This window comes from Diceros bicornis, chromosome 29 (assembly GCF_020826845.1).
Source record: "Diceros bicornis minor isolate mBicDic1 chromosome 29, mDicBic1.mat.cur, whole genome shotgun sequence".
Lineage (NCBI taxonomy): Eukaryota > Metazoa > Chordata > Mammalia > Perissodactyla > Rhinocerotidae > Diceros > Diceros bicornis.
In genome coordinates, this window is record NC_080768.1 from 31792280 (window position 1) to 32080637 (window position 288358).

The 288358-nt window shown below is 37.1% G+C and overlaps 2 long non-coding RNA genes across 3 annotated transcripts; one reads left to right on the plus strand and one right to left on the minus strand.

Moving 5' to 3' along the window:
- Positions 1–8135: 8135 nt before the first annotated feature.
- LOC131394021 (uncharacterized) lies at positions 8136–149180 on the plus strand. Of its 2 annotated transcripts, XR_009216039.1 has the most exons (4): positions 8136–8281; positions 13047–13224; positions 147794–147922; positions 149098–149180. It is a non-coding gene; the product is annotated as an uncharacterized LOC131394021 (long non-coding RNA). The 2 variants fall into 2 exon arrangements; XR_009216038.1 differs by lacking the exon at positions 149098–149180 and having other exon boundaries at positions 147794–148016.
- On the minus strand, positions 133604–140692 carry LOC131394022 (uncharacterized). The gene is made up of 3 exons (XR_009216040.1): positions 140657–140692; positions 134713–134854; positions 133604–133780 (listed from the first exon to the last, which is right to left on the minus strand). It is a non-coding gene; the product is annotated as an uncharacterized LOC131394022 (long non-coding RNA).
- Positions 149181–288358: the final 139178 nt, after the last annotated feature.

Sequence of the window (288358 nt, forward strand, 5' to 3'; positions counted from 1 at the left end):
TATCTGCTGAAGGTGAGTTAATTTTTGTATATAGTATAAATATTAATTCAAAGTTCAGTGATTTGCATATAGTTGTCCAATTATTCCAGCACAGCCTGTTGAAATAGGTTATCCTTTCTGCACTGAATTACCTTCGTACCTTCCTCAAAAATCAGTTGTCCATATAGATGTGAGTCTAATTCTGGATTCTCTATTCTGTTCCATTTATCTATTTCTCTATCACTGCACCAATACAAACTGTTTTCTATTACTGTAACTTTATAATAAGTCCTGAAATCAGGTAATGTTAGCCCTCTGAATTTTGCTGTAAAAAATTTACTTTAGTTAATCTCAGTCCTTTGCCTCTCCATATGGATTTTAGAATAATTATATCAATTTATACTAAAAATTATGCTGAGATTTTGATTGGGATTGTGTTGAATCTATAGATCAATTTCTGGAGAATTGATATAATAATATCAATTGTGAACAAGGTATAGGTCTCAATTTTTATTAGACTTGTAAAAATTTATTTCACCAATGTTTTGTAATTTTCAATAAAGTGTTGCATATATTTACCAATATTTATCCTTAAACATTTTGTATATTGGATGATACTGTTAATGGTATTTTTTATTTCAATTTCTAGTTGTTCAGTTTAAGTATATAGAGATACAATGGATTTTTGTGTATTTGTCCTGTATCTTGCAACCTTACTAAACTCACTTATTCTAGTAGCTTTATTTGTAGATTACATTCTATTTTCTACGTAACCAATCATGTCAGTTGTGAATAAAGACAATTTTACATCTTTCTTTCCAACTTGAATGATTTTATTTCTTTTCCTTCCCTTATTGCACTGACTAGAATCTCTAGTTTAGTGTTAAGTAAAAGTTTTGAGAGTAGACATCGTTGTCTTGTTCCTGATCTTAGGAGGAAAGCACCCTGTCTTGGATCTTTAAGCGTTATGTTCCTTGTAAGATTTTTGTAGATGTCTATCAGACTGAAGAAGTTCTCTTCTATGCCCAATTGGCTAAGGATTTTTATCAGGAATAAATTTTGGACTTTGTCAAATGCTTTCTCTACAACTACTGAGATGACAGTGTGGTTTACTTTTTTAGTTTGTTAATATGGTGAATTATTTTGAATGAGTTTCAAATGTTAAACAGTTACATTCTGAAATAAACACCACTTAGTTATTGTATTAATTTCCTATTGCTGCTGTAACAAATTACCACAAATTCAGTGGAGCTCAGAAGTCCTAAAATCAAGGTGTTGACAGGGTTGCATTCCTTCTGGAGACTGCAGGGGAGAAAAAAATTTTCTTGCCTTTTCCAGCTTTTCCAGAGACTACCTGCATTTTTTGTCTCATGCCATTTCTTCTGTCTTCAAAGCCAACAGCATAGTATCTTCAAATCTCTCTCTCTCTTTCATTCTCTGATCTGCTTTCATAATTACATTTTCTTCACTAGTTCGCCTGACACCTTTGTTTCTTTATAATGATTCTTTTAATTACATTGGGCCCACTTGGATAATCGAGGATAATTTCCGCATTTCGAGATCCCATTTCCATGTAAGGTAACATACTCACAGTTTCCAGGGATTAGGATATGGACATCTCTTGGGGGCCATTATTCTCCCAACCACAGTCAACCTGTATTACCTCTTTTATAAAATATAAAATTAAATCTTTTTATAGGTTTGATTTGATAATTTTTTTAGAATTTTTAATCGACATATCTAAAAAATATTGATGTTCAGGTTTCTGTTCTTATAATGTCTTTGTCTGGTTTTGGTATCAGGGGTAATGCTGGCCATATAGAATGAATTGCAAAGTATTCCCTGCTCTTCAGATTTCACTAAGAGTTGGTATAGAATTAGTGTTATTTCTTCTTTTAATGTTTGGTAGAATTCAGTAGTGAAGTTATCTATGCTTGGAATTTCCTTTATGGGAAGATTTACAACTACAAATTCAATTTCTTTAATAGATACAGGGCTATTCAGATTATTTATTTATACTTGAGCTTTAGTAATTGGTATTTCTTGAGGAATTTATCCATTTCATCCAAATTTTTGAGTATATTGGCATAAAGTTGTTCATAATATACTTTTTTTTTTAATTTTTTGTTTATTGCAGTAACATTGGTTTATAACATTGTAAAAATTTCAGGTGTACATCATTATACTTCTATTTCTGCATAGATTACATCATGTTCACCACCAAAATACTAGTTACAACCCATCACCACAGACATGTACTGAATTATCCCTTTCACCCTCCTCCCTCCCCCCTTCCCCTCTGGTAACCACCAATCCACTCTCTGTCCCTATGTGTTTGTTTATTGTTGTTATTATCTACTACTTAATGAAGGAAATCATACGGTATTTGACCTTCTCCCTCTGACTTATTTCACTTTGCCTTATACCCTCAATGTTCATCCATTTTGTCACAAATGGCTGGATTTCATCGTTTCTTATGGCTGAGTAGTATTCCATTGTGTATATATACCACATCTTCTTTATCCGTTCGTCCCTTGATGGGCACTTAGGTTGCTTCAAAGTCTTGGCTATTGTGAATAACACTGCAATGAAAACAGGGGTGCATGTACCTTTAAGCATTGGTGTTTTCAAGTTCTTTGGATAAATACCCAACAGTGGAATAGCTGGATCATATGGGAGTTCTATCCTTGATTCTTTGAGGAATCTCCATACTGTTTTCCATAGTGGCTGCACCAGTTTGCACTCCCTCCAGCAGTGTAGGAGAGTTCCCTTCTCTCCACATCCTCTCCAACACATGTTGTTTCCTGTCTTGTTAATTATAGCCTTTCTGACGGGCGTGAGATGATATCTCATTGCAGTTTTGATTTGCATTTCCCTGATAGTTAGTGATTTTGAACATCTTTTCATGTGTCTGTTGGCCATCTGTATATCTTCTTTGGAGAAATGTCTGTTCAGATCTTTTGCCCATTTTTTAATTGGGTTGGTAGTTGTTTTGTTGTTGAGATGCATGAGTTCTTTATATATTTTGGAGATTAAGCCCTTATCAGATGTATGGTTTGCAAATATCTTCTCCATATTGTTAGGTTGCCTTTTCGTTTTGTTGATGGTTTCCTTTGCTGTGCAGAAGCTTTTTAGTTTGATGTAGTCCCATTTGTTTATTTTTTCTATTGTTTCTCTTGCCCGGTCAGACATGGTGTTTGAAAAGATGTTGCTAAGACTGATGTCGAAGAGCGTACTGCCTATGTTTTCTTCTAGAAGTTTCATACTTTCAGGTCTTACAATCAAGTCTTTAATCCATTTGGAGTTAATTTTTGTATATGGTGTAAGCTAAGGGTCTACTTTCATTTTTTTGCATGTGGCTATCCAGTTTTCCCAACACGATTTGTTGAAGAGACTTTCTTTTCCTCATTGTATGTTCTTGGCTCCTTTGTCAAATATTAGCTGTCCATAGATGTGTGGGTTTATTTCTGGGCTTTCGATTCTATTCCATTGATCTGTGTGTCTGTTTTTGTGCCAGTACCATGCTGTTTTGGTTACTATAGCTTTGTAGTATATTTTGAAACCATGGAGTGTGATACCTCCAGCTTTGTTCTTTTTTCTCAGGATTCCTTTAGCTATTCGTGGTCTTTTGTTGTTCCATATAAATTTTAGGATTCTTTGTTCTATTTCTGTGAAAAATGTTGTTGGAACTTTGATAGGGATTGCATTGAATCTATAGATGGCTTTAAGAGGTATGGACATCTTAACTATGTTAATTCTTCCAATACAAGAGCACAGAATATCTTTCCATTTCTTTGTGTCTTCTTCAATTTCTTTCAGAAATGTTTTATAGTTTTCGGTGTACAGATCTTTCAGCTCTTTGATTAAGTTTATTCCTAGGTATTTTATTCTTATTGTTGCAATAGTAAATGGGATGGTAGTCTTTATTTCTCTTTCTGCTACTTCGTTGTTAGTGTACAGAAATGCAACTGATTTTTGTATGTTGATTTTGTATCCTGCAACTTTACCATATTCGTTTATTACTTCTAAAAGTTTTCTGGTGGATTCTTTATGGTTTTCTATATATAAAATCATGTCATCTGCAAATATTGACAGTTTCACTTCTTCCTCTCCAATTTGGATCCCTTTTATTTCTTTCTCTTGCCTGATTGCTCTGGCTAGGACTTCCAGTACTATGTTAAATAAGAGTGGTGAGAGTGGACATCCTTGTCTGGTTCCTGTTCTTAGAGGGATAGCTTTCAATTTTTCACCATTGAGGATGATATTAGCTGTGGGTTTGAGATATATGGTCTTTATTATGTTGAGGTACTTTCCTTCTATTCCCATTTAATTCAGAGTTTTTATCATAAATGGATGCTGTATCTTGTCAAATGCTTTCTCTGCATCTATTGAGATGATCATGTGATTTTTATTCTTCATTTTATTAATGTGGTGTATTACGTTGATTGATTTGCGAATGTTAAACCATCCCTGCATCCCTGGAATAAATCCAACTTGATCATGATGTATAATCTTTTTAACGTATTGTTGTATGCAATTTGCTAGTATTTTGTGGAGGATTTTTGTATCGATGTTCATCAGTGATATTGGCGTGTAATTTTCCTTTTTTGTGCTCTTGTCTGGTTTTGATATCAGGGTAATGTCAGCTTTGTAGAATGAGTTAGGGAGCCTCCCCCCCTCCTCAATTTTTTGGAAGAGTTTGAGAAGGATAAGTATTAAGTCTTCTTTGAATGTTTGGTAGAATTCACCGGGGAAGCCGTCTGGTCCTGGACTTTTATTTTTGGGGAGGTTTGTGATTACTGTTTGGATGTCCTTACTGGTGATTGGTCTACTCAAATTCTCTACTTCTTCTTGATCCAGTTTTGGAAGGTTGTATGATTCTAAGAATTTATCCATTTCTTCCAGATTGTCCAATTGGTTGGCATATAGCTTTTCATAGTATTCTCTTATAATCTTTTGTATTTCTGAGGTCTCTGCTGTAACCTCTCTTCTTTCATTTCTGATTTTACTTATTTGTGCCTTCTCTCTATTTTTCTTGGTGAGTCTAGCTAAAGGTTTGTCAATTTTGTTGATCTTTTCAAGTATCAGCTCTTGGTTTTATTAATTTTTTCTATTGTTTTTCTGGTCTCCATTTCATTTATTTCTGCTCTGATTTTTATTATTTCCCTTCTTCTATTCATTTTAGGCTGTCTTTGTTCTTCTTTTTCCAATTCCTTTAGGTGCATTGTTAGATTGTTTATTTGAGATTTTTCTTGTTTGTTGAAATAGGTCTGTATCGCTATAAACTTCCCTCTTAGAACCGCTTTTGCTGTATCCCATAAATTCTGGCATGTCGTATTTTCATTTACATTTCTCTCCAGGTATTTTTTGATTTCTTCTTTGATTTCCTCATTGACCCAGTCGTTGTTCAGTAGCATTTTGTTTAATCTCCACGTATTTGTGGTTTTTCTGATTTTCTTCCTATAGTTGATTTCTAGTTTCATACCGTTGTGGTCAGAAAAGATGCTTGGTATTATTTCAATCTTCTTAAATTTATGGAGACTTGTTGTGTGGCCTAATATGTGATCAATCCTGGAGAATGTTCCATGTGCATTTGAAAAGAACGTGTATTCTTCGGTTTTGGGATGGAATGCTCTGTATATATCTACTAGGTCCATCTGTTCTAGTGTGTCGTTTAAGCACAATGTTTCCTTATTGATCTTCTGTTTGGATAATCTATCCATTGGTGTAAGTGGAGTGTTCAAGTCCCCTACTATTATTGCGCTACTGTCTATTTCTGTTTTTATGTCTGTTAATAATTGCTTTATATATTTAGGTGCACCTACATTGGGTGCGTAGATCTTTACAAGTGTTATATCCTCTTGTTGGATTGTTCCCTTGATCATTATGTAATGCCCTTCTTTGTCTCTTTTTACAGCTTTTGTTTTAAAGTCTATTTTGTCTGATATGAGTACTGCTACCCCAGCTTTCTTTTCATTGCCATTTGCGTGGAGTCTCTTTTTCCATCCCTTCACTTTCAGTTTGTGAGTGTCTTTAGGTCTGAAGTGTGTCTCTTGTATGCAGCATATATATGGGTCTAGTTTTTTTATCCAGTCAGCCACCGTATGCCTTTTAATTGGAGCATTTAGTCCATTGACGTTTAAGTAGCTATTGATAAGTATGTATTTACTGCCATTTTTTTAACTTTTTTTTTTCTCAGTGTTTTAGTAGTTCTTCTCTGTTCCTTTCTTCTTCTATACAGAATTGATGGTCACTTTAGTTTGACCTCTGTCTGAATGCTGTACTCTTTAACTCCCCTCCTCCCTCCTTTTGTGTTTTTGGTATCATATCTAACCTTTTCTTTTGTGCATTTGTATCCATTACGTTCTTATCATGGAAATAGATAATTTTTCCTATGTGTGGTCTTCTCTTTTCCCCTTAAATCAGTCTCTTTAACATTTCTTGTAGCACTGGTTTCTTGGTGACAAACTCCTTTAATTTTTGCTTGCCTGGGAAATTTTTGATCTCTCCTTCCATTTTGAATGATAAGCTTGATGGGTAGAGTATTCTTGGCTTTAAGTATTTTCCTTTTAGCACTTTAAATATATCATGCCATTCTCTTCTAGCCTGTAAGGTTTCTGCTGAGAAGTCAGCTGATAGCCTTATGGGGTTCCCTTTGTATGTAACTTGACATTCTCTTGCGGCTTTAATTCTGACATTCTCTTTATCTTTAATTCTGGACATTTTGATTATGATGTGTCTTGGTGTGGGCCTCTTTGGGTTTATCTTGTTTGGGGCTCTCTGTGCTTCCTGTACCTGGATGTCTGTTTCCTTCCTTAGGTTAGGGAATTTTCATCTATTATTTCTTGAAATAGATTCTCTGCCCCTTTGTCTCACTCTTCTCCTTCCGGGATACCTATAACATGGATGTTAGTGCACTTGATGTTGTCCCAGAGGTCCCTTAGACTGTCCTCACTCTTTTTAATTCTTTTCTCTTTTACCTGTTCACCTTGGGTAATTTCTTCTAGTCTTCCGTCCAGCTCACAGATCCGTTCTTCTGTATCCTCTACTCTGCTTTTGAGTCCCTCTAATGAATTTTTCATTTCCAGTATTGTATTCTTCATTTCTGATTGGTTCTTTTTTATATCTTCCATTTCTTTGTTGACATTCTCACTGAGTTCATCTATTCTTCTCCCCAGATCAGTGAGCATCCTTAGTTTGAACTCTCTGTCGGGTAGGTTGCTCATTTCTGTTTCACTTAGTTCTGTTTCTGGGGTTTTGTCCTGTTCCCTTACTTGGAATGCATTCTTTTGCCTCCTCATTTTTCCTCTTTCCCTGTGCTTGTGTCTATGTATTAGGTAGGTCAGCTACGTCTCCTGTTCTTGGATAGGTGAACTTATGTAAGTGATGCCAGTGTGCTTCCCTCCGTTCTCAATGTTCCAGGGGTGATCCCTATGTGTGCTACGTGTATCCTTCTGTTGTGGCCTGGTTGCTCTCCCTGTAGGCACCCAGGGAGGCCGAGTTATGTTCCTGGCCAGCTGTTGTGATGCTCAGCTGCTTGTAGTTGTTGTCGGCCATTCAGTCTCTTTATCAGGTGTGGGGAGCCCCAGCACAGTTGGCTGCAAGTTCTAATACCACATTTATGTTGCAGTATTTCTTTTAAGTGAGTAGGCCCCCAGCATGGCAGGTTGTTAGGCTCAGGTCCTTACAATTGCTGTAAGCCTCTAGCCTATTTGGTCTCTTGTCAGCTCTCTGAGGATTGCAGCTGGGTGGGGCTGGCCTCAGGCACAGGAGCACAGAATTGTTTCAGGTTTTGGAAGGTGGGGCAAACCCTCTATGTGGGTCTTTAAGAAGCACAAGTCTTGTGCAGCTGACAAGCCCTGCCACCCACACGTCCACACACACAGTCAACACAGTCCTGCCCCGTGTGCGCGCCCCGAACTCCCCAAGTAGACCCATTCTCTCCACGGTGGGAGCCCCACACTCTGCCACCGCCCCACACTCTCCACCCACTCCTTGTGCACACCCTGCCCCACTAAAGTCGGCTCAGTTGCCAGGCTGCAGAGTCTATGCAGGCCCACAAGTTGCCTGAGGGCTTGTTGTTTGGTGGGGCCAGTCTCTAGGGTGGGCTGCCTGCCCTGGCTGAGCTGGATTAAATTGGCGCTCTAGCAGTTGGGGCTGACCTGGGCTAGTAGGACCCAGGGAGAACTCCAATGGCATCTGTGTCAGCATGCCCATACCAGGCCACAACAACGGCCACTGCCAATGTCCTAGTCCCCGGAGAGGTCTCACCCCTCACGGAGATGCACTCAGGGCCTATTAGGTGAGTCTTTTTTCAGCACAGCACTATGCACCTTTCTTTCTGGTGATTTTAGGGTGCTTTCTGAAACGTGTGAGTTTGTGCACGGACCCTTTAAGAGCTGGTTTTAGTTTCTTTGTGAACCGGGTTTTCTGGGGGTGCTCCCCAATGCTTTAGTAGCAGGCAAAGGCAGATATTATGCCGCTGGTCTCGATTGTGCTGGGTCCACAAAATGCCCACAGCTGGGGCGCTCCCCGGCTCAGGACCCCGCGCCTCCAGGGAGGCTGCGTACCTGTGAGCTGCTCCCGGCCGCCGTGAAGCTGGCGGCTTGTGAAGGCGGCATTTTTCCTCTCCAGAAGGGAGTCTCTGCCTCTTCTACCTCAGTTAGGATTGTCCGTTGTTGCAGGAGTTCCTCTTATCCAATTTTCAGTTCTGTTTCAGGGGTAATTTTTCCACGAGTAGTTGTAAATTGGCTGTGTCCACGGGAGGAGGTGAGTTCCGAGTCTGCCTACACCGCCATCTTGACTTCCCCCGTTCATAATATTCTTACTCTCCTTTTAATATCTGCAGAATCTGCAGTGTTATCAACTCGCTCATTCCTGACACTGATTATCTGTATCTTATCTCTTTTTTTTCCTAATCAGACAGGCTAGAAGTTTATCAATTTTATATTTCTTCTCAAAGATACAGCTTACAATTTAATTGATTTTCTCTATTGTGCTTCTATTTCATTGATTTTCTCTTGATTTTCATTATTTCCTTTTTCCTGCTTACTTCACATTTAATTTATTCTTAACTTTGTAATGTCTTAAAGTGGAAGAAAGATAATTCTTGTTTTCTAATATAGTCATTTAGTGCTAGAAATTTCACCCCAACTATCACTTTAGTGACATTCCACAAATTTTGATGTATGTTTTGTTTCCATTGATTCTGTGGAAAATATGTTTGAATACCTATTTTCTTTCTTCTTTAACTCATAGGTTATTTATAAGTGTGTTATTTAGTTTTCAAATATTAGAGGAGTTTAAAGAGATTGGTCTGTTATTGACGTCTAATATAATTCCATTGCAGTGAGAGAAGACACTTTGTATGACTTGAAATCTTTTACATTTACTGAGATTTGTTTTATGCCCAGAACATGGTCTATTACAGTAAATGTTCCAAATATACCTGAAAAGAATGTGCAGTCTGGTGTTTTGAATTTTAGTGTTCTATAAATTTCAATTAGATCAAGTTTTTGGATATTTTATTTAAGTCTCTGATTCCTTACTGAATTTTACACTACTTGTTCTATCAGTTACTGAGAGAGGAATATTGAAATCTGTAACTTTTAATTGTGGACTTATCTATTCTTGAAATTTTATACATTTTATTTTCACATATTTTAAAGCTGCTATTAGGTCCATAATTGTTAGGACTGTTATATTTTCTTTATGGATTTACCTCTTTAACAATATTATCTTCTTTATCTCTGGTAATCTTTCTTTTGAAATCTATTTTGTCTGATATTAATATAGTCACTCTACTTTCTTGGTTAATTACAGCATGGTATATCTTTTTCTGTCCTTTTCTTTTTAAACTATTGTGTTTTTATATTTTAAATGTGTTTCTTGTAGTTGGCATACAATTAGCTCTTACTTTTTTATCAAATGTGATAATCTCCATCTTTTAATTTGAATGTTTAGACCATTTACACTTAATGTGGTTATTGATATTTCTAGAATGAAATCTATCTTCTGACTCTTTGTTTGTATTGATAAATCTGTTCTTCTCCCCTTCTCCTTTTTTCTGCCTCATCTTGGATTAATACAGGATTTTTTTATTATTCCATTCTATCTCCTTTGTTAGGTTATTTGCTGTAATTCTTTACTTTGTCATTTTAGTGTTTGCTGTAGTGTTTATAGCAAACATTTTAATGTATTATAGCTTATTTTCAAATGATATTATTTCACTTCACATATAGCATGAGAAACATATAAAAATATAATTCCATTTTTCCCTCCTTTCATTTGTGCTATTGTTTTCAAATATTTCACTTTTATATATGCCATAAATTGTTCATATGTTATAAACTCCACATTTCATTATTATTATTCGTTTTTAAAAAATTAGGCTTTCAAGATATTTAAACAGTATTATTAAAATCTTATATATTTAACCATGTAGTTACCATATCCAGTGCATATAATTTCTCTGTGTAACTCCATATTGCCATGTTGTATCATGCTTTTTCTTTCTGAAGTGTTACCTTTAATTTTTCTTGTGGTGCACATCCTCCATTGAGTTGTTCTTTTAGCTTTTGTATACTTGAAAAAGTTTTGATTTTGACTTAATTTTCCCAAAATATTTTTGCTGGGTATAGAACTATAGGTTAACAGGGGGGTTTGTTCATTTATTTTTGTTTTCAGTATTTTAAAAATATTGGTACACTGTCTTCTGACATGTTTCGTTTTCTGATAAGAAATCTTCAGTTATCTTTATCTTTGATTATTTATCACTAATGTGTCTTTTTTCTTCTGGGTGCTTTTAATATTATCTCTTTATCATTGGTTTTGAGTAATTTTATTTGATGTGCATTGGTATAGATTTTCTCATGTTTCTTATGCTGGGGGATCATTGAGTTTTTTGAATCTCTTGATTTATAATTTTCATAAAATTTAGGGGAAACTGACAATCAATTTTCAAATATTTTTGTGACCCTCTCATAGTGACTCCAATTACATGTGAATTAGGGTACTTGAAGTTGTCCCAGATGTCACTGGTATTCTTCTAATTTTTTCAAGTTCTTTTCTTTCTTTGTGCTATATTTTGGACATTTTATATTTCTGTGTCTTCAGCTTCATTATTTTTTATTCTATATCATCTAATTGGCCATTAATTCCATTCAGTATATTTTTCATCTCCCACATTTTAGTTTTCACCTCTCAAGTTCAATTTGGGTCTTTCTAAAATATCTTCTGTGTCTCTACTTAATTTTTTGAACATACAGGATTCTGTTATAATAATTGTTTTAATATCTTTTTCTGCTATTCTAGCATATGCATGAGTTCTGGGTCAGCTTTGATGACTTATTTTTCTCTTCATTATAGGTTTCATTTTCTTGTTTCCTTTCATGCCTGGTAATTTTTGATTGATGCAATATGTTGTAGTTGTTATTTTCTTGGACGCTGCATCTTTTAATATTCTTTTATTTTTGAACTTCCTTTTTAAATTACTTGGAATGAGTAATCTTTCCTTTCATGTTTGATTTACCAGGCTTTACTAGAGTTCCAATTCTGCCCCAAGACTAAAGCAAAATGCTTCTGCGTGTTCAACGCAGTGACCCATAAATTTTGATGTTTCCCAGTATGGCTGGTGGGAATATGATGAGCACCAAGTTCTGATCTTCTCTAATCTTTTATAATGGTTCTTTTCCTGACCTTGAGTATTTCCCTCACACATATGACATATGCTGATCAGTACTTTGCTGCATACATGAAAGGGCTGATTAGTATCTTGCTGCATATCTGAGAACAACCTAATATAGTTTTCTCTGTAGCTCTCTCTTCTCTGGCACTTTGTCCTGTGAACTGTAAATATTTTTGTCTCACTGGATTTTCAACTGTGTCTCCTTAATTTAAGAATCCACTGGAGTCTGTCTAAGTTTCCCTCTCCCTCTACTACAGCCTGGCAACTCCATCAAGTCAATAAGCTGGGACAATCATAGTGTTCACTTCATTTTTTTTCTCTCTTTCTGAGATCACTGTCCTTCAGTGGTGCTCGTAAAACCCTATGATTTATAAAAGGCACATAGATTCATTACGCTGTTTTACATAGGAAAGAACCTAGGCTCAGAATAACTGATTTCTCTATTACTGCTAATGTGATTACAAAAGCACTTCCCACTATTTTACTTTGTCTTTTACAGAATATGTGTACTAGAATTGTCTCTAACTGTACTGTCCTATCTCAAGGAAATAGTTATGAAAAATTTCCTCTCTGAATTGGTGAGATAGAACAATATTCACCTCCAGTTCTGTGTATGCAATGATAATCAGCATGATATTATTGTTCATTCACCTAAAAATATTCCAAACTTTCTCTCCATAGTATTTTCATTTATTTTTAATTAAGGTTTGCTGTCATAGCTGAAAATACAAATTGTATTACACTCTCTAAAGCTTGATATAAAATCTTCTAATGTATATTCCAAAAATAAAACACCACAACAAAGGAAACAAAATACAAAGGAAAATAATCCAGAAATATGCTACTCACTTCTCTAGTCTTTTCCAATCCATTTCCAAAACATCTGTATCTTAGGCAGATAGAGATAGGTCATTGGTCAACTTTGGGCCCACAGTGCAGTGCAGGTTTCCAGGTATTTGTAATTGGTTTCAGATAACAATTCTAGAAAAAGGATATCATCTACCAAATTCAGCATTTTACTTGTTTTATTTTTTTTTAATTTTTTACCATCACCTGAAATTTTCAGAAAGAGAAGGGAGACCCGCTTGAAATACTGGACTTTAATAAATCTAAGTACACAGATGAACAATGAGCAGTCAGCTCCACTGCAATTCAAGGAAATTAAAATTTCCATGCAGGATCTGAGACAATGTACAATTTCTGAAGGTCAGGTACCACCTGGAATCGGTAAACAGAGAAGCGCAAACTTCAGCTTCATTAGTTCTTCATTGAGGATCTTTATTTCTGATCCCAAAAGAAAATGTATTTTTTAATAATTGTAATATTACTGACCTTTCCAACTGGCTGTTGATTGATTATATAACCTTTCACTCTGCTGTAGCATTGTGTGCCTTCAGCCCGGGTTCTGGACACCAATCTAACTCAATGAGAGGAAAGCATAGGGCTTGACCTATGGAAGAAGAATTATAAAACATTTGCGCTATTGGGAATGCCTGTGCTCCAAAAAGGATAAAAACGTAATTAACTATTGATCAAGGAAAAAAGTCAAGAACACAGAGGTAAGAGAATAAGTATTACTTTCTCTGTGGAATCCTTGTTACCCAGGTAACCATATCCTGATTTGGGTTTGTAGATTTCCAGATCTGAGTTTGGAAAAGAGAAAGAATTTCTTTTAAAAATATCTCTTTGGTTTTTACCTGTAAGAAAATTATCACAGAACATGTAACTGAAGAGCTGAAAAAAAGGTTTCCTAAAAAAGTAATTAGTGCTTGGAGGAAGAACTGATTGAAATAACTGAAAAAACAATTTTAAATAATAACATAACAAGTTAGAAGAGTTGTTTCAGTCAAGGCATTACGGGTCTGGCATCCTCTAACACATGTATAAAACAAAAGAAGAGAAAAAAAGATAAGGAGACACTAATTGATATTTACTCCTTTTAGAGCTTTAAACTTGCTCTTAACTCGATTTCTCTTGTATTTTCATATCTTATAGAAATCAATGACCAAATTTATACTGTTGTATCAGAGGTAATTTTGAATGGAGAATAATATCAAACACACATTATTTTATCTTTAGGATGGAGATATCCACGCATTGAATAAGATTTCCTGGTGAGCCTAAGCTACCATAAATAGTACCTCTTCCCCTGAGGGGTAGCAATTGGGATTGTAGGAATAGGCTATTAGGGGAAGAGGAAGGAAGATTAACCAGGTATGAGGTTGTTTTGTGAATCCATCTCTTTCTGTAATGTCAAAAGTCATTCTGTGTTTCAGAATCAAGCTTTTTATTTGAGATGAGGTATTTAAGGGATTCAGGAGAATTTAGAGTATCCATCTGGGGATCCTTTCACAACATTTCTTAGGAAATGCATGCTTTTCCTAATCCTGAATTCTGAGAAAAATCAATTGAGAAATCAGGAATTGGAAAAATACATCATAGTTCTCCTGTGAGAACTAAAACTAAACTATCAACATAGAAATGTTAATAGCTTTGAAAGAATCCACTCATATCAAGTCAAAAACATAGTAAAAAAAAAAAAAATGCTGGCAGGAGAAGTAGAAGGTTACGGCCAACAGTCCTGGAAGCCAGGACAGGAACTGGTAGGAGAGAAGTGGTCAGGATGGTGTCCCTCACTCTCACTTGTGGCCACTAGTATGTTACAAGTGTGTGTTGTGGCCCCGCCTCCTGCTAACAGTGATGCATCCGTTCTTGAAAATAAAATACATATTAATAAGTTTATACTCATAGTATGCTTCATACTAATCCCATAAATGGTGTTCCAAGAAATAACAAGTTTGGAAGCAAAATAAATCTTAAATTAACATTTTTGACACAAAATTATGTATAGTGATGTTATCCTTCCAAAAAAAAAAAAAAATACTAACATTGTATTGTTTGAATACCATGCAAAAATGTTCACTGGCATTCTCCAGTTTTGAGTGTTTACTACATACTTCTCTTTTTTTAAAACACAGTAGCAGAAGAAATGAAAAGGGAAGATGTGTACATGAAACAAGAATTTGATTTAAAATCTGAGTTAGTAAAAACAATATCAGTTATATGAAACAACTTCTATCCTAATGCCCATGAAGCATGAAGGTATTTTGGACACTCAATAGTTCAACCAGTTTCGCTGCAAACTGGAAGGCATTTTTCTCTATCTAGAATTTTTGTCAAGATCAAAACTATAAGATAGGGCAATCAATGCTTTGGATGTTTTAAAATTTCATTTTAGGAATGATAATTTTTTGTGTTGTTACTTTTCAATTTTTAAAATGATTTTTAGTTGGCACTTTATAATCATGTTTCCTTATTATAATATTTTCTGTTATAATATATTTATATTAGGTACAGATCACTTGTACATGATACTGAAATTCATAATCTTATCAAAATACATTGGTTGACGACAAAAAATGTCATGTATTTATTAATACTGTGTATTTTTACAGAACAGACTGAAACTTTTTATCAGAAAAACAATTCATTCTGTATTATTATGATCATTCATTATTATTTAGAAATACATATAAAATGTACACAAAGTATAGAATAACATGATTTTCGAGACTTCTCAAGAAATCCCTGGAATTTTGATTTCTTGTCTAAAATTCCAAGGATTAATACTTGTTAGAGATTTGCAAACACTGGGGAAGTTTTAATTATAACTTTTTTAAAAAATCTACCCAACTTCTCTTTCTATCTTCTGGTAATAGTGCCTTCGCCTTCATTTGAAGACCTGTCTTCACTCCTCATTACACATTGTTCCAAAACCCCTATAATCATACTTTCTGTGGCTACAAAGCTGAGCATGAGATCTCGGCTCGACTGCTCAAGAGTTCTTCTCTGGAATTTTCTGAACTTGAGGCAGAGGTATAGTTGTCTCTTCCAACTTTTTTTCTCCTATGCTCTAGTTTGTCCATAAACTCAGAGTTCTGGAGACCATGGCCATTGGCCATAAGGAAAGGTTGGAGAGAGAGATCAACACAATGACAGAAGCTGTGACAAGAAATGGGAAAAGAGAGAATATGAAGATAGACTAGAAATTCCTGATACTGTTTGAGATTATGGATTCAGTGGAGCATGAGATCAGTTGCATCCCTTACTTTGTAGATTCCAAATTCCTGTACTGTTTGAGATTATGTATTCAGTTGAGCATGAGATTTATTGCTTCCCTTACTTTGTAAGGTATGACAGTGTTTCTTGTCTCTCTCTTTTTTTTTTTTGAGGAAGATTGGCCCTGAGCTAACATCTGTTGCCAATCTTCCTCTTTTTCTTTTTCTTTCTCCCCAAAACCCCAATACATAGTTGTATATCCTAGTTGTAGGTCTTTCTAGTTCTTCTATGTGGGACACCACCTCAGCAAGGCTTGATGAGCAGTGAGTATGTCCGCACCCAGGACCCGAACCGGCAAAACTCCAGGCTGCTGAAGCAGAATGCACCAACTTAATTGCTATGCCAACAGGCTGGCCCCTCTAGTCTATTCTCTTGTTGTTGAATTCAAACTAGTTTGAGTTAAGTTTCTGTCATTTGCAGGTGAAAGGGAACTAACAAATTGTCTCAGTCCACTCTGCCTGCCATAACAAAACACCACAGACTGGATGGCTTAAACAACAGGAAGTTATTTCTCAGAACTCTGGAGGCTGAGGAGTCCAAGGTCAAGGTGCTGGCAGATTCGGTTCTTGGTGAGGTCTTCTTCCTGGCTTGTAGGTGGCCTTCTCACTGTGTCCTCACATAGCAGAGAGAGGAAGCTCTGGTGTCTCTTACTCTTCTTATAAAGGTGCTCATCCCATCATGGGGCCTCCTCATGGCCTCATCAAAAGCTAATTACTTCCCAAAGGCCTCAGCTCCTAATACCATCGATTAGCAGACTTTTGGCGCCCACCAAATGTCTTATGGATGTTTTAGACAGGACCAAATGTCCTGCAAGGATACCATCACATTGGAGGTTAGGACTTCAACATATGAATTTTGAGAGGACAGAAATATTCAGTCCATAACGTGAATGTTAAGCATTTCTCTCACAGAGACAGCTTTTTGACTACTCAAGACCTGAGGGATTTATAGTTTATAAGCAATACCTTTCCAAGTTAAACATGTTTGGAAATGCATTAGTAAATAATTTCTCCCTATTTAGATTCATGAACTCTTACTAATCCTGCCTGGCCTTTCCCAGTACTCTTGATAATATTTGTAATATAGGAAATGTTACTTTTATCACTTAATTTTTTGCATATTTTTAATTAAACACAACCAATATTGATTTAGTTTTCTGAGTTAAAAAAAAAAAAACCTGGCTTATCCTCTTCCACAATACACCGTCTTGTGCTTGTTCTATAATTTAGCATGTAAAAAGTCTTTTCATTTGGGATTTCATACCCCACTTATTTGCCAATGATTATGACACAAGCTGCTGGATTTTCTTTACTTCCTTTTCTTTTTGAATTTAGGTGAAGAAAGTAAAGTTAATTAAACTCTGGTTCATGACCAATTATCATCCTTGTTCCCAGCAAGCACTCTCTTATTCATTTCCTCTTATTCACATTCCCCACTCTTTCTTCTTCCCCCAGTATAGGCAAGCATTTTAATGTATTTAATATGTACCTTTTAGTTTGTACTCACAATCACTTCTTTCTTGAATTTTGCCCACTTCTTCCACTTCCGTATTTGCTGCCGCCCACTGAGTCCATGAGCACCCCTATGCATCCTCCCTCTGAGGCCTGGGATTTTTCAATTCTCCCATCACACCACAAAGTGCCACACTAGAAGTCATGGGGTCTGACTTCCTGAGGAGCTAACTTCCTTCCTCAGCCTCAAAGTGAAATGGAGTTGTTTCCCTGTGGGGAGAATTTTGACTAGTGGAGACAGAAGATGAGAGACATAAATTCTCTCTCCATTCCACCCTCCTATGGACTCTTCCAAAGCACAGTTTCTCTATAGAGTCTGTCCAGAAATGTCTTACATAGCCAAGCATATGCACAACACACATGGAGACAAGCTGCATCTTTCCGTAGTTCATCATAAAGCAGTGGCCAGAACAGTAATGCACCACTCTGCTTTAGCATCCCATCTCCACCTCACTTCTGTTTTCTCAGATTGCACCTTCCAATAAAGAATTAGCACTTATGACTTGCTTCTGGCTCTGTTCCGTTTTGCAAGATTCTCAAACTGAGATAGTATGAATTATGCATTCTTGCAAACTATGAATTTATATTTTGTGTCAATTCATAAAATTTTATAAAATTCATGAAATTTTATTTACATAATGGCATTCTGTTTCTTACTTTTTCTCATTCAACACTTGATTTTTAATATCTGTCCACGTTGCTGTATTCTATAAGTTTTCTGTTGCTTCTAACTGGTGCATAGGACTCTGGTTTGCATCCACTACATTTTACACACACCCTCTCCCGGTGATGGAAGCAAGATTTCCTCTTCCAAATTGCCACCACAAATAACACTGTGATGAACATCCTCAAACTAGTCCCTTCATATATCTATGAAAATTTTTCCTAAGGTTTATATAGGAGTAGAATCGCTGGATTCCCAGTTCTGTGTATGTTTAGTTCAATGAATATTATCAGAGAGTTCCCCCACATTGTCTGATGGAGACATCAGTCTACATGTCCACTGGCAATGTAGGAGAGTTCCAGTAGTCACACATTACTGCCAACTCTAGAGAGTATCAACTTTTCTAATATAAAGTAATATTCTGTTGTTGGTTTCACTACATTTTTCTTATTGTTAATGAGATTGGATATTTCATTAACATGTTAGCTAATTGGAATTCCTCTTATATAAGTTGTGTCTTTATATAGTTTTGTATTTTGCCTAATTATTCTATTGAGGTGCCTTTTTTAATGTTGATATGAAAAATTTCTTCATCTCTTCTGTCAGTTTTATACACAACATACACTGTCACCTGTCTACTAACTTGATTCAAGGCTTCCTTTATTGAACAGAAGAAATATGTATTTAATATTTATTAATGGTTTTTGTGGTGTGATAGCTAACTTTTTTTTATTGTTGAATACTATTGTATTGTATGGATGAACCATAGTTTGTTTATTCATTCACCTATTGAAGTATATCTTAGTTGCTTCCAATTTTGGAAATATGAATAAAGTTGCTGTAAATATTAGTGTGCAGGTTTTGTGTGGGCATAAATTTTCAAATCATTTATATAAATACATAGGAGCATGATTACTGGATCACATGGAACAACTATGTCTGGCTTTGTAAGAGGTAGTCAAACTATCTTTCAAAGTGGCTATACCATTTGGCATTCCTATCAGCAATGAATGAGAGTTCTTTTTGGTGTGCATCCATGTCAGCAATTTGTATTGTCAGAATTTTTTTTGGATGATAACCATTGTAATAGTTTGTAGTTATATCTCATTGTTGCTTTAACTCATAAATCCCTAGTGATACAAGATGCTGAGTATCTTTTCATATGCTTATTTGTCATTTGTTTATCTTCTTGGGTGATTTGTTCAGATTTTTTGCCCATTTTTAAATTGCGTTGTGTGTTTTCTTATTGTTGAGTTTTAAGAGTTCTTTGCATATTTTGGATACAAGTCCTCTATCAGATATGTTTTGCAAATATTTCATCTTACCTGTGCCTCATCTATTCCTTCACTTAGCATTGTCTTTCACAGAGTAGAATTTTTTTACTTTTGATAAATCTAACATCAATTTTTGCCTTTATGGATCATACTTTCGATGTTATATCTAAAAGCTTGTCACCAAACCCAAGGTCACCTATATTATCTCCTGGAAATCTTTTTTGTTTGTTTTGTTTGCTTTGTTTTTATTTATTTATTTTTTAATTGAGGTACCATTGGTTTATACCATTACATAAATTTCAGGTGTACATCATTATATTTCCATTTCTGTGTGGAGTACATCATGTTTATCACCCAAAGACTAATTACAATCCATCCCCACACACATGTGTCTAATCACCTTTTTCACCTTCCACCCTCCCCGCTTCCCCTCTGGTATGGCAAATCCAATCTCTGTCTCTATGTGTTTGTTTTTTTGTTGTTTTTATCTTCTACTTATGAATGAGATCATATGGTATTTGACTTTCTTCCTGTGACTTATTTCTCAATGTAATAACCTCAAGGTCCATCCATGTTGTCACAAAAGGCTGGATTTCATTGTTTCTTATGGCTGAGTATTATTCCATTGTGTATATTTACCACATCTTCTTTATCTATTCATTCCCTGATGGGCACTTAGGTTGCTTCCAAGTCTTGGCTATTGTGAATAATGCTGCAATGAACACAAGAATGCATGTCTCTTGATGCATTTGTGTTTTCACGTTCTTTGGATAAACACCCAGCAGTGGAATAGCTGGATCGTATAATAGTTCTATTCTTAATTTTTTGAGGAATCTCCATACTGTTTTCCATAGTGGTTGCACAGTTTGCACTCCCACCAGCAGTGTATGAGTTCCCTTCTCTTCACATCCGCTCCAACGCTTGTTTCCTGATTTGTTAATTATACCCATTCTGACAGCAGTGAGGTTATATCTCATTGTAGTTTTGATTTATATTTACCTGATAGTTAATGATGTTGAACATCTTTTCATGTGCCTGTTGGCCTTCTGTATATCTTCTTTGGAGAAATGTCTGTTCAGGTCTTTTGCCCATTTTTTAATTGGACTGTTAGTTTTCTAGTTGTTGAGATGCATGAGTTCTTTATATATTTTTGAGATTAACCCCTCAACAGATATATGGTTTGCAAATATTTTCTCCCAATTGTTAGGTTGTCTTTTCATTTTGTTGATGGTTTCCTTTGCTGTGCAGAGCTTTTTAGTTTGATCTAGACCCATTTGTTTATTTTTTCTATAGTTTCCCTTGCCCAGTCAGACATGGTTCTTGAAAATATCTTGCTAAGACTGATGTCAGTGAGCATACTGCCTGTGTTTTTTTCTGAAGTTTCATGGTTTCAGGTGGTACATTCAAGTCTTTAATCCATTTTGATTTAATTTTTGTCTATGGTATAAGATAAGGGTATACTTTCATTCTTTTGCATGTGGCTGTCAAGTTTTCCCAACACCATTTATTGAAGAGACTTTCCTTTCTCCATTGTATGTTCTGAGTTTCTTTGTCGAAAATTAGCTGTGCATAGATGTGTGGGTTTATTTCTGGGCTCTCGATTCTGTTCCATTGATCTGAGTGTCTGTTTTTGTGCCAGTAACATGCTATTTTGATTACTATAGCTATGGAGTATATTTTGAAATCAGGGAATGTGATACTTCCAGCTTTGTTCTTTTTTCTCATGATTCTTTTGGCTATTCAGAGTCTTTTGTTGTTCCATATAAATTTGAGGATTCTTTGCTCTGTTTCTGTGAAAAGTCTCATTCAAACTTTGATAGAGATTGCAGTGAATCTGTAAATTGCTTTAGGAAGTATGGACATTTTAATGACACTAATTCTTCCAATTGAAGAGCATGGAATATCTTTCCAGGTCTTTGTGTCATCTTCTATTTCTTTTAACAATGTTTTATAGTTTTCAGTGTACAGGTCTTTCACCTCTTTGGTTAAGTTTATTCCTAGGTATTTTAGTCTCTTTTTGTGATTGTAAATGAGACTGTATTCTTGACTTCTCTTTCTGCTAGTTCATTATTAGTGTATAGAAATGCAACTGATTTTTGTATGTTGATTTTGTATCCTGCAACTTTACTGAATTTATTTATTATTTCTAAAAGTTTTTTGGTGATTCTTTAGGATTCTATCTATATAAAATCATGTCATCTGCAAATAGTGACAGTTTCCCTTCTTCCTTTCCAATTTGGATCCCTTTTATTTCTTTTTCTTGCCTGATTGCTCTGGCTAGGACTTCCAATTCTATGTTAAATAAAAGTGGTGAAAGTGGGCATCCTTATCTGGTTCCTGTTCTTAGGCTGATAGCTTTCAGTTTTTCTCCATTGAGAATCATATTAGCTGTGCGTTTGTCATATATGGCCTTAATTACGTTGAGGTACTTTTCTTCTATACCCATTTTATTCAGAGTTATTATCATAAATGGATGCTGTATCTTGTCAAATGCTTTCTCTGCATCTATTGAGATGATCATGTGATTTTTATTCTTAATTTTGTTAATGCGGTGTATCACATTGATTTATTTGTGGACATTGAGCCATCCCTGCATCTCTGAAACAAATTCCACTTGTTCATAGTGTATGATTTTTTTTCATTTTTTTGTGAGAAAGGTTAGCCCTGAGCTAACATGTGTTGCCAATCCTCCTCTTTTTGCTGAGATGTCTTGGCCCTGCACTAACATCTGTGCTCATCTTCCTCTACTTTATATGTGGGACGTCTGCCACAGCCCGGCTTGATAAGTGGTGCGTAGGTCCATGCCTGGGATCCAAACCTGTGAACCCCAGGCTGCTGAAGCGGAGTGTATGAACCTAAACACTACGCCACCAGGCCTTCCCTGGTGTATGATCTTTTTAATGTATTGTTGTATTTGATTTGCTAGTATTTTGTTGAGGATTTTTGCATTGATATTCATCAGTGATATTGGCCTGTAATTTTCTTTTTTTGTGTTATCCTTCTCTGATTTTGGTTTCAGGATAATGTTGGCTTTGTACAATGAGTTAGGAAGTTTCCATCTTCAATTCTTTGGAAGAGTTTGAGAAGGTGAGGTATTAAATCTTCTTCGAATGCTTGGTGGAATTTACCAGGGAATCCATCTGGTCCTGGACTGTTATTTTTTGAGGAGTTTTTGATTACTATTTTGATCTCCTTACTGGTGATTGCTCTATTCAAATTATCTACTTCTTCTTGATTCAGTTTTGGAAGGTTGTATAGTTCTAAGAATTTATCCATTTCTTCCAGATCATCCAATTGGTTGGCGTATAGCTTTTCATAGTATTCTGTTATAATCTTTTGTATTTCTGAGGTTTCCATTGTAATTTCTCCTCTTTTACTTCTGATTTTATTTATTTGAGCCTTCTCTCTTTTTTTCTTGATGAGGCTAGCTATAGGCTTGTCAATTTTGGTTATCTTTTCAAAGAACCGTCTCTTAGTTTCGTTGATTTTCTCTCTCTCTCTCTTTTTTTTTTTTTTTGGTCTCTATTTCATTTAGTTGTGCTCTGATTTTTATTATTTCCTTCCTTCTATTGATTCTGGGCTCTGTTCTTCTTTCTCTAGTTCCTTTAGTGTGCACTGTTAGATTGTTTATTTGAGATTTTTCTTATTTGCTGAGGTAAGGCTGTATTGCTATAAACTTCCCTCTTAGAACTGCTTTTGCTGTATCCCATAAATTTTGGCATGTTGTATTTTCATTTTCATTTGTCTCCAGGTATTTTTTTATTTATTCTTTGATTTCTTCATTGACGCAATTGTTGTTCAGAAGCATTTTGTTTAATCTCCATATACTTGTGGCTTTTCCAGTTTTCTTGGTTAGTTGATTTCTAGTTTCATACCATTGCAGTCAGAAAAGATGCTTGCTATTATTTCAATCTTTTTAAATTTATTGAGACTTGTTTTGTGGCCTAATATATGATCTATGTGCATTTGAAAAGAATGTATATTCTGTGGTCTTTGGATAGAATGTTGTGTATGTATCTACCAAGTCCAACTGGTCTAATGTGTCATTTAAGGCCAACATTTCCTTATTGATCTTCTGTTTGGATGATCTATCCATTGGTGTAAGTGGAGTGTTAAATTCCCCTACTATTATTGTGTTGCTCTCTATTTCTTCTTTTATGTCTGTTAATAATTGCTTTATATATTTAGGTGCTCCTACGTTGGGTGAATATATATTTACAAGTGTTCTATCCTCTTTTTTTTTTTTTGCTGAGGAAGACCGGCTCTGAGCTAACATCTATTGCCCATCTTCCTCCTTTTTTTCTCTTCTTCTCCCCAAAGCCCCAGTATAGTTGTATGTCATAGTTGCACATCCTTCTAGTTGCTGTATGTGGGACGTGGCCTCAGTATGGCCAGAGAAGCAGTGTGTCTGTGCACGTCCAGGATCTGAACCTGGGCTGCCAGTAGCGGAGTGCGCGCACTTAACCGCTAAGCCACGGAGCCGGCCCTACAAGTGTTATATCCTCTTATTGGATTGTTCTCTTTATCATTATGTAGTGCCCTTCTTTGTCTCCTGTTACAGTTTTTGTTTTACCGTCTATTTTGTCTGAGATAAGTAATGCTAACCCAGCTTCCTTTTCATTGCTATTTACGTGGAGTGTCTTTTTCCATCTCTTCACTTTAAGTTTGTGAGTGTCTTTAGGTCTGAAGTGTGCCTTTTGAAAGCAGCATATATATGGGTTTTGTTTTTTTACCCAATCAGCCACTCTATGCCTTTTGATTGGAATGTTTAGTCCATTGACAAAGTAGCTATTGATAAGAATGTACTCATGACCTTTTTGTTACTTTTTCTCTGAGTGTTTTAGTAGCCCTTCTCTGTTCTTTTCTTATTCTCTTGTTCTCTTGTGGTTTGATGGCTCTCTTTAGTATTATGTTTGGGTTCCTTTCTCTTAATTTTTTGTGTATTTATTATATGTTTCTGGTTTGTGATTACCATGAGATTCATATATAATAACTTATATATATAGCAATCTATATTAAGTTGATGGTCTCGTTAGTTTGACCTCTTGATAAAAGCTCTACTCTTTTATTCCCCTCATTCCAGATGTTATGTTTTTGATATCATATCTAACCTCTTTTTTTGTGAATATGTATCTGTTACCCTTTTATCATGGAAATAGATAATTTTAGTACTTTTGTCTTTTGACCTTCATATTAGCTTCATAGGTGGTTGATCTGCTACCTTTGTTGTATATTTGCCTTTACCAATGATTTTATTGCTTTTTTTTGATAATTTTATTATTCCTATTTGTGGTCCTCTTTTCCACTTAAACAAGTCCTTTTAGCATTTCTTGTGAAGCTGCTTTCTTGGTGATAAACTCTTTTAGTTTTTGCTTGTCTAGGAAACTCTTTGTCTCTCCTTCCATTCTGAATGATAACCGTGCCAGGTAGAGTATTCTTGGTTGTCGGTTTTTTCCTTTCAGCACTTTACATATATCATACCACTCCCTCCTAGCCTGTAAAGTTTCTGCTGAAAAGTCAGCTGATAGCCTTATAGGGTTTCTTTTGTATGTAACTTGTTGCCTTTCTCTTGCAGATTTTAGGATTCTCTCTTTATCTTTAATCCTTGACATTTTAATTATAATATGTCTTGGTGTGGGCCTCTTTGGGTTTATCTTGTTTTGTGCTCTCTGTGCTTCCTGTACCTGGATGTCTGTTTCCATCCTTAGGTTTGGAAACTTTTCAGCTATTATTTCTTCAAATAGATTCTCTGCCTCTTTGTCTCTCTCTTCTCCTTCTGGGACACCTATAACATGGATGTTAGTGTGCTTGATGTTGTCCCAGAGGTCTCTTAGACTGTCCTCATTCTTTTTAATTCTTTTTTCTTTTCAGGTTGAGTGACTTCCTCTAGTCTCGTCCAGCTTGCTGATCCGTTCTTCCATATCATCTACTCTGCTATTGAGTCCCTGTAGTGAATTTTTCATTTCCATTATTGTATTTTTCATTTCTGGTTGGTTCTTTTCTGTATTTTTCAATTCTTTGTTGAAGTTCTTGCTGAGTTCATCCATTCTTCTCTCAAGATCAGTGAGCATCTTTAGGACTCTGTTTGAACTCTTTGTCAGGTAGATTGTTTATTTCCATTTCATTTGGTTCTTTATCTGGGGTTTTGTCCTGTTTCCTTACTTGGAACGTATTCCTTTGTCTCCTCATAATGCCTCTTTCTCTGTGCTTATACCCATGTATTAGGTAGGTCAGCTACGTCTCCTGATCTTGGAGATGTGGCCTTATGTAAGAGGTGCCTTATGAGACCCAGTGTGCTTCCCTCTCATCACCAGTTCCAAATGGTCCAGGAGTGTTGCCTGTGTGGGTTACATGTGTCTTTCTGTTATGGCAGGGTTTCTATTGCTGCAGATGCCTGGGAAGGCTAGGCTGTCTCCCTGGCCAGCTGGTTGTAATAATCAGCTGTGTGTTGCTGCTATGGTCCCTTCAGTCACTTTTTCTGGCATGAGGAGCCCCAGCACAGTTGGCTGCAAGGTCTAATAGCACATTCCTGCCGTAGTTTTCCTGTTAAATGAGTAGACCCCCAGTATGGCCAGTTGCTAGGCTCAGAGGCTTACAGTTGCTGCAGGCCTCCAGCCTGCAAGCCTGTTGTCAGCTCTGTCAAGGTTGCAACTGAGTGGGGCCATCCACAGGCATGGGAGCATCCAATTGTTTCAGACTTTGAAAGGTGGAGCTGATCCCGTATGTGGCTGTTTGAGAAACAAATCTTCTGCAGCTGATAAGCCCCATGACTCTCAGGGCCACATATCCTGTAACACAGTCCTGCTCCATGAGCACAACCTGACCTACTGAAGCAGACCCAGCTGCCCAGCTGCAGAGACCCCACACACTCCACCAATTTTGGGCCACTCTGAACACACACCCTGCCCCACAGAATTGGACCCACTTGCCCAGCTGCAGAGGTTCAAGGCACCCCACCTATGTGGGCCCGCAAATTGCCCAAGGTCTTGCTGTTGTGTGGGGCCAATCCCTATGGCAGGCTTCATGCCCTTGCTCAGCTGGATTAAATTCATGCTCTAGTGGTTGGGACAGACCTGTGTGCTAACAGGTCAGGGGAAGAACTTCAATGGCCTCTTCCAGTGTCTGTGTCAGCATGCCTGTAGTAGGTCACAATAATGGCTGCTGCCAATGTCTCATTCCCTGGAGAGGTCTCACCTCTCACTGGGATACACCCAGAGCCTATGAGGTGAGTCTCCTCTCACCAAAGGACAGCACACTTTTCTTTCTGGTGATTTTAGGTTGCTTTCCAAAATGAGTGAATTTCTGCATGGACCCTTTAAGTTCAGGCTTTTCATTCCCCTTGTGTCTGACAGATTTTCTGGGGGTATTCCCTCTCATCGTTTTTTTTTTTTTGTAAGGAGGACTAGCCCTGAGCTAACATTGATGCCAATCCTCCCCTTTTTTCTTGAGGAAGATTGGCCCTGAGCTAACATCCGTGCCCATCTTCCTCTACTTTATATGGGATGCCGCCACAGCGTGGCTTAACAAGCGGTGCGGCAGTGCACGCCCAGGATCTGAACCTATGAACCCCAGGCCACTGAAGCGAAGTATGCACACTTAACTGCTTGTGCCACTGGGCCAACCCCTCTCTCTCATTGTTAATAGCCAGCAAAGCCAGGTATTATGACACTTGTCTCAGTTGTGCTGAGTCCAAAAGATGCTTATTGTGGTAAATTTCCCTTACTCAAATCCCCCACTCCTCCAGGGAAGGCTTTGTACCTTAAGATTGCTCTTGGCCAGCCATGAAACATTGTGGCTAGAACGTGGCTTTTTTCTCTCCAGAAAGGAATTTCTGCCTCTTCCAGCTCAGTCAGCATTGTCCCTTGTTGTGGGGCTTCTTTATATCCAGTTTTCAGTTCTCTCTCAGGGGTAACTGTTCCAAGAGCAGTTGTAAATTTATTGCATCTGTGGGAGAAGGTAAGTTCAGAGTCTGCCTACACTACCATCTTGACACTGTATCCTGGAAATCTTATAGTTTCAATTTTTCATTTAGGTCTATGATTAATTTTGTGTTAATTTTTACTCAAAGATGTAAGTTTTATGTCTAAGTTCATGTTTTTGCATTTAGTTGTCCAATTGTTCCAGTACCATTGTTGAAAAGACAACTCTGTTTCTATTGAATTTCTTTCACTCCTATGTCAAAGAATAGTTTACTATATTTGTGAGGATCTATTTCAGGGTTCTTAATCATGTTCCATTGATTCATGTGTCTATTATTGCACCAGTACAGCACTATTTTGATTACTTTAGTTGTACGGTAAGGATTGAAATTGGGTAATCCTCCTACTTTTTTCTTGTTTTCAGTATGGTGTAGGTATTCTAGATCTTTTGCTTTTTCATATCAACTTTAGAGTCACTTTGTTGATATCTACAAAATAGGTGGCATTTTAATTGGGATTGTTTTTAATCTATAGAAGAGATTGGTAGAATTGGTACCTTACCGATATTGAGTCTTCCAAGCTATGAAAACAAAATATTGCTCCATTTATTTAGAGCTTTGATTTCTTTCATCAGTTTTGTAGTTTTCCACATATAGGTCCTATAAATATTTTATTAGGTTTATACCCAAGTTTTCATCTTTTGGGTGCTGTTGTTAATTTTTTATTTAAATTACAATTTTTCAATGCAAGTATGTAAGAAAACAATTAACTTTGTACATTAATCTTGTATCTTGTGAGTTTGCTATACTATTATTAGTTCCAGTAGTTCTTCTGTTGATTCTTTGGGATTTTCTACATAGATAATCATGTTGTCTAAATAAAGGCAGTTTTATTTTTTCTCTTCTAATATGTATACATTTTATATCCTTTACGTGTCTTTTCACAGTAGTTAGGATTTCCACTAAGAATTGAGTAGGAGTGATGAAAAAGAATATCTTTTCTCCTCATCTTAGGGAAAAAGCACTCAGTTTCTCACCATTAAGTTTGATGTTAATTGTAGATTTTTTTGTAGATGTTCCTTATTAAGTTAATGAATTTCTGCTCTGTTCCTTGTTTGATGAGAATTTTTAACATGAATGGATATTTGATTTTATCAAAATGTTTTACATCTATTGATATGATCCTAATTTATTTTTCTTTATGCTGTTGATTTGGTGGATTACTTTGATTTTCTAATGCTGAGCCAGTCTTGCATACCTGAAATAAATCCCACTTGATTGTGGGGAATAATTATTTTTATACATTGTTGGATTCAACTTACTATTACTTTGTTGAGGATTTTTGCATCTATGTGTATGTTTAGTTTTCCTTTTTTGTAAGGTCTTTTTCAGGTTCGGTACTGGGTAACTCTAGCCTTATAGAAAGCTACTACTTTCCAGAAGAGATGGTGGAAGTTTGATAGTGTTTATTTCTTAAATGTTTGGTAGAATTCACCAGTGAACTCACTGTGTCTGATGTTTTCTGTTTTGGATTCAATTTCTTTCAGATATTGGTCTACTCAGATTACCTATTTCTCTTTATATGAGCTTTGCCTATTTCTGTCTTCAAAAAATTGATCCTTTTAATCTAAATTATCAAATTTGGGAGCATAGAGTTGTTTGTAGTATTCCTGATTATCTTTTAAATGTCCATGGGCTCCTTAGTGATTACTTTTTTTTCATTTATGATATTTGTCATTTGTGTCTTCACTCTTATTCTCTTGTTAGTCTGACTAGATGTCCTTCAGTTAATATTTCTCTTCAAAGAAGGGCAAAGGTAACAGCTTAAAGACACAAGTCTTGCTTTTATCTTTGGTGATTTTGTCTATTGTTTTCCTGTTTTCAAATTCATTGGTTTCTGCTATAATTTTTATTATTTCTTTTCTCCTACCTGCTTTAGACTTAAATTGCTCTTTCTCTACATTGCTAAACTAAAGTCTACGTTATTGATTTTAGATATTTCTAATTTATACATTTAATACTATACATTCCCCTCTAAGCACTGTTTTTACTGCATCTTACAAATTTTCATAAGTTGTATTTTAATTTTTATTTAGTTGTAAATTTTTAAATATTTTTCTTGAGATCTCATGACCCATGTGTTATTTAGAATTGTGTTGTTTAATTTCAAGTTATTTGGGAGATATTTCACCTATCTTTCTGTCACTGGTTTTTAGTTGAATTCCATTGTGCTTTGAGAATTTATTTTGTGTAACTTCTTCTCTTTAAGTTTGTTATGTGTCTTATATGGCCCAGTATGTTGTCTATCTTGGTGAATGGTCCAGGTGAGCTTGAAAAGAGTGTATATTCTGCTCTTGTTGGATGGAGTATTCTACAAATGTCAGTTGGAACAACTTGACTGTTAGTACTGCTCAGGTCAACTATATCTTGATTTTTTGCCTGCTGATCTATCAATTACTGAAAGAGAGGTATTAGAGTTTCAAATGATAGTAGTAGATTTGTGTATTTCTTCTTTCACTTATAAAACTTTTTGCCTGGCATATTTTTTGATGTTCTATTTTTAGATGCATACATATTTGGATTGTTATGTCTTCTTGGATAACTGACCCCTCCATCATTATGTAATGCCCCTCTTTCTCCTTCATAAATTTTCTTGTTCTGAAGGCTATTTTTTCCAAAATTAGTATAGTTACCCAGATTTCTTTTGATTACTATTAACATGGTATATCTTTCTCCATTGCTTTTCTCTTCTTTGTATATTTAAAGTGGGTTTCTAGTAGACAGCATCTAGTTGGGTTCTGTTTTCTTTTTTTTTTTTAAATCTGTTCTGGTAATCTCTTTTTTTTAATTTGCGTATTTACAGTATTGACTATAAAGTGATTATTCATATAGTTGGTGTGTTCATCTATTTAGGCTGCCATAGCAAAATACTACAGACTAGGTGGCTTTGCCACAAATATTTATTTTGTCACAGTTCTGAGGCTGGAAAATCCAAGATCGAAGTTCCAGCATGGTTGGATTTATGGTGAGATCTCTTCTCTTGTCTTTCGGAGGGCAATTTTGTTCTCACATGGCATTTCATCTGAGGGTGCTAGCTGTCTCTGATATCTCTTCTTGTAAAGACACTAATCCTTTCAGAATAGGACCACATCATCACGACCTCATTTACCCTTATTTCTCTCCTAAAAGCCCTATCTCCAAATATAGTCACATTGCGGATTTAGGGCTTCAACATACGAATATTGGGGGACACACTTCAGTCTATAGCATTTAGATTATTATCCATCATGTTAGTCTTTGTTTTCTATTGATGGTAGTTCTTTGTTTCTCCCAACACCACCACTTCCTTTCTGCCTTCTATGCATTTTATATGGTTCCATTTTGTCTCCTCTCTTAGTATATCAATATGCTTGTTTTTTAAAATTTTATTAATCATACCCTAGAATTTCTGATACACATTTTCAACTAATCAAGTCCACCTTCAAATAACATTATGTTACTTTGTTTGTGGTCCATGTACCTTATAACAGAGTATTTCCAATTCTCCTCTCCTGACCCTTATGACATTGCTGTCATTATTTCATTTACACATATGCTTGTAACATTTGTCTTTTAAGTCAATTAACAGTAAGAAAAGTAAAAGAAATTACTTTACCTTCATTTATTCCTTCTCTGACGCTCCTCCTTTCTTTAAGTAGATCTAAGTTTCTGAACAATACCAGTTCCTTCTCCCTGAAAAAAATGCTCATAACGTTTCTGACAGGGTAGCTGTTCTGGTGGTGTATTTCCTCAGTTTTTGTTTTATGAAAAAGTTATTATTTCTCCTTCATTTTGAAGAATAATTTTGCTTAATATCAAATTCAAGTTCTTTTTTTCTTTCTAAACTTTAAATATTTTACTCCACCCTCTTCTTGATTGTGTTGTTTCTGATGTAAGGTCTACTATAATTCTTATCCTTGTTATTCTGTATATAACATATGTATAGACATGTCAAAAATTTCTCTTTGCCTTTGGTTATAGGTAGTATGAATATAATATGTTATACCTAGGTACAGTTTTTTGTTTTGTTTTGTTTTTGTATTGGTATTTATCTTCCTTGGTACTCTCTGAGCTTTCTAGATGTGTGGTTTGATATCTGTCATTAATTTTGAAAAATTTTCAGTCATTATTACTTTAAATATTTCTTTTGTTTTGTTTATATTTTCTTGTCTTATGATATTCCAATTATATTCATGTTACACCTTTTGAAGTTGTCCCATACTTCTTTGATTTCTCTTCTGTTTTCATCATCTTTTTTTCTCTTTGCATTTTTGCTTAGGAAGTTTGTATTGACCTATCTTCAAGCTCACTCTTTCTTTCCTAAGCCATGTTGTGTTCTGATGAGTCCATCAGAGACATTCTTTGCTTATGTTAGTGTTTTTATTTCAGCATTTCTTTTTTATTCTTCCTTAGTTTCTACTTCTCTGCCTAATTACTCTTCTGTTCATGCAAGTTGTCTTTTGCCATTAGAATCTGTGATGCTTAATTTTATATATCAAATCGGCTAAGCCATGGTACCCAGATATTTGGTCAAACATCAGTCTAGATGTCACTGTGAAGGTATTGTTTTAGACTCAGTTAAGTATTAAAAGGATTAAAGATTTAAATCAGTAGACTTTGCATAAAGCAGGTTACCCTCCATTATGTGAGTGGGCCTTATCCAATCTGTTGAAGAGCATTAAGAAAAAATACTGAGGCCCACCTAAAGAAGAGTCTGCCTCCATACTGCCTTCAGACTCAAGCTGCAGCTCTTTTCTGGATCTCTAGTCTGCTGGCCTGACCTACATAGACTTCAAAATTGCCTGCCTCCGCAATTACATGAGCCAATTCCTTAACACACACACAAACACACACACATACACACACACACTCCCTATTGGTTCCACTTCTCTGGAGAGCCCTGACTAATAGATATCCCCCAACATGTTAATCATAGTTATTTTAAGTTTCCTGAGTGATAATTCTAACATGTACATCATATCTAAGTCTGGTTCTGATGCTTGCTGTATCTCTTCAGACATTTTTTTCTTGCATTTTTCCAAGCTTCCAAATTTTATCTTGAAAGCCGGTTATGTTGTATCAGGTAATAGCCCTTTAGTGTGTAGTTACGTTAATCTGGCTGAGTTGTGCTGTGCTTAACATTTGCTGTTGCTACAGGGGCCAGAGGATTCAAATTCCTCTAGTGTCCTGTTTTTGGCTCCCCTCTTCACTTTGAGTTTCTGACAGTACTCCTGCTCAGAGAGAGTCTGTATCTTGCAGCTCTTTCAACTGTAATCCACTGTTATTATATTGGAGCCCTTTTGGTGTGGTTGTCAGGTGCGGAGGAGGGAATATATTCTGTAATCTTATCATAAAATCTAATGATAAAAATCTCACTGCTTTAGTGGGCTTGTGTCTTGGGTTTGTGAGCTTCACAAGTGTTTCTTCAGTGCTATGACTTCCCTTCCTATAGGTGAGACAAGAAGGCTACAGGGAACTTGAGTATTAGGAATAATCCTTCCCTGATGGGATAAGGCTCTCTTAAAGTCTTTTCTCCAAGGAGAGAATGTCTTTGTTATGGACATCTCTCTCCCAGTCAGAGCCAGTTCTCTCCCCCTGCCAGAGCCAGAGAGGATCTTTCTTGACATTATAATGTAAAAATCCAGTAAAGTTTATAGAGGTAAAACCCAAGAAAGTGTTAGGACCCATCTAAAACTACAGACCTCTAGGAGTTTCTCAGTCCCGTGCTAATCTACACTTCCAGCAACCTCCAGCAACTCATCAAAATTATCATTTAATTGCGCCTACTGGATTTGGCTTCAGGAGTTTCTGTTCTAGATAAGCTAATCTGAGCTGTAACTTGCTGGATTTGCCTATCTCTCCAGGATTTATGGTGTTAGCTTTCCCGCCAACCTCAATTCCCTGAGGAGTCTAAGAAAAGTCATTGATTTTTAGTTTGTTCAGCTTTTCCTTGTTGTAAGAATGGGAGTGACAATTTCCAGGCTATTTACACATCAGAGCTGAATCCAGAAGTCTCCTCTATGCAAACATTTATTCTTCTTGTTCTACCAGCTTCTGAGAAAGATGTATTAAGGTTTTCAGCTAAATATGTTGATCTATATATTTTTCTGTAGTTCTGTCAACTGTTTAATATACTTTGAGGCTGTATCATGAGTCTATGTTTACCATGTTTACCATGGTATATTTCTTTTTGACCTATACATCACACTATTCATTGTCTCTAATGATATTTTTAGTTCTTAATTTTATTTTGACAGAATGTAAGATTTCTAACACATTGCCTACTCCCATACTGGCCTCATACATTGTTTTTAATTAGTTTTCAATCCTTATTCATCTCTTTTTTAAGTGTATCTTTTATAAGAAACAAATTACTATTTTTTCTAAATTTAATCTGAGAACTATTACCTTTAATTGACTCCACTTATGTTATTGCACTAACTGCTATACTAGAATTTTTTTCTGCCATCATTTTTTAATATTTTCTACTTCCTTTCATTCTTCATTTCCATTACCAAATCAAGTTTCTTCACCCTGGTTAAAAAGTTACACACTTTGTTTTGTTTTTCACACACAATACAATTTACCCATTTAAAGACACATTCTGTTTTCATCTTTAGTGTGGTGGCCCTTGACTTAATATCCATTAATTAATTTCTAAAGTCACGAAAAGTTGCTCTGAGGTTGAACAATTTCAAATTCTTATTTATAGTGACACCTAATGTCCATGTTTCTCTACTATAAAAGAATTGATCAGTCTCTTCATTAAAACAACAAGAATTTATTTAAAAAAATAAAACTTACCTTATTCATGAATGACTGATATTGTAAAAATCTCCATCTTTCAAGAATTCTGTCCCTAACTCTCAGGAGCAGTGATTTAATCTATTACCACAAGCAGATAAGCATATCAGAATAAAATTTTTAATTGCCATACAAAACAGACATGTACAAGGGGTCAATTCCTTACCCAATCAACACACAAAAGAGTGTAGAAAAAAATAAAAGAACATGGGATTTGACCTGAGAGATCTGGGTGCAGTTGCATCCAATATATACTAAATTATTGAACTCAGAAAACAGTAATAATTGCATCAATCTCCTAGGGTTATTTCAAAGATAACATTAATATAAGAAAACACCATAAAAAGCAAATACGTATCCAAGTAATTATTTTCCTTTACTTTTTTAAATTGTTTTATTTTTGATTACAAAATCAATGAATGTTTATTTTGAAAAAATATAGAATATATGGAAGTTTATAAAACAGAACAATCCATCTCTAGCTCCAACGATATTGTAGCATTTTTATTTTCAGCAATTGTCAATACTTTATAACTAAAATCAAAATAGTACACAAAATTTTAGCTTATATTATATGCTTATAATTTTATCATAAGCATCTTTTCATGTAATTAAAAGTAGTAAAGTATCATTTTTAAAGTTGCATACTTTTCTATTGCTGCATACATATTATTTCCTTACCACTAACTTACTAGTGATATTTTTTGCTTATAATTATAAACAATGGTTACATAATTCTTCAGTAACTTTATTCATACTTTTTCTTACATTCTATTTTTTTCTTGTTATATTTATAAAGTCAGAATCATTTGATCACAGCATATTAATATTTTATATTACTTAAAATGTATTGTCAAATGTCTTTCCAAAAATATCTACTAATTTACATTTCTATCAGCAGAATATTGTAGTGTTTTTCTTGCTGGGCTGTCACCAACATTTTTTAAAAATATTTGCTAGTTAGAAAGGTGACAATATCTTCGTAGTTATAATATTTATTACTCTGATTTATAGTAAATTTGAACATTTATTTAGATGTTTTTTATCTTCTGAGTTGTCAGAAAGTAGATTTTTTCTTGGTTTCTTTATTGCTAACTTTGTGTTTTTTGTGTGTGTTAGGAAGTTTGGCCCTAAGCTAACATCCATTGCCAATCTTCTTCTTTTTGCTGAGGAAGATTGGTCCTGGGCTAACATTTGTGCCCATCTTCCTCTATTTTGTATGTGGAACAACGCCATAGCATGGCTTGATGAGTGGTGTGTAGGTCTGTGCAGGATCTGAAACTGAGAACCCAGGCTGCCGAAATCAAGTGTGTGAACTTAACCACTACAGCACCGGACCAGCCCCTGCTGACTTTGTTTTGTATATTGAGGTTAATTACTTAAATATTAAGAATTCTACAATTTTTTCTTATTTGCAGCAAATGTTTCTTCACCTTTTGTTAATTGCTTTTTTGATATTTTGTGTAAGTAATTTAAAAAATTTTATACAATCAATTCTTTTGGGGAAGATTTTTTTCTCATCATTTTAATTGCAATATATGCATAATATAGGGGAGGAAAAAGTTTTCCTCAACCCTCTTAGGGTCTCTGGCTGGGTGTGAAAATTAAACTGAGAAAAACAGATTAACAGGAGAAAAGCATACAAATTTTGTTGAATATTTTTGTGTACATGGGGGCCTTCACAAGAGAATAAAGATCTGAAGAGGTGAGCGGAGAAGGAAGCTTTTATACCTTTTAGACAAAGAAACAATAAATTCGTGAAGAATTAACAAGACAAAGGGGTTTGTGTTAGGGGTAGCAAATAGTAAGAAAGTAACTAGGATGATAGGGGTTAATTTAACAAGGTTTGTTTATACAGCCTTTTCGGCCCTAAATTTCCTGTCTCTGGTGATAAGGATGTCTTCTTTCCTCCTGGTACGGGAAGGGTACATTCCACATGGGAAATTTATGTCCTGTTTCAGGGAAGAACAAAAGGGGAGAGGGGAGGTCAGAGCGACCTTCCTGCTTCTGCTGTTTGCTCAGACTCCTTCAGCTTCAGATATTCAATATGCCAAGCTGCCATATTTTGGTGTAATGTATCCTGAACCCTATCACATAACAAATGACACAAAATGTATGGAGACAAAACAAATTATTTTCTATTAACTCCCTCCCATATTAACAGCCTCTCGTTCTTTCAGTGAATTTCTTGTTGCTGATACAAATACATACACGCATATACACACATACGCAGAGTGTTCGCTTGTATATGTAAACAAAATTGAATAGTACTATAAAAATATTTGCGATTTGTCTCTATTTTTTCTCTTAACACTGTTTTATGGACAACTCTACAAGCTTACAGATGATTTATTTTAATTTTCTTTTGCAAATGTACTCATCTAATAACTACTTAATAAAAGAACCCTGCATTCTTTTTGATGTAGACTTTATTTCTCCCTTTTCCTGTTTGCTGGCCTTTCTCCTATTCTTCTTCTTTTTTATTCCAACATTTCCCAAAAACCTAGCTCAGAAGACTTCTAAAAACACGTCTTCCATATTTTCTTCTCACTCGTGTAAAGTATGTGTCATTGCAGTTTTTGAAAATATGTCAGTATTATGTTATGGCAAATCACTGAAGTCTATAGCCATAGTTCTATTATATTCTTTAAAAATTATAGTATGATATTACATAATAGAAATACTTCATGATTTATTAAATCACTTCCCTCATAATGATAATAGACATTCACTTTTTCTCAGTGCTGTGTCTCTTTAAGAATGTTGAGGGGGCAGCCCTGTAGCATAATAGTTAAGTTCACGTGCTCCACTTCAGTGGCCCAGGATTTGCAGGTTCAGATTCCAGTTGCAGACCTACACACCACTCATCAAGCCATGCTGTGGTGGTGTCTCATATAAAGTACAGAAAGATTGGCATAGATGTTAGCTCAGAGCCACACTTCCTCAAGCAAAAGAAAGTTTGGTGATGGATGTTAGCTCAGGACCAATCTTTCTCACATACACACACACACAAAATTGAAATAAAGACCCCTTTATACAGGAGATTTTATATGTATGAGATATATTTTTAAAAAGTGGTATTTATGAGGCAAAGGATGCATGTTTAATTTAGTTTTGTTTTAAACAGATATCTCTAGGTAAATTTTCAGTGAGCCTGTTGCAATTTCCCCTTGTTGATGTCAGCAACAGTAATTATTGCCCTTTTTTAAACAAGTTTGAGAATTATACATTGATATCTTGTTATGACTTCTCTTTGCATTTCTCTATTTGAGAGTTGGAGTACCTTTTCATAAATTTGTAAGCTTTTTAAATATCCTCTTCCATGAGTTGCCAATTTTTCTATTAGACTATGTTGTCTCTTCTTAATATGAACAGCTATTATTATATATGTTGTATCGTATATGTATTTCATATATTAACATTTATCAACAGAGAGCTTTACAAATATTGTCTTCTTAAATATATATTTGTTGACTCTGTTTGAAGTGCCTTCAGTATAAATGTTTTGTTTGTTTTTTATTTTCATATCCTCAAATACGTCAATATTTTCTTTGATAGCTGCTGGAATTCTTATCTTATTTCTCCCAAGGTCATAGATTTTAAATGTAGTATCAGAGTCCTTTATTTCAGGAATTTTAAAAACATTTCAATGTTTACCACATCTGGATTGAATTTTTAGTATAAGTTTGATAGGAGTTGAAATTTTATTTTTTCTGGATGAAAGTCTGTGCCAGTATGACTGTGAATTAATTTACCTTTGTCTCTGAACCTAATTAGGACCTGGGTTATATATTAATTTTCCGTATATTCTGCATCTATTTCAAATTGATGTACTATGCAAAATAGCTATGTCATAATCATAATTATTTTCTAATTATTTAATGATAAGTGCTTTATAGTACTTTCTAACGTCTGATAAAGCACGTGATGCTTTATTATACTACTTTTTCATAATACTATTTGTTGTTCTTGGGAATTTGTTCTTACATAAGTTTTAATATCATTTTATCCAATTCACCTAACTCTGTGTATATTCTAATTAGTATATTAGTTTCCTGGGGCTGCTGTAACAAATTACTGTAAACTTGGTGGCTTAAAACGACAGGAATTTATTATCTCCCAGTTCAGAGTCCAGAAGTCCTAAATCAAGTTGTCAGCAGGGTTATTTCCTTTTGGAGGCTCTGAGGGAGAATCTGTTACATGCCTCCATCCTAACTTCTGGTGGATCCAGTAGTCTTTGGCATTCCTGGGCTTGTAGAAGCATCATTCCAATATTTATCTCTGTCTTCACATGGTTTTCCCCTGTGTGTCTCTCTATGCCTGCAGGTGTCAAATCTCCTTCTCCTTTCACTTGTAAGGACACGAGTCATTGGATTTAGGGCCACACCAAATCCAGGATGATCTCATCTTGAGATAATTTAATGACATCTGCAAAGACCCTATATCCAAATAAGGTTGCACTCACTTGTACCAGGGACTAGGACTTGGACATATCTTTTTAGAGGACAGAATTCAGCCCACTATAATAAAATTCATTTAAATAACAATTTTGGATGAATTGGAATTAATTCATTCAAAAATAAAGTCTATCCATTAGTTTGATTAATTTTATACCTCAATAACATTTTATCATTTTCTTTGAATAAGTAAGATATATTTCTCATTGTTTGTCCTTAATATTTTATATTTTGTTGCTATTTTTAAAGGAAAAAATTCTCTCTATTTATATGTGATTATTTCTACCATAATAAAAAAGCTATTGATGTTTTCATATTTATTTAATATTATAGGTTGAATTGTGTCCCCCCAAAATTCATATATTAAAATGGTATTGGATTAAAATGGGAGATATTAGTATAATGTTTATTTTAATCTACATACACACACATCTATCCATCTATATCTATCTATCTACCCATCTGTACGGAGAGAGTATACATAGGTTAGTGTGTATATATGTATATACATATGTACACACATATATACACATATTTTCTATATCCATCCACTGAGATATCCTAGAAGCAATGACATCTCAGTAGTAATGAGCATACCCAGTGCCCAGATATTGGTTACTAATTACCATTTCCCAATAGAATGAACCAGACCTTCTTGGAGTAGTAGGTTACTTTAGGCTTGGGACAAGGAAAGTGCAGAATTAACCTGGAGAATTTTATAGCACCAGAAAGCAAAATAGTACTAAATAAAAGGGAGGAAGCATGTCAAAAGGGCACAGGAGCTAATTTGAAAGGGCTATCAATAGCCAGAGCTGGAATAATTTGAGCAATACAATAAATAAAGCTGATATTGGGTTAAAACTCAAAGAATAAAATAAATTTCCATGAGTACATACTGATATCAATAAATAATTGTACAAATAAATGGGGGAGAAAGAACAAATCTTCCTAATAGATTATTTCAAAATAATAAATGGAGAAACAATGAGAGAAATAGAAAATCATGATTAGAACACCAGTTATAAGAACTCCAGGAAATATCTGCCAATGAATGCTAAAGTTATTGGGTGAAAGTTTAAAGAGAAATAGAATATTTGCCCAGCCCCAGATTAATTCCTCCAATTTATTAATGATTGGGACAATTTCATCACATATCTACAAATTCTTTGCTTACTCCTTCCTCCTGAAGGGGGAGTTCAATTTCTCTCCCCTTGAGTGTGAACTAGGCTTAGTTATACACTTCTAATAAACAGAATATAGAATGGGAAAAAAGTAACTTTACACTGCAGAAACCAGTCAAACACCACCTTAACCAATATCATCGTTATTAATAGTAAGTCATGAAGACATCATGAACTTCCTGATATGATATGATGAGAATGGCATTTCATCTGTGTGGTATTCTTCCTTAAAACCGGTAAGTCAAGTCTAATCATGAAAGAACATCAGACAAACCCAAATTGAAGGACATTCTACAAAATACCTGACCAGTACTTTTCAAAAGTGTCAAGGTCATGAATGACACCAAAATCTGAGAAACAAATGTCACATATTGGAGGAGAATCAAGATACATGATAATTAAATGCAGCCTGGTATCTTGGACTGCATCTTGGAGCAGGAATAGGGCATATAGTGGAAAAGTTGTAAAATCCAAATAAAGACTCTAGTTTAATTAAGAGTATTGAGGCAATGTTAATTTTTTAGTTTTGTTAAATATACCATGTTTATGTTAGGAATTAACAATACAGGAATCTAGGAGAAGAGTATACGTGAACTTTGTTCTATCTTTACAACTCTTTTGCAAATATGAAATTTTTTCAAAATAAAGTTTTTTAAAATGTAAGTGTCCAGGGGCCGGCCCAGTGGCGCATGCGGTTAGGTGAGTGTGCTCCGCTGTGGTAGCCTGGGGTTCGCTGATTCGGATCCCGGGTGCGCACCAACGCACGGCTTGTTAAGCCATGCTGTGGCGGCATCCCATATAAAGTGGAGGAAGATGGGCATGGATGTTAGCCCAGGGCCAGTCTTCCTCAGCAAAGAGAAGGAGGATTGGCATTGGATGTTAGCTTAGGGCTGGTCCTCCTCACACAAAAAAAAAGTAAGTGTCCAAAGACATACTAGGCAAATGTAAAAAAGGAAGGAAGGAAAGAAGCAAGGAAGGGAGGAAATGAGTAAGATGCAAGAATGTTAATGTTAAAATCAGATGAGATTAAATAATGGTTAAATGCTCAGAACAGAATAAAGAGAAAATCATTCAATAAACAGAGCGAAATTTCTGGATAATGTAAAATATATTTAAACTTGTATGAGTAAAAGCACATATCAACTAAAAATAAAAGTTTTAAAGCTAAAGGAAAAGCAGGCAGAATGTGACAGATTACCTGTTTATAACTCAGCAGAACATCCTTCCTCCTATGATCTCTGAATTGCAGAGGCTGTAGTGTGGGAATTTATTTCCAAGAAACAGATGAGAGGAAAGAAGAAAGAGAAGTGGAAGTCATGTTGGTTTTACTCAGGCGGCTTCACAGACACGAGATTGTCCATGGCCTTTCAACATTTTCTTGAGAAACACCTGCTTTGGTCCTGGAGGCAGCTGTGGTCAACACCAAGGGTATTTGAGATTTTCACAAATTGCTGTGAACCAGTAACCAGCCAGAGGAAGTAGGAGATGCCTGACCTTTGTTCTTCCAGCCTTTGTAATAGTTCTGTCAGGAGCCAATTACTCTTATGCAATCTTGCCCTGCTTGAAATTTTTGACATGGTTTCTGTTTCTCTGATTGAATCTGCCCGATACAAAGATCTTCATAAAAATGTTACATTGGTCATTTTCAAAACATCTCTTTCAGAATTGTCAGGTCTAACAAAAAACTAAACAGAATGAAAAAAGAAAATAGATAAATTGGATGAAAATATTAGCAAATTCGGTTGAAAGGGTACATAGAAAATTTATATATCTAGAATAGAAAATATATACTTTTTCATATATTTCTGGAAACATAAAAATCAATCACATAATTGATGAAAAGTATGTTAAATATTTAGAAGTAGAGATTTTATAAATCATGTTATTTGATCAAAATATAATGTTAAAAATACAATGAAAACATAAGCCTCTTAACTAGTGAGAAAATAAGATGTTTTCACCATAATAACTCTTTCCTTAAAGTGTAAATCAAATCTTGAATTTAAAAATATCTAAAAAAAATTTTAAGGTAAATTCATATCAAATCAAAAAGACTCAGAAAATTAGTCAAATCTTTAAACACCTTGAGAAAAAGGAAATCAGTACTCAGTCTAGGAAACTGAGAAACAAACAAGATAAACCAGTAAAAAAATAATAATAATATTACTGACATATAATGAACATAAAACCTAAAGTTAATGAAAGACAAACAAAAGAAAAAAAGTAGAAGGATAAATAAATCTAAAAGCTTATCTTCAGGGCCAGCCCCATGGCTTAGTGGTTAAGTGCGTGCGCTCTGCTACCGGCGGCCCGGGTTTGGATCCCGGGCATGCGCTGACGCACCGCTTCAACAGCCATGCTGAGGCCATGTCCCACATACAGCAACTAGAAGGATGTGCAACTATGACATACAACTATCTACTGGGGCTTTGGGGAAAAAAAGGAGGAGGATTGGCAATAGATGTTAGCTCAGAGCTGGTCTTCCTCAGCAAAAAGAGGAGGATTAGCATGAATGTTAGCTCAGGACTGATCTTCCTCACAAAAAATAAAAATAAAAAAATAATAAAAAATAAAAAAAAGCTTATCTTCAAAAAAGATTTAAATAAAATAGTTAAACCTTTTGTGAAGCTGAGATAAAGAGAAAAAAAACGAGTTTAGGAACAAGAATGGAGAACAGCCAAATATATATTAGACCATTAAAGAATTATAGAAAACAATGTTCTCATTTGCAATATATTTCATTGCTTTTATACTGAATACATTTTTTTTCTCATTTAAAGATCAAATTGATAATCATGTTATTCTCCTAATTTTAAAAATTGTATGTGTGTGTGTGTGTGTGTGTGTATTACAAACTCTTTGGATTACTTGAAATATATTTTGATATATGTGTGGCAGAAACTGGTGTTTGTATACCCAAATCCATTCTCTCCTTATTTTGTAATGGAATTGTAGCTGACACATAGCTGTTCAACTATAGAATCCATTTTCAAGCCTGCTTTGCATCTAGGCTTGTCCATATGACTAAGTCATCACCAGTGGAAGGTGGGTGGAAGTGATGGGTGCCATATTCAAATTCCCCATACCTGTGGATATGCATTCTTCCTCGTGTATGCTCTTCTCCTTTTCCGTGAGCTGGTACGTGGGTATATTTGCACTCCAAGCTTTGACCAGTCAAATGAGAACAAAGTCCCAGGGGATGGATAATGGAAAGATCCTGAGTCCCTGATTTTTTAATCACAGCTTTTTGTCTTGTTTTTAAATTGTTGTTGTCGTTGTTGTTGCAGTGATGAGGCTTTTTGTTACAGTAGTTTGTTCTTTACCCAAACTATAATGTTGCATAAAGCAGACTGATTTTTCTCCTACATAAGTAGGAGTAGCCAAACTGAGAAACAAACAAGATAAACCAGTAAAAAACTGGCTCAATTGTAAGTTAAATTTCTTTCCTTTGAGTTCCAAGCTTTGATATATTAAAACTTTATATATTCTATATATAGAATATATATATTATATATTCTGATGTCTTTTTCTGAGTCATCTATGCCCTTCTGATCTGTCTCATTTACTTTTGTTTTCTTAGGCACAAGGAAAATATGTGATCAAAGAGTCAGAGGATCTTAAAGCTTAGTGGAACTCTGTGGCCATTTGGTCCATCATTTCTCTGTTGTTAAAAAATTTTTTTCTGTAAGATGTGAATAGATTTTTCTAAAAATGAAGAGAAAATCAAAGAGCTTCAGTGATTAATTAAGTTTGGGAAATTCTGTGTACTGCTTTTCTCTTACAAAGACTTACAGAATATATTAGGATATCAAAGGCTTTATGAAATCTTGCAGTAACTAAGTATTTCTCAAATGCATATAATCATTACAATCATTTTAAATGGGACACCTTTCAATGGCTTGAGAAGTGCTAGTGCTCCACAAAACACTGTGAAATTAAATATGATCTATGCATCAGCCCACACAGCATCTTTTGTATCATATTGAGCTCCAGCTAGAGATGTCTAATAAGAAGGCACTCCATGGGCTTTCACTTTCCATTACAGAGTTATCAACTGTTGGAGATGTCTTTAGAAGAGGCTATAAAATATATGAAATACAAATTCAATGAAGTTGGTGAAATTATAAGGATTCTCACACAAGCATAATCTCCCATAGATGGTCCATGAGAAACATGCTGGTTGTTTTCTATGACAGAGAGTGGATGATGAAATGGAGGCAAATTATCAAAACTCCTCCTGGAATAGGTGGCTTATGATGCTCAGCCACATGAAGCCTAGAAAACTGTGTGTGCTAAATCTGTTCCCACATTACTTCTGGGCAGTGGCAATTAATGGTCCTCATTTGCTTGAAGGCTGGGATGTCTCTGTATGCTGCTTTTCTCTGCTTGCTTAGTTCCTTCATCCCAGACACAGTAATCTCTCCTTTTCATCTCATCTCATAATTTATTTTCTTTTCCAAGCCTCAAAATTATTTGTACTTTTAGAAGTGATGTGTGTTGTTCTAATCACTCAGTCTTTCTAGGCTATGAATCCCTCGGAGCTTTAGATTTGGATACTCTGAAACCTAAGCTTTTGACGTTCAGAAGGTTTTCCTCAAAATTACTATCTTTTCCATATTTTCCAAAACTTTATTTACAGCCCCAAAGCTGAGCACTTGCTACTGTGTTTTTATCTTACCCTCTATCACCCTTTTTCTGGGATATAATGTTAAATATCCTAAATGCTGCCTGAGTAGAAAGAAGAGGCATATAATAATCAAAAGATGGAGGTGTCTGGGGAAATTATGTTGACTAATACATCAAAATATTATTCTTATGCATCTTTTTTAAGATAACGATTTCCAAATATGATTTCTGAAGTAACAGGAAAAAAAGTTGCTTCCTATCTCCCACTGTCACTTTTTTTGATAATTGAACACAGCTGGCCTATCATACCAAGTCATCTTTCCTCCAGACCATACATCATTTCAATTATTCCTGATATGTGATCATTTCCACATTCTCTACCACTTTCTTGGTTTTCCTTCTAGTCCTGATCCAGGTGTTACATGTATCTTTTTAGAACACACGCTTCCATTGATCCTATGCTTAATAATAATATAGACATTCCTATAGAAATATAGTTAGAGAACTACTGAGAAGCTTCTCTGCCCCACCTAGCTTTTCTAAAAGTATTTTACCATAAATGAGGTTTGACCATAATTTTGACCATGGTCTTTTTTTTCCCTTTCTATATATCTCATAATTTCCAGGCAGTTTACTTTTATTTTTTTTACTGAAGTATAGTTGACATATAATATTATATTAGTTTTGGGTGTACAACATAGTGATTCAATATTTATTTACATTACAAAATGTTCTCCCTGATAAAACTAGTTACCATCTGTCATCATACCAAGTTATTACAATATTGTTGACTATATTCCCTATGCAGCATTATTTACAATAGCCAAGATATGGAAGCAACCTAAGTGTCCATCGGTAGATGAATGGATAAAGAAGATGTGGTACATATATACAATGGACTATTGCTCAGCCATAAAAAGAATGAAATCCTCCCATTTGCAACAACAATGGATGGATCTAGAAAGTATTATGCTAATTGAAATAAGTCAGACAGAGAAAGAAGAATATCATATGATTTCACTTATATGTGGAATCTAAAAAAAAAAAGCAAATTAACAAACAAAACAAAACAGAAAGAGACTCATAGCTACAGAGAACCAATTGGTGGTTGCCAGAGAGGAGGGGTGGGGGAAAGAACAAAACAGGGTGAAGCGGATAAGAGGTACAAATTTCCAATCATAAAATAAATAAGCCAGACAGTTTACTTTTAAATACGCATACACTTGTGGCAGGCATAGCATGAATTTTTTAATAATTTACTATAGGAAAGATTTTGAGTGTTTTTTTTTTCTTCTGGAACCACAGGAACTTCTGATGCTTGTTAGTTGGCAAGAAGAGAAAGAATAAGTGTGCAGATAGGGAGCATATTAGTTTTCTATTACAACCATAACAAATCACCACAAATTAGGCAGCTTAAAACAACACAAATTTATTATTTTCAGTTCTATAAGTCAGTAGTTTGACATGGGTCCTACTGGGCTGAAATCAAGCTGTCAGCAGGGCTGTGTTTCTTACCAGAGGCTCTAAGGGTAATCCAGTTCTTTGCTTATTCAAATCCAGTTCTTTGCTTATTCAGGTTATTGGCAAAATTTAGTTTCTTGCAATTATACGACTGAGATTTCCATTTTCTTATTAGCTGTCAATAAAGGGTCATTCCCAGCTCCTAGAGGCTGCCTACATGCCTTGGCTCATGGTCCCCTTCTTCCTTCTTCAAAGCCAGTAATAACGGGTTAAGTTCCTCTCACTCGGTGAATCTCTTCTGTCTCTTTTTCATAATTATATGTCTCCGACCAACTCTCCTGCCTTTCTTTCCACTTTTAAGGATTCATAATTGTGCTGAGCCCACCCACATAATCCAGGATAACTTCCCTATTTTAAGGCAAGTGATTAGCCACCTTAATTTCATCTGCAAACTTATTTCCCTCTTCCTTATGTTACCCGCAATGTGACATATTCACAGGTTCCAATGATAAGGATGTGAACATCTTTGGAAGGCCATTATTCTGCCTACAACAGAGAGGAAATAGATACAAAAGATTAATCAAATTTACTATCCATCTTGGACTCTATTTCCTAGGAGAAATTTCTACCAAAACCTAAGGTACATTAAATCTGAATCTTAAGAGGTTACCTAAAAAGCTTTTCTTATAAGTTCAGTAATGCTACCTCAATGTCTGTATTTTTATTTGTTTTATTCAGAGTAAGGGCAAAAAAACAACATTGGGTATGTTTTACTTATCCATTTCCAAAGCAGACAAATGCTAAATTTTTACCAAATAATTTTATTTTTCTCCTAGATATACAAGAAAACTGCATTTTTCAGTCACCTGTATCTAGGTTGGGATGAGCCATATCACTATTGTTGCCCAATAACATGTTAATGAATATAAAGTATGCCACTTCCAGACTTGGATAATTAAAAAACTAAACCTCCAATGAGTAATTTTTCCCTTTTGCTGTGATCAGGGAGGAAATGTGATGAGAATGATGGCATTATGATATGAAAGGACTTGGGTCCCTGAATAACTGAATGGAACATATCCTCCCATCCCTTAGGATGTTATGTGAGCAAGCAATACACTTTATTGTTTTAAGCCTGGGTGACTTGGGCATTCTTTGTTATAGTTTCAGCCTACCTTCATTGGTATCATTTGCTTGCTGAGTGTATTGGTCAACTAGGGCTGCCATAGCAAAATATCATAGGTTTAAACAACAGAAGTTTATTCTGGAGGCTCAAAAGTCCAAGATCAAGGTATCAGCTGATTCAGTTCCTGATAAGAGCTGTCTAGGAGCAGCCTTCTTACTGTGTCCTCATATAATGGAGAGAAAGAGCTCTGGTGTCTCTTCTTCTTCCTATAAGTGTATCAGCCTTATCAGATTAGAGTCCCACCTTTATGATCTCATTTAACCTTAATTAACTCCTTGTAAGCCTCATCTCCAAATATAGTCACACTGGGAGTTAGGACTTCAACATATGAATATGGGGGGCACAAAATTCAGTCTATAGCACTGATCATTTACTTTCCCAAAAGCTTGCATCATAAACCATCAAATATAAGAAAGAGAAAGAGTTTTAGATTCTAGTCTGGTCCTGGACTTGGCTGTGTATCAGAAGCACTTGGCAGAAATTTTTAAAATAGACATATTCCTGGTCCCACTCCTGGAGCTAATGAATCAAAATCTTCAATGACTTTAGAGGATATCAAATCCAATTTTCATGTTGTCCACATGAGAAATCTAAGATTCAATCTTCTTAAGTGACTGCCTCATAGACGGTTGATGTCACATTCAGGACTAGTACCCACATTTCTTGATTCTTAGGCCAATGATATTTCATTTCTTCCATACTGTCATTCTTAGTACAACTCATGAGAATTGGTGGGATGAGAATTGAGATGATATGTAAATTAGGTAATTAGAAGCAAAAGTATTGAAACTTTTTCTAAAATTGTCCACAAATTAAATTCTAACTCGCCAATTTTATAACACCTCCACCTCCACCCATTATTGTAAATATTAATGTCTACAATTAGACAATTTCATGTCATGAAAAGTATTAGAAAGATATAAACTACCTCAACTATAATGATTTGCTAAAGAGTCCCAACTTCCACTCATGTCATTTTGTGACTAATTGTTTTTCTCAGACACTCTTCACTCTACCCCATTCCATTTAAATTTTGCTTATTCACAGGAATTTTATTAAATATTTAAAATGCAATGGTTAGAAAGGAACATTTTTATCTTAGAAAAAGACACATTTGAGTTAATTGGAAACTGAAAAATGTCAACAGTTGTAGACTTGTTATTGAATAAGTGAGAAGACTGTGCTGACTGCAACCAAAGAGTCAGCACAAGCATTTGAGTTAACCCAACTGTTCCTACTATGAATGTTTTTAATAAAAATTGTTTTCAAGTATAAGGATTCATGACAGTGATCCCAAGTAAAATATAACATTTTTCCAATAACCAAAGTTGCTTATGGAAAATAATTTTCACTTCTTACTAACCACATGTAACTTATCACTTTGAAATAAATTAAGATGTTGTTTAATTAACTCAAATTTATAAATTTATACACAACGTATACACATGGAGCAGTTAATTTAAACCTTGATGGCAATATTCCTCTTTTATTCTCTGACAATGTGGTGGTGTGAAAACTACTTATCTTACTAGCCAGATTATAATTTTGTTTCTCCCATTTTCCTATGTTTATAAAATTAGGTGGATGCGTGGAATTCAAGTAATTGACTTATGCCCAAAAGAAAAAATTAGAAGAGGTTGTGGGTGGTGGTGAAGAAGGCAGGAAAGGATTATATAAAATTATAGTTCTGTGTTTCTGATGCTGGTCACAGCCAGAATTTGTCTAGAGAGAGGTATCACTTGTGAAACTAGCAAAGTGGAAAATGACTAGTTTCATTAAAAATAGCAGTAATGAAAGAGGACCTACCTACTATCAAATATAGCTTTATATAATGATAAACTGTGAATATGGCTCTGGTGCTATCGCCATCCACAGGTTAGTAATGCATCTTTTGTTCAAACTGACTTAGAGTTTAATCAAAGCAGCCACATAGCACTAAGAGTGAAAAAAAGTGGTGTCTCTCTTATCTTCCCAAATCAGGCCTTTATTTCAGTCCTGTGAAGGCCACGAAAGAGAATTGCAGAGGTATATGGTGGTAGTCTGCTAAATAAGTCTCCTAACAGATAGAACCATTGGATCTGGAAAACTACTCTCCACACAGAATATCCCAAGGAATATTCTGTAGTTCCAGCTGAGCAGCCAGTCACATAAATGTTGCTGTCCTACCCAGCAAATCTCCAAGAGCTCTTGGGTGTTAGAGAACAATGTCATTGATAAGGAAAATCAGAACGGCCCCTAAAACTCTGGAGTCTTTAAAGTTTTCTATATTGGTGGCAAATTAACAGCCAAATCTCATATCATCTCAGGTACTAGCTCCAGTATTTAAACTGCATTATTCCTATCTTGACCTTTTCTCACATCATATCAAGTCCTAGCTGCTCTTGAACCGAGGTAGTACCATGTTTGAAGCTCATTCTTCACTGTGATCTTCCTGATTCTGTTCCAGAGGTTTTAGCCTCAATTTTGCTAGAGATCTAGCTAGGTCAAAGCTGACCTTTGTCTATAAAACTATAATTTTTAATTAATCCTTAAGGATTTTTTTTAGTAAATGCAAAAATTCTATGTTAACTAGTAACTTCACTTGATTGATTTTCTCTTCTGAGAACAGTATGAGGAGAAGGCTTGTGAGTATTCAATGTTGGAGAGCAATTTGATGAACAAAAAATATCTTTCATAGAGCGTGAAGAGTAGTGTGGCACATATTTGCTAGCCCTATGTTGTACTTTCTCTTTAGTCTTCACGGAGACGATCTGTTACTGTTATGGTTAACCAAGATGCATCCAGGCCTACCTGCCCATTTTTAAGACATTGTTTTGTTGTTGTTAGTGCTGCCAAGTGGATTCCAGCTCCTAACCACCCTGTGTACAGAAGAGTGGAATCCCGCCCAGTCTTTTTGAGCTATCCTCTCACCTTCTGGTGCTCTATCAGACAATGCTCCGCTGCTATTCATAGGATTTTCATGGCCAATTTTTTCGGAAGTGGGTGGCCACATCCTTCTTCCTAGTCTGTCTTGGTCTGGAAGCTCTGCTGAAACCTGTCCACCGTAGGTGACCCTGCTGGTATTTGAAATACTGGTGGCATAGCTTTCAGCGTCACAGCAACACACAGCCACCACAGTGTGACAACTGACAGATGGGTGCTATGGGTCCCTGACAGGGAAATGAACGCAGGCCATGGCAATGAGAGTGCAGGATCTTAACTGCTAGCCACCAGGGCTAGCTGAGGCATTGCTACATGGAAAGAAATATTAAAAACATAGGTGTTAATAAGTAGAGAATTTTGAAGCAGCATAGCTATTACTGTTGAAAATTCTTTTCCCAAGATAATTCTTTTCCATGACAATCTTAAATACATTTATTCCATTCCCACCTTTATAGGTCCCACCCTCCTTTCTATCTTATCAAATTCTGCTACTCTTTTCACTAAACTAACTAGTAGTCTGTACCTAATAATTAGTCTTTAACTAATACATTTACCTGGTTTCTATATAAATCAGGCCATCAAACAAGAGCTAGAATGTTAATTTATTTAACTAACATTAGTTCCCATATCATTGTCGAGTCAACACAAGTGAACCAGCAAGTATGAAGATATATATCAGAAATTAATATAGTCAAAATAAGTACATTATGGTCATTTCATGCTGATAGAAATGGTCTCAGAATTTATCAGTTAGCAGAGATTCTATGACACAAAGAAAAAGAAATGTTGATGCATTATATATTCACTCTGCTGTTCTGCTTTGGTTGATGTTTATCGTTGAAAATGCATAGTCAGTGTTGTTTCCATGATTAAATTGTTCATTTTAAAACATTTATCCAATAAGCCTCAACTGTAGCAAAATGGCATATGAATGGACCTCCATATCAAGAGAATGCAAAGAGTGCAAAAGACCAACATATCAAAAAGCTGACTTAAGAACAGATGCTATTAAAAATGAAAAGAAATCCTCAGAAGAACTCTTTATAATACTCTCATGCAACTATCTTCCATTTTTATAATTCAAATGTATCCATAAAAATGTAATTTTTTAATAATTTTTACATTTAGACAATTGTTGATTTCATTTACTAGAGCTTAATATCTTTCTTATATTTTTAGATTAAGAAAAAAAAGATATAGAATTTCTAATATTTTTGTTTCATTCCTTCTGAGATACAAGCACTTCACCATGGAGACCTCTACCTTAGTAAAACTATTATTTATCCAACGTATTTATTTTCAGAAAATAGCCTAGGTGATGAAAAAGTGCACTGGACGATTTCTGTTGGATAATGGCAGCTGTCTAAACTCAAATCTCTTTAGACATCCTCCACAAACCACAGATCAACAAAGTGAGCAACACACAATCTTATACATATACACCATAACTAAGAAACTATGCTATACTATCAACTTCAATATACATATGAGTTGGGAAATAACCATCTGAAACCCGTAGAGACACTTCTGAACCTCTACTGGAGTGATTGGTAGGCAGAGACTGTGAAAAAGAGGAGGCAATGGAGGCCTCACATTGTTTGAATACGAGTAAAATCACCCTCAGAAAAAGTAACACTCTGATTTGGAAATAAAGGGTTATTGAGAAAGTTGTAGGGTGGAAACAACTAATCTCTGGTGGAAAAGAAATCAATCAGTCTGAAGTGGGTGGAGGTAGAGATTGCCTCAGATAGGTCATGAGGGAATTTGCTGGAGTAATGAGAATGTGTTGTATCTTGAGTCGATGGCTGGGCTACCTAGTTGCATGCATTGTCAAAATTCATCACACGAGACACTTGATATCTGTGTATCTTATTTGATATAAATTTAGCAAAAAAAAAATGTAAACATATATTGAACTCTAGTTAACAATAAGTACTCCAGAATAGTTAGGGGTATCATGCATCAATCTCAGAAATCCATTATTAAATATATCAAAAACAAAAAAGAGAGAGAGACATGGGCTTGGAAGGAGAGATAGTTTTGTGATAAGGAAAATATAGCAAAATGTTAATTGTAGCACCAAGTTGTTAGGTATATGGATTTTCTATATAATTTTTTTAACACTTTGTATGTTTAAATATTTTCCTAATACAGTGTTGTGAAAAAGTTCAAGAAAGTTTTGCATTCTACTCTATATTTGTCAATTTAAAACACAACAAAAGCTTAAAATTATTAACCATGATAGACGAAGAAAGTTTTCTACCTATGACATGGGTTCATAGGAAAGATGCTCTTGCATTAGCATCTATTAATTTTGGAAAATTGGACTAATCTCTAAAAATTGTAGTGCTTCCGATGAGGTTCAGCAACCCTGCAATTTTTCTCTTCTTTTTTTGTAATTAGGATTTTGTGAGAACCCAGTCATATACATATTCATTCATTCATTTTTTAACTCATTTACTTAACACATATCTATTGAGTGTCTAAAATGTGCCAGGCACTTTGCAAAGCACTGAGAATACCACAGTGAACAATACAGAGAGAATCCCTGTCCCATGAGGAGTGCAAGTATACCTCCAGCTTTGTTCTTTTTTCTCTTAACTTTTACAATGTTATAAACTTATGTTACTGCAAAAATAAACAAATAAATAAATAAATAAATAAACAAAAGAGTGCAAGTATAGTGGGGGAGGGAGAAATCAAGCATGCAAACATAATAAATTATTGAGTTACGTGTTCTGGTTGCCGAAGTTCACCATGCTAGTGAAGCGCATTACGGGACACGTGTAAATTCAAACACAGTTTTATCTCTATGTCTGGGTAATTACTGAGGAAGGACACATTGAGTGCAGCCAAAGAGGGGTTCAGCGATGAGGGGCAAGACCTTCAGTCCTCTGTTAATAGAAATTTAGATTAGTGAATCTTGTTGCTATGAGTTCAACTAACTTGTATTGGAAGCAATATAGCAAAAAAATCAAGAGCCTAATTCTAGACTGCCTCACTCTGGCCCTTACCAAGTTTATCACCTTTGTCAAATTATTAAAACTTTTGTGCTTAGTTTCTTTGTTTTTAAATTAAGAATTATAATTGTATCCGCTATATATGACTTTTTGACAAAAAAAAAAAAATAAAAGGAATTGAATTCGTGAGAAGGGCTGGGAATAGTCCCTGGTAGATAGTAAACATTCAATGAATGTTGGTTATTATTATCATACAGTCACTGACTCTTAGATTCTTTTTCTCCTGCAAGGAAAGTTAAAAACTTTTCTTTTTTCAGTGAACAATTTTCATGAAATATAATTGATAAAGTTAAATATGTGTCAGTTACTCTGCAGAAAACATAATTCTACTTAGAGTGTTGAAATGAAGAGACTTGCATGAAGGGAGTACTTTAGGAGAAAGAAGAAGGCACCCAGAGACCAGCAATAACGGGAAGCCTTAACCATGTCTAAGGCTGTGGAAAAAAACAGCATTACTGAAGCCCAGTGTGAGCTGGAGCCTTGTGGAGGAACTGCCCAGCAGGAGCTGCTGGTGCAGAGGAACATTACCAGTGTCAGAGGTTCAGTATTCAAAACAGAGAGGGAGCAGGGATGAAAACACATCTGAGTGCTCATGATTGGCTAAAATAAAAAAAAAAAAAAAGTCAATTGGTGACGTTGCTCAGGAGATACAGGGATGAGCTTCCTAGGCTCAGAACAAGGAAGAGAAATATGGAGAGTGGATCTGGGGTAGCAAACGGAGAAAAACCAGCATAGTAACTCTTGTACATAGAGACTACATGGACATTTGACAAATGGGTCACATTACGAAATTTACTGTTTTGATCGCCATATTGAGCACTCCAGCAAGAGGAAGATTCCTAAAGGAAAGGCAGTCTTGGAGAATTCTGTGGTTCTTCGCACATTCACGATGTGCTATTGTTTGTTGCAAAGGCACCATACCTGACGATATATCTGTTATAGACTTGGCTTCACCTCTACTGAACAAAGACCAGTACAATTATCCAATAATAACACTTTCAGTTGTAATTTCTAAATATCCTGTGAACCCGATTTTTACTACCCAAATATCAAAATACTCCTTTATCTAAGTTATCCTTTTAGGCACACTAAAATAAGTTATTTTAGCTCTGATTCCATAAAAGTATATTTTGGGGATGGGGAGATGATGCTCACTCTCTTTCTCCGTCACTCTCACTCTCTGGCTTTCTCTCTTAATCCAAAAATAGAGTTGGCTATCTATAGTTAAAAACATCACCAAATTTTCTCCAGTTACCTAAACTTCACCTCCCAAGGCAAGCCTGAAAAACCTTGATGGAATTTCAAACATTCTTTCCCTTGTGTGTTTGATTTTGCTTTTGATTTTCATTATATTGTACCTAGACAAGGCTTTCTATTTTTATTTGCAAAAAGCTGGTAATTTTCTCCCATCACTTTCATTTTGTTTTTTAAATGTCTCTGCAAGTGTCATGGTCTCGTGGAGTTATTGCTTAGGGTTTACTCACAAAATAAGACTAGGTTTATTTAAATATTATTAATAAAAAAACACTTTCTCATATAATTATTTAAGTACAATCTTCAATTATAAAATTAACTAAAGCTATTTGCTAATAACTGTGATTAGAGTCATATAACTTCTCCATTGGAAGATTTATTGCTTAGATTCTTAGGAGAAAAACCTCTTTTTTTCCACTACTAGTCTTCATATTGTTCAGAAATATTTTTCATTATTATTTTTATTTGTTTAAATTTTTGTGTTTCAAATTTTATGTTTATATACAAAGATATGTTTCTTGTAGAACATATAGCTTGAAATCGATACATTTAAAAAAATGTAAATGATGAAAAACACTAAAACTGTTTTTAGGCATACACACAGATTTTACCAACATTCACTTAACAAGTTTTTCACTACTTATATGTGACGTAAAGTCAAATTTTCAGTGCAAATTTCCATAACTTACATCCTACTTTATATTGATGTTTATTTCTTTGTCTTTCCTTCTGGACTGTGGGTCTAGTAAGAGCAGAATCATGTAATTCTTGTTTACCACTCTGCTCCCATTGACTAGCACTTTACTGATACAAAATAGGCACTAAGTAAATATTTTTGAAGGAGTAAGCATATAATTGAAAAATGAAAAAATGTGATTGAGTGCCTGTGGTGTAATAATTTGAGGAAGATAATATTTTAAGCAACCCAAAGTAAATAATCACTGGTTCATAAGCTGATGCAACTTTTTTTTTAAAATGTGTGCTATAAAGTCATCTATATAAGATCACAAACAAATAATATTTTTTAACGGCATCAATTTACTTAACTCTCACTTTAGTATCAGTCCTATTTCCTTTGAACAGACTGAAGTATTAGCAACATTGGGTTATGTTACCTAATATCAAAATAAAATATCAAATTATCACAAAACCTCAAGTTACGTATAATAGTTTAAATTTCTGAGCTTTTTTAAAATAAGACCAACAGCAATACTTAAAGACAAGACAAAATAGAAAAACGATATTTTGTGATTTTTTTCACGCATAGTAGCACGTACTTTTAAAAAATAAAAATTTAAATATTATTCTACATATTTTCTAACATAAGTCATTCTATGAAAACTATGCTCTGTCAATACTGTGACTCCATGTAATCCAGGCATACCGTTATGTGCCCATATCCATGTACCACAATTTGAGAGGTGAATCTATAAGTGACTTTTTAGCTCTAATAGTCTGTGAGTCAATAATCCTAGTGCTTTAAGAATGCACTTGTCATGTAAGATGAAAGAGGACCAAAAAGCACCACTTAGACTCAGTAGCTTAAGCACATATATATTTTCAACACTTAGATGAAACAAGTTGTTGAATTAATTAACTACACTGTTTTAGAGCATATTAAAAACACTTAATATCTGATTACAAGTGTGTATTACTTAAGTACTATCTCCCTTTGGTTTCCATGGCTTGTATTTAATTCAAACAATAATAGTCATTGCTATGCTATAGGGCTAGCCTTGCAAAAACAAAACAAGAAAATCTAATATTAAAAGCATTTCACATCACACAAGTTTATCTAGGTAGATAAATAAAAATGTTTATGTGTTGCATTTCTACTTGAAGACTTCATAACAGCAAAGCATCAAAAATTATTTTTTTGAATATAACACGAAATAATAGACAGTTGTAAAAGTGGTTGCTGGAAACTATTAGCTAGTTCCTGGAAAATGCAGAAACATTTTGCTACAAATGAAGGAAATTAGATGTTAAAAACAACAGGAAAAAACATGTTTCCACATAGGTTCAAAATATTCAATTCAACCAAGATAGAAATAACAGACTGGATTCCTGCTTTTGAGAAGATGGAGTAGACATATTTTTCCCAATTCTTTATGTTTAGTACAAATAAAAATTCTGGGCACAAGCATAAGAAAACTTTGAAAGGTGAAGAGAGAGAAAATCCACTATGGATTTTAGGACATGAGGAGCCACATGGTGGTGAATTCCTTGGGTTTTCTTTTTCCCCATATATCTCATACTTGGAGCTGAAGAACCTTGCAATCCAGAAGTGCAAATGGGAAGATTTAAAAAGCCCCAACAAAGGTCTGCTCTCTTGAACCAAAGGCCAAGGAGATGGACAGTCTAACAAGACAAAACATATAGACAATAATAGCTCTACACAAGCCAAGCACATCCAATATATAGTGGTCCCACCACCATCTATGCTGGTAAAGGCCAAAAGAAAGGCTATGCATCTACCTTCATGAGACTGTAACAAGTGGCCCCAGTATTCCTTTCAGGGTGGTGTCAGAGAAAGGCAAATAGTGAGTGGGCACTTTCATCCCCATGGGTCATGATGTGCCACCAATTCCCACCTCACTCTGTGATGTCAATGGAGAACACACGGAGAGCCTGGTCTTCCACTCCTCTCAGGAGTAATGGTACTGCCCTTCTCCACTCCTCTGAGTGGATAGGAGAGGAGGCCTAGTGGAGAGTTGGCATCTTCATCACTGACCAGCAGTAATGAGGCCATCCCCTGGTGGTATCAAGGAGACCACGTAGGGAGCCAGAATTCTCACTCATGTTCGCCAGCAAAAAGAGGAACCTCATCTCCCCTTGAGTATAAACAGTAGTTGATTAGGAACCTGGACTTCTATCTTCATTTGGCAGTAAAAAGGTGGTGACCCACTTTCCCCTATTAGAGTAGTGTTAATAAAATCCAGTTAAGGGGGCCGGCCCCGTGGCTTAATGGTTAAGTGCATGGGCTCTGCTACTGGTGTCCCGGGTTCGGATCCCAGTCATGCACCGACGCACTGCTTGTCTGGCCATGCTGAGGCTGCGTCCCACATACAGAAACCAGAAGGATGTGCAACTATGACATACAACTATCTATTGGGCCTTTGGGGAGAAAAAGGGAAAACAAGGAGGAGGATTGGCAATAGATGTTAGCTCAGGGCCGGTCTTCCTCAGCAAAAAAGAGGAGGATTGGCATGGATGTTAGCTCAAGGCTGATCTTCCTCACACACACACACAAAAATCCAGTTAAAACAGAAGGTTTAAGTAAGATCCAGAGTTTCATACATGATAAAAAGTATCCAGGTTTCAATTAAATGTCATTCATTGTACCAAGATTGAGGAAGATTTCAAACTGAATGAAAAAAGGCAATCAATACATGCCAACAGTGAGATGACAGATGTATTAGAATTATCTGACAAAGATTTTAAAGCAGCCATGATAAAAATGCTTCAACAGGGGTGACGTCAGCATCATGGCGGAGTGAGCTTTCCCATGAACTCTTCCCCCGACAAGATACAACAAAAGGAACAGTCACAGACCAACAACGGAATCCCAGACAGTGTAAAGCTAGAGTGGAAAGATCCACACTGCCGCACATCTGAGAGTGGAACGTGCTGGGCCCCCGGAGGAAGTAGGGAGAGGTAAGGAGAACTCCTCTCCCTCCCCATCAGATCAGCAATCCCAGTCCATGTGGCTCCCAGAGAGGGGGGAGGGGCGGCCCTCGGCGGGGAAACCGTAGCTCTTCGGACTCTCTCAGCCAGTGGGAAACTCCCGCACAGAGGACTCAGAAGAGCCACAGGGCTACCATCAACATCTGAGCACCCCAGAGAGCGGATAAAAAGGGGCAAACGAGAAGCCTCCCACATCAGGGACCTAGAGGGCAAAAGAGAGAGCTCCCCCCTCCTCACAAACTGGACATGCAGCTCAACCAACCAGACCAGACCTAGCAATTCGTGGCAGACCAGACCAAGAGATCCGCGACAGACCAGACCAAGCGATCCGTGGCAGACCTGATCAAACGACCGGACCTGTGGATCACAGCAGGAAAAAACAAAACAAAACAAAACAAAAAAAACCCTGTGGATTGCAGCAGAAAAACCGGGCAGAGTACAGGGGGCTTAGACTACACAGCCCTTTACCACCAGACAGTGGCGGCAGGTGGAAATTGCAACCAGAGATTTCCAGGATGAGGAAAAACAAAACCAACACAGGAAGCACAATGCAAAAATATATGAAATCACCAGACCAGAAACAAAATGACAAGCACCCAAAAATCAACCCCGAAGACACAGAAATCCATAATCTAAATGACAGAGATTTCAAAATAACTATCATAAAAACACTCAACGAAATACAAGACAACACAGACAAACAATTCAATGAGATTAGGAGTTTCTTCACAAAAGAGATTGAAATCATAAAGAAAAACCAATCAGTGCTGATGGAGATGAAGAACACAATGGAGGAGATAAAGGAGAATCTGGAATCTCTAAAGAACAGAGCTGATAATATGGAGGAAAGAATTAGCACTTTAGAGGATAGGAATACAGATATGCTCCAGATGGAAGAGGAGAGAGAACTAAGACTAAAAAGAAATGAAGAAAGACTCCGAGAAATATCTGACTCTGTTAGAAAATGTAACATAAGAATTATAGGTATTCCTGAGGGAAAAGAGAGGGAAAGAGGAACAGAGAGCCTATTCAAGGAAATAATAGCTGAGAATTTCCCAAATCTGGGGAAGGAGCAGGAAATACCAGTAAGCGAAGCCAACAGGATACCTATATATATTAACAGACAAAGGCCTTCACCACGACACCTAGTGGTAAGGCTAGCCAGGGTCAATGACAAAGAAACAATATTAAGAGCAGCTAGACAAAAACAAAAAATAATGTACAAAGGAACTCCCATCAGGCTCTCAGCGGATTTCTCAGCAGAAACTTTACAGGCTAGAAGAGACTGGAATGATGTATCCAAAATACTGAAAGATAAAAACTTTCAGCCAAGAATACTCTATCCAGCAAAAATATCCTTCAAATATGATGGAGAAATAGTAACTCTCCCAGATAAACAAAAGCTAAGGGAGTTCACGGCCACGAGACCCCCACTACAAGAAATACTCAAGAAGGCCCTCAGGCCTGAAAAACAGAAGAGAAAGGGAACACAAAGCTTGGAGCAAGGAGAAAAGTAGGTAGACAAACTCAGAAAAATAGTAGATCTTTAATGGAATAGGTTAGCAACCACTTAAATACTAAATTCAAAGATCAGAGGAAGAAACTCACCAAAAATAAATTTAACCTCGTCACTGTAAACACACAGCCACAACACAAGATAGAATAAGGTATAACAAGAACAACTTAGAAGGGAAAGAGGAAAGTGATTGAATTGACTTAGTATAAGGAAATAGGAGGCTATCAGATAATGGACTATCTCATACACAAGATTTTTTGCCCAAACCTCAAGGTAACCACTAAACAAATAATCAAAACAAAACCACATATGATAAACAAAGAGAAAACTAGAAGAGTCATAAGACAGAACAATCAAACTGAATTAGCAGTCCGAAACAAATGGGACAAGAAACAAAGGAAATGCAAAAGAACCAGAAAATAAGTGACAAAACAGCAACATTAAGCCCTCATATATCAATAATTACCCTAAATGTAAATGGATTGAACTCGCCAATCAAAAGATACAGAGTGGCAGGATGGATTAAAAAGCAAGACCCAACAATATGCTGCCTTCAGGAAACACATCTTAACACTAAAAACAAGCACAGGCTCAGAGTGAAAGTATGGAAGACAATACTCCAAGCTAATGGCAAACAAAAGAAAGCAGGTGTTGCCATACTCATATCAGACAAAGTAGACTTCAAGATAAAACAGGTTAAGAAAGACAAAGAAGGGAAATATATAATGATAAAAGGGGCACTCCATCGAGAAGACATATCACTTATAAATATATATGCACCCAACATAGGAGCACCAATGTACATAAAGCAACTATTAACAAACCTAAAAGGAGACATCAACAACAACACAATAATAGTAGGGGATCTTAACACCCCACTTACAACAATGGATAGATCATCCAGACAAAAATTCAATAAATAGTAGACTTAAATGAAAAACTGGATGAGAGGGACCTAGTAGACATATACAGAGCACTCCATCCAAAAACAGCTGACTACACATTCTTCTCAAGCACTCACGGAACATTCTCTAGGATAGACCATATGTTGGGAAACAAAGCAAGCCTCAATAAATTTAAGAAGATTGAAATCATAACAAGCATCTTTTCAGACCAGAAGGCTATGAAACTGGAAATGAACCATGAAAAAAACACTGGGAAAGTGACAAAAATGTGGAGATTAAACAACATGCTACTGAACAACCAATGGATCATTGATGAAATTAAAGGAGAAATCAAAAACTATCTGAAAACAAACGAAAATGATAATATGCCATATCAAACCATGTGGGATGCAGCAAAAGCGGTCCTGAGAGGGAAACTCATAGCGATACAAGCCCACCTTAACAAACAAGAAAAAGCCCAAATAGGCAACCTTAAATTACACCTAACAGAACTAGAAAAAGAAGAACAAAGCCCAAAGCCAGCAGAAGGAGAGAAATAATAAAAATCAGAGCAGAAATAAATGAAATTGAGACCAAAAACACAGTAGAAAGGATTAATGAAACAAAGAGTTGGTTCTTCGAGAAGATAAACAAAATTGACAAACCCTTAGCCAGGCTTACTAAGAGAAAAAGAGAAAAGGCTCAAGTAAATAAAATTAGAAATGAAAGAGGAGAAATTACAATGGATACCATGGAAATACAGAGGATTATAAGAGAAAACTATGAGAAATTAAATACCAACAAATTGGACAATCTAGAAGAAATGGATAAATTCTTAGACTTATACAACCTCCCAAAATTGAACCAAGAAGAAATGGAGAATCTGAATAGACCAATAACAATAAAGAGATTGAAATAGTAATCAAAAACCTCCCAAAAAATAAAAGTCCAGGACCAGATGGCTTCTCCAGTGAATTTTACAAAACATTCAAAGAAGATTTAATATCCATCCTTCTCAAACTATTCCAAAAAATAGAAGAAGATGGAACACTTCCTAAATCATTCTACGAGGCCAACATCACCCTGATACCAAAACCAGACAAAGACAATACAAAGAAAAAAATTACAGGCCAATATCGCTGATGGACATTGATGCAAAAATCCTCAACAAAATATTGGCAAACCGAATACAACAATACATTAAGAAGATCATACACCATGATCAAGTGGGATTTATACCAGGGACACAGGGATGGTTCAGCATCCGCAAATCAATCAACGTGATACATCACATCAACAAAACAAAGAATAAAAACCACATGATCATCTCAATAGACGCAGAGAATGCATTTGACAAGATACAACATCCATTTGTGATAAAAACTCTCAATAAAATGGGAATAGAAGGAAAGTACCTCAATATAATACAGACCATATATGACAAACACACAGCCAACATCATACTCAACGGGGAAAGACTGAAAGCCATTCCTCTGAGAACAGGAACGAGGCAGGGCTGCCCACTCTCACCACTCCTGTTCAACATAGTACTGGAGGTTTTGGCCAGAGCAATTAGGCAAGAAAAAGGAATAAAAGGAATCCAAATAGGTAACGAAGAAGTGAAACTCTCACTATTTGCAGATGACATGATTGTATATATAGAAAACCCTAAAGAATCTGTTGGAAAACTATTAGAAACAATCAACAACTACAGCAAAGTTGCAGGGTACAAAATCAATCTACAAAAATCAGTTGCATTTCTGTATGCTAATAATGAACTAACAGAAAGAGAGCTCATAAGATAATACCATTTACAATTGCATCAAAAAGAATAAAATATCTAGGAATAAATCTTACCAAGGAGGTGAAGGACCTATACAATGAGAACTACAAGACATTATTGAAAGAAATCCATGATGACATAAAGAAATGGAAAGATATCCCATGCACGTGGATTGGAAGAATAAACATAGTTAAAATGTCTATATTACCTAAAGCAATCTACAGATTCAATGCAATCCCAATCAGAATCCCAATGACATTATTCACAGAAATAGAAAAAAAGAATACTAAAATTTATATGGGGCAACAAAAGACCCTGAATAGCTAAAGAAATCCTAAGAAAAAAGAACAAAGCAGGAGGCATCACAATCCCTGACTTCAAAACATACTACAAAGCAATAGTAATCAAAACAGCATAGTACTGGGACAAAAACAGACACACAGATCAATGGAACAGAATCGAAAGCCCAGAGATAAAATCACACATATACGGACAGCTAATTTTCGACAAAGGTGCTAGGAACATGCACTGGAGAAAGGAAAGTCTCTTCAATAAATGGTGTTGGGAAAACTGGAAAGCCACATGCAAAAGAATGAACGTGGACCATGTGCTATCGCCATTCACTAAAATTAACTCAAAATGGATCAAAGACCTGAAGGTGAGACCTGAAACTATAAAACTTATAGAAGAAAATATAGGCAACACACTATTTGACGTTGGTCATAAAGGAATCTTTTTGGATGACATGCCTACCCAGACTAGGGAAACTAAAGGAAAAATAAACAAGTGGGAATTTATCAGATTAAAGAGCTTTTATAAGACAAATGAAACCAGAATCAAGATGAACAGACAACCAACCACCTAGGAGAGAATATTTGCAAAACATACATCTGACAAGGGGTTGATCTCCATAATATATAAGGAACTCACACAACTGAACAACAAAAAAAAACAAACAACCCGGTCAAAAAATGGGCAATGGAAATGAAGAGACACTTCTCTAAGGAAGATATACAGATGGCCACTAGGCACATGAAAAGATGCTCAACATCACTAATCATCAGGGAAATGCAAATCAAAACAACACTAAGATTCCACCTCACGCCCGTTAGAATGGCTATAATCACCAAGACAAAAAACAACAAATGTTGGAGAGGATGTGGAGAAACAGGAACCCTCATACACAGCTGGTGGGAATGCAAACTGGTGCAGCCTCTATGGAAAACGGTATGGAGATTCCTCAAAGAATTAAAAATAGAGATGCCCTATGATCCAGCCATCCCACTACTGGGAGTCTATCCAACGAACCTGAAATCAACAATCCAAAGAGGCTCATGCACCCCTATGTTCATTGCAGCATTATTCACCATAGCCAAGAAGTGGAAGCAACCTAAGTGTCCCTCGACTGACGATTGGATTAAGAAAATGTGGTATATATATACAATGGAACACTACTCGGCCATAAAAAAAGACAAAATCGTCCCATTTGCAACAACATGGATGGGCCTGGATCGTATTATGTTAAGTGAAATAAACCAGAAAGAGAAAGACAAACACTGTATGATCTCACTCATATGTGGAAGATAAACCAACACATGGACAGAGAAAACTGGACTGTGGTTACCAGGGGCAGTGGGGGTGGGGGGTGGGCACAATGGGTGAAGGGAGTCATATATATGGTGATGGACAAACAAAAATGTACAACCCAAAATTTCAGAATGTTAGAAACCATTAAAACATCAATTAAAAAAAATGCTTTAACAAACAATTTTGGACATGCTTGAAACAACAACAACAACAAAAAATGGAATGCCTCAACAAAGAAATAGTAAGTCTTAGTAAAGAAGATATAAAGAACAAAATATATAATTTAGAACTTAAAAAAAATAAACCAAAAAACCCACAGGAAAAAAAAAATAAAACTCAGTGGATGGGCTCAACAGCAGAATGGAGGAACCAAAAGAAACAATCAGTGAACTTAAATATAGAACAATGAAAATTACTAAGTCTGAACAATAGAGAAAAATTATTTTGAAAAAAAAAAATGAACATATCCTCAGGGACCCATGGGGCTATAATAAAAGATCTCACATTCATGCTGTTGGAGTCCTGGAAGGAGAGGAGAAAGAGGACAGTGCTGAGAAAGTAATTGAAGAAATATCAGCTGAAAATTTTGCAATTTGGTAAAAGACATAATCCTGCAGATTCAAGAAGCAGAGCAAACACTAAAGAGGATAAACCCCAAGAAAGCCACACCAAGACACATCGTAATTAAACTTCCAAAAAATAGACAAAGAAGAAAATCTTGAAAGCAGTCAAACAAAAACAATACCCTACCTATGTGAGAAAATAAAATTGAATGACAGTGGATTTCCAATCAGAAACCTTGGAAACCAAAAAGAAGTGGCAGAATACTTTTCAAGTGCTGAAAAGAAAACTGTCAATCCAGAACTCTATACCCAGTGAAAATATCCTCAATAATGAAGGGGATATCAAGACGTTCTAAGATGAAGAAAAACTAAAGAATTTGTCACCAGCAGACATATCCCAAAAGAATGTCTAAAGTAAGTCCTATAAATAGAAAAGAAACGATAAAATAAGGAAGCTTGAAACATCAGAAAGAAAGACTATAATAAACAAACACAGACATAAACACAGTAGAATTTCCCTGTCCTCTTGAGTTTTCTAAATTAAGTTTGACAGTTGAAAAAAATTATAACACTGTCTGATGTGATTCCAAATCCAGAGGAAATATGAAAACAATTGCAATTGGGGGAGAGTAAAGTATATAAAGGAAGGTATATTGGGTTGAATAGTGTCCCCCTAAAATTTATGCCCACTGCAAACCTCAGAATGTGACCTTACTTGGAAATAGTGTCCTTTCAGACATAATTAACAAAGTTGACATAAGGTCATACTGCATTAGAGTGGACTCTAATCCAACAACAAATATCTTTACCAGAAGAGAAAACAGAGATGCACAGACACAGAGGAACGATAGCTATGTAAAGATGGGGGCAGAGATTGGAGTTATGTTGCCACAAGCCCAGGAACACCAAGGATTGCCAACAACATCCAGAAGTTAGAAGAGGTGAGGAAAAATTCTTCCCTGAAGCCATTGGAGGGAGCATGACTCTCTCAACACCTTGAAACCAGACTTCTAGCCTCCAGAACTGTGAGATAATAAACTTCTATCTTTTTGTTATTTTAAGCCACCAAGCGTGTGGTACTTTGTTATGGTAGCCCTGGGAAACTAATTCAGAAGATAAAGTTTCTATACTTTACCTAAACTGGCAAAATAACTACACTAATAAATTATGATGAGACACACACACACACAGATCTTTGTGTGTTTGAGCAGCTACTAACAATGTTATTAAAAGATATATGCAAAAATACTATAGACACATTGAAATGGAATACTAAAAAAATGTTCAAGTAACCTATAGGAATGCAAGAAAATAGATAAATGAAAAACACAGTGAAAAAACAGAAAACAAAAATTAAAATGTGAGACCTAAGCCTTAACATATCAATAGTTATATTAAATGTAAATGGCCTAAATGCACTAATTAAAAGCCATAGATTGGCAGAGTGAATTAGAAAATATGACCCAATGATATGTCTATGTCTATAAGAAATTTACTTCAAATATAACAATATAAGAGGTTGAAAGTAAAAAATGAAAAAAGATATATCAAACATTAATCAAAGGAAAGAGAAAGTGGCTATAACAATATCAAATAACATAGTCTTCAGAGCAAAGAAAATTATGAGAGAGACATAATAGAGTGATAAAATGGTCGATCTACTAAGAAGATATAGCAATGCTAAATATGTGTGAACCAAACAACAGAGCTGCAAAATATATGCATCATAAAGTGACAGAACTAAAAGGAGAAATAGACAAAGCCACAGTTAGATTTGCAGACTTCAACACCCTCCTCAACAGTTAGTATAAGAATTCAACAAAAAATCAAGAAGGATATAGAATAACTTAACATTATCTTCAAGTAACACAATCTAATTTTCACTTATAGAACATTCCACTCAACAACAACAAAATACATATTCTTTTCAAATTCCCACAGATTCTAAATCACTATAGATCATATCCTAGGCATTAAAAAAATCCAAAAAGTTTAAATAATTGAAATCAAACAGAATGTATTTTTTGACCACACTGGAATTCATAACAGAAAAATAACATAAAAATCTTCAGACACTTGGAAACTAAGTAAAAAAAAACCCAAAAAAAACCATTTGGATAATTCATACATCAAAAGAGAAGTCTCATGGGAAATTTTTAAAAAGACATTGAACTGAATCAAAATGAAATTAAAACATATCCAATTTTGTGGGACATGACCAAAGCAGTGCTGAGAGGGGAATTTATGCTACTACATGCATTCATTTTTTTTTTTTAAAAGAAAAAATCTCAAATCAATAATAGAAGCTCCCATCTCAAGAACTTAGAAAAAAGAGAGCAAAATAAGCCTAAAACAAGAAGAAGGAAGAATAAGAATGGGAGCAAAAAATCAATGAAATCGACAACATAAAAACAATAAAGAAAATCAATGAATCAAAGAGCTGGTTCTTTGAAAATATCAGTAAATTTGAAATATCTAGTAAAACTTTCAAAGAAATAAAGAATGATCAACATCAGGAATTAAACAGGGGATATCACTACAGATCCTGCAGACATCAACAGTATAATATGCGAATACTACAAACAACTCTACATACATACATACATTTGACAACTTAGAAGAAATGAATCAATTCCTCAAAAAACAAAATCTACCACAACTCACAAAATATGAAATAGATAACTTGAATTACCCTGTAACTATTAAACAAATTAAATTCTGAATTTAAAACTCCCAAAACGAAATTTCCAGCCCTGTTGATTTCACTGGAGAATTCTATCCAATATTTAAAGAATAATTAGCATTTATTCTATGTAATCTCTCCCAGAAAATAGAAGAGGAAGGAAATCCTCCCAGTTCATTTCATGAAGCTAGTGTTACCCCGATAACAAAGCTAGTAAAAGAGTATACAAAAGCTAAAACTACAGACCAATATCTCTCCTGAATGTAAACAAAAAATCCTTTAAAAATATTAACAAATAGATTGCAGCAACATAGAAAAAGAATTATATGTCATGACTAAGTGGAATTTATTCCATAGATGGAGGGCTGGCTCAACTTAAAAAATTAATTAATGCAGCACAACATATTCATAGGGAAAAATCAAATGATTATATCAATCAAAGAGGAAATACATTTGACATAATTTAACACATGATCATGACAAAAATAGTAATATAAGAGAACTTTATCAAATTGATAACGAGCATCTACAAAAAACCTACAGCTACTAAATGATTTCCTCCTAAGGTCTGGAAGAAAACAAGGATGTCCACTGTCACCACTCCTATTCAACAAAATGCCAGACGTCTGGCCAGTGCTATAAGGCAAGAAGAGGAAATAAAAGGAATATAGATTGAAAAAAAAGAAATAAAACTGCTCATATAGGCAGATGACATAATAGCCTGGGTAGAAACTCCCAAAGAACTAAAAAAAAAACTGCTAGCATTAATAAATGAGTTCAGCAATATTGCAGGTTGCAAGATGAAAAATTAATTATATTTAATTATATTATGTATTATATTATATATTACATATATTATATATTTAATTAATTATATTTTTATTTATTAGCAAAGAACACATGGGTACTAAAATTAAAAATACAATATCATTTACAATCGATAAAAATATGAAATAGGTGTAAGTCTATCAAATCATGTACAGGACTTGTAATGCTGAAAACTACACAATGCTTACAAAAGAAATTATAGTAGACCTAAATGGAGAGATATACCATGTTCATGGATTGGAAACTTTAACATAATAAAGACATCATCTATCCCTCAATTGATTGACAGGTTTAATGCAATTCTTATCAAAACCCTAGAAAGATTATTTTTTTTGTACTTAAAGACAGGATTACTCTAAAATTTTTATGAAAAAGTAATGGAACTAAAAAAGCTAAAACAATTTTGAAAAATAAAAGTATAATGGGAGGAATCAGATTACTAATTTAAAATATTATATAGCTACTATAATGAAGACTGAATGATATTGGTGGAGGGAAAGACGTGTTCATTAATGGGACTGAATAGAGAACCCATAAATAGAGCCAAATAAATATGCCCAACTGATTTTTGACGAAGGTACAAGAGTAATTCACTAGAGGAAAGGCAGACATTTCAATAAATAGTGCTGGAGTAATTGGACATCCATAAACAAAAAAATGAACCTTGACTTCAATCTCACATCTTATACCAAAATTAACTCAAAATGGCTCATAGACATAAATGTAAATCTATAAAACTTTTAGGAAATATGCAGAATATCTTCAGCATCTAGGGCTAGGCAAGGAGTACTTTGACTTAACACCAAAAGCAAGATTCATAAAAGGAAAAAATGATAAATTGGACTTGATCCTAAGTAAAACTGTTTATTCTGTGAAAAACCCTGTTAAAAGTATAAGATCAACTAGAGAGTGGGAGAAAGTATTTACAACCCACATTATCTAACGAAACACTAGTACCTAGAATATATGTTATATATAAATATTTTTTCAAAACTCAACAGTAAAAAAATAAATATATAAAATAAAACTCATCAAATTAGAAAAGGATAAAATAAATACATCTCCAAAGAGGATATAGATAGGACAATAAGCACATGGAATCATGTTCAACATCATTAACTATTAGGCAAATGCTAACTAAATGTACAAGAAGATATCATTACACCAAATCAGAACGGCTAAAATTAAAAATAGTGACAATACTAAATTCTAGTGAGGTGTGAAGAAACTAGATCATTCCTGCATTGTGATAGGAATGTAAAATGATGCTGGTGGAATTGTAAAATTGTATAGCTTCTCTGGAAAATAGTTTCATAGTTTCTTTAAAAAATCAGTCATACAACTAATGTATGACCCAGCAATTACACTCCTGAGCTTTGTACCAGAGAAATGAAGACTATGTTCACAAAAAAACCTATCCATGGATGTTTATAGCAGTTTTATTCAAAATAGCCCAAAATTAAAACAACCCAGATGGGTTGTTAATGGATGAATGTTATAAACTGTGGAACATTCATGTCATGGAATACTATTGAGCAATAAAAAGGAATAAACTGTTAATACGCATAACAATCTGTATGAATCTGCAGAGAATTATGGTGAATGAGAGAAATCCAATTCCAAACAGTTATGATTCCATGTATATATTATTCTTGAAATGACAAATTTGAAGAAATTAAGAATAGATTAGCTGTTTCCAGGAGTTAATGAAGGAATGGAGAGGGAAGGAAAGTGAGTATGATTGTAAGATAGTGACATAAGATATTTTTGTGGTGATGGAAGTGTTTTGTATTTGATTGTTTCCATGTCAATATCTTGCTTACGATATCATACTATAGTTTTGCAACTTGTTATCATGGAGGAAACTAGGTAAAGGGTACAAGGACTCTCTCTGGATTATTTCTTACAAATGCTTGTGAATCTACAATGGTCTCACAATAACAGTTGCAATTAAAATAGAGAAAATTCCATGTGTTAGGGAGGAGGGAGGAATGAATAGAGCATAGAAGATTTTTAGGGTAGGGATACTATACGTTTGTCCAAACCCGTAGAATGTATAAACACCAAGAGTGAACTCTGATGTAAACTATGGGCTTTGGGTGATTATTATTTGTCAATGTCAGTTCATCAACTGTAACAAATATGCCACTATGGTGGGGGATGTTGATAATGGCAGAGGCTATTCACATGTGGGGCAAGGAATATATGGGAAATCTTTGCACCAATTTAAAAAAAAAGACGACTGTGGACAAAATGGAGGTTTGCTTTGTTTGTTTGTTGTTATAAAGACACAATAAAAATGTCAAACAAAAAGACAAATAATCTAATGGTTAGAGTTAGTGGTAACTTAATACAAGGACTAGGAAGTACAGAAACAGTTTGCTCAATTTTTATCTTTCTGTGTGCTATTGGTACTCAAGGAGATAATTCTCAGGCCTAACATTATATATGCAAAACTACCCTTAAGTTATATCTAAGCAAATAACGCTAAATATGGGTAGAATTCCTAAAATGTCCAAATAGTAGAATGCCCACACAGATTATATCTTAGTGGAAATCTCATAAAAAAATAGTTTGATCAATTAATTAGTATGATTTTTAATTGGTCCATCAATTTTGGCATAGTCAATGAGTGTGCTCCAGTATTTTAAAACACTTGTTAAATAGTGTTCTTTCTATTAGTTAACCATTCTATTAGCAATCTTGTTTATGCAACTCATTTCCTTTGGAGGAAAAATATATTTATCCATAAGAAAAGAAAACAAACTTAAAACAAAGCAGTTCAAATTGTCACAAATTTTGACTTACTCACATGTGAAATTGTTACAGTATCTTACAGATATTAGATATTGGAAGTCAACTGTGTGAGAAGGGCTACTAATTCTTTTATTTTGAAAAAAAAAAGATTATAGTTATATCTGACTTCCAGAGTTGCAAAGAGGATCATATGATATTATGCAATTTAAGAAGCAATCATAAAACTTTGTATGTAAGAAGTAGCTTGGAGCCAGCCCCGTGGCTTAACGGTTAAGTGGGTGAACTCTGCTACTGGCAGCCTGGGTTCGGATCCCGGGCACGCACCGATGAACTACTTCTCCGGCCATGCTGAGGCCGCGTCCCACATACAGCAACTAGAAGGATGTGCAACTATGACATACAACTATCTACTGGGGCTTTGGGGGAAAAAAAAAAGGAGGAGGATTGGCAATAGATGTTAGCTCAGAGCTGGTCATCCTCAGCAAAAAGAGGAAGATTAGCATGGATGTTAGCTCAGGGCTGATCTTCCTCACACACACAAAAAAAGAACAAGTAGTTTGTCCTATTGATAGTAATTATTAGTATTTCACAATGGTAGTTTGTTTTTTGAACACCCATCTCCCTGAAATTCACTATATACCATTCCAAATTTATTGCATCCCCTCTGTAGCGTAAGTTGCCTTTCATAATTCATAGAACAACTCTGTTTTCTAACTCTTTGGTACACTTGATGACATAAAAAGAAGCTTTGATTTTAAACCAACCTTTAAAAAAGTGTAAACAATATCTCTGTAAATTCTTAGCTCATTTTAAGTCATGGTAAAAGATAAAAAACTTGATCATCATATTTTGCTTAAGCACTGGCTCAATGCACGTTAAAGCTGTTATTTCTCTACCTTGATTTGGCACATTCAGTTTAATCTCTTAAGACTTAGAGAACAAATCATAATTAAAAGAAGGGTGGAAAGGGTTCCTTTAGAAGACTATTTTTTGCATACAGATGAGTAATTAGAGTGACCCAATATGGTGGCTTTCCTTTGTTGCTGGGAGACAAATACTTTTGTGCAGCAGATAAACAATCTCAGCTCTGCAAACCCTCAGTGTGAACTGTCTCCCTGGAAGCTAGGAATCGTCTTTGGTGTCTTTGCAGTTAGATGAAAGGGAGAGGAACCTGCAGTGAAAACAAGGGTGAGGAAGTTTAAAGTTTGACTTTGTTGTTACATTACCATGCAAAGTTAGTTTATTAGGAGTTTTCTCTTGCCAGAAACCAACAGTCAAGATTCCATCATACTTCCTTTAAACACACATACACACACACACACACATACACACACACACACACACACACACACACAGCGAAAAGATATCAGAATAATACTTAAGAAGAGTTTAAGAGAGAACAAAGTATGGTTTGTTTGGATTTAGAATGTCTCATTTCAAAAAAAAATTTTCTCCTGATGAGAGTTACGAGCAATTAGAAGAACTTAATCTTCTCTAACATCAACTGTGTTTTGCCTTTGTGAGGGTGGACTATATGTAACACAGAATCCAAGACGTAATCATTAAAATAAATGTGTTTATTTCAGAAACAGTGGCAATCCATTGGATAAATGAGTAGAGTCAGTGGGAATTATGAATATATCTCATGAAGAATATTAATGTCTATTTAGTGTTTCCTTTTTAAAACTATAGGAAAAGAATATTCATATTATGATCATAGCATAGCAATTATATAGCCGTGTTTTCAGTTAGAATTTCATAAACTAGAAATTAATCTGTTCATTCTTCCTGATGATCTCTAGGAAAAGAGGTTCCAAAACTTCTTTACCAACATGTTTCTTGGTTTCACAAAACAGAGAGAATGTTGTTCCTAGCTATTCCTTACCTCCAGAAGTTTTCTTTTTCCGCTCTCTTTGCCATGCTTTCCCAACAGATAAAGTATACATCCAGGTACCATTGACTTTGGGCTTACCTATGTGACTTGACTGTGACCAGTAGAATATGGATGGAAGTTTCGGCTGTGTAAGCTTGGAGTAGAAGAGGTGTGGTGTGATTCTGATTCCATTTTTGCAATTCTGCCTCCAAGAGGAGAAAGGGCATGCCCATCATAGGGCTTAGCTCTTCATTCTTTGTCTCCAAAGACATGCAGAACAGCACTTGATCTGGAATGGAGCCCAGCAGGACCCCACAGGCAGCAATGGAGCCATCTAATGACTTGATAACAAGGGGATAGTGTAGCCTGGGTGTTGGAATGAAGCAACTTTGTCTCAAATCTTGGCTCTACTACTCTGTTAGGTCATGACCTTGAATGAGTTAGTTGACCTTTGACTCTCATTTTTTTCATGGATATATTCAATTTAATAATGGCCTACTTACAAGTTATTGTATGATTTATGCATCTTTATCCAGCCAGAGTGAGGCTCAAAGTAAACACTTAAAAAATCTCATTTTTCTTCTTCCTTGGTAACCCCATTTACCTCTAAGCCCAGACCAGGAACACGTCCCAAGTAAAAATGGAAGGTAACCAATTAAAAACTATCATTAACAATGGTGGAGAGGAATAGTCAAAATATTAGCAAAAAGAATTTGATTAGTCAAAGTCTATCTTTGTGCCAACTAGTGCCAAGTAGTGCCTCAAGAAAGTAATGAAGTTATGCTGTCTTTGGGGTACACACCAGTTTGCCCTTAGAGTCAGAATGTTAGAGCTAGAAGGAATTTAAATGATGACTTAGTCTGATCAGTGCCTTTTGTGAATGAGAGAATTGAGGCCCAGAAACATAAATTGTCTTCCCCCAAATTAGTTAATGGCAAATTTGTCACTTAAAGCAACAAAATGGTTTTATAAATGTCAGTTGGATGTTCAGTCTGACAAATTAAGAATATACTTCCTGCCTGATATTCTTTTCCCAGAGTAGTGGAATGTCTATGTCCCAGAGCATATATTCTTTTCTTTTCTTTTTTTTTTTTTACAGAATAGCCCACAAACATCAGTTTCATGAGAAGGAATTAAAACTTATGAATGGGGAGATATTGTTCAGTAGGGAAGCACGTGTTCAGTAGGGAAATACTGCTTGCATGTGAAATCTAACTGCACTTTTACAAAAGAAGCTCAATCAAGGGTCAGAGCACCCTTGGCAACAAAAGTGACCTTCATATGCTGTCATTTATGCATCCATTGTTATTGTTTAAAGGGATAGATTCACAATTTAAACACTGTAACTAATTAGTCCAGTTTTCAAAACCTGAACCCTTTAGGAACAGGTCTGAAGAGAGGGTTTTCAAATATTAAGACAAGAGCAGGAATTCTCAAATTTGTTTCTTTGTTTAAAAAATTTAGTTTCTGGGGGCCAGCCCCGTGGCTTACCGGTTAAGTGCACGTGCTCAGCTACTGGCGCCCGGGTTTGGATCTCGGGAGTGCACCAGCACACCACTTGACTGGCCATGCTGAGGCGGCATCCCACATACAGCAACTAGAAGGATGTGCAACTATGACATACAACTATCTACCGGGGCTTTGGGGAGAAAAAGGAGAAAAAAGGAGGAGGATTGGCAGTAGATGTTAGCTCAGGGCCGGTCTTCCTCAGCAAAAAGAGGAAGATTGGCATAGATGTTAACTCAGGGCTGATCTTCCTCACACACACACACACACACACAAAAAAAAATTTTAGTTTCTGGCCACTTGATCTTCAGGGAGTCAAAGTCTCTTTGTACCACCTGCACTCTTTGCCACCATGAAAAGAAACAAAAATATGTGAGTAGCATTATAATGGAAAAGAATTTTTAATAAAACTCCTATGTGGTAGCTAAAAAGGATAGAGAAAAATGAAAATAAAAGGGAAACTAAACTGGAAAAGAAAAAGGCATAAACGCGAGGAGAGAAAAGCCAAAAAAAAAAAAAAATGTAAAGAGGATAAAGAGAGAAGATAGAAGATTAGTACCTACTTTAACTTTTCACGTTTTCATGACCCACTCCATACCTGCTGGCCATTGACTCAGGCCTGGAATCCGTCTTAGTTTTAGCCACTCAAGCCAAGTCTATACCTAAAACTTTGCCTAACGGATTCTCAAGAGGCAATTCTTTGGCAGCTTGCTTTGCTGCTGAAGCCATTAGCACCATGAGGGTTTTTTAATGAAGACTCTCTTGCGTGATCCTTTACCCACTGCGGGCAGACCTGCTTAAGAGAAGCAGTAGACTGAGAAAGAAGTGGTTCCACCAAGGCAGACAACCTCCATACCTCTCCTGCTGCTCTCCTCTGAAGTAACATTCATCCAGGAGAAAGTCTAGAACTCCAGGATCCGAGTCCATCCCTGTTGTTCTGAGGGTTTGGTGCCAGAAAAGGAAGCAGCCTCAGTACAGCCATGCTTTCACTATCACGTCTTAAGCTCCGAACTGTGTGAGTAAATCCACCTTGGACTATTAAATCAAATATTGCTCCTCTTGAAACTGGTTTTGCTTTTAAGATTGCTTTTAACTAATGTGGTATTTTTTTTTCTTCTCCTTCTGGGAGAATGATATGATGGATTCACAGATAATTCCTGGACTTTCTGTCATGCAGCCATGAGGGAAGCGGGTGATATTGGAATTGCACTAAAGCATTCTAGATTTGGCTGAGTGGCTGGTAGGCAGTAACTCCCCCCAGTCCTGTGATCCAGCAATCCATCAAGGGGAATTACTGGTAAAAATGACAGAAAAATGTCATAAACCTTGCTTTCATTTGATTCCTGTGGATGTGAGGACGCGTGCAGTTTAAGCAGATTATGCTACTGAACTGGAGCTTGGTTGAATGATTAAAAGATAAAATACTTCCATTTAAATATTTTCCTAAATTTATCAGCTTGGATTTTCTGAATTGTGCTGTGAAGTTTGGTCATAAAATGCAAATGTTTGATTCAAAGATAATAAAAGCTATTGATCTACAGCAAAGCAATATTAATATTAACATACAGCTTTTATAATTAATTTGGCGCCAGATAAAAGAAAAAATCAAGATCTTTTAGCTTTGATGATTACAGAAGGCCTAGACCTTTGAAAATATATTTGTATGTATAGCAAGGTGAACTTGATTTAGAGGAAGTATAGAAAGAGTTAGCTGTTAGAGTTGCATATCAGATGTCCAATTAGCAATGACTTAGTTAAATAGGAAGGCAAAACATGTTCCTACTTTTGGTAAACTCCCATTTAAACATGGGACACAGAAATATACCTCTTTGTGTTAAAGCCCCAGAAACCTACACCTGGCTCGAAGGGTCTAATGATGGTTGTCATACCATGACAACACAAAAGTCTGCCAAATCCTATTTGTCTTGAAATAAAACTGTTTTCCACGGACCTTGTCCCAAGGCTAAGATGGCTGGCACAGTTGAAAAAGGGCGTTTTATTCTGACCCCAAGATATTCATCAGTAACCTTAGATAGTGAACATTGAAGCACGTAAAATTGTTTTCAGTGTCAGCCTGGGTTTCCATGCAAACGCTGGCTCAGAATAGATATGTGATCTCAGGAACTTTCTTGGGAACTTTTCCCTCCCTCCAGACTTCAGCTTTGTCATCTATACAAAAGGGAAAATATACGTATTTCAGAGGATAATTATGAACATGAAATGAGCTAACAAATGGAAAATGCCTAGTAAAATCACGACATATTGCTTTTCAATGCATGCTCTCTCTCTCTCTCTCTCTCTCTCTCTCGTCTTACTTCTTTTTCTCCAAGTATCTTTATGTGATTTGGTGTTTGTGGGGAACAGGGGAGAAGAAGTGAGAAAAAAAAAGATCTGAAAGATGTAGAAAGAGCTATTTGGAGAAAAAAACGTTTGCAAAAAAAGACTGTTTAGCCACCTTTCCAAACAAACAACAGGTGCCTCCTCAGACAGAGTTATCTTTTCAATCCCATTTGGATGCTTTTTTCAAGCAATATAAGATGAATTTTCTAAAAATTCATGTGCTTTGTATTTTATTTGTGTATGAAATGTATGCAAGGTTACTTTTAGCACAATGACAATTTTTTTTGTTGTTTTAACCATAGGAACACTTAGAATGTGGCTAATGTATTTGCACAAGCGTTGAATTTGGAAAAGTACAGATCTATAAAGTATCATTCATTCAGAGTATTGTGATAAGAACAATACTGTTTATTTAAGTTATATATATATATATATATATATATATACACACACTAGTTTTATATATCTATGTATAATTTTCCCAGGTAAATATAATGTTTTTCTGCCATAAATATTTCTTTGGCAGAAAACACATGACAAGTTCAATATTTCAGGCTGTCTACTGAACTTGCAGATAATAATAATAGCTACCATTTATTGAACATTTACTCTTCGGCAGACACTATAATTAGGATTTAAAGTGCATCACCTGGGGCCGGCCCGGTGGCGCAAGTGGTTAAGTGTGCGCACTCCGCTGCAGCGTCCCAGGGTACGCCGGTTCGGATCCCGGTGCACACCGACGCACTGCTTGGCAAGCCATGCTGTGGCGGTGTCCCATATAAAGTGGAGGAAGATGGGCATGGATGTTAGCCCAGGGCCAGTCTTCTTCAGCAAAAAAGGAGGAGGATTGGCAGATGTTAGCACAGGGCTGATCCTCTTCACAAAAGAAATAAATAAATAAAGTGCATCACCTAATTTAATTCTCACAATACCTTCAAGGGAGATTTCAGAATTGTCTCCATTTTACAGAAGAAGAAATCAAAGCTTAGACATATTATACAACTGGCTCAAACTCATTTTCTTGCAATTTATTAACCAGGAATTTGCACCCATTTCTTACTAAGTACAAAATTTTAACCCTCTGTACTACCTGAAGTACCAAATAGTATAGCTACCAATAAACAATAGTTTTACATGAACGTTGGCTCAGGAAAAGTAGATTGTTCATAGGAATTCTTTTTTTTTTTAGTCCTTTAGAAAATTTTTCTTTTTGTCAGAACATGAAAAACACAAGACGGGAGAATTTTCTTTAAGATGAAAATTTAAAAAACTACAAAATGTGTTTTATAGTATTTTATGCTCTGTCTTTCAACACATTTTTGTGAGAAAAGAGCTATTTTCAAAGGGTCAAAGTGTTTGAGGGAGGAATTTGGGGTCTGGGAGGGAAACTGTCACCAGAGTCAGTGATAGATTAAGGACAGCTAAAAAAGCTGTTATAGGCGGGCTTAGCCTTTCTGGGACTGAGGATTGAGGATGCAGTGCTCAGGATGGAAGAAGTTATACGTTATAACAAACATCTCTCAGATTACTAGGGGCTTACGAGAGCAAAGTGTTTAGAGTTGTTTTTTTTTATTTTTTCATCTCTTATGCTACATGCCCAGCAATCGTCAGCTAGGCATTGTGCTCCACATGTTGTAATCCTGGGACCTGAACTGAGAGACCATCCATATCTCAATCTACAGCTGGACCATGGCCACGGCAGAGGGAAAAAAATGGAATTCTGGAGAATAGTAATACCAGCAAATAAATGCACAAACAACAGATACATCACTTCTGCTCAAAGCTTATTGGTCAGAACTAGATGTATGGTTTTACCCCACCGAAAAGGAACCAGAAATGTAACGCTTCCAAGTGCCTGATGCCCACATAGGCTCAAAGGAGGTCAAAGAGAATTTGCCAATGCCATGTCCAAGAGCTGGATGCAAGAGCCATGTAATTACAAAGACACTGAAATAACTCTTTGGGGAGAAGTTCATTTTTTCTAACGACAGAATTCTTACGATCACACCTGATTGTGTGAGATTAAGACTTGGATAAACTGTCTGGAACTGGGGTCGCAAGGCTTATGGGAGCACTGGTGATCAGGAGAGAGAGAGAAAGAAAGAGAGAGGGGGGGAAAGGAGAGAGAAATAATAGTGGGGTGAAATCTAAGGACTGGTGGCTAAAGGGCTCCTTGGAAAATAATAGAAATGTTTAAAGAAAATTTGTTTGCTGTTTTCTTTGTCCTCCAAGTGAGGTTCTTAGTTAAACTATTGGTTTGTTTTACAATGATTTGTAGAATGGTGGCAGAGTAGTAAAGTGCTGAGCTCTGCATCCAGGTTGGTATAGACTAGAACCAAGGCAATGCCATAACAACACCTGACTTTTCTTTATTTTTCATTTCAAAATGACAGAACAGCCTATGCCCAGCCCTGGGGAAGGAGAAATGGCTGTAACAACTCAGTTTAGGAGAGTTTCCTCAAAGTCCACACAAGTGAGTGAGAATGTGAATGAAGGAGATCATTTTTCGTCATTTTTAACAGATTTAGCCTTTTGTTTCCGAGATTTACTTGTGATCACTCCAGCAAACATTCATAGGGTACATGTGCCCCACAGGCTATGCAGTGATCATCACAGACTTGTAAGTTCTGGTTAAGTCAAATTTGAGAAATTCCGTACTTAAAATTTATAAATAAAATTACCATTTTCTTCTATAAATAGCTTTAAAATATATACATTTCCATCACTCACATTATCTCATTTAATATAAAAATCAATACTGCAATGTAGGTAGGATACAGATTTTCTACTCATTTTATACATAGGAAAATTGAGGAATAAAGAAAACAAATAACCCAGCAGCAGAGCCAGAATCCAATTGCTCATGCATCTTCTAACATCCAATCCAGTAACCTGTTTATAGTATCTGCTGCTTTGTTGAAAGCTAAACCCTTAATTAGCCATTAAACATGGAAACATTTACCTATTGGATTAATTTCAACAAAATATACTTGACCTCTTCTGGTTTTCTCACATTTACCTCTGTTCTCTTCCACCTCTAGAAACGTCTGCTCCAGGGGCAGTCCTTTCCAAGGCAAATGTTTTCCGCCACCTAGTCGCTGATGGACAGTGTATTTTCTGAAGTCACTCCAGGGAGAGGTGAATTGCTTTTCATGCGTAAGGCTTTCATCTCTTCTCCTGGGCAGTGTTCTTGAAGCTGACTTCCTCCTCCCCTAGTAGCCTTTAAATATTTCTTTCAAAAAATCATACTTTTTCATTTTCTGGTTTCTTTAGATCTTAATCATTTTTTGGTGCTATTGTGAAAGGTTGACAGGTTTTTTATGAGGGAATTGTAACTTTCTCTTTGCTCCTTCCATCACACCTTCTTCAGCTCATTATCAATCATTTCTTCCTCCTGTCAGGATATTAATTCACCCACTGACTTATGGAGTCTCTGCGCACACTCACTCTTTGACATTTTAGTCACTCGAAGCTGGTGTCTTCCATTGGTTTCAGTCTTCCCATGTTTATCCCCATGTCCTTCCCCCAGTTGCCTGTAGGGAAAGTGTGGTGAGAAGAAGCAAACCATTCTATAGTTTGCTACAACCAGTGTAAAATTATAAACTCTATGTCTGCATCACTTTCAGAAGAGTTGAAGTTCCAAGTGAGAGGGATCAGTTACCAAAGCCTAGGTCACAGGTGCATGCCTCCATGAGGACAATGAGGGATTCGCAGACCCCTTAGGTTCCCATGTCCCCCACCAAGACACACTCACAGAGGAAACACTCCCAAAGGAATTAGAATGGAATACTGGGGATTAAAGAAAAAGGCAAACATCCACTACATTCCAAACTCCGGCTGCCAAAAATCCACATATATCCCTCTTTCTACGTTTACGCTTCTAAAAATGTTTAAGTATATAAAAATAAACAGTTCTCAAATGCATCTTTCTTACTATTATGATAATACCCCCACCCTAAAAGGAGACAAGCCAAAATCTTACCACTTACTGTATATAGATTCGAGTCTGGAACCTCTGGAGGTCCATTCCTCTACTGATTTTGCTATTACCACATCAATATTCAGCAATCTCCACTAAAAAGTACCAACAAACCGTCTTTTCATTAGCAGAGAAAAGGAAAAAACAAAACAGAAAGAGTGCTTTGTTAAACTACATAAATAAATATATGATATTACAAGGAAAAAAGAAATAATAGCAATAAACAATAATAATAATAGCTATTATCAGTTAATAAATAACATTTATTAAGCATTTAACTTTGTGCTTGTTTCTACACCATTCCATGTAATAATAATGGCAGTTTAAGGAGGTAGGTGCCATTGTTATCCACAATTTAAAGGAGATAAAACTGAGGCACAAAAATACTAGCAGACCACTAAGTTAGTAAACCAGTGTGCGATCCAGGCAGCCTGCCTCCAGAGCCCATCCATGCCTGCCACACGATGTTGCCTCTTCTATCCTTTTAATGCAGTCCACAGAGAGTGACTTACAATCCTCAGTTCTGCAACTGGACTCAAGGCTGTTGATGACATCTACTATATCCTTCTCCTTTAAGTATCTGTTTGCCTTCTGCTGGTGTATCAGATAATCTGGACTCTTTACCCAGTGAAATGGTCCAAACTTTTATTCTTGAAGGAATCTAAGCCTTGGTGTTCTGTCCTGTTTGAGGTTGCAGCATGGTCCCATGCACTTTTGCCCTTGCATGGAATAGTATGAGGCATTGCTGATGATCCTATGTTCTGTTCATGTTCTTTTCTGCCTTTATTGAGTGGCACCACAATATTTCCTCTTGATAGGTCAAATCTACACAATCCACAGTGTCACTCTTTCATTTCCCTTTCTACCAGTGGCATGAGGGTCCTTAAATTACAGAGCAGTCTCCTGTTTCATCGGAATTGTTGATGTCTTCCCTGATGATAGCATTCCTCCATTGGGTTCTAAAAATCCTAATCATTAACCCACGGTCACTGAGATAGGAAGCAAACTTTTTCCTATTGTTGGCGTGATTGTGAGAGATTCTATCCCTTTTCTGTGCCTTTACCCCTGACCTTGAATATTGGTTGTGGGAAAAATAGCAGTGCATGTTGGCGGCAATTTCAGATATTGTACCACATGCTAAAGATGACACCACAAACTCATGGGTATTGTCTTCCAGCTGGTGCCATGATGGTGTCTTTAATAGGCGATTCCACAAATCCATAAGACCAGCTGCTTCTGGGTGATGATATATTAGGTAAGATCTGCAAATCCCATAGGCATCCATTCACTGCCTAGCTTCTTTCACTGTAAATTAAATCACTTGGTAGGACTCAAGGTAATTTGAGATTCCATCGGCATCTAGAGAGTTTCTCAAATGATAGCGCTGGAAGATGAATGACAGTCAGAAAAAGAAAATCGAAATCTAGAATTAATACCTTTTCTGTGAGGACAAATGATGCCCTCCCTGTGATGGAAAGGGTCAATTTAAGCACCCTGTCACCAGAGACCTACCTGTTCCCTGAAAGTTATGGTACCACAAGAAGGCTCATTGTTGGTCACTGCTGGTGGCATATTTAGGAACTCAGCTGTATCAAGAGCCAGGTCAGAACTGACAAGAGGAAGTGCATTTGTAGCCTCCGTTCCTGCCATGAGTCTTGCCCTCCACGGAGCCTTCATTATAGGTGAACACAGAAGTAAGTGTGCTAACTATTTTACTACAGCATGCCATATGCCTTCAAGGGACCCACTGGGAACTAAAACACAATTTAGATTACCGTCAGTCTCAGATAAAAAATGAAGCCACAAATGACTATGAAGAAAGGCAAGCTAATCTCTCTGAGGGCTGGGCCTCTCTAAATATCTAATAGTTAAACCTGAACTGGATATGGAACAAAATGGGAGCTCTTACAAGATAAATGAAGGAAGTGATTGCTGATGAATAATACACAGGAAACAGAGAGCAAAACAGGAAAGAAGGAAGACACAGAAAGCTTAAGAGAAGAGATGTTCTAGGCTTGGCCTTCTCTCTAATTAGGAACATGACATTTGGTGAGGCATGTCAAGACTCCATCTTCCTAAATATAGGATGAAACAATTGGACTGACTTTGATTTTCAAGCTAGCATATTTAGTTTCATTTTACAGTTCTGTGGAAATTCTTCTCTAGACCTAACTTAAGAGTTCATGACTTTCTGATGCAGGAATGTGATTAATGTTAGAAAGTGTTAGTGAATGCAAGATGTTTCTTTGGAAAAATGAAGTGATAGGTTAGCATAAATTCTTTATTTCTTTTTCAATGGGATTCTCTTGAACAGAAGAAACTTGCAGGGTGTCATAGAAATCCTCATTTTCCTAAATACAGGAAAGGGGCACATGATATGAATCATGAATTTGGCTGAAGGATTCCCAGTGACTCTGAAGAAACTCATCCAATATTGGAAGACTCAGTTTATCAAAAGTAAATAAATAAACCAAATTTAATGCAATGATTCCTATTACTGCATTAATCAAAGATACTGACTGTTTAATTGATTGAGAACTTTAAATACCTTTTAAAATATAAAAAAGATAATATAGGGGCCAGCCCAGTGATGTAATGGTTAAGTTTGCGTGCTCCCCTTCAGCAGCCCCAGGTTTGTGGGTTCGGATCCTGGTGCAGACCTACACACCGCTCATCAAGCCATGTTGTGGTGGCTTACTATATATAAAATAGAAGAAGACTGGCACAGATGTTAGCTCAGGGACAATCTTCCTCACCAAATAAAAATAAAAATGAAAAACAGATAATATAGAACATTTAAGATATTTGGAGTCACATTAACTGTGGTTAAAGTTATGTTAACAATCTCAGCTGAAAGGTTTATGCCTCTAAATTAGTTCCCTTAGTCCTTTTAGGCAATACCATCTGTAGAAAAATTAAAGGAAATTACTCCACTTTTTAAAAGAAAGCAAATCATAGTACAAATAATAAAGTTATTTCCCAATGCAAATGTGAACCCCTCTGAGAATCTTGCAAGCTTTTTCTCACATTTAATCTTCAGTATTATTTGGTAATTATACAGCAAAATCGTCTATCCTTATTCTCCAAACCCTATTAAATAGTTAATAAAATATTTAAATGATATCAAATTGTTGTTTATTTCAATAATATTCTCTCTAATCCTGACCTATGGGTAATTAAGCATTTCATTTCAATAGTGTTACATGGCAAACACTATCGCCCTTCCATTCTAAACTTGTGTGCATACACAAACCCATTAATGTGATTTGTGTTCTTATTTACATACATTATTTTAATAATATTCTGAGTTGGGAGCTTCTTGGAAACTCTCAGTTAAATAGGCCAGATACTACCATCTGTTATTCTTATATTGGAATCACTCAATTTGAATTAGAGTTTGAATCTTGGCGATGCTGAGATTTTTGGTGCTCTGAAAAGAAAAAAAGGAAGCAAAAAATGAAGGAAAGAAGGAAGGAAGGAAGGATAGAAGAGAGAAAAGGGAAGAAGGGAGAAGGGGAAGATAGGGGAGAGAAGGAGAAAAAGACTTGCTCACTGTTATAATTGCTCTCATTGATACATTTCAGAGTGGAACTCCCTGCATTCTCACTGGATACTTAAAGATAATGGATCTCTAGTTTCTTACTAGAGAAGTAATGAGTAAAATAGGCACGAATTTAAAAAAATAAATACAAATGAGCGTGATTTATCTTTAACTTAGTACGTATTTATTTTAGAAAACTTTAAACCACAAAACATAAGAAAACAAGAGGGAGAAGGTCAAATACCGTATGATTTCCTTCAAGTAGTAGATAATAACAACAATAAACAAACACATAGGGACAGAGATTGGATTGGTGGTTACCAGAGGGGAAGTGTGGAGGGAGGAGAGTGAAAGGGATAATTCGGTACACGTGTGTGGCGATGGGTTGTAATTAGTATTTTGGTGGTGAACATGATGTAATCTATGCAGAAATAGAAGTATAATGATGTACACCTGAAATTTTTACAATGTTATAAACCAATGTTACTGCAATAAACAAAAAATTTAAAAAAAAAAGAAAAGAAAAGAAAACAAGAAACAAACTCTGTAATTCTATACCCAAAAGACCTAACTTCAAATCCAGGATCCTCCACTTAATTATTGGGGAACTTTAGGCAGATCACATATTTTCTCACCATCTGTCTTTTCATCTTTACAATGTAAATAATTTCCATGTCAAAAAGGAACAACAGGTCTAAAACAGAGTCACTTATACTAAGCCCACTTCACCAAACCAAGGCTTAATACCTAACCTAATTGCAGTTTCAACCTTCCCCAGGAATGTAATCTTAACTGGTCAGTCTGGAGTTTTCTGGTCAGCACCAATGAGGTAATCTGTCTCATGGGCCCTGTCCCATTCCCTAAAGGAAGATGAGGTAATCCGTTCTTTTCTTATCCCTTCCCCTTCTGCCTATGAATGCCTTCCATTTTGTACAACTCCTCAGAGCTCCTGTCTACTTGCTAGATGGGATGCTGCCTAATCATGAATCATTCAATAAAGCCAATTAGATCTTTAAAATTTACTCAGTTGAATCTTGTTTTTTTAACATGTTTATACCTCAAAACTTCTGTGAAGGCTATACGAGATAATAAATCTCACTTAGCACAAAAACAGGTACATAGTAGGAGCTAATTAAATGTTAGTTTACATTTAAATTAGTTGACAACCAAAGTTGAATCTACTCAATGAATTGCTCCAAAATTGGCAACAGTATTGTCACTAGGAAATCTCAAATGATTGAAAAGCAATCTTATACATGTTTTACAGCTTCAGGAACAACACAGGGTGAAAAAACAGTAGAACTAAGTGGTTGGTGTGAAAATCTTCTGGATTTCAGTGAAAACAGACATGAAGACTGAATATGAGAGGTGTGACCATCTTTGTGATCAATTCCATTATTTAATTTTTTGAACTTTCAAAGTAATATTGAATTGCTGTATAGACTTTACCTCGGGGCCCCATTACTCATGGAAAGTCAACAACATTTATAGATGGAAAACTTAAAGTATTGTTATAGTACAGTTTTTTCCAATTCCTTAGGCCAAGATGCAGGCTACCCAAGGAATTACTAACAGCGAATATATTTCTCACAAGGAAGGAAAGAAAAAGAGATAAGCAGCTCCTAAAAACCCTGCTGTTTATGCAAACCTGTGATTTCGAGATCTGGTTCGTCTATTTATCCACTCACTCGGTGGTATTTTATGATAAGGCAAGGATGGAAATAATATTCTGCCTTTCTATTTTCAGATGCTCAGATTGATATCAATCTCAGAAACACAGAAATCAATTGCAATGGAGCTCAAGATCAAGTTAAGTAAAGATTTATCCCTTAGGGAAGGTAGCTCATTAGTTTCAAAAGATGTTAAGAACCTCTTAAGATGTGAACAAATTGTAAATAATCTATATTAATTTAGATAAGGAATATTTTATTTTTCATTTGATTCAGTTTAGGAGTTTGACTACATCGTGGTGTTCTTAAAACTTAGTTTTGGAAATAATAAAGCTGCCAATTTTAATTTCCTATTTGAATTCCACTGTTTTAAGTCATAGCATTTCATTTTCTAAATTCAAGTACTTCAGATTTTAAAAAGAGAAGGGAGGAAGGGATATCATCATATTAATGTTCTAGATTTGGACATTTTGTTTCTTTAAAAAATGCAAATGGACAGAAGACCATATGTGCAGATCCTGAATCTAAGAAAAGTAAAAGCCAAGAAAAAAAACTAGAAGAGAAGACCAGAGTCCACACCACAAGCATCCCCATGATGTAATTCTGTCAGAGATACAGTAATTCTGGAGGAGAGGACATTTTAGGGGCTTAAAAGGGCTTAAAGAATAACCAAGGAAGAAATCAGTTCACTCAATTATGTTTTTAGAGAATAACCATAGTCAAAACACACGCCTATGGACGTAAGAAAGCAATTATTCTCCCTCACTTCAATATATTGCCTCATGTGCACCCCCACATACACACGGAGACGAATGTTCTGCTCCACAAAAGCCTGCCTTTTCTCCTCTACCGTTATCTGCAGGGAACGGGCACTGGGGATCAAGTCAGGTAGGATGAGGATCAGAGCCAGTGAGGCTTCATTGTTGCTAATCAACATGACTTGTGTTTGGAACCCATGTCTAGTACTGCCGCAGACACCAACCGGGAAGCGAAACTGAATGTGAGACGTGAGGGCTCTTTGTGATCAGTTCCATTATGTTCATGTAAGACTCTAACACCTACAGTCCTAAGTTCCAATTAAACCTTCTCAAATTTTTTATGTTTGTTTGACTGCCTGGCAATTGTGTGTATTTTCTCAGGAAAATAATTCTGAACTCTTAGGATAAATGTATTGAATGACTTTTAATCAAAACCTGAGCCAGCAGTGGAATGATTATATAGTTAGGATTGCTTTGCTAGAGACTTGGAGCCTAGTAGTTGAGTTGCAGCCTAGACCGACTGGAATACCCAGAAAAAATTACTTATGTGAATGTTTTCCACTCTATGGTTCTCACAGCAGATTCAGAACACTGCTAAGACTGAGCAACAGGAAAGATCCTTGGCTTCCTCTTTACAGGTCATGTGTGGGGGCAGCATGTGAGCATTGTAACCTCCACCTGTAGCTGTCAGTTGACTTACACTACAGCGATATGCACACAATCTTAGCTGATGCTGCTGGCAATTCAGGTCCCCTGTTTCTAAGCAACAAAGACCCCAGATCAACAATATATGAATCTTTGTAGTTTATATTTTTGGCACACTGCTAATAAAAAAGAAAACTTGCAATATGACTTAAAAATAAAGAAAAGATTTGCCTTGAAGCATTTCTATGATTAAATAGAAAAGTGTAGATTGGGTATGCACGGTGAAAGAGTAAAGTTTAAAGGTTAGAATAATGGCCACTTATCAAATATCAACAAAGCACATTAAATAATTCTGCAGGAAATGAGCTGAGTTTCCAGAATAAGAGAGAGAAAACAGTCCATTAAGTTCTTAATACAAGTCTTTAAATTGGTGTAATTGAATTCTCATTGACTACAAGAATGATATTTCTTTCAGCTTGTGCAATAAGAGGAGTGAACAGGAAACTAGGGATGCTTTTCTTTCAGTGTAAATAATAGCAGATGACAGGAGAATTTATAAGCTAATCTTAATCAGCTGAATCAACCTTCTTTATGGTCAAATATGGCTGTACAAATACAATGCTGGGCTTCCAGTAGGAAAATTATTGTTTCAATTCAGTTGATAATGGGAAAGCTATTAGTTTGGAACATTAGCCAACTAGTGGGAGATTGCGTTGCTTATCTTATTAGATTTTTGCAGTGGCAATCACAAAGGGTTGCCACTGAAAGACAGTGATAGTTGGTGGAGAAGGTAGAGATTTGGGGACAAAAAAGGAAGGAAGCAGATAAAAAAATCCATGAATTATAGTTACATAAACATGAGCCCAGGAGTCAGGATACCTATATTTACCCTAGATTTTTCTATTTCTGGTTGTGTGATTTGGGCCAAGTCACTCCCCTTCTCTGAACTTTAGTTTCCTCATCTTTAAAAATAGGGTGTTATATACGTGATCTCTAAACTTTCTGCCAGCTCTGAAATACTGTAGCCTTATAATTAGTTCTGAAACAACTTTTACTTTAGCAGTGAAGTACTTTAGCACTCAAGTTCCTTCTGGAAAATCTCCACAGTATTTTGTGGATTTGTGTCTTTGCTTTGTTTTAATGGTTTTTGAGTATTTTATTGTTTTTGTGAAGAAAGACATGTATTCCTAATGGTAAATTCAAAAAACAAGTTTGAAAACAAAGTTAAAAATTGTGGATAGAATAACGAGAATTAGAGTAACACAAGACACCTAATAAACACTTACACCAAAGGACGTTGCCACTACCACACAACTGTTGAAAGTCATATTGCATTCAGTTAAATATCGTACATGTTGTTTCAGGTTATATAATTAGAATGGAATCAAAATCTAAAAGAAATCAGTTTACAATATTGAAAGAGAAGAGAAGAAGAAAAAAAAAGAAAGAGAAAAAGGGAAGGAGGAGGAAAAGACGTGGGCCACCTTGTTACAAAACTCCAGTGACCACCATTTGTACAGACAACAATAAGAACAGTGTCTCTCCCATTTTGCGATGAGGAGGCCCTGGACTGTAACATTCCTTGGCAGAGCCATCATTATCTCTTGATGAACTTAGAGAATAGCTTCCTAACTATTCTCCCCACTACTCCACTTAACCTCCTCACTCCTTCATCCAATCTCCATGAAGAGGTTAGAAGTAATTTTCCTAAAATGAAAGACTGATCTAGTTGTTTTCTTGCTTAAAACCCTTAGTAGACTCTCCGTTAAAGTTAGAATCAAATCCCAAGGCCTCACTATGTTGTCCAAGGCCCTGCATGATCTAAGTCCTGCCTGTCTCTTCAGTGTCATCATGTGCCAGTTTCCAGCCACATTGGCCTTTTAAGTTCTTCAAACACAACCGCGTTATGCCCTGGTCAGAGTCTTCACACACACTGTTCCCTTGGCCTCAACGGTTCTGCTTGCCTCCCCATTCTTCACTTGGATCATTCCTTTGGTCTCTGCTTGATCATTACTTTCTCACAAACCTTTCTCTTGACCTGTCCTCTCTGTCCTGCATCCCATATGGCAAACTCAATTAGTTATCTTACTATACACACTGATTATATTTCATAATACTTTTCTCATCTTGTAATTATACATTTGCGTCATTATTTGCTCAATTCTCATCTCTTCAACTAGCAAATAAACTTCATATCTATTTTGGCCAGTTATATATCCCACTAACTTAGGACAATGCCTAACACATAGGAGGCACTCAAATTGTTTATTGAATGAATGAATGAGACCTATTTTCAAATTACAGAGAAAGTGAAATATTGAACTGTTGTTTTATTGAGATGAGAACCTCTGATTATGAAACATCTGCAGAAAAGGAGAACAGGGAATGGCTGGGGTTACATAAAACATTTGGATAATAACAGGGCTGGAGAGACATTGCTCCACAAGGGACTGACTTGCTATATTAGCAGAATACAGAAGAGCTTTCTCTAATCATGTGCTTGCAAAGTAGTAAGAACTATACAAAGAAAGTACTTCTGGGCTATAGAAAAACTAAACATGGGGAGGAAAAGGCCGGGAGAAAACAATGCTAACCTAAGGGAGGGTAACTAAATTAAAGCAAGGATTTGCAGGAGACAGTCCTAGGTGATGAATGAGGAAATGAAAAATGGAATTAGCACAACAGGAATGAAATCATTGAATGATACATTAGAATTGGAATCTCAAAGGAAGGAAATTCTTTGGAGGAATTCCTTGAAAAGACACCAGGGTACAGTGAAAAAACAGGGAATTCAGAGTCAGGGCAGCAGCTACTGTTGCTAAATCAGCCCCTGATCTGGCGTGTGACTTTGTTCAATTGTGGCATCTCATGGTTGTGGATACAATGAGGGCATGAGAATGAGTCTAATTTAGATTGCATTTCTGGCAATTCCAGCTCTAATATGCTAGAGAAAATCAAGTAAGTCAAATCCTATTTTAAGACAAGAGCCAGGGTGTTTTGGATAAATCTGAAAATCTCAGCCAGTAAACCTCAGTGTGGAACATAAAGCCCCAGACCCACTTCCTCACCTTGATGACTCTCTCTGCTTATTGACAAACCCCATCACTGCTCTGACACATCAAACGTGAGAAGGCTGATGGAAAGTTTGTGGGACTAATAAAAATCTGTGTGTTCAAATACATTTCTAGCTTTCTAGAGGGCTATATTACTTTTATTATTGCTGTTAAGAATTTCTATGGAGTCCGACTTAGCACCTGGCTGAGGATGGTTTTTACTACCCATCACAGTGATCCTCGGATGCAGCCTGAGGTGGTGATCCATATTTTACCTTTTACTAGGGTGCTCTGCTTTACCAAAATTAACACTTCTATTTTCAAATGAACGGAGATTGTGCCAGAGGGGCTGGATTATTGGGCCTTTATGGCTACTCTGTGCTGGTTAGAAGATCACACGTCTTGAATCCTTATCCTCCTCTCTATCCCCACTGCCTCACTCAGAACCCTCACATCTCTTGCTCTGATTATTTTAACACCATTCTAGTTGTTCTTCCTGCCTCCAGTCTGTCTCTCCCCAAATCCAGCATGCCGTTTGGTACCAGAGTGAATTTTCTAAAATGATCGGGATCACTGCTTAAAAATCCCCAAGGATGAGGCTCAAGTTCTTTTGCATGACATGGACATACCTTCCCAGTCAGAGACCAGTCTCTTTTCCAGTCACTTCATGACAAACCAGATTATTCCTTTCTCCCACAAGTGCCATTTCATGTCTCTTCACTTTTGCTCATGCATTTTCTTTGTCCTGACAAGTATTTCTGACTAGTAAACACTGATTGATCTTTCAAACTCCAACTCAGCCATATCTTCCCTTCTGTAACCTCTGATCTTTTGCTTCCCATTGCCCTACACCAGCATTAGATGTTTTCTTTCTGTGCTCTTAAAACACTTCATATATACTTCTCTGACCTTTTTTAGCACATTTCATGATTTATTGTAATAGAAGGTGTTCCTAGAAGGCATATATGTTTGAACCTGTGGTGTCTTGTACAGTGTCTGATGTATAACTGGCATGCAATCAATGGTCATTGAATCCTTCTGAACCCAAATGAATATAATTAAACTAAATACTAACAGATAGTCATGACTATTGAGTATAAAACACTGGGAGACCTTTTAAAGTCTGGAGAATGATGGCAATGTGGCCTTTTGAGTTCACAGGGGAATGGAGCATCACTTCTTCTCTCCTCCAAGGCAAGCATTCTGTCCTCCACAGCCATCTTGGCTGTCAAGAGAGACACAACTGCTCCCTCTTCAAAGTGAAAATAATTTGGATCTACCAAAAGAAGGTGGATAGGTAAGACAACAAGAAAAGCATCCATGAGTAGAGCAAGATGTTTTCTAGCAACCTTATTTTTCCCACAGATGCCTCAGTAGAAACCCATAGCTTAGAAAAAAACCTACAGATAAAACTTTCTGTGATGAAATTTTTATCACATTGCAAAAATAAAGGAAATTAAGAAAAGTAAGGGACATACAAACACACAAGTATGGGTATGTATGCATGGGAACCAGTGTCAAATTGCCAACTGTCCTTTCTTGAGAAGGACTATCCTTCATTCTGAGATGAAGTCTTTTCTGATTTCTTTCTATTACTATTTTCTGGTTTATAAGAAATGATGGTGACAGTGGTTGTGCATTTGTTCTTTGGTGGTTATACCTTTGGTCTTTGGTTTTTACCTTCATTTTGTTTGTCAGTCTTTGATTCTTTTTTGAAGATTCTTACTTGGACAAATTAGAATTTAGTAATACTCCTGTAGAACTTAAAAGGATTTTTGAAATTTAACTGATCCACAAAAGCTCAAGTCTGGGAACAAAATAATTCTCAAGAACCCAATATGCAGCAGTTGATAGCTACTGGAAGAACAGGGATTGGGAGGCAAGAGGCCAACATTTAAGTCCAGCTTCTGTCACTAAATGAATATGTAATCATCTGCAAATTGCTTCATGTAACTATGGGGAACCCATGTAGAAACATGAGTTTCTATGTAGGAACATCCTCTGATGCTGAAGTTGATCATTTTTTCAAGATCTGTTATGAAGGTTGCTGGGATGATACAGAGTTACCTCTAGAGCCATACAAGGGGTGGGTGAGTGTGCATGGAGAGAGCATTTCTCCACTATTTCTCCACTCATCCTCTGCCTTCAACCCTAGCAGTTTCTCTTTCACATCTCTTACTTATTGAGTTTCCATAAGAATTCTTTGGGGAAAAAAAAAACAAAACCCTACATCTCTACATAGATGTTGAATAGATAATCAAGTCCAAATCCAAACTCCAGTCTTCACCCCCAATCTATTCCATCCACAGCCACATCTCAGCTGATGGCAACTCCAGACATCTAATTACTCAGACAAAAACCCTGAGAAGTCATCATGATCTCTTTCTTTTTCCTACAACCCACATTGGATTTTTCAGGATATCATGTTGTCTATATCTTCTAAATAGATCCAGAATCATACCATTTCTCATCATGAGAAGCTTGGAGCTGCCACCATAGTCTCTCACCTGAATCACAGAAATAACTTCCTTCCCTGATTTTACGTTTGAGCCCTATGGTCCATTCTTCTCACAGCAGCCAGATCAATACTTGTAAAATGTAAGTCAAATTACGTCATACCTTTGTTCAAAACTCTCCAGTGTTCTTTATCTCACTCAGAATAAAAGATAAAATCAATACCAGGAGATAAAAAATCCTAATGATCTGTGCTGCCAGTGGGATGGGGGCCTGGTCATTTTGGCTTCTCCTCTCCCTTCTCTCATCCATCACTCTGTTCCTGCCGCACTGGCCTCTGTGCTGTGCATCCAGCAAGCTGGATGTTCTCCTGCCTCAAGGCCTTTGCACTACCTGGACTACTCTTCTCCTACAAATCAAATGATGAAAACTTCACCTCTTTCATAGAGTCTTGGAACTATTATGTACTACTTAGCAGCTTTTTTTACTTTTATAATTCTTGATATTTATATGATATCAGAGTAACAAATTAAATATTCTATATAACTTTTTAAAAAGTATTTTGCTACCCCACTTACATGAATGGATAGATCATCCAGACAAAAAGTCAATAAAGAAATAGTGGACTTAAGTGAAAAACTGGACCAGATGGACCTAGTAGACACATACAAAGCACTCCATCCAAAAACAGCTGACTATGCAATCTTCTCAAGTGCGCATGGAACATTCTCAAGGATAGACCATATGTTGGGAAACAAAGCAAGCCTCAATAAATTTAAGAAGGTTGAAATCATAACAAGTATTTTTCAGACCATAATGCTATGCAACTGGAAATCAACCAAGAAAAAAACTGGGAAAGGGACAAAATGTGGAGATTAAAGAACATGCTACTGAACAACCAATGGATCATTGATGAAATTAAAGGAGAAATCAAAAACTATCTGGAAACAAACAAAAATGAAAATATGCCATACCAAACTATATGAGATGCAGCAAAAGTGATCCTGAGAGGGAAACTCATGGCGATACAAGCCCACCTTAACAAACAAGAAAAACCCTAAATAAGCAACTTTAAATTACACCTAACAGAACTAGAAAAAAAAGAACAAACAAAGCCCAAAGTCAGCAGAAGGAGAGAAATAATAAAAATCAGAGCAGAAATAAATGAAATTGAGACCAAAAACACAGTAGAAAGGATTAATGAAACAAAGAGTTGGTTCTTTGAGAAGATAAACAAAATTGACAAACCCTTAGCCAGACTTACTAAGAAAAAAAAGAGAAAAGTCTCAAGTAAATAAAATTAGAAATGAAAGAGGAGAAATTACAACAGATACCACGGAAATACAAAGGATTGTAAGAGAATACTATGAGAAATTATATGCCAACAAATTGGACAATCTAGAAGAAATGGATAAATTCTCAGACTCATACAACCTCCCAAAACTGAACCAAGAATAAATGGAGAATCTGAATAGATGAATCACATGTAAAGAGATTGAAATAGTAATCAAAAACCTCCCAAAAAGTAAAAGTCCAGGACCAGATGACTTCTCCGGTGAATTTTACCAAACATTCAAAGAAGATTTAATACCCATCCTTCTCAAACTATTCCAAAAAATAGAGGAAGATGGAACACTTCCCAAATCATTCTACGAGGCCAACATCACCCTGATACCAAAGCCAGACAAAGACAATACAAAGAAAGAAAATTACAGGCCAATATTGCTGATGAACATAAATGCAAAAATCCTCAACAAAATATTGGCAAGCTGAATACAGCAATACATTAAAAAGATCATACACCATGATCAAGTGGGATTTATACCACGGATGCAGGGATGGTTCAACGTCCGCAAATCAATCAACGTGATACATCACATCAACAAAACAAAGAATAAAAACCACATGGTCATCTCAATAGATGCAGAGAACGCATTTGACAAGATACAACATTCATTTATGATAAAAACTCTCAACAAAATGGGCATAGAAGGAAAGTACCTCAACGTAATAAAGGCTATTTACGGCAAACCCACAACCAACATCATACTCAATGGGGAAAGACTGAAAGGCATTCCTCCGAGAACAGGAATGAGACAGGGCTGTCCACTCTCACCACTCCTATTCAACATAGTACTGGAAGTTTTGGCCAGAGCAATTAGGCAAGAAAAAAGAATAAAGGGAATCCAAACAGGCAATGAAGAATCAAAACTCTCACTATTTGCAGATGACATGATTTTATATATAGAAAACCCTAAAGAATCCATTGGAAAACTATTAGAAATAATCAACAACTACAGCAAAGTCACAGGGTACAAAATCAATCTACAAAAATCAGTTGTATTTCTGTATGCTAATAACGAATTAACAGAAAGAGAGCTCAAAAAGATAATACCATTTACAATTGCATCAAAAAGAATAAAATATCTAGGAATAAATCTTACCAAGGAGGGGAAAGACCTATACAATGAAAACTGAAAGACATTATTGAAAGAAATTGATGATGACATAAAGAAATGGAAAGATATCTCATGCACATGGATTGGAAGAATAAACATAGTTAAAATGTCTACATTACCTAAAGCAATCTACAGATTCAATGCAATCCCAATCAGAATCCCAATGACATTCTTCACAGAAATAGAAAAAAGAATACTAAAATTCGTATGGGGCAACAAAAGACCCTGAATAGCTAAAGCAATTCTAAGAAAAAAGAACAAAGCTGGAGGCATCACAATCCCTGACTTCAAAACATACTACAAAGCAATAGTAATCAAAACAGCATGGTACTGGGACAAAAACAGACACACAGATCAATGGAACAGAATTGAAAGCCCAGCGATAAAACCACACATATACGAACTGCTAATTTTCGACAAAGGAGCTAAGAACATACAATGGAGAAAGGAAAGTCTCTTCAATAAATGGTGTTGGGAAAACTGGAAAGCCACATGCAAAAGAATGAATGTGGACCATCTGCTATCACCATTCACTAAAATTAAGTCAAAATGGATCAAAGACCTGAAGGTGAGACCTGAAACTATAAAACTCATAGAAGAAAATATAGGCAACACACTATTTGACGTTGGTCATAAAGAAATCTTTTTGGATGACATGCCTACCTAGACTAGGGAAACTAAAGAAAAAATAAGCAAGTGGGACTTGATCAGATTAAAGAGCTTCTACAAGACAAATGAAACCAGAATCAAGATGAACAGACAACTCACCAACTGGGAGAAAATATTTGCAAAACATATATCTGACAAGGGGTTAATCTCCATAATATATAAAGAAATCATACAACTGAACAACAAAAAAACAAAAAACCCAATCAAAAAATGGGCAGAGGAAATGAACAGAGACTTCTCCAAAGAAGATATACAGATGGCCAATAGGCACATGAAAAGATGTTCAACATCATTAATCATCAGGGAAATGCAAATCAAAACAACACTAAGGTATCACCTCACACCTGTTAGAACGGCTATAATCACCAAGACAAAAAACAACAAATGTTGGAGAGGATGTGGAGAAACAGGAACCCTCATACACAGCTGGTGGGAATGCAAACTGGTGCAGCCTCTATGGAAAACAGTATGGAGACTCCTCAAAGAATTAAAAATAGAAATATCATAAGACCCAGCTATCCCACTACTGGGAATCTATCCAAGGAACCTGAAATCAACAATCCAAAGAGGTTTATGCAACCCTATGTTCATTGCAGCATTATTCACTATAGCCAAGAAGTGGAAGCAACCTAAGCGTCCCTCAATTTATGATTGGATCAAGAAGATGTGGTATATATATACAATGGAATACTACTCAGCCATAAATAAAGACAAAATAGTCCCATTTGCAACAACATGGATGGGCCTGGAGGGTATTATGTTAAGTGAAATAAGCCAGGAGGAGAAAGACAAACAACTGTACGATCTCACTCATACGTGGAATATAAACCAACACATGGACAGAGAAAACAGTATTGTGGTTACCAGGGGCAATGGGGGTAGGGGGGTGGGCACAAAGTGTGAAGCGAAACATATTTATGGTGATGGACAAACAAAAATGTACAACCCAAAATTTCACAATGTTATAAACTATTAAAACATCAATAAAAACAAACAAAAAAGTATTTTGCTAACATTTTCTTTTCTAACTTTTCACTTTTTGAATGAGACCTTCCTTGACCACATTGTTTAAAATTCAACCCATGACCTGCTCCAGTAGTCCTATCTCTCTCATCCTACGCTACTTTTTTTTATCTATCATTCATTTTATATTTTACATATTTTATTTATTGTCTCTTACTTATTGCCCACATACCTTTGAGAGAATATAAGCTTCATGATGAAAGACTTCTCTGTCTACTTTTTCCTACTGATAATTCTTAAGCATCTAAAATAATGCCTCTCCTCCACACAAACTAAATGCTCAATTAATATTTGTTGAATGTTGAAAAATTTAAGAACTTTATCACTTAAAAAAATACTGGGGCTGGCCTGGTGGCATAGTGCTTAAGCTCACACACTCCACTTCAGTGGCCTTGGTTCATGGGTTTGGATCCTGGGCACGGACCTACACACCACTCATCAAGCCATGCTGTGGTGGTGACCCACATACAAAATAGGGGAAGATGGGCACAGATGTTAGCTCAGGGACAATCTTCCTCAAGCAAAAAGGGAAAGATTGGCAGCAGATGTTAGCTCAGGGCCAATCTTCCTCACCAAAAAAAAAAAAAAAAAAGACCACTAGACCATATGATGACCAAGATCTCTCCTAGTTTTAAAATATATTTATTCTATAAGTTGATACATAAAATTGATTCTGTGGACTCCCAGGTCTAATGTCTGGCTTTGAGGCCTACCAGCTTCTAGAAACATCAGTGGTAAAGCAAGTTTTTTCATGTTTTACTTGTCTAAAGTCACACACTGCTCAAACCATCTTACACACCAGTAGCAGTTGATATACCCTCTCTGCTCCCGATGCTCTTAGCAGCACCTCTCAGAGAGGGATTTTGAAACTCTCCTGGGCTTCTGTCTTGCTTCTGGCTGTGGTAAAGTTCAGGCAGTGGGAAATAGTACTTAAAATTTTGCATTGCTTCCATATTCAGATCTGCTGGCCAACCAGTGGCCAAGGAGAAGAGAGGATTTAGCAGAATGGATCCTTCATCTACCAGATAGTCTCCAGCACGGTTCCTTCAAAAGTGAGTGCAGCTGGGGATTGAAAAAGAGCTTATGACTTCCAAGGCAGTTAGCTTGTCAGGGGCTTGGAAGATGGGACTCTCTCCACTGGTTTCATCCAGGAGGAAACTTTCTTCAAGGGAAATATGTTTTCTGCTCACTTTGTATGGGATATTTTTATATTAAACCCATAACTAGGAAACATCTCTGAGTGGTCTCAGCAAAAACTCACAGCTAACCAAGAATGCTAAGGAAACAAGATGTTTAGGTATGTGCTTCCACTTTCCTCCTTCCTCACAGAGGAGCTCTACATTTAGTCCAACAGTTGACTATCTTGTATGTATTCCTTTTCTTTTAATAAATGCAATTCTAGGGATAAATTTCACAAGTTCTTTTGTAGGTAAGAAAATAGGTGCTATTTTAGAAAAAAATTGTGAGTGAGACAACATAAGTTTTGGTGAAAAGAAAACACACAAAAAGGAATTGCACCTGTTTTTATTTGCCACTGTCTGTCTTTTCTTGTCTCTTTCTTTCCTTTCTTCATTTCCTTAATAACTTCAATTTTTGTTGCATACTCTTTTTCTTAGGATTTTTATCACACTACTGAGGAAAAAATTTGGAATCAGGAAAGCAAGGTTAAAGTATCTTAAGATGTTTCTTTCACTTATTGAGTGATTATGAGAAGTTACGCAATTTAAATCAGTCTTATTTTTTTATCTTCAAATTGTGGATAATAGGAGTACTGATTAGCCGGGTTTGAGTGAGGATGAAACAGGATAACATAATGTGCTGCACTGCAGACATATGAATATGTCTGTACATATGTATAAATCAATCACTTGGTCAGATGATTAACACTTAGGAGAAGACATTTTTCTACGTCTGTGTGTTGTTCCCCAAACCCTCCCCCACTGGTATGAAACTCCTAGACTTTAGGGATTTGTCCTGTTCAACACTCTATTCCTAATGCCCAGGAGAGAGTTGAACAGCCCAGTGTAGGGACCTGAAAAATTTGAAAAATGAATCAATGAATGAATGGTCTTTTAGGAATTTCTTTCCCTTTAAGTCATCTTATGAATTTGGTTAGGGACAGAAGTTTGTCAAAAATCTTAAGAGACTTTTGAAAAACATATGACAATTAATTTATAACTCCTCCAGGATTTTTTCCTTACATTGTTTCCCTTGTCTTCATCTCTCAATAGATTTTTAGATGTAATTACTATGCTTCATTGCTAAAGGAGAAATGAGACAGGTTGGGAACTCTGTAGAATTGTTCCTCAACATACTAAAGTGGCATCTATGTCAGTTTTGTTTTACTTTCAGGGCTCAGGATGGGAAGGACAGAGAGAGAAAGGTCAAAGTCAGACAGGAAAGGGTGGAATTACATCAGCTGGAGGACATTTGGTTATGTGGATGGAATGGAAAACTCTTAACAATTTTCTTTTCTAACCTTGGGGAGTTGGGAGGGTGTCCATCAAATACTGGAAAATGCTCCTGATCTTCAGGCAGTGGGAGAGAGAATTCAGTTGACTCCTTGAAAAAATAGTAGAATAACAAAAGCTTGAGATGAATTTCTTGTTAAAACCTCAAAATTCAGTATCGTGTGAGCACACATTAGATATAATACAAAAGCATACGATCTTAAAGAATATATAAACTGTGATTTTTCAGGGAAATTCAAGCAGTCTGGAAGGTACTTTGAGGGTTTATTGAAGGTTTTTGCTTACTTGAATTCAACGGAAGAGGAAAAGAAAAGTTTTCAAATGGAGTCAGTCAGGTCGGCATTTCTGGGCACTTTTTGCCTAATTATCTGCTCTGAATGGGCAGTATGTATGAAAGCAGAAAAGGCAGGTTGCATCCTGAGGCCTGTCTTACTGATATTTACCCTCCCATCACTCTCTCTCAGTGCCCTTTTGTGTCTGTATCTGGAAATGAAAATGGCACATCAAGTTCTGCAGAATTACTGGCAATAAGTTGGATGATGCAGTAGGCAAACGCAAAAGATGACCCCAAATGATCTCTGCTTCCTGGTAGTGGGTGTAGACTGGACCTAGTAACTGTCTTTTAACAGACACAGTACAGCAAATGTGGCCAACGTGACTTTTGAGATCAGGTTGTAAAAGACTGACTTCCATTTGCGTACACTCTCTCTGGATCTTCTCCCTTGTTCTGATGAAGAAAGCTGCCACACTGTGAGCTGCCCTATGGGGAGGCCCACATGACAAGGACCTGAGAGTGGCCTCTGGGCAACAGCCAGTGAAAACTGAGGCCTTAGTCCAACTGCAACAACCGTGTGACTGAGCATGAAAAAGGATCCTCCTCAGTTGAGCCTGGAGATGACCACAGCCCCAGACGTTACCTTGATCACAGCCTGTGGGAGTCCCCTAACAGAGGATGCACCTAAGCTGTGTTGAAGTCCTGACTGCTGGAAACTATAAGAAAATAAATGTTGTTTCAAGCCACTGAGTTTTGGGGGTAATTTGCCTCTTGTGAAGCTTGCTTCAGGTGATTAATGAGCTTCTTCCAATTAGTTTGTAAATCTCTTTTTAGTAGCTGAAGTAGGCACAACACAATACTTAGGTGTGTAAGATGCTTTTTCCAGCCCTCCGCAATGCATTTGCTAAGGATAGAGGCTGTGGAAGAAGTATCTGGGTTTGGTTCCCACTTCTACCTCTCTAGCATAATAGTAAATATATATTTGGTCTTCATCTCATGTTCCTGGCAAACAGTTCCTAATCCTAAAATCTTTGGAATTTCCTGAGTGACTGGAGCATCTTTTGTTATTCATAATGAGAACCTTTCAACCATACCAGAGTTTATGCTAATGAGGTGACTTTTGTCAGGCTCCCAAGATAGCTTCAGGATGGGGCTGGTTGCCAGAAAGATCAAGCTTTGATTAGAAGAACTTTCAGTCCCACTGCCAGACCTCTGTGGAGGGAAGAGAGCCTGGAAACTGAGTTCAATCACTGTGGCCAATAATTTAATCAATTGTGCCTACACAATGAAACCTCCAAAAACTGCATAAATGATGGGGTTCAGAGACCGTCCAGGTTGGTGAACACATTGGGCTGCTGGGAGGGTGGTGCACTCAGAAAGAACATGAAAGCTCACCTCCCTTGCCACTCCCCATCTTGCCCTATGCATCTCTTCCATTTGGCTGTTCTTGAGTTGTATTGTCTTTTATATTTTTTTATTTTTTTGTGAGGAAGATCAGCCCTGAGCTAACATCCATGACAATCCTCCTCTTTTTTTGCTGAGGAAGACTGGCCTTGGGCTAACATCTGTGCCCATCTTCCTCCACTTTATATGGGACGCTGCCACAGCATGGCCTGACAAGCGGTGAATGGGTGTGCGCCCGGGATCCGAACCCCGGCCTCCAGCAGCAGAGCGCGCGCTCTTAACCGCTATGCCGCGGGGCTGGCCAGTATTGTGTCTTTTATAATAAACCAGTAATAGTAATTAAAGTGTTTTCCTGAGTTCTGTGAGTCATCCTAGAAAATTATTGATCCTGAGAAAATGGTCATGTGAAACTTCAAATTTGTAGTCAGCTGAGCAGAAATGTGGGTTGCCTGAGCATTCCATCTGTGGCTGGTGTCTGAAGGAGGGGCAGTCTTGTGGGTCTGGGCTAACTCTGGATAGTTAGTATCAGAAGTGAATTGAATTGTTGGACACCCCGGTTATGTCAGAGAATTGGAGAATTTGATAGTGTTGGAAAGGACACCATGTATTTGGTGGGATGCCAAATGACTACTGTGTGGATCTGGGCAAACCACAAAACTGTTCTGAGCCTCAGTTTCCTCATCTATGAAATGTGCATAATGTTTCCTTTGCAAGCTTACTGTACAACTCAGAAAAACAATAACCCCAAATAGATCTTGACTTTAATAGGTGATCAATAAATTTTAGCTGTAATTATTTTTACTATTTTCACTATTCTCATTTCAAAGTGTGTTTTCCAATTGCTTTTATTTACTGAGGGACTTTGTGTTTATTACCAATAAAATAATTATATCACGAGAAAATTTTTCTAAAATCCCTTTGCACTATTTCCCTTTATTCAGGTAAATGATTATAGTGAACAATAATTAAATGTCAGGAAACAAATCATAGATGAGTTACCAACATTTGGTAGTGTTTTGTAAATAAGGTAACTGAGTCCAAGGAGAGGTAGAAACTAATGATTCTTCCATAAAATTTCCATAGGGCTTCTGGAAGTTGACTATATTATTCACTGAAAATTCATGAGTATAAATAGCGACTATTGAAGACTTCCAGTCTCCCCTGTATAAAAAGGTATACCACCATCTGCATCATCTTCTATCTCAGTCCCTAGGTTTATTTTTATAACTTAGCATTGTTTAAAATTATCTTGTTTGTCTTTTTATTTCTTTGTTTAATGTCTATTTCCTCACTATCAGTATGTAAGTTTTACAAGAGCCAGAATCTTATCTTTTATATTCATCACTTTATTTCCAGCACCAAGAACAATGTCCAGGAAAAAAAAAGTTCAATAAATGTTTATGGAATGAATGAATAAATGAATGACGAGTACATACACTTTTGAAGATAAAAACTTATAGGTTTAGAATCTGAGGAAGAAAAAAAAGAAGACAGGTAATCTATCTCACTTTAAGACTGTTTAGAACAACAGTAGATGGATGCATTTGACATGAAACAGTCATTAGCTCCTTGCTAAGTTTGATCATCAACCACGTCCTTTCTTCAAAACTACAATAAAATGACCTAGCCTTTTGATCTCAGGTGGGAAGATGCATATATATTCTTCAGGATGCATTAGTCTAGGCTATCTATCCCTCTCCTTGGGTTCTCTGAAATGGGTAGTTTTATTATAAAAATTGAACCCCCATCCCACCTCATGCTTCCACCAGGAAAGGGAAGAAAGATGGTGTCAATAATAGCTCAAACCACCATGCTTAAGGGGAATTGTCGATCTCTCCCCCAAGTCTCACTCTATCCCCCAGTTATTTTGAAGGATGTCGCACATTCTGATGAGGCTCTGGATGTCAAGGCCAAGTGTGAAGGGGGAGGTTTCCTCCATATTCAGGGAATAAACTATAAAACATCTCCAAGTTCTCACCAGATGTAAGACAGCCAAACTGTAGTTTTTCTGCTTGGAAACCAGTTATTTATGAGATTGTAACTTCTCATGCATGTGAGTTAGGGAGTCGTGGGGGAAAGGGGAGAATATTGAAAGTCTTATGCTATTTATCACCAGTGTCCAAGCTACTGCATGGGCTTCTCTTTTCTACATTTAGATGGCACAATGTAGCCATATGCAGAAGGGCCCACATTATCTGCTTCACATCAGACCTGCCATCTTTTCACATCTTGAGTCGTGTCCCCACTGAGAAGGTGAAATGACTTCTATCCTGGACAGATTTAGAGAATCTAGTGAAGACATGACTAGTGCCTTTGTCCCTAGATAGCCCCATGAGTTGTAGTAATGCCCACAATGTTCCTTAGGCCCAGCATAGCACAGGATCAATGGATTATAGATGGCTGTGTGGGAGTTGGTGTCTAGGCCGATAGACCTGAGATTTCCTAGAGTTCCTCAATCCCAGTGAGACATAGGAATAACTAAAAGTATTCAATGAACTCAAAAAGATCTGAAAGGAGATGAGTGAGAGGTAGATTCAGAAAATTGTATCTTGGGCATGAAGAAGTCCCTAGGATTAATTTCTACAAATTGATGTTGAGAAACCAAATATGAAGAGTGCCATCTCAGTGCAAGCACCGTGAATACATGATAACTCAGGATCAGATGCTAAACCTTCCACATCAGGCCTTTTTTGTAATCTCCCTGGTACCCACCCCGATCCACTCAAACCTAGATGCAGCCTCAGAGATGGAAGAGGGTGTTGAAGTGAGTGGAGATTTGAAATAATTGAGATTTAGTTTCTACTATTCCGCAGCATAGGAGCTCAGTAAATATAAATTATGTTATGTAAAAATAGAATTGCATTCCTTTATTTTGTGAGCGAAATTTTATACCTATTGCAGAGGATTTTTATTCTACAGAAAGTGTTACAGAAAGTTCATAAACTATATCTACCAGGATTCACCCTGAGGCAGCAAGACTATATCAAGCAAAAAGCATGCATGGGCTTGGCTTTTGTCAGACCTGGATTTGAATTAGGGTTCTGTAACTTACTACTTATGCTGGCTTAGGAAATTTAGTAAATATTCCTGGGCCTATTTTCCATCTATAAAATGTGGGAAATAATACTCATATCATGAAATCTGTTGAAGGGTGTCATGAGATGAGGCAAATGGAAATCCCTAACTCTGTAAGTGAAATGTGATCTACTCTATTTTCCAATTGTTGGCACTGGTGGGAGTAGGCTCAGCTTAGGATTGGGTAGACCCTGAAAATAATTGGGTCTTGACATCACGTGGTCTGCATTTCTGGATGTAGCTCTCCAAGTTCCTGCCATGACCCAAGGCAGGAGGAACAGGACCTGCTGAGAGAATAACAGGATGCATGGCTGGTCATCAGAGCTGTGTGGTGCTCTCATTGTTCCAGTTCTCCATCAGGCCCTGCTATTTGAGCATCCAAGGGGAGAGCTGTCTAATCAACCTTCTGTCCCCATCAGTTTTTATAATAAGTCCCAATAACTTAAATATTCTGTTATCTTAATTCCTTTGCTTCTGAAAAATGACTAATTACCTGAATGAGTAATTTTTTTAAACAATTTAATTTTCTTGGTTCAACGTTTTCAGATTATTTACCATGTGGCAGGCACTGCACTAGTCACAGAGGATACAGTCATGCATAAAACAAAATCTTTATCTTCAAGGAGCTCAAAAGGTAGTATGAAAGAAAGACAGAAAAGCAGTCCATTAGAAGAACATGTGATGAGTACAACAAAAGAAGTGTATTCAGGGCCCTATGGACTCAGCAGAAAGGTTAGGAGGGCAGAGTGAGAGTAAAACTACTAATTATTGACCACTGACATAATTTCCACACAACCCTTAACAATAGGGATTATCAAATCCATTTCAGAGATGGGGAAACCGAAAGAGCTAGGTGACATTTCTAATTCAGTGGTTTAGACAAGAGTAAAGCTGAAAAAAGCAGCCAGCCAGGTCTATCTAAATCCAAAGCCCATGCTTTATCTACTGCTCTAAGGGCACTTTGTGACTGTTTAGCAGAAAGAGGACCAGAAACAACCCTGCTACCCAACTCCAAGACACCTCAAGTGTTTCCTCTGCATTGACTTCTACATCTGCCACCAAATAATTCCTTAAAAGTCCATTATCATCCACAGATAAAGGGTACTACATTTTTTCAAGTCTTTTTTTCATTATGAGTATTGGTGTTATTTTATATTTATGCCTTTCTTGACAACTATATTAAATTTGACACATTTACTGTACATTTTTATTGTTTCTCTAGATCTGGTTAGGACAGAGGGGTTTTCTCTGATTAGTTTATATATTAGAGTTTATGTTTCATTCTGGAACTGCCTAGAGACTCACTGGTATTATAGGTACAATATAAATGTTAGTTGTTATCATGATAAAACCTCAATAAACACTTAAGCAATGTAAAGTTATAGTTCGAGGAGTTTATGGAAGAATCTGAAATAAGTCAAGTCATGAAAGATTCTGTTATTAGCAGATGCTGGGCTGGTTTCAGTAATACATAGTGCTTTGTTCATTTTTACCCTAGCTGTCCTTCCACACGACTCTATTTTGACAGGCAAAAGCAATTAAAGTCACTGTTTTGGAACTTAGTTCATCTGTGCCATTCCTCCTTCTCATTTTCTCTCTCCATCCAATTTGTCATTAGCACATAAGATGCTCAGGCATTGAGTTGGCGTCAGCAGAGCTGAAGAAAGAGAAAAAGAACTTCTAGGAAAGAGGGAGACCTATTATGGAGTGTGAAGGACTTAGCACTAGAACTCAAGGGCCCTAGAGGCTGCCTGTGCTTTCTGGTACTTGAAGGTGTGTGTAGCAGCAACTTAAACAAAAGCACAAGTGTGCATACTCTCATAAAGGCCAAGATCAACAGACAAGTAGAAAGCTGGTTATGGGTAAAAAGAGGGAGTCTTACGAGAAGCTGAAAAAGACTACTTCTAGCTCTCAATAAATGCAGAAAGCCTGGGAGAAGGCAAATGGGAAAGAGGGACTTTCAAAGCTATCTCATGGCTTTTTCTCAGGTGTATGGAGTAATATGTTGCATACACAAACAGAAATAGGCTTCTACAGCAAGAACCCTGTAACGCTGAAGTGAGTGTTAGAGGTGAGAACTGTCTTACTTGGTTTAGCTCATTTAGGCACCAGAATCTTGACTCTAATAGGTAAGTCAAATGAACTAGCTATGCATCTAACACCTAGAGGGAGTGATTTTGTTTTAAAATTACTCTCAAGTTATATTAAATATACAAATTTTAAATGTGCAGCTTGCTTATTTTTTACATAGGTATACACCTGTATAACCACATCGTCATAAAAATATGTTTCCCAATTCCCCTCATTGGGTCTCTAATTCCTCCTCTTGAAGGGATTCTTTACCATATGATTAGAGACCCAATTCCCCTCATTAGGTCTCTAATTCCTCCTCTTGAAGGGATTCTTTACCATATGGTTATGATTTTATAAAGTTGATAAAATGTTTTGAGAAATAAATAATCCCATATTCTGCAATGGTAATATAGAAGGGAGTAATATAAAGTAAGCATAATCTTGTTTTTTTTATTTTTCATTTTTTGTCATTCTCCAGATCCTTCTCACCAGGAAACCAATAGCCACTCAATCAGAGTTGCAATGAGAGTGAGTCTGGCACAGCCTGAATCTTTATCTGTGAGTCTTTCTTCTTGCCTCTGTTTCTAGTTGCCTGAACTAAGGAGTCAACTTCTTGTACCAAGGCCTCTGCCAATGAGATTTATGCATTTGTTCAAGGTGAATTTCTTAAGATCCAACTCTTTTTCAATTGATTTGAATGGAAAGAGCTACTTTCTTCTAATATAACCACCAAAATACTGGTAGTGACCGTGGAATGTTGTACCTCTCTAACCCATGACTGAAATAAGCAGTCACATTCTTTCTGTAGGGTCAATATTCTCAGTGCCTCCTATGGTGATGAGTGGCACTTTAAATCTCCTTTGTCAGGTAGCATCACTTCTTGCTGGGATCCTCCATTTTCAGAGTGCTGAAAGACGTCCTGTGTGATACTGTTAAACACCCTCCACCTTTACCGCAGCAACAGCTTCCATATTGATTAGGTGGTTATTTTATGTCAAATATCTTTTCACTCACAAGATGACAATTACTATAATGCATTTAACTGATGTTTTGTATTTGAGTAGGTAACTTACCATTTATCAAATTCACAGAATTATCCTGTGAAGAAGGTATTGTTAGCTTCATATAATACATGAGGAATAGGAAACTTCAAAAAGTTAAGCAATTCTTTCAACACAAGGCAGAACTGGGATTTGAACCCAAGTATTCTAATTCAAAATCTTATTCATGTTTTTAATATATAAAAATGTACTTTTTATATAAAAAATTATATATATACATATATGTGTATAATATACACTGTATTTTTATATATAAAATATATATAAATAAAAACATTTTTATATAAAAATTCTCCAGCTAGAATAAATATTGGTGGGGTAAAATCCAGCTGCGTGAAATCAGCCTGCCTTCTTTATTTCTGTTAGTTGTTGGTGCATATGGTATTATTTTATTATTTTTTAGCATTACCTAAGGTTAAAATGCATGGGACAAATTGTTCAGTGACCCTCACTAAAGATCAGAGGTTTAAGGAAAGACAGCCGTGGATGCAAAAACTCCATGTCACACTCATATCTCTGCTCTTCTATTGAAAGTATCTGCTTGAATTACAAATGTGACCGTGTCAGTCTCTTGCTTGACAGTTCCATTGCTTTCTCATCCTCCACAGACAAAATTAAAAACTCATAACTAAGCTAAAAGGGCCTTCATGATCTGACATTTACCTCTGCAGGTTCACCTGCCCTTTAATCCTTACACATACACTCTCAAAAATCTCTGCTTTAGCCAACCTCATCTTTTTTCCTTTCCCAAACAGTACACTCTTTCGCATTTCCAGGCCTCTGTGCATATTCTTTTCTCTGTCTTGTTCAATTTTCCCTACTCTTTGTTCAGTTGACTTCATCACAGCTTACAAGTCACTTCCTTCAAGAAGTCCTCCCTTGTGATTGGTTATTTGTGTCCTGTTTAACCATTCTTAGCACATACTAGGTTCTAGGTAAGTTTTTGCTGAATAAAATCATTTCTTGAAGGCAAAGAATACTAAGATAGAAAGATTGACAGAGGTAAAATTTATTTTTCATTCTGCTCCATCAGCTATTTCTTCCGTCTGGAGACCACCCTTTTAAGTCCAATAAACCAATACACTATCCCATTCCTTCACTATCCAATAAATATTTGTAGTGTATTCCAGTGCCTGGGATGGTTCTAGGTGCTGGGGATAAAGCAGTGGACAAGACAGATAAAATTGCCCCCTACTGGAACTTACAACCTAGTGAAGAGGAGAGACAATGACCAAGTGAAGAAATAAATATACAGTCTCAGGTAGTGATAAATGCTACAAAAATAAAACAGTAAGGGAAACAGGGCATGGTTTGTTTCGAGTCACTTGTGTCACTTTGTTTGCGTGTGTGAGGAAGATCAGTCCTAAGCTAAGATCCGATGCCAATCTTCCTCTTTTTGCTTGAGGAAGATTAGCCATGAGCTAACATCTGTACCCATCTTCTTTTATTTTGTATGTGGGATGCCGCCACAGTGTGGCTTGAGGAGTGGTGCGTAGGTCTGCGCGTGGGATCTGAACCTGCAAACCCCAGGCCACCAAAGTGGAGTGCATGAACTTAACCACTACACCACCAGGCTGGCCCTGACTTGGGTCACTTTTAACTGGGTCACTAAAGGAGGCCACTCTGAAGAGGTGACACAATTGATCAAGGACCTGAATAAAGTAAGGACATGAACCATGCAAATATCTGGAAAAGAGCATTATAGGCAGATGAAACAACAAAAGCAAAAGCCCTGAGGGAATAATGAATTATGTATCAGAGGTGTGGATGGATGTATCAGTCAAGGTTCTATCAGAGAAAAATATACGTGTATATACAGAGAGAGAGAGATTTATTACAAGGAATTGGCTTACACCATTGTGAAGTCTGGCTAGGAAAAACTGAAATCCATAGGACAGGTCATCAGGAAATACTCTGGCAGGAGCTGATTCTGCAGTTCACATACAGACAGAATTTCCTTTTCCTCACAGAAACCCGTATTCTGCTCCTAAGGCCTTTCAACTGATTGGATCAGGCCCATCCAGATTATTGAGGTCAATCCTCCATACTTCAAGTCAACAGACTGTAGATGTTAATCTACAAAATGCCTTTATAGCAATACCTAGATTAGTGTTTGATTGAATAACTGGGGTCTATAACCTAGCCAAGTGGACACATAAAACTAACCATCACAGTAGGATGATGTACAGTGAGAAAGACAATAAAAAGACCAATAAAGTCAGAGTGGAGCAAGCTAAAGAAAGAGCGATACAAGGTGAGATGGAAAGAGTATTTACAGGGAAGGTCACGTGCAGCCTTGAAGCCAGGTAGGGACTTCATATTTTATTCCAGGAGAGATAGAAGACTGGTAGGAGGTTCTTAGCAAAAAGGGACACAATCTAATAAAGATATTTTAAAAAGATTACCATGGCTGTAATGAGAAGACTATCTCCTAGAGAGATAAACCACTTAGGAAGTTATTGCTTTGGTCCATGGTAGAGATGAGGATGGTTTGGACTCCTCTTAGGTTGGTAGAGGTGGAGTTGGGAATATATTATGTCTAGAATATATTTTTGAAGGTAGAGCTAACAGTAATTGCTGATGGGTTTGATGTGGTAGATGAGGGGAAAAAATAACAAAGGTGACTTTTAGATTTTTGATCCAAGCAATTAGATTGGAGGTGCCTTATAAGCATCCAGGTAGTAATGTTAAATAGGCAGTTTGATACACAAACACGGAATTTGGGAGAGATTGTGGTGGGAGGTAAGTTAGGATTATCAGCATCCCCTAAACCATGGGACCCTCTAAGAAGAGGAGGAAGATGTAGCAAAGAAGGTTACTAAGGAGCAATGAGTGAGATAGGAGATCCAGGAGAGTGTGTGTCAAGGAAGCTAAGTGAAGAAATGTTTCATAAAGGGATGGGAAACTGGCAGATATCAAGGCATTAATAGATTTCTAAGCTAGCTGATAACTATATCCCAAAAATGGCTCAAAAGTGTAATAGGCTAAGGAAGAATTGGGATAGACTGAAGGCCTTGAATGGGCATATCCATTGTTAAAAAAAGAAGCAACAGGCCCAAGGTGGAGTCACTTGCCCCCAGGACAGCAAACCAAGACTTGACTGCAGCTTCAGCCCCTCTCAGGGATGTGACCTGAAACCAATCAGTCTGAAAATTCTTCATCATCACAGGTGAGGTAATCTGATAAGATCCCTGCTGCCCTTGCCCCAAAGAAATGTAACCCTGCCTGAAACAATCCTTTCTCTTCTTTTGCTCATAGCTTTCTTGTCCCCTCAGTGTCTCCCTATAAACACCTTCCATTTTGTACTACTCTTCAGGAGTGCCTTTCTATTTACTAGGTAGGATGCTGCCCATTTCATGAATCATTGGATAAAGCCAATCAGATCTTTAAATTTACTCAGTTGAATTTTTTTACATTAACAGACTTAGCAACAACGGGACCAAAGGAGACTTCTGGCAGCTTCAGGGACAACAAAAAACACAGGAGTGGTGCCTGTGAACGCTTTGAGTTCTCTGTCTTTATTGCCATTTCTGAGGGCCGTTGGTAAGTTCCTCTCAGTACTGAGCTCTGTTCTCTGCATCGATCTCCCAATCTAATTGTCTTTCCTTTACAGGGCAAGTCAGCTTGAGCTGGTGGATGGTTTTGCCCAGAGCCAAGCCCCTAGCCTTTCATGCTGCAATACCCAAGCTTCTGCCAAAGTTCTATGGGACTGGGCCCCAATTCAGACTGGGTCCAATTTAAGAATCACACTAGGTGCAATTTAGGCTGCACTGGGTCCAGTGGGAGGCTTCAGGTAAACAAAATTTTGTTTAAATGGGATCCTTTGTATCCAAAGAATTGAGTGCACCACCTTCTGACACATCTGCTTATTTTATGTATAAGAACTATAGTCCTGGAAGTTGCAGATATCTAGCAAGATGGCAAAATTTTACTAAAAACAACATAGAATCAAAATGACCATTTGTGGAACATTCCAATTAGACAAGATCTTTCTTTTAAGAAGTGCACTTAAGAGCAAGGGATCCCAAATGGAACAAACAGAATGAGATGCCTGTAGTCTCACGTTGCTTAACAACAGGGACACAGTCTGAGAAATGCGTTGTTAGGTCATTTTGACATTATGCAAAGATCATAAAGTGTACTTACACAAATCTAGATGGTATAGCCTACTACACACCTAGGCTACATGGTACTAATCTTAAGGGAGCACTGTTGTATACGTGGTTCATCAGTGACCAAAATGCTGTTATGCAGCACATGACTGTAGTTTAATTGAAATGCAGAAGCTTCCAAAAGGCTTCAGGATTCCAAAACGGCTTCATTAAAAGACTCATTACAAAAGGCTAATAAAAAATTAAAGGCATAAGAGATATCTAAAACAAAAGACAATAGGACGGATGTGACTTCTACTTCCCCCCCTTGTCGTTTTTTACCTGAGTACTCACCTTTTACTAATTCTCTGTCTGAACTGCCATTCCACTCTAAGGAGACTGTTACACAGTTATCTTTTAAAATAAAGCTACCCAAGGTAGACAGGCAGACAAACTTCCTCAGGTATCCTTCACCGTTTGGTCAAAGACTGAACTAAGGGCTTTAGTTGAAGAATTTCCTAAGTCTAGAGAAGAATCTCAGAAGTTTTTTGAAGAATTTAGAGTCATTATTGGGGCCTATGACCCTGGGCTGCCGGAACTTTATCAGCTTGTACACATATTGGTAGGACTTAGGGAAGCCCAAAAAGGGGTGCAGGAAGAAAGATGGCAAAACCCTAGGGATATTCAAGATCCTCGGTAAGAAAGGGCTCACAAAACAGCAAATGGACTTTTACAAGCCATTCCTAGAGTCTTCTCTCTACTGCCTGTACTGATGAGTCCACTGTATAAATATGCAAACAAAAAAAGTTGAATCTGTGGCAGATTTTAAATCCGTTTTGGAAGCCCTCTTTCTGTAGTATTCAGGGTTCTATACAATAAACAAGGTCACTCACCCTGCTCTAGTTGGTCCTGTGTAAATGGGTTATCTCCTGAGATTAGTTGATTGATTAAAAGACAGAAAATAGGATGAGGCCACCAGCCTGACTGAACTCATGACTATAACTGAGCATTTTGAAAAGATACTGGAGCAAGATTGCAAACCAAAATCCACCAAGCCAATAGCTTTATGGCTACAACAGCTCCAAGGCCAGAGACCCAAAATAACACCTGGGCCTCCCACATTGCACCCCTCTAGAGGTCTATCATCAAAAAAATGTTGGTCCAAAGATTGATACCTCAGCTGTAGTCAGCTGAGACACTGGAAAAGAGATGGTCCTCAAAGGTCCTATGCAAATTCTTATCAAATGTCCTCATATGTACCTCCAAAGGAGGGCCTCCATATGGGCCCCTTCCACAGCTGATGGGACTCCGAGGGGTTCTCTGGTAAATTATTACCAGCAATGCCCTTAAATAGCCAAGGGAAACTGAAATGAAAATTAATAGGAAATCTTGCCAAATTCTAGTTGATACCAGAGATACATTGTCTTCTTTAAACCCCACCCTCAAAGGACAACAAATCTCTTGGAATAAAAAGGAGGTTTCCATAGAGGGGGCATCTGATAAAGTTGAGAGGCAATTTTTATCTCAACCAGTACAAACGACTCAGACCTTTTACTGAAAAACATTCCTTTTTTCTATGTGATACAGCCCCAGTCAATCTATTAGGCAGAAACCTTTCTAAATTAAATGGGTGAATATGTTTTGTCTCCAATGGAGACCTCACCTCAGAATTTCCTGACCAACCTGAACCTGGTCTTCTATGTTCCCTACAGTCTGTCCTTGACATAGAAGAGGAAAAATTTCAATGAAAGTTCCCTAATTTAATCAAAGTACCTGAAAATATGTGGGCTACTTCTAATACTGACATTGGAAGAATAAAAAGTGGGGATTCAGATAGTTATAACTAAACCTCTTCCTGAATTACCTCAATATCCATTCAAGTCTGAAGCGATACAAGGCCTTACACCCACAGTGGAAGCCCCTAATTGCTCGGGGGCTAGTCATTGCCTGTACCAGCCCCTGCAACACCCCAATCTCACCAGTTCAGATATCTAATGAGAATGGCGATTTTTCCAAGACTTAAGAGCTATTAACAAGACAGTTATGTCTCATTTCCCAGTTGTTCTGAATCTGACACCTTTCGTCACAGGTTCCACCTGACTCAAAATGTTTTACTGACGTAGACTTTTATTTAGCCCTTTCCAGCATCCTGTAGAGACTCCGACAGCCAACATCTACTTGCCTTCGCTTGGAATAATCAATAATACACCTGGACAGTTATGCCTCAAGGGCTCACTGAGGCCTCTTATTTCTCCCAGTTGCTCCACCAAGATTTAAGTTCCCCAGAAAATCGACCCTTTGACACTATGTAGATGACCTCTCGCTGTGCTCAGTTACCAAAGAGACATCCATAAAAGATTCCGTTTATTTGTTGCGATAGTTAGCTGTAAAAGGACACCAAGTCTCTAAGGAAAAATTACACTTATCTCTAGACACTGTTATTACCTAGGTCATAATCTAAGCACTGAGGGAATTCAGTTGTCTACAAAGAGAATTAAGCTAACCCAGGAATTTCCTAGACCCACAAATAAGCAACAGCTCTGTAGATTTCTAGGCTTGACTGTTTATTAAAAGATTTCTAATTTTTCTCTATTAGCTTCCCCCCTCTATGAACTTACTAAAATTTCAATCTCTGGAACTCTTCCTTGAGGAGATAAACATGAGCAGGATTTTATAAGACTAAAACATGTGCTGCAAGAATTGCCTGCCTCAGGACTACCTAACTATTCAAAACCTTTTATTGTATTTGTGCGGGAAAGGGATAATCAAGCCCTGGGAACCCTCACATGAGAACATGGTAATAAACATAGGCCTGTTGCCTATTATAGCATACAACTTGATTCAGTTGCCTGTGCCTATCCCAGCTGTCTTAAGGCTGCAGCACAGCTGCAAGGTTAGTGGAAGCCTCAGCAGATCTGACCCTAGGAAAATATTTGCAAACTCCACATGCTGCCCAAAGTCTTCTTAACTGTGAATTGACTCAACATTTCTCTGCAAGTAGACTAACTTCCTATGAGATCTTTCTGTTTTCACTACCTAATCTACATCTTAAACGTTGCAACATTCTTAATCCTGCTATGTTACATTCTCTGCTTGACAAAGGAGAACCCCATAACTGCAAGGTAATAATGTTCCATTCTGTGACATGGACACCACTTCCTGATTTACCAGACATCTCTTAACTAATCCTGATCTAGTCTTGTTTGTTGATGGGTCATACTGTAGAAATAAAAAGGGAATTTCTGAACTGGTTATGCTATTACTACCCAATATGACCTACTCAAAAGGGGAAACTTCCCAAAAGCTAAATCAGCCCATTAAGCAGAGCTCCATGCCCTTATCTGAGCATGCCAGTTATCAGAAGGACAAACCATTAATATTTATATCGATAGCCGGTATGCCCTTGGGGTCATCCATGATTTTGGGATTTTATAGAAACGAAGGGGTTTTCTTACATTCTCTGAGACACCAATCAAAGATGAGGAACAAGTAGGGGCCAGCCCTGTGGGCTGGTGGTTAAGTTGGGCAAACTCCACTTTGACAGCCCAGGATCGGTTCCCAGGCGCAGATATGCACAACTCGTCGATGACCATACTGTGGTGGCAACCCACATACAGAATGGAGGAAGATTGGCACAGATGTTAGCTCAGGGCTAATCTCCCTCAGGAAAAAAAAAGAGCAAGAAGTAAACAATCTTCTTACTGCTATTCTCTTACCTTCTGAAATTGCTGCCATCAAAATTGAGGCTCGTAATAAAAGGACTGAATCTGAATATCAGGGAAATTCCCTGGCTGACTTACATGAAAAGGCAACAGCAAAAGAATCTATAAATGTTGTGGCACATGTGAATGAAGTCTGTTCTGCTTCTGCAAAAAATGACCCCTCACTGCCAGACTTTTGCCATCGTGATGTCTTTGTGACATGAAATTATGATGGGTAAACAATGGTCGTAATGTAAATGAACTGCTGGGGCTATGGGAAACCCAAGACAGCCACTGGGTTCTTCCCAGCTCCCTGGCAAACCCCGTTTTTCTATTTTTGTATTTCTTCATCCACTATAGTGCATTCAAGATGACTCAAATTATGAATAGACATTGATGGGGAGACTTCTATAAAATTGCAAAAACAATTTACCAGCAATATCTATCCTGTCAGGTCCATAACCCTGGGAAAACTAGTTCTGTCCCAGAGTCCCAGAGGCCTCAAACCTCCTCCTTCTGGACCCTTTGAACACCTGCAGCTGGACTTCATTCAACTATCACTTAGTATGTGTTATCATAATGTTCTTGTGATTGTATGTTTTCCAGATGGGTTGAAGTTTTCCCCTGCTATAAGGCCAATGCCCTCACAGTGGCAAAGAAACAGTTAGAAAATGTGTTCCCACTTGAAGTATACCTTCCAAAATCTGCAGTGATCGAGGCACTCACCTTCACTGGGAAAATCATATGAGGCTTAACAAAAACCTTGCAAACTGCTTGGAATTATCACTGCCCCTGTGACCCTTAATCTTTAGGTAAGTTTGAGAAAACTAATGGTTTCCTCAAACTTAAAGTTTCTAAGCTTTCTGAAACTACTGCACTCCCCTGGCCAAAGGTATTGACTTTGGTCTTGCTAACTGCTCACAGTACCCGCTTTGGGAAACATAAACTCACTCAAAATGAGATAGTCACCAGCAGATCAATGTCTATTGGTACACAGCCTTCTGCTGATCCCCTGTTGTCTCATGCTAGTATGACCACCTACTGTAATTCTCTAATGTCTTATGCTCAAGCCTGTAATCAACAGGTTAAAGAAGCTTTCCTGGATCTCAATTCAAGAAATCCTGTTGGTCACAATCTAGAGCCTGGTGACTGGTTACTCTATAGGCATCATCAGAGGAAGACAGCCCTCAAACCTCATTGGAAAGGACCAGGCCAAGTACTCCTGACCACTGACACTGCTGCAAAACCAGAGGCATTGAGCCTTGGATACATATCTCACAGGTAAAGAAGGTTCTACTGACATCTGGTCCTATATAAACACTGGAGACCTCTGAATCAAATCGATGAGGAAGAGAAGTAGCTGACATTGAGGTAGACTGCTTCCACCCAAGATGATGAATCAAGACTTTATATTTTAACTAAACATGAAAACTTTTCTCCTTCTTTTCCTTTCCTTTACTCCTGTATTGTCCTGAAAAGATAATGTCCTCATCTGTATCGCCCAGGCCATTGGTAAAAGGGGTAACCTTTCAGACTACTGGATTTGTCATCAAAAATTACAATCTATTTATGATGTAAGAGATCCCTGGTCCTCCCTATGACCAATTCCTCTTCTATTCCCAATGTCACTGCAAACTACAGTCAACCTCTCTTAGAAGTCTCTTTATCCCCCATGTTTCCATGATTATGTAGATCAGATTTGCCCCTACTCACTGAGAGATCTCACTAGCAACACCCATCTTTGCAGGGCATTTAGGATGATTCTTTGCTTCAGGCTAAGAGATTCTCTTCACACATGCACTAAAAACCTGACTGACCCTGGCTTGATTGGATAAATGCAGTAATTCCTTTGAATAAATCCATTCCCTGGTTAGGAGTAAATGTAAATGAGAACACAATCAGAAACCATTCCATACCTTTTGAAGACATTGCAGATTCCATGGCTAAGATGTTAGCTGCCCAGCAAAGATCCTTAGACTCTCTGGCCAAAGTTGTTCTTGATTACAGGATAGCCCTTGATTGTATTTTAGCTGCGTGTGCTATGGTCAACACTACCTGCTGTACCTGGATTGACCCGTCTGGGAAGTTGAAACTCAGTTACATATGATCATTGAGCAAGGCACTTGGCTTAAAAGGGTGACTCCTTCAACAGAGTCTTTCTTTTATTAGTTTGGGTCTTAGGGATGATGGCTCTAAAGTACACTCCAAACACTGGGAATTATCCTGTTTATAGTTATCATAATCATCTCCCTGGTGCATTGCATCCTCTCAAAAGCTTAAAAGTATCTTTGCAGCTGCTGACCACGGAGCAAGTGATCTCCCTACAACTGTAACTTCAGAAAGGAATAAAGAGAATGACTCACTTAGTGATTATGAATCTGAAGCCCTGACCTGTGAAGCGCCATGAGAACTACAAAACAGTAGCTGAGAGCAGTGCAAATGCCTTAAATTTTGATCACATTTCTCAATTAGGTGGAAAGTCTGATCAAAAGGGAGGAATAGTTGTTAAAAAAAAGAGACAGCAAGCCCAAGGTGGAATCACTTGCCCCCAGGATAGGAAACCAAGACTTGATTGCAGTTACAGCCCCTCTCAGAAATGTGACCTTAAACTAATCAGTCCAGAAATTCCTGATCAACACTAGTCAGATAATCTGCCTGATAAGACCTCTGCTGCCTTTCCCTTAAAGAAAGGTGACCCTGCCTAAAACAAGCTTTTCTTTTCTTTTGCTAATAACTTTTTTGTCTTGCCCAGTTTCTGCCTATAAGTACCTTCCAATTTGTGTTGCCTTTCTATTTATTAGATGGGATGCTGCCCAATTCATGAATCATGCAATAAAGCCAATTAGATCTTTAAATTTACTCTGTTGAATTCTTGTGCTTAACAACATCATACCAGAACACTGCATTCATCACTACATCTATTGTCTATTACTTTTCCCCTAGCTTATCTTCTCCCAAACTAAAACTTCTATTACCTCTATATTTCTTTAAACACTGTAAAAATAATAAAAAAATAAAATTCAAGCAGAAAGCCCCTCAAACCATATCAAGAAGTTAGGCACTTACTCAATTTGTGTTGAAGTCTACCTCTAACTTGTTTCACATATGAAATGGGGTAGCTGGAAAAGCCTGAAAGCTGGACAGATTTAGAATGATGGGAAGGAAGAAGAGCAGGAATGTGTGCTGTTATGGGATGAACAGTGTAGGAAGCAAGGGAAGGGACATAGAAAAGGTATATTAAAAATATGTGAAACAACATACAAACATAAATAGATGTCGTTATTCTACTACAATAGGCTCTACAGCAGATTCTCAGGTCCCTAACACAAAAACGAATTAATGATTCTATTTACAATGCCTTACACAGCATTTGGCATACAATAGACTCTCAATTAATATCTTTCAAATAAGAAAATTAACGGAGATTTTGGCTTGGTAAGAAGCATGCCATTTTGGATTTGAAGGGCACCTTAAAGACTATCTATTACAACTCATTTGTTTTATAGTTATGGAAAATTGGTCTCAGAGAGGTGACGTAATTTGTCTAATACCATCTAGTGATATTGAAAATAAACAAATTTTATAAAATTTGGCTCCAGAGATAGATTAGTTATTCATAAACCAGTATTTGAGGAATTTAAACTTGATACGTGACACTTGAAAAAGTGCCTCTTTAAATTTTCAATGGATAAAATTCGAAATGAACAGATCTGAATGCCTACCCTGACTTTCAGATCAAAGACAGGGGCAGTTTGAATTGAAAGAGGCTCACAGAGAATTCATTTGCTGGTGAAAAATAAGGATGAGGAAAGAGATAAATTATTTTGTACTACTCTGCACAAGAAGAGCAATTAACACAATTTATTAAATTTTAGATTATTAAAAATGAGTAATGTGATAGAAAATCAGTAGAGATGAAAATAGTTTTTGGCAGTTATGGTTCAGTGTGGTACTGAGCTAAGGCCTTGTTATAAGTTCCAAAACATACTTTTCATGTATATGGATATTTTATTTTTCCCCAATATATACCAGCTAAACATACTTTTCATGTATATGGATATTTTATTTTTCCCCAATATATACCAGCTATATATCATTAGTCAAACTACTAAATATTTAATCTTCAGCATCTTCATCTGAAAATTGGGGAAAATAATAATATCACTAGTGAGGACTGAATGTGATAATCCATGTGAAGTACTTTATTTCTTCAGAATTCACTCTAGCTCACATTGTAAAAAATAAAATAAGCAAAAATCAGCACACTGCCATGGGAAGAACATGGGCACAGACTCTGTATCCTACAACGTTGGTTCCCATGCTCACTCTTCTTCCCCAGGTGACTGTAGGCAAATCATTTCACATCTTTGAACTTCAGTTTTTTCATAGGAAAAATGGATATGGTAATGACTACATCCCAGGTTCTATGCAAGAGTTGAGAAAATATATGTAAAATAAACTAGCACTTAGATATTCTTTTTGCATTTTGTTGGCTCCTCTGTCACCCCATTCCTGCCTCTCCTTGATCCTAGTAGACCCCTCTCTTCTGATTGATCAACCCATGGCTTATTCCCAAATGACCTGCCCCTTAGGATATCAGTCAAACCACTTCAAATATACAGGCTAAAAATACTCTAAAGTGTTATTCCTCCCTTAAGGTACTCATTTTAATGGCAATCCTTGAAAACCTAAAAGCCTTAAAAACCAAAAGAACTCAATGTTTTATGGTGGAATTTGAAGCATTATGACAGGGGAGAAGGAGCTGAAAGCAATTTAAGATTTCACTGAGTGCAACCAATTCCTCTTGTAGATGAGAAAACTTAGAATGAGAGAGGGAAATGATAGGTGTCGCCCAACAGCCTAAGGTACGTAACTCAGGCAGAAACTCAGATTGTCAGGCTCATAATAGGATGTTCTGCCTAAAGTGTTATGTGATCCCAGGGGAGGCTTAGCAGCAGCTACCTTATAACCAACAACAAAGATTTCCTATCCTTCCTACTCAACACTCATATCCAACAGCTGCTGGATCAGCTTCCTGGCCCCAAGGACCCAGGGGCAGTACTCTTTTCTGGGTATCTCATCCTAAGGAACAGTATACTACATTGATACTTTACACCTAGAAGTGGTGAGGAAAATGGTAAATGTCTTAGTTGGAGAGTACTCGCTAATCAACTACTATTAAACAATGATGCATCATTCAGGGACCATTCTATTACAGGAGGGGATGAATTGACTTTATATTTATTTTACACAACATAGAAGCAGCATCCAAGCTTTAAAAACACACATAAAAAATTCAGAATGTAACAAGTTGTCCATTCTTATATCTTTTTCTCCCCCCATCCCAAGTTAACTCATACAGATGTCAGAGAAAAGATTGCCTTCAGTTTAAGTATAGGCCTCATGTCTGAGTCAGAAACTTGGACTTTGGTTCCTAATGGAGAGAGAGAAAGTAAAAGATGCCAGGAACCCACCAGACAACTGTATTTTCTTGGGCCTATATGGAAAACCATTGAATGTATATGGTGCAAGTGACCTACGAAATCATGCAACTTAACCTGACTTGAACTTTTTCTTTCAACCCCGATAGCTGGCTTCCAGCTCTGCCTCTCAATTTGTGATCTCTCAGGCCTTGCTTGTTGCTTTAGGTGCTGAGGGATATCAATTTGATCCTCCTTTAAATAACTAAGAGAGCCATTCTGGGTAACCAATTCTTTTGGAGGTACCAATTCCAACAGAAGGAAGGTAGGAGAGGCAAAGAGATTAGTAGAGAGAATAAATTATTTAAAACTGTGAGGCCAAGAATGCGGGATGAGACAGAGGGCTAGAATCATGGACACAGTAAAAAAAAGTAGGAAGATCATATTCCAGAGACATTAAGAAAAAAAAGGAAAGATGATGAGAGGAAACTGTAATAAAATTGTCTAAGGAAGATCAGAGATGAGGCAAACTAAGAGAGTTAAATAGAAAGGATTTGCATAAAAAGGGATTAAAAAGGATTGAAAAAAACTACAAAGTAAAAGATCTAATAAAGATTATTGGAAAATAAATGAACATGGCAACAAGAAGTGTTCTGGAAAGAACAGCAAATACATTACAGTACGGCGAAAGGAAAACATCAGAGAGAAACCGCAGAGCAAGGAAAATAAAAGAGGGAAAATAATTTAAAGTTCAGCCCACAGAGGAACCAAGAAGATGGAGATAAAAAGGATAAAAGAGCTGAGTAAGTGACAGATATTAATACAATACACAGAAGGCAGGAGAGAATTATTCAAAGCACAAAAGAGCTAAGGCATGTGACAGGCAAAGGTGTGTAAGGAAATGCATGCTGCACATAGGCAGAGGTTTTTAAAAAATATCTATTGAGAAAGCATTCAGTACTGCTTTAAATAGTATTGACAGGATGATAAAGGTATTTTCAAAATTGTAATTAAGAGTTTATTCATGCATAAAGGCAGGTATTGCAATATTAGAACAGTCAAGTTGAGGACCCTAATATTTCCATCAATATCTCGAGAGACAACTCTATCTGCATGCACAATTTAGCTGCTATCTACCTTTCTGAAGGAAGTATCCTGGGATTCTGCATTTAAGTATCAAAAGAAAATGGTTTTGAACTTTTTCTTCATAAATATTGTGAGAGAGGAAAAATAATTTTCCCTCTACTCTTCTAGGTTCTCGGTTGAGACCCTCCCTATAATAAAAGACAGATTCACGGGAGAAAAATAAACAGAAGTTTAATAACATGCATACCTCCTGTATACACGACAGATACCCAGGAAAACTGAGTAACTCTCTGAAATGGCTCAAGCCACCACCTTAAATACCATCTCCAGCTAAAGACAAAAGATGTTTGGGGTAGGGGGAGTCAGTTATGGGAGGTTACCAAGAAAAGCACAGTAAACAAGGGTAAGGTTGTTATATCGATTTAAGTCATTGCCTTCTGCCCTGATAAGAGTTTCTAGAGATTTAGAGTTATTCTTCTCTTCCTATTACAGAGAGGGAGACACCCTTACAAATGGAGATTTCCCTTATAAATGTAAATGTCTCTTACAAAAAGGTAACTTCTACTCAGTTTTCAGAGCTTTTCCTATGCCTACAGTTACTTAAAAATAACCAGCCTAAATTAATCTTTATGCCAAAGAGGCATATTTTGTGGTGGTATATTCTGCTCCACTTCAATATAACATGACTTTCAGGACACTTGGATGAACAGGATTGAGTTCTAAGTATATGGCTCTCAACAATGTGGAGATTTTCTTCCACTCTACCCTTCCTCCAATTCCAAGATCCAAGCAAAATTATAAAGTAGAAAAAGAATAGCCTACTTCACAACGTCCAAGTATCCTGGTCTCGAGTACCTAGATGTCAACACCTACCTATCCAGGGCCTCCCATTGGTATCTTTTATTTTGGACATATCTGCATCAGTACAATCGTCACACACATATCAAAACTGTAGGCCGTTGGTTCTAGACAGAAGTCTTATTCTCTCCCACATTAACCATGGGTGGGGGTTCTCACTCTGCCACCTGGATGACTCTGTCGTATTTCAAGAATCTTTCAAGTTTATAGCATCACCGAATGCTAGATTAGAAAGGGACTGAGGTTATCAAAAATCTACACTCATATTTTACAGACGGGGAGATCAAAGCAACACTGATGATGTGACTTTCTTAAATGCGACGCTAATACATCAGAACCCCCTTCACGGGTGCTCTATGAGGAACAGTGAAAAGATTTTATTATAGTTGGATAGATTGTATAAAAAAAAAATCTCTCTAAAGCTTCATAGGAGAGTAAAGGAATTAACATAAAAAATGAAGCAGCTGTGGAGCACTTAACTGTAGGGACAAGTCAGACATATTTTATTGCGTGAGGCCAGGGGCTCCCAATCTTTCTTGATTCTCAGTGCCCTTAATGTCTCAGTAATTTTTCATGTCACTCTTGGGCAAAAAGAAACGTCTAACAGTTCACTTTATTAAGAAAATAGGTCCAAACAACTCAGCAAGTCTTAACAACTTATTAGCTGTCTGAAAAAATAATATACATAAAATGAATGATAAAAAGAAATGTTTATTTCATTCTTAACTCCAATACTGACTCATGGGATGTGTGCACCTGTTGGGCACTGCACAACTTCTCATACCTTGAAATCAGATTCCATATTGCCATCCTCATTTCCTGTTCCAAGTCAATTTTCACACCACGGTTGCTAATTGTCACAACTGCCAACATGAAAGATATATGATATATGCCATTGAAAGGAAGGTAGCATGATTTACTGTTGAAACTGTGAACTACCTCTAGCTAGCAATTAACACAGTATCCAGTAAATGCCAGTTATTATCATGTTTATCTTGAAAATTTAAAATATCCCATAGTGGCCCTGTGGTGTCTATGTGGCACCTTGGCACAAGATTTGGGACCCATGGCTCAAAGTCGTTGCTTTGATCTTAGAGGAGTATTTATCTTTATTAATGATGACAAAGAAGAAGAGTTTAAACCCTCGATACAAAATCAAAACTAGTTCTCTTCTATATTATAATATATCATGCAAAAAAACCCTTCTTGTCTCTATCTTGTAAGTAGCATAACAATTTCTTAACTAGCCTGCAGGATTGTCTTCAGGACTGGAGTCAGCCCAGATCTGGAACAAAACTCCAGAGTCATCTAACTATATCAAAACCATTCAGTGTATATTCAAAATTTGTTTTTCTTTGTTTTGATGAATTTTCAAAGCAGGAAGCAAGAAAACATATCCTATAAAATAAAAACCAATTTCAACTGAATTCTTCTTAATAATCTAATACATCTCCATAATAGTAGTGTATCATTGGAGTAATTTCCCTTCTAATACCTGATTTGATCCTCGCAACACCATATGAAGCAGGCAAAGGCATCATCAGTATTTCTACTTGACCTACCATGGGCTTGTAATAATGGTAGTAAAGAATTGATGCATCAATTGATAAATCAAAAGGCCCTACTGAGTACCTTCCCTGTATCAGCTTTATGCCCAAATCTGCAGAATTTAAAAGAAGTACAAAACATGCTTCTTCCTCAAAAGAAGACTTTATGCTAACTGTTGTGAAAGAAGGTATACTCACATAAAACAGTTAATGAGTTACCACAGAAAGAAGCAGCGGACAATAGCATTATAGAACAATTAAAGTATGGAACAACCTATAATAACCTGGCAGGTGTGCAGTGCAGACAAATGCAAAGTGAGTTAAGCCACAGAGAGATCAATGTGGCTGCAGTCATCCAGGAAGTTTTATCCTCAGTAGTAAGGTCACCAGTTGAGGATCTCAAGGGTACTCCAAGTTCTCTACTTAGTTTATATATGAAATAACCTGAAGGACTAAAAATAAGATTAAGAGCATTCATTTTTAGTTTCACTTTTGATACTGTTGTTTCAGTTTTGATACAGGACTGTTAACCTGTAGACAAAATAGATTGTTACATACCAATATTCATATGGCAATCAAGAAGTTCTAACCTTAAGAAAAATAGAATCAGAGATCATGCACTGACTGTGGCCAAGACATGTGACATCTCTGGGCCTTACTATTGTTTTCTGAGTAATGAAAGAGTGGAGAAAGGGAGAAGTCAAGATGGCGGCGTAAGCAGACTCGGAACTCACCTCTTCCCATGGACACAGCCAATTTACAACTACTCGTGGAAAAATTACCCCTGCGACAGAACTGAAAACTGGATGAGAGGAACTCCTGCAACAACGGACAATCCTAACTGAGGTGGAAGAGGCAGAGACTCCCTTCCGGAGAGGAAAAACGCCGCCTTCACAAGCCACCAGCTTCACGGCCGCCGGGAGCAGCTCACAGGTACACAGCCTCCCTGGAGGCGCGGGGCCCTGAGCCGGGGAGCGCCCCCGCTGTGGGCATTTTGTGGACCCAGCACAATCGACACCAGCGGCATAATATCTGACTTTGCCTGCTACTAAAACATTGGGGAGCACCCCCAGAAAACCCGGTTCACAAAGAAACTAAAACTGGCTCTTAAAGGGCCCACGCGCAAACTCACGCGTTTCGGAAAGCATCCTAAAATCACCAGAAAGAAAGGTGCACAGTGCTGTGGTGAAAACAGACTCACCTGATAGGCCCTGAGTGCATCTCGGTGAGGGGTGAGACCTCTCCAGGGACTGGGACATTGGCGGTAGCCATTGTTGTGGCCTGGTGCAAGCGTGCTGACACAGACGCCATTGGAGTTCTCCCTGAGGCCTGCTAGCCCAGGGTCTGCCCCACCCACTAGTGCACCAATTTAATCCAGCTCAGCCAGGGCAGGCAGCCCACCCTAGAGACTGGCCCCACCCAACAACAAGCCCTCAGGCAACTTGTGGGCCTACATAGATTGGTGACTGGATTCTCTGCAGCCTGGTAACTGAGCTGACTTCAGTGGGGCAGGACGTGCACAAGAAGCAGGTGGAGAGTGTGGCGCGGTGGCGGAGTGTGTGGGGCTCCCGCCGTGGAGAGACAGGGTCCGCTTTGGGTGGTCAGGGCACGCACACGGGGCAGGACTGTGTTGACTGTGTGTGTGGACATGTGGGCGGCAGGGCTTGTCAGCTGCGGAAGACTTGTGCTTCTCAAAGACCCACATAAGGGGTTTGCCCCACCTTCCAAAGCCTGAAACAATTGGGTGCTCCCGTGCCAGAGTCCAGCCCCACCCAGCTGCAATCCTCAGAGAGCTGACAAGAGACTTAATAGGCTAGAGGCTTACAAAAATTGTAAGGCCCTGAGCCTAACAACCTGCGCCACTGGAGGCCTACTCACTTAAAAGAAATACTGCAACACAAATGTGGTATTAGAACTTGTAGCCAACTCTGCTGGAGCTCCCCACACCTGATAAAGAGACTGAAGGGCCCACAACAACTACAAGCAGCTGAGCATTACAACAGCCGGCCAGGAGCATAACTCGGCCTCCCTGGGTGCCTATAGGGAGAGCAAACAGGCCACAACAGAAGGACACATGTAGCCCACATAGGGGTCACCCCTGGAACATTGAGAACTGAGGGAAGCACACTGCAGGGCTCCTAAGGCATCACTTAATAAGGTCACCTATCCAAGAACAGGAGACGTAGCTGACCTACCTAATAGTTAGACACAAGCACAGGGAAAGAGGCAAAATGAGGAGGCAAAAGAATACATTCCAAGTAAGGGAACAGGACAAAACCCCAGCAACGGAACTAAGTGAAACAGAAATGAGCAACTTACCCAACAGAGAGTTCAAACTAAGAGTGTTAAGGATGCTCACTGATCTGGGGAGAAGAATAGATGAACTCAGTGAGAATGTCAACAAAGAAATGGAAGATATAAAAAAGAACCAATCAGAAATGAAGAATACAATACTGGAAATGAAAAATTCACTAGAGGGACTCAAAAGCAGAGTAGAGGATACAGAAGAATGGATCTGTGAGCTGGACGAAAGACTAGAAGAAATTACCCAAGGTGAACAGGTAAAAGAGAAAAGAATTAAAAAGAGTGAGGACAGTCTAAGGGACCTCTGGGACAACATCAAGCGCACTAACATCCGTGTTATAGGTGTCCCGGAAGGAGTAGAGTGAGACAAGGGGGCAGAGAATCTATTTCAAGAAATAATAGATGAAAACTTCCTTAACTTAAGGAAGGAAACAGACATCCAGGTACAGGAAACAGAGAGAGCCCCAAACAAGATAAACCCAAGGAGGCCCACACCAAGATACATCATAATCAAAATGTCCAGAATTAAAGATAAAGAGAGAATCCTAAAAGCCGCAAGAGAAAGTCAAGTTACATACAAAGGAAACCCCATAAGGCTGTCAGCTGACTTTTCAGCAGAAACCTTACAGGCTAGAAGAGAATGGCATGATATATTTAAAGTGCTAAAAAGAAAATACTTACAGCCAAGAATACTCTACCCAGCAAGGTTATCATTCAAAATGGAAGGAGAAGTCAAAAATTTCCCAGACAAGCAAAAATTAAAGGAGTTTGTCTCCAAGAAACCAGTGCTACAAGAAATGTTAAAGGGACTGATTTAAGGGGAAAAGAGAAGACCACAAATAGGAAAAATTATCTATTTCCATGATAAGAACGTAATGGATACAAATGCACAAAAAAGAGGTTCGATATGATATCAAAAACAAAAGGAGGGAGGAGGGGAGTTAAAGAGTAGAGCTTTCAGACAGAGGTCAAACTAAAGTGACCATCAATTCTGTATAGAAGAAGAAAGAAACAGAAAAGGACTACTAAAACACTGAGAAAAAAAAAGTTAAAAAATGGCAGTAAGTACATACTTATCAATAGCTACTTTAAACGTCAATGGACTAAATGCTCCAATTAAAAGGCATAGGGTGGCAGACTGGATAAAAAAACAAGACCCATATATATGCTGCATACAAGAGACACACTTCAGACCTAAAGACACTCACAAACTGAAAGTGAAGGGATGGAAAAAGATACTCCACGCAAATTGCAATGAAAAGAAAGCTGGGGTAGCAGTACTCATATCAGACAAAATAGACTTTAAAACAAAAACTGTAAAAAGAGACAAAGAAGGGCATTACATAATGATCAAGGGAACAATCCAACAAGAGGATATAACACTTGTAAATATCTACGCACCCAATGTAGGTGCACCTAAATATATAAAGCAATTATTAACAGACATAAAAACAGAAATAGACAGCAACACAATAATAGTAGGGGACTTGAACACTCCACTTACACCAACGGATAGATCATCCAAACAGAAGATCAATAAGGAAACATTGGCCTTAAACGACACACTAGAATAGATGGACCTAGTAGATATATACAGAGCATTCCGTCCAAAAACCAAAGAATACACGTTTTTTTCAAATGCACATGGAACATTCTCCAGGACTGATCACATATAAGGCCACAAAACAAGTCTCCATAAATTTAAGAATTTTGAAATAATACCAAGCATCTTTTCTGACCACAACGATACGAAACTAGAAATCAAGTATAGGAAGAAAATCAGAAAAGCCACAAATACATGGAGATCAAACAAAATGCTACTGAACTACGACTGGGTTAATGAAGAAATCAAAGAAGAAATCAAAAATACCTGGAGACAAATGAAAATGAAAATACAACATGCCAGAATTTATGGGATACAGCAAAAGCAGTTCTAATAGGGAAGTTTATAGCGATACAGGCCTATCTCAACAAACAAGAAAAATCTCAAATAAACAATCTAACAATGCACCTGAAGGAACTGGAAAAAGAAAAACAAACAAAGCCCAAAATCAGTAGAAGAAGGGAAATAATAAAAATCAGAGCAGAAATAAATGAAATAGAGACTAAAAAAAAATAGAAAAAATTAATAAAACCAAGAGCTGGTTCTTTGAAAAGATCAACAAAATTGACAAACCTTTAGCTAGACTAACCAAGAAAAAAAGAGAGAAGGCACAAATAAGTAAAATCAGAAATGAAAGAGGAGAGGTTACAAGAGACACCTCAGAAATACAAAAGATTATAAAAGAACACTATGAAAAGCTATATGCCAACCAATTCGACAATCCGGAAGAAATGGATAAATTCTTAGAATCATACAACCTTCCAAAACTGGATCAAGAAGAAGTAGAGAATTTGAATAACCCAATCACCACTAAGGAGATCAAAACAGTAATCACAAACCTCCCCAAAAATAAAAGTCCAGGACCAGACAGCTTCCCTGGTGAATTCTACCAAACATTCAAAGAAGACTTAATACCTATCCTTCTCAAACTCTTCCAAAAAATTGAAGGCGGGGGGGGGGAGGCTCCCTAACTCTTTCTATGAAGCCGACATTACCCTGATACCAAAACCAGACAAGGACAACACACAAAAAAAAGAAAATTACAGGCCAATATCACTGATGAACATCGATGCAAAAATCCTCCACAAAATACTAGCAAATCACATACAACAATACGTTAAAAAGATTATACACCATGATCAAGTGGGATTTATTCCAGGTATGCAGTGATGGTTCAGCATTCACAAATCAATCGACGTGATACACCACATTAATAAAATGAAGAATAAAAATCACATGATCATCTCAATAGATGCAGAGAAAGCATTTGACAAGATACAGCATCCATTTATGATAAAAACTCTGAATTAAATGGGAATAGAAGGAAAGTACCTCAACATAATAAAGACCATATATGAGAAACCCACAGCTAATATCGTCCTCAATGGTGAAAAACTGAAAGCTATCCCTCTAAGAGCAGGAACCAGACAAGGATGCCCACTGTCACCACTCCTATTTAACATAGTACTGGAAGTCCTAGCCAGAGCATTCAGGCAAGAGACAGAAATAAAAGGGATCCAAATTGGAAAGGAAGAAGTGAAACTGTCACTATTTGCAGATGACATGATTTTATAGATAGAAAACCCTAAAGAATCTACCAGAAGATTTTTAGAAGTAATAAACGAATATGGTAAAGTTGCAGGATACAAAATCAACATACAAAAATCAGTTGCATTTCTGTACACTAACAACGAAGTAGCAGAAAGAGAAATTAAGAATACCATCCCATTTACAATTGCAACAAAAAGAATAAAATACCGAGGAACAAACTTAACCAAAGAGGTGAAAGATCTGTACACCGAAAACTATAAAACATTGCTGAAAGAAATTGAAGAAGAACCAAAGAAATGGAAAGATATTCCATGCTCTTGGATTGGAAGAATTAACATAGTTAAGATGTCCATACTTCCTATAGCCATCTATAGATTCAATGCAATCCCTATCAAAGTTCCAACAACACTTTTCACAGAAATAGAACAAAAAATCCTAAAATTTATATGGAACAACAAAAGACCGCGAATAGCTAAAGGAATCCTGAAAAAAAAGAACAAAGCTGGAGGTATCACACTCCCTGATTTCAAAATATACTATAAAGCTATAGTAACCAAAACAGCATGATACTGGCACAAAAACAGACACACAGATCAATGGAATAGAATCGAAAGCCCAGACATAAACCCACACATCTATGGACAGCTAATATTTGACAAAGGAGCCAAGAACATACAATGAGGAAAAGAAAGTCTCTTCAACAAATCGTGTTGGGAAAACTGGATAGCCACATGCAAAAAAATGAAAGTAGACCCTTACCTTACACCATACACAAAAATTAACTCCAAATGGATTAAAGACTTGAATGTAAGACCTGAAACTATGAAACTTCTAGAAGAAAACATAGGCAGTACGCTCTTCGACATCGGTCTTAGCAACATCTTTTCAAACACCATGTCTGACTGGGCAAGAGAAACAATAGAAAAACTAAACAAATGGGACTACATCAAACTAAAAAGCTGCACAGCAAAGGAAACCACCAACAAAACGAAAAGGCAACCTAACAATTGGGAGAAGATATTTGCAAATCATACATCTGATAAGGGCTTAATCTCCAAAATATATAAAGAACTCATGCATCTCAACAACAAAAACAACTACCAACCCAATTAAAAAATGGGCAAAAGACCTGAACAGACCTTTCTCCAAAGAAGATATACAGATGGCCAACAGACACATGAAAAGATGTTCAAAATCACTAACTATCAGGGAAATGCAAATCAAAACTACAATGAGATATCACCTCCCGCCCGTCAGAATTGCTATAATTAACAAGACTGGAAACAACAAGTATTGGAGAGGATGTGGAGAGAAGGGAACTCTCCTACACTGCTGGTGGGAGTGCAAACTGGTGCAGCCACTATGGAAAACAGTATGGAGATTTCTCAAAAACTCAAGGATAGAACTCCCATACGATCCAGCTATTCCACTGCTGGGTATTTATCCAAAGAACTTGAAAACACCAATGCATAAAGATATATGCACTCCTGTGTTCATTGCAGCATTATTCACAATAGCCAAGACTTGGAAGCAACCTAAGTGCCCATCAAGGGACGAACGGATAAAGAAGATGTGGTATATATACACAATGGAATACTACTCAGCCATAAGAAATGATGAAATCCAGCCATTTGTGACAATATTGATGGACATTGAGGGTACAATGCAAAGTGAAATAAGTCAGAGGGAGAAGGTCAAATACCGTATGATTTCCTTCATTAAGTAGTAGATAATAACAACAATAAACAAACACATAGGGACAGAGTTTGGATTGGTGGTTACCAATCCAATTGGATTGGTGGTGGGAACGGGGGAGGGAGGAGGGTGAAAGGGATAATTCGGTACATGTGTGTGGTGATGGGTTGTAATTAGTATTTTGGTGGTGAACATGATGTAATCTATGCAGATATAGAAGTATAATGATGTACACCTGAAATTTTTACAATGTTATAAACCAATGTTACTGCAATAAACAAAAAATTTTTTAAAAAAAGAAAAATAGAATCAAATAGATGAATCCTCTGCGATTTACTAAAAGTGTATTCAGAGTTGTGCATAGCTAAAATGGGGGCAGGGTTTTGTACTATGGAAGATGGACAAATATGAAAGAAAGGTGGATAAAAGAGAAACCCTGAAATCAGAATTTACTCTAGTTAGATGTAGGAGGACTATCACACCTCAAAGGTCAGGAATGAGTAGTACAGAGCAGACAATGAAGTAGTTCAGCGACACTTCCAACCACCACTTGTGTCAGCCTGTAGGTGGGAAAGTAGACAGCATGTAACTGAAATATAAGTAAGAGAACAGATTTTGCCTCACCAGGAAGAGGCTAGATGGTTTAGGGTGGGAACATAAGGTCTCCAATCTCACCATGAGGTGAACAGTGCAGTCATTGTCAAACAAATTAAAAAAATTATCTTCTTATCAAATACTCCAAAAGGAGCAGATATCTTCTCCTCACCTCTTAAATGTCAAGTTTTCTACCGCTGTGTATTTTGTGCCCACTTTCCTCTTCTTATTCTACACTGTCTTCCTTGGCCATATCACCCACTCTCATATCCTCAGCTACTATCTAAAATTTAGATACTAGATGAGACAAATGCCAACCTTTTCCTTTAGCCCAGTATCCTGGGTCTGAATATTTGACATCTCCATTTGGCAACTCAGTCTCAATATGAATAAATTTGAAACCATTGCTTTCCTTTAAGTCTGACCCTCTCTATATATCTATGTATTCCTAGTCTTGTGAGTGACGCATTATCTACCCAGTCTCCCCATTAGAAACCTTGGAATCATCCTTGATTCCTCCCTCTTGCTTATGGCCGCATCCAATTTGTCTCCCATTATTTCTTCTTTTACTTTTTCTGCCTTCCTTCTTTCCTTCCTTCCTTCCTTCCTTTCTCTCTCTCTTTTTCTTTCTTCTCTTTCCTCCTTTATTTATTTATTTATTTATTTATTTATTTATTTATTTATTTATTTAGTGAGGAAGACTGGCTCTGAGCTAACATCCATTGCCAATCCTCTTTTTGCTGAGGAAGATTAGCCCTGAGCTAATCTGTACACATCTTCCTCTATTTTGTATGTGGGACACCGCCTACAGTGTGGGTTGATGAGCAGTGTGCAAGTCGCGCCCAGGATCCGAACCTGGGCTGCTGAAGCAGAGTGTGTGAACCCAACCACTATGCCACCGGGCCTGAGCCTCTTCCTTTATTTTTTAAACAGCCTTATTGAAGTATAATTGATATACAATAAACTCTACATATTTAATGTATACAATTTGATAAGCTTAAACATATGCCATCACCACAATCAAGATAATGGACATATCCATCACCTCCAAAAGTTTCCTGTGACTCTTTGTTTTTTTGTTTGTAGTAAGACACTTAACATGAGATATACCCTCTTAACAAATATTTATAAGTACATAATACAGTATTGTTGAGAATAGGTGCTATGCAGTGCAGCAGATCTCTAGAACTAATTCATCTTGCATAACTGAAACTATATACCAATTGAACAACAACTCCGCATTTTTCCCCTACCCTCAGCCACTGATAACCACATTCTATTCTCTGCTTCTACGAGTTTGACTATTTTAGGTACTTCATATAAGTGAATCCGGCAGTATTTTTCCCTCTGTGACTAGCTTATTTCAGTTAGGATAATGTCCCCTAGGTTCACCTATGTTGTCACACATGGCATGATCTTTTTCTTTTTTTTAAGGGTGAATAATATGTCATTGTATATATATGCCACATTTTTAGATTCCATTCATCTATTGATGGACATTTGGGTTATTTTTATAACTTAGCCATTGTGAACAGTGCTGCAATGAACATAGTGGTACAGAATCTCTTTAAGATTCTAATTTTTAATTCTTTTGGGTAAATATCAAAAAGTGGGATTGCTGGCTCATATGGTAGTTCTATTTTCACTTTTTGGGGGAAACTCCGTACTGTTTTCCATAGCGGATGCGCCATTTTACATTTTCACCAAAGAGAGCACAAGTGTTCCAATTTCTCCACATCCTCGCCAACACTTGTTATTTTTTGTTTTTTTTTGATAATAGCCATCCTAACTAGTATGAGGTGATATCTTATTGTGGTTTTGATTTGAATTTCCCTGATGGTGAGTGATGTTCAGAATTTTTTCATATACTCATTGACCATTTGTATGTCTTTTTGTGAGAAATGTCTACTTAGGTCCTTAGCCCATTTTTTATCAGGTTATTTGGTTTTTGTTATTGAGTTTTATGAGTTCCTTATATATTTTTTAAATTAACTCCTATCAGATATATGGTTTTTAAATATTTTCTCCCACTCTGTAGGTTGCCTTTTCATTTTGTTGATGGTTTCCTTTGATGTGCAGAAGCTTTTTAGTTTGATGTAATCCCACTTATTTTGTTGCTTGTGTTTTGGTGTTTTCAACAAGAAATAATTGCTAAGATCAATGTCAGTAAGCTTTTCTCCTCCCTATGCTTCTTTCTAAGAGTTTTACAGTTTCAAAACTTATGTTTGAGTCTTTATTCCATTTTGTATTTATTTTTGTGGATGGTATAAGATAGGGGTCCAGTTTTATTCTTTTGCATGTGACTGTCCAGTTTTCCCAACACCATTTGTTGAAAAGACTATTCTTTCCCCTATCATGCAGTCTTGGTACCTTTGTTGAAGAGCAGTTGACCATACACGAGTGGGTTTAATTCTGGGATCTCTATCACGTTCCATTCGTCTATATGTCTATCTTTATGCCAGTGTCATACTGATTTAATTACTGTAGCTTTGTAATACATAATGAAATCAGGAAGTGTGATGCCTCCAGCTTCATTCTTCTTTCTCAGGATCACTTTGTCTGTTCTGGGTCTTCTGCGGTTCCATATGAATTTTAGAATTTTTTTTTCTATTTCTGTAAAAAATGAATATTTTTGATGACGATGGCATTGAATCTGAAGATCACTTCGGGTACTATGAACATTTTAACAATATTAAGTCTTCCAATCCATGAACACGAGAAATGATTCCTCTTATTTGTGTCTTCTTTAATTTCTCTCATCCATGTTTTATAGTTTTCGGTATAAAAACCTTTCACCTCCAAAGTAGCATTCATTCCTAAGTATTTTATTCTTTTTGATGCTATAGTAAATGGATTGTTTTCTTATTACAACTGATGCCACAGAAATTAAAATGATCATAAGAGACTATTACGAACAATTATATGCCAACAAATTAAAGCAGAAGAATCTAGAAGAAATGGGTAAATGGGTAAATTCCTAGGAACATAACAACCTACCAAGACTGGATCACGAAGAAATAGAAAATTTGAGCAGGCCAATAATGAATAAAGGAGATTGGATCAGTAATCAAAAACCTCACAACAGAGGAAATTCCAGGAACAAAGGACTTCACTGGGAAATTCTACCTAACATTTAAAAAAGAATGCCAATCCTTCTCAATCTCTTCCAAAAATTGAAAATGGGGAACATTTCCACTTACTTTTTGAAGCCAGCATTACTCTGATACCAAAACCAGAAAAGACACTACAAGAAAACTATAGGCCAATATTCCTGATGAACATAGATGAAAAAATGATCCAAAAAAATACTAGCAAACCGAATTTAACATCACATTAAAAGGACTATCTCACAAATAATTGGGATTAATCCCTGGGATGCAAGGATAGTTCAATATATACAAATCAATTAATGTGATATACTACATTAAAGTAATGAAGGATAAAAATCACAATATCATCTTAATAGATACAGAAAAAACATTTGACATAATTCAACACCCTTTCATATAAAAGCTCTCAACAAAGTAGGCATAAAAGGAACTTACCTCAATATAACAAAAGCCACATATGAAAAGTCCATCGCTAACAATGTACTTAGTGAGAAAACTGAAAGCTTGTCCTCTAAGATCAGGAACAAGACAAGGATGCCCACTCTCTCCACTTCTATTCAACATAGTACTGGAAGTCCTACCCAGAGTAATTTAGGTAAAAGAAAAAAAGAAAACATCCAAATCAGAAAGGAAGTAGTAAAATTATCTCTGTAGCAGATGACATGATCTTATGTTAGAGAATCCTAAGGAATTAAAAAAAAAAAAAAAACTATAAGAACAAATGAACAAATTCAGCCAAGTTGCAGGATTAAAAATCAACATACAAAAATAAGTTGCATTTCTGTACGCTAACAATGAACTATCCAAAAAGGAGATGTTTCTTTCATTTTTTTGCTCTTATTACCAGGCTCTCTCTCTTCTAATCTTCTTACTCTAGACTCCCAGTTTTTCTCCTCACTTGCACCATGGTGGTGATTATTATTTTAATGATGAACTATTTTAAATATATTTAATAATAATCATAACTTATTTATATATTTAATTATATATGGTTACTTTTGCTGGCAAACAAATAGGAAAATATTAACATTTGTTGCATATCTTGTTTCCTTTTTTTTTTAAGAGGAATAGTTTTTTTGTTTTTTGTTTTTGTTTTTGAGGAAGGTTGGCCCTGCACTAACATCTGTTGCCAATCTTCCTCTTTTTTTTTCTTTTTTCTCCCCAAAGCCCCAGTACATAGTTGTATATCATAGTTGTAGAGCTGTAGTTCTTCTATGTGGGACGCTGCCTCAGCATGGCTTGATGAACAGTGAGTAGGTCCGTACCCAGGATCCTAGGAACCGAGGAACCCCAGGCCACCGAAGTGGAACATGTGAACTTAACTGCTATGCTGCTCCTTTTTTTTAAACAAAGAAAATATTAAAGGCAGAATAATATTTCTAAAATTCAAACATGATTTGATCACTCCTTTGCCAATAGATTAAAGACAACCTCTGAAACTCTTTCACACAACTTATGTCCTCTCTCTTGATCCTCCTCCTCTCTAACTCTCTAGCTTCACTCCTGCCCACTCCCCACACATCCTGGATTCTGTTCCTACCAAACCACCAGCAGTGTCTTTGCATAGTCTGCTCCTTTTTTCTAGAAATGATCTTTCCCACAGTATTTAACTCAACTTTTAAAAACTCAACTGATACCTACATTGCAGGTTGTATAAGACACATGCATACCAATTCTTTCTAACTCTAAACCTCATCCATATTTATTTTAGTATATCCTAGAGTAAGCAGGAGTGATGTGGATGGTGCAGAGGTGAAAGGTCATCTAGTGCAATGGATATCAAGAAAAGAAGGCACTTGATCCAGTGTGCATAGAAGGAAAATGTAGGAAAATCACAGAATTCCTGGGATAGCCTTGGAAAAAAAGACAGGTTTCAGGGGGTTGAGGAGAAGCAGTGTGTACAGTAATGAGCAAGAGCAGAAGCTCTCAAGTCAGATTCCCTGAATTCAATCCTAATTCCATCACTCTCCAGCCAGGTAAGATTGGGTAAGTTATGTAATCCCTCTGTGCTTCAGTTTCGTCGTCTAAAAAGTAAGAATCATAATAGGCCTACCTCACATGGTTGGTGTAATGATTTAATGTGATAATCCATATCAAATGTAAAGGAAAGAAGGTAGCACAGTTATACCTTAATAAGTGTTAACTAGTATTGTCATTACTCATTGTACAGCCGGGGATGATTGGAAATGACCTGCAGTGGGAGAAGCTAGTTTGAAAATGTTCAACACTTAGGCAACAAAAAAAAAATAGAAGGAAATTATACAGAAAGTTTTTGGAGAAACATGGTTTTCAAAATAATATGATGGAAATAAGGTTATATGCTTATTATGAAATGGTACAGGATGGACCAGGCACCACATGAGCTCATATTTTTAGCTAAATTCAACACAAAGGGGGCTTTCAAAGTTATTATCTGAAGGAAAAGATAAAAGAAAGATAAACCTTCAGCTTGGCATGATTACACAATGATAATGGATGGAAGCTGTAAAAAGAAATTTATCTACTCCTCCTGAACTTTCAGAGAAAATGAGCTTCAACTAAACAAGTGAATGAATGGGTACATAAATAGATAGATAGATAGATAGATAGATAGATAGATAGATAGATAGATAGATAGATAGATAAAATAGAACAAACATTGATAAGAGGGAATTGGAATCTTAGAGAAGTAAAAGGTTTTTAGGAAAATATCTTGTATTCTGAATGAGCTCAAGGTACTGAGATCTCTGATATGTAAGCACGGAAGTTAGAGTATACATGAAGATTGGGAAAGGGTATCTAATGGAATTTTAAAGTGGAAGAAGACACATTTATTTAAATTACTAAAGGTGAGTTTTGTACCCAGTCTAGTTCAAAGTGTAGAACTAACCAATGAAAGGATATTTTGTGGGGATTTAGACAGTGAAGCAGAGATCTAATAAGATATTAGATTCTACCTTTAAAAGACTATCTAGGGTAAGGGAAGGGATAGACCTGATCTGTATCTATTATGTTCACTTTGGGCACCAATTTTTTAAAGTAATAATCTTAAGGCCCTGTAAAATAGAACATGGGAATAGTGGGCAGGTTCAAAGCAACGTGTATGAGAAGGAATAGTTGGATGAAATTATAGTTGTGCCATTTTTAAGGCTTGTTATTTTAAAAAACATATTTCTATATAAATCTTAAATATTAAAATTAATATTCATGAGAATCACTATTAACTCTCTTTTTTTAATATTTTTTGTCTTTTTTAACAGCTTTATTCAGATATAATTCATATGCCATACAATTAGCTCATATAAAGAATGGGAGAAAATATTTGCAGATCGTATATCTAATAAGGGGTTCATATCTGAAATATGTAAAGTACTCGTACAACTCAATAGAAAAAGAATAATCTGATTAAAAAATGGGCAGAGGATCTGAATAGACATTTTTCCAAGGAAGACATAGGCCAACAGGTATATGAAAAGGTGCTCAACAACACTAATCATCAGGGAAATGCAAATCAAAACCCCAGTGAGATATCTCCTCACACCTGTTAGAATGACAAATTATCAATTTCTCCTTTCATTTCTGTAAAGCTTTGCTTCATGTATTTTGATGCTTTGCTATTAGGTGCATACATGTTTATAATTGTTCTTTTTGATGGATTTGGCCTTTTGTCTTTATAAATGTCCCTCTTTATCTCTATTTTTTCTTTTCAAGTCTATTTTGTTTCGTATTATTATAGCCACTCCATCTTTCTGTGGTGACTGTTGCATGATAGATTTTTCTATCCTTTTACATTTAATCTATTTTTATCTTTGACTCTAAATTGTGACTCTTGTAGACAAGATCTTGTTTTTGGATCTTGTAGTTGGATCTTGTTTTTTTTTTGTTTTTTTTTTTTAAATCCAGTCTGACAAACTCTGTAATTTGACTGGATTTTGTTTAATCCATTCACATTTACTATTTTTCTTATATAGTCAGATTTATACCTGCTATTTCACTTTTTTCTTTATGTGTGTCTCATGTCTATTTTGTTCCTCTCTTCCTCCTTATTGCTTTGTTTTACATTAAGAAAATATTTTCTAATGAAGAATTAAATTTCTCTAATGAATTTTCACCTTTTTTAAATTTAGTTTTGTAGTGATTTCTATACAGTTTGGCATTTATATCTTAGCTAATCAGAATCAGCTTCAGGTTTGTACTACCTTAATTCCAGTAAGATATATAGACATTACTCCTATATAGCTCTATTCATTTCCCCTCTCTGTGGTATGGCTGTTACACACATTACATCTAGTAACATTACAAACTCAACAAAACATTGTTATAATTATTACTTTACATAATTTTCTATATTTTAAAGCAGCTGTGAGAAGAAAAAAGAGCAAGTATATGTTTATAGCTTTTGATATATTAGCCATCTTTTTTAACATTTCTGATGGATTCAAGTTACTATCTGGAATTGTTTTCTTAGCTCAGTACAACTTTGCTCCCACCCATCATATCTTTCTTTACTGCTTTAATTATGGTTTCCTTTAGTTCTTTAAACATACTTGTAACAGCTACTTTGAAGTCTTTTTCTCTTAAATCTAACATCTGGTGACTTTCATAGGCAGTTTCTGTTGCATGTTTTTTTTTTTTTTTTCTGGTGTATGGGTCATACTTTCCTGTTTCTTTGCATATGTCATTTTGCTGTTGGAAACTTGATGTTTTAGACATGATACTGTAGCAACCCTGGGTATTGGTTCCCCTTCCAGGGCTTGTTATTGTTACTTTCTTGTTTATTTCTTTAGCTACTAGTTAGACTCCTTTAGTGACACATATTTCTCTCTTTCAGTGTTAAGCTTCTGATAACGATCCTCAGGACAGTGTAGCCCAGCACTTCCAGATAATAGCACATTCTAGCCAACCTTTGCTTTCAGCTCTGTGAGATCTTAGGCTACAAACCCAACCAAGCCCATTCAGAATTCTCACCTACAGATCTGTGAGTTAACAAATGAGTTTTGTTCAAGCTACTATATTTGTGGTAATTCGTTATGCATTAATAAAACTAATACAATGATTAACCAGTCTCCGGTATTATTCCATTCAAATCTATTCTCCAGAGAATTCTTTCTAAAAGGGAAATCAGGTTGTAATTCTTCCTTGCGTCCCAGTAACTTCAGAATAAAATTTAAACCTTGTATAACGTCCAAGGGCTCACCCAAATACATCACCTGTGCTGAAATCAAATGTTGAATTTGCACTTCTTTAATAAGCCAGGCTCTCATTCCCCTCCAAGTGATTGCACAAAACACTCTGGTCCTTGCACACTACATTTAAAATGAAATCTGAACTCTGTTCTCATCATTTAGTACCTACACAACCTGCTCCTTCTCTCTTTACTTCCCTGAACTTATTTAGGATCCATTTTCTCTTGCTTGCTAAACTCCAGCCTCACATGTTCTCTTCATGCAACATTTGGATTTTCTCTTCCCTTTGCCTGAAATGCTGGATAATTCTCATCATTCAGATCTCAGCTTAAATGTCACATCTTCAGAGATGCCCTTCCTTATTACTGGGTCTAAAAGAGCCCTCAGGTCACTCTCACATCACCCCACTGTATTTCAATTACACCATATAACTATATCAATCCATCAGAAAGATAGAACAATTATAAACATATATGAACCTAATAACAAAGCATCAAAACACATGAAGCACAAGTGTTATAGAAATGGAGAAGCTGACAATTTACCATTCTAACAGGAGTGAGGTGGTATCTCATTGCGATTTTTTTTCTTGGTTAGTTACTTACATCCCCCCCCACACACACATACTCTAAAATACTTGTTCTATAAAAACAGACTCCTAAATCATCTTGTTCAATCCACATCCCTATTCTTTAGAAAAAGACATATAATGGGCACTCAATGTTTGAATGAAATAATTATTGTCATCAGTGTGAGTGTACGATCATTAAGTATGTGCACAACCTGCTCAACCATGCACAGGAAGCAGCCACTGAGGGGTACAGCACAAAACACACAGCCTTGTTTTGTGACTATGATTTAATCTTCATAAGAGAGTTATAGAACCACAGGGGGTGAGTGGGAAGTTTTTATTTAAATCAATTTCCTCCAATGTCAAGATTACATGATGTGTTGCCTTGGCAAAAGCTTTGATCACTCTCATATTAGAACTGTGGCAAGTATTATATCTGCAGAAAGACAGGGTGGGGGATAGAGGTTGATTTATTCAGAAGGATAATGTCATTACACTAATTATTGTCTTAAAATAAATTAGGAGCAATCAAATTCTGTAATTAAGATGATCAGTACTTTTGGCCTGGAAACCAGAGGGCTGAAATTCATTGAGCCATCTGTAAAATAGACATATTAAAGAGTATATTTTTCTAAAAGCTTACCTGCCTAATGTTGGTGTAGAATTCTTCATTAAAACCAGTCATCAAAATATACAATGTGAATTCTAAAACAAATGAAATTCCAATAGTCATAAGATACAATTACCAAGAAAATTCATATTTAGAAGGAGGAGATATTTGGTGGATTAGGAGTTTGAGACTCATTGTCATAGGAATAAAAGTTTTCTATGGGAAATATTTTGGAGACACATGTCAGCAAAAATGTAACTAACCTCAATCATAATTTAGTAACATTTTCTATAGGAAGGCATCTCTGGATCTGGTATTAAACAATAATTGCTTCCTGCATAGTTTTGTACAAGTTGATTAAATTTCACAAGCTTTAATTTTTACTTTTATAAAACAGAAACAAAAATAACAATAACAAAAGCAATGTGCCTTTCCACCATGTATGACAGTTTGGGACTCAAATGAAAAAACTATATGATATAAAATTGTAAGCTGTGATGCATTATTAAAAGTGTGCTGTGCATTTTAAGGAATATTGATACACAGATTTGCTAGGCATTGAGTACCCAAATACATTGTAACACCCCAACCCACTTATTTTTTGTTTTCACAGCCCAAATTGCTATGAAAATCTAATAAAAACTAAATAGAATAAGAGATATATTACTAATATGTTTGAACCTGCTGACTTTCTCCTTTTATACTCCAGAGACACTGAGGCCCTGGGATCAAAAGCCAATGTGAACTTCTATAGACCAGTTAACATAGCAGATCACAAGGTGGTAAACTTTCATAGTTCCATGTTCAAATCTCAGGAGTACTGTATAACTTAAGAATTCCTCCCTGCTCCTGAATGGGTCTCTAGCCATAAGGTTATATCTGTCCTGTGGCCTTAGGCTTTTTCTCTCTCCATTCCCCCTCCATGTGGCATTTCTGTCACTGCATCTAAGTCCCTAGAGGCCTAAGGATCAGCAATCACAGCTGGCAGGAGTGATTTCTCTAAAGCATTTTAGGGTGAAATGTTCTTCATCCACCTACTATGCTATCATTATCAGTCATCTCAGCAAAATCAGAGTTGAGCCTCCTTCTAGCGTGACAGCAGCTGCAAACTACTGATATCCTCTTGATATGGATTTCTTGATTGTTAACCTAGAATAAAATGTATATTGCTTTGATAAAAAATGCATGTGGAAAAGCTTCTTATTTAAAGGATTAAAAGTAAAATCTGTTTTTGTTCTAATTTCCTTCTGTTCTATTTGAACAGCAGGAGTACAGACTTATTTTCACAATCCTTCTGCTCAGGGCCATGGGATTTTGATGCTAAACAAAAGAAGAGATTTACTTTAAATATCTAGGCCTAGGCTAAGGAACCAGGGCAACGACTCAGTGACAGGAAAATTGGACCTTGTTACATGAGTTGCAACTCTAGATATTTTTTCCTTAATTGACTCAGTGACTGCAGAAAAGTTCATTTACTGTAATCAATATTACTTTACATTGTGCCTCAATCAAAAACTACTTTCCATGATCAATAGCAATTAGACAGATGGACAGAAATGGCAGCATCAATGGTGATGAACTCAAGATTTATACCTGCCGCTCTTCTCAAAAAAAAATACATGCCAGGGAAACAGCTAATTGCATTACATTGAATTTGCAACCTTGCAGGGAGGACCTAGATTGGGCTTTGGAAAAATGTCAGAAATACCACAGGTCAAGAAGCTGAGAGGAAAAATCTCTCCAAACCTTTGTTTGTGATGTCTTCTTAAGTTAACCAAGATCTAATAGACAACTGGAAAAACACTGAAGCAGAAGAAACACGAAGGACGCAAGTGGGATATAAATTGGTATCTTGTAGGAATTTTCAAAGCAATAGAATAGTTTCACTGGAAAAAGAATTTATAGACAGTTGTCTTTGGTGTTCATAAAGAACTATGGTTGGTGAACGCTGGAAAGAGTATAAGGATAAAAGGAAATCGTAGCAAGAGGCATACTAAGCAGAAGTCATGAGAAATGAGTGAGCACCCATAAAAAATTGAATGGTTTGTCTGAATAGACATAGGAAAATATTAACCTTCTGCCAGAATATGTCAACCTAACTATACTCATGCATGTAGCACTTGCAACATCTGCTGCTTTGTGATTGGTTTTCTGATTTTTCTCTTTGATCCTTTTTTTAATCTATATTGGATGATTTGGACCAATATTTCCAGGAAGAGAAAAATTGCAGCGACAGAGCGAAAGGTCACTAAGTGTCATTAGAATCAAGACTGGATGAGTTAAGTCAAAGTAGGGATAGGACTGCCATTGGACTCCAGAGAAGCAGTAGCAATGGTGCCTGGGGAGCTGCAGCAGAGAGAGGTGGAGGTTGAGGAAGAGGCCTCATTAGCACAACAAAAGAAGCCACATTTGATCAAAGCAAATATGAAAATGAAACTATGTGATCAAATCTAAGATGCAAAGACACAGCAGTTAATAAAGTAGTAAGGTCCTAGAGCTGGAAGTCCAGTGGATAGGATCCTTATAACCCAAGTTACTGTACGACACCATGCCTTGGGAAATATGAAAGAAACGTATTTGTACTATAGCCATCACCACTTTCCGATTTTTCTGAGATTTCTCTGCCCTAAAATAGCAATTCCTCTAGAAAAAAAAAATCTGGAAACACCAACCTCATATTTTTGCTTTCTAGTTTGAAGAAGTTAATGGACTGTACTGCAAATGCCTACAAATACACGTGAACACAGTCTCCTTTCATCTTGCTCAAGCAACACTTAACTTTTTTTGACCCTCTGTCTTTTGGTCTCTATCTTCCCATCCCTCTCCATCCATTCTTCTCATGACACTCGGAAGAATTGTTTGAAAATGTAACGAATTGGGTAATATCATTCTCCCATCTAAACCCTTTCAGTAACTTCCTGTTATGTTCTAAATACATTTAAACATTCTAATGGCCTGCAAAGACCTGCAGGATATGCTCCCTTCACTTCTATAGCTTTATCTCATGCTCCTCCCCCCAGTTTATGGTTCTCAATACACCAAGCTCTTCTTCACCTGAGGAAGATAACATCTCTCTCTCTCATTCTCTCCCTTTTATTTCCCTAGTGTCTAGGGTGGGGCGTGGGGGGGGGGTCTGAGTTTTATTATCAGATGATTTATTGGTGTTAGACTTGAAGAGGAACAGAGTGAATCAGAAGCCCTGATGATCTCCCATCATATTTCTTTTACTACATGCAAACAGGCATTTATGGGCATTCCACCTGAATTCTTAGCGGTGTGGATTCACCAATGAGCATCTGGTGGGATTTTAGGAAGCCCCGGGAGAAAGGAAAGTAGGGACACAGATAGAAAACCAGCTATTACATGTATGGTGATAGGTATGGAAAATAATCAGAGATTCAGGTAGGAATAATAAACTAAAAAAGGCTGAGGAAAGAGACTGTTGTCTACAGTGACAGAAACCTAAGGAAGCGATGAATATGAAATTACAAAGGTAAAGTACCAATAGACCTAAAAAGTCACAGAGGAACTGCTGAACATGATAGTGAGAGCCAGTGAATGCAAACAAAGGAGAAGGCCCAGTGAAAATACACTGTTTATAATATTTTGAATTGACTTATATGACATAAGAATAGGCAAATGAGAAAAAACTAATTTTTGAATCTTTTGAAAAATTATAATTCCTAAAATTTTGACTAGTTATAAAATTATCTTAAAGGCCAAGATCTCATTGGTTCAAAACACAGCTGTATTAACATTCTTCACTTGTGTCCCAAAGGGACAAAATAGATAGTAGTACTTTGGGCTGATTTGTTTTCCTTCAATTGTACTGTCCACTTTCTGCCGTACAGCGCCTCTCATGAATGACCTTTTGTCAAAAAAAAAAAAAAAAGCGCTGTGTACAATGTACACACGTCTTGAAAGCAGGACAGGATTTTTACTGTTCTGGCTTCATTCAGGCATCTAGTACAAGTGTGTTGTTATCTTCAGCTATATTGTGTCCCTACTTTCTCACTTAACAAAGACGCAAAGATCCAATTTATAACCACACAGATCGGCAGGGGCATTTATCTCTTGTAAGGACATATACAAGTGTAGGAGGCACAAATGGCTTTGCAGCGCTTGTCACAGTCCATTGGAAGTTGAAGATGAATCAACAACAAAAAGGACATTTTAAATTATCATTTTGATTTCAATTTACTGCTACACCCACAAGTCTCTCCAAGTAATAGAGCAAATAAATAATCATTCTATAACAGGAAAATCACCCATCCTTTACACAAATCAAAAAGTCTGTAATCATTACTGGGGACTTAAGTGGGGCAAAATTGTGAACCAAAAACCAGAACAAGTAACACGAATATTCTGAATCCAAAATCAGCTTGTAGGATTTTTGATTTTGATTTAGTTTAGTTTACTCTCCTGTTGAACCATGAACCAAACAAAAGTTTTGGAGTTTTGTTTCTTTGTTTTTAATGTCTTCGTGAAACAAAATGAACAGAATAGAATTTATATAGTTTCTGAAATGATTCACTTAGAACAAAACTAGCATATAAGAATATTCTCTAAGCCAGAATAACATTTTTATTCCAATGCTTCCAATTATGTACTATATATAATCAGGATATATTTCTAAACATATACAGATAGATATCTGTGTGTGAATGGTGTGTGTGTGTGTGTGTGTGTGCGTGCGTGCGTGTACGTACCACATACGTATTAGCTATTTGAAGATTGATTTAGGGGAGTATACGTTAGTAGCCATTTCTTTTCTCTTTTTACAACATTTTGATAAATGAAATAGCATGTAAATAGTCTCTTAAAGAGCCTGGTACATTATAGGTCCTTAATTCATGCGAGTTCTTTTTCCCCTTTGGATATTGGTTAAGAAAGGGGGTGAAAAAACGTTCACTTGTACTAATTCTGTGTTCACCAAAATTTTGGAATACCTGCTATATACCAGAAAGCTCTAAGTAAAGCATTTCATTAGCTCTTTACAAATAGGCATTGTAATTCCAAATTTACAGAAGAAGGAAGGGAGACTCAGTAAAAATAACTTGTCTAAGTGCACACAGCTAGATAGTGGTGAAGATAGTAAGGATCAAAACTTTTACCCAGTGATTTGACTCCTGTTATGGGTTGAATTGTATCCTCCTGAAAAGATATGTTGAAGTTTAATATCTCAGATTGTGACCTTATTTAGAAATTGGGTCATTGCAGATATAATTAGTTCAGACAAGGTCATAATAGAGTTGGGTGGGCCCTTAATCCAACATGACAGATGTCCTTATAAAAAGAGGAGAGAGACACACAAGGGCAATATGTCTATGTGTTGATGGAGGCAGACATTGGAGCGATGCATCTACAAGCAAGGACCACCAGGCATTGCCAGTAAACACCAGAAGCTAGAAGAAGCAAAGACGATTTTCCCTCTACAGGTTTCAGAGGAAGTATGACTTTGGACACCTTGATTTCAGACTTCTGGCCTCCAGACCTATGAGACAAAAAAATTCTATTGTTTTAAGCCACCTAGTTTATGGTTTTTGATAGAACAGTCCTAGGAAACTAACACAACCCCCAAAACTGGTGCTCCTCCAAACTGGCGCACAACCTCACCTTGTTAGGAACAGAAGCTGAATCCAAAAAAGCTTGAAGCTATAGAAATAATTTCACTCTAAAGTTTTCTATGGGTTATTGCTCATCTTCTCCCCTCATTCTCCCTTTCCACTTTCCTCCTTCCTCATCACACCTGCTAACATTTATTAAGAGCTTAGGAATTGCCAGACACTGAGTTAAGCACTATATACACATTATTTGATTTCATTCTAGCCAAAGCCTAAAGAGAGTCATACACTTATTATCCTCACTTTGCAGATGAAAAAACTGAGACAGAAAGTCTAAGTTGCCAAAGATGACAAATAAAGTAAGTTATGGAACAACTAGGATTCAGAGCTATATCCATCCGACTTCAGAGCGCAAATTCAAAACCTTCTTTGTGGTACTGCATCATTCCAGTCCAATTTAGTGTCCTGATAATATACAATTCACTATCTATACATTTGGATAAAGATAAACAAAAGCAAACTAAAGAAACATCTAAGGAGAATGGCTAAGAAAGTTATTTCCTGTACAGCTTTATAGAATAGGATGTGGAGCCAGCCTACATTGTACTCGGTACAACGTTAAATGAAATTTACATGTTTTCTCATTTAATTCTCAAAATATATCTTAGCTCTATTTTATAGACAAAGCACTGAGGCTAAAAGAACCAAGAAAATCCCCTAAGATCATATGGACTGTAAGTGACAGAGCCAGGATTCAAATACAGAATTTCATATCTCTTACTTGCAGTTTCCTGGGAATAGACGAGAAGCTTGGTGTATTCTTTCTTTCTTATCTCCATCCCATTCTTCACACATATCTCTTTAATTCTAACTGTTGTTCTTCCAACAACCTTCTATCCTTTCTGTCTTCTCAGTTTCTTTCCACAGATGCCGCCCTACGAAGAATCAAGGAGGGTGCCCATAAAATTGAATCCAGAAAAAGATGCCCAGCATAGAAGGCAGAGGCTGTGAATTCTCTGTCAGGTCATAGACATCAGCATTCCTTTCTGAAGGGGATTTGGAGGGGACCCACAGAATGCTAATTTGCATAAGGAATCAAGAATATCCTGGCTCTGAAATCTGTTTTCTCTTCTAGCACATCCCCTCCTCAAAAATGACTCTAGGTATCATGGGGAAAATGAAGGATAAACCCATAGGTTATACAACAGATCTACACACTCTCTCTTCAATAAAATTATGACTACTAGTAAACTGATAAACTACTATAATTATCTTGGAGGTAATTATTCAGGGTCTTGGGAAATAACTGCAAAGCTGGAGAAAAAGCAACCAAAGACTGTAGGGATAGTTCCAGCCTGAGTTAGGAACGGATGAGAGGCTGAGAAGTATAATTGAAGTTCTGTGTCCTAAAGCAGCACTGTGTGCCATAGACTGAATTGTGTCCTTCCAAAATTCATATATTGAAGCCCTACCCCCCAATGTGATGGTATTTGTATTTGGGGCCTTTGGCAGGTAATTAGGTTTAGATGAGGTCATGAGAGTGGGGTCCTTATGATGGGATTATAAAAAGAGACACCAGAGGGCTTACTTTCTTTTTCTTTCTCAGCCATGTGAGGATACAGCAAGGTGACAATCTGCAAACCAGGAAGAGAATTCTTATCAGAACCTGACCATACTGGCACCTTGATCTTGGACTTCCCAGCCTCCAGAACTGTGAGAAATAAATATCTGCTGTGTAAGCCACCCAGACTATGGTATTTTGTTACGGCAACCTGAGTAGACTAAGACACTGACCAATGAAATTTCTGTGATGATGTAAATGTTCTATATCTGTGCTGTTCAATATTAGAGTCACTAGCCACATCTGGCTATTGAGCATTTGAAATGTGGCTAGTGTGGCTGAAGAACTAAATTCTTTATTTGATTCAATTTTATCTAATTTAGATAATATATAGCCATATTTGGCTAATGATTACCATATTGGACAGTGCAGCTCTAAAGAGTAAGGCTACACAAGAGAAATACTGAATGATGTCCTAGAACAGGCCTGGGGTCTTAGGTGTAGTCCCAAGATGAATAGACTCTGGGACAGAGATTTGCACACAAAGAGTGCATTGGGGGTTGCCCTCATCTGACTGAGAGTGAGGGAAGTTTGAATGGCAAGAGAGAGAGGTTGGACAGCATGCTGATCCCACCAGAGCTCTGGTGTCAAGGTGACTCTTCAGAGGTGTCCTGCCTTGAGGCAAGGGTGCTGGGCCTTTATATCTCCACTAGATTTACCCAATTGGTTGAAGTTTGCCCCCAGTGAGGGTCATGACTTGGGCATGTTCTCTTCCTCTAAGGGCGTTTCCTAGGTGACTCAACTGAGTGCTATCATCTGCCAACACTCCCAGCAGTTGGGGGAAATGTTTGTTTCAGCTGATAAAGGGGAATCTGAGCTTTAGAGCATGGCATCAACCACACAACTTAAAATCCTATTAATTTCTCTCCATAAACATGTTCTTACCCGTCAGATCGTATGTCCCAGTTTTTCACGCATAAAATACATATGTCACCGTAAGGGCACTGAGTATATGCTGCTATGTAGGTTTATCTCCAAGACAAGCATTGTGCAGGACACATTAAAAAAAGAAAAAGACCACTTCCTTTTTCAGAGCTATTTATTTTAAATTATCAAAGGATAAAAGGGACGATCTTTTTAGAAAGTTTTGCTAACAGGCTGAGAAACCCAGATTTTAATGTTCTGCCTATTTGTTTTATTCATTAAATATTGAAAGGGACCAAAAAAAATCAACTAAAGTAACCCTTTCATTTTAAAGATTAGGAAATTAAAGCCTAGAAATATATACAGAAATGTTCAAGATTTTTTCATTCATGTATTCATTCAGCATGTCATTTATTGTGTTTCAGCTATGTGCCAGACACTGCTAATACCAGGATACAAAATGAGTAAGGCATGAGTCTTACATTTGACCATCTCTAGTCTAGGAGAAAGACCAAACAACAACTGAATTATAACTTAATGTGGTAACTGCTCTGTAGTGGGTTGTAGCCCCCCAAAAATATGTCTACCTGTATTGTCAGAATGTGACTTTATTTGGAATAAGTGTCTTAGCAGATGTAATTAAATGTGAGATCTCTATATGAGATTATCTTGGATCTGCATGGGTCCTAAATCCAATAATGAGTGTCCTCATAAAAGACAGAAAAGGAAAAGACACACAAAGACACAGGGAAGAAGTTCATATGAAGACACAGGCAGAGACTGGCATTATGCTGTGTAAGCCAAGAAATGCGAAGAGCCACTGGAATCTGGAAAAGACAATGAAGGATTCTCCCCTAGAGACTTCAGAGGGAGCCTGGCCCTGCCAATGCTTGACTTTTGACTTTAGAACTCCAAAACTGTGAGAGAATAAATTTCCAGTGTTTCGAGTCACGAAGATGTCTTAATTTTTTGTGGCAGCCCTGGGAAACGAATAGATGCTCTAACAGATATAAGTCAAATATGCGAGGAAATAAAGTTGAACCAGGTCTTTCTGGGGCCAGTGTGGTTTTCCAAAGGACATGATGTTTGATCTGGAAGTTTCAGAAGGAAGGTGCCAGGTGAACTTAGTTTAAGGTCAGATTACTGTTTTATTTCTGTTGGTGGAGATGGAGCTGGTAGTGATGGTGACGTTTATGTAACAATAAGCTCACTACAGTTACCTTAAATTATAGCAAGTTTATTTTAAGGATACACTTGGGATAAGTAAACAAGGATCTCAGCCATATGGCCGAGGCCCAAAAGAACCCAGGCAAAGTCAAACATCGAGTCTGAGAAGGAGCAGGAATCACAGCAGAACTGAGGCCCCGGAGCTTGGACAAGGGAGCTCATCTGGAATCCAAAGCAGCTCCAGGAGTCCTAGCAGCAAAGGTTGTGAGTTTTCCCTCTAGCTCTCTACCATTAATTCAAGTCTGCCTCTGGGTCTGTCCACTCACTTTTCTGTTAACAGTACGCTGATTTCCCCCCATGTTTTTTAGCACAAACTCCAGGAAAGGAATCACGTTGGCTTACCTAATAATAATCATCATTTACCTCTGGGCAATATTTTTCCTACCGAACCATGTCATAGACTACTGGTCATCCTATTCCGTCTTTCCCAGGCTGTCTCTCAGGAAGAGATAATAGGTGGGACAATCCTAGGAGAGGCTGTTTGGGTGACAGGCTTTCCAAAGGACGTTTGTAATACAGTTCTGAAAGGCATTCTATGTCTGTCTGAAGAATTTTAATTTTATTCTTTTGGTAGTAATTAAAAGATGCTTTTATATGGGAAAGTGTCATGACCAGATTTGCTTTTTAGGAAGACAGTTATAGGACCCGTGAGAAGAAAAGATTAAAATGCAATGAGACCAGTGATGAAGATATTAGCAAGAGGCTTTGCAAGAATCCAAGCTAGTTAAAGGCGGAGGCGTAACTAGAGCCCAGTGTCTTTCTACCATCCTCTCCTCGGTGGTTTCATATAGAAACCTATCTCAAATATCTCGCACACAGATCACTTGAAATGTTCTGTCTGGATCTTTGCTTTGTATCCAGCTTTATTTAGCATCAATTCCTCAGTAGAAAAGAGGATGTTGTGACTTAGGGCTCAGGATGCAGAGGTACCATGCCTCTACACTGGGGAAAAAAACATATAAATACAAAAAACTTGGCTCTCCAATCCATGATTTTAACAGCTTGAGTTATATAAATGATTTGTGTTTCAGAAAAGCAAAGCATCAACCAGAACATCTTCCACAAAATGGCTAGGTGATACAGATTAAGTGTAGAGCCAACCCATTTTGCTTGAGGAAAAAGACAACCCCACTTATTTATTATTGCCATCTTCCTTCTGCTTTCCTGTTTTTCTTTTAATTAAGATACAACTTTGAGTTCCAAGAGTTCTAATCACGTGATTATCAAGTCACTTTGGAGAGGAGGAGAGGAAGCGTTGGCAAGAATTCAAGGTGTCTGGATCCCAATATACAATAAGCACAGAGCAGAAAACAAAGGCTGGTGTCACCCAGGCACTTGCTGTCTTCTATTTCAAACTGTCATTTTAAATGAACAAATACAAATATTCCTGAGCAATGAGAAAAGCAAAGCAGGTTGTTGTTTTTGGGGTTTTTTTTTGGTTCCACTTTTCATCTCTCAGTGAGTTTCCTAACAGTGCCTTTGACAAGTAACATGTTTTTCCACTTGTGATCAAAATCGCTAAAGAATAGACAGCTCTCTTTTTCTTTATCAGCTTATTCTGTCACTGCTGCCCCAGGAGATTTTTTTTTTTTTCATTCCCAAGTAAAATCATCTAAGACCACAACTAAAAGGGAGATGTTTTATAATGAGTAATTATGGCAAGATCATTTCGTTAACCCTTCATTGCCCTCAAATCTGATTTAACTTTCCCCCAAAAGAACATAATTAAAAATATAGGAAATCTATACCAACAAATGACAGAGCTGGAAGAGATATGCTTGCATGCTGTGTGATGGAAAAATGTACCTTGAGGGGCACAGCCTGACCTTTTCAAGAAATCAGCAGTCGTAATTATGTACTAGAAGTGCACTGAGTTTCCAAAGAGACCAAAGGAAGAAGAGACGAGGACAGTATGTTACAGTCAAATGCTCTTACCTCCGCTTACGCTGAACATTTTGTGCAGTTGGTGAGAGCAAGTCAGATGGAAAGCCTGGATTCAAATTTCCCAATGTGCAAGTTAGCTACCCCGTCACAAGTCCTCCTGTGATAATGGAGGTTATACTAGATTCTAACCCACAGAGGATTGTGAAGATGCCATGCAGTAGTGTATATAAAGCTCTAAGCAGAGGGTCAAGCATGTAGCAGACCCCTAAAAAATGTTAGCTCCTCGTTAAGGTAAGCAAGCCACTTCCTTTGTACTAAAGGAATTGGTCACCTAGTGTAGAGCATAAAGATTCCAGAAAATATTAATCTTTTCTTTGATTAATTTGGTTAGTTTATTTTGATTCTAAGTAAATTGAGAAGCATTTATTTCCTCAATCACTATCTATTTTGTTGTAATATGACACAACTACCCCTGGCCTCCGTTGTCCTCTCGAGGAGGAATATGTTTTTATTATTGTCTACTACAGGTTTGGCCATGAGTGAAAAACGGAGATGATGTTTATTTCATTCAATTTTAGAATACATCAACCATGGAAAGATGTAGTAGTTTCATATATTGAGAAAATTTGTTGATGTTAGTCAAATAGACTTGGGTCTAACATCTCGTTTGTCTAGTAATATTCATTTTTTGCACTTTCTCTTTGGGTTTCTCTTTCTTCATTTATTAAGAGGTAGTAATAATACCTATGCAATAGTGTTAATAAGAGGATTAAGTATAGTCTTTTTACATTTTTATTTTGCAATAATATTAAATTTATTAGAAAGTTTTAAAAATAACAGAGATCCTTCACCCAGCTTCCCCTAATGTTGAAACTTTACAAAACCATAGTACAACTATCAATATCAGGAAATTAACATTAATACGATTTAAATTTAGAGACTATTAACTAATACACAACACATTATTCAAATATCATCAATTTTCCCACTAGCATCCTTTTTCTGGTGCAGGATCCAATTGAGGATTCTGTATAACATTCAGTTTTCAAGCCTGTTTAGTTTCCTTTACTCTGTGAGAGTTTCTCAGACTGTCTTTGTCTTTCATGACCTTGACTCTTTCAAGTAGTATTAGTTATTTTTTAGACTATCTCTCAATTGGAGCTGGTCTGAAATTTTCTTACGATTAGATTGAGGTTACACATTTTCTGCAAAAATACCAAAAATTGACATTGTATCCTTCTCAGTGCATCATAATAAGAGGTACATGACGTTGGTATGTCTTCTTGCTAGTGATATGAATTTTGACCCCTTGGTTAAGGTGCAGCCTGCCGGGTTTTTCACTATAAACTTACAATTTTCCCTTTGTAACAACTACCTTGTGATGAGATATTTTATAACCATACAAATGTCCTTTTTCTCATCATACTTTTGCCCACTAATTTTGATGTCCATCAATGATTCTTGCCTGCAACAATTATTACTTTGCTGATTGACTCATGGTGAATTTTTATTCCACTATTCTTGCTTAATAGTTAGAATTTTACTATAAAGAAAAGTTGTTCCTTCTCCCTTATATATTTATTCAATTTTTTAATTAAATCATGCATATTTATTTTATTCTATGAGTCCTAATCCTTTACTATCATTATTTATTTTGTTACTCAAATTGTCCAAGATTTGGCCTTGAGAGCTATGTTAAGTTAGCCCCCATGCTATTTGAACATTAACTTATTTTCTGGCACCAAAAGAAGTATTCCAGGATCAGTTTGTATTTTTTTCTGCCCTAGCCTTGGAATAAGGTATTTCTCTAAGGAACCCTCATTCCTTTTGCTGGAGAATATCATTTAGAAATCAAGATATGGGTGCTAGGTGTGCCAATGTCTACAGAGGTGTCAATGCTTCTAGGACCTTCTAAGTCTTCCCAGCAGACAGAGCTAGGAAATTATATATATATTCCTACATTTACATTTTTATACCTGTTATTTAAATTAATTTTCCCCCACTTATTCCCATGTACTTGTATCATTTATTTGTAATACAGTTGGATTCATTTGTTTGTACTCCATTTTGGGTTTCCTTGTCAATTTGGTTGATTTCACTCATTCATTCATTTTTAGGTATCTTCTAAAGATCAGAACTATAACAAAAGCTACACTCAGAGAAGAGTGACTCTCCCCTCATCTTTTTATCCCATTCCCATTCGCCTATTCTTTTCACCCCAATTCCATCCTCTCCCTTAGGTAAGCAATCTCACTTGTTTCTGGTTTATCCTTCCTGTGTGTATTTTTGCACAAATGATAAGATACATGTGTATTTTTTATAACTTTTTCCTTCTTACATAAAAGTAGTATTACTATGGATATTCGTATGTGCTTTGTTTCTTTTTTGCCTTAACAATAAATCCAAGAAATTCCTCCATATCTCTTCATAGAGATCTTTCTCATTCTTTCTGATATCTGTGTAGTTCTTTATTGTGAGGATATACCATAGTTTATTCAATCTCTTTCCTATGCATAGGCATTTGGAATATTTCCAATACTTTGTATATATAAAGAATGCTGCAATTAATAACCTTGTGCATACGTATTTTTGTATTGTTGGAGGTATTATAATATTTTAAAAGTTTCTGGTACATAGTAAAGGTTAGTCACCAACTCTCCAAAGGCCTAAACTCTCATCTGAGCTACTGTTCTAGGAGGAGATTATTATTGGCTGTGTTTGTGAGGCGTCTAAAGAGGAAGAAAAAGAAATGAACCAAGTTGAGAAAGCTTGGAGATCAGGAGACAGTACAAAGCACTGTCTATTGGGGAGAAAGAGACGAACTAAACCTGACCTGACATAAAGAATCTGCAAAGCCAGTTGAATCAAGATGTTTGGGGAGGGAAAAATCAGAGTCAGAAGAGAGTCTGAGGCCACAGTGAGTGGAGTCCTTCACAGGGAATGAAAAATAACTATTGATGAAGTTGTCACAAGAAAAGCAAATGACTGTCATTGCAGAAGGTCTGGCAACTGTGCTCTTTTTTCAAAAAGAAATAAATTTCTCTAAACTATTATTGGTGGAAATGTAACAGACGGAGGATACAGGAGGTAAAATAATTTATTCTCAATCTGACATTTCTTGTAAATGCATCTAGGGCTTCCTGACCCACGTCGCTCCATTTGAGAATTCTTCCCCAAGACATTCTCCAATTTTTATAACTTCAAGTCGAAGCATATTAAAAAGAATAATTTTTAGCTATGTGACTGTTCTTTTTTACTTTATCCTGGTGTGCCTTAAGTCAAAAAGATATTAAGAGTCCATTAATGTAGCAAAGGAAAACAGAAAATTCTTGAAATTATCGTTACGGTGTCCAAGCCTTCCTCCCATTAGATGAAAGAGATGTTTGAAGTCCCAATAAACACATTCATCCTCCTTGTTGAAATTCTAAAATAATTGAGAGAAAGACACGGACATCAGAGAGAAAGGAACAAAGCAGCAGCTTTACCACTAAAAAACAAAAAGCAAAGCAAACAAAAAAATCCGGATTGGTGAATGCGATTTAATACCTGGGATGCAATGATCTTGTAGATGCTTCATCCTCATTGCAGGAGAAACACGAAAATCAAAGTCTCCCTTGTGGGGGTCTGCCTAGCAGAAAATAGAAGCTTCCTGCTGACAGGTTGTGTCTAAAAGTGGCAATCGGGAGAAGTGGAACTAAGCATGCTCAGGTACACCTTCCAAAGCCAACAATCAAATAAGTTACTTCTATTCCCAGGTGCAGGCTGATTAAAGATAGGGGAGGAGGCTGGGGCCCCTCTGCATGCATAAATTAATAGTGGAAAAAGGTTGTTCTTTTCTATATTGCAAACCCATCCTCACCACTGGAAAAAGAACTCCCAATATACACACTTCCAAAGGTGAGACAGTAGAGCTACTTTTATACTCCAGATACATTTTGCAAAGGCCCTATGGTAGGAACCTGGGGTTTATTATACATATTTTAGTGGATCAGGATCAGCAGGATCCTGATCTCAGAAGAATGCTTGGTGGCAGATCTCTTAGTAGGAGTCCTGAAACTCCTAATCCATGATAATTAAACACTTCAAACTCCTACTGCTTCTGGCTCTCATTTTTTCGTTGTTTTTATTTAATTTTTTTTTCTTAATCTGATGCTGCTTTTACATCTTGAATTAATTATTCTTCCAAAGCTCCTTGATTTGTTTGTCTCATGCAAGAGAGACAGGTACAAGAGGTAATTAAATATCCTCTTGTCAGATAGCTGATGAAATCCTCAGTGCCTCTGGTTCTGGTATGCGTGTGTGTGCCTTTATGTTCTTAACTTATTCTTCTTCGAGTAGACTGAAAGGTAGTAATGCCTCCTTATTTATTTTAACGGCCAGGTGGACTTTGCTTTGGAAAAGATCAGACTACAGCAGCAAGAAGCAAGGTAGCAGCGGGGGTCTAACTGGATGATTTATCTGACAGTGCTCATAAGTGACTAGGGCTATGTCATCACCAAAGCCTCTTTCCTGGGCTCTGTGTTAAATGCTGCAACTCCGGATCTTTTTCATTGCGTCCTTTGTGCTGATAGAGATGGACACAGCCCATTGCCTACAAGGATATAGGAGGCTGTTGGAGAGAATTGTGTTGCTACAAGAAGAACAAGATTATTACAAGAGCAAATATCTGGGTGAGGGACAGGGAGTGAGTGATAGGGATACTGGTAGTGTTTAAATGTCATCTGGGAGGAGAGAGCACTTCTTTTTTTTTTTTTTTTCACTTCATGTGCAACAGAGAATAATTTCCAGGCTTTTTATATCTACAGTCATAGATACTGTCTCTTTATTTTAGTTTCTTTATTTAAAAAAGTATATATGTTGTCATTGGGGAGAGAATAAGTGAGAGGAAGAAATATCAGATAAAAGAATCTTTGAAATTATTCCTAATATAATTTAAGAGATGATCTCTTGTTCTTGGGAAGTTAAATCATGGTTTATCACAGGTAGCCAGAAGATATATTTAAGCTATGTGCACTTACTCCTTTTACAGAGGGATATAATTTCTTAAAATAAGTTATTTATTTCCTATTTTGAAATCCCCAAGAAAAGGTGAATAATGAGGAAGGCTTTTTCCGCATCATGAAAGAAATAAAGAAATCCTTGGAAAGCCAGGGCTGCCTTGTGTGGTACCCCTTCCCTTATTCGTGTGATGGTGTTTTGGGACTCATCATCCACATGTCTTGAAAAATGTTTGCTAATGCTTTCCTGTTAGGAGCATATTCCTCTGAAACCACCCCCAGATCTCAGACCCTTCATCCTTTAACTAAAAGTGCATGTGCATCACAGATTTCCCCTTTCATTCCAGCTACTAGGCATCTTTCCTTGAACTCCTATAAACTGTGGTTTGACCTCACTTATAATATTTTTCACACATTGTCTTTAATAGCTCTTTTGGTCTGCTCCCTATTTTCTTTAGTACATATATTTCTTAAAAGTAGGGATTCCATCTTAAGTGCACTGTTGTATAAATTCAACACTCATTCAACAAGGTCCTGATCTCATGTAATTTATTTCTAGTTGGAGATGGATGTGGGGAAGATAGAAAAAATAAAGACGTAGATAAACATATTAACACACAGTAATAATTTCTGAAAAAAGTAAAGCAGTGATATGGTAGACAGTGACCAGAGAAGGAGGAGTTTTATGTGAGGGGAAGCAGACATTGAATGGGTTGAACAGTCAAGGAAGGTCTTTCTGACCTTCAGGCTGAGGGCAGAATGAAAGAAAAGACAGAGAATGCCAAGATCTGGAATCAGGTGATTTTAGGGAAAAGAAAAAGAGAGAGCAAGCCCCTTAGATAGGCATAGGCTTAGAAAGCACAGCAAAAGAAAGTGCTTGTGTGTGCGGCTAGGCATCAATAGACAATGGGTGGGAGTTGGAGGTGAAGTTGGAAGGACCATCAGGTAGCACATCATGTAAGCTCTTGTCAGTTGTGAAAAGGAGGACTTTAAGCCCAAGGGTTACACAGACTGATTTTCATTGTTAAAGATCATTCTGGGTGCTGTGTAAATCAGGATTGTAAGGGAGCCAGAATGACAGGAAGAAGACTAGTTATGAGGATAAGACATCAGTCCAGATGAGAGCAGAAGGGCTTGGACTAGGATGGACTATAGCATTTAGCTCTAAGCTTTGTTGAAGAACAAATAAATGGATGATTAAATAAGTGAAATGAAGAGGAGTACTTCCTGGAATGAGGAACTCTCCATTTTGGAAACCTCCTTTTATAAATCAGGAAATTCTGAGGCAACACTAACCTGAACCCAAATCCTAACCTGAACCTGAACCCTAACCCAAACTTGAACCCTAACACAAAACTGAACCCTAACCCAAACCCTAACCATAACCCAAACTAAAGGGACCAACAGGGGAAGTTATCCTGGGAAAAGGCTTTATTCTCCTTTGGACTTTTTGATTTAGGTTTAACAAAGTTATATATTTTTAGATATGGATCGAAGACTCTGGAATTCATTTAGAGCAGAAGGCACAAATTCTATGTCTCAACTAGCATTCCTCCAAGTAAGAGCCTCCTCTCCCTCTTTTGACCTGAGAAGAACTAAACCAGCAAATGGGAATCCAGGCCAATGCAGAGTTAAACAAATTAGGCCCAAAAGTATAGGAATTGAGAAAATCTATGTCTCATTATCTGTAACGGCCAAAATTGTATCAGTTGTAGACCCTGGAAATACCCACTTCAGTACTCCAGTAGGATTTTTTCTACCCTGATACCTTGAAATTTTGTGCCACTTGAAGAATTATTTCTCTGTTCACCTATGAAATTTGCCTCCACAAATTGAGGGAAATATTCAGAAATCACAGACTGGGTCTTCTAATATCGTCATACTCTCACTACCTACAAGATCACACATATAGCCGGTGTTCAATAAATGTTTGGTGGTGCCACTAAGGACAAAATCACCATCCCTAAAATGACCATTCTGAACTTTGACATGGGGGAAATTTATGTGATCAAGAAATCCTTTCCAGGTACCCTCAAGTCATACCCAGGTGGGTAGTTCTCTCTATAGGATTATAGCATGGTGCCTTCCTGCTCATGAATCTTGACCCTAGCCCATTCATCTTATTTACCTTGAGATTTTTGGACAAGCCCTTCTCAGCCCGAGGGCAGTGACAGGTTGATATGCTAATACCTGGTTCCTTCTTATGCCTGCACTACTCTTCATTCCTAAGAAGAAAGACGCTATGTCAGTAAAATACATTTTTATTTCTTTCGCATTACCCAGTAAGAATGAGATGAGCCAAGCCACTTTACTGCCTTAAAGCTGTGGCATTTAGCGACCCTGACTGCTCCTTTAGCCTGACCTAAATGTGCGCACTGACCTCAAGCTTAAGGTTTTCATTGGCCCTTCCTAAATGTCTAACCCTCCAGTTACCCCAAGATCTTGAATGTTTGTTTTGCAAATAGAAATCTCAAAAGGTCTATTCATAAATTTATATTTAGTGACCCAGCAGAAAAATTTTGGCCAAGAATTTATTTATTTGAGGAATGGTTCTAAGCTCTGAATCAGCTGGAGGGGTGTGGATAACTGTAAAAGATGGTCCTGGTTTCCTAAAAGGCATTGCCCTCCACCATCCATGTCACCTTGTCAGATATACTGTGCCTTGCTTTGAGCTGGAGGATGAGAAGCCCGGTTTACTCTGCTTTGGGACAGTGTGATGACAATCAGCCCAGAGACGAGATTTTTAAAGATGTTTTATTAATGTGTCCCTTGACTGTTCATTTGCTAAGGGTTTACAAATGCTTTATCAATTATTAACGGTCTTGATACCTAGCTTTAAAAAAAAAATCCTTAAAGTTGAGAAGGATATGGGCATTAAATAATTCACACTCACTGACACTTCTATAAACTAATGCCTTTTAACAGATAAGGCCAGAGTAATCTGGATTAAATTTGTTTATCTCTGGGTTTGCTTCCTTTTTGCTCCTCTAAGGATGGGGACTATATCTGGAAGAACAAGGCATGTCATCTAGTTGTTAAAATTGGAAACTGGGAGCCAGGACTTTCATGGTTTCAAGCTAATGTTTCTCCTGACCTTGGGTAAGAGTTGGAAAGTCATTTAACAGGTCTCTCTTCTTGACATTTTCAGATTTCTCTGGCTTTATTCTGCTACTGATTTCTAAATGAATTATTGAAGATGAATTTAACCAGCCACCCATTAGTTTGCACTTTTCTCACTCTTCATATGTCACTTTTCGCCCGGCTTTTTTTCTTGCGGAGATTGAAACCATGACTAGTTCTGCATTCTGACTCTCGGTAGACGTTTTTTTCTGATTTCTCACTACTTCACACTTCCATTTTGTTGCTTTTAACCAAATGCAGTTAGAAATCAAAGGGCATTTTGCATTCCGTGTAGGTGCACAGGGGGGCATATAAATGTATGGATTTTTCAAGGTCAAGGAGCACAGTGCATTTTCAGATAGATCAGCTTCAAGATAGAAGGCATTTAGAGTGGGAAAGCATCTAGGACGAGCAGCATACAGCAATCAAGATGAAACCTGTTGGTCAGAGCCCCTTCTCTGAGTTGTGGCATGTGGGCCTGGGACAACTAACCCAGCTATAGAAATTCGTCTAGACAAGCACAGCTGGGAAGTCCAAGACAATGTGTTTATTCCAGGAGATCCAATCTGGATGAAAGGGCTTAGCTACAATAGATCTCTGGTAGAAGGCAAGAATTTATAAAACAGCCATTCTTGCATCATAGTTCTTAGATATCGAAATGTGATAGGACCCCAACTAGTACTTGGGGATGTGGAGAATTAAGATCCAACCTAGTGATGTAGGGAAATGCAAAGGGTCAGCATATTATCTGGCAGATACTATGCACTGATCTGGAATTCCTTCCAATGGACCAGAAGGAACTTCAAGAAGACAGTTCCATGTGTCTACTTTAGTAACAATTCCAAGGCAAAGCAGAAGCACAGAGCCGTGGGCTGACCCATGGACCCAGCCACAATAGACACCCGACACTGGGCCTGAAATCCCAGCCCTTCTGTCTCAGTACCAAGGTTGTGCTCTTCTTTCTGCTCGCCTGATCAAATGTCTCTTCCTATGGGTGCCTGGTCTGAAACTGAAGTTGATCTTTCTCAGTTGGACCTTAGATTATCAGTTGTATCTCTGAAGGACTTTATCTCTGCTCTCATCTCTCTACCTTTATGCCAGATTTCTGTTAACTCCCTTTCCTCACTAAGCCTGAAAAATCTTTCCCAGCCAATGATATGACTCACAGACCTGGACAGTCAACACTGACTACCCTTCATGAGTAAACTCCAGTCCCAAGTTGCAAATGTGGTCAGTAACAAATTAAATGCTAAGCCCCACAATGTGTTGGGGCTGAGACTGGTGATGTCAGTTCTGCTCCTGGGGGATTGATTCTAGAAGACAGTCTTTGTCAGCCACAGTTCCAACAGAAAACTGATGGCACAGTCAAATTAGGATAATTCAAGAAGAGTTCATTCTCAAAGGCACTACTTCCAAAAGTATGGAGGTAGGAGAAATCACAAGGCAGAGTTTAGTAATCCAGGACTTTTCTCTCATAAGCCCAAATATATAAGGTGAGCAAGTAGTTCCTGAAAACAAAGAGGAAAGAGTGTTGTGGGGTTGTTGCCCACCTTGAGAGGAATAGTACTTCTGTGGCAGTACTCAGCCACCCTGGGGTGATCACAGGAAAGAAGTTAAGGGAAAAAGTACCCTGACCTCACCCTCCTCCCTCATTTGATCTCTAAATGGGATCCCCATTGGCTGAACCCACCTGAAAGCCAGAGGACATGGGAAATCACTCATTTAGTCCCTACAGGCCAGCATCCGTCCCCACCACTATCACCATGCCAAACCAACAAGAGTATAGAATTATGAAGAGTGGCTCTGAAGAGGCAAAAGGAAGGGGTCCAAAAACACCAATCTCATAGTTGGGATTCATCAATTAATCGACCATGGACAAGAGCCGGGAAACTTTAAGGTAAGAGAGAAAAAGCAGAGACTGATATCAGCATCCATTTACTCTGCACCAAATCATAACAAGCATAGTAAACACAATAGATGAAAACTAGGATCAGTATCTGTGATTCTGTAAATCAGGTGTCATCAAACTATAGCCCATGGGCCAAATCCAGCCCATGATTATTTTTGTAAATAAGGTTTTATTCGCACATGGCCAAACCTATTTGTTTACATATTGGCTTTTGGTTGTTTTCATGATAGATCTCCAGATGAGTAGTTGCAACAGAGACCATATGGCCAACAAAGCCAAACATGCATAAGCTGTTGACTTCTATGGAAAAAGTTTGCTGACCCTTGCTGTAAATTGATCTGCAAAAGTAGAACATATGAAGTATCTTGTATTGTGTGTAGGGATAGAGGTGCAGAGGAAGGGATAAGTGGTGGTTCTCTATCCCTTCTTCCCTATATGACTTTCTAATATATGCTTCTGTGACCCATATACAACATTGGCTTCATTTTCAAGTATTGCATTACATTACAATGCTGGGTCAATCATATTTGATTCCACCGTAGTTCTCTATTTTCCCTATCTGGACATCTTTTAAGTAGTGAGTATGTCGAAAGATGTTATGGTAAGACAGTATGATATCCTTCAGAAGTCTATAAAAATAACAATGAAAATAATAATAACAATAATATAGAAATCCTACAAAGTTTCCTGTGAGCTAGGCTCTATTCTAAATGTTTTAACATAGAATAAATTGTTTAAACCCTAAAATAACTTTATGAGTAGGTACTTTTATTATCATTATCGCCATTTTATAGATGAGGAAATAGAGGCACAGAGGGTTTAAGTAAAGGGCCCAAGCTCAAGAAACTGTGGAGTGACAGAGCTGAAGTGCAAACCTAGGTAGTCTGCCTCCGACGTTTCTGTTCACATCCCCTACACAATGCTACTTTAGCTTTTGAAGTCTATGACATCAAAAGGGTCATGAAACAGTATGTTCTAATGATGGACATGTTTCAGCCATTGGAAAGTAGAACATACCAAATGAGGATTATCATTTTTAAATATCTTCATAGTGGAATTATCACCCAAATGACATCGATTATCTAAATTAATGATTTAAAATGTATATCTAGAGTCCACAGCTCTGAATTATAAAAACTCAGCTACTTACTTGGCAAAGAGTGAAGTCTTGGCTAATTAAGGTTTCTAAGAAGGAAAAATAAAGCCTTAAAACAGAGAAAGTACTGAATGTTTTTGTCATATTTCCTTAATAAAAACATAGAGTGGCGTAGAGGCGTATACATGGACAAATGACTAAATCGATACTTAGTTATGTGATGAGGGATGGAGAAGTCCCTTCCGGAAATTTACAAGTGTTTCCCAAACCAGTGCATTGGGCTAGTTCATGACTCGGTTCATGCAATATTCTTGTCAGGTCTTTTTTTCTCCTAGTCTTATTTAGGTTGAAACAAATGATATACATGCATCATTTTCCCCGAAGCCCTCTCAAAAATGTCTATCACAAAGCAGTTGCTAAACTTTTCTTTCCAGTATCTGATTTTAATTGGTTCACCTCTTGTCATTGAGAAATCACTTTGTTTGGAAATTTTCAAGACACATTTTATTCCTGCTCACACGAATATAATTAATGTGTTTTGTGCCAAGGCAGCAACATAAAATATAACTTTTTTCTTGCTGTTCTGAAATTACCAGCTTAGTACTGAGAATAAATGATGTACCTTTAAAATGCCTGCAATTGAAAAGGAAATGTTTTATGGATGAATTGGATTTTTATTTGTTTTTACTTGTATGATCTTTAACATCCCCCATTCTCATTCCATCACTGAATTATAAAACAATGTTGAAATGATTCCCTAAGCAGTATTCCAGGCCCTGTCCCTGCGTTCAGAAAGCACTTCATCTAAACTATCTCAGAGAGATTCATTCATTCTTTCATTCATTCAATAAATAGTTATTGAATACTTACCATAGGCCAAATACCCCATGCAGCCCAGGCGACAGAAAAATGAAAAGACAGTACCTCTTCCCTTGATCAGCTCACACTCTAGACGAGAAGATAGATTCAAAGGAAAAAAATAAAGTTCGTTATAGTGAGTCCTTGTGCAGATAGCTGGGGGAACTCAGAGGACACAGCAGATTATTTTGCCTGAGGGACTCTGGAGAAGCTACACCAGTGAGCTGACATGTAAAGATGTCCAAGTAAGGCGATTCTTTAAATTTAAAATTATATACTTAAAATGAGATAAGGATATAGTTTAAATTATTTTCAAAGTTTAAAAATTAAAAAGATATTTAGAAAAAGGTTGACCAAATGAATGACATCTACATCTGGGGTATTCCCTGGAGAGTAGAACTCATTATAAAGCAGATCCATTTTAGGCAGGAAAAGTACTTAGAATTTTTTTAAAGTTGCTGTTTGAAATCAGGGTTTTGCCCCAAATTAACCTTATATTCTATTTCTGTCATGGACACTGAAAGACGCGGATCGGATCTCAGCAGTCTGTTCTATGCCTCTGCTCAATTGTTTATCCCTGGATTCATACCTCTCTTTATTACAATAGCTTTGTAAAAAGTCCTGATATCTGGTAAGGCAAGAACCCTCCCCACTTCTTCAGAAGCTCTTGGCTAGTCTCGGCTCTTTGCTTTTCCAAATAAACTTTATAATCGTATTATTTTGTCCATATCAAATCCATGAAAGACTTTCGAGAACTATTTGAAATTGGAGTGAATATATAGATAAACTTGATTAGAACTTATATTATCACAATATTCTTTTCCATGAAAATAATATATATTTATGTTTATTTAGATCTTTTAAATTGTCTCAATACAATTTTACAATTCTCTTCTCTTCTCTTTCATACTTTTCTCTTTCCTTCTTTTCTCTTTAGAATTCTAAAAGTAACCCCAAAACACCAGAGATTCTGCAATCACTCCTGATCTCCCAGGGCCCAGCTTTCTATAAACGCCTAAATTCAGTTGAGGTCAATGCCCTATTGTTGTCCTCTGAAGCCTTCCCTGATAAATTTTATCCCACTATGATCACTTTCTTGCTCCTTTTCCCTTCCATGAAGATTGTTGCTTGACTTCGGTATGCAGTTGTTAGGAGGCTTTTTCACTGATTTTTAGTTGTGTGTTCTTCAGCTGCTTCCGGTAACATGTTTTGTATCTCCATAAGAGCCTATGACTGCTCTCTACTTTGTAATTTCTCCCTGGACTTAGTAAAGCACTTGATATTAGTTAGACTGGAACTCAAAAATGGTTTATTGAAGGAACAAAAGGCTTCAATAAATGCTTCTTTTATCCAAACATCCTCTCATTTTTAGGGTCAACATCACTTCCTGATGGATCACGAGGAAAGAGAGCTCTCTCTTCTCATGGTTAGTTTCTCTTCCAGGCTTGTCCACAGGCCTTTCTTCATACTGAAGAAAAATAATCTGTCACTTAGTATCAAACTATTTGCTTTTCAAATTGAATATCTCAGAATAATAAATCATAAAAGAAAGACCATGAATCAAAAATGCCACCGGAACACATTCTGTATTTTTTTTCTCAGCACAACCCAAAGTGACTGCTACATTAGAATGAATCATCAGATGATCAACACAAAAGGCCTCATTTAAGTTCATTATTCATGGTGAAAGCCTGGCTTTGAGTCCTGATACACTTCAGAACTTTGGTTTACAGAGATAATAAAAACATTCAAAGATATGTCAAACCAACCTGAGTGTCTCCATCTCCTTATGAATGAGATGAGTCCTCCCTAGACTGTCCTCAGCCTCACAAGGCAGCATCCTCCTCAGCATACATCCTCTAAACAACCTCCTTTTTTGGCATGCCACCTTTTAGGGTGGTCATTCTGTGCTTTGGTTAAGCAACACTGCTTCTTCATTAAGATGTTCTTTATTCAGCCCTCTGCCAAGTCAAATAATATACTTTTTTTTAAGGATTCCAATCACACCTTACCTTAAGAAAGGAAGCAATTTATTTGGCTGTATGTTCATTTAGCAAGCATTATTGACGGTCCACTCTGTTTGTGATGGTGGGCTTGGTGCTGAGGGAAGATGGGGTGGACCAGATCAATTCTCTACCCCAAACAACTTGCACTGAAGATGAAGCACTAGAAGAAGGAAAAGTTTATACATGTGGATGGTTAAATGGAGACACAACAGATGTCACAAAGCAGTACAGAGGGTTGCTGCATCCTCTGTTCTCGAAAGACCCCCAGGGGAGTATGTACTAGGAGGAGAACAAAAAGGGGTATGGAAGCAAGGGACTGGGAGATGGGTATTGTCTTTGTAGCCAAGAGATCTCTATTCCAGTTTTATTCTTATCACAAACTAGCCCAGTGACTGAGGGCAAGACATGCTCCTCTCTACAACTCAGTTTCTTCACCTGTAAAATGAGAGAAATTCAGGCAATGATTCTAACTTTATCTTCAGCTTTGTCTTTGTATAACTCTATGAAGCTGCATTATGAAGTCAACCACTGTAAAGAAAATGGAACCTCTCGATGTTACATTCCTCACCATTAGTCCTAAACAAAATCATGGCTACGATGGACAACCTGGCAAATGCCAACTCTAAACCTTGGGAGTCATTTAAGATAGTAAAATTGCGTTTGGAGTCCAGTAACTGAGGTGTAAATCTACAGTATTCACAGAGTATGCAAGGGAACTGAAAATAATATACAAAGTACAGAGTTTGAAAAAAATGTAATTACCTTTATACTAAAGTGTTATACTTTATATAAATTACCTTTATACTACAGTGTTAATTTTAACATATATTGTATTTTTAATATAAAACATTTGCTTCATTCTTTAAATTAAAAGGGATTTGTTTAGAAAGATGAAAACACCAGTGATTAAAAATTTCATCGTTTTTTTTTTTAATTTTTTTTAGTGAAGAAGGTTGGCCCAGAGCTAACATCTATTACCCATCTTCCTCTTTTTGCTTGAGGAAGGTTGTCCCTGAGCTAACATCTATGCCAGTCTTCCTCCATTTTTTGTATATGGGATGCCACTACATCATGGCTTGATGAGTGGTGTATAGGTCCACCTCCGGGATCCCGACCCAGGAGCCCCAGGCTGATGAAGCGGAGCGCCGAACTTAATCACTAAGCCACCAGGCCAGCCCCTAAAATTCCATCTTAATGCATGTCTCTATTTTATACAGTAACTACGTATTACTGTAGCAAAAAGGCAAAACATTTTAAATTTCATTTATTTTTAAAATAAGTATTTTTGTGAGGAGTTGTTTGAATGGGTCTAATATCAGTAAACTGGAAGTGAGTGATGCCTCCAAGTTTCTGGAACCACCATCACCCACACCAAGCAACCCATGAGCCCTCAGTTTTTAATCTACCCTCCTTCAGTCTACGCAGCATATGGAGTCTCTGACTTCCAGATCCGCCGTCAACTCACCAGAGAGAGACGTCCACTGGCCGCTAAGCTCAGTGCCCATTCACACCAAGGTGACTATAGAAATAACATGTACCTCCCTCACCTCCCTGTTTTTATAAGATATTCCCATTTGTCCTCTCCCCAATGATCACCTCCATATTTCTCTGAAGCCCTCCCTGATCCTGTCCTCCACCCGTCCCTAAACCCCTCAAACTCTTCCTCTATGAAATCGTAGCTCATTGACCAACAAACTTTTCTCAATCTTTCAACTTCTTTTGTTATTACCTTAACTGACACCTGTCGATCTTTTGAGGGTACTGCTTCCTCTGCACCCCTTGAGGTTGTAGCAGTTTACTTTCTCTAATCTTATATTTTCAAACTAGAGATGGATCTAGCGTCATTCTTGCTACCCATTGCTGCTTTCAGATCATTATTCTACCAATATAATTTTAAAAGCCTATCCCTTCAAGACTAATGACATTCAGTTATATCATCCTCTTCTGCTCTCTACTGTTATCATTTATCATGCCTCTGATAACTGCTTCTCATTCATCAAAAACTTTGGTACCTGGGACAAGATTCCTCCCCACTCCAAGCACTGTTCTCAGTCAGAACAACATTAACATCTATTTCCCTGACTCATCCAAACATGCTTCTCAGTTTCTCACCTCATTTCCAAGGACATTCTCCCCTATGCCTTTCATTATTCATACGTACTCCACCTCCCGAACTCCAATCTAAACATCTCATTTGAACCACAGCCTTTTTCTTTATCCAGTTTGTTTCTTTTGTAACTACCATTACCACCCCCTTGGAAAAATTATCTTTCTGGATTTCTCTAACTCTGAGAAAGACTTCTAGTTTTCCTTCAATATCTAGGCTTCCCCTCTTCCTCAGTAACAGAAAACTTGAGTGCTGTCTTGGCACATAGACATCTGGATGAATACCAAATTTTTCAACGTCTCCTTCAGCTAGCGGTGACTATGTGACTGCGGTGTGCAGTTCGAGGTAGTATCTCTAGAGGAAGGGTACATGCCTTGCTTGTCCTGTCCTCTTTCCAGATTGTTAAAAAGTAGACATAATGGTTGGAAATGCAGAAACCTTCTGTTTCATGCAGTGACCTTGGGAAAGGAAGTTACATACAGGTGATGAATCAGATAGGATACTGTGAAACAATAATAGTCACACATGTACTATTCCTAAACTTATTCAATGTTGAAAGAGAGAAAATATCTCTCTTTCTTAAGCTACTGTTATTGTTATCGTGGGTCTGTTGTTTTGTTTTGTTTTGGTTTTGGTTACTCATGATTGAACCTAATCAGAGCTAATATACTAATTATCCACTCTCTCCATGCCTATATCTGAACAGTTGATCACCCAGCTAGCAAAAGGCAAACAACACAGAAGACTTCCTTTGAAAATTTATGATACAGCCTCACATGGTCCTTCAACATTACTCATAAGTCATACCATATTTCTCCTGTCAACTTGCTCTTCCACCCTCCAAGACTATTTCAATCCTCCTCTAATCTCTGCAGACTATCCATTTACATTTATCAGCTTCCCATTTTACCAATAAAATACAATCCATTAGACAGGAATTTCTTCATTTTCAAGATGTTAAACCAATAAACCTACCTTATTTGTCACTCTTCCATATATGACTAATCCTCCTTTCAATATACTTCTCAAGAACAATTGCACTGTCAGTTATTGCTTCCCTGCACTCTCAGTGATTGCTTTCCTATTTTACATTCAGCATCTCAATCTCTAATAGATCCTTTCCAATGTTTTTGTTGTTGTTGTTGCTATGACTATTGTTGCTATTGTTTTAAGCATTCCAGCCTTTTCTCTTTTGAGGAAGAAATCATGCTCACTCAGATCCTCATCCCTACCACTTTTTCTCTCTTCCCTTCTACCTATCTCCTCCAGTTTGGAGTCAATTTCTCAAAGGAGCTATCTATTCTTACATTCTCATTTCTCGCCTTTCTCTCACAATTCCACACACTAAAAATAGGAATCTAGTCTATTATCCCTCTAAAAGAGCTTCTACTAATGACATCATTGGCTTTCATATCACTATGATCATCAGATATTCTTCAATTCTCATTTTACTTGATCTCCTGATAGCAATAGATGTTGATGGCCACTTTGCCTCTCTTGAAACCTTACTTTCCCTTAGAATTTGTGAGTCAGCACTATCTTGTTTTTCCTTCTACGTTTTTGGTAACTTCTTTTCTATCTCCTCGTTTGTTTATATTCATCCATGAGGCATTAAACATGGGAGTGCCTCAAGACTCATTCCTAGTTGATCTTCTCTTTCTCTTCTTATGGAATTTTATCTAAAATCATAACCAAATTTACCACCCAAATGCAAGTAGTTCACGAATTTATATATCTACTAAACCCTCTCCTTGGATTTCCAGAACCCATTTGAGTTGATCTATTTCAATCCTTTAAAAAATGCCTTCCACACATTATGCTATGTAAGCATTAGCTATCACTTTCATTGTATGTCCAACTTCATGTTTGATATATTCTCTTGGATGTATCTGAGGCCTTTCAAACTCACTATGTTCAAAATGAAACATATGTCCTTCCTCTGTTGCCATATATGATCTTCTTCCAATGTTTCTCTTTCAGTGAAAGCCACAATCTACCATCTAGTTCTACAAAGTCAGAAACCTGATAGTCTTCTTTGATGATTTCTGCTTATTAATTTACCCACCAAAAATATCACAAGTCCCTCTACTTACCTCCACCTCAATCTTTACCCCTCCTACTCCATAGCTATATTCTCTTTCCTAAATTATTTCAACACTTTCCTAACCACTTACACTAACACTCTTTCTCTATTTGTCAGTTTGCTGCTGGAGTCATTTTTTGAAAATAAAAGTCAGTTTGTGTTACTCTCCTCCATGGCATACACAAGATCTTAGGAAAAACAGTAAATGCCTCTTTGTGGCCAGAAAGGTTCTTCATAGGCAATGATCTCTCCCTCTTCCTCTTTCCCTTTGCTCTTTCTCATCATCATTCCCACCCACTGCCAATGATCATCTTTTGTTTTGTTATTTTTTTCAGCGAATTCCACTCTTTCTTTTTTTAATTTTTTGTTTACCACAGTAACATTGGTTTATCACATTGTATCAATTTCAGGTGTACATCATTATACTTCTATTTCTGAATAGATTATATCATGTTCACCACACAAATGCTAATTACAATCCATCACCACACACATGTGCTGAATTATCCCTTTCGCCCTCCTCCCTCCCCCCTTCCCCTCTGGTAACCACCAATCCCATCTCTGTCTCTATGTGTTTGTTTGCTGTTGTTATTATCTACTGCTTAATGAGTGAGATCATACGGTATTTGACCTTCTCCCTCTGACTTATTTCACTTTGCACAATACCCTCAATGTCCATCCATGTTATCACAAATGACTGGATTTCATTTTTTCTTATGGCTGTGTAGTATTCCATTGTTTATATACACCATATCTTCTTTATCCATTTGTCCCTTGATGGGCACTTAGGTTGTTTCCAAGTCTTGGCTAGTGTAAATAACGCTGCAATGAACACAGGGGTGCATGTATCTTTACACATTGGTGTTTTCAGGTTCTTTGGATAAATACTCAGCAGTGGAATAGCTGGATCACTTGGTAGTTCTATCTTCAATTTTTTGAGGAATCTCCACACTGTTTTCCATGGTGGCTGCACCAGTTTGCACTCCCATCAGCAGTGCGTGAGAGTTCCCTTCTCTCCACATCCTCTCCAACACTTGTAGTTTCCTGTCTTGTTAATTATAGCCATTCTGATGGGCGTGAGGTGATGTCTCATTGTAGTTTTGATTTGCATTTCCCTGATAGTTAATGATGTTGAGCATCTTCTCATGTGCCTGTTGGCCATCTGTATATCTTCTTTGGGGAAATGTCTGTTCAGGTCTTTTGCCCATTTTTTATTGGGTTGTTAGTTTTTTTGTTGTTGAGATGCATGTGTTCTTTATATATTTTGGAGATTAAGCCCTTATCAGATGTATGGTTTGCAAATATCTTCTCCAAATTGTTAGGTTGTCTTTTTGTTTTGTTGATGATTTCCTTTGCTGTGCAGAAGATTTTAGTTTGATGTAGTCCCAATTGTTTATTTTTTCTATTGTTTCTCTTGCCTGGTCAGACATGGTGCTTGAAAATATTTTGCTAAGACCAATGTCGAAGAGCATACTGCCTATGTTTTCTTCTAGAAGTTCCATAGTTTCAGGTCTTACATTCAAGTCTTTAATCCATTTGGAGTTAATTTTTGTGTATGGTGTGAGGTAACGGTCTACTTTCATTTTTCTGCATGTGGCTATCCAGTTTTCCCAACACCATTTGTTGAAGAGACTTTCTTTTCTCCATTGTATGTTCTCGGCTCCTTTGTCAAAGATTAGCTGTCCATAGATGTGTGGGTTTATGTCTGGGCTTTCGATTCTATTCCATTGATCTGTGTGTCTGTTTTTGTGCCAGTACCATGCTGTTTTAGTTATTATAGCTTTGTAGTATATTTTGAAATCAGGGAATGTGATACCTCCAGCTTTGTTCTTTTTTCTCAGGATTCCTTTAGCTATTCGGGGTCTTTTGTTGTTCCATATAAATTTTAGGATTCTTTGTTCTATTTCTGTGAAAAATGTTGTTGGAACTTTGATAGGGATTGCATTGAATCTATAGATTGCTTTAGGAAGTATGAACATCTTTAGTGTATAGAAATGCAACTGATTTTTTATATTGATTTTGTATCCTGCAACTTTACCGTATTCGTTTATTACTTCTAAAAGTTTTTGGTGGATTCTTTAGGGTTTTCTGTATATAAAATTATGTCATCTGCAAATAGTGACAGTTTCACTTCTTCCTTTCCAATTTTGATCCCTTTTACTTCTTTCTCTTGCCTGATTGCTCTGGCTAGGACTTCCAATACTATGTTAAATAAGAGGGGTGAGAGTGGACATCCTTATCTGGTTCCTGTTCTTAGAGGGATAACTTTCAGATTTTCACCTTTGAGGGTGATATTAGCTGTGGGTTTGTCATATATGGCCTTTATTATGTTGAGGTACTTTCCTTCTACTCCCATTTTATTCAGAGTTTTTATCATAAATGGATGCGGTATCTTGTCAAATGCTTTCTCTGCATCTATTGAGATGATCATGTGATTTTTATTCTTCATTTTATTAATGTGGTGTATCACTTTGATTGATTTGCAAATGTTGAACCATCCCTGCATACCTGGAATAAATCCCACTTGATCATGGTGTATAATCTTTTTAATGTATCGTTGTATGTGATTTGCTAATATTTTGTTGAGGATTTTTGCATCGATGTTCATCAGTGATATTGGCCTGTAATTTTCTTTTTTTTTGTGTGTTGTCCTTGTCTGGTTTTGGTATCAGGGTAATGTCGGCTTCATAGAATGAGTTAGGGAGCTTCCCCCGCTCCTCAATTTTTTGGAAGAGTTTGAGAAGGATAGGTATTAAGTCTTCTTTGAATGTTCGGTAGAATTCACCAGGGAAGCCGTCTGGTCCTGGACTTTTATTTTTGGGGAGGTTTTTGATTACTGTTTCGATCTCCTTAGTGGTGATTAGTCTATTCAAATTCTCTACTTCTTCTTGATCCAGTTTTGGAAGATTGTAAGATTCTAAGAATTTATCCATTTCTTCCAGATTGTCGAATTTGTTGGCATACAGCTTTTCATAGTATTTTCTTATAATCTTTTGTATTTCTGAGATGTCCGTTGTAATTTCTCCTCTTTCATTTCTGATTTTACTTCTTTGGGCCTTCTCTCCTTTTTTCTTGGTGAGTCTTGCTAAAGGTTTGTCAATTTTGTTGATCTTTTCCAAGAACCAGCTCTTGGTTTTAGTAATTTTTTTCTATTTTTTTTTAGTCTCTATTTCATTTGTTTCTGCTCTGATTTTTATTATTTCCCCTCTTCTACTGATTTGGAGCTTTGTTTGTTCTTCTTTTTCCAGTTCCTTTAGGTGTATTGTTAGATTGTTTATTTGATATTTTTCTTGTTTGTTGAGATAGGACTGTATCGCTATAAACTTCCCTCTTAGAACTGCTTTTGCTGTATCCCATAAATTCTGGCATGCACTGACCTTCTTTTGGTTCATCATAGTTTTCATGCTCCATCCCATCATAGGCCTTTGCACATGCTATTTCCTTTGCCTAGAGAAATCTCACTTCTTCACCTGGGTAATTTCTACTTAGCATATGAAAGCCTTCTCTGTGTTCCCTTACAAGGACTGAGTTCCCCTATTAGGTCTCGCAGAGCGCTGTGCACCTCTCTTCCTTAGCTCTTGTCATTATCTCAATTTCACATTTGTAAGATAACTTGATTATTGTGTATTTTTCCCAATATCAATGAAGGCGAAGGGCTTATTCATCTATGTACCTAAGCTGTAGCAAAGTTCTTTGGCACAAAGTTAGTGAGCAATAAATATACGCTGAATGGATGAATTAATAAGTGCCTGAATTAACTTATCTCCTATGAAGATTATTCAGGAAAATTTCAACTCTTATCTCCTATGAAGATTGTCCAGGAAAATTTCAACTATCTTCTTTCTTTCTTTTGATTTTTTTTCTCCATGAAATCTCCTATAATAAGCAAACGTTTTCAAAATCATTTTGCTGACTTTAAAGCTGAACTTAAAATAGAGTAACATTCTACTTTTAAAAGGCATAGAAGTATAAAAATACTTGATTTTTCATTACTTGAATTACGTGTATGTGGACAGTAGAAGTTTCCTCTCCTTTTGTCCCCTCCCCCCCTTTTCTCCTCAACCTCAAAAGCATTTTCCTTGAAGGGGAAAATGACTCCCAAGGGCAGAGTCAAAGAATGTATACGTAAGGAGTGTGAGAAAAGTCATGATGACCCTTTATATCTGGGTAGGCCACCAAAGATTGTGGAATTCTATGGATGGAATCTTCAGGTACTTAAAATACGTAAAGTGTACCAAGCGATGGTGCCCCTGTCCTGTGTCTTAGCCAGGCCCAGTCCTAGAAAACATAGTACTGAATGAAGTCTAGCAAAGGAGAGCAGCATGCTTAGCTGTCTAGCACTGAATGAGACATATAATAACACTTTTGGGAAGTATTGCAAATAGAGCTCCCTGCATATGATTAACTGCCAAATGAGGAGTAAAAACAATAAGTGCTAATCTTAGAAGATAAATATTCATTAACAGCTGAGGGAAGTCAGAAGGCTTTGTGGGTGAAAAGCATTAGAGCTGGGCATTGATGGATAGAGCTTCTTTAGATTGAGAGAATTAGAAAGAACATTCTAAGCAGGAGAAGTAGTGAGGAACATGGGTCTGAAGTAGCGTGATCTTTTTTAAGGGGCAATGAGTAGCCAAGTCTGGCTGGATTTGAGCATTTACATGAAAGATCATGGAGGATCTAAAGTTAGGAATTATCTCATTGACAAGGAGGCTCTATTAAACGTTTGACTAAGGATATTTTAGGGATATGAACTTACTCAAAGTCACTCAAAAAAGAATGAAGCAGACAAAGAATATAGACAGAACAGGGAGAATTTCACCCATATTCCACTCATATATGCTGAATAAATTGTGAAAGTGGAAAGAAATTAGTATCTATTGAGGACATATTATGTATTTGATTACATTACGTATTTTACATACAGTATGCCACTTTATCTTTAGAAAACATAAAAAATTATCAATTATTATCACTATTTTAAGACACACAAATGGATATTTAGACTTAAGTTGTAAAAGTTCACAAATGCAGTCAGTAGTGGACTAAAGATTTGAACCTGGGTGTGTAGAATTATAAAACCTGTATTCTACAATTTAGCACATCTTTAGTAATGGAAATGCAAAAGGAGAGATGGAAAATAAAATTTATATTATGAAATGTAACATGAAAAGATTTGATAAATGTTTGAAAGTTAATCTAAGAGGCAAGTAGGGTTGATAGATAATTTGAAATGATATTTTGAGCCTTGATGACTAAGAGAGAGAGAAACAAGAAAACCTTTTTTTTTAATGATTCCATTTTATTTATTTATTTATTTATTTATTTATTTATTTATTTTGAGGAAGATCAGCCCTGAGCTAACATCCATGCTAATCCTCCTCCTTTTGCTGAGGAAGACCGGCTCTGAGCTAACATCTATTGCCAATCCTCCTCCTTTTTTTCCCCCAAAGCCCCAGTAGATAGTTGTATGTCACAGTTGCACATCCTTCTAGTTGCTGTATGTGGGACGCGGCCTCAGCATGGCCGGAGAAGTGGTGCATGGGTGTGCCCCCAGGATCCGAACCTGTGCCACTGGTAGCGGAGCGTGCACACTTAACTGCTAAGCCACGGGGCTGGCCTGGGAAAACCTTTTTTAAATTAGGAAATGATCAGTTATATTTTAAACATGGGCAATATGTGATGGACGGACATCCCATTAATGAAGTGGGAGACACATAGCTGGGGCTCAGGACAAATGAAGTGGAGATATTAAATTAGGAGTTTTATCTAATGACATCTGTTATGACCTGGCCCCAGTGTCCCTCTAGTGCCTACCTCTTTGAATCAGCAGCTATTGAATTAGCCCTGCCTTGCGGTGAAGGTCTCTTAAGTTGACTGGTAGCCCCGAAAGTTTAACATTGACCTGGAACTTTTGCTGATTTTGCTCTGATCTGTTGCCTCTGAACTTTGGCTTTGTTTCTTAAAACAAGTCTCTGTTTTGCATCCCAGTCCCGGTAGCAAGGATCTCTTCCTGTTACGGAAGCCTAAGCCCCTGCTCCAGTTTCTTGCATGACTCCTATATTTTCCTAGATAAGAAATTTTACCTCCTTCTCATTCTGTGCTTGCAGGATCAGATATTCAGCACTAAATCCAAACAGTAGGCTGTGATCTTGACATATGGGACCAGTCCTTGCTGCCTATCTTACTATCAACAGTTTTGTGTTCCTGTGGAATGACCATCTACTGTATCATTTCCATCAGCATCTCATGTGTTACACCAACTCCATCTTAAAAAACAAAACAAAATAAACAAAGAAACAGAGAGAGGAAGTCAAGATGGCGGCATAGGCAGACTGTGAACTCACCTCCTCCCGCGGACACAGCCAATTTACAACTACTCGTGGAAAAATTATCCCTGAGACAGAACTGACAACTGGATAAGAGGAACTCCTGCAACAATGGACAATCCTAACTGAGGTAGAAGAGGCAGAGACTCCCTTCTAGAGAGGAAAAACGCCGCCTTCACAAGCCGCCAGCTTCACGGCCGCCAGGAGCAGCTCACAGGTGCGCAGCCTCCCTGGAGGCGCGGGGCCCTGAGCCGGGGAGCGCCCCGGCTGTGGGCATTTTGTGGACCCAGCACAAGCGAGACCAGCGGCATAATATCTGACTTTGCCTGCTACTAAAACATTGGGGAGCACCCCCAGAAAAGCTGGTTCACAAAGAAATTAAAACCGGCTCTTAAAGGGCCCATGCGCAAACTCACCCGTTTCAGAAAGCAACCTAAAATCACCAGAAAGAAAGGTGCACAGCGCTTTGGTGAAAAGAGACTCACCTAATAGGTCCTGTGTGCATCTCGGTGAGAGGTGAGCCCTCTCCAGGGACTGGGACATTGGCGGTGGCCATTGTTGTGGCATGTAGTGTGGGCGTGCTGACACAGATGCCACTGGAGTTCTCCCTGAGGCCGGCTAGCCCAGGGTCTGCCCCACCCGCTAGAGCTCCGATTTAATCCAGCTCAGCCAGGGCAGGCAGCCCACCCTAGACTGGCCCCACCAAACAACAAACCCTCAGGCAACTTGTGGGCCTGCATAGATTGGTGACTGGAACTCTCTGCAGCCTGGCAACTGAGCTGACTTCAGTTGGGCAGGGCGTGCATAAGGAGCAGGTGGAGAGTGTGGGGCAGTGATGGAGTGTGTGGGTCTACCACAGTGGAAAGACTGGGTCTGCTTCGGGAGGTCGGGGCGTGCACATGGGGCAGGACTGTGTTGACTGTGAGTGTGGACCTGTGGGCGGCAGGGCTTGTCAGCTGCAGAAGACTTGTGCTTCTCAAAGACCCACATAGTGGGTTTGCCCCACCTTCCAAAGCCTGAAACAATTGGGTGCTCCTGTGCCTGAGGCCAGCCCCACCCAGATGCAATCCTCAGAGAGCTGACAAGAGACCTAAAGGCTGGAGGCTTATAGCAATTGTAAGGCCTTGAGCCTAACAACCTGCCACGCTGGGGGCCTACTCACTTAAAAGAAAGACTGCAACACAAATGTGGTATTAGAACTTGCAGCCAACTGTGCTGGGGCTCCCCACACCTGATAAAGAGACTGAAGGGCCCACAACAACTACAAGCAGCTGAGCATTACAACAGCTGGCCAGGAGCATAACTCGGCCTCCCAGGGTGCCTACAGGGAGAGCAAACAGGCCACAACAGAAGGACTCACATAGCCCACATAGGGGTCACCCCTGGAACATTGAGAACTGAGTGAAGCACACCACTGCAGGCCTCCTAAGGCATCACTTACATAAGGTCACCTATCCAAGAGCAGGAGATATAGCTGACCAACCTAACACGTAGACACAAGCACAGGGAAAGAGGCAAAATGAGGAGGCAAAGGAATACATTCTAAGTAAGGGAACAGGACAAAACCCCAGCAACGGAACTAAGTGAAACAGAAATGAGCAACCTACCTGACAGAGAGTTCAAACTAAGAGTGTTAAGGATGTTCAGTGATCTGGGTAGAAGAATAGATGAACTCAGTGAGAATGTCAACAAAGAAATGAAAGATATACAAAGGAACCAATCAGAAATGAAGAATACAATACTGGAATTGAAAAATTCACTAGAGGGACTCAAAAGCAGAGTAGAGGATACAGAAGAACGGATCTGTGAGCTAGACGAAAGACTAGAAGAAATTACCCAAGGTGAACAGGTAAAAGAGAAAAGAATTAAAAAGAGTGAGGACAGTCTAAGGGACCTCTGGGACAACATCAAGCGCACTAACATCCGTGTTATAGGTGTCCTGGAAGGAGAAGAGCGAGACAAAGGGGCAGAGAATCTATTTCAAGAAATAATAGATGAAAACTTCCCTAACCTAAGAAAGGAAACAGTCATCCACGTACAGGAATCACAGAGAGCCCCAATCAAGATAAACCCAAGGAGGCCCACACCAAGACACATCATAATCAAAATGTCCAGAATTAAAGATAAAGAGAGAATCCTACAAGCCGCAAGAGAAAGTGAAGTTACATACAAAGGAGACCCCATAAGGCTTTCAGCTGACTTCTCAGCAGAAACCTTACAGGCTAGAAGAGAATGGCATGATATATTTAAAGTGCTAAAAGGAAAATACTTACAGCCAAGAATACTCTACCCAGCAAGGTTATAATTCAAAATGGAAGGAGAAGTCAAAAATTTCCCAGACAAGCAAAAATTAAAGGAGTTTGTCACCAAGAAACCAGTGCTACAAGAAATGTTAAAGGGACAGATTTAAGGGGAAAAGAGAAGAGTACAAATAGGAAAAATTATCTATTTTCATGATAAGAGGGTAATGGATACAAGTGCACAAAAAAAGAGGTTAGATATGATATCAAAAACATAAAAGGAGGGCCGGCCCCGTGGCTTAGAGGCTAAGTGCGTGCGCACCGGTGCTGGCGGCCTGGGGTTCGGATCCCAGGTGCGCAACGATGCACTGCTTCTCCGGCCATGCTGAGGCTGTGTCCCACGTGCAGCAACTAGAGGGATGTGCAGCTATGACATACAACTATCTACTGCGCTTTGGGGGAAAAAATAAATAAATAAAATTAAAAAAAAAAATAAAAGGAGGGAGGAGGGGAGTTAAAGAGTAGAGCTTTCAGACAGAGGTCAAACTAAAGAGACCATCAATTCTGTATAGAAGAAGAAACGAACAGAGAAGGACTACTAAAACACTGAGAAAAAAAAAGTTAAAAAATGGCAGTAAGTACATACTTATCAATAGCTACTTTAAATGTCAATGGACTAAATGTTCCAATTAACAGGCATAAGGTGGCTGATTGGATGAAAAAACAAGACCCATATATATGCTGCATACAAGAGGCACACTTCAGACTTAAAGACACTCCCAAACTGAAAGTGAAGGGATGGAAAAAGATACTCCATGCAAATGGCAATGAAAAGAAAGCTGGGGTAGCAGTACTCATATCAGACAAAACAGACTTTAAAAGAAAAACTGTAAAAAGAGACAAAGAAGGGTATTACATAATGATCAAGGGAACAATCAAACAAGAGGATGTAACACTTGTAAATATCTACACATCCAATGTAGGTGCACCTAAATATATAAAGCAATTATTAACAGACATAAAAACAAAAATAGACAGTAACACAATAATAGTAGGGGACTTTAACACTCCACTTACACCAAAGTATAGATCATCCAAACAGAAGATCAATAAGGAAACATTGGCCTTAAATGATACACTAAACAGATGGACCTAGTAGATGTATAGAGAGCATTCCATCCACAAACTGAAGAATACACGTTTTTTTCAAATGCACATGGAATATTCTCCAGGATTGATCACATATTAGGCCACAAAACAAGTTTCCATAAATTTAAGAAGACTGAAATAATACCAAGCATCTTTTCTGACCACAACGGTATGAAACTAGAAATCAACTAAGGGAGAAAATCAGAAAAGCCACAAATACGTGGAGATTACACAAAATGCTACTGAACAACGACTGGGTAAATGAAGAAATCAAAAAATACCTGGAGACAAATGAAAATGAAAATACGACATGCCAGAATTTATGGGATACAGCAAAACCGGTTCTAAGAGGAAGTTTATAGGAGTACAGGCATATCTCAACAAACAAGAAAAATCTCAAATAAACAATCTAACAATGCACCTAAAGGAACTGGAAAAAGAAGAACAAACAAAGCCCAAAATCAGTAGAAGAAGGGAAATAATAAAAATCTGAGCAGAAATAAATGAAATAGAGACCAAAAAAAAATAGAAAAAATTAATATATCCAAGAGCTGGTTCTTTGAAAAGATCAACAAAAGTGGCAAACCTTTAGCTAGACTCACCAAGAAAAAAAGAGAGAAGGCACAAATAAGTAAAATCAGAAAAGAAAGAGGAGAAATTACAACAGACAACTCAGAAATACAAAAGATTATGAGAGAATACTATGAAAAGCTGTATGCCAACAAATTCGACAATCTGGAAGAAATGAATAAATTCTTAGAATCATACAACCTTCCAAAACTGGATCAAGAAGATGTAGAGAATTTAAATAGACCAATCACCAGTAAGGAGATCGAAACAGTAATCAAAAACTTCCCCCCCAAAAAAAGTCCAGGACCAGACTGCTTCCCTGGTGAATTCTACCGAACATTCAAAGACGACATAATAGCTATCCTTTTCAAACTCTTCCAAAAAATTGAGGAAGCGAGGAAGCTCCCTAACTCATTCTACGAAGCCAACATTATCCTGATACCAAAACCAGACAAGGACAACACAAAAAAAGAAAATTACAGGCCAATATCACTGATGAACATCGATGCAAAAATCCTCAACAAAATACTAGCAAATCACATACAACAATACGTTAAAAAGATTATACACCATGATCAAGTGGGATTTATTCCAGGTATGCAAGGATGGTTCAACATTTGCAAATCAATCAAAGTGATACACTACATTAATAAAATGAAGAATAAAAATCACATGATCATCTCAATAGATGCAGAGAAAGCATTTGACAAGATACAGCATCCATTTATGATAAAAACTCTGAATAAAGTGGGTATAGAAGGAAAGTACCTCAACATAATAAAGACCATATATGAGAAACCCACAGCTAATATCATCCTCAATGGTGAAAAACTGAAAGCTATCCCTCTAAGAGCAGGAACCAGACAAGGATGCCCACTGTCACCACTCCTATTTAACATAGTACTGGAAGTCCTAGCCAGAGCAGTCAGGCAAGAGAAAGAAATAAAAGGGATCCAAATTGGAAAGGAAGAAGTGAAACTGTCAATATTTGCAGATGACATGATTTTATAGATAGAAAACCCTAAAGAATCCACCAGAAAACTTTTAGAAGTAATAAACGTCTATGGTAAAGTTGCAGGATACAAAATCAATATACAAAAATCAGTTTCATTTCTGTACACTAACAACAAAGTAGCAGAAAGAGAAATTAAGAATACTATCTCATTTACAATTGCAACAAAAAGAATAAAATACCTAGGAATAAACTTAACCAAAGAGGTGAAAGTGCTGTACATGGAAAACTATAAAACATTGCTGAAAGAAATTGAAGAAGACACAAAGAAATGGAAAGATATTCTGTGCTCTTGGATTGGAAGAATTAACATAGTTAAGATGTCCATACTTCCTAAAGCCATCTATAGATTCAATGCAATCCCTATCAAAGCTCCAACAACATTTTTCACAGAAATAGAACAAAGAATCCTAAAATTTATATGGAACAACAAAAGACCCCGAATAGCTAAAGGAATCCTGAGAAAAAAGAACAAAGCTGGAAGTATCACACTCCCTGATTTCAAAATATACTACAAAGCTATAGTAACCAAAACAGCATGGTACTGGCACAAAAAGAGACACACAGATCAATGGAATAGAATCAAAAGCCCAGAAATAAACCCACACATCTATGGACAGCTAATCTTTGACAAAGGAGCCAAGAACATACAATGGAGAAAAGAAAGTCTCTTCAACAAATGGTGTTGGGAAAACTGGAGAGTCACATGCAAAAAAATGAAAGTAGACCCCTACCTTACACCATACACAAAAATTAACTCCAAATGGATTAAAGACTTGAATGTAAGACCTGAAACTATGAAACTTCTAGAAAAAAACATAGGCAGTACGCTCTTTGACATCGGTCTTAGCAACATATTTTCAAGCACCATGTTTGACCGGGCAAGAGAAACACTAGAAAAAATAAACAAATGGGACTACATCAAAGTAAAAACCTTCTGCACAGCAAAGGAAACCATCAACAAAATGAAAAGACAACCTAACAATTGGGAGAAGATATTTGCAAACCATACATCTGATAAGGGCTTAGTCTCCAAAATATATAAAGAACACATGCGTCTCAACAACAAAAAAACTAACAACCCAATTAAAAAATGGGCAAAAGACCTGAACAGACATTTCTCCAAAGAAGATATACAGATAGTCCACAGACACATGAAAAGATGTTCAACATCCTTAACTATCAGGGAAATGCAAATCAAAACTAAAATGAGATATCACCTCCCGCCCGTCAGAATGGCTATAATTAACAAGACAGGAAACTACAAGTGTTGGAGAGGATGTGGAGAGAAGGGAACTCTCATACACTGTTGGTGGGAGTACAAACTGGTGCAGCCACTATGGAAAACTGTATGGAGATTCCTCAAAAAATCAAGGATAGATCTACCATAGGATCCAGCTACTCCACTGCTGGGTATTTATCCAAAGAACTTGAAAACACCAATGCATAAAGATACACGCACCCCTGTGTTCATTTCAACGTTATTCACAATAGCCAAGATTTGGAAGCAACCTAAGTGCCCATCAAGGGCCAAATGGATAAAGAAGCTGTGGTATATATACACAATGGAATACTACTCAGCCATAAGAAACGATGAAATCCAGCCATTTGTGACAACATGGATGGACATTGAGGGTACTATGCAAATTGAAATAAGTCAGAGGGAGCAGGTCAAATACCGTATGATTTCCTTCATTAAGTAGTAGATAATAACAACAATAAACAAACACATAGAGACAGAGATTGGATTGGTGGTTACCAGAGGGGAAGTGGGGAGGGAGGAGGGCGAAAGGGATAATTCGGCACATGTGTGTGGTGGTGGGTTGTAATTAGTATTTGGGTGGTGAACATGATGTAATCTATGCAGAAATAGAAGTATAATGATGTTAAAAAAAAAAAAAGCAAACAAAGAAACAAACACAAAACCTTCTCTTGACTCCACTCCAGCTGTCACCCTTCGTACAAAAAGTTTTCATATACAATAAAAACTTACAATGACTCAAATTTCTATATGAAGCCATTAGTGATTTAATCTTGTTCTCTGACCAATGAACAGCCACAGGAGGGAGAGGACTAAAGTTCTTTACTTTGAAATGGAGAATGGGAGGAGGGTCCAGGCTGGGAAATTGTAGGATTTAAACTAAGATGTTGGAGAGTATGCACCAAACTCCCAGTGTTCTCCCAGCACAATCTCAGTCAGTGTACTATCAGGAGATATCATTGAAGATGTCCTGAAAGTCCCAGACAGCCATAAGATGCAGAATTGTTCCTGTCTATATTTGAACATGAGCGGACAACCGCTATGTGATGGCAAATTGCAGCCACAACTTGGACAAATGTGGATTACATAGCCAGACCCTTGGCACTACCAGCATGATAGTTACACAGGTCATTTCATTAACCTTGAAATAATGGCCCTCCACATTTTATACAATAGAGATTTTTGGACTCTGCGCATTGGATTATGGTAGAGTTTTCTGAAACCACGCTCTGTTTCCGTTACTCTTTGACCCTCTGTAATCTGGTTTTACTCTCTCTCACTTCACTGAAACTGCTTCTGTCAAGGTCACGGATGATAACCATAGTGCTAAATCGACTGTAAAAATTATTTGTCTTTATTTTACTTGACCTGCATTCAGTATACTTGACCACATCCTCTTTTTTCTCACGCACTCCTATCTTGGCTTCCATGACAACATCCTCTATTTGTATTATTTTTTGTTTTTTGTTTTTTTTCTTACCTAAAGGGCTATTCTTTCCCAAATTTCTTTGACGTCGTGGCCTCTTCAATCTGAGCTCTAAATGCTGGAGCCCCTCAGGGGCTCTAAATCCTTCTCTTTGTCCAGATGATCTCATTAACTTCCATGGACTTAAACAGCATATTTATGTTGCTTATTCTCAAATTTATATTTCTTGTATAGAATTCTCTTTTGCTTTTTAAGATTGCATACCCAATGGCCGTATGCACTTGATTTTCTCATCACCTCAAATTTTATTAAAAAAAGATTTTATTATAACCAGTCTTGTTTTTCCACTCTTTTCGTCTGTCCTCAGAAGTATCCCCTATTTCTAAATTTTCCACCTAAGCATTTTCAAGGGTGCTACATTCAGAGACTAAGGAATCATCCTTGATTCTTTTCTCTTCTTTTGCCCTCTATTCAGTCCCTTTTCTTTTCCTGTTAATTACATGTGTAAGTTATATTCCAGAGTCACACACTTCCTCTGTTTCCAAAATCATCCCCTTAGTCAGACCACCACTCATCTCTTATTTTAACTACTACAATAGACTACTGACCCGTCTCTCATAGACTTTCACTCCCCTCCATCTCTTCTCAACGTGTTAGCAAAACGGATACTCTTAAGGGGTAAATTAAACAATGTCACTCTCCTGCACAAACTCCCTTAGTGGTTTCTGTTTCAACTCAGAAAAAAACTCAATTTCTTTATCCATCCCTGCATGATACTGTCTCAGAACTGAACCACTGTCCCCATCTCTTGCTGAATGTCAGCCCACCCATCTTTTCTAAGATCCTCTGACACACAAGGTTTTTGTCATCTCAGAACTTTTGAATTTACTGTTCTTCCTCTATGAGACGATTTCCCTCTGTTCTCCTTCCTGTGAGTTTCAGCGTAAAAGTCACCTCCTCAAAGAAGACTTCCTTAATCATCCTAATTAAAATTAATCCCTTCAGGGTTTTTATTTATTTATTTTTTAGTTAATTTTTTACTAAGATAACGTTGGTTTATAACATTATATAAATTTTAGGTGTGTGTCACCACATCTCGACCTCTGTGTAGAGTACATGGCATCTACCACCCAAAGTTTAGCCATTTGTCACTGCACAAACGGTCCTTTGACCCCCTTGCCCTCCTCCCTCCCCTTTCTCCTCTGGTAACCACCAGTCTATTCTCTGTGTCAATGTATTTGTTTGTTGTTGTTTTTCACTTTCCACATATGAGTGAAACAGTACAGTATTTTTCTTTCTCTGTCTGACTTATTTCACTTAGCATAATACCCTCAAGATCTATCCATGTTTTCGCAAAAGGCAAGATTTTATTTTTTTTATGGCTGAGTAGTGTTCCATTGCGTATCTATACACCACATCTTCTTTATCCATTCATATGTTGATTGGTATGTAGGTTGTTTCCAAGTCTTGGCCATTGTGAATAATGCTGCAACGAACATAGGGGTGTATATATCTTTTCCAATCAGTGTTTTCATGTTCTTTGGATAAACCCCCAGAAGTGGAATAGCTGGATCATATGGCAGTTCTATTTTTAATTTTTTGAGGAATCTCCACACTGTTTCCATAGTGGCTGCACCAATTTACATTCCCATCAGCAGTGTACGAGGGTTCCCTTTTCTTTACATCCTCTCGAACACTTGTTATTTCTTGTTTTTTTAATAATAGCCATTCTGATACACATGAGGTGGTATCTCATTATAGTTTTGATAGGAATTTCCTTAATAATTAGTGATGTTGAATGTCTTTTCATGTGCCTGTTGGCCATCTGTATATCTTCTTTGAAAAAATGTCTGTTCATATCCTCTGCCCATTTTTTAATGAGGTTTTTTTGTTGTTGTTGAGTCGTATGAGTTCTTTATATATTTTGGATATTAACCCAATATGGGATATATGACTTGCAAATATCTTATCCCAATTGTTACGTAGCCTTTTCGTTTTGTTCATGGTTTCCTTTGCTGTGCAGAAGCTATTTAGTTTGATGTAATCCCACTTGTTTATTTTTTCTTTTGTTTTCCCTGCCTGGGGAGACCTGATATTCAAAAGAGACTACTAAGACCAGCGTCAAAGAGTGCACTGCCTATGTTTTCTTCCAGGAGTTTTATGGTTTAAGGTCTTACATTCAAGTCTTTAATCCATTTTGAGTTAATTTTTGTGTATGGTATATGATAATGGTCTACTTTCATTCTTTTACATGTGGCTGTCCAGCGTTCCCAACACCATTTATTGAAGAGACTTTTCTTTCTCCATTGTATGTTCTTGGCTCCTTTATCAAAAATTAGCTATTCATACTTGTATGGGTTTCTTTTTGGGCTCTCAATTCTGTTCCATTGATCTGTGTGTCTGTTTTTCTGCCAGTACCATGTTGTTTTAATTATTATAGCTTTGTAGTCATTTTGAAATCAGAGTGTAAGACCTCCAACTTTCTTCTTTTTTCTCCATATTGCTTTGGCTATTTTGGGTCTTTTGTTGTACCCCTCCAGGAATTTTTTGTCTCAGCCTTGCATGTGCTTCCTTATTAGCACTTAGCATCATATGGAAGTGTTTATATTTATTTATTTATTTAAACATATGGACTAAAACTGTTGTCCCACCGCTACCCTTAACCTTACCACAGTGCCTGGTACATAGTGGACATTCACTATGGGTACGTAGACCCTTTCTATAAATGAATTGTTAAAAAGAATTATCATAGGGGAAAAAAATTTAGGAAGTGTACAATTACAGAGACAGAAGAAGAAAATACTTCTTTAAACAAGAAAATTTTGATCTACAGTATTTTCTTTAGAGCATGTAAGAATCAGACCTAAGGTCAAGAGATGATCTACAAAAGTTAGTAGGTAACAATTACCTTTGAGAGGCTGTGTCAGTCTTGTTTGTTCCATATGATTTAATAAGAACTGGGATCATGTAATCTCATTGGTCAATATATGACTGATAGATACCAAATCTTTACTTATTTCCTTCTGGGAGACAGTAGAGTGAAATAGTTACATTAAAAAGTTTTGGGAGTTAGATTTCAGTAGTTGTGTGACTTTACTCAAGTTAACATCTTCAACAATGAAAGTGTTCTCATTTTTCATGTAAGGGTGATAATAGCACCTGTTTCATAGTCATGTTGTGAAGAATAGGTGAAAAAACATGTATAAGTATATTTAGGAGTGTCTGGCATATGTTAAGCATTCAATAAATGTTAACTGTTAGCCAGTGTTATTATATTTGTAATTTAAGTTTCACTTATGGAGTAATCTAGCTCTTCCCCAGGTGACAGACCCAGCCTCAGCTAAACCTAACCTATCCCAACTCTCGCACTATCAAACTACAACATTCTCAAGCTATAGTGTGCATCAAAAATCACAAAAGGAATTGTTTAAAATGCACATTCCTGGAATGCATCCCCAGAGATTCTTTCATAATAAGTGTGGATAAGACCCAGGAGTATGTGCTTATAATAAACACTCCAGGCTATTATTTATGAATAAGGGGACTCCAGGACCTCATTTGGGGGTGAGTTGGCTTGGGATAGATCTATTTCCTCCTTGCAGATGGCTAATGTTGTGGGGTTGAGAAAAAATATTTTTTTGCTGGTTGGAACTGAGAACAAACAAACAGGGAGGAGATTTGTTAAAGGGAAACTTTAAAGAAATGTATTAAAAAAGGGCTTGTTTGAGAGGGTCATGAGATAGGGAAACCCACTGGGGAAAGTCACTGAACATCAGTGTTGAAGCTTTGTCAGAACAAACTTTCTCTCTCTCTCTCACAGTTTTTGATAACTCATTGGTCTTTTTACTTATATTCGTGTGGGTGGGAAATAACTACGTCAGTAGCACCATCACCAAACACAAAGAAAAATCTATGGATGTTTGAAAGACAGCTAAAGGGATCCTTAGTTCTTTTGTTGAGGCTGAATACAGTTCTGAGTCCTGGTGGGAGCAGCAGTTACACAAATCACGAATATGCTGCATGGCAAATGGGTCTTGATTACATGCAAGATGTCTATTTAATTGTTCTATCAATGCAATCTATATTTTGTCAGTTTTTTCTCTGTACTCCTGGTAACTAGAGCCAAGTAAGCAACAATGGGAAAAAAATCTCATAGTAATATACCAAATATTGACTTGTTTGTTTTAATATAAAACTCAACATTCCTTACACAGAAGCTATTTAAATCATGCCTTTTGTTATGTGAATCAGTGCATTTCCTCCTCAAGGTCATTTTCTTCTATTTATCTACAGACAGATTTAATTGAATCCATAGGGCTGAATGTCATTTTGCTGGATCAACTTAATTCAAAAAAAAAAAAAATCCAATTTTTCAAGTATTTCTCCATATGTTTAGGTGTCAAAATACGACACCTTTAATTTGAAACCAGGACAATGTGGGGATTTCTTTGTCCTCCAGCTCTTTCTTAAGAGAGAAGATGTACATGTTGATACTCCTTTAGTTATCATGTTGTCTATTATCACAAAGGTATTTGCGGGTGACACTAACAGCCCATCAAATTCTAACTTTCCAATTTCAGTATGAATTTCTGCCATCTCTTTTGAGTTTGAGAGTAATGAACGCTTTCATTTTAAGTGCAATGGACTATGCATCCTCAGTAAAGATCAAAGTCTCTCTGTTGTATTTACATCATATCTTCCCTCAATTGTTGCCATTTAGCTGCCAGTGTAATTGCAGATGATACCCTATGTCTGGATGCCACAGAATCAAAAATGATTTAGCAGAAGCAATTGCTAGCTATCCTCACTTACCTTGCCCGAAAAGTCAACAATAAATTGAGAAGAGAACACTCAGGTGAAAGTACTTCCAAAAAGGTGTTCTCTGAGAGGGATTGCCCTTATCGTGTGTAGTAACTACTGCAGGACTCCAGTCCCTCAACTATTTATCCTCAAATTATCTTCCTAACTTCCTCAATACCGACAGTTCCTATAGGACCTGTGACAAAATCAGTCTAACCTGTCCTAGACAGTACTGAGCTACCAAGTCTGTGGCAGTGCAACTAACCAAGGCTATAGTAGTGTAATTGTTTGTTTGATGAATATTTATTTGTTCCATCATGTTTCAAGAATTACGCTAAGCGTTGGAGATACAGGGATGAATAAGACATCTGCAATCACTACTGCATGAACTTTCAGTCTAGTAGAAATGAGACATAAACAATTATTATAAATTCTGATAAATACTATCTAGAGAGTGTATAAGGAGTTATTAGAAAAATTAAAAAGGCAACCTCCTTTATCTAGTGCATAATTATTGGCATTCTGAGAACAGTGATGTTTAGGTTGAAGCTGGCTCAAGAAATTGGGAAAAGAAAGAAGTATTAGAACTTCAAGAAGAAAAAACAACCTGTTCAGCTGCCCTGAGATGAGAAAGTATAGCACATTTGAATATGTAAAGAAGTGCAACACAGGTAGAGTATAGAATGTAAGAGTGCATGGAGTTTGACAAGAGAATATAGGGATAGGTGGGAGCTCGATTACAGAGGAACAACTCAAGAAGTTTGGGTTACATCCCAAGAGCGATGCAAAGTTGTAGAAGACTTTTAAGCAGGAAAAGCATCATACCTTTACAGTTAAAATGTCCGCTCTGAAAAAACATAGAGGATGACTAGGAAGAGAACAAGACTAAAGAGGAGAGAGGATAAGAACGCTTGAGATGTGAAGCTTGGCAATTTGAAGTATGTTAGACGTTCAGTTTCCCAAGATGATGACAAGACTTGGCATGGAGAAGGAGACATTGACCCAGAAACTAAATTCTGAATGAATGAGATAGCAAATGATAACAACGAGGAGTAGCACTAGCAGACAGAACAGGCGACTGTGTGAGACTCAAAGGAATAGGATTTTTTGAAAGAAGATAGAGGAGCAATGGTTTAGAAGTAGTAATAATGACCCAGGATTATATAGACCACACTTCAGATCTTACAATGAGTGTCGAGTGGGAGAATGAGTACCTCCACTTAATAAGTCTATAGAAAATACAACAACCTCAAAGGAGAATGAAGTCTCTTTTGAACCCATAAATTCTTGAAAATGTTTAAAAGAAAATAGGTGGAAGATGCTAGGGAATTTTTCCAGTTCATCACAAATGGCTTCTTAAAACTTCTTGGAGCAGTGCCTATAGGCTGTGTTATTTTGTGCAGCCTCCTGAAGCCAATTTCCATAACGTAGTCATGCTGGGCTGCTGAGCCCATCCCTTGCCAGATTCCATGTATAACATTTGTGCTTGCTTCTTGCCAGGGAAGGCCACCGAACATATCTTAGGGATTCTTTGAAGCTCAGAAATGGCTCAAAGATGGCTCACCTCTGTGCTTTCCCTGCCAAGTCCTTCCCAGGGTATCCTTGTCTTATTATAATCACATCACCTGCTAAAGCTGTTTGTTTTGTTTTGTTTATTCAACTGCTTTTAAACTTCAGGCATCTCAAAGGGAGAGACTGTGCACTATTTATCTTTTTGTCTTCAGTGTTTAGCAAGTAGAGGTTCTCAATAACTGTTTATTGAATTAGTTAATTAATTAATTAATGAAAACTGTCTAGGTGAGGCATCTTGCTCTATTATAAAAGGAGCAGGATCCCTCTTTTCAGCAAAACTAATGATTTTGCATATGTCTGGCTAAAATGTTTTGCTACCAAGTTTTCTTAGAATATTAGCTGTTAAAGGGAAGGAATTACTGTCTCTCAATAGATTTTCTGCCGAGATGAAGGGAGATACAGATTTGAGCTCACATGCCAACTCTAATCAATTGGCTGTCATTCCCCACAGTATTGCTTTGAGAAGGATTTTGAGATTCCTTCCAGGCACCGCAGGAAAGAGTATCATAATTGATTTGGGGTCCATGTCATTGGTTTGAGATTTCAGAGTGATGGCAATTATCCCACATATTTCCCCTAATCTAGAGCTACTTAGCGTATGTTAAAGTAACAATTCTGGTGCCCTCAGTAGGGACATTGGGTTACTTTACAATTTTAAATGTTATATCTATAATTCAACTATCACTAAATCTTTCCTTTATGGAAATTTTAAGAGATTATATGGTCTAAATTGTACAACCTAGGTTATCAATCACTGTTTATGGCTCTGGGTCTATCTTCTTTTTCTGACTAGATTGTAAGCAATGTGAAAGCAAGATTCTTCTTTTCCTGATTATTAACTATCTGATTTTGGCTAAAGTAATTGAATCAGTCAGGTATCACTGCATAACAAAGCACTCCAAAACTCAGTGGTATGCAACCATAAACATGTGTCATTATGCTCACATTTCTTTGGGTAAACTAGGTGGCTATGCTTCAAGCTTCAGATCTGCAGGTTGGCTGGGCTGATTCAGTTACCAAGGTTTCAAAGGACAGTCAACTAGGGCAGATCTGCTCAAAATATCTCCCATTCTTCTCTGACAAGTGGGCTGCCAATATCTCATTGTTTTCGTAACAATGGCAGAAACACAAGAGAGCTGTCTCTAATGCAGAAGCACATTTCAAGTCTTTGCCTGGATCACATCTTACAACATCTTTTGTCCAAATCAAGTCCGTGGCCAAGCCCACCGTCAACGAATTACGATAGCACAGTTCACCCACAGACAGGAGAGGAGAGGGACTATTTGCTGAATTCAAATCCCAGTAGGGTTCATTTTCCTCAAATTAAAAGTAGTAATAACCTGCAGGGCTCTGAGATTGTTTTCTGACAACTGAGAAGGAAAATGCCCAGCATACATTGGCATTCAGTAAATATTGAATTTCTGAATATCGACGTTTCTGAATTTCTCAATATTGAAATATTGAACTACTGAATTTCTTTTTCTACCATCACAGTATATACAATGTGTGATACCCAGTTGGATTTTAGAGATTTATTAGACTTGCATCGAGGTCGGATTCCCAGATTCTATCTCTGTTTCACTCTGTGACCTTAGGCAAATTCAGAAATCCTTCTATTCATTTTATCTTGCAGTTAAGTTACAGATCTCAGACTATTTACTAGAGAATATTTTGAGATTCTATGGTGTGTATCATGTAAGCTATTCAAATTTTCAAAATTTTAGCTTCTAATCAGACCTCAGCAATAGTTGTGTGGAAAATGTCACTTGTTAAATTACTAATTTGTTGATTTTAAGTAGAAACTACTTTTCACTTAAGGGAATACAATTAACTTTCCAGTCTTTCAGGCATCAATTGTTGTAACACACACGAGTCCCAAATTCAAAATCTTTGGCTTTGAAGCTTCATTTTTTTGAAACTTTATAAATATAAATAAGTTCTCATGAAGTATTAATGCATCCCTTTCAGGCCACAAGGAAAAAAAGTCATAACGAATAAAGAAACTCACAATCTCTTTAAATCCATAATGAAAGAACATGTTTAAAAAGCAATAATCAAAAATTAAGTTACTAGTAATACATCATTTGATATTTTTCCCAAAAACGTATGCTTTACTGACGTCATACTCAAACATGATAAAAGGCACAAGAATGTGCAACCTGATGGTGATCAGCATCTCTGAGGAAAGCACACTCTGTAGGAGGCTTTATTTTCTCTCATGGAGTTTGAATTCCATGTGGCCGTTAACACTTAAAGGGAAGTTCCAGGAGGTAGAAATTTCACTCTGCGGAATGATTATCATTTACAATAGGGTCTGTGTCAATATTTTTTGAATGTTGTGTTTCCCAAACGCTTAGCACAGGTTTATAAAATATATTAAGATATTAATAAATATTTGTTTGCTGATTCAATTGTATTTTTCACAAGTTTCTTGGTTTATATCTGTAAATCTTGTGCCAGAGAAAATAATAGTTAATGCTAATATCCTACTTATTCTGCATCAGATACTCATCTAAATATATTACTTAGATTTCATAACAACTGTAAGAGGTGGATACTTATCCCTGTTTTACAGATGAAAACATTGAGACACACAGAAGACAAGTAGCTGACTGAAAGTCACAAAGCTGGTTAAGCGTCAGTGAGCGGGATTTCAACTCAGGCTTCCTGGGTCCTAATCTGTGCTCTTAACCGTTTATCTGACCAAGCTAACTTGGAAGATGCACACTTCTTTAGGAAGGCAGCATAGCATAGTGATTAAAGACATAGGTTTTAGAGCAAACAGGTCTCAATTAAAATCTCATTTCTACTCTTTATTGGCTTTGCACCTTGGGCAATTTTCTTACCTCTCTCAACCTCAGTTTTTTCTCTGTGTCAAACGAGAGTATATTTACTTGGAAGGGTTATTAATGAGACAAGGAAGTATACTCAGCAGACTATTGGCATATAATAAACTGGAATTATTAATACTATTTAGTCTAAACACCCAGGGAAATTAAATGGCTTGCCCAAGGTCGTACATCTAGTTACGGAAAAGTGAAGTCTAAACTATGGATTTCTTGGTCAAAGTCCAATACCTTACACCCTGGTAATGGCCACCCGCCAGGGATTTCTTACATCACTTGACAGGAGAGATGATCCAGAAAGGAACATATTGCCTAACAATGTGCTTACAAACCATACAGGGTGGCTAGGCTTTGCAAATGTATTATATCACATGGATTAGCCTGCATGCTATTGTAATTTTGTTTTCTTCAACAGATCAGAAAAAATAAGTAAAGAATATTCACAACACAGCCAGATTTCCTCGGGAGGGTTTTCCAATCAAAATTTGAGGGCTCAATTAAGTTTACATCATCAATATCTACATCCTCATAGTAAATGCTTCTCCATTTCCAGCTCTACATCCTAACCTTTATCATCTATCACTTAAGAATTTCACGCATTTATAGATTTCCATACTTTAGCATTCATATTCTAGTTTCTTGCTTAACATAATGTTATGTCAAGCATTTTTAAAAATCTACTTGTTCCAAAATCATCAAGTTATCCTTTACCTTCCCAAGTTTAATAGGAGGAGATGTACGTGTAATAGACATATTCTATTTGCCTGGTATTCTGGATTTTTTAAAGCTCTTCATAGACATTGCAGTACATATGCTATTTTGTGCCCTTCTTATAGATTATACCACTAAAATTATTTATTTTGCATTTAATTTCTAGGAACTCAATTAATGCAAGCATATGTGGTCTGCACAGCATTATTACAGAAAGGCCCTAAACATTGTTCTTTCAAGTCATATTTTTGACGACACTTGATGCTTTCGGCAAATATTTTCTCTACCTTCTCCAAGTTTGATTTGATTTAGCCCCACAGCTTTATAAATGTCCCTGAAACACATGGGATATAACCATAATCGATGATTCAGCACATTTCCATCACATAAAAATCAAATTTCCACAGGCACCACTTTTACATTTTATTGTGCTGAGATCAATAGTTGGAGGAACCCTTAACCCAGCCGTGTGCCTGTCTACCCACCATGTATTCATAATACCAGTCTATAAATTCAATAGAAATATTGGGTTAAAGGGCATTCATGCTCAGAGTAGCAAGATTTCTTGAGTATTTGGAGTGTGCTTCAGACAAATTACTCTTCTAACAAAAGTCTTCCAGACTGAAAATGCACCACAAAACAGGACTCTCTGAGCCACTACAACTGTGTGTGGTGAGTACACAGGCAGAGTTCTGGGATATTTTTAGGACATACAAAACCTCATTCCTTCCCTTCCACTTAGTTGACTCTAAGAGCTGACATCTTTGGATATGTCCATATTTCATATCTGTTGAACTTTTTCAAATAACTTGTTGAGATCCCTCTTCTTCTGGGCCAGAATGGGAGTTCTCAGCACCGTTCCATAAGGGGTTCTCCTCATTGAATGCATGCTCAGAGCCACTTATTCACCCGGTCCTGCTTTTCTTCTTGTTCACAAATTTCTTATATATTTATAATAAAGATAACTACAAATCTTTTTAATGTCACTTCTAAACTTTAAGAAAATATTAAATTGGACAGAAGGCATTTGATACCAGCTTTCAAATACACAAAGTTCGGAAGCACCTTTGAAACTTTGGTTCTGAAAACAAGAGTGAGGCTCTTTTAAATAGGTTTCCCTGGTAGATTTTAATCACTTTCTGGTTTACCTTGTTTTAAAAAACAGGTAATATGTTCTTATGTTTTGCTCAAGCTAGCTTATTGGTAATTATTGTAAATCTGACCTGTTACTCCCCTACCTCCAAAAGGTAGGTTTGGATGGAGTTTCACTTATTTTATCCTAACTAATGTTCCACCAAAAGACTTTGCTATTCTAAGTCAGGAAAATTAGTTTGAGAAGGGAGCTATCTTTTGTTTACCAAGAAGATTTAATGAGTCATTTTGATTTTTAGATTTCAGGGAATACACAGGAGGAGTAGGACAAAGAGAAAGCTAAATTGCTATGCATCCTAAAATAAAGACAACAATAGAGCTTCTGAATGTGACTTGGAAAGACAGGATGGGAGGCCCCAGGGATGGAGAGAAGAGAAGACATGACAATCAGTGACAGGAGGCCAGGAGTGGTCCCACAATAGGAGACTGGTACCTGAAGGGATAAGGCAGCCAGGAGATGGTGGTGAGGATGCTGAAGGATTTTATGAGAAGGGGCATGCTAATGTTCCAGTTTAAGTGTTGACTCTATTATGATTCCCTGTGGTCCCCTTCAGTACTTTTGATCTTCATCAAAAAGTCTGCTACATACAGCTGCCTTATGTGAATAACATTTTTAAAAGTTAGGAAAACCTTATTGAGGCTTAGAGAAGAGCCAAAGGGTGTAGAAGTGAGGAAGTGAGTCAAAATTGAACAAGAATTTATCAGAAACAAGAGATGAGGGAAAAGATAAGTAAAAGAATATAAACCCCCTAAGAATATCTGGATTCCCAGAGGAAAAGGATACCCTATGTAGATGGCATGAGCAAATGAGATGCCAAAACAACTCATTTGACTATCAAAGCAAAAGTTGCATCAGGCTAAAGGGCTTGGGACACCTGGCTTAATACACGATTACACAAGGATGTTTATAGACCAGAGTCAGAATTCAAGGTTGAAAATATAAGCAAAGCAGAATGATTTCCCTTTTTCTTTCCTTATTTCTCCTTTTTTCCCCCCAGCCCACCAAATTGCTGGCTCCTTTCCACCCCAGCATTTCTGAGCTTTTGGTCCTGGAAATGAAAGGAAAAGGAACAATCTAAAATGGGAGGTAGCAAAGTGGATTAGGCATGCAGTTCCACATTACTGTTTTACTTACTCCTGCATCACCTGGCCGTCTCCCTACACACACATATACCATGAAAACCTACTGGATTATAAAATAATTTTTATCTTAATTTGTTAAAGAGTTAAAGAATTTTATGTATCAAGAATTGGACAAAGGAAACCATCAACAAAATGAAAAGGCAACCTACTGAATGAGAGAAGATATTTGCAAATGATATATCTGATAAGGGATTAGTATCTAAAATATATAAAGAACTCATTCAACTCAATAGCAAAAAGACAAACAATCTAATTAAAAAATGGACAAAGGTGGAGTGCCCCATGGGATAGTGGTTAAGTTCAGCACACTCTGCTTCAGCAGCCCAAGTTCATGGGTTTGGATCCTGGGTGCAGACCTACACCACTCATCAGCCATGCTGTGGCTGTGACCCACATACAAAATAAAGGAAGACTGACACAGATGTTAGCTCAGGGCTAACCTTCCTCTAGCAAAAAAAGAAGAATGACAATGGATGTTAGCTCAGGGTGAATTTTCCTCACCAAAACAAAACAAAACAAAAATGGACAGAGGACCTGAATAGACATTTTTCCAAAGAAGACATACAGTTGGCCAACAGACATACGAAAAGATGCTCAACATCACTAATCATCAGGGAAATGCAAATCAAAACTACAATGAGATATCACCTCATACCTATCAAAAAGGCTATTATCAAAAAGATAAGAAATAACAAATATTATAGAGAATGTGGTGAAAAGGGAACCCTCATATACTGTTGGTGGGAATGTAAATTGGTGCAGCCACTACAGAAAACAATATGGAGTCTCCTCACAAAAATTAAAAATTTAACTACCATACAACCCAGCAATTCCACTTCTGGGTATTTATTTAAAGAAAATGAAAACACTAATTTGAAAAGATATATGCACCCTATGTTCATTACAGCATTATTTACAACAGTCAAGATATGGAACAACCTAACCATTTGTTCATAGATGAATGGATAAAGAAGACGTGGTATATGTATATATATAGTGGAATATTACTCAACCCTGAAAAGAATGAAATCTTGCTATTTGTGGCAACATGGATGGACCTAGAGCGTATTATGGTAAGTGAAATAAGTCAGACAGAGAAAGACAAATACTGCATATAAGTGTGATTTCACTTATACGCAGAATCTAAACAGCAAAACAAACAAACAAAACATAACGGAAACATATTCACAGATACAAAGAACAAACTGGTGGTCACCAGAGGGGAAAGGAGTGGGGTGATGGGCAAAATAGGTGAAGAGGATTAAGAGGTACCAACTTCCAGTTATAAAATAAATTAAGTCCTGGGGATGTAATGTACTGCATAGGGAATATAGCCAGAAATATTATAGTAACTTTGTATGGTGATAGATGGTTACTAGACCTGTTGCAGTGATCATTTCACAATGTATACAAATGTAAAATCATTATGTTGTACACCTGAAACTAATTATAACATTGTATGTCAATTATATGTCGATTAAAAAAAAGAAAAGAAAAGAAATGAGCCTTGCCAATGGGATTGAAAAAACCAAAGCAAATTCAAGGATCAATGCCCTGATCAGGAGCATTCAGGAACAGAAACAATTCAAGAATGGCAAGGCCTGATGCTACGAAGTTTCTGAGAGCGTCAATGCCATCCTCACTCCTCCGCAGACACTACGTGATTATGTGACAGAAGAAGATTGTGATATTGTTCGCTTCATTTGTATGAGCTCACGACTTGCCTTTGTTTCTTCAATTTTGAGAAGAAGTAATGGATATATTAACGAATTTTTCTGGAGAAGTATACACATCAACTGAAAGATGCTTCTATAAGAACATCCCTAAAACAGAATCAGAGTTAATCATTTAAATGAATGTCATGACCGGGAGGTGGAGTCTGTTTAGTTCTGTCTGGAGAACCTACTGTGTCATCTGCCTCATGATCAACTAGACCTCTGCCCACCACCTCAAAAACCTTGGACACGCACTTGACATGCAGTGAGATGTTTTTCCATGTGTGCAGGAGTACGTGGGTCCCAGATATGCTCCACCATTTCCTTGTGAAATTTTGGGGGAATCAGCTAATATATCTGGGACATCCTTTTCTCATCTGGAAAACAATAGAGTAATCATAACCAAGAATGTTTTGTGAGAGTTAAAATGTATTATTTTCAAAGTGCTTTTTAGCAAACAAATAAATGGCTTAGAATGTCTGTTAGTTTTGTTCTAGACAGTCTTCTAAGACAGCTCCTTCATACCATCGCCCCTCCTCCCCCGGCGCACCGTGGCTTCTGCCATTTGTAATCATCTGCAAATCCAAACAGGCTCACAGGCTAAATACATTTGATGCTCAGAGTCAAGAGTCTTGCTAGTGACTGCGTGGAGAGAGAGCTTTGGTCCTGCTGGATTGCAGCAAATTACATGTAGAAGAATGGAAGGGCTGGTAGCTGATGTATCGGCCAAGCAAATGCCACAAATGCCTGTCTTTTTAAAAGACGGTTAAAAGCTCTATTTTCAAAGGAAATACACACACCACCACCACCACCACCCCTACCGCCACCAAAGCATTAGCCATTTGCTTCCCCAAGCCAAAATAAACTATTTATGTTTTACTCTCATTTTTAGTTTCTTGGGATATTTTTCTATAGAAGGTAAATATATCTAATTTCCTCCCCTAACCCATGTGAACACTTAACAACTCTCACCTCCTCTTTAACAGCTCTAAAAGAATAGATAACTTCATTGAGTTATCTACTTGCTACATGTAGAGGCAGAGGCTATGCTAAGTGTTTTGCATCTTGGCTGAAATACCTCACAATGACCGTCTTCAATTTACAGGTCCAGAAAAGTTAAGAACAGTAGTCACTCTTTATCTGCTAGGGATATGTTCCAGGACCCCCAGAGGATTCCTGAAATTGCAGAACGTACTGAACCCTATATATATTAGGTTTTTTCCTAACCAATAGGCTAACAGGTGGGTAACGTATACAGCGTGGATATGCTGGACAAAGAGATGATTCACATTCCTGGTAAGGTGGCAGCGCGGTATGAGATTTCATCACTCTACTTAGAATGGCATACAATTTAAAACTTAAGAATTGTTTATTTCTGGAATTTTCCATTTAATATTTTCGGACCACAGTTGCCTGTGAGTAATTGAAACCACAGAAAGTGAAACCACGGATAACAGGCGACTACTGTAACTCCCTCGATGTTCTATGAGTAGTGAGTGCTAAATGCTGCTGCAGTCTATCTCTGACTCCAGAGTCTATGCTATTGATCATTGTTTCACATTGCCTTCCAAGTTCTTCATTATTAACATTTATACCTATTATTAACATATTATTTATACATGTTAACATTTATACATATTATTAACATCGTTTAGTACACTTGTATGTGACAGGCACTGTTCTAAGTTCTTTAGATATATTATTTCATTTGATCCTTAAAACCATACCATGAGGTTGGAATTGTTTTTATCATTTCCAATTTACGGATAAGAAAACTGAGGCATGAATGGGGTGGTAACTTTCCAAAGATCACACTGTTATTAATTTGAAGAAACAAAATGCAGATCCAAATCCTCTAACTCTTCATCCCCTGTCTACCCCACACCCTGCCCCCGGGGCCATACTCAGGACTGAGACCCACAGAAACCTGGTCGCAGCCTACCTTTTCATGCCTATGCATGCTACATTGTCACCATACTAGGTTGCCCACTGTTCAAGATGTGCGCACGCTCTGTGTTTTCCCCAAGCATTGGTCCCCATACCTGAGATTGTCCTCTCTTTCCCTCTTCCCTGTGCTCACCTGGAGAAACTCTTTCATCCTCCAAGGTCTCCAATGTCATTTTCGCCCTGTGGACTCCTCTGCCCACTTCACTTCCCGAGACAACATTTAATTATTTCCAGAGCACTATGATTAGTCTTTATTGTGCCAGTTTTTACATTATGTTACTGTTAATTGTTTACTAGTCTTTCACTTCTAGATTATGAGCTCCTCAAAGCAGGGATGGTGTTGGAGGAGGTCGTGGAGAGGGCGTGACCACCCGTTGACCTGTAATCTGGATGGGGCAATTGGAGCTCCTCGCCCCTAGCCCTGTGTCTGGAATGTACCTTCTGCCCACCATTCCCACAGTGAGAGCCCTTTTCAAGGGCACAGCCTTGAGAGAGCAATGCGTTATTGAGACCATCTGGATGGTCTACGGTGACTGAACCCAGTTAAGGCCTCTATAGACAGTTTTAAGATTCTGGTGGGTGGTATGGAGATCTACTCGTCTTGTGGCCACCCAAGACAAGCCTCAGATGTAAGTTCCCTCGTTTATTAAACCTGCCACCCACGAATCTGGAGTGGTCTGCCTCTTTCCATGTATGGGGGCCAGTTTCACATTTCACCCAGGGAAGTTCCTGAGGTTTTTAAGCCAACAGATGGTCTTCTATTCTTCTACGTTCTCTAATATCTGATAAAGAACACATAGGAGATATGCATTTAATTATGTATTGAATTGAATTTGGTACATCTGCTTTAGCTGTCCTTTTGATTATGCACCCAGTAAGGATTAGAGCAAAATAAAATCAGAGACATTTTCACCTATTTTTTGGCTAATTAGAAAATTTTAGTAAATAAATCATAGGTTTAGTCCTTATGTAGAATCGTTCAGTTCATGATTTTTGTTTCTGCGTGGTAATTTTAGTTAAAAAAAAATAGCTGTTTGGCGTGTCAGGTCACAATGCATGAATACAGGCCCACCTCGCTTGACTGAGCTTTGCAAGTATTATGTTTTTCACAAGACCCTTCACCAGCAAAAAGATTAGGACTTGATGAAGGCTCAGATGATTGTTAACATTTTTTAGCAATAAAGAATTTTTTAATTAAGGTATGTACTTTTTTTAGACATAATGTTATTGCACACTTAATAGATGACAGTATTATGTAAACATAACTTTTATATGTACTGGGAAACCAAAAAATTCATGTGATTATTTTTGTTGCAATATTCGCTTTATTGCAGTGGTCTGGAGTGAACCTGCCACGTCTCCGAGGTAAGCCTATATAGTGGGCTTGAGTTTGCAGTTTGATATGGTTCTACTCTCTAACATTACTCTGTCTCTTATTTCCTTTCCATTAATGATTGATTTCCAGGCCTTTTATAAATTACTTTTGGCTATTAATGAAATTTACCAGTTCCTCTTGAAAGTACCATGTGTTCAGATTAAGGCACCAATTTTAAAACCATCTCGTACAAAATCTTATTTTGTGCTTTCCCACATGATGCTAATATTAGTTTCATGTGTTCCAAATTTTCCCTCTGAATATTCTTTCATTATAAGAAGTAAAGAGAGATCAAACGTGTTTGATGTGTGAAAATTTTGCTTAATATACTAGTCCTGCAACGATCTCTCAAATTGATGTCAGAAGCTGGCCCAGTCTCCTTAAAGAATAGAGGGTGGGGGTGGGACATGGAAGTCTTGCCCTGGCGACAAGCACATACGAAAGCCAGGTGGAGCATAACCCATTCTATGGAATTTTGCCATAAGCCCATTGCTTGCAAATTTTGGTTTTCTAAACTCTTTGATGCTCCTACAGCATTTTGTGTCTCTTCATTGCCTTGACTTCCACCTCTGTGTCTACCCTCCCTGCATGTTCACCATCTGATTATTGTTCTCAGTAGGCCTATGATTATGTTTGCTCCTTCAACACTCTTCCAAAATCTTCCCCTATTTCTGTTATTCTGAATTTTACCACTCCTATTATTCCATCCCTCGTCCCACTCTTTCTCAGATCCACTCAATTCATCACTACCATGAATTGTACCAATTAAATCCTTTCACTATAAAAGCTGCCCAGATCTGGATTTTCTCACCTGGTGCATGAGTCCTCACCCTTGACTTAGTGTCTCATTCTCAAAGTAGCACAAAACAGAAGAAATGACTATATGTGTATTTTTTTCCTTAGGTGGCATAACAGAAATATTACTGAAATATATTATAACTCATTTCTGGTCCAGATTCTGTTCTTAGTGAGCTGTGTAACCTTAGGCAAACAATCAATGAGGCATGTGCATCAGAATAACTTGTGCAACCTTTTCAATATACAAATTCTTGTGCTCAACCCTGGACCTGTTGCACTGGAATCTCTGAAAGTGGAATCTCAGGAGTGTGTCAGGCACTAGATGATACTAATGTCTACCCTTGGGTTAGAACAACAACTCAGTTTTATCTCTCATATTTCCATTCCAGGAATAGAATGTTTCCAATCAAATTATTTATCTTTTAAGAATTCTGGAGAATCAGATAGAGATATTAGAAACTTGACTTAATATTTATTTAAAACAGATAGATTTTTTTTCTATAATGTATATGCTACTTAGCCCTGTTTTAGCCTATAGTGTCAGGAGATTATCATGACCCAAGCTGCATTTTTATTGTTTAAATGAGAAACACAGAATTTGGGTTATCTGGAAGAGTAACCACAAATAATACTTTTTAAATTCTGAGCAATTGTTGCACAGATTTCTTGACATCTCCAGGACTTGTTGTTAATTGACATCAGTGGCACATTTTATGACTTCTGAGGAACTGATTTTCCCTTAAAAAACCAATGGGATTGCACTTAACATCACGTCTTATATATGGAATAACTACTGTCCCATGACAGTATAGCCTGCACTTTGGGGCATGAAAATTCTAAACAGAAAAAAAATCATTGATGCCAATAGAGCTGCTTGCTGGAGGTGGAGAGGAAACACTAAAGGGGAAGGAGAAGAACTAATTTATAATATAGCAGAGGAAGTTGTGTCAAGTCATTGGCTTCTGCTTAATGGGGTAGGTTTTTTCACTTACTAAAGTTAAGAATCTTTACTTCCTACAAAAAGACGGGGTAGTTTATATCTCTTCGACCACCACATCGGAAGGCAAAGCAGAGAAAGTTGTCGTTTGAGGGTAACTAGTTTCAGTCATTTTGTAGTGAAGGAAAGAAATGGAGATTTTAACTTAAAATTGGGAATCGGAAGAGAGATGAATAGGGCTATGAATTTACAATTGATGAACAATATCTATCTCTAAATCCTGAATTTTTTGCAACTGCAGATAGAAAGACTAAGAATCCTCTGCACTTATTTTAAAAGCCGTGGTCACAGAAATAGCCCGTTTTGGCAAAGATCAAGAAGAGCACAGAAAATTAACAAATGGCATGGGACCAGAATAAGGCCTGGGATGTATGAAGCAAAGAGAATTCACTCACAGGTGCCCCGACTAGATTTACCATGTTCTTAGTGGGCAAAATTCAACATCATATTGCACACTGTATACAGTCTGCATTCTCTTTCTCTCCGTGCATCTTTAAGTTAATTGTTTGGTAAATTGCATGTTATTAATTTCATCATTTTGTTCAATCATTTTTTCTGATCAATTTTGTTGTTATCTATAAACATTTTGAATAAAAGAAATATTTAAAGGATAGTTATATTGGACTTAGGTGGACCTAATTAGCAATTAAGCAGAACATAGAACGAAAAAGTTACAACATTTACAGACTAGTGATTGAGCACTGTCAAATTTTATTTTGCTTTCTTTCTGGAAGGGTAAATCCTACAAGAAGGTGAAGTCTTAAATGAGGAATAAAGTCAAGTTTCTCTCTGCAAATTAGTTCCATCTTCCCTCCTTTCCTACTTCTCTTTCCCACTCTAATTTCCTCCCTTCCTTCCTTCCATTCTTTCTTCTCTTCCCCCCTTTATCACTTTCTACATCCTTCCCTTCCCACCATAAACATATCTTGAGTAGCAAACACAGTGCCCTATTTTACTTCTTTTCTTTATTTTCCTCTGTGCCTGATGAAAAATGCCCCAAAAGGATCAATGTCAGCAGGTTCCTGCTACAGAGTCCAGTCTCACAGCCCTGAAATGATGTTCTACGGGGCATAGCTTTGCTGAGTTGGACACACACGGCAGCACTAAGATAACAGGCTGCTCAGACGATGCTGTCTGGTGAACTGCAGTGAGGCAGCTGCAAGTAAGAAGGGTGAAAAACACTTTAAAGATGTACCGAAGCACGGAGATGAGCAATCTGGCATAGCAGGCACTCCTAGGAAACAGCTGAAGCAGACAGAGAGAATGGTCTGGTATTTAGAAACTGAAAACTAAATTTCGGCTGAATATGAGTCTATGGTAGCTGATACTGAAACTCCATAGGATTGATTTTTTTTAAGGTGGAATTCTCTCCTAATTGTCAATCTCTATAGCCAATACCAGGATCTCCATAAGTAATGTCAGTCTTGAAAAAGCAGGGCAATTTGAAAGATAGCTAGATATATTACCCAAGTGACTTAATAAAAAGTATGAGCTACAGTGCTTTGGAAACATTGAGAAACAGCAGACTAATCCTATGAGGAGCGCTTTCATTTTTTGCCTCATAGGGATACAACAGGTTGTGCCTGACTCTCAGATAGCTAGCTAGCTAGCTAGATAGGTAGATAGATATGAAAGAGACATATGTAGAAGATTAGGAATTATGGCCAAGTACTCTGAAAATTCAGGCAGAATGATGGACTCTCCATTGCAATATACTGGGAGGATAGCTTTGTAGGGGTTAGGAAAGTACATTGAACTAAGGGACAGGCAATGAAATTGTGCCCTATAGACAGAGAAGAGCAGAGCAGAGGTACAACTTGGAGCATGATTGTATGTGGTGCGTGTTGACTTGCTTTCTAAAGCAAATTTAGAGGAGTTGGAATAAATTCCTTATAGCCTCTCTATTTCTGAAGAGAAGTGCATAGGATTGTTTCCACATGAGAGTTCAATAGAGACAGTGTTCTGTTCTATCTCTTTCGTGTTCAAGTGGACTATAGATAGCCAGAATTCTTTTTTAAAAAACTTTGGAATAGATCTTTAAAGAATAAGAACATTTCTCATGTAGCCTCAATAACATGGTCACAGTGACACAATTTAGTAAATCCTTAATATCATCCCTATCCTGTTCACATTCAAATTCCTTCAATTGTTTCAAAAATGTCTTTGCAGTTGAGTGTCTAAACCAGAATCAATCCAGGACCAAGTGTCACATATAGTTATACATCCGGTCATTCTCCTTGCTCAAGAAGAGTTTTGTTCCTTTTTTTTAATGACAGAAACTTATTTAAAAAAAACACAACAAACAAAACCCTACTCTGCCTTCCTGCAGAATATCTTACTTTCTAGATTAGTCTGTTTATTTCCTCATAGTGTTTTTTTCTCACTTCTGTTTTCTGTGTTTCCAATACTTTGGAAACTAGCTCTAAAGTCTTGAGTCAAAATTAGGAATTTATGATTAAGATGTTAGAGGTGATATTGTATACCACGTATTGCCTCATATCTAAAGACACAAAGTAACTAAATAGCATATCATTAACAATGTTAAATCTGACCACTGGATTAGAGATATGACAGTTAGATCCCTCTATTACTCTTACATATTTTTCCCCTTATGACCATAGAGTAATAGGTTTGGTGTTATTTTACCCCCCTATAATTGTACAACTCTCCATCAAAAATTCACCTAATGGGTCAAAAGGTACAAACTTTCTGTTATAAGAGAAATGAGTACTGGGGATGTAATGTGGAAGCTAATGGCTAGAGTTGACACTGCTGTATAGTATACAGGAAAGTTGTTAAGAGAGTAAATACTAAGAATTCTCATCACAAGGAGAAAAATTTTTTTTCTTTTTCTTTTTATTGTATCTATAAGAGATGATGAATGCTAACTAAACTTATTGTAGTAATCATTTCACAATTTATGTAAGTCAAACCATTATATTGTACACCTTAAACTTATATGGTGACATATGCCCATTATATCTCAATAAAACTGGGGGAAAAAAAGAAAAAACATCACCGAATGGTTTTAACACCAAATGATAATCAATCCTTGCTTGAATAAAAAATTTTATTAATGGTTGAAAAATAGTGATTTTCTATTTCTACCGTGCTTTCTATATGGTTAGCCATCCTTTCGTGTTTGGTGAGGAAGATTTACCCTGGGGTAACATCCCATGCCAATCCTCTTCATTTTTGCTTGAGGAAGATTAGCCCTGAGCTAACATCTGTGCCAATCTTCCTCTATTTTGTACGTGAGCTGCCACAACTTGGCTGACGTGTGGTGTAGGTCCACACCAGGGATCTGAACCCGTGAATCTGGGCCACCGAAATGGAGCATGCCAAACTTAACTACTATGCCATGGGGCCAACTCCTAGGGGATGTATTCTTAAGGGGTGGCAGTGGAAAATATTACCTACAAAGGTAAAAAGAAGTTTTGGGGTGTGGAGAAAAATTCTAGATATGATAATGTGTGATTCTTAATGGAGAGTGGGGATGGATTTGGAAAAAAATTACAAAGTCTCCTTAGGGGGTCTGATAATGAAAAAAAGATTGAGAAATTTTGAAGTCCCACTGCTTTCACCTGTATGAAATATTTTTGAATTTCATTGAATATTTATGAATTGCATAATCTTTCAACTCAGGTTCATGCTTTAGCCTCTGTCACTGAAGGGACAGTCCTCAAGGAGGGATAAGTCTTTGTTTAACAATTAGCAACAAAAGGAAAAAAAAGAAGTAGAATTCATTTAGCACCATTTTATGTCCAGCACATTACATAAATCACATTTTGTATCCTCACAACAACGTTATGAGGGGAATGGCTACTGTCCCCTGTTTGTAGCTGAGAAAAGTGTGGCTCAGATTAAGCAATGTGCCAAGTCTCCCACAATTAATAATAGGAGTTCCCCTGTTTCATGTATTCCAATTTGCACCTATTCATTATTAGGATCATTTTAAATACAATTTTCTTAGACACTTTTTAGTTGTGCCCAAGTTCTAGTCTCTCTCTCTCTCTTGCTCTCCATTCTTCTTCTACTCCTTCTCTTCCTCATCCTTTTTCTTCTTCTTCTTCTGTTTTATAATTTAATGAAGTATAATGGAAGTTATATTGTAAATATAAAATTAAAAGTGTACAGCATGATGAGTTTTCACATATGTATACACCCTTGAAACCATCACTACAAACAAATAACAAACATTTTCATAACCCCCAAAAGTTCCTCATGCCATTTTGTGATCCAGTCCTTTCTCACTACTGTCTCCAGGTAATCACTTACCTCTTAGTCATTATGAAGCCGTTTTCATTTTAAAGAATATTATATGAATAGAAGGACATAGTAAGTACTATTTTTGACTACTTTTTTTTTGTTTTATTTGTGAGGAAGATCAGCCCTGAGCTAACATCCTGACGCCAATCCTTCTCTTTTTTTGCTAAGGAAGATTGCCATGGGCTAACATCCGTGCCCATCTTCCTCCACTTTATATGGAATGCTGCCACAGCATGGCCTGACAAGCGGTGCGTCGGTGAGCACCAAGGATCCGAACCTGTGAACCCCAGGCCACTGAAGCAGAGCGCGCGCACTTAACCGCTGCACCACCAGGCGGCCCCTTGACTACTTTTCTTTACACAACATGATAATTTTTTAGAATCATCCATTTTCTTTGTATATCCATACGTTCCTTTTTATTGCTGATTAGTATCCCACTGTACAAATATACCACAATTGCTTTACCCATTTCAGTTTTTGGCTACAAATAAAGCTGCCATAAGCATTTTTGTACAAGTTTTTTTTTGTGAAAAAATGCTTTATTTTATATCTCTAAATACTCAAGAGTGGGATTTCTGGATCACGTGATAAGTATGTGTTTAACTTTTAAATAAACTGTCAAACTTTTCCAAAGTGGTAAACCATTTTAGTTTCTCACCAGTGGTTTAAGAGTTCCAATTGTTTCATATCCTTATCAACACTTGATGTTCTCAGACTCTTTAATTTTAGCCATTCTAATGGGTGTGTAGTAGAATATCACTGTGTTTCAATTTACATTTTTTGATGACTAAAGATGTTGAGCATCTTTTCATGTGTTTATTACTCATTTGTGTATCTTCTTTGGTTAAGTATCTGTTCAAATCTTCTGCTGATTTTTAAAATTGGGTTGTCTTATTGAATTGCAAGAGTTTTTAATATAATATATATAAAATATATATATACATATTTATTTATTTATTTTATCTGACATATGTGAGGCAAATGTTTTCTCCCAATCTATGTCTTTTCTTTTGATTTTTTAAATTACCTTTTTTTTTTAATTTTTATTTTTTATTTATTTATTTTTTAATTTTTTGTTTATTGCAGTAACATTGGTTTATAACATTGTATAAATTTCAGGTGTACATCATTATACTTCTATTTCTGCATAGATTACATCATGTTCACCACCCAAATACTAATTACAACCCATCACCACACACATGTGCCGAATTATCCCTTTTGCCCTCCTCCCTCCCCCCTTCCCCTCTGGTAACCACCAATCCAATCTCTGTCTGTATGTGTTTGTTTATTATATATAGCAAACATTTTTAATTTTGATTTTGATCCAATTTTGATCCAAAATGTCAAGTTTTTCTTTTATAGTTCATATTTTTTGTCTTATTTAAGAAAGCTTTTTCTACCACAAAGTAACAACAATTTTTCTCCTATGTTTTTTTCTAATAGTTATATAGTTTTAGGTTTCACATTTAGGCCTATGAGCCATTTTCAATTAATCTTGTGTATAATGTGGTATGTGGGTTGATTTTTTTTTTTCTGTATGGATATCCAATTGATCCAGCACCACCTGTTGAAAAGACTTTGCTTTCTCCCACTGAATTGCCCTTGCAATTAGTCAAGAAAATATGTTGTCCATACGTGTTTGGGTACATCTCTGGACTATTTATTGTTCTATTGAACTACATGTCTATCTTTTCACCAGAACAAAACTGTCGTGATTATTCATTGTAGCTTTACGATAAATGTTGAAATCAGGTAGAGTGAGAACTTCAAATTTGTTATTCTTTTTAAAAATTCCATTACTTATTTTAGGTCTTTTGCATTTTCATATAAATCTTAAGCTTGTTGATTTTCATAGAAATGTCCACTAGGTTTGTATTAAAAAGGCCTGGCCTTTTAGTAGCCATACAAATTCCCCACAGGTAAACAAGTTTCTCACTAATTCAAGTTTACATGAACTCCAGCTTATGTTGACACGCTACTTTGAAAACCTCTGGCAAATGCCGGCCCTAACAGGCAGAGATACAGGGTTTAGCTGTTAGTTTTCAGCTGCAAACACATTGAGGCACATTTTCAACTACTTTGAAATCTTGGTAGTTAAAGTAACCTCTTTAAAAGAGAAAAGTGATACATTAGAAGTTAAGATCATTATCACAGCACATTAATTTTTTTTTGCATAAATCCATTTCTTCTAGACTTTAAGAACTCAGTTTTCATAATTGTTCAATAAATATAAACTGAAAGAAAAATTCCACCAGAATCCTAGAAGCGGAAATAACATTACAATGCTAATACAGTCAGTAGGAGGCCAAGTAATCCAGATTATCATACATAACTGTCTCATGGAAACTAATTTGACTTTTATTGTACTGCTAAATTAAATTATTACATGATCTATAGATTATTGAGCCCTCTGGCAACACTGGAGAATGAGGCTCTGTGCTGCATCTTTTATTTTGATGGTTGTAAGGTTTTTAAAGCACTTTACACATTAAGAGTGAGTAAAGAAGACTATAATATTCAGAAAAAATATAGTTACTAAATAAATTACTTGCCAGAAACCATAAGTATGGCAAAAATAATGCAGCAAGCAAAGCATTTCCTCATTAACCATGCGCATCCAATGAAGACAGGCGTTGAAAAGAATTTGCATGTGAGAGTTATATAATTATGAAGACAGCGTCATTCCTCTGACAGGCATGCCTAGGACAGTGCCCCCAGATGATCCTTAAGTAATCCCATAATGGACTTTGAATATTCTGGGGAATTTGTCATCTTACTCTATGGCGTTGGAAACAACGCACTGACCATGGAAATTTTAAGACTCTGAAACCACTGCAAATGGTACAATCTGATTAAAGATACTGTTTATTTAAGACACAGTTTAGGGCAAAAGAGAGGACATGTGTTTAGAGATAATATAGTCTTCTTGTTATAAGAATGACATTTAAACATACAGCAATTACATTTCCACATTACAAGGAACATACTTCTTGTTACAGGAATTGGCATCTGAATCATAATTAATATGTTAACAGCAATGATTCAAATTAGTATTAACAGCTAAAATTTCATGTTATTTTTAAAGTCTTCTTTGGACCCACCTCTCAACCTACCAGCCATGCAGGCCCATTTATTGAATATTTTCTTACTTGGCTATAATCCTCCACATTACCTCAAGTTATAAAACCATCCAGGCTGACTTGAACATCATTTCATAGCCTGGCCTGTCAGTCTTTTGTTGTCTCCTCTTCAATGACTTTTTCTTCCAGTCCACCTTTGTCACCTGCTCCCATAGAAACAACCTGGACCTGGCCACTACCTGAAATTGCTTCCTGTTAAAAGTTACAAATCCAAAAATATCTACCTGTAATTACAATTTTCCCTTCTTCTAGCCTGTTTTTTTTTTCATGTATTCCTGCTACAAGCCTTTCAGCTCATCTAGTTTTCTTACACATTAAACCCTTTGCGTTCTCTCAGACCTCCAGCTCTCTACCTTTCCAATTTCCTCCAGCATCCAGCTAACGTCCTATAGTCGTTTTGGCAATATTCTTTGCTCCACTGTTTTTTATCACTCCTTTCAGCCCAACGTCAACCTAGAAGACCTCTATGGTCTTCTTTCTCCACAACTGCTCCTCAGCAGCCTAGCACTACTTGGTACAAAAAGGCAAATGGGTTCGCTGAACACTTATAATCATCAGCTTCAAACAGGATCTCAACATGTCTCCAGTTGACTCATTCTCCCACTTTCTGCAACAACTATTTCACACTCTCCTCAAAATTCCAACCCACCCCTTCTTCTCCCCTCACTGTGGATTGATAATTGTTTCCAGTTTCTCAGGGCAATAGAACCAACCAGACAAAAGCTCTCATCTTTGCAATAACAAATATCAAAATGCCTACCTCTGCATCTATTGTATCCTCCTTTTCTCTGACGAAATAGAGACACTATTCCTCCTCTTGCCTGAGGCCAAACATTTTATCCATCTTTTTGTTGGATTCCACCTGCTCATCGCTTCTTGAAAACTCTGAATACTGATAACTTATTTCCCTGTATACAGTCATGCATCACTTAACGACAGGGATACATTCTGGGAAATGCATCGTTGGGTGATTTTATCCGTGTGCGAACATCATAGAGTGTACTTACACAAACCTAGATGTTATAACCTACTACACACCTAGGCTATATGGTACTAATCTTATGGGATCACCGTCATCTATGTAGTCTGTTGTTGACTGAAAAGTCGTTATGCAGCACGTCTGTATTTATTCGCTGCTTCAACTCAAACATTTCCTCTAATATTTAAACTTGCCGAATTATCTCCCATATTAATAAAAACTCTCCCTGGATCCCCAAACCTTTCAAGCCTCATACACTCTGTTTCCTCTCCTTCACTGACAAACTGTTAATCTTATGGTCTCCATTCCTAATCTGTTTTTCAGACAAAAAGTCTAAAATCTAGTGTCTTTCTCAACCACAGCACTGAGAAAGCTATTGCTGGAATCCTCAATGAAAGCCACGTTACTTGACTTCTCAGCAGCATTTGACAGAGTTAACCACTTCCTCCTTCTTGAAATGCTCTTCCACTGGCCTCTGGAATTTCTTATCTTAGTTTTCTTCCTGCCTCTTGTCACTCTATGCTTCTTAGAAAATTCTTCTTCCTCTATACAGGCATTCAATAATTCATTTCCTTAAAGTTCAGAATCTCACCTTTCTATCACTCTATAATATCACTTGGGGAATTATCCACCACATGCTTTTAAGTAGTATTAATATGCCAATGACCTTCAGCCCAGACCTCTCTGAGCTCCAGACTACATGTGTATAACTGCCTACCCAGTACTTCCACCAGGATACCTCAAATTTGCTTTAAATACAACACAACAAAAACTGATTTCATGATTCATTGTCCATGTAAAAGGGGAAACAATCTAGTTGTCTTTTAGTTTCTTTTATCACAGTAGAATAACATCATCATTCACTTAGTTATATAAACCAGAAATCTTAGGACAATCTTGACTCTGTTTCTTCATCAACCTACGTTTCTCATTCATTGCCAAGGTCCATCCAAAGCCCTTTTACTGTGGATATCTTTCAAATTCCATCCCTTCTTTCCATCCTCATGGTCACAAGCCTAGCCCAAACTGCCATCCTCTCATACCTGGAGCCTTATAAGAGCCTATTACTAGGTCCTTCAAATCTGCAATTCATTTTCCAAAATGAAGCTAAATTGATTATATCAAGATATAAATATCATTGCATTCTCCCAATCCTATTCTTGTCTAAAACTCTTCAGGGTTTCCCATTGCTCTAAGGATAAGGAAAACAGAAAGTCCTTATGGGACTCTATGGTCAAGCTCCTGACTACCTCTGAAGCCTCCCTCTACATATTCTTTGCCTCACTCTCTGGAATCTTGCTACACTAGCCATCCTGAAATTCCTCCAATGGGCCATGTTCCTTTCTATAATAGGAACTTGACACATGCAGTTCCCTGTGTGTGCATACCCTTCCTCTCTTTGCTATTAAATTAATTCATAATCGCCCTGACCTCTGCTCAGCCACCGCTTCCCGAGACAAGTTTTCCCTGGCTCACAGGCTAGACCCGGTTCCTTTCCTTCCAAGCACCGACCTCATTTTCACATGTACGCAGTGTCAGTAGTTACTTTTGTCTCTTCCTGTCTCATCTTCACTGTCACCCAAGACTGGATGCTCCATGACACTTGGACAGAGTCTATGTAGGATTTGCCATTAGGAAAGACTCGATATGTATTTTTTTTTTGTTGAATAAACAGATGGATGGAAGTACGAATGGACGGATGGATAGATAGGAAAATTTAAAGAGCATAACAGCATGTTGAAAATACGAACAATAAACTAGAAGACAGTATTTTTTTCTATTTTTTTTATTTTTCATGTTTCTTGTATTTCAATCAAGCAAAATCCGTTAGGGACTTTTTAATCTCTTAAATTTTTTCTAGTTAAGAAAAAAATTGGATTCTTTGACTTCTTTTTTTACCTTAATCCTTGAGCTTTTTATATTAATCCAATATTATAGAATAAAATTCCATCTCCCAATCCGCCTGCTTTTCGATTCAAAACTCACAATGTCCCACAGCAGGTAAGAAACCTTAATATTTAGTCTAATGAGAACAGTTTCCTTTTACTCAAATATTTGAAGTTCAATAATAGCCATGCTTTTAAAAAAGGAATTGTGATCATTTATTTTAATTCATTTCAATAAATATCACATACCTACCATGTGTCACAGTGCTTGATTGTGAGAATACAGAAATGAACAGGACAGATTCTTGTTCTGCTGATATGAAGTTGTTAACAGAAAAGCTGGTGTTCCAGAGATAACAGTTATATTTGGAGTCATGCTAATATTTTATTGTAAATTTAATTACTTTGTTGCTTGAGTTTCCTGGGCCTTTCAAACCACTTAATTCAATACATAATATTGACCAAGAGTGGCCCCTTAGTAGGACAATACACTTTCACAATAATGATTTTAATAAATTTGGGAGTGCTCAAACAAAATAGACAAATGATTATACATGACCAGAGGAAGACAAACATTACTTTAATTAATGAAAATTTCCAATAGTCATTCACTCTTCATGATAAGTCTTTAGTCTAATGCCTATATCACAGTTGCAAAATAAAAATAATAATAATTTATATTATTATTATTATAATAAAGAACCCCAGGGGGCAAAAAAACAGAAAATATAAATAATATCCATAATATCCTAAGCATGAAACATAGTGCCTCTCTGTTTGTTTAAGCAAATTAAATTTTGGCAAGAGTAAGAAATTAAAGAACAAACGGTTTAAAAATAACAATAGTAGAAAACTGGAAAGAAATACATTGCCTGTTGAATGAGTTTCTCGTTCTCCTAACACTTGCTTCTTGAACATCATATTCCTTAAAGCAGTGATTCCCATTTCTCCAGTTTTTACCCACTATTATTTTAACATTGATTGAGACCTTGGTATACGCTAGAGAGATACTGGGCTAAGAACTTTCTATATATCATCTCATTTAACTCTAGAAAACGTATGAGCCAGGCACAGTGATTAGCCCATTTCAGTAATGAATGAAATTGAGGTGCAGAGAAATTAAATAACTTATTCAAGATCATATAGCTAGTAAGTGCAAGAGCCAGGATTTAAAACCATCCTATCTGACTTCAGTTCCCTTAGTTATTCTGGCATACTCTCCTCCACCAAAATGTTTTTAAAAATGAATTAAAATTCAAATAAATGAATAAAGCACAGATTTGAGACGGAGGGAGGCACATAGTTTTGAAACCAAGCAGCAGATTTCAAACTCTAAAATGTTGGAGGACCCACTGCTTTCCTCCTTTCCAGCGAAAAGGGAATGATCATCTTGGTAAGATCAAAATGGATAGTCTCTGTTTTAAGTGGCTCAGTGGATCAGAAGCCTCCAGCTGGGTTTTAGTAATTATCTTTTTCTTGCTTTTTCCTTTCCGAAAGTTCTAACTGAATTTGTAGGGAGACTAAATCAAATTTTCTGGGCCTTTCCTTTTTCTTTTGATAAAAATGATTGTTACCTTTTGCTATAATCTGAAGTTGATCCCTTGCGATGGGGGTGGGGGACGCACGTTGAGAGGGTGGAGTTACACAGGGCTGAGGACTTTAAATTGGAGCAAACCACAGCCAAAAGCGTGAACTTTAACAGCTTGGTTGTCGGGTCTGCATTAAAGGGTAATTCACATTTGTCACAGAGAGTGCTTTTATCACTCAGGGGGGCAATTCTGGAAAGGACAAATTCCTGCAGATGAGAATGGGGGACGTGAGGCCCAGGTTATCTGCTGCAATTAACTGGTTATTCATTTTAGCTACTAAAGTGGCATGTGCCGAAGTTTTCAGATCAACCAATTTTGTCTTTCCTTTTTTATTTCTTTTGGTGCTTATCTAGCATGGAGGAGAATGCTAATTGAAGAATAGTTTACCTAACCTGTCCAGGCATTTGTGTGTGCTCTCATTAACCGCTTGCTCATTTTTGACAAAACGAAACAATACACACACACACACACACACACGAGTGTTCACAGGTATGCCTTATACAGCAGTCTTCTGAACTTGGTAGTTGGGGACTGCAATGTGAAGGAAGAAGGGAGAGAGGGACACGTGCAGTGTTTACGATGCAGTATATGTATAACTTCATGTTGAACATTTGGCTTCCTCCTTTTAAAAATATCCTTTATTTATCTCACTATGGGGACACTCTGATAACACTTAAGTTCCAGACTCACTCTATCCCACCATTATCTTTTGTTCCCTCCTTTGCCATTTCTGCTTTTCTTCCCCCTCTCAGAGGATGAAAAAAAAAAAAAAAACCAGAAAGGAAAGCAGGAAGGAAAGAGACGGGGGATGAAGGAAAGGAGAGAAGAGAGAAAGAGAAGGAATACACCAATGGACAATGGCCAGATTTTATATAAAAATAGAATTCTGACCCATGACTTACAGCAACCTGCCCAGACACTAAACTCCTTATCGACACTAAGCAGCCCGGGAAGCCAGTCTGCTACAAGTCTGACTTGTAGGAAGTCAGACGACTATCTCTAGTAACAATCCAGGAAGCTAAACGATAACTTCTGTAACAATTGACCCCAAATGGCCAGGATTTGATTAATAAATGACAGCTTCTCTAATTTTTGTCCCCGAATTTTTGTCCCTGCTTCCAACTTAGCACCAACCAGACAAAGCCAAATATGCACCCCTAACCAATTACGTAGGATGCTGCACTTCTAGTTAGCCCACCTACAGTTTCCTTATGCCAACAGCCTCCAATTACAGTGCACCTGAGCCTTCCCTTTCTTCCACTGTAAAGCTTTCCCACTCCCTGGCTTGCCTTTGAGTCTTTGCCAAAATGCAAGTAACAGTGTCTGACTTCCTTGCTATAGCAAGCTCTGAATAAATAGTCTTTGCTTTTCTCATTTGGTTAGTCTTTGTTATTTCCACAGAAAAAAGAAAGAAAGACAAAGAAAAGAAAAAAATCCCATTACTAATTGTTACCATTTCATTTTTGTTTACATTTTCTACATGTCCAAATAAATTAGAAATTTCTTGAGGGCAAGGATCATATTTTATACATCTTTGCATGCTTCAACACTCCTAGCTAAAGGTTTTGAAGGTAGTAGATGATGAGTAATTTTTTATTAATATTAAATGAAATAAAACACCATAGTAATGTGCAGAGCAAAAGAACCTTATAGGAACTTTGATATAACATCTATTTCAAATGGGAGAGCTCAACTGCAGAAACGTAGCCTGCAGCTCAAAATACACAGCTAAATAGTAACTTTGCAAGACTCCTGAATTTTGCTTTATTCCTACTACATCATGCTGTTTTTCACACTTAAAACAAACTATGAACACACGTGTAAATTATGTTAAAGCATATATGCATGTCTTTCTCTTTCATATACATCAATAAATTTTTTCATAAAATGGGAAAAAATCACACCTCATTTATATATTTGATATAAAAAGTAATATTTTAGACATTATGATTTACTTAAAATGGGGTGGGCTTTTGTGGCCATGTGGTTAAACTCGCGTTTTACACCAAACCCTACTGAAATAACAATAATAATGATGATGATAGGAACAATAATAACACTATTATATAGCTAAGAAGTATTAAAAGAGAATAAAGCCACAAGAGTACTAAAAATAGTAGGAAAAAAGGAGTCATTGGATAGGAGATTTTGACCATTTCTATAAGAAAGAGAGCTAATGGGATCAATGTAAAGAATTGCTAAGGATGCCAGAGTTTTTGTTTATGAAGTTATATTTATTTATACTGATCAAATGATAAAATTGAAACTGAGGAAAAATTTAAATATTATGTCTTGATTTATTTTAAAATAGAAATAATAAATCCATTAAGTTAACATAGTAACTTTATGAAAAATAATTTTATTTTCCAAGAAAAATTAATGAAAAGAGTGACATTATTACAGTTTTGGAAGTCTCTTTTATGTTTGGCTTAATAAAAGACAATTGGATTCTCAAATTTGCTTCTGCATTTAATCTGTTAGGGCTTGTTTTTCTGGTTGCTATATATGAAGAAAATCTGCCCTCACACAGACTTACAATTTGAGAAGAGAACAGTAATTTAACAGCATTTTTAGATCATTGTAGATAATCTTCTTTGATACTACACCAAAATTCAAAATTGATCATTTTCAAAAATTTAGTTGCAATGTGGAATCTGAAAGTATATCAATGAACTTTTCATACTTCATCACATTAAAATCTATTTGTCTATCTTGCGATATGAGTAGCTCTTTTACTCGTGAATAATTTTATAAGATATAAATGAATCATTAGAAAATACTGAATGAGAAAGTTATGCAGATCTTCCAAATGTTCACACATTTAATCGTTCAGTAATAAAAACCACATTTGTACATATGACCACTGCTCTGATCAAGAAAGTCTTTTACTATCTGGTGCTGGCAAGCTGTGGTGGTGGATATAAATTTTCCAAAATTCTAATTTTAACTCGAAACTCAAATTTTACCATTAGCAACCAATTTCTTTCCTCAAAGTGACAGATTCATTTTGCTTATTTTTGAGGAAAATGTCTGCCAAATGACCAAATCTGTAAAATCCTAGTTTGTCACTATCGTAGGATGGTTAAAGAGAGATAGAGGGTAGTTTTAAGAGCATCATTTTCTCATGTGATGTATAGTGAGATGCTAGGAAACACTTTCTAAAGTTGATAAAACAAGAAACAGGAGTTTAGGAATATTATTTATAGTTGTACATATAACTATGAGTAAAATTAAAAACTAAAAGTAAAAAAAAATTTTAAAGTAGGGCAGAGGAAGGAAAAGGGTAGGTAAACATTCTCACCTGCCACAGCAGAGTTACATGGTCTAAAGTTGGTGCATCCAGAATGGAGTTTTAACATGTTATTTAGACTATGGTGATCATCAGGTATAGAAGTGAAAACAAAAACAACAGAAATAATTTATCACTAGGGAATGGGGCTAGAAATTGAGGCAGGAGCAGGAAACGTCAGTTATTAATCCCATTCTAAACTCCTTGCTATAAAATAAACAGTTCATGCTTTTCTAATATGTGCGTATGATTGTTGGGTTTTATAAAATGATGTGATGTAATTTGAGACTACATATTATTATACAAATATTAAAATATAATAATAGGACACAATAAATAGATAATGGTAAAAGTCAGGCATAGAGACCACTTTTGTGGATCTACCTCACACTACCTAGGTTCTTTACGAAGTTTTCTTGCAATCAGGATTGTAAATGAACAAAAACAAGCAAACCGATGACAAGCTAATGTGTGTAGTGGTGTAAAGTACTCGAGTCTATAACTTGAAATGTGTCAATGAAATAAGATGGCCTGATGGATGGTTAGAGAAATGGGTTGGTGAATAGTATGAGATAAAACAAGTAGAATAAAAGATAAATTATAAAATCTAGGTAGATAAATTATAAAATCTAGGTAGACTATATGGGTGTTCACCCTATTATCCTTTCAACTTCTCTGTTTATTTAAAATTTTTCATTAATAAAATGTTGGGAAAAAATTTGAAAAATTGCACACAAACAAAACAAAAGAAAAATCAAATCAAATCATTATGTTTCCCTGTCCTTGCTCTTAATAGATTCTTAGCTTATGTCAGCCATGGCTGTCTTTTCAACAAAAGGTTTGAAAACTGCTCCACTTGGTGTTGGCAAAGGAGCAATTCCAGTTCTGAGCACAGATCTGAGAAAAGGAAAACAGTCCTTTCACAGGCTGGCTCTCTTTTCCTCTGGTAATTTCTTTACACGGACTTTTTTAACATTTCCATTTTACAAACTTGCCTTAGAGATTCTTACAATTTGTCACTAAAATTGATTCTTGGTCTAAACACTACATAAAGTTCTTTGGCCTCAGGGAATAAATATTTAATTTTTCTATAAAATTCAAACATACCTATTTGACCTTTGTTGTTATTATTGTTGTTTTTGAGAGAAAGTTTAAAATTTAAGACCTGCTCATGAAACAATTACCAAGAGACCTCTCAGGATCTCAGGATTTGGGGCCAAGGGTCAGGGAGAGGGATCAACATGAAAGAGAAATCGACGTCATCAAGAAAAATTAGATTATTCAGAAATATTGAAGGTCATCACACAGATTCGCCTCGTGATGTCCCCTCTGGTTTCAATTCCTGATTTTTCACTATTAACCCTGAGGGACCTAGGGCAAACCATTTCACCAAGAATAGGTAAAATTTCCCTATATGTTGTATCTTATTTTCCAGAAATACTAAATAAGGAGAAAAGAAATCAATGTAATGATTTCCAAGTATTTTCCTTATTTTAGGTTCAAACATTCAGTGATTCTTCCTTAGTACCGCACCTGGGTAAGGACTTTATGTATTTTTTTCTTCAGTCTTACTTACTGTGACATCCATTTCTACAAAATGAGAAGGGAAATGTGGGTTCCAGACACGCCACAGTTTTACTAAGGCCGGCGTTCTTTGCAACCACTAAGCAGGACCGCAGTAGAAAATCCTGCAACACCTCAGCCTTTATCACTGCCCTCATTCAAAGAATTGGGTGCTGGGGGATTTGCTGTTGTTGCTTTTGCTTCTTAACAGATATAAAGTTACAAAACAGCTGAATAGCTCTTCATCTTTGCCCTTAGTAGTCTCTACTTAGAAGTGGAGACCTAGACGTTTTATTTGTTAAAATAAAAATAAAAATTTAGGAAATGCAAAAGCAAATAAAGCAGCAAGAACTTGCCACGTGGGGAGTTTGGCTTTCTTAAGCAGTGGTAAAATATGAGATACATATTTTAAGGACTATTAAGTGAGACTCTTTGTAGACACTTGATTTCACTCCAGATACCGTGGTGTTGAAGCAGAGGGACTCAGTGTCAGGACTAAAGGATCTCTGAAGCTAATAGCTGCCAATACCCAAAGCTCCTCACAAGCCTGTGTAAATCTCCTCAATTAACCTCCATTTTAAAAACCGAAAAGTAAATAGATAAGTAAATAAAAATAACCAACTGAACAGCATCTCCATGGCATTAAGAAAACAAAGGGAATATGTCATTTTTATTTTATAAGAACAGAGAGAAGGAGGAGAAGGGGAGAGAGAGGATTTCCACATGGGTGTGGACAGGAGGGGTTTGAGGATATTGAGTCAATAACGTGTATCAACTCACATTAAGAAACTTATTTATGTTTCTACTTCAGACCTACCAATCCCATAGCTTAATCATGCAAGTCCACCACAGCCCAGTTGAATGTGTAAGAGTCCGTGTTTATTTTCACTCTGCTATAGGGTAAATTGGGTTGAGTGCCCAGGGAACTAAAATTTCTTATAGATGTTTGTTTTACATTCTGAGATCATATCAATTCCTCTAGTTTCCCAGTTTTGGTGTCTACCAGCTGGAAGGATCCAGATTCTCTGAGGTTTTATGCACAGTCCCAAACATTTTGGACGTTCTTGGGACAGGCTGTGGACAGAGACTCTGGACACCTGGGTTTTAGTCTTGTTTATGACACTTACCATCTCATTTGCCTTGAGAGAGTTTTTACCTACCTGGAGACATGGTCACAATATAGGTATGATATGAAAATCAATAGTGAATTACAAAGCTCTACACTGTGTCTCCAGAAAGGATGTTATAAGGAGTTGGGGGGATGATGATGGTGGTGATGATGATCACTGACATGAATCAAGCACCTACCACATTTGGGCACTGTGTTAAATATCTTACAAATAATATTTCACTGTATTCTCATAGAACCCCTATAGGTGAGAAATTTCAGGCATATTCTTATATCGAAGAAAGATTATATTCTACAACTTTCATTGATTCCTACAAATCTAATTTTTTTAACCTCCTTCTCCCCAGATCTATTGAGAGGTCAAAATAAGTCAATGTCTGTAAAAATTCTTAAGAAATTATAAAACAAAATGTAAATGTGAAACTACTCTTTGAATCACCAGTCAGCACTGCATGCAAAATCTGGGGCAAGCTATATGCTTCTTTCCCCTGCACATTTCGATCTTAATTTTATCTACTCTTTAGTTATTTGAACTATTCTCTCACTTTTGTCTTTTTTACCTATCTTTTTTATTTCATTCTATTCCAACAAAACCTTAGGCGTTGCTTAGCCCCACTGTTGAAACTTAATTTAGTATCTTTACTCTCATATTGTAAATAAATTGTAAGTAAATTGTCACAGATTATTTCATTATAATGGGGTGGGTTTTTCAACAATAAACATAGCAGTTATTACTAGGCTGGCTCATGTTGTGTTCTCATGCAAAAGGTTTATTTGGGGGGACTCTTAGGAATCACAGCCATGGACGGGAAGGGTAGGAAACAGGACTGGCCAGAGGGAGATGTTGAATAGCAGTGTAGTCTTGGTGAAAGTCACAGCCAACTCTATAGAGAATTCTGATGCTGCAGAGATATTCCAAGTTGGTGTGAGAAGGCTAGTCCTTTCTCCTCCCACAAAGATTAGTCATTAATGTGAGCAGTCCCCCAGAAAGGGTACGACCTTGGCTCTCTTCAGCAGAGGCAAGCCCCAAAGGAAGCTGACTCCTGAGGGGGATCTAGACTGGCCACACTTCAGAGGGTCAACCACCCAGGTTTAGGGGAACACAAAAATTGACCTTAGAGCAAACCCTTGTTTAGAAAGCATTTCTTAAGTGACCTTCTTTAATTATGCAACTGTAAGTTTAGTAGTCACCCACTGCCCTGGAGGATGGGCAAGACGACCTTTTGTGACCTAGAACGCCTCTTTTCCAAATATACTTTGGTATGCAAAACTGGCCACTAGATAAATTTGCTAAAAACCATCCTAGAGAGAAAAGATGGAAATCTGGACCTCTTCCCTTTTGAGAGTTAATACTGACAGAAGAGGATACTCTCTTCTGTCTACTGAGATGTTCCTAACTGGGATCTTCTGGCAGGAAAGGACCAGCCAGAATGCCAAAGGAGAACTTAGCAGGACAATAATAGGAAACCAGCTTGATAAACCAGGCTTTTCATGGGAACTGAAATGTTGTACTTAAGATGAGGTACACATATTTTTCTCTTGCTAGTCTGTCTTTGGTTATAGGGGCCCCAGTCAAGAATTTAGAAGGGTAGAACGAAAATTATCTTTCCCTCCCTTACAAAAGCAATAATTGAGAACATGATTAGGAAATAAAAATGGTTGCTACTAATAATTGAGAACACGATTAGGAAAAAAAAATGATTGCTACTTAAGCAAACCTAAGTGTGCAGCACCACTGCAGATGTAAAGGGATGAGAACTAATAAAAGCAACCCAGCAGTGGGCAAGGATGCTTAGAACTGAGTGAGACTTATTTTCGCTGGTTACATCCATGGCCTTGTTCAAGGCAATTCAGATATTCATTTGATAAATATTTACTGAGTGACTACAGTGTAACGAGATCTCATCCAGGCACTGGGGATACTGCAGCAAACAAAACAGATATAATCTCTGCCTTTAAGGAGCTTAAATTTTAACAGCAAAGTCATAAAATAAACAATCAGCTAAAGAAATTAGTTTAAGAAAAGATATCTACAGTGAGGGAAATAAAGTAGGACAGTTGTGCAGAGTGGCTGGAGAATGCTGGCTCCTGACAAAGAGTCTCTCTGCCACCAAGCCTCAGTTAGGCTTCTCTGAGCCCACTTCTTAACTAGGTCTCAACCTTGGCCCCTGTTCTTGCCAGACTTGCGTCTCCTGGTGTCGCCCATACATACCGCTGGCACATCAATGTGTACTCTTAACAGCGAAACTTAGCTCTGGCCCACTCGTACTCTGGCCCTCACCTGACAGTTTCATGTGAGATATTTTTCAGCTATGCCGCAAAGAACCCACAGCTGAAAAGTGCTCTCAACCAGTTCTAAGCTGACCACAGGAACAGCGTCTGCGCAGAAGGGCCTGGAGGCACCCTGGGATCACCTTTGCCTCATTACTGTGCTAAAATCCCCTCCTGAGCGGGGAGAAATGTACTTTGCTAGGCACATGTAGTGTCGTGTGCAAAGGAATTCGGAGGACTATGCATGCACCAACTGTTCCTAAAAGTCTCTTCCCCTCTCCCGGAACCCTGATGATGCCACAACACCTTACCCTTTAAAAGTATACCATTTCCCTGTTTTCAGAGAGAAGGTGTCTTTAGAGCATGAGCTCTCCCTTCTCTGTTCCTTGATCAAGGAATAAAGTTTCTGCTCTGCTATTCTGAATGAACCTGGTCTTGTTCTGCTGGCACGAGCAACTTCAGGCAAAAGGACCCATTTGCAGGTCATGGGTCCCTTACGGTTCGGTAACTCCAGTCTTAGCAAGAATTCTACTATGTCAGTTCAGTAAGAATCCCTCGCTTCTAATATTAGGTCACTTTTTATGTCTGGTCAAATTCTTCATCCCCTCCCCTTGATATCTGATCACACTGGCCTGCCTTCAGTAAGAATCTTGTTGTTGCATTAGCAAGAATTTCCCCTACTCTTGATGTCTCCTCTTAGCAATTTTCCATCCATTGATCCCTTCATTCTGCTCATTCAGAGTTTAGCATGATCTCTCTCCCTTATTGTGATAATCTTGACTCCTACTGCAATAGTCCTGAATCAAGTCTTCCTTATCATTTTAACAAGTGTCAGAATAATTTTTTTCTTTAACAGTCCTCAAATATCCCTTGAAAAATAAGTTGACAAGACAAAGCTGAGTTTATTGTTTATCATTAAGAGCAGCCACCACTACCTTAACAGTCTGATTGAGCCTTCCAGGAGGAAAGATAAGGTCTGATCTATCGAGATTTTGAAGTCTGGTTTAAGCCTGGTCTTCCAATAAGGGAAGGAGTGTTGATTAGTATTGGGTAAGGGTCATGATATAATAGCTTAGGATTTGTAGACCCAGCCAGAGGAAGATTTTGAGGCAGGGGGTTCAAGAGTCTTGGGATGTAAACTTCCTGTTGATGCTTTCTGTTACAGGGTTGATAGGTCCTTCTGGAAGTTCTTGTAATGAATAATAAAGTGATTTGCAACTTCTTTTCCTGGGCAAGAGTCTCCTGGAATAGTAAAGCTATGCTAATGAAGACAATAGAATAGTAAAGTCATATTAATGTAGACCAGTGGTTAGCAAAATTTTTCTGTAAAGGATAAAATAGCAAGTGTTTTAGACTTCAAGAATACCATAAGGAATCTGTCACATAGTCTTTGTTTTTGTTTTTACTTTTGTTCATGACCCTTTAAAAATGAAAAAAAAAACATTCTTTGCTCATGAATCATACGAAAAGAGGCCACAGGCTGGATTTGGTCAACAACCCAGTGTGCCAATCCATGAAGTAGACAGTAAATTGTGTGGAGGTAGATGGTTTCACTCCTCAAGAAAACTACTTTAATTAGGATGGTCAGGGAAAGCCCCAAACTTGGGGCTCTTAGGACTGATCAGACTCTCATGCTCTCTCTAACTGATGTAGAGAATCAGGAATATTGTACTGTACTCTGAGGAAACCCATTGAGGTCCTTGGATTATTTGTTGATGGTGGAAGTCATTAAAAGGCAGGCAAATATTCCATTAATAATAACAGGAGGGAGTGTTCAAGTAATTAATTGGAAAAAATAAAAATGACCTTAGTTGTACCCCAAATGGCGAAGCAGATCATAGATCTTACCCCAACAAAAAATTGTGAGCTGAAGGGCCTGATTCTCTTTGAGAAAGACATGCTTCTCAGTTAAAAGGTCCAGCTTCATTTCCCTGCTTCCTTTCTCACTCCAAACTTAGATTAATATAACCAGGAGAAATAATACTGAACCACTGAATATTTTATAGACCTGTGAAGGTTAGGCATTATATATGTTCCTGGATGTGCCTTACTCACAGCCATTTGCAGCTAATTGTAAAAGAGCCTTAGAGGTGTCTGTGGAGGGTAGGAGGTGGGGAAATGGAGGGAGCCTTTAATTGCAATAGGGATAAAACCTTGTAAATATATATAAATATTTCAGAAGGCAGGATTAGAAGAAAAATCTGCTATAGCTTAAATCCAATTTCATAGAGCATCTAGCATAATCATTTGTATATAATAGGTGCTCAATGACCATTTGTTGAATGAAGACATAAAAGCAAGAATAAGCAATGAACATCATGGGATTCTACATTAGGAATTATTGTTTCCTGATTTTTCATTCAGGCAGCTGGTATTCTTGACAGATTCTGTTTTCAGTTTCTCTCATACCCTTTCCCATTTGGTGGTTTCGTTGCTTACTATATAGTTCCTCCCTAGATGGAAAAAAAACTTGTCTCTCTCTTTATTTCAGGAGTTGTTGGTTTAGGCATAAAAGAAACTGATATTACAAGATAAAATGGGGTGGTTGATGATTTCACTGATCTTTATTTTTTCAGCTGTCCTGCTTTAGCAATATAATTTCAAGGTGGTCTAAGCAATATGATTCCAAAAGAGTAAATTTCTTTAAATTATGCTGTCTATTTCAAGCTGAGTTAAACTTCATTCCATGGTTAGCTAGTTGCTATATGGAAGTAAATACTTTGTAGTTACTTTAATCTTCTTTTCATGTCTTGATGCAATAGAAGAGATAATTTGTCAAGCAATGAAATAATATCATTGAAAAAGATCCTGGAAAGTTTTATCTTTAGGAAAAGTGGTATTTTATGTTAGTGTTTCACAACTACTTTTAGACCATTCTTTCCCTGCTTGAGATCTGACCAGAAGTGCTGGAGATTTTTATCTATGTCCTTTTTCTTTCCCTTGAGTAACTTCCCATCCATTCTTTCTTCAGTCCAGTGACAATGTTCTCATGATCTATGGATGAGCTGCTCTAGCAGCACTCTTTGCCATATTTATTGAAAAAAGGACATTTTGTGTTAGAAGCTGGCTTTATGATATGCCCCTATATGTCCAGAGAACGTCAATCAATTTCTCTTGAAATTGACAAGCTGGAAGGAAGCTCATCTTTCTAGAGCTTGCATAATATCATTGCCCTTTCATGATTACAGGGAGTAATTGGCTATTACAGGAGAGGAAAGAGTTTTTCTCAACCCTCTTAAGATCTCTGGCTGGGTCTGAAAATTAAACTGACAAAGACAGATTAACAGAAGAAAGCATACAAATTTATTTAACATAGGTTTTACATGACCCAGGAACCTTCATAAGAAAATGAAGACCTAAAGAAATGGTTAAGCTTGAATATTTTTATGCTAGGTTTGATGAAGAGTAGATAGTCACGGAAAAATATGATAGGTCAGAGTATGAGGTAAGGGTAGTAAGCTGGGGAAATAATAAGGCCTGTTGGTTCAGATTCTTCTTTCTGTCCCTTTGTCTTTAGATATAAGGGTGCTCTTTTCCTCCGGATGTGGGGAGCACACCTCTCACATGAGGGTTTATGACCTGTTTCAGAGGAGAAGGGTGGGGGGAAGGTCAGGGTGACTTTCCTGTTTCTGCTGTTTTCTCAAATTCCTTCAGCTTAAAACATTCAATATGCCAGGGTACTATATTTTGGGGTAGCATACCCTGAACCTGTCATTATGTTTGTGTCAATATCGCCTTCAAAATGTAGCTATAAATAGAATTGACCTCAGAAGTCAAGCAAATGAAGTTGTAATCAACATGTAGATAGATTCACAGCATACACTTGTCATAGTACACAAATATTTGTAGGCTAATTTCCCAGTTGGGAATGTGGAACTTTGAGCTCAGACAAGAGGCTGAAGATGTAAAAGCTAGTGTTTTTAACTTTTTTGTTATTTTTTTGAGAGAGAAACGATATGTAGGTAGAGTTGAAAAGAATGCTGAGAGATCATACGGTCTCAAAAGAGGTAATATCACCCCCAAAGGGACAAAAACGGATTCTTATTTGGTGAAAAAATTTACACATATATATTCCATATATATATATATATATATATATATATACACGTATATGTGTAACTTATTTTAGTGTATAATGTATACTATATTGTAGTATGTAGACTATAGTCTCCTAATACATTTAGTATATGATGTGTATATATATATATATTATATATATGTATATGTATTACATAAACAGTGTATCTATAGTGCTAAAATTTCATGGAGAGTGCAATTAGGAAAAAATTGTCTAATAGCATGCCTTAGGGAGAAAATAAAGAAAAAAAAGGGTTGAGAAACACTGCTGTAGATAAAAGTCTAAAGAAAACTGAAAAAGAGAAAAGATAATTAAAATTAAAAGAACCAAATTAAAATTGAGAGGGGATGAATCTGATATCAGAGAAGAAAAGACACTGTTTTTCTAGAAAGTGAAAATACACAATTCATTTTCAGTTTAGGCACATAAATAGGGCAGATAAACCAGTAGCTCCTAAACTTATGGTTAGAGATAGTACCTGTTACTAGAAAGAGGCATGAAAGCCAAATGGCTCATTTAATGAAGTAAGTCTATGCCTGATTAATAAAGTAACATGGAATTACACTTTTAAATATGTCAATTCTATGTAATCTGTTCTTTAAAGTCCCTCCCTACTCTTGTGACAGTAAGCTGTTCATTTACATTGACCAAGAATTCTGGACTTTGGGGGATGGGAGAGAAAAAGATCTGGTATAGTCAGAGTCAGGTTTATGGATGTGAGACTTGTGCAGTCACACAGAGCTCCATGCTTAGAAGGACCTTGTGCTTTGTCTATGTCTCTGCTGTCACTGTCTTGAAATTCTTAATAATTTTGAGGAACGAATCATATTTTCATTTTGCACTAGGTCCTGTAAATTATGTAGCTGGTCCTGAGTACAGTAATACAATAAGGGTGATCTCAGAGAAACAAACAGGTCTAGTCTTTAGAGGAGAAGTTTCTCTTTCCCAACTTAATTTCTCAAGATGTTACAAGAAGAAAGGTTCCCAAGGGAAGCAGGGGGCAAACGCTTCCTGTTTGGGTGCTCTAGGGGCAATGTTTCACTGAACATTTGCAGAAAGAAGATGCTCTGCTGTCTTTAAATGCCAGAATGTATCCCACTTGTAGAAAAGTGATGCTACCACCAACCTGTGCCTCACACTGTGGCTGGATTGTTTGCTCTTTGCGGCTCTTTGCACCAGTTTCCACCACCTTGATGTTGGCCATGAAAAGACGCTGGAGAGAGGTTAAAAGAAATAATTCAGTAAATCAAATACGATATGTGCTTAATTAGCCTTATTCTTTGCATCTTAAATCACATGAGGTTGTTGCTGCCCAAGAGGGAGTCGTCTGCCTGCCGCAAGACAGGTCAATAGTCAAGAGGGAAGGAGATATAAGAGAAAGGGCTTTTTATAACAGCTTGCTAGGACAGGGGTAGATGGGCGACTAATGTCCAAAAGAACCTTCTTAAGGGGGCATAAAATCTTACAGCAGTTACATAGGCCGGTGGGTTATAGGGGAGGGGTTAGGAATGTTGACTCTCTGGTGTTATGGGCTGGGAGTTGCCCCACCAGATCTTTCAGTTTTCCTTGATGATGGCTATCAGCATAGATTCTCTGTTCCGGGGTTATCACATTCCTAAGGAACTCAAAAGAACAAGTTATCATCTTATCGCAGCTGGGAGGTACAAGCACAAGCAGGGGTCGTAAAATCTACAAAGCAATTAGATCTCCTGGAGGGTGCATATCCAGCTGGGTTAGTTAGGCAGAGTTCATCCAAAGTTACAATAGCGTTTCTTTTCTACAACATGGCTTCCCTTATGTCAACCTCGTGTCGAGCGGGTATCAAGGTTATACTTCTATTATTGCTATCATAAATAAATAAATTCTGTGAAAGAAATCTATTTCAAAACTTCACTGCTACATACTCTAAAGTTCTATCATTTTATGATATAAAGAGTGGGAGAAATTATGGATAATTATGGGAGATTTGCTTTAGCCAATGTGAGAGGTTTAAATGAAAATTTGTGGATGGGCTAAGAAGAAAGCTCTGCCTCTAATATTTTGAAAACTGCAAAATCAAGCTGGAGCAGCTGTTTGCATTGCGAGATGATTGTATTTCAGAAGCTGATGAACTTTAGCTGCTGAAAGTTTAACAGTGGCAATGAGGAAGATGAATGCTCACAGAAAATGCTCTTTCCTTCCATGTGAATGCTTCCTGTCCTGAGGCCTCTCATGAGTAGAAACAAGCTCCCCTTTCGTGGCATAGGTCCTATTCAAAGATGTCAGCAGGGAGTCAGGAAAGAGGCGCTCAGTCAGTGGAGCTGCCTTTCTCCCTCAGGGAGGCTGCAGCTCTTTGCAGGTGATGAGAAGGTGTGATTCTCACATTTAATGAAATCCCTGAAACTCAAGGCTTTCAGTTAACATCTGGCTATGAAAGAGAAACTCTTGGCAGGCTATTTTCCTGCTGCTGGCTGGCTGGTTGGGTCAAAGGGACCTCCCGTCCTCCTCCCCATTTCAAGGCAGCATTAGCAAATGGTTCGGTTCCATTCCCCCCAGCAGGGGGAAGGCAGGTGGAGGGAACCCATTCAAAGCTCCAGAGACTCCTGACAGCTGGCTCCTGCCGTTCTCAGCCTGTGCCCTCTAATCAGGTAGCCGTTCAATTATGTCCAATGAACCCTAGCTGAGCAATTAAAAAAGCAGCACTTCCTGAGAATGGCACGGCTGGAAAAATTGATAAATTTGCCTTTGTTTGTGACTCTAAGCGCAGTGTAAGCTCTTTAAATGTTACCTGGGAGCCGTGGCTTAGTTGAGCTTCAAGGAGGGTTTATCCTTCTCAAAGAGAAAGGGTGAAATCTACAAAGGGCAGTGGGAAATCTTGGACAATCAACAATCATTACAGCTCTCTCTCCCTCTCATTTTCCCCTCCCAGTAAAAACTGCTAGTATCTTTCTAGCAGTGACGGCAGGTACTATTGTAATTGCTCTGATTGGCTGGTGTCTCTATAATATTCTATGTCTCACCAGATCTCTTTCTTTTCCCTTTTGTAATTGAGGTTGCTTTGATCCCAGAGCTGATCAAATGAAGGGTTGTTTCTTTGGCCACTGTCTCTCCTATTCTGCAGTTCTTTTCCTCTCCTCTCTCCTGTCTGATTTCTGTCCACTTCAAATGACCCCCAGGCTATTCAAAACTAGAAGTCCAAAAACGAATAATGCAAGCAAGACATAGAAGGACAGAAGGGGAATGGCTGTGCATTGAAGTAGTGATGGATCACTGGGAACAATTTTTCCTACAAGCAGAGCTGGTAGTAAATATATTTGTATTTTCAGAAAGGAATGCTATTATATTGTATCTAAATCTTTAAAATAACAGTCAGCTTTGACTTAAGAGACACCACGTACAAAACTATATTCTTAAGAGAGAACCAAAGATATGAATATGTTCTTTACTTCTTGAAAATGTACCAGTTTCATGTAGAGGTACAATAATAAGGTACAATCTAAGTGTTAAATAACGGTATTGACTAAATAAATCGTGGTGTGTCTGTGCCGTGAATTACCAATGAAGTCATTAAATAGGCTTATGTAGATGTATAGTTAATAATATTGGGTATAGTATGCTAAATTTTATCTTACACACACACACATGCTCTACCTTTAGATGGTAATATAATAGATAAGAGAAGAGGCGGGTCATCCTGCGTAGCTCTGTTACAGGATCCCAGTGACTTTATGAAGCCTCTCGCATTAATAATCTCTCTCAGGAACGCCCACACCCAAGATCCCTGCTCTTTACTTGCTGACACAAGGTAATCACGGACTAACCGGGAAAAAATGTGGATTAATCACCTTACTTCTGGGCCTCATATTCTCATTTGTACAACAAAGGGGTTTGATCAGATAATCTTTCAAAGTCTTTCAGGCTCTTATAGTCTATGATTCTCTACGTCGTAATTATTAATGAGTGACCCTGATGAAGTTTTGTCTTTTGGTCACCGTGACAGGCATATGATGAATATACGTTTGGTGAATGGCTCTGTCAGCAGCATTCAAATCACAGGGTACAGGTAGGTGCCCTCCCACCTAGTCAGCCCACACACAGAACTAACCCTGATGGTGTAAGGAAGAGAGAGCAACCCTAACCAATGAGCATCATGAAATCCAGAGACCATTCCCCAGCAGCTTATGGAGTATTTCTCTGATATTTAGATGATTGTGAGCCAAGTTAAAAGGTGTCACCAACTATTTCACATTGGTGGCAGCCCAAAAGTTTGTCTCTCTTCAAGCCAAATGGAAGGCATGAAGCCTAATGAAAGGTTAACCTATATGTGTAGGGTATGTGGCAGACGTTCACCTATATGCATGCATGTGTGAGAACAGGTGACAATTATCTTATTTTTATTCAGATACACTTCCCTCCATCTTTGCTTCAGAAAATTATTTGTTCCCTGGAATTCATTGCTTGAATAATTCTTCCCATCCTGAGAAATATGAGGCTTAATTAAGTTCCTGATTTTGAAGACAGTTGTAGACAGTATCAAACTATCCTTTTGATTATGATGCAACTAAAGGAAGAGATATAGTCATAGGAACAAAAAATTATGTGACTTTGGATTGTACCTGCATTAATTTTATAATCTTACAAATATGACGCTATTTCCTTTGTATGGAGATGGACGGATTTCTATTGAAGAAGGCATTTCCTGGCTGGTCTTTGGCATGTATTTTTGCTCCCTTCCCTGTGTTGGCACCACTTCTTCCACTGGCCCTGAGTTACCATAATCCCTTCAACAGAGGAAGAGCATAGCCTTTGAGTGCAGATAAGATAGTGTTAGGACTGAAGGCTAGTCTTTCTCATATTAGGTCGTTTCTAGGGATGCCTGGAATTGTTCCATTGGATCTTATGCTGTCCACCATAATTGCTTAGAAATGTGCTAGGAATATCTCACATTAACTCCTATGTTCACAAGAAAAATAGAGGCCTATATTATTATGGCAAATTTCCTGAAATAAATTCCTGTGATAATTAATATGTGGTTGGTGTCATCCACACCAGGCCAGCAGACTGGTCTGCAGCCAAAATAGCTATAATGCCTTTCTGAACAACTAGGAGTGGTCAAGGGCATCTGCTTAGTCTTCCAATAAAGCCCCCCAGGAAGAGCCTGCTAGGCTGTGCTGTCAGCAATAAGGATCAGTCCCTCATGAGGATCTGAAGTTGAGAGAAGCAAACGGCTTCAAAAGAGAAAGTATATTGTCCAAACAGGACTCTCAGCTTCCCCTTTCTCTACCAGACATGTAATTTCCTCCAGAAACTATCCTTTACTGGTGTCAGATGTCTCCCATTTGGCCCATGCTGAGATCTATAGGTGATGCTGCGAGATAGCCAGAGCTTTAGTTATTCCTCCACGTGGAAGCACTGACTCCCCTCTGGGTTGGGGTTGGATGGAGAGTGGGGATGGCAGAGGACACAGCTCTATTCTGCTGCACACGCTCAGTCTCTCTTCAATCCTTCCATGTGGTGCCTTTTGACTTAATTTAACAGGAGTCTATATGATACTTTCCTACCTCAAGTCTCTTTGTGGTTCGCCTGCTCAGACCTGACTCAGCAGACACCGTGGAAACTTCCAGATATGCTTCTTGCCTTTCCCCTTTTTCTTTTAACCATCTGAAAATTGCGTTTCCCCTTTCTAACATTAGAAATGGTATATTCTCATCATAAAAATGCAAATTGATGTACATCTTATATATAAGTATTACATGGATATATGTATATACAGATATAGATACAGATATAGACATAGATAGATGATATAGATATAGATATAGGTATAGATATAACCCAAAATGTGTTTCCTAGAACATTAGGCCCATGACATGCTCTGGAAAATTTTTGTGCAATAGATCCTTGCCCCTCCAATTTAGAGATTCATGTTCAAATTTGTATATCAAGGGAACTGAAAAATTCTGCAGTCAAACCTGTTAATTTTTTTTGACACAACATAGAGTGCATAGGTTTATTTGTTTAACATCACGCAGAACTAATATTCTGCAGGACACACTCAAAAACACTGCTATAGAAAACCAAATAGAACATTGTAGAACCGAGTCACATCAGCTTAGGTTCTAGAGACAGAGCCTAAGGTGAAAATCTCATATGAAAAAATATTCTAAATAATAGAATGAAACTCATTGTGGTGTGACACTCACATTAAGGGTGGCAGGAGGGACCTGAGATTGACTGACAGAGAGATACCTGTGCCTGATTCCTTGCTCATCTGTGCACAAATGATCACTGAAGGGAACAGGGGAGAAGTCACCAAGTCACCAATGATCTTCGATAACTTTCTCTATTTTTTCTCTGATCAAGAGCATATATTTGAGGGGCTGGCCCGGTGGCGCAAGCGGTGAAGTGCACACGCTCCGCTGCGGCGGCCCGGGGTTCGCTGGTTCCGATCATGGGCGCGCACCGACGCACTGCTTGTCAGGCCATGCTGTGGCGGCGTCCCATATAAAGTAGAGGAAGATGGGCATGGATGTTAGCCCAGGGCCGGTCTTCCTCAGCAAAAAGAGGAGGATTGGCAGATGTTAGCTCAGGGCTGATCTTCCTCACACAAAAAAATAAATAAATAAATAAAGAGCATATATTTGATTTTTAATACATTAAACATGTATATGATGCAACCTCACTCTAGGCCTTTGAACGACCAACACATAGTTAATCTTACAAATCACTTGTATAACCTTCTAACATGTATTTGAAAACCCATCCTTGGCAGAATTGTGGAATTGAGAAATATCATCACTTTTGGACTCCTATACTCCTTTTTCAAAATTCTGTTGACCTTCCTGAGTGCTCAGGCCTCTCATCCTCTAGTGAAAAGAGCAGAGGATTTGGAATCAGAAGACCCTGAGTGAGTCTTAGTTATGTCACTTCTTAGCTGCATGAATTTGAACAAGCCACAGAAATTCTCCCTGAATCTCAACTTCTTCATAAGTAAAAGGAGAGATTGTTATTATCTGACTCAGAGAATTGCAGAAAGACATGAGACAAAGGAAAATACATTGTGAATGTCCAAGATCCATAAAAATGGCATTCGTGTTTATTTTTCTTCAGCTGTCTGGGGATCCTGACTGTGTTTCCTAACCCAGATCAAATGCCTGGGTGGTTCCCATGAACAAAATGCTCTTTTCCCGTCTTCCATAATCGTAAATACCCTCTGTTCCTTCCTCACAGCTAACTATGTCCAATAGAAGCAAGTTGATGAAACACTGTAAATCCAAGTATTAGTTATAATGAATAATTAAGTGGCATAAAGGACAGTATACTCTCTGGAAAGACTTGCCTTGAAGGAAACCTAAAGGACGTGATGGTGAAATTGGAGTACAGGAGGGATCTTTCAGAGTGCTCATTTCCTGTACACCTGGAATCACACTGCATAGATGACCTCTACTCCACATACAGCCACCTGGAGTGAGAAAAATGCCCCCAGGGTATTCTATCCAGGATGCACAATGCCTTTCAGCATATGAAACCATGAGAAGATGCTTTAACTCTGAGTTGGCCAAAGAATCTAAGTCCCCAGTTGTAAAATCTGTTGTCAGTGTCAACGCATAGATCAAGAATAAAGTAACAAGATTCAGGAAGCATAGGTTGAATATTTTTTCCCTTAAGTGTCCAAGATTTACCTATTCATTAGCATTCCCATAGTTTAAAGTTTAGTGGAGTACTTTCCAGTTCTAAGTTTTCCTTTTCACGTTTGAAAGACACCTTTAATTTCCACCTTGGGCAGTGTCCATTCTTAGCTTCCAAAGGACTGTTTCCAGCTTTCTCCAACTGCTTTGGCTTTTCTATTAGATTCTAGGTGAAAAAATAGACTTAAGGTAAGCAGATTGCAAAGGCTTTTATCTGTGAAAAAAATACTCATGAGTTTTTTATTATTTACAATTCTCTCCAAATATTCACCTTTCTAATTACTTCTCTTGTATTTTTCTTTTCAAACAGAAGAAAAGGCCTAGGGAGTCATGGCAGAATTTTCTTTGATATACTTTAAAGTTCTATACCTATTTTTTGGTTTTGGTTTTTGTTTGGTTTGGTTTCTCTTTAGGAAGCAAGAATTTTTTCTTCTCTTAGCACTTAATATATGATCAAAGTTAAACTATTTTTAACAAAGATTTGCAGTAACTTACTCATTCATATGTGCCAAACTCATGGTTCATAAGATCTTTCCTTATTCAATACATGAGTAGCCCCCTGATCATTCAACTTCAGAGGAGACTACACCTTGGACATCTGTTGTCTATGGCCTTGAGTGTGCAGCTTAATTGAGATATAACAACCAAGACAAAATAGCATCTAAATTAGTACAACCTATGAGGAGATCTCATGTTAAATGTACCATTCAAGATTAGCCCTTCTTCCATTTTTTTTCTGTTTTTAAATTTTGATTTTATTTTTATTGAAGTATAGTTGATATACAATATTGAATCAGTTGCAGGTGTATAACGTAGTGATTCAAAGTTTATATACATTACAAAGTGATCACTCTGATAAGACTAGTAACTATCTATCATACAAATTTATTACAATATTATTGAATATATTCCCTATGCTGTACATTACTTCCTCATGACTTATGTACTTTATAACCAGAAGTTTGTACTTCTTAATCCCCTTTACCTATTTCACCCTTCCACCCACCCCACTTTCCTCTGGCAACCAGCCATTTGTTCTCTATATCTGTGAGTCCGTTTCTGTTTTGTTTTGCTTGTTCATTTGTTTTGCGTTTTTAGATTCCACATGTAAGTGACATCATATGGTTTTCTTCTTTCTCTGTTTGGCTTATTTCACTTAGCAAAATACTCTCTGGATCCATCCACGTTGTCACAAATGGCACAACTTCATTCTTTTTTATGGTCGCAAAGGAATATTAGCCATAAAAAACAACAAAACCCTTAGTCTATATTTAAAGACCATAACCAGATATAAAAATAAAGTTTTTTAAAAGTCCAGATCTTGAGACGCTTATAAATTAATTAAGAAGAAAGGCAGATGTCAGTGAACATAAGCAAATGTATAACTAGTATAAAAATATTACCTCTTGGTAATATTTTGGGGCCAGCCTGGGGGCATAGTGGTTATGTATGTGTGCTCTGCTTCTGTGGCCCAGGGTTTGTGGGTTTGGATCCTGGGGGCGGACCTACACACCGCTTATCAAGCCATGCTGTGGTGGCGTCCCATATAAAGTAGAGGAAGATGGGCATGGATGTTAGCCCAGGGCCAATCTTCCTCAGCAAAAAGAGGAGGATTGGCAACAGACGTTAATTCAGGGCTGATCTCCCTCACAAAATATAAATATATATATATATGTATATATGTATATATAAACTCTCTGTTATCTAACGTTGATAAAAATGGAATATTCTGGTTAAACACCTTTATATTTACCAAAGAATTATATTTCTTTGGTTTCTAAGCAATAACTCCAAAATCCATTCTCTTATTAATTAAGCTATTTTACAATATTATTAAACATAATAGTATTGTACATCTTCTGAAATACCAATTGAAAGAAAGTTATGATTAGCAGAATATCAGTTAATCAAGATTATAGGGTTTGGCATAAAATCGTTTAAAGCTGTGCTAAGCCTTATGAGGCTTATATGTACATCTATACTTGTATCTATATTTGTATATGTGCACCAACATATATGCAAGTATACTTACAAAATGGCAACCGTGTAGTATGTTTGTATTTAAGTCAATGCACAAAATCAGTCCTAACAAAGTGTGTAACCTATGATTTGATTAGGAACTACAGCTGCTTTCCACAAAATCTTATAATCGCTAACTCATGTTCCATCTGGTTTCGCAGTGTTTCTGATAACTCTATTCCTTTACTGTGGTTGTTTCCCAGTTACTACGTTGTGCTGTGTTTCTTGAGTCTGAAAAACTAGTAATTGCCTTTCCTACATGAATGTCATACTACTGTCCTTTAATTTTCATATCATTCTTGACATAATTATATTGTGATAAGCACTTGAGAAATGTAGCCATTAATCGTTAAAATAATATGATAACTTCTATTGATATAGTAACTCAGAAAATCCTCTTAATCCATTTTCTCTATAGTTCAGGACTTTAATTTAATGACCATGGAGCTATATTATAGTTGTGGATATAAATATGTGCCCTGCATTTCCAATATTCTATGCATTATCACTTTGAATGTCCATAGAAAACTATCATTCTCTGCTCTACACTGCCTGACAAATAATATGAAAATGCTGCCATTACATAGATAAAATGAGTATCTATTTCCACCATCCAAAAAAGAGCTCTGAAATCTTATTTGCAGCTTCTCATGTATTTTCATAATTTCTGAAGATGAGTGAACCTATTCAGGGTGTTTTGGTTTCAGTTTGAACAAGGTCCAGGAGGTAATTGGTCAAAGAATGAAAGGCTGGCATCACTGGCGTTGGCATATTATTATCTTTGTGCCTGGGCTCTAATGAAGGCCATTCAAGGAGGCCAGATGCATCAGCCTAAGAAAGAGCCTGTAGAGGAACATTGTTACCATTGATATTCATTGCTGATGTTGATGCGATCATTATGAGGAATAAGGAAATCTGCCAAGTGTGTGGTGAAATCACAGACTGCCATCTACTACAATAGAAAATGTCTTAACAAAGAAAGAAAATTAGGACATGTGCTCTGCAAAGAACAGAATCTCATCCAAGGGCAGAACTAACAATAAAGAGTCAATATGGACAAAACAAAAACATTGGGTTGAAGGCTGGTGGACATACTTGGAGAAAATGAGGCAGCCTAGGATTACAAAATAACAATGTCCAGTTATAATAGGTTTCATTCCCTTCTTATGGAATAAAACTCAGATCCACAAGGGCTAAACGATATAATTCAAGAAGTTTTACAATTATGAGAGGGGACTGGCTTCTGGAATCAAGAAGAAAAATTCTGATAATAAATTAAAATTATGATGCCTGGGAGGCTGGAATCTCTAATGTAAAGAAGAAACTATTTTCAGTTGTTTCACTTTTTTTTTTTTTTTTTTTTTGTGAGGAGATCAACCCAGTGCTAACATCTACCAATCCTCCTCTTTTTTTGCTGAGGAAGACTGGCCCTGGGCTAACATCCATGCCCATCTTCCCCCACTTTATATGGGACGCCGCCGCAGCATGGCTTGCCAAGCAGTGCGTGTGTGTGTGCCCGGGATCCGAACTGGCGAACCCCAGGCCACCGCAGCAGAGAGGACACACACTTGACCGCTTGCGCCACCGGGCCGGCCCCAGTTGTTTCATTTTTCAATCCTTTTGTATATAAAAGGATACAACATAGTCATTCTTGAAGCATTGTTAATCCTTAAAAATGTTAATGTATGAAAAAGCAAATTTTGGTGACATTCCTACCTTTTACTACCTGTACAACATGTGGTATCATTAGGATTTGAGTTTGGCATTGCTTTGTCTTCACTATTCTATGTTTACCTGGCAATTTTCTAATTTTCTTTATCCCCAGGGAAAACTATTAGGTCCTCTATTGAGTTCATTAGCATTGTTCAGTAAATTAAAATGTAGGAGACAGCTTGAAAGGAACAAGAGAGTACTATTTGTTAATGAAGCATCTTACCTGAACAAGTTTTTACTAATCAGACTAGGGAAAACAAGCTATGTTCAGCAAAGTGCCCAACAGGAGAGACAAGAAATGAATCATTGTGTTAAGTGAGAAGGTAGCTGATATTCAGCCTAACCAGCAGGGATGGCACTCTGGTTGCATTTGTGTGAGTATCCATGGCAGTGTGACTATAGCTGAGTCCAAGAGGATGTGTCATTCAATCTGTATAAATAGAGAATTACTGAGACACGTTAGGAAAATTGGATTTTAAGAAAACAACAGTTTTTTAGTGATGATAAATGCAAAGTGAGGGGACTGCATACTCACATGGATCTTATTCCAGTCTCTCCTCATTCTTACCTGTAATAGTGCATCAGCCTTCTAATCACTGTCTGATCCTGTCTCCAGGATGCAGGCTCCCACCCCCATCCAACCTCCGAACTCCTCATAGCGAGTGTCCTAAAATAAAAGTCTGATGGTGTCACTCATCTGCTGAAAACCCTTCAGAGGTTCCCATAACCTAAAGGATAAAGATCAAAATCTTTAGTCAAGCAGAGAAATCCCTGTTATACCTGGCACCAGACGACCTTTTCAGTTTTGTCTCCTGCTGCTCTTTACCTTGTGCACACTCACACATTAGCTGTGCCAAACCTTAGCTCTCTAAACTCGCCGTACCCCATCATACACCAGGCACTGCACATGCTGTTCATCTGTCTGTAATGATCATTACAATGCTCCTCCTCTCTTTTATTACTGGTGAGCAATTACCCTTCCTTTAAGACTCAGCTCCAATGCCATCTTTTCACACGGTATGTATGTATAGATATATGTATACATGTATATATGTGTATATGTATATGTACATACACATACAGAGAGGCAGTCCTCATTTTGCACAACAGTGCAGGACCATAAAACAGACTGTGCAACCTAAAAATCAAGCAAAGTGATCTTAATAATCAATGGGAAAAATTATAATTGTTTTATGACCTTTCAAATTTTTTGTCAAAATATTAAAATTTCTCTCTTACTGTCAATTATAAATGTATAGAGAAGTAAAAAAAAAAAAACAGTAAAATGAATAAGTATTTAGTACTCTGTGATTAAAAACATTAGAAACATTGAGATTGAAAATATTTTATCTCTTTGCAAAAAAGGTAACAAGTAGTTTGAACAGTGCTTTCCTCTTCCTTTTCATGGCATAACTTACAATACAGAGCAAGCATCTTTTCTACGCCTTGGCAAATTGTCATATTCCTTTCTAAGTTTGGATCAGCTTCCGACATTTTGTTCTTTGCACTTTCAATGTCATAAAATATCTCTAAGGTTTTCTTTAATGTGAAGTTTTTGCCAGTGTCACTTCCTCAGGGACATCTTCATCTTTTTTGTTACAACCTCTTTCCCCATTTATGTTTGCAAGTTTGCGTTTATTGAGTTCTTCTGGCTGCATATCTAGAGTCTCTTGAATGGCAGCACATTCCCACAGTCAGATATTTCTTCTATAATTCTATTTACATTCAATTCGAATTTCACTTCCAGTGTCATCACTTTTCATTTCTTTGCTGAGATTCACCTTTGTTAGCCAAGTTCATCTTAATTATTCACACTTGTAAACTATCACATGGATTCCTAACTAGGAGACAAGGAGGCAACACAACTACATGCTTTGTTGGCTGTGCCTGCAGGTACACTGTGAGCAATCACGACAGACTGTAAAAGAGGTGATCTATTAGCCACTGATTGTGATGTACATCTGTTATTTACATTATCATTTGTGAATGAAAGAACTAGCAATAGAGTTTGTACTTTTTGCAATTATTCATAATTAACATATTGCAGAAACTAAAATTTAAACCATGTGGTTGAGGGACTGGTGTTATTTAAGTCAACTGCTGATCATGATAACTGAAATTCATGTATATTGGAATGGTGCAAAGTGAGGACTGCCTCTGTGTGTGTGTATGAATGTGTGGGTGCCTGTGATATAATTTATTTGCGAATCTATCTTTCCATATACAATGCAAATCTCGGTATCACACACGTCTTATGCATCACTTCTGATGCTTTTGGACACTTGTTTCACTCCAATTGCCCTCTGACTGACTTCACATGAAAAAAAAATTCGACTGTGCTTAGCCTTATGCTCAGATCAGGCACTTCTCACCTCCCATCCCAAGTTTTCCTATTTTCACTGAGATATGAGATATCAGAAGATCTGCTGGACACCCGCACACTTGCATCCCAGTATGGGAACCAGTAGGACAATTTTTCTCCCTTCCTTTATGTAGATAGATTGTTCTGAGACTCCGTAATTTGTTTAGCCTCTCACAGGACATTCCTGCAAGATCAAGCAACGTCTTGTGCTGAACCAAAGGCCACAATTTGGTGCTGAGTTCTCAACTGTTAACATATATGGATCTGGGAACCATGGGAAGTGGTGTTGGCTTTTCACCGTCATCTCAGTGACCTACTTCCAGAACTTGGCTTGCTATTCTCACAAACTTGACATCTGCTGGGTTAGAGTTTCTCATTCCAAGAAGAGGAATAATTCTGATTAGAGTAGGGAAGTATTCCAATAAACTAGAGTCTGCTACTATCATGTGGCCACTTTGGGGTCTTCACACCAGCAGACCAACAGGCAAGGAAAGTGGTTAATGTACTCATGGGGTAATGAATCCAGAAAATAAAAAATATAGAGAGAATTGATGCTAACCAATGTAGGAAATGAGGAGTGTATTTGGAACTTGGCATTTCCTGAGAAACATCTCATAATGTTTCCCTGCCCAAGAATAATAACAGAGTATTACTGGAACTATGACTCAACAAAACAAGGCAGTAAGAGCTGAGACCTCTTAGGGATGTGGGTTTTATCATCCTAGGAGGCAAGCTACAGAGAGTCAAAGCACAAAGCGCTGGTGAAGGTGAGGTCCCTCTTGTTTGGAGGGTATAGGATGAAGATGATGAAAATCAGCTATGTCCTCAGACTAGTTTCAACAGCAAAGAGTAAAGCTTGTTTCAAAGCAAATCTCTTGCATTAAGACATTTCAGAAGCTGTGACTGGTCAACCGTTTAAACTTGTACCACCCTTCCTGAAAGAAAAAGTGAGGGTTATCTTTTTCTCTTAAAAATGGAGGCCGTTATTATAGAATGAGAGACAGACTGATTGCTCTTCTGCGCCATCAATTATGGTAGCCAGCTCAATGGTATGCCAGTCATATCAGCTCCTTGCTGTCCTATTTCATAAGCTTCCCCCATCATTTTGGGACATTGCACTTTCTGATTAAGTGAGGCACCTGAACTTCTTTTGTGTCTAGCTCTGTTTGCAGGAGAAACCTGGCTAAGACACATTACAAAGCAGAGAATGTGCTTACTTGGCTTTTCTTGCCTTTTACTATGTATTTAGTGCATGCCTATTAGGTCTGAACTACTCTAGTAGATATTTAGACTATGAAGACATTCAGACATGATCCCTTTCTTAAAGAATTTACAATTTAGTGGGGAAAAAATGGCAGAAGAAGAAATAGAAAGTAAGGAATATCAAAGTTTTCCTGGTAGTCAGTGAAGACTTAAAGTGAAATTGCAGGTGAAATTTGAGGAAGACTAGCAGATTTCTAAGCAGAGAAGATGGATGAAATCCTTCCAGGCAGAAGGAGTAGAGGTACAAAGGCATGAAGGCACAACAGAATATGGCATATTTTGGAGAATAACCAATAATTCAGAAAGACTGGAGTGTGCAAAGGATAAAAGTGATAACTGAAATAATACCAGTACCAGGGTCTTTAGGATATGTAAAGAAATTGAAACATTACCACAAGGGTTATAGGGACCCATTAAGAAATTTTAAGCAGGAGACCCACATAAACTGATTTACTGTCAGAATGAGCTCTCAGAAGTAGTGAGAAGGATGAATTGGAATTAGGAGGGAATTGCAATCGTCTAGCTAAGACATTACGAAAGTCTGAAGTGGGCAGTGGCAATGTGCATAAAATGAGTGAATATGTTGAAGAGACTTTCAAAAACTAAAACCAATACTGCTTGTTAATATTTTGGATGGTAGGAAAGAGGATAAAGAAGAAGGAATAGTCTAGGATGACTCCTACCCTTCTGGCTGTAGCAATACACGAGTTAGGGAATTCCAAAAAAGAGCTAAGATTTTTGTAACCTCAAGATCTAGCAGTGGAGTGTTTGGCACAGAGTTAATGCTTGGTAAATTTTAAATTTATTCCTAAATTATCCAACTTCCTCTAATACTGCTCCCTATCCCACCAACCCTGCAAACTGATTCCCATTGAGAAAGTCAGCATGAACTAATATTGTTTTCTTAAGGAATAACTTAAATATTTCTTTCCTAAATATAAATGAAAAAAAATGTTCAGCAATGAGTAAGTAAAATACCTTGACAATATTCAGGCCTTGACACTTAGTTTTCACATTTATGAGTAGAGTGTTCGGCCATCTGGATTTTCCACATGGATCCATTTGAAAAGGAAACTCCAATGGTGTATAACGCTGAATTAACTTGTTTCGAGGGCCAAGCAACAGATTTCCTTCTCCTCGTCTATCTTGACAGCTTACTTCTTTGCATTTCATCTGTGCACATATTTGGGGAGAAATGCATCCTTCAATGTGATTCCTGACAGCCATATTATTTAAGATTCAAAATGTTTTGCCTCCTGAGAAATTGACTCACATTTGTTAATTTTGATTTATAGCTAATGTTTGGTACTCCACTTGTGAGTTTCACTTAACACACTTAATGAGCATCCGTTCTCACAGTGCCCCATATGTGGTCTGAAAATATTATTTACAGCCTCTCAATGAAAAAGATGTCACAAGAACTTGGATCTCAGGTGGCAGCAGAATAAGCCAGGCTGGGATGAGCTGGGATCCAGTAACTTCATATATGCACTTGCAATGGCTTACATGCTCAGCAATGAACCTTCCTATAAGCAGTATGTGTACAGATGGTGCCTTATGATGGTTCGACTTATGATTTTTAGACTTTACGATGGTGTGAAATTAATATGCATTCAGTAGAAACTGTACTTGGAATTTTGATCTTTTCCCAGGCTAGCAATATGCAGTAGGATACTCTCTCATGATGCTGGGCAGGGGCGAGGAGTCGCAGCTCTTGGTGAGCCATGTAATCATGAGGGTAAACTACAGACACAACCATTCTATACCCAGACAACCATTCTGTTTTTCACTATCAGTATAGTATTCAACAAATTACATAAGATATTCATCACTTTATTATAAAATAGGCTTTGTTGGGGCCAGCCCTGTGACGGCGTAGTGGTTAAATTTGCATGCTCCGCTTTGGCAGCCCCGGGGTTCACAGGTTCAGATCCCAGGCATGGACCTACATACCGCTCATCAGGCCATGCTGTGGCGGCATCCCACCTACAAAATAGGGGATGATTGGCATAGATCTTAGCTCAGGGCCAATCTTCCTCACCAAAATAAACAAACAAATAAACAAATAAATAAATAAATAAAATAAGCTTTGCGTTAGATGACTTTGCCCAGCTCTAGGCTAATGTAAATGTTCTGAGCATGTTTAAGGTAGGCCAGGCTGAGCTATGATGTTCGGTATGTTGGATGTATTAAATACATTTTTTAATTAAGATATTTTCAACTTCTGATGGGTTTATCAGGACAGAACCCCATTGTGAATTGAGGAAGATCTGTATAGGGTCAGTATAATCACAAAGGTTCAAAAATCCAAATGTCACAAGCAATCAAAATGCTATGTTGATGTCTTACAGATTGAGAAATTAAAGGGCACTTGAATTTAACAAGTAGGTCATGGATGATGGCGACACAGGTATTTTCAGTAGATTTCAGGGGAAGAAGCCTGTTTTCAGTAGGTTGAGTAAAAGTGAAAGTGAAAAAGTATGGACAGCTGTTGTAACTTGTCTTGTAGGAATGGAAGTGGTGAAAGAAAGAGGGGAGATAAGACTCGATTTTGATTAGGAAGTAAGGCAATGATACGGGTAGGTTTTAACACTGTTTTTGTAATGGGAAATTCTTGAATCTATTTTTGATTTTAAGGGAAAATAGCCATAAAGAGAGAAAGTTTGAAGAACAATGGGAAAAGGGGGGTGAAAAGTGCTGGAGAAGTGGGGAAAAATTAAGTCATACAAAGGGAAGATAACTGATTCTGGTTACCTAAAATGTTGAAGCAGGACTTTGGCTTATTAGATTATACGTGACTGAGGAAACTGACTTCAAACAGAGATTTATGATAAAGCTAGTGCAACTTACCTTCAGGAACTGTCACTTGTATAAGCTCCTCCCTTTCGAAACCCTAAGATGGCCCCTAATGATGTTTATGTGGTCATAAGTGTTTGTAAAATTTCAAAAACATATGATAGTTTACAAGAAATTGGCAAAGACTGCTATATATTTCTACTCCAGCTACATTTCCGTCATGCCTTTTCTTGTCTCAGGTGGCCAAAGAATGGCTATGAACATTTTGGGGCTCTATCTAAGTGGAATTTAATTTAGGAATATATGTAGTTTGTTCTTAGTGAGATATATATGTGGCTTATATATAGATACTGCCATGTATAGATAAATTATTGACCATCATTTCAGCATAGGAATATCTTCTAGGAATACTCCTACCGCCTCCTTGTCTATTCACCAGGAGCCCTGGCATTAAAGTACAAGAACACAGGTTGTCCAGTTGTTTGAAGGTACCTGTGTGTCTGGTACCAAAGTATGTGGATGATGGAACGGAAACAAAATGTGAACTGCATGTAGCCAGAAGCCAATCTCCAGGAAAATTATGTAAACAATACAGCTTATATATGAAGAAACTTGAAAAAGGTCCCAAAAGTTAACAACATTCTAATATTTTATATGACTTTGTCAATGAGTTGTAAAGCTGATACATTTTAAAACTATCAATAATTAAAACATAACAAGTTTAGTCAACCATAATCAATTCAATTATCTATTTTTCTATAGAAAATTATGTTTAAAAATCATTCTAAGAAGGGGTTTTCAGAGAGTGTATGGCTAAAACATGTAGGATAAAAAGAATTTAGAAGTGTCATGCAGTTAATAAAAATTATGCTATTTTTCTGAATTTTTTGGTGATTGTGATACTTGTCATATTTTAAGTATATAATTTATTGCCACAGCTTTCTCTTTATAAATATTCATTTTTTCACTCAATTTTATATTAGTTGTTTTGTAGTCTTTTTCTCAAAGGGGACTCCTAAAATTGTACAAGTTTCAAGTCCCACAAAACCTGGATCCACTGTGGCATGAGAGCTGAGCGGCCAGCTAGGAGTCAGGGGACTCCAAATTTGAGCATAGGAAGTATGAGAGACAGGGAGCCTGGCAGCTCACTGCGGGAAATGGAAGCTTGACTCTGTAAATTCCTAGACTCTGACAATAAGAGCAGTGGGAGGAAAGAGTGTAAGTATAGCAGTCAGGGGAGGGAGGGTAATATTTACAGAGCACTGCAACTTTCCAGACACTGTGCTAGATGCTTTATGTGTGTCACTTCATTTAGTCCTCTCGATAATATTATCTGACTGTTATTGAGCATCTACCCACTTACCATATGGCAAGTACTACTCTAAGCATTTTGCATACATTAACTTATTGAATCCTCACACAAACCCTACGAGATAAGTACTATTATTTTTCCCCATTTTACTGATGGGGAAGTTTGACAGAATGCTAATTAGTAGTAAAGCCGTGATTTATACACTGCTCTTTGTTTTCAAAACTACAAACTTAACCCCTATAGGATGCTTGAGTCATAATGACATTAGTAAGTCAATTCTCTTTCTCCTAACTATAAGGGCATACAAGATCAGATATCTAAATAACTTGTTCAAGATCACATAGTTGGTGTGATCATCAAGATAGTGATGGCGCTGAGATCTGAAATGCTTCTGAGTGGTTTCGAAACCCATATGTTTTTCTGCTGCACAAACTGCCACTCATTAAGGCTATTTACTACTCTGTGTTGTGTACTCACCGGAAAATCTCCAAATATGGGGAACACAAGAAGTACCCATGGGTCACTTTATTGAAATTCAGAAACAGTGAGCCCTTTTCTGGTGCTCAATCCTCAGACTGTAGCTGGGTGAGGACATTGGGGAGAAAATCCTGAAGCACTTGGTCTGTACCCAATAGGACAGTGCTCTTGGACAAGTCATAGAAGGCCAATTAGTGTAGAACTGTCAGGAGATATAACAGAAGAGCAAGCTCTGAGTCAAGAGGGAGGAGTCAGTACAGGTTACAGCTTAATGCAGATGTAGTTTCAGAAATGCTATGTGACCATTTTTCTAATTAGAAAATAGTGAGATAAAAAAATTCTTGCCACCTTTAGTTTCAAAACCACTTTCTGTTTTGGGGAGATTTTTGTTTGTTCGTTTTTTGTTTTTGAAGTCCAAGAGAGGTCCTTTTCATTATACTTGTCATTGCAAATCACTTAGTAAACTATTAAGTGTGTGTGACGTGACATAAAATGCCAAAGTCGCTTCTTGTTCGCTGAGCTTTTATCACAAGGAACAGCCAGCACTGGCTAAGGCAAATGGGAGAAAGATTTGAAAAGTATATTTGTCATGAATTATCAATAAAATGTGTTCGTTGCTGTGGCCATGATAATTTGGTGTGGTTTAACTAGATTGTAAATCACCTAGGAGTTGTGTTCTAGTTTTGGGAACAGATATTCGTAAATAAAAATCTGAACAAGCACAAGTGCCCAGAACATGACATAGGAAGTCAGAGAATGGGGCTAACTAAAAATGAGACCTAATCCAGGCTCAAAAATTGAGTAGGACTAGATAGATAGTGGTTAAGAAAAAAATTAAAAAAAAAAGAACAAAGTGAGACCCATATTATCAAGAAAGCGTTAAAGTGAAAAACAGAATAGTATGATGGAGGCCTGTGAGAAGAGAGGTTAGCTTTTGTTGGAGAACTATGGCAAATTATGTTTGATAGGTCTGTTGGGTGTAGATTTTCAAAGCCAAGTTGAGGAGTCTGGACTTCATAATAGAGAACTATCAAAACCTGAAAGAGGTCAATAGCTGGGTGAAGACTATGGTTTTAGAAAAATTCATTAGGCATCAACATGTATAGTTATTTGGGAAGGACAAGAGTCCCAGAAGAGAGACTAAATGCAGGGAAATCCTATACGATATTTTTAAACATTTCCAGCATTAGGTGATAAGAGGCAGAAGGGAGATGGGAAGTATTGGACTTCACATTTTTTTAAGAAGAGACGGGACTTGATTACTATTCAAATTAGCTGGTTGTGTGAGGAAGTGTGAAAGCATCTACCAGGTAGACACTGTGTAGGTAGGATGTGGTATCCTCCAAGTACTTCCAAAGAAAGAGAAAGAGAGAGAGAGGGAGACTTAATGTAGTGAATTTCAATGTTCATGGAAGACATTGGCTATCTGTGGCTATAAACCAAGGGACTGTTTGTAAATGTGTATCCTGTGTGTTTTGGGACACTCAACTCTCTAAAACATTATCCACCTCCCTTTGCCCTGGATCTAAGCTCACAAATCAAATTTCTAGTTGTTTATTTAGTTTCCCATACATATATATCAGGAAAGTACTGGCTGGAAATCATGGATACTACAAACTCTAGAAAGTATCATCCTGATTATAAATAAATCCTTGGCATTCTTGTTTAAATATGTGTTCCTTGTAAATTTGACTAGCTGAATGTGTCTCATTGGGTCCAATTAACTCTGGGGCTTGGACAAGATAGGGGTTCTGAGACCAGCTCTGCACTAGACCCAATTAGCAAAGGTAATGCTTCTTGTTACGTTCTGTCTTGGAGCTAGTTACACTAGCTATGCAGTCTCCTTGTGTGGTACACACTTCATAACATTGTTCCCTTCAAACTGCAATCCCTACAGAGAGGGGGCCATCCCTCTACCAGCTAGGATGTAATTTATCTGTTGCATCCTTGGAGGCCCATTTGAGGAGGTGAAATTTCATATAAATTAACAGATATGATTTATCATTTTGGAAGGTATCATAGAGAATATTCTCCTGATGTATGGTCACATTTCCAAAAAAATCGTGATACAATGTTTATAAATAGATGTGACTTTTCAAATAGAAAATCTAAGAGAATAACAGTGAAAGAGCTCTATGGCTTCAGTTCACACAGTCTTATGTGATCCATACTGAATCACCACATTTTCTTTGTCTTCCAAACCTATAAAGCAATTGTGAGAAGTAATCAAATGTGTTCCTATTGATTTAAGTTTCCCTTATGAAAGGTGCTTGTATAAGGAAAACAAATACCACACCAAGCAATTTATGATTATAGAGATGTTCTTAAATGACCTACAGGTTTATAATTTAATGAAGTACAAATAGACATCCTATAGAATTTTATCCAATGTGCAGCAGACCGTTGATCTATGATCCTATCAAAGCCTGAACATTTCTTTATTTTTTCTTTTTTTCCCTCTTTTTCCTTTCTTTCCTTCCTTCCTTTCTCTCCCTTTCTTCATATCTTGCTTTGTCTATGTTGGAATCTATGATATACTGCTTCATCATTTCTATATCTTGATTACATTTTAAAATAAGAATCAGAAATCCCATATGATCCATGAATGTAGAGAAGGTAGAAATTAAAGAGTGTGAACGTGTGTACATATTTGTGAGATTAAAAAGAAAACAGAGCAATGTATCTTAGAAAAATAGGCAATATCTCAAAAACCCAAACCCAGATGTAATCAGATTTCAATTCAATCTAGCATCTTTTCAAATACTTTGCATCTAATAACAGCCGAAATGGGAGCGCATTACATCAAAATGACATGTAGAAAGGGCTCACCCAGCTGGCAGACAGAGGCTCTGAGTGCTTGGGATGGTGATATTTAATGTGTTTATGACTATTGCTTAAGCACGTTCAGAATTTTATAACAGAGGCATGAATAGTACTTACTGTATCTCAATACAGCCACGTCTGCATAAAAGGCATATGGAAAATGAATTCCCTCTGCACACTTTACCCCCAATTACCAGTGTTAATGGATATCCAGAAATTTTTTGAAAAAACAAATACTAGAAATGAAAGCAAAGATGTAGTTATCAGGAAACAAGTTTTCTTCTCAGATTTATTAGTAAGGAATATTTCAAATGAGGTTCTTATTAACTGCACGTTAATGAGCCCATTACGAACCATGCTTATAAGATGGCATCATTTCTCTCAGACTTCAAAGTGATATAAACACCTCTCCCGTGAAATGGGGTTTTGTGAGTCCTTTCAAAGTGGAAACAGCAGAAGAAATTCACACTCTTCAATTTAGCCAACAAAGCTAAGAAGGGATTCAAGTGAAGGATGAATTCCAGGGAAACCCAGGTGACTACATACTTAATGGCAGAATGCTGAGAGATTTTCTAAAGTATATTATAAATGCGAGTAATTCTTGCCTGTGTAAATGGCTGTGGAGGTGCTGTACCCACAAACTCCTCGGAATATGTGGAACAGTTTTCATTTCTCAGTATTTCTTAGCCTCTGAATTTAGTAGGTCCCCTGTTTTGCTATAACTCTTTTTTTTAATGGCAGCAGTTTTCATGTTTTTATAACATTTTTATGACCCATTGAAAGGCCTCTTGGTACAATGTTTGGCAATGTTTCACCTCAGATGCTATCACAAAAGAATTCACAACAGTAGGGAGCAGAGCTCCATCAAGGAATCCAACCTCCACTTGCCTCGGGTCTAATGGATGTCAGCCCCCAGGTATCCCAAATTACCCCACAACTAACTTGATTCTCCTCAGTCCCCACCACCAGTGATGCCCAAGCCTGGACAGAAATCCAAAGAGCCTTAAAGTGAGTGCATAGCTTTAAGCCTCTATCTTAGGACACCCACATGAGAACAAAACTGCCATATTCAGTCCCAATCCATCTAATTTGTACTCTTACATAGTTTCAGTGGAAAATTTAGCTCCCTACCAACACTAGAACCTTGCAGTAAATTGTAGATCAGTTGGCTGAGGAACTGAAATTCCTGCTCATTTTTTCCACCTAGTTCATGCCAGTTTCCAGTGCCTCATATTCTGGATCTGAGGCCTATGGTCTCAGATGATGAATGGAGCCCTACCTGAACTTATCCAAATCTCCCTGAAATGCTGATGCCCATCTTTAAGAATACCTAGACACTCTTGATGCTTTCTACAACCCACTTTAACTCAGTCCTGATTTCCATTCCCTACCCCTCATCCTCACTTCCGGCTAACACCAGCATGGGTAGGATGAGATTCATCTGCCAGCCCTTGGACTACTGATTTGTCCTTATGAGACAGGCAAGAACCCTCAATCTCAGCACACCCCAAATATCATCCCAGAACATATCCTGTCTGAAAGCTCAGGCAGCTGAAAGAGAAAGGTAGAATGGACGAGAAGGGGACCATAGGGAACAAAAGTCCAAGACATCCCAAGCAATGATTACAAAGCCTAGATAAGAAGCAAACTAGATATGGGGAGCTCAATTTTCCTTTCACCCCTCCTCATTCCCCACTATTGGTTATACACTGGAAGTTAGAAATGAATCTCTTGCTTTTGAGCCTGACACAGTCTGAATTAAAGTCAACCTGAGAAGCCAAAGTCCAGCAAAAGTTAAGTCAACTTCTATCCTGAGGACACCAAAAAGATTGTATTGTTTAACTTTTCCAGATCCCTCCTTTCTACCCCCAATGCTATACTTTAGTTATACCAAACCATTTCTTATGTGTTCACTACATATGAATCTATTTTATATCTCTGTGCTTTTTAAAGATAATGTTCTCTATTCCTGGAATTCCCTTTAGTCTCATTCCTACGCAGGGAGCTACGATTGATTTACCAAAGCCAACATTAGATGTCACTTCCTCTCTGAAGAAGCATTTTCTCTGGCCCCTGTCCATGATTCTATTGGCAGAGTAAACCATCTCCGCTCAGAATAGGGGGAGAGTGAAGTTAATAGGTAGATTACAGTATGGTAAAGTAGATACAAATGGTAACCAATAATTATAATAAATTATGGTGATTGTAAAAGTTGAGTACAAATATAGATGAAGCAGTGATGGATGGATCGTATTAAAAAAGTGTAAAATCAATGAGTATTTTCCTGGATGGATTTTCATATGGTTTTTCCAAATGTTCTGACTATACTCTACCTTACTTAACTTTTTGTATAGTTGTCTTGAATGAGACATGGCATGCATATGTTGATTCACCAAACCTACTAGGACTGCTAATGTGATGGACAACAAGATTAAAATTAAAAAATGTTTCAACAAGCTGGATAGGTAGATGAAATTTAATTTGTGGAATGGGTACTGGATACTCTCATAAATTGCTGATGGAATTGTAAATTGATCCAGTTTTTTTGGAAACTTGACAATATTTGTCAAAAACAAAAAAAATGCATAACCTTCGAATCGAATATTTCACATCTATGGATATTTTCAAATAAATAATCAGACATGCTGTTTAATTTTTAGATGTTATATACATGAATGTTCATTACATTGTTTGAAATAGTAAAAATAGGAAATTGACTGCATGTTAGTGATATATATACATATACATACATACGTATACATACACATATATAAAGTATGTCAAATATGACACTTTAAAAATCATATTATAAACACTAAGTAATTATAAGAGATATAATATTGTGCAGAACCTAGACAAAAAGTAAAATATAAGATCATTTTAACAATGTTTTATAAAGTCACATTATAACTGCATATACAACTCAAAGGTCATCCAGGAGCACCCTGGCTCTCAGAGAACTAGTTAAAGGTTGATTTCTACCCTTTAGTCTTGATTTGTGGAAATACAAAACAATCCCCCCAAATTTCTACTCATTCCCAAGGGCTCAAGCACTCCTGATCCAGCACCTAAATTTATGGATGATGTCATTTTCAGGCTTCATCACCCCAGGTAAAATATTCCATCCTTTTATCAGTTTCCACAAAATACCCACTCACACCAAACAATTTACGAGTTTTGATTGAATTCACTGAAGATAAGGGGGTGTGAGTTTCCAAGGAGGAGGTACATTGCAGCGCACTTGAGTTTCATCACTTCTCTTGGCCTCCATGCTCCCTACTCCCCTACCCCTGCCCTGTCCTCTCACCCCTGTCCTCACCACCCCCCCTTGGTGCCTTGGTGCCATTTGATAGCCAGGCCTTGCCTAGAGATCAACTTCTACCTCAAGGATCAACAAATACAGTTTTATATGTGTTAGACACAGTAATAATTCATTTCCAACTAATTACATATATTTGCATAGATGAAAGACAGCATGGAAGTATACCAAAATATTAATAGCAGATAATTCTTAGTGGTAGATTTAAAAGTGATTTTACTTTTATTATTTATCTGTAATTTCTAAAGTTTCAAAAATGAGCAAATGTTACTTTTTTCATAAAGAAAAAAAGTTTTTTTAAATGGAATTGTTTGTCTCATGATATGGTGAATTCTCTAAAATGAGAGACTAGATCATAATTTTGGGGGCTATTTTAGAGATAATGGTATAGGAAGGCCCTTCTAACTATAACATTTTATGATTCAAGGGTTGTTGTTAAGATAAAATGATATAATGAAAATGAGAGTACTTTGAAAAGTGCAAATCTCCATAAAATTATGCTATTATTTTGACTCATTGTAGTGCACTGATAAGTACAATTGCTGGTACTGAATAGAATAGAAACTTCTAGAATAGGATGGAACAGGAGTTTCAGAGTGGATAGTGGTTCAAATCCCAAGATTCCTCTTTGAAAAGACATTCTAGCTCTTCTTCATTCCTTTCTTTCCCTTTTTTCCTGATCTTATTTTATGCTAGGGAAATATGAAGACAAGAAAGTCATCAAAGTTTTGTCTCATTATCATCATAAATCTAAGAATTTAAATAAGTAACTATTGTCATATGATGTTGTAGTTACACCTATAACAGCAGAGATATCTAATCATTTATTAAATCTTCCAGAGTTTCTAATCTAATCCTTTAATTGTGCATAGTAGTCAATAAAAAGCAAACTGATTTATAAATAAAAATTAAGGAAAGCCAAGTTTATATGTAGGAAGATTGGTAAATATTTGGGGTTAGAAAAGTAGTCAGCTCTTTTCTGATTGGTCCACAAAAGACTAAAATCTAACAAATTTATATTCCTTGCTGGGTAGACCTGAAAGTATTAGGAAGCCTTTTAAATCATGATGGCTTCTTATTTTTTTGTTTTGTTTTGTTTTTTACAGTTGTCTAAGAAATTTTAAACTGGGGTTAGGACGTAAGAAAAATCCAAGGGAAAAAAATCCTTAAGCATATGAGGTCCCTGTCATCATTTTCAAGGAGTGCCATCCATGAATATAAAACATACTTTCAGCTCCGTGAAACCTTAGCATTAAGATTATTGCACATTTTATTGGCCTTTCCTAGGCTCTGAAACTAGAAATTCATCTGCCTCTAACCTTTCCACCCAAGTCGACTTCATACATAAGTAAAGAGCAAGTTGAAATTACAGGGAGCTGTAAAGAAATGGAAGTTCTCCGCTTTCTTCTTTCAAAACCAATATTAAAATATATGAGGTACAATTGTCAAACTAAAAAATTGCCAGGTGATTCATAAGGAATGAGTGGCCGGCAGGCTAGCCTGACTGCTCCCTTGCATTACCAATTTTTAACGGGTCTTTGGGAAGGAAGACGGTTATTTCCCATAGAAGTCAGACAGCAATGAAGGTGGGGGGGCTAGTGGGCAAAGGGGAGAAAGAATGGCCAGATGCTGAACACAAATGGAAGATAATGCCACTCAGTACTGCATGTTCAGATGTTAAATTTTTTAGTAAATAGCTTGTAAATGAAATCCCAAAGGACTCAATTTTCCCTTCTCCAGCTCCTTATCTCTCCCACCCGCCCTTATCTTATCATCTCCCCAAGGAGAAACAGGCATACTGTCAGGCATCCTTTTAACTTCTCAGGGACTTAACTCTAGCTAAGGCAGCCAGATATTACAGCTAAATGGATTTACACCTTTGAGGGTGAATATCTGCTTTTGTTCACTGAGCCATGGCACTGATGTCTAATTTGTTGCTCATATGTCACAGCAGCATTGATTACGGTAGCCAGTCTGTGCAGGAGGCAGGAGTTCAGGGTGAGCATGTGATCCTGCCCCACCTGATTTGGCCAGCAGGGACTGCTCCTCCCTGAAAGGTCTTGGACTAGCATCTCCTTGACTTATGCAACAGAGTGTAGTGTGAACTTGGAAAGAGAGCAAAGGGAATATGAAATCATGTTCCTGTTCTTCAGGAATCCCAACACCACTTCTATGAGCATGATGATGAATAATATTTGAGGCTTTCACTTGCTGATTGCCCTGTATTGGGCATCATTCATTGACTTATCCATTCATTCATCATTTATTGAGATTGTTTATAAAGTTCTAGCAAATGTCCTTTAAGGCCTTGATTCTTATAAACATGAACACTGAACTGAACGTATTCATATACATACATATATATATATATATATATATATATATATATATATATACACACACATATGATTCCCAGGGGACTGGGAAAGGAGTTGTTCTGCTGGAATTGGGCATGGTCAGGGTGAATTGTTGGAGGTTCTGATTGCACGAAGACCAGATAAACCTAATGAGAGAGATTGCTAAGGTATATGGTGGTAAATGACCAGTGTCAGAATTGGAACAGTGGAATAAGAAGGGGTGTAGGCAGGAATAGTCCTTTACTCTTGGGAAATTTCTTAGTTGAGAAAATCACTTTAAGAGAAAATAAAGTTGCTGTGCATCATATTACAGACACATTCATTGGCTATCAGTATGAGGAATGATTTGAGTGGAACATTGCATGGTGTTAATTAAAGCATTTTGTGACCAAGTCCTTCAGGGAAGACATACACAACTGCTGTCTAAATAAACTGAACAAGCACCATTAAATAACAGAGAAGTAACACCATGAGTGATTAAAAAAAAAGAAATGGAAGTCCAAGCCCCCACTGTTTGTGGTTTAATAAGTAATCCTAACACAGAGGACCAGAGGCCTTCTTTATTCCAGCACCGCTATTATTGTTGACATGAGATTAGACATCAGTAACTAGAACAGCACTAGAGATGATCCATGGAACAACACCCACAAACCCCAAAGTTAACTTCAGAATCAGCTGAGAGTAACCGGTCCTACAGCAGTTGGCAGGAGGGGAATTGCAGAGTTAGCAAGAGTGGAAACCACTGGGCAGAGAATGCTTCAGAAAGGAACGTAACTAATATCATCAACGTGTTTCTCAACTCTGACTATGAAGTAGAATCACCTAGGCAGCTTTTTAAAAAACACTAATGCCTGAACTCTGCCCTGAGGGATCCAGATTCAGTTGGTCTAGCATGAAACCCTGTCATCAGTGATCAGAATCCTCAGAGGTTCTAATGTGCAACCAGGGTTAAGAACCACCACCACAAAGAAAAGGGGGCTAGATAGGCTGGTTCAAACAGTTGAGACAATGGGCCCTGGGACTAAGACTAAGGGTGTGACAATCCACACCCACCCACTTGAAGGCACTACTCCAGGTCGGGGTGGCTTGAGAAACATAATTTATATGTAAAAGATCAAACTGATACACACAATGTGTCTCCAGCCATCATATTGGCTAAAAAAATCAAATCATATTTTGTCCTATAATCTAAAACGAATCTTAGGGTATATATATATTCAATATATATATGTATATACATATGGTAATATATGATAAATAATAATATATAATGAGTCTATATAGTCATTGAATATATATTTTCAATGAAAATGGCATTGATACATTCTTAGTAAATTGATCAAGAAATTGCCTATTTCTTTGTAATAGAGCTAAAATACTCTTTGTGGTCAAGAAGAATTTCAAGAGGATTTTTAAAGGCAGGTGAGAATCTGTGAGTAGGGAAAGAGAGACCATTCCAGATACAGGGCACAGATGTCTGACAATGAGGGTTTGAATGATTAAAGCGAATGTTTAATAGTTTGGTTTTAATTTCCTCTTATTTGGAAATAACCTCTTTTCCAGGGTGATTCTTTTCATTATTTATCTAGAACCTGTGTATGTCTTAAAGAGATCCCTCATCTGTAAGATGGAAAACACTAAAACCACAAGCAAATATATCATGAAATCCCTCAGCAGGACTAAATTAATACTTTTTGGGACTTTTTTACATCAATTAATTTTCTCGTTATCAAGAATTGAAAATTATTGAGCATCTTCTGCACATGCAGTATCACCCTAAGTATAGTCAAAATTTTATCTCCTTTCTGTCATTCGATCTTTAAAGCTTTTTAAAATAACTTCCAAAAGATGATTGGGAATCCATTCAGAATCAAGATGAGGATGAGCAATGTTACAAAAAGAAAAAAAAAAGATAAAAGAAAACTTGGCAATGTCTATGACAGAAGTCTCGTTGTGTCACGCACTACCTTCACATTACCATGTGAAATTTACATGACCTTTAATTTTCCTATTTCAAAGGGAGAGAAACCAAAGAGAAGAAAATCTGAATGACTCTCCTAAAGATGCACAATGGATCAAGAATAAGACATTGTTACATTACCTTTCATATGAATATCATGTTGGGTTTAGAAGACTATTAGATCACAGAAAAATCCATCTAGAATGAGATCTATCTCCCGGCTTTGCTGCTTACCACCTGTGTGATTTGACCATGTTGTTGAACTTCAGAGTCTTCACCTCTAACATGCAGATAGTACTTATTTTATAATATTGTTGTGAAGTTTCAGTGAGATGAGTATGTCGGGTGTTGAGTATAAAAAGTACTTAATAAATAGAAGTTATTATTGATCTGAATAATTGTATTTTTATTATTAACAGGATCCAATCTATGTCCATGTAGACAGGGTCCTGGACCAGAACTAATACTTTTTTAAAAAGTGGTAGTAGAATAAGCTTTCTGAAGATAGGCATCATATTTTTGTTGTCATGATTGAGTGAATATATTATAGTACACTGCAGGGGGAAATTCTTTTAGTTCTCACGTAACCTTAGCCGGAAGTTGGAATATGAGAGACAAAGAGGAAGATGCTGTCATTGCTCTCTCCTGCAAAGAGATAGCATGGTGGCTGTACTGGGAGCTGGAGGCTTGAGGAGAGAGATAGAATAAGAGAGATTAGTGCTAGAAAGTTTCTTAAAGATCTTCTGGTACAAATATCTTTTTTTTTTTTTAACGGATGGAAACTCTCAGCCTTAGCTAAAAGATATAGCTAAAATCCCACTGCTATTTCATGGTATGGACTGGGCTAGAACCCAGATCTCCAGATTTTCCATCACTCTTTCAACTAAATCATTCTTCCCTTTTTACAATTTTCATCTATTATTAAATTGCTTTCTAAGTTTAGAATTTCTAAGTTAAATTATTTACCATCTTGTGCCTTTACCTTATATGTCTTACCCTTCAAAACTTTGTATACGTTATCTAGCCTATGAAAACTTAGAGCTTCTCTGTGGGGATCAGTTTACCAACATGAAAGGCCCTGAGATGACAGGGTCAAACCAGTCCCAGCAGAAGAAATATGAAATGGAGAGACTATGGCATGAAACTTGCACGTCATATTTTAATCATAAATTCTAATGAAATTACGTTATAATTTTTCAAACACACCAAGACATTGGAAAGCCACTAAAGCAGATATGCTTTAGAGATTTCAGTATGTCTATTCATTCTCCAACACCAAGGAGATAAGAGATGATAATTTTGATTTAGTATGAAAATGGGAAGTGGGAGATATGGGACCACAGATCAAGTGCCATTTATTTAGAAAATGAAGGAAAATTTAATACATTTTGATATTAATTGATAGTCTACAAATTAATTTTCCAAATCCTGTGTCACCTGTTCCTCAATTCCTATGAGGTAGCAGTGCTATCTTCATCAGAGAGGTTCAGTGATTTACAGAAAGTTACACAGCTCCATGTTAGGAATCCATCACCTAAAGAGCGGTTTGACTCTCAGCATGGTGTTCTTTCTAACACATACTACCTAATTGCCCCCAAATTATTTTGAGTACTTTGTTTTCTGGGCTGAAATATGCACAGGGCTTTGAGATTTTAAGAAATTATTTCCTGTAGCACTTTCCACATAAACTGTGTGGACAGAGTGCAAAGAGGGAACCATAATTGGAAAAAGAATCTTTAAAGGTCAACTGGTTTGAGAGGGCAGCCAAGGAAGCCATCTCAATTTTAGTGTGTTCTTGATATACGGCTTTAAACACAATCTGAAAAGACTAACCTAATATCTTTCTGACCCAGAGTTGACCCAAACCCAATCCGAACTTGCAAAAGGAGAGCTGAAGTTGAAACTTTGAGGCCATCAATCTTGTAGCATATCTTAGACGGAGACCATCAGCAAACTAGCCAAGAACAGGATTACTGATCAAAAGTGAAGGAAAACAAATAAGGGGCAGGAATATTTTAGATGCACTTAAAAAAGGAGTATGAGTTTAAATATACTAAAGATCCTTTATAACAGCAAAAATTCTCCGTATATGAACTGCGATGTATACACACACACACACATATGCATACACAGTAATTTCTATTCTCTTTTTTTGCAGCCAAGATGTGCTGAAATTTATCTGGAAACCCATTCTAGGAAAAAGGATGGACTAGTGAGGAATGGCCAACCATAAAGAATCTAAAAGTACAAAATATGACTGTATTAGAATTTTCCAGAGAAACAGAACCAATAGGATGTACATATGCATGTATGTATAATATATATGCATATATGTACGTATATATATTATACATATATATGTATAATATACAGAGAGAGAGAAAGAATGTATATATTATACATATATACACACACATATATATATATACACAGAGAGAGAGAGAGAGAAAGAATGAGAGAGAGAGATTGATTGATTATAAGGAATTGGCTCACTGGTTCACACGACTACGGAGGCTGGTAAATCCCAAGATCTACAAGGTGAGTTGGCAAGCTGTAGATCCAGGAGAGCTGATGCTTTAGTTGTGGTCTGAAGGTCAGCAGGCTGGAGGCTCAGGAAGAGCTGATGTTTCAGTTTCAGTACTTGGAGGAAAAGTCAGCCTTTTTGTTCTATTCAGGCCTTCAACTGAATGGATAAGGCCCACCTACACTATGGAGGGCAATCTGCTTTACTCGGTCCACAAATTTAAATGCTAATTGCATCCAAAAACACCCTCCAGAGACACCCAGAATCGTTTTTGACCAAATGTCTGGGCACTCCATGGCCTAGTAAGTTGATACATAAAATCACGGTGACCAGAAGAGATGGATGTTATAACAAGTACATAGACTTTATAAAGCCAAGTGAATGTGGCCCTTCAGTGTTATTTATTTTTGAAAAACATATGCTCATTACAATAATGTGGTAAAAATATTTATATGATGATCTTAAATCAGTTGTCTTTGCAAAAGAGAAGGACATCTAAGAAGAGAAACCCAAAACTAAGTTTAGGTTAAATGAAAGATCAAATGGGCATGGAACCCAGTTGTCTTGAACCAAGAGTGGAAAAGAAACACAGGGTAAACCCTTCACCCCCGCTCAGGCCCGGGGCGTGTATGTGGAAGGTTTTGTATTGCCAGAGAAATATGTGTGTGTGTGCGTGTGTGTGTGTGTGTCAAAATTGACTCGCGTTTTTTCTTGATTATTCCTCCACTAGCAGATGAGGCAAACACAAAGTGGAATCTAGGGTTTGTCTACCTTAAGAATAGTCTTGACAATTGCCATTTTCTCGGAAAAAGCACTGAATTCTAAAATACAGGTAGAGAATATGTCTGATTTTGTGAAAAGCTTTTCTGTAATTAGCACTTTTTAAGAGAAGCTGAGCAGGTAAAAATCAAAACAAACAAAAATGTAAGAAGGCTTTAGAAATGGTTAGCTAACTGCAATTTTCAAGAGTTTATTTTTATCCTGACACAATACTCATGGGAGTTTTCTGATATTTTCCCCCACATTTTCTATTTTATACCATAAGATACTGAATATAGTTCATTGTTAAATACCTAATATGAATACAATCATATATAGCTATATTTCAAAAGACTTTCAGATCCATTAATGTATTTGGTTCTTACAAAATGACTCTGTTGATAGAATAGATGTCTTATCTCCAATTTACAGATGGGAAAACTGAGGCACAATTCAGGATAATGACTTTCCTAATATGTTACACAAAACTTGAGTGGCAGATCTGGAAAGGGATTAAACTTTCTAACTTTTATACCACAATACCATAAATATCTTCACAGTCTTCTCATGATTTCTGTATAGATTATTCCAGTCTTTTTTTGAAAAAATTGTTTTATAGGAGGAGGTTATATATATTCTTTCTCTTTCCTTTTCACGTGGGCTGAACAACTCAATTATATCTGGATCACAGGGACTACCATTTTGTAGCGGTCTCGCATCCTCCTGTCTCCCTGTGCCTGAGATGAAAGCCTGATGCATTTGCTCGGCTCTTCTCTTCTATTGCTTAAGCAATGAAGAAACCATTACCCTAATCACACTCAATGTGTGCTATCTCCGGGCACAGCTGTTGTGTGGTCCCTCCAAACTCAGCCATTAAGGAGTCTTACCAATGACAGAGCCCAAAGAGAGCTGCAACGCCAGACACTTGCCCTCTATAACATTCATTTTTGCTTTCCTAGCTAATTCCAGGAAAGATAGCCTGTCGCGCAAGGTTTCACAGTCCATAACTCTCCCTTTATTGTCACTTTCCCTCCTCCCTTTGAGGAGCATTTTGTGAGCCAACTCCCAAACGTAGCCCATGGAGCAAAAGATTAAGCATGGCTTGGAGTCAGCCTCTTTGTCAAATGAACCCATAGAGTAAAAAGCAAGCCTCAAAAAGACAGATCTGCTTTGGCAACTGGTCCACCAGTGAAGATGCCTGTAGGAAAAGCAATTGGTATCAGAGACTACAAACGGCAAACTGTTCTGGCTGCCTCGGAACACAGCAGTTTAGAGTTGTCTCCTCTTGCTGAGTACAGCAATTGGAACTGATTGTTAGCAGGTTTTGAAGATGACACTACTGACCTGCTATGAGTAGGGTTGTTTTCTGGAAGTGGGAATGGGTGATGAGAATGCCAGATATTTATTAAAAGCTTAGTTTACAAAACACATTTCTATTAACTCCTTTAGAGATATAAAGGCAAAAATATGAGTTTTCAGTAAAAATTCTCAGTTCACATTCCAGCTCTGCTCTTTACTAATCTAGAACAAATTATTAACAATCTTTAAACTTAAGTTTCTGTAGCTATAAATTGGAAGGTGATCATGCCTACTTTCCTATGTCATTGTTTGCATTAAAATCTATATATCTACGGGCTGGCGCCATGGCTTAGCGGTTAAGTGCGGGCACTCCGCTGCTGGCAGCCCGGGTTCGGATCCCGGGCGCGCACTGACGCACTGCTTCTCCAGCCATGCTGAGGCCGCGTCCCACATACAGCAACTAGAAGGATGTGCAGCTATGACGTACAACTATCTACGGGGGCTTTGGGGGAAAAAATAAATAAATTAAAAAAAATCTATATATCTATATGTAATTTAAGTGTTATATATAATACCACACTTCATAGAATATAGAGCCCCTCTTATTAAATAGTGGCTATTATTGCTTATCACAAGAGCCACAGGATCTAGAAGGATTATCACTTCAGCAATGAAAACACAGAGGTTCAGATTTCAGTGACTTGCCCAAGATCCTAGAGCCAAAAGAAAAACACCAAGACCTAAACATATCACTCAAATGTAAAACAATTAGTTCTGTCATTCCAGAAACTCAGAAACTGGACAAATAACCAAAAATTAAAAGGAGCCTCCAGTTCTTTACCTTGGCTTTTTTCTCTGAATTGCGTGAGATTTTAGTTCTTGATTGACTATGCTTCCTATTAAAGAGGTGCATTAGAGAACGGCAATGTAATTGATCTTGAGTAGCAAAAGAAGGAAAACATGGGGGGGATGGGGAGAGCATAGGAATCAAATGCATCCTGCATTCACTTAAATTACTTCATAAAACAAGCTTAAGATAGATGACTAGAGACATATCTCTTAGACTGAGAAAAAAGTATAAGAAAGGACTAAACACATCTGCCTAAAGAGGGGGATATGGGCGAAATACGTGGTTCATCTATCTGAATCAGGAGGAGGAAGGAGGTGAATTAGATAGAAAAGGATTAGAAATAATTATTTGCATCTGTGCCTTAGAACTAGGAAGCTTTTGTACAGCCTTGCTACCATCCATTGACAAGCTGAGATAGGACGGGCTACAATGAAACTATTAAACACATGCTTTCTGAAAGGTTAGACTCTTTCAGCATATCAAGATAGCTGTTTCTGGAGAGAATCACTGCAGGATCCAGTGGGCTAACAGAACCTATTTCTTAGTTCTACCCTCCTGAATACTTACCGTGACCCTGTTGCCATGCTGCAGTCTTGTCCTCTTATATCCAATGATGCTAAGAGCACTCACAATGTGCCAGACTCTGCCGTAAGTGCTTTACCTCCTCTCAGCAATCCCAGGAAGTAATACTAATGTTATCACCATAATGAAATGAGGAAAGTGAAGCACAGAGAATTAAGCAATTTGCCTAGTATCACACAGCTAGAGAACAATGGAGTTGGTGTTTGAACTCATGCTGTCTAGCTCTTGTGCACATTCTTGTATCCAAGACAATATATCCCATGCCAGCTCTTCTCAAACTATCTAGAGCCAAAGACTGGTTTTCTTTTGTTTTAGAATATGTTGTGAGCAAATACTTTTATAAACTACACTCAAAATCAGTAGAAAAATGAAATTAAAAAATATCCAAAATAGAACTCTAAATTTTAAATTATCATTAGACTCAACATGCATAAAATTACTCTATAAATTGCTATGAAAGTTTCTAAGTACTTTCTCAATGCTTACCCTCACTTTCTTTGCGTACCGTGGTGCACTAGTGGTCCCCTAACCACTGAATAGCAGTGCTCTAGGCTTAGATGCCCTGGGCTGGGGCACATTTCATCATTGAAATGAGTGAAGTTGGCTGCTCTGCATCAAGGTCAACTCTGATGCCGTGAACCCCTAGGCCTGGGTTCTCTAATCAACTAAGTTAACCAGTCATCTCCCCTGATTGAAAAATTAACAGATGGAGGAACCCTTTAGAACTGAAATTAGGATTTATTCCATGCCACAGCGAAGAGAGTTGAGTGTTCTAATGCATTAACTTATAAAACACATATTGCAAAATTTCTCTTTCTTTAAGAACTAGCAATCTTCTTTCCCCCAATTGCTCCTGTATCTTAATATGAATTTCTTATTTCCTTTTGTTTTCTCTTGATCAAAGTATTTGGCACATTTCCTGAAAAATAATAGGGATCCAATAAATGTTTGTGATTGAAAATTCACATTTATTTCAACAAGTGCTATTGGTATTAAATTTTCAGGTATGAATGACACTATATAGGTACTACATGAGTCTGAAATGATGATATGCTCCTTATCTGGAGGTTTAGCACTAAAGGGAAAATGTTACAGACAAACATCCTAAGTGATGGCTTATTCAAATAAAGTAGGGGAGATTAAGAAGGAAAGAGTTAAATTCAAAAGTGTTTACCACTCTGCTTTATTAAAAAATTCAAATATTTTAATATCCATGCTATAAACTTAATGTTCTTGTTATTATAACTTGGAGGCTTTAAGTAGTGCATGATTGCTCACACAATAAAGACTGTCTTTATAATAAAGTTTTGTATAAATGTCTTTAAATCAAGAGCGTCAAGTTTCATGTTAGTCTTCAAAAATACAATTAGTCATTATTTTTCTAACAATTCCTAAATATGAGTCTCACACAATGAGAGCATGCAGTTTGTCACATGTGGAGATCAATAAATCAATCTCAGCACCTATTTAGTGCTGAGAGCTTCCCTGGGTACTGCTGGGTAGGGAGGAGGAGGAGGGGTAAAAAGGAATGTAAAATTGAGTTCTGCTCCAGAAGCACATAGTTTAGTTTGGAATTCATGAAACAAAGAGGCAAGGGTCATCATCCCTTGGCACAGCAGTGATCTCTTCCAATTCCCCCACCCCCACCCACCAACCTGCCTCTCCACCCTGAAAGCAGGGTGAAATGAAATGAAATGAAAGCAGACAATGAAAGAAGGATGACTAGGCTTTCATTAAATGTTACATTGTTCAGTCTACTCTATAAGGCTTGAGGTGGTCAGAGCATAGGCGAATGCTACATAACCATTGTCAATATCTTTTCTGTTTCCTACTATCAGAGTGTTAAACTTATCAGAAACTTTAGAGATCTTTAGTCTAACTTCCCTCCTAGAGAAGAGAGGATTTTGAATCAGCTTCTGGAAGGTAATGTACCTGACGCTTCTCCCTCTTAGTTGCTTGTCCTGCTAATATAAGGTGACCGGCAGGGGTTAGGATGCCTTTAGGTCTATAAAACACTGCAGTCTACATTGCCCTCCCACCATCTATACCAAATTAAAACCGTAAAATCACATCCTTTTAGAGTTAAGCTTTAACTTACACTATGTATCAGAGCCATAACAATCTCACCCCATTTCTCATAACCGTTAAAACAATTGAACAAATTCTTGGTCTCTTGGAAGAGTAGACATATTTCTGAACCTTCTGTTTTCTTCAAGGAATGCAAGAATTCCTCTCTAGGTTTTCTTTCTGAGATATTCAGCTTTGTCTTTTCAGCATATCTTCCACCACTTGGAACAAATTTCCTGTTATCACCTGTGTAGATACCTCTTACTTCAAGCCAGACTAAGTCATCCCATTCCTGATATGATGATGTCCCTGACGAAGAGCAGGGACAAAGAAAGGATGTGGTACTGTGATAACTAAACAGAATAGGAAAGTTACATAAATGTTTCTCTCACAACAGACACATTTTAGTATGGCTACACTTTAAAGAAAATAGAAGAGAGATTCCTCCTGATAAAGCTGGTTGGGAGACGAATTATCCAGTGTAGGCTAGACTGTGCTGTGATAATACCTAAACTCCCAAATATTAATAGACACAAAAATAGCTTATTTTTCACTTCTGTGAAATTAAGTATGAAAGTCTCTGGCAATTCCCTGCCAAGTAGTGACTCAGGGATCCAGGCTCTTTCCACTTTATGGCACCATTATCAACCAGGGCAGACTTTCTTAGAGTCCAGGAAAAACTTAAAACCTAAAAACGTAAGGCATCCATGAATATAATGAATTAACTTCTCTCTTACGCATCTAAAATGCATCTACTCACTAGGAACCATCCGGGAAGAACTGAGGAAATAGTCATGCAAATAATTTTTTGCGGGCCTTAACTTGCTCACAGCACCTCAGCTGAAAGACTACATTCAGGTCTCCTTGGAGGCCTCCACTAGATCCTCTGTATCCTACCATCCAAGAGAGAAGAATTGCTTGAAACATGCTATTGCCCACCCAGGGAGTGATGTGAAACCCTTTCACTTACTTTCCATTGGCCTGAAAACTCCTGCCTATTTGCAAGAAGTCCAGGAAATGGAATCTTCTTGCGTGCCCAGGAAGCAGAAATGGCTCTTTTGAGTCTCTAGCCAGTCTCTGCCACAGGAGCTACATAAGCAACATTGTAAGGCTTTATTTTACACATCATTTCTTCCTGGCGGGTCATCTGACCTAATTTATGTAATGCATTTTAAATGATGCCTGGAACATAGTAAGTGCTATAAGAGTCTTCTATTATTATTGTTATTATTAATATTATCACCATCAACAGTGTTATTACTACCATTAATATCTGACATGAACAATACACTATTAGAGATGTTCTTCAAAAGGCTTTACTCCTTGAGAAAAGAGGGCAGTTCCTACAGGTACCATCTAGCCCTCCTCAATTAGTCCGTGGTCCTGGAACTGTTCACCAGTTTATCTAATACTCAACTTAGAATTCGGGGAGAGCTTATCTCTAAGAGAGGGGTACCATTTGACCAGGGGAGATGCTCTGGTAGCTTGGAACCTTGAGTAGCTGTGAAGACAGAGGTCCCAGCCCAAAGTCTCAATAGCAAATGCCAATAGCTGGGACACCAGATAGGGAAAGTAGAGCCCTCCAGACCAGGTTTTGGGTGCAGGCACATGTCATGGGCTTGGGCAGACCAGGGCAGAAGGGGGAAAGCCTCACAAGCAAACTAGAGTAAGCGGTGCCTTATAGACTACCTTCCCCTGCATCACAGCTCTGCCAGTGCTCTTTCCACTTCCCAGAGCCTTTGGTAAAAGTTTTTGTTTAGCCCTTCTCAGTCAATGAAATTTCATTGTCCCACTAAAATGTCTAATTCCCCAAGGGAACCTTTCCTACAAGCTTTAGTGCACTCTGGTTAACTCCCCAAACCTTCAATCTCAAGTGCCAGCCATGTGCTACTAACTACTGAGCAGGGACCTCCCAGGTCAGCACAGAATAGTTTTTTATTGCTTACTGCTCTTAACAACCCCCACCCCTTACCCAAGAAAGACAAAAAAAACCCATTTCTACATCTCTATTGCTCAAAGGCTGCAAAGGCTGGAAAGGTTAAAGACACAAAGATTCATCTCACCTTATTGGATTTATAGTGCACTCTTTTCCTAAGAGTTCCAGTTACTCTGTAGTCATGGATTTAGTTTATCCTTAAAGTGTCCCCATTTGACAGGAGAATAAAGACTAGGAAGAAATAGTTTATAATCCACCTTCCATTGAGAAAAGACACTGGACACATTTTTGGAGACCAGGCATCCTCCTGGACATTTGTAGGTGTGTTTCTGCCTGGGAGACAAATGTGATGGTCCATTTCCTATGACAGCTGCAATTTCCTCGATGGGCTGTTTTTTCCTATAGTCTCTAATTAAATTTTACCTATCCTTCAGAACCCAAGGCAAGTGCCTCCTCCACCTTCTTCCCTCAGCCCTCTTGCAACGTTCATGGCACTTGTCTCTTTCCTCAAGTAGACTTGAGCCCCCTACAACATGAGGAAGCTTTCAAGAATAAGATTTGTGTTTGATTCATTTCTGTATACCTCATAGTGATTAGCACAAATTAAAAGCTTAATAAATATTTTGAGATGACCGAAGCTCATGTCAGCAATACTGCCTGAAATGAGAGTAAACAATCAGATCCAGAATGTAGACTTATCACAGGATAAAAGGTGAATTTGATAGAGAGCTCTAGGATGAACATGAAATTCAAATGGGATTATATTTTCATCTTCAGTATGTGAATGCATTCTTTTCAAAGGAGTAAAGTTACAAATTTCTACAGTAAAATATTTGCTTAAGTATCAAAATGTATAGAGAAGTGTTTATTTTTGTCTCTCTGTCCCTAATTATCCAAATATCCTTAGTCCTATTCTATAGATTATTAGTAATAGCTGAGGGTCATAACTACAATAGCACCTAAGGTTTATCAAGCAGGTCGAGCAAGACACAGGTATGAGATAGGATGGATGTACACATGGCCTTCCAGGTATGTATTTAAAGCCAGGCCTTTTCCTCCACATTTACAAACATCACAACAAAATTTCAGTGACTCCTCACTAGATGCAGGTATTACATGCTAAGCATTTCAGGATGTGCAATGATGAATAAGTCCCACCCAAAGTACTGGATGAATCAGATAGAAAATCATATTAGGTGGCTTTTGAGGGAGACCTTTAGAAGTAGAGTAAAAATTGACTGCCTAGTGAAGTGATTAGAAGTAGAAAACAGTTAACAAAGTGGCCGGAGACAAAGAAACCAAGCACAGAGTGAAACATTTTCATCATTCCAAAGAATTTTTGTGCCAAAAGAATCTTGTCATTTGGTTTAATATATTTGCATCTGTAATCTTTCCTTAACTTGATTCAGATATTATTTTCTTTAGTTAACTCTGTAAGTGAGACCATGTGAGGGATGCACATGCATACATGCGTGTGTGTGTTTGTGTGTGTGTGTAGGTATGTATTGCAGTGCCTTTTATGGTTTTAATCTAAGACTGGCCCTGCCCAGGAATCACTGGCTTAAAGAATATGGTTGGCATTTTGCCTTGTTGGTCAGCTCTCACCATCTCTATCTTGACAGTATTTTCCTTTGCTTTGAATAATCATTATTCTCTCTCCCTTTGTCTTCTGTGTGATTTGAGGATTAACATCCATCTGGCTTGCTCCCAAATTTCACTTCCAACCTTTCCTTTGGATTTTGACTCTTAGTCTTATCTCTCTAATCCACTGTCATATGAAACTGGGAAACCAGGAGTGAAATTATTGCACACTTAAAGATCAAATAACAATTAATATGGCAAAAGATGACTTTTGGACCATTCAAATTCAGGACTAAAACTCTTTTCTTGATTTGTGTTATAAAACACACATTTTTATTATACAAGTAGATGTATCTTCCACACAAAACCAAAAACTTCCTGTGCTGACCCTATTATATTTAAGATATGAAATGAAAATAAATTAAAAACTATTAATTTTTGTAATAGAAGTATAAACAGAATTACAGTTTGTAGTTATTTTTCCCAGTTTATTCTCAGTTCTCTAATCTCTGGCAGTATAAATATGGATGCATTATGAAACTGTTCCTAATAAACTGTGATATGTTTATATCCATGCCAATCCTGCCCTCTATCACAGCTGTGATTTTAGCGTGCCTAAACGAAGGAAATCCACATCTGATTCATTCCTATTTGGTCTCCTTTGCAACCTGAACTTAAACATTAATTAATCATGATGATGAGGGTACATTATAATTATTAAAAAGTACAAAACTCACAGCAACCACCTATAGAAATTCTATTTCTTCCACAACTGCTCCTTCCCTCAGGCCATATAGCCTACTGCCTCGCCATCTGTTATCATTCCTTTTCTTCGTTGCCTCATCCCCTTGTCCTTTTTCCAGGCTCCTCTACCTTCATTCTTTGCCAGACATTTAACAGGAGGCCCTCACAAAGAAAACAAGTTTGAGAGAGAAGAGAAATCCTGCAATTTCATAAAGGTGGTAGTTGTTTTCTGCACTTAGCTAGAAAAATTAATTTTCTTTGTGCACCCACTCCAGTCTTGTCTGCTTTAGCAGATAAGCTTCTTGGGAGCAGGGACCATATTTTTCTTAATTAGGTACAGGCTTCTTTAAAGCTTTTCATCCTGGACCAAGGTCTCAAGGTCCCTATAGGTGCTCAATAAATATTAAACACAGGCAATCATTGTCTACTGGCATTTATTAAGTATCCTCTTGCACATACTGCTGTTTAGAGAAAAATTTAACAGTCAAAAGTCCTGCCTGCTAGGAATTTATGCTGAAAAATGGACAGCACTGATGCAACGTTGCACTAAACTGATAAAATTAAGGAGATATTTTACATTGTGTTCATATACACAAAGAATTGACATGGTTTTCTTAAGTAAATATTCACACTCTTTATTTTGTCTGTCTTTCAATCAAATCAGCTATCATTTGAGTACTGAGTCTCCAGTACTATGACAAGTTCAGAAAAATGTAGAGCATACTCCTTATATGAGACCTCATAACCTATTCAGTTACTTCAATTCCTATATTTACAAGTAAGCTAACTGCTTGCATAAACGCTGTGACATGATGCAGTAAAAGTCACAGGAATAAATGGTTTAAGTGGGGATTAGGGTTTGAGTGGTCTTAGGCAAATGTTCAATGGATTTTTGCAACTGAACTTTATTAGACCTAAACATATTATTTTAAAAATACAAGTTATAATTCCTCTAATCTGTAACTGAGAATGTCAGTCAGATACCCATCATCTCACCCCAACCCAGTATCTACAACATCATTTTAAACTATAACTGTCAAATAAGGTAATTCCTGATAGTTTTCTTTCAAAGATAGAAAGTACAAATTCATATGGCTAGGGTGGCATTAGCTCCTGAGATGCCTTTCGCACTTTATGAATGGAAAAACCATTTACATGGGACCATAGCCTTTAAATCATTAAATAACCCAAAAATTACAAACAAACTAACAATGATTCATGTCCAAAAAACAACATTTCCTACTGGGTTATGATTTTACAGATATATATGGTAAGTGAGGGCATCTTGCTCAGATATTTTCCCAAGGCCTTAATGTATGGATTGATTACTAGAAATTAACAAATTCATTCATTCATTCATTCACTTGCTTATTCATTATTTACTGAACACAGACTACATGCCATGCAATGTCCTCTGTACTACGCGTACATTATGAAACAAAATAGCCACAATCTTCACCTTTATGGAGCTTTCACTCTAACTGGAGAAGCAAATAGAGCAGGAAAGGGTGATAGGGAATGCTGACCTGGGATTGCAACTTTAAGCAGAGTGGTTAGAGAAGGCCTCCCTGAGAAAGTGACACCTAAGCGTTGAAGGGAAGACAGTGAGAGAGCTAGCCACACGAACATTTGAGAGAATGATGTTCTGGGATGAGACAAATGCATAGGATAGGGAAGCCTGTCTGGCACATTAGAAGAACTCACTACAAGAAACCAGTGAGACTAGAGCAGAGTAAATAAAAATATAAATAGTGGGAGTCAGTAGAAGGTTAATGAAGAGAGTGGTATGAGTGGGGAGGGGAGGGCTATGAAAGGATGGGTCCAGGTCCCACAGCCTGTATAGCACTTTGGCTTTTACTCTGGGTGGAAGGGGAGGCCTTTGGAGGGTTTTGGTTAGCAGTGCGATATAAACTCTCTTAGGGTTTAATACAATTACTCAGGCTGTTGTGTCAAAAATAGACTTTCGAAGGACAAAGATGGAAGTAGGGAGACATATGAGGTTACTGAAACTATTTATATGATAGATGAAGTTGACATGGACAAGGGTAGGAGCAGTGGAGGTGGTAAGAAGTAATAACTATTTGTATCTATTCTGAAGGTGAAGCTACCAGTATTTGCTGATTAGAGAGAAAGAGAGAGATCGAGTCGTTAAAGATGACTCCACATTTTTTGGCCCAAGAAACTAGAAGAATCAATTGCCATTCAATGAAATGGGAGAGATGAGAGAGGTAGAGTCTTTGACAGAAAGGTCAGGGCCTCCATATTGGATATAATCAAGTTGAGATGCCCAGCTTACATCAAAAAGAAGATGGCAGGTAGGCAGGTGAACATACAGGTCTTGAGTTCAAGGAAGAGATATAGCCTGGAAACATAAACTTGGGTGCCAATAGCATAAATATAACATTTAAAGCCATGAGGCTTGATGAAATCACCAGAGGAGTGAGTGTTACCAGAGAATAAATTCAACATAAAAAATATATGTAGTTAACTGACATATACTTAGACTGTCTGAACTCAATTTGCTCAACTGGAACAGAAGCTAAGCAACATGATTTCTACAAATTCTAACATGTTATAGTCTGATCTATTTTTTTTTTTTAAGAATTGGTAATTTACTATCAAAATAATTTATATATAAAATTATTTGTTTTTATGGTATTTTCTTCATTTTGGGGGAAATTGTACAATAATGAGTATTTTTGATGTAGGCACAAAAATAAGTTTTAGGCTAAAACAAGGAAAAATCACCATGAAATTTCGAACTAAATATCAAAATTACAAAAGGCCCCCATTATATCTGGAAGTCATATAACAACTAACTATCCTCCAAAAGAGTTGTTTCTACTACATCTTATTTTCTATGGACAGATTAAGGTATATAAAGTAGATGCATAATTAAGTTTTGTAGTAGGGGTAGGTTGACGAGAAATTTAAACAAAGCAGCAGCTAGCTGTTTGAAAAAATGGTTTCCATAACTGTATCCGACATATCACCCTGAATTGCTAAGGTGTCTCTGTGGAATTTTGTCCTTATTTGAATCATGCAGTCCCTCTGTAGAGAGTCCCCTTAATTAAAAATTATTTTATTTAAGTAATTGGAGAGAGATCTTGGGAATGAAAGCATTAAAATTAAAATTCTCTTTTTCATTACACGTGTTTCTATGAGCAAAAGCATGTATGTCTAGTACTCCCCGGTTCACAAATGTAGACTTTTTTTTAGGCACAATAACAGCTCATCTGTAAGATGTTCAAAGAAAGTATCTGGCATCAACAACCTGTATTTTGGACACTTGACTTTTTTGAGTTATAATGGGTAAAATTAATTATTTTCTAGAAGAATCTTAGATTACCCTGCTGGTAATCACTTTGACTTATTTCCTTTTGCTTTGCTCTCTCAAACCAAAACTAGTACAGCTTTTAAATGAAAAGGTGTGAAGTTTTATCAGGAAAGGCTTGCACAAATAGTGTGAACTCCGTTACAGAGTGATTACCAAGATGGCAAAGAGAAGTACTAGATCCTTTTCCATTACCCAAGCTTAAAGCAAACAGAATTTCCTCTCACTGATGTTGCTTTGGTAGGAACAGACTACAGTAAAATCAATATCATTTGAGAAGCAGTAGTTTATGCTAGAATGAGCACAGTATTTGGAGGGGAAGAATGATAATTAAATTCTGACTTGGTCTCTTACATCCTATGTGCCTGAAGACGTTACTAACCTTCCTGAGCATCGGTCTTCCCAGCTGGAACCCAGAAGGGCTATTGGTAAGCTGAAATAAGGCAATATAGGAAAGTTCTCCCTGCAGAGTAAGCAGTCATTATATTACTCCCTCAATTTGCAACATATTTCATTCAAATTTTAACATTCTTAAAAGACGCATTGTGATAAAATTGTTATTGTTTGTATTTATAAACTTATACAAGGGTAGAATATATCTATTTACCTGATTATCATCATCTTGTAATATTTGCATTAGTAATATTAAAGAATTATTGAATTTTACATTTGGATTTCTACATTTAGCTTAAAATGTTTTCAGAAAAATTGCACTATGATGCTGCATTAAAAGGAAAAAATCATTGTGTATGCAGAGGAGCAGAGAAAGAGATCTTTACAGTATAAATCCATGATATAAAAATGTACTTGACAGGACATAAAAAGAGAAGACACCCACAAGTAAGCAAAGCTATGTGTCCTTGTCATTGAGACACATGCAAAATGATTGACTGTCACGTTAGGCAAAGCAATTAAAAACTGTAGAAATTGCCAAATATCTTGGAATAGATCATAGAATTTTCAAAGTCAGGAGAGGTTATATGAACAAGTTATAACTCATGAAAAAGTATCACTCAGCTGCTGAACATCTTTCTTCAAATGCTTTCCAACTGATTTTCAAGAGATTATATTTAAATTCCACAGATATTTAATTCAATCAAGGCAAAAACAAAACTCATTTGACACTAAGTTTCAAAGTATCCCATCAGAATTAAAGTTGTCTACAGGTCAAGGACTATGATAAGTAAAGTACACTGTTGATACTCTACTTCCTTGCAGAGGACCAAATGTGATTAAAAAATAAACTCTGAATATAAAGAGATCAGAGACAAAAAGTTTGCTGTGTACCTGTGGAAGAAAGTAAGGTATAATCGCATTGATAAGTGCATACTATTTTTGCTGGTTGGCTGAAAAAAAAAAAAACACAAAGTTTCTTTCCTTCCGTAAACAAAAGTTGTTATGATACTTTCAGATGTGGTAATTTAAAAATAACATAAATGATTTCTATGAACAATGATAAAAATTTAAATTTTTTTTTTAAATTTTATTTATTTATTTTTTCCCCCAAAGCCCCAGTACATAGTTGTATGTCATAGCTGCACATCCTTCTAGTTGCTGTATGTGGGACGCGGCCTCAGCATGGCTGGAGAAGCGGTGCCTAGGTGCTAGCCGGGGATCCAAACCCGGGCGCCAGCAGCGGAGCGCGTGTACTTAACCACTAAGACGCGCACTTAACCGCTAAGCCACGGAGCCGGCCCTAGATTTAAATAATATTTTTCCTTCTAAATCATCAAGTATTCCCAATGTAAATGAACAGAAGATTCTCCAAAACAAGGTGAGTCTTCTTGGCAGAAACTTATAATAATGACCAGTTAGTGGGACGCAATATGAAGAATGGGCCATGGGCTAGTACACTGGTGTATTAATCAGCTTTTGCTGTGACAACAAACATCCGAAATCTCATTGGCTTGAAACAATGAACATTAATGTCTTGCTCTTGTGTATGAACGTCGGCTATGGAAACTCTGTTTAAGGTGTGGATTAGGTTCAGCTACTCTCCACATGTTTCATTTTAGGCCCCAGGCTAGAGAAGCTCACCCTATCTGGGGCGTCCGGTTTTCATCGCCAAAGGCTTGGAGTACAATATGATAACTCCAAAGCTTCTACTTGCAACTGAGGTGAATTCTTTTGTCAAAGTAAGTCACATGACCAAGCCCAAGATCAGTGGGACAGGAAGTATAATCCAATTCACAGAGGGTAGGGGGAGAAGAGTGTATTTTAATAACAAAATCGACCACAGTCTTCTCTTTTAATCACAAATATTCACTTGTGAGTGAATGGGAGACACATGGCAGTCATGGATCCACAGCAATTCTGAAATCCAGCAGGACAAACTTTGCAAGGTCCCTCATCCAGGTGGCAGAAAACTAATTAGGTACCATTCTTACCCCCTGGGAGTAATTCCTGCCAAATTAATAAACCTCATTAAATTGGAGTTGGGAGGCCAAAAGGGGGAGCTCTCACTCTCTATGACAATTGCAGAGCCCAACAGGAAGAAGAAAGACTTCTTGATGGGCAAGAAGCTCAGCCAATGAGAGACTGTCACGGCTCAGCCAATGAAAAGCCACTATACGTAGAACTCTTTGTTTACAAGAGCCCTCCCAACTTCCTCTTTCCCTTTATAAAGAGTTTCTCCTCCCTTGCTGCTTGGGATTTGTGCGTGGTTTGCCATGATTGTGGACCTCCAGTTGCAATTTTTTGCTGATTCTGAATAAACGCATTTTTGCTGAAGAAATAACTGGCTGTCTATTTGTTTAGAGTCAACACTCCTTATTTCATTCTGCTCCATTGGCTCTTAACTCTGCCCTCAGGAATTTCTTCCTTTTTTTGTTTTTCTCCTTGGACATATCCAAAAAGGGCATTAGAAAATGTTCACTCCAGGATGGCTGAGCAGTATTCTCAGCCTGCTGTCTGTCTAAATTTGGGCTTCCAAGGGTCATTTACATCTCACAGAGGCACAGTACCTTTTAGTTTAGAAAATGCATTAGTATGAAAAGGCATTTGTCAAAAATTTTGTGTTTTTTGTTTGTTTTGGTTTGATTTATTTTTATCTATTTTGTTCCATCAGCTGCATTCACCAATGTCCTCATCCACAATTCTTTGCAAGATATGACTCTTAGTTCATAACTTTGAGTTTCTTGCTTGTCTGTGGGAACATGTCCCTAAGTATCTCTTATAAGAGCCATTTTGACCACCTGAAAGGATAATCTGAGGTCAAATTAATCTAATCAGTGGATTTAGCAAAAGAGGAGGGCGAAAGGGATAATTCAGCACATGTGTGTGGTGATGGGTTGTAATTAGTATATGGGTGGTGAACATGATGTAATCTATGGATAAATAGAAGTATAATGATGTACATCTGAAATTTATACAATGTTATAAACCAATGTTACTGCAATAAACAAAAAATTAAAAAAAAAAAAGTCATTTTGACCACCTGAAAGGATAATCTGAGGTCAAATTAATCCAATCAGTGGATTTAGCAACAGGCGCAATCATCACGCTCTTGTTAAATCTTTGCCCTGAGGTTGAGTCTTGATCTGGATCTCACTAGGCCTTTCTCACTCAAAGTTGTTCTCAATTTTATCTTTGACTGGTTGGCAAGAAGAGAGAATTGCATGTTCAAACCTGCAAGTGACAACATTTATGGATTTTCTCTTTTTCCCTTCATTCCTAATTACAATCAATTTAATCTCTTTTTTGTTTTTCTTTGAGCTAACGTCATTTTCTTGTAGAACCTTCTTAAACACTACCAGTAGCAATCAACTCACCTACCAACATTCTCTTTTCCTACTGCTTCAACCAAAGGTATGAGTTTATCAGATATTTTGACTGCTTTCAAGATATTGCAAGAGGCAATTTAATCAACTGTTTTGCCTCTATAATACATGGATTATCTTTTTTGCAGCCTTGTATAACAGTTCTCTTGCCATTCAGCACCCTGCTCTAAAGCCAATAACATATATTTTAGTTTAGTTTTGTTGTTGTTCTTGTTTTTTAACAGCATCACTCCATTCCTGGTACCAAACACTATGTTAGTTAACTTTGTTACAGTAACAAACACTTCCCAGACCTCAATGCCTTATAATAACAAACATCTACTTCATGCTCATAGATCTGCAGTGATTCTGTTCTACGTTTAGGGATGGGTTCAGGTCTGTTAAATATGCTTGTTTTCTAGCATCCAGGCTAAAGGAGCAGTAGTTACCTGGGGCATGCTCTTCTCATGCTTGAGTGCAGGAGTACAAGAGGATAAGCAAACAGGACAAGAACATAAAAGGCCTCTGTGCCAGTGTGGAATGTATGTGCAATGGCCAGAGTAAGATATGGCCAAGCCCAACATTATTGGGGCAGGTGAATATAATCCTCCCAGAGATAGGAGTAAAACAGAAATGAATATGTACTTAATAATAATGCAATTTGCCATAGCCAAGCAGTAATTAATAACTGCTGTTGATAAATTGTGTCAAGTATGCATTTTCACATAGGAGGCACTAGTATTTGCCCTCAGGGTAAAACTACAAGTCAAATTTACTTCTCACAAAATAGTTAGGAATTTTGACAAAAGATTCTCAAAGCAGGTGCTAGTACTATAGAAACAGGACAGTGAACTAAATAAATTGTTTCTGCCAAAAGGGACAGGGAAATCCTATACCCAGAAGATCCGTACATACTGTGAAGTAGGATTCATTGATACAACTTAAGGAAGGATCGGTCCTAATCAAGACAGAAGATTTGTTTCATTTGGCCAAAAAAAATGTTTAAACTCTTATTTTTTTGAAAGGATGTAGACATGATACACTCTCCAGTTCTACACAGTAGCCAACAATTCTTGCTATATCAAAACTCCATCAGCTTCAAATATTTACTTTACCTACTTGGCTTCTAAAAGTGGTGCAGTTGTTCAAGTTCTATGAGGACAGTCCGTCTGGACACACATCTCACTCTACTCTCCATTAGGTCAGGGGCAAATGCCACATAATTGGAATTTTTCTTGACTGCCAGGAAAATGGAGAATCTCCCCAAAGCTGAGGAAATACTCTCCAGCTGAGAAAAATTAGCCAAATAGAGAACCTTACTCACAAAAAGGTTGAAAGAAAAATTATTATGAAAATGAAGCTTAGAAATCAACACGCAAGAGTTAGCCATTAAGGAAACAGAGTTAACACAAGAAACTTAAAGTAAATATAAACAAAGTACAATTTTTTTCCAGTTTTATTGAGAAATAATTGACATACATTGCTGTATGAGTTTAAGGTGTATAGCATGATGGTTTGATTTCCATATATTGTGAAATGATTACAATAGGTTTAGTTAACATCCATCACCTCATATAGATACAATAAAAAGAAAAGAAAAAATTTCTGTTTATAAAACTAAGTATAATTTTATTTTTTTTATTTTTTTATTTTTTTGTGAGGAGATCAGCCCTGTGCTAACATCCGCCAATCCTCCTCTTTTTTTGCTGAGGAAGACTGGCCCTGGGCTAACATCTGTGCCCATCTTCCTCCACTTTATATGGGACGCCGCCACAGCATGGCTTGCCAAGCAGTGCGTCGGTGCGCGCCCGGGATCCGAACCAGCGAACCCCGGGCCGCCGCAGCGGAGCGCGCACACTCAACCGCTTGCGCCACCGGGCCGGCCCCAAAACTAAGTATAATTTTAATTCTTAGATATAAGATAATGTAATAGGAAGGAAAATGAAAGTGAGAAAGAGAGGGAGGGAAGAAGAGAAAGAGAAGAGAAAAAGAAAGGATAGAAATGCTATGAAAGAGCAATAATCAAAGCTACTGGAAATTAAATTCTGGAAATTATGGTTGTAACAATAAAATAAATGGAAAGACTCAAGAGCAGAATGTTCACAGATTACATACATTTAAATATGTAAATTGAAATTAGTTTGCATAATGATCAAGCCAAAGTATTCCTTCAGATTGTCAGGACAAGAGGTAAAAGGATAAAAATTCTGAGATAAAAAAATATTTAAGAGGTATAGAGAATTGTGTCGAACATTCAATATCCCACTAAACAAGGAAGATGTTTGCAATATTTGGCAAACTGTACAGCAAACATACCAGACAATCATAACAGATATCAGGCCAGTCAGAACAGAAGTTACCTTGTGCTCCATACGGATAGTTAGCACAGCTTTTAATAAGAGACTGAAGTAGAAAACAGAGAGTGGGAAATATATTCAAAGTACTTAGGAAATAAAATTTTAATTTTGTTAGTCAGTAAGGAATAAACTGGCTTCAGAATTCTAAACTCCAATATGCTTGCTGGAATACAATAAATCAATGTTGTGAAAATTCTGAGGAATTATAATAATGATGATGATAATTACTATTCCTTATAATTATTTGATTCATTAATTCTATATTCAGGCAACACCTCTAGTAATTTTAGTCTTCAACTAGAAATGAAGTCTCCTTTCCTGTTGGTTAAGCTTGGTAGCCATCTAGAATCTTTCCACCAATGTAGTACATTCAAATCCTAATGTACTTCCACTTTAGTGTACTCTCTCACCTTGTTTATATAGAACCATCAAAGAAAATGAAGAATTATTTAGTGAAATATGAGAAATGTATTACCGATAATCCTAGGATTTTCACAAGGAAGCCCTTGGTTCTGCCTAATACTGAATCTCTTTCTCCCTCACCTCTCAGGTGGCTACAGTTGGCCTTCCTGTCTGGCTTTTGATTTTGTTGTGGTCCCTAAGCAGTGTCTCCTATATTGCTCTGTAGGGTGGCAGTCACATCCTATTCCCATTACTGCTCATGCCAGGCTCTCAGAATGTCACAATAGCTGAAGAACCCTAAATTGAAACTTGTGGCAGAGAGGAATTTGCTGTCTCTTTGAGATCAGAAACGAAGACACTTTCTTCCTAAGACAGATAGTGTCAAGCAGGTAGGAGATGATCAATTAATTCATGTTCAAAAAAAACCAAATCAAACCATTAAATCAACTTTCTCCCATCATAAAAACTAGAAGCTTCTTTCTTGGACTTCATATTTTTTACAACTTTGTTTTCACAGCAGAAGTTAAGGGAATGATATGGTTTAGTAGAAGGAGCCTCCCCTTTCAAACAATAAAGACCTAAATTTGAGCATGGTTTTCTTATGAGTTGTATAACTTGGAAATTATATCGTTATCTCAGAATTTCAATCTCCTTCCTATATAAAATGTGAATTACTCCTAACGCAGAATTATTGGAAGAATTTGTAACAAAAAAAGGCCTGGTTCTTAGAAAGTCATATGTATTTTTACTTTTTTAATCATTATTTTACTCTCAAAGGACTCTGGATTTTCCAAACGATTAGCATAGTTCAGGGGAAGATTTCTACAGAGGTGAACACTATTCCTGTTTTGCCAGCCTGGTCAATAGAAAGATTTGTGAGCTGACCGATGGCCCAATTTGTTGCCTGGATGAATTATATTCAAATAACTTCACCACATCTCTCCAGAGAACTGTTTATAAGGTTACAAGCTCATCAAGATCCCGCCCTGTGTAATAGAAGCTGATTGGGTTTGAACTGTGGTAACTTACAGCAAAAACCAGGCTGCCAGGGGTCTCCCAATGCTGATTGGAGTTCTGCCCTCCTCTGCCCTCTGCTTCCTTCTACTTCTGACAACTCAAGGTGACAGGGAGCATTTCTGGGCAGCTAATGCTTTTGGGATTGTGATCAAGTCTGAGAAAGGGAGAAGTTTCTCGAGTGGCAGCTTTTCTCCCTCCTAGGAATTAGCATGCTCACTTGCCCCCTGAGGCCATCTTAAATATTTATAGAAATGTTAAAGATGGAGATAAAACTACACCGTCCCTTCTGCTAACTCTGATTCTAGCATTAAAATTTGAATAAGGCGCTCGTCAGAGAATAGTTGCTTACCTTGTTGGTAAATAAATTTTAATTAATAAAATATCACCTAGAAAAAAGCTATGTTGCATAATTCATGATTCATAGGGTCTTCCTACTTTGTTTCTTCATGAAATGATGGAGAGTCGTTGCTTCCGTTTTTCCTTTTGGAGAAAAGATATATTGTGTGTGTTTCTGTCCATCCCTTAAGTTGCCTCCACATTGAGCACATTTTCCTGGCCTGACTTTCAGTGTGACCTCTGGCTGTAGGTCATGCAGGAGAGGTGATGACCACCAGAGTGCAATCTGCCCAGCAGTATTTGTCTCCTGTGGCCTTGCGTGTCCAGAGGATTTTTCTGCTAATCATATCTATTTTCTGTAAGCTCTTTAATCGGCCTTTAATCCTGCCTCCTTCCTTTGCCGGAGCTAATTAAATCCTACGTGGGAGTGGGCAGTCTCCATGATGTCTACAGGAAGGGACCCTTGGGAAGCAGGCCTGGGCTCCTGCGGTGGAGACGAGCAGGCAACCCAGTGCAAAAGTGGTGACGAGTGTTCATGGATCCCAACAGGAGAGCAGAGCTACCATAATCTTTTGAAGACGACGAGATTTCTCCTTCAGAAAGAGCTTCCTTAGTGACAAAGCATTCAGTTGTGGGAATGACAGGAAGCAGGGAAGGGCTCCTCTCCAGCTTGCAGCCTCTGAAATCATGCTTAGGGATTCAAGGATACTGATGATGTATCCAGATCACTACCACACGTCTCACCACAATAGGAAGGTGTTGATGACGCCAGTCACGCCAAAAGGACGCGCAGGGCTTCGATTCCTCTGTGAAGTCCTTCACTGATCCCCCGCCCGCCCACTCTCTCATTCTCCAGAGTTCTCGTGTAGCAATCAATATAATTCACCCAGCAACTAATCATGTGCTTCCTGATAGCATTTCTTATTTTGCCAGCTTAAAGCATTATTTAGTTATGGACATGTATCTGTAAGTGTTTTAATCTCTCATTTTTCAGTAACCAGGTCACGCACTTATTCATTTTCTTCCTTATATTGTTTTGCTAATTACATATAATTTTCCAAGACCTCTATAGGCAAAAATTTTTCTAACTAGAAAATCCCAATGATTGCCAGGGAATCACCTCTATCCCTCTGCCATTCATATATCCGATGAACTTTTGTTAAAGTGGCTTTACCTCTTCATAAAGTTCCTACCATGTCCTAGGAAATAAGGATGTCTAAAAAAGGCTCTTGCTCAAAAAGACTTGGCTCTCCAGTAGAGCAGTGCCATCCAACAGAACTTTCTGAAACAATGGAAACGTTCTGTAATCCGTGCAGTCCAGTTAGGTAGCCATTCATTACATGTGGCAATCAAGCACTTGAAATGTAGCCAGTGTAACCGCAGAACAGAATTTCTAAATGTATTTAATTGTAATCAATTTTAATTTAAATAGCTCTAGTCTGTTGGTCCCTAAAACCTACCCTTAGTCCTCACCCCAAATAAAAAATGTGTTGTATAATGTTTAGTTTGCAAATAAAAATAAAGTCTATTTTTTTTTCCACTGGTTGTTTACAGTGTAAACAGAAAAGCAAGGCATGAAGAGAAGAGAGCCCAAACCAAGAGCATTCTGGGGTTGTAGGGCCTGCTAGAAAAGGGGAGCCTTGACGATAAACAGCTAATGAACCAGCACTGGAATTGCACAGAGCGTGAGAGATGTGAAGATGAAAGAAGATGGATTGAGATGCTCAGTGGTGTGGAGCGCCTGTCTAGAGAATAATTTAACGTTTGATAGTTCTCTCTAGGGAATAGGGAAGAATGGATCTTCCTTTACAAAAAGAAGCGCTTTCTTATAATGGATCCCCATGTAGAAATGGATAAACTAGCTAGCAGCTTTTAACTAGATTGCAGATAAATGGAAATGATTATAGAAAGCCACGCAAATTAGGCAGTAACTGTGACATCCTCACCGACTCCCCACAGACACCTTTGGAAATACGTTACTGTCTGAGACAGTTCTGCTCATGTATTACCACCTTATTTGTATTCCTCTCCTTCCCGCATGTGTCACACAGGAGGCTTATATGAAAAAACCGGAACAAGATGATCTGGAGAACTTTTCGGCTCCTGCTGTTAACACCCTACACAAAACAGACACTCTGGGGGATTTCCTGCAAAGAGGCTGGGGGAAGCTAATGCTCAAGTTTGTCACGCTACTCCGGAAGTTCTTATTAGCAGGAGTTGTTGAAGCTGAGCAAATTACTGTTCTACTTGGGTGTCTCTGTTCTCTCACCTCTACGCCTCTCTAGGACTGGGATTTTGCCCCACTTGTGGATGAAGAATCAGAACTTTACATCGTGCACCGAGTGATTGCGAAGATGAAGGCATTAGTGGTGGGAATGACTTAAACAGTGACGCAGGGAAATTCAGATAGAGAATCAGCATCATGAAACTGTCCATATTACCGAATGTGAAAAACAGAAGTCAAACACAACAATGAATTAAGTAGTACAAAAACCTACAATTGTTCTACATTAATATGTAATGTTGAAGCTTCCCTGAGCACATCAAGAGAGGCACTTTGGGGAAACTCTACTCAGGCTTCAGTTCTCAAAAGGCAGGTTAGACTATTTTGTGCTAAACCATCTAAACATATTGGAACATAATTAGAGTTGTTCAGAGTTCTAGGGAACAACCTGTCGATTCTTCCTGGATTTCATTTTTAATTTGCCTCGGCAGCATGGGAGCCCTTCAGAATCTATTTAAAAAGAGACAATCTTGCACAGGTAGGAATGTAACTATCCCTCTGAGGCTAAGTGGTGATGCTAAAATATGCTGCTGTAGGTATTTGCCAACTAGTTTGAGCTACACTCTTGAGAAAGTCTGCTCTCTGGGGAGATCATTTTGAAGCTTATAATTGCCTAATAATTCTTCCTCATTCCTAAATATGCTCTCAGTTTTGTTATTTTTAAATTTGTATAATTTTAGATCTTATACCTGAGAAATTCCATTTCCAGATAGGTACTCAACAGACATATATGTGTGCATGTGTGTGCACGTGTGTGTATGTGTGTGTGTATAATTACCAAAAGACATGTATAAGAATGTTCATAGCATCATCATTTAGAAACAGTCCAAATATCTACCAACAGTAGAGTGGATAAATACATCGTGGTATAATGATATAATGGAACACTATACAGTAATGAAAAAGAACAATTACATACACAAGATGGATGAATATCACTGTATCACTAACATAATGTTGACAAAGGGAAGAAATAAATAATAATATGTATTTATGATTATACATATATAGCTAAAAACCAGACAATTTTGGGAGCTAGATGTCAGGATAGTGGAAGAGAACACAAGGAACTTCAAACATGAAGTTCTAGGATACTGGGAATATTTTATTTCTGGATCCAGACTTATATAGTTGTGTTTCATTTAGAAAAATTCATTTATCTGTATACTTAACAACTTAGGCACTATACTGTTTGATATTACACTCAATAAAAATGTACTAAAATAAAACAAGCATGTTTTAGATTTTGATTTTTTACTAAAAACATAAAAGAAACTGATTTTACATTTTCATTGTTTTACTAAACATCAAATAATATAAAGGGTTGTTTTTATAATATTTTATTAAAGTTTTACTAATATCAAACACAAAATTGAAAAAAAATCATAAACATGAAGTTTAATGAATTTTTGCAAAGTAGATATTTTCACATAGCCAGAACTTCTATTAAAAAATAAAATCAACACAAAAATAGTATAATTTCTTCTAAATATTATAATAAATATATAATATAATGTAATATAATAAATATAATATTAATATTATATATAATATTAATTTTTAATTTATTAATAATTAATATTATATATTGTTAATTATTATTAAAATATAATATATAATAAGTAAAATAGTATAATATTCTTCAAAAGGCATATGGAGCACTGAAGAGAAATACCCTATTCTTGCTTAAATACGGCTCTATTGAAAAACTAATTAATGAATAATACAGAGTGCTTATATTATCATATTCATTGGTTCACGGTCTTTGACTTTGGGTAATTTACTTTGTGTCTATATGAAAGGGTAGTCAAAATGAGGAAGAGAGAAATAAAACGTAAAGTTAGTTTTGCTCTTTCTATTTAGATATATGTCAATAACTAATTTAGTAATATTTTAAACTAATGAATTTGATTTAAGGAAACTTTTTAAAGTTAGAAATTGGGTATTATGTTGACTACCAGGACATTTCAATAATCTCAGCCACTTTTGTCTTCTACAGATAACAATGAACTTCCCTCAACTTCATTCACTAGAGATTTGTTTCCTACATCAAATCTGCCTGGCTCTGTCATTCACTAGATAAATTATTCACACATCCATAGCTTTTGTATGCTTTGATTTCACGAAGCAAAATGATGCCTGACATCTCCTATTTTGGTTCATATTATAAGTATTATATTTGCCTTCATCTTTCTAACTTTTCTTTCCCAATAATTAATTTATTCAACAATTTGTGAATGCCTATTTTATTCTTAGCACTGTGATAACACAAAGTATATAACATGATAATTTCTCCCAAAGAGTTTACATGAGTTAGGTAAAAACTAGATGTGATAAACAATAATATGAATTGAGAATGATTTCACAAGCAGTAATAAACAAGTTATATATAGAGGTGGAGAAAGCACATATTCCAAAGACAGGAAGCCCAACACTAAGATGATTATCTCCTCGGCTAGTAAAACACTGCTAAGGCAAAAAAGATCAAGGTTTTGAGCCAGCCCGGATTGTATAGTGGTTAAAGTTCAGCACATTCTGCTTTGGCAGCCTGGGTTTGGTTCCTGGGCATGGAAACACACTGCTCGTCTGTCAGTAGCCATGCTGTGGCAACAGCTCACATAGAAGAACTGGAAGGACCTACAACTAGAATGTACAACTATATACTGGGGCTTTGGGGAGGGAAAAAAAAAAACACAACATCTCAGATTCCTAGGGGAAAAAAAAGAAAGATCCAGGTTTTCCATGAACTAAACTCTTCTTCAGGATTCTATAACAATATTTTCCATCATTAGATGGGTTCAGTTAGTCATTTGCTAGTAATCATTTTATTTTTTAATTTTTAAAATTGTTTTATTGATGTCATAGTAGTTCAGAACATTGTGAAATTTTAGTTGTACATTATTGTTTAGGAGTCACTGTACAAATGCATCCCTTCCCCCTTTATGTCCACCCCCAACCCCCTTGCCCCTGGTAACCACCAAACAGTTCTCTCTGTCCATGTGTTAGTTTATCTTCCACTTATGAATGAAATCATGTAGTGTTTGTCTTTCTCTCTCCGGCTTATTTTGCTTAACATAATACCCTCCAGGTCTATCCATGTTGTTGTCAATGGGACTATTTTGTCTTTTTTATGGCTGAGTAGTATTCTACTGTATATATATATATACCACATCTTCTTTATCCAATCATCAGTCAAGGGACTCTTGGGTTGCTTCCACTTCTTGGCTATAGTGAATAATGCTGCAAAGAACATAGGGGTGCATAAGCCTCTTTGGATTGTTGATTTTCAGGTTCCTTGGCTAGATACCCAGTAGTGGGATAGCTGGGTCTTATGATATTTCTATTTTTAATTTTTTGAGGAATCTCCATACTGTTTTCCATAGAGGCTGCACTAGTTTGCATTCCCAGCAGCAATGAATTAGGGTTCCTGTTTCTCTGCAACCTCTCCAACATTTGCTGTTTTTTGTCTTGGTGATTATAGCCATTCTAATGGGTGTAAGGTGATATCTTAGTGTAATTTTCATTTGCATTTCTCTGATGATTAGTGATGTTGAATATCTTTTCATGTGCCTATTGGACCTCTGTATATCTCCCTTAGAAATATGTCTATTCATATCCTCTGCCCATTTTTTGATCGGATTATTTGGGTTTTTTTGTTCAGTTGTGTGAGTTCTTTATATATTATGGAGATTAACTCCTTGTCAGATATATGATTTGCAAATATTTTCTCCCAGCTGGTGGGTTGTCTTTTCATTTTGATCCTGGTTTTATTTGCCTTGTAGAAGCTCTTTAATCTGATGAAGTCCCACTAGTTTATTTTTTCTTTCATTTCCCTTGTCCAAGTAGCCATGGGATTTGAAAACATCTGTTTATGACCGATGATGTATAGTGTACTGCCTATATTTTCTTCCAGGAGTTTTATAGTTTCGGGTGTCAGCTTCAGGTCTTTGATCCATTTTGGGTCAATTTTTGTGCATGGTGAAAGGAACTGGTCCACTTTCATTCTTTTGCATGTGGCTGTCCAGTTTTCCCAGCACCATTTATTGAAGAGACTTTCCTTTCTCCCTTGTATATTCTTAGCTCCTTTGTCAAAGATTAGCTGTCCATAGATGTGTGGTTTTATTTCTGGGCTTTCAATTCTGTTTCATTGATCTGTGTCTGTTTTTGTACCAGTACCATGCTGTTTTGATTACTATCGCTTTGTAGTATATTTTGAAGTCAGGGATTGTGATGCCTCCAGCTTTGTTCTTTTTTCTCAGGATTGTTTTAGCTATTTGGGGTCTTTTGTTGCCCCATATGAATCTTAGTATTCTTTGTTCTATTTCAATGAAGAATATCATTAGGATTCTAATTGGGATTGCATTGAATCTGTAGATTGCTTTAGGTAGTATGGACATTTTAACTATGTTTATTCTTCCAATCCATGTGCACGGGATGTTTTTCCATTTCTTTATGTCTTCATCGATCTCTTTCAATAATGTCTTATAGTTTTCATTGTATACGTCTTTCACCTCCTTGATTAAATTTATGTCTAGATATTTTATTCTTTTTGTTTCGATTGTAAATGGGATTGTCTTTGTGAGTTCTCTTTCTGTTAGTTTGTTATTAGCATATAGACATGCAACTGATTTTTGTAGGTTGAATTTGTACCCTGCAACTTTGCTGTAGTTGTTGATTATTTCTAATAGTTTTCCAATGGATTCTTTAGGGTGTTCTATATATAAAATCATGACGTCTGCAAAAAGTGAGAGTTTCACTTCTTCGTTGCCTATTTGTATTTCTTTTATTCCTTTTTCTTTCTATTCTGTCCTTTAAGAGGAAGGATTTAGGAAGTTCTACTCTAATATTCTAAGACACAAAAATAAGACACACTTGTCTCAATAACAATTCTGTTCCTGTTCACCAGTTTCCACAACTGAGCTATGCCTTGGATCCTCAACAATTGACTTCTCCAAAGACAACTGTTTGTCTCCTTTGATCTCCATATATCACCAGCTTCTGAATTGCATGGCCAGAACCCTCCTTTCGTGACTAACAGACCTCCATGACACTGACCACAACACACAACCACACTTCCTCAGAGTCAACATACATACTCTTTAGAAACCATGTTCCACCTGCTGGAATGGCTGTTCTGAGACCATCCCTTGGCATCCCTCCCACCACAAAGGTAAGAGACAGCTGCAGATTCCACCCTCTCCCAGGCTGCTCCATCCAACTGCAATGGAACAAGCAGCGGGGAAACTTGGCTTGAAAAGCCACAAT